Source organism: Drosophila takahashii, chromosome 3R (genome assembly GCF_030179915.1).
Source record: "Drosophila takahashii strain IR98-3 E-12201 chromosome 3R, DtakHiC1v2, whole genome shotgun sequence".
NCBI classification, from domain to species: Eukaryota; Metazoa; Arthropoda; class Insecta; order Diptera; family Drosophilidae; genus Drosophila; species Drosophila takahashii.
Window position 1 is genome coordinate 25,512,031 of NC_091681.1, and position 269,774 is coordinate 25,781,804.

General features: G+C 42.0%; 46 protein-coding genes, 5 long non-coding RNA genes and 1 pseudogene across 101 annotated transcripts in view; 24 read left to right on the forward strand and 28 right to left on the reverse strand.

Moving 5' to 3' along the window:
- Nucleotides 1–5,861: 5,861 nt before the first annotated feature.
- Nucleotides 5,862–12,279, forward strand: ETHR (ecdysis triggering hormone receptor). The gene is made up of 5 exons (XM_070216588.1): nt 5,862–6,099; nt 6,636–6,798; nt 6,887–7,067; nt 8,928–9,909; nt 11,169–12,279. The coding sequence occupies exons 1-5, from the start codon at nt 6,010–6,012 to the stop codon at nt 12,138–12,140; spliced, it is 2,388 nt and encodes a 795-aa protein (XP_070072689.1). The 5' UTR covers nt 5,862–6,009; the 3' UTR covers nt 12,141–12,279.
- A 5,691-nt stretch (nt 12,280–17,970) lies between these two features.
- Nucleotides 17,971–20,862, reverse strand: Rab1 (RAS oncogene family member Rab1). Its single transcript, XM_017148213.3, has 5 exons — nt 20,574–20,862; nt 19,604–19,724; nt 19,493–19,540; nt 19,208–19,435; nt 17,971–19,138 (listed from the first exon to the last, which is right to left on the reverse strand). The coding sequence occupies exons 1-5, from the start codon at nt 20,594–20,596 to the stop codon at nt 18,941–18,943; spliced, it is 618 nt and encodes a 205-aa protein (XP_017003702.1). The 5' UTR covers nt 20,597–20,862; the 3' UTR covers nt 17,971–18,940.
- LOC138913570 (uncharacterized) lies at nt 20,029–20,829 on the forward strand. Its single transcript, XR_011419350.1, has 2 exons — nt 20,029–20,248; nt 20,348–20,829. It is a non-coding gene; the product is annotated as an uncharacterized lncRNA (long non-coding RNA).
- A 145-nt stretch (nt 20,863–21,007) lies between the features above and the next one.
- AP-2sigma (adaptor protein complex 2, sigma subunit) lies at nt 21,008–21,879 on the reverse strand. The gene is made up of 3 exons (XM_017148214.3): nt 21,749–21,879; nt 21,541–21,690; nt 21,008–21,469 (listed from the first exon to the last, which is right to left on the reverse strand). Exons 1-3 carry the CDS (start codon nt 21,749–21,751, stop codon nt 21,194–21,196), a joined length of 429 nt encoding a protein of 142 aa, XP_017003703.1. The 5' UTR covers nt 21,752–21,879; the 3' UTR covers nt 21,008–21,193.
- Nucleotides 21,855–22,858, forward strand: Idi (Isopentenyl-diphosphate delta isomerase). Its single transcript, XM_017148211.3, has 2 exons — nt 21,855–22,305; nt 22,362–22,858. The coding sequence occupies exons 1-2, from the start codon at nt 21,988–21,990 to the stop codon at nt 22,815–22,817; spliced, it is 774 nt and encodes a 257-aa protein (XP_017003700.2). The 5' UTR covers nt 21,855–21,987; the 3' UTR covers nt 22,818–22,858.
- A 379-nt stretch (nt 22,859–23,237) lies between these two features.
- Nucleotides 23,238–25,534, reverse strand: LOC108061813 (3'-5' ssDNA/RNA exonuclease TatD). The gene is made up of 4 exons (XM_017148210.3): nt 25,065–25,534; nt 24,229–24,577; nt 23,893–24,174; nt 23,238–23,831 (listed from the first exon to the last, which is right to left on the reverse strand). Exons 1-4 carry the CDS (start codon nt 25,249–25,251, stop codon nt 23,693–23,695), a joined length of 957 nt encoding a protein of 318 aa, XP_017003699.2. The 5' UTR covers nt 25,252–25,534; the 3' UTR covers nt 23,238–23,692.
- Nucleotides 25,535–26,088: 554 nt separating this feature from the next.
- On the forward strand, nt 26,089–29,445 carry LOC108061863 (uncharacterized). Its single transcript, XM_044394136.2, has 3 exons — nt 26,089–26,531; nt 26,643–29,095; nt 29,150–29,445. The coding sequence occupies exons 1-3, from the start codon at nt 26,135–26,137 to the stop codon at nt 29,303–29,305; spliced, it is 3,006 nt and encodes a 1,001-aa protein (XP_044250071.2). The 5' UTR covers nt 26,089–26,134; the 3' UTR covers nt 29,306–29,445.
- Nucleotide 29,446: 1 nt separating this feature from the next.
- LOC108061864 (farnesol dehydrogenase) lies at nt 29,447–30,397 on the reverse strand. The gene is made up of 2 exons (XM_017148280.3): nt 29,779–30,397; nt 29,447–29,727 (listed from the first exon to the last, which is right to left on the reverse strand). The coding sequence occupies exons 1-2, from the start codon at nt 30,349–30,351 to the stop codon at nt 29,548–29,550; spliced, it is 753 nt and encodes a 250-aa protein (XP_017003769.2). The 5' UTR covers nt 30,352–30,397; the 3' UTR covers nt 29,447–29,547.
- A 330-nt stretch (nt 30,398–30,727) lies between these two features.
- LOC108061758 (farnesol dehydrogenase-like) lies at nt 30,728–31,690 on the reverse strand. Its single transcript, XM_017148100.2, has 2 exons — nt 31,086–31,690; nt 30,728–31,026 (listed from the first exon to the last, which is right to left on the reverse strand). Exons 1-2 carry the CDS (start codon nt 31,656–31,658, stop codon nt 30,847–30,849), a joined length of 753 nt encoding a protein of 250 aa, XP_017003589.1. The 5' UTR covers nt 31,659–31,690; the 3' UTR covers nt 30,728–30,846.
- A 2,816-nt stretch (nt 31,691–34,506) lies between these two features.
- SIFaR (SIFamide receptor) lies at nt 34,507–51,685 on the reverse strand. Of its 2 annotated transcripts, XM_017148292.3 has the most exons (6): nt 51,603–51,685; nt 49,022–49,915; nt 48,866–48,932; nt 40,167–40,266; nt 35,863–36,501; nt 34,507–35,296 (listed from the first exon to the last, which is right to left on the reverse strand). In XM_017148292.3, the coding sequence occupies exons 2-6, from the start codon at nt 49,757–49,759 to the stop codon at nt 34,576–34,578; spliced, it is 2,265 nt and encodes a 754-aa protein (XP_017003781.2). In that variant the 5' UTR covers nt 49,760–49,915; nt 51,603–51,685; the 3' UTR covers nt 34,507–34,575. The 2 variants fall into 2 exon arrangements, with proteins under 2 accessions (XP_017003781.2, XP_044250004.1); XM_044394069.2 differs by lacking the exon at nt 51,603–51,685 and having other exon boundaries at nt 49,022–50,018.
- On the forward strand, nt 39,176–40,024 carry LOC108061750 (cuticle protein 63). Its single transcript, XM_044394070.1, has 3 exons — nt 39,176–39,187; nt 39,665–39,795; nt 39,883–40,024. The coding sequence occupies exons 1-3, from the start codon at nt 39,176–39,178 to the stop codon at nt 40,022–40,024; spliced, it is 285 nt and encodes a 94-aa protein (XP_044250005.1).
- Nucleotides 51,686–53,921: 2,236 nt separating the features above from the next.
- On the forward strand, nt 53,922–67,734 carry LOC138913613 (uncharacterized). The gene is made up of 2 exons (XR_011419408.1): nt 53,922–54,610; nt 55,324–67,734. It is a non-coding gene; the product is annotated as an uncharacterized lncRNA (long non-coding RNA).
- An 856-nt stretch (nt 67,735–68,590) lies between these two features.
- LOC138911807 (uncharacterized) lies at nt 68,591–72,292 on the reverse strand. Of its 2 annotated transcripts, XR_011419410.1 has the most exons (5): nt 72,273–72,292; nt 71,792–72,183; nt 69,315–71,734; nt 68,937–69,258; nt 68,591–68,880 (listed from the first exon to the last, which is right to left on the reverse strand). It is a non-coding gene; the product is annotated as an uncharacterized lncRNA (long non-coding RNA). The 2 variants fall into 2 exon arrangements; XR_011419409.1 differs by lacking the exon at nt 72,273–72,292 and having other exon boundaries at nt 68,592–68,880; nt 71,792–72,188.
- A 937-nt stretch (nt 72,293–73,229) lies between these two features.
- LOC108061821 (uncharacterized) lies at nt 73,230–76,392 on the reverse strand. Its single transcript, XR_011419413.1, has 4 exons — nt 76,363–76,392; nt 75,886–76,299; nt 73,466–75,828; nt 73,230–73,409 (listed from the first exon to the last, which is right to left on the reverse strand). It is a non-coding gene; the product is annotated as an uncharacterized lncRNA (long non-coding RNA).
- A 568-nt stretch (nt 76,393–76,960) lies between these two features.
- On the reverse strand, nt 76,961–109,918 carry aus (argus). Of its 3 annotated transcripts, none has more exons than XM_070217691.1 (15): nt 108,655–109,918; nt 101,754–102,798; nt 96,345–96,492; nt 93,130–93,371; nt 82,978–83,091; nt 82,763–82,900; nt 82,506–82,643; nt 82,314–82,402; nt 81,681–81,808; nt 81,477–81,596; nt 81,253–81,398; nt 81,000–81,174; nt 80,614–80,936; nt 79,944–80,141; nt 76,961–79,878 (listed from the first exon to the last, which is right to left on the reverse strand). In XM_070217691.1, the coding sequence occupies exons 1-15, from the start codon at nt 108,745–108,747 to the stop codon at nt 79,781–79,783; spliced, it is 3,195 nt and encodes a 1,064-aa protein (XP_070073792.1). In that variant the 5' UTR covers nt 108,748–109,918; the 3' UTR covers nt 76,961–79,780. The 3 variants fall into 3 exon arrangements, with proteins under 3 accessions (XP_070073792.1, XP_017003677.2, XP_070073791.1); XM_017148188.3 differs by having other exon boundaries at nt 93,307–93,371; nt 108,655–109,917; XM_070217690.1 differs by having other exon boundaries at nt 82,978–83,098; nt 93,128–93,371; nt 108,655–109,916.
- Nucleotides 109,919–111,470: 1,552 nt separating this feature from the next.
- Nucleotides 111,471–139,272, reverse strand: LOC108061785 (modifier of mdg4-like). 24 transcript variants are annotated; one of them, XM_070217695.1, is made up of 6 exons: nt 139,133–139,272; nt 138,613–138,871; nt 138,407–138,546; nt 136,853–137,726; nt 111,764–111,839; nt 111,471–111,702 (listed from the first exon to the last, which is right to left on the reverse strand). In XM_070217695.1, exons 2-6 carry the CDS (start codon nt 138,824–138,826, stop codon nt 111,486–111,488), a joined length of 1,521 nt encoding a protein of 506 aa, XP_070073796.1. In that variant the 5' UTR covers nt 138,827–138,871; nt 139,133–139,272; the 3' UTR covers nt 111,471–111,485. The 24 variants fall into 24 exon arrangements, with proteins under 24 accessions (XP_070073796.1, XP_017003655.2, XP_017003653.2 ...); XM_017148164.3 differs by lacking the exons at nt 111,471–111,702; nt 111,764–111,839 and adding exons at nt 112,302–112,326; nt 112,635–112,854; XM_017148160.3 differs by lacking the exons at nt 111,471–111,702; nt 111,764–111,839 and adding exons at nt 114,671–114,926; nt 115,488–115,603.
- LOC138913614 (uncharacterized) lies at nt 113,982–115,646 on the forward strand. 2 transcript variants are annotated; one of them, XR_011419412.1, is made up of 3 exons: nt 113,982–114,121; nt 114,182–114,995; nt 115,501–115,646. It is a non-coding gene; the product is annotated as an uncharacterized lncRNA (long non-coding RNA). The 2 variants fall into 2 exon arrangements; XR_011419411.1 differs by lacking the exon at nt 113,982–114,121 and having other exon boundaries at nt 114,456–114,595; nt 114,659–114,995; nt 115,501–115,644.
- On the forward strand, nt 120,960–122,182 carry pre-mod(mdg4)-T. The gene is made up of 4 exons (XM_017148178.3): nt 120,960–120,990; nt 121,103–121,162; nt 121,310–121,465; nt 121,529–122,182. Exons 1-4 carry the CDS (start codon nt 120,960–120,962, stop codon nt 122,011–122,013), a joined length of 732 nt encoding a protein of 243 aa, XP_017003667.3. The 3' UTR covers nt 122,014–122,182.
- Nucleotides 122,224–123,016, forward strand: pre-mod(mdg4)-Z. The gene is made up of 2 exons (XM_017148174.3): nt 122,224–122,491; nt 122,550–123,016. Exons 1-2 carry the CDS (start codon nt 122,224–122,226, stop codon nt 122,708–122,710), a joined length of 429 nt encoding a protein of 142 aa, XP_017003663.2. The 3' UTR covers nt 122,711–123,016.
- Nucleotides 126,567–128,547, forward strand: LOC108061789 (uncharacterized). Of its 8 annotated transcripts, none has more exons than XR_011419405.1 (4): nt 126,568–126,820; nt 127,471–127,771; nt 128,030–128,235; nt 128,420–128,547. XR_011419405.1 is itself a non-coding variant. In XM_070217700.1 (3 exons), the coding sequence occupies exons 1-3, from the start codon at nt 127,914–127,916 to the stop codon at nt 128,432–128,434; spliced, it is 276 nt and encodes a 91-aa protein (XP_070073801.1). In that variant the 5' UTR covers nt 127,739–127,913; the 3' UTR covers nt 128,435–128,547. The 8 variants fall into 8 exon arrangements, 5 of the variants coding, with proteins under 5 accessions (XP_070073799.1, XP_017003661.2, XP_017003662.2 ...); XR_011419407.1 differs by lacking the exon at nt 126,568–126,820 and adding an exon at nt 127,295–127,410; XR_011419406.1 differs by lacking the exon at nt 126,568–126,820 and having other exon boundaries at nt 127,418–127,771.
- On the forward strand, nt 128,830–129,361 carry pre-mod(mdg4)-W. The gene is made up of 2 exons (XM_017148089.3): nt 128,830–128,851; nt 128,991–129,361. Exons 1-2 carry the CDS (start codon nt 128,830–128,832, stop codon nt 129,311–129,313), a joined length of 345 nt encoding a protein of 114 aa, XP_017003578.1. The 3' UTR covers nt 129,314–129,361.
- pre-mod(mdg4)-V lies at nt 129,432–130,360 on the forward strand. Its single transcript, XM_017148171.3, has one exon. It carries the CDS (start codon nt 129,490–129,492, stop codon nt 129,952–129,954), a length of 465 nt encoding a protein of 154 aa, XP_017003660.2. The 5' UTR covers nt 129,432–129,489; the 3' UTR covers nt 129,955–130,360.
- On the forward strand, nt 130,424–130,898 carry pre-mod(mdg4)-U. The gene has a single exon (XM_070217701.1). The coding sequence runs from the start codon at nt 130,424–130,426 to the stop codon at nt 130,733–130,735; it is 312 nt and encodes a 103-aa protein (XP_070073802.1). The 3' UTR covers nt 130,736–130,898.
- A 1,640-nt stretch (nt 139,273–140,912) lies between the features above and the next one.
- On the forward strand, nt 140,913–144,116 carry tin (tinman). Its single transcript, XM_017148110.3, has 3 exons — nt 140,913–141,342; nt 142,282–142,937; nt 143,594–144,116. Exons 1-3 carry the CDS (start codon nt 141,161–141,163, stop codon nt 144,028–144,030), a joined length of 1,275 nt encoding a protein of 424 aa, XP_017003599.2. The 5' UTR covers nt 140,913–141,160; the 3' UTR covers nt 144,031–144,116.
- A 4,048-nt stretch (nt 144,117–148,164) lies between these two features.
- Nup133 (nuclear pore complex protein Nup133) lies at nt 148,165–152,333 on the forward strand. The gene is made up of 8 exons (XM_017148254.3): nt 148,165–148,452; nt 148,509–148,683; nt 148,738–149,241; nt 149,296–149,608; nt 149,662–150,500; nt 150,563–151,241; nt 151,307–151,848; nt 151,910–152,333. The coding sequence occupies exons 1-8, from the start codon at nt 148,277–148,279 to the stop codon at nt 152,282–152,284; spliced, it is 3,603 nt and encodes a 1,200-aa protein (XP_017003743.2). The 5' UTR covers nt 148,165–148,276; the 3' UTR covers nt 152,285–152,333.
- A 12-nt stretch (nt 152,334–152,345) lies between these two features.
- cd (peroxidasin homolog cardinal) lies at nt 152,346–156,117 on the forward strand. Its single transcript, XM_017148099.3, has 4 exons — nt 152,346–152,751; nt 153,395–155,254; nt 155,436–155,605; nt 155,671–156,117. The coding sequence occupies exons 1-4, from the start codon at nt 152,585–152,587 to the stop codon at nt 155,976–155,978; spliced, it is 2,505 nt and encodes an 834-aa protein (XP_017003588.2). The 5' UTR covers nt 152,346–152,584; the 3' UTR covers nt 155,979–156,117.
- Nucleotides 156,118–156,751: 634 nt separating this feature from the next.
- LOC108061759 (probable cytochrome P450 6d4) lies at nt 156,752–158,424 on the forward strand (annotated as a pseudogene).
- A 921-nt stretch (nt 158,425–159,345) lies between these two features.
- LOC108061861 (probable cytochrome P450 6d4) lies at nt 159,346–161,331 on the forward strand. Its single transcript, XM_017148275.3, has 3 exons — nt 159,346–160,067; nt 160,123–160,325; nt 160,384–161,331. The coding sequence occupies exons 1-3, from the start codon at nt 159,379–159,381 to the stop codon at nt 161,037–161,039; spliced, it is 1,548 nt and encodes a 515-aa protein (XP_017003764.2). The 5' UTR covers nt 159,346–159,378; the 3' UTR covers nt 161,040–161,331.
- A 429-nt stretch (nt 161,332–161,760) lies between these two features.
- On the reverse strand, nt 161,761–163,985 carry CCAP (Crustacean cardioactive peptide). 2 transcript variants are annotated; one of them, XM_017148276.3, is made up of 4 exons: nt 163,971–163,985; nt 162,853–163,132; nt 162,242–162,305; nt 161,761–162,186 (listed from the first exon to the last, which is right to left on the reverse strand). In XM_017148276.3, exons 2-4 carry the CDS (start codon nt 162,961–162,963, stop codon nt 161,891–161,893), a joined length of 471 nt encoding a protein of 156 aa, XP_017003765.2. In that variant the 5' UTR covers nt 162,964–163,132; nt 163,971–163,985; the 3' UTR covers nt 161,761–161,890. The 2 variants fall into 2 exon arrangements, with proteins under 2 accessions (XP_017003765.2, XP_070073500.1); XM_070217399.1 differs by lacking the exon at nt 163,971–163,985 and adding an exon at nt 163,459–163,575 and having other exon boundaries at nt 162,853–163,391.
- On the forward strand, nt 163,544–166,135 carry LOC108061873 (uncharacterized). Its single transcript, XM_017148290.3, has 6 exons — nt 163,544–163,804; nt 164,428–164,548; nt 165,037–165,375; nt 165,442–165,642; nt 165,698–165,811; nt 165,885–166,135. Exons 2-6 carry the CDS (start codon nt 164,435–164,437, stop codon nt 166,002–166,004), a joined length of 888 nt encoding a protein of 295 aa, XP_017003779.1. The 5' UTR covers nt 163,544–163,804; nt 164,428–164,434; the 3' UTR covers nt 166,005–166,135.
- A 9-nt stretch (nt 166,136–166,144) lies between these two features.
- LOC108061872 (uncharacterized) lies at nt 166,145–169,152 on the reverse strand. Its single transcript, XM_017148289.3, has 10 exons — nt 169,009–169,152; nt 168,747–168,947; nt 168,425–168,691; nt 168,008–168,362; nt 167,762–167,947; nt 167,535–167,704; nt 167,338–167,485; nt 167,034–167,275; nt 166,350–166,824; nt 166,145–166,281 (listed from the first exon to the last, which is right to left on the reverse strand). The coding sequence occupies exons 1-10, from the start codon at nt 169,150–169,152 to the stop codon at nt 166,145–166,147; spliced, it is 2,325 nt and encodes a 774-aa protein (XP_017003778.2).
- A 955-nt stretch (nt 169,153–170,107) lies between these two features.
- Nucleotides 170,108–173,273, reverse strand: LOC108061818 (GPI ethanolamine phosphate transferase 1). Its single transcript, XM_070217989.1, has 2 exons — nt 172,407–173,273; nt 170,108–172,187 (listed from the first exon to the last, which is right to left on the reverse strand). The coding sequence occupies exons 1-2, from the start codon at nt 173,185–173,187 to the stop codon at nt 170,206–170,208; spliced, it is 2,763 nt and encodes a 920-aa protein (XP_070074090.1). The 5' UTR covers nt 173,188–173,273; the 3' UTR covers nt 170,108–170,205.
- Nucleotides 173,274–173,317: 44 nt separating this feature from the next.
- On the reverse strand, nt 173,318–185,539 carry wge (winged eye). Of its 4 annotated transcripts, none has more exons than XM_070217988.1 (11): nt 184,557–185,539; nt 184,352–184,498; nt 180,859–180,993; nt 180,653–180,769; nt 178,512–180,468; nt 177,370–177,952; nt 175,862–176,120; nt 175,139–175,710; nt 174,709–174,888; nt 174,477–174,638; nt 173,318–174,411 (listed from the first exon to the last, which is right to left on the reverse strand). In XM_070217988.1, the coding sequence occupies exons 1-11, from the start codon at nt 184,960–184,962 to the stop codon at nt 174,130–174,132; spliced, it is 4,800 nt and encodes a 1,599-aa protein (XP_070074089.1). In that variant the 5' UTR covers nt 184,963–185,539; the 3' UTR covers nt 173,318–174,129. The 4 variants fall into 4 exon arrangements, with proteins under 4 accessions (XP_070074089.1, XP_017003705.2, XP_017003704.2 ...); XM_017148216.3 differs by having other exon boundaries at nt 178,512–180,501; XM_017148215.3 differs by having other exon boundaries at nt 178,512–180,504.
- A 329-nt stretch (nt 185,540–185,868) lies between these two features.
- Irp-1A (Iron regulatory protein 1A) lies at nt 185,869–190,328 on the reverse strand. Its single transcript, XM_017148255.3, has 7 exons — nt 190,218–190,328; nt 190,071–190,163; nt 189,839–190,008; nt 189,057–189,783; nt 188,896–188,996; nt 187,366–188,137; nt 185,869–186,815 (listed from the first exon to the last, which is right to left on the reverse strand). Exons 1-7 carry the CDS (start codon nt 190,228–190,230, stop codon nt 185,986–185,988), a joined length of 2,706 nt encoding a protein of 901 aa, XP_017003744.2. The 5' UTR covers nt 190,231–190,328; the 3' UTR covers nt 185,869–185,985.
- A 353-nt stretch (nt 190,329–190,681) lies between these two features.
- RNF220 (ring finger protein 220) lies at nt 190,682–192,220 on the reverse strand. Its single transcript, XM_017148097.3, has one exon. It carries the CDS (start codon nt 192,014–192,016, stop codon nt 190,853–190,855), a length of 1,164 nt encoding a protein of 387 aa, XP_017003586.2. The 5' UTR covers nt 192,017–192,220; the 3' UTR covers nt 190,682–190,852.
- Nucleotides 192,221–192,532: 312 nt separating this feature from the next.
- Nucleotides 192,533–197,706, forward strand: LOC108061804 (transmembrane protein 47). Of its 2 annotated transcripts, XM_017148197.3 has the most exons (7): nt 192,533–192,685; nt 195,156–195,421; nt 195,499–195,574; nt 195,630–195,816; nt 196,160–196,309; nt 196,369–196,431; nt 196,498–197,706. In XM_017148197.3, exons 3-7 carry the CDS (start codon nt 195,524–195,526, stop codon nt 196,656–196,658), a joined length of 612 nt encoding a protein of 203 aa, XP_017003686.1. In that variant the 5' UTR covers nt 192,533–192,685; nt 195,156–195,421; nt 195,499–195,523; the 3' UTR covers nt 196,659–197,706. The 2 variants fall into 2 exon arrangements, with proteins under 2 accessions (XP_017003686.1, XP_017003685.2); XM_017148196.3 differs by lacking the exon at nt 195,156–195,421 and having other exon boundaries at nt 192,546–193,056.
- A 1,045-nt stretch (nt 197,707–198,751) lies between these two features.
- Takl2 (Tak1-like 2) lies at nt 198,752–199,951 on the reverse strand. The gene is made up of 5 exons (XM_017148198.3): nt 199,849–199,951; nt 199,494–199,793; nt 199,261–199,437; nt 199,066–199,201; nt 198,752–199,003 (listed from the first exon to the last, which is right to left on the reverse strand). The coding sequence occupies exons 1-5, from the start codon at nt 199,897–199,899 to the stop codon at nt 198,831–198,833; spliced, it is 837 nt and encodes a 278-aa protein (XP_017003687.2). The 5' UTR covers nt 199,900–199,951; the 3' UTR covers nt 198,752–198,830.
- Nucleotides 199,952–200,064: 113 nt separating this feature from the next.
- On the reverse strand, nt 200,065–208,048 carry Dcr-1 (Endoribonuclease Dcr-1). The gene is made up of 5 exons (XM_017148195.3): nt 207,238–208,048; nt 205,346–207,177; nt 203,209–204,820; nt 201,054–203,149; nt 200,065–200,586 (listed from the first exon to the last, which is right to left on the reverse strand). Exons 1-5 carry the CDS (start codon nt 208,046–208,048, stop codon nt 200,176–200,178), a joined length of 6,762 nt encoding a protein of 2,253 aa, XP_017003684.2. The 3' UTR covers nt 200,065–200,175.
- A 68-nt stretch (nt 208,049–208,116) lies between these two features.
- On the forward strand, nt 208,117–212,500 carry LOC108061823 (uncharacterized). The gene is made up of 5 exons (XM_070217422.1): nt 208,117–208,252; nt 208,314–209,154; nt 211,587–212,198; nt 212,258–212,311; nt 212,368–212,500. Exons 2-5 carry the CDS (start codon nt 208,321–208,323, stop codon nt 212,473–212,475), a joined length of 1,608 nt encoding a protein of 535 aa, XP_070073523.1. The 5' UTR covers nt 208,117–208,252; nt 208,314–208,320; the 3' UTR covers nt 212,476–212,500.
- vret (vreteno) lies at nt 212,382–214,991 on the reverse strand. 2 transcript variants are annotated; one of them, XM_017148225.3, is made up of 6 exons: nt 214,611–214,990; nt 214,137–214,553; nt 213,260–214,076; nt 213,021–213,205; nt 212,769–212,962; nt 212,382–212,716 (listed from the first exon to the last, which is right to left on the reverse strand). In XM_017148225.3, the coding sequence occupies exons 1-6, from the start codon at nt 214,913–214,915 to the stop codon at nt 212,559–212,561; spliced, it is 2,076 nt and encodes a 691-aa protein (XP_017003714.2). In that variant the 5' UTR covers nt 214,916–214,990; the 3' UTR covers nt 212,382–212,558. The 2 variants fall into 2 exon arrangements, with proteins under 2 accessions (XP_017003714.2, XP_070073522.1); XM_070217421.1 differs by having other exon boundaries at nt 212,565–212,702; nt 214,611–214,991.
- Nucleotides 214,992–216,114: 1,123 nt separating this feature from the next.
- On the forward strand, nt 216,115–217,012 carry HP1c (Heterochromatin Protein 1c). The gene has a single exon (XM_017148231.3). The coding sequence runs from the start codon at nt 216,174–216,176 to the stop codon at nt 216,876–216,878; it is 705 nt and encodes a 234-aa protein (XP_017003720.2). The 5' UTR covers nt 216,115–216,173; the 3' UTR covers nt 216,879–217,012.
- Nucleotides 216,888–217,979, reverse strand: LOC108061827 (mitochondrial ribosome-associated GTPase 1). Its single transcript, XM_017148230.3, has 2 exons — nt 217,732–217,979; nt 216,888–217,678 (listed from the first exon to the last, which is right to left on the reverse strand). Exons 1-2 carry the CDS (start codon nt 217,928–217,930, stop codon nt 216,915–216,917), a joined length of 963 nt encoding a protein of 320 aa, XP_017003719.2. The 5' UTR covers nt 217,931–217,979; the 3' UTR covers nt 216,888–216,914.
- Nucleotides 217,980–218,309: 330 nt separating this feature from the next.
- Nucleotides 218,310–219,611, reverse strand: LOC108061824 (O-glucosyltransferase rumi). Its single transcript, XM_017148228.3, is given in 3 exon segments — nt 218,310–219,027; nt 219,029–219,365; nt 219,419–219,611. Coding segments are annotated over 3 exon segments (1,149 nt in total). The 5' UTR covers nt 219,537–219,611; the 3' UTR covers nt 218,310–218,333.
- Nucleotides 219,612–219,741: 130 nt separating this feature from the next.
- On the reverse strand, nt 219,742–221,226 carry rumi. The gene is made up of 2 exons (XM_017148229.3): nt 221,047–221,226; nt 219,742–220,984 (listed from the first exon to the last, which is right to left on the reverse strand). Exons 1-2 carry the CDS (start codon nt 221,180–221,182, stop codon nt 219,885–219,887), a joined length of 1,236 nt encoding a protein of 411 aa, XP_017003718.3. The 5' UTR covers nt 221,183–221,226; the 3' UTR covers nt 219,742–219,884.
- Nucleotides 221,227–230,768: 9,542 nt separating this feature from the next.
- On the reverse strand, nt 230,769–233,453 carry Nepl13 (Neprilysin-like 13). Its single transcript, XM_017148135.3, has one exon. The coding sequence runs from the start codon at nt 233,228–233,230 to the stop codon at nt 231,011–231,013; it is 2,220 nt and encodes a 739-aa protein (XP_017003624.2). The 5' UTR covers nt 233,231–233,453; the 3' UTR covers nt 230,769–231,010.
- Nucleotides 233,454–235,504: 2,051 nt separating this feature from the next.
- On the reverse strand, nt 235,505–238,357 carry Nepl14 (Neprilysin-like 14). The gene is made up of 2 exons (XM_017148136.3): nt 238,215–238,357; nt 235,505–237,710 (listed from the first exon to the last, which is right to left on the reverse strand). Exon 2 carries the CDS (start codon nt 237,702–237,704, stop codon nt 235,527–235,529), a length of 2,178 nt encoding a protein of 725 aa, XP_017003625.3. The 5' UTR covers nt 237,705–237,710; nt 238,215–238,357; the 3' UTR covers nt 235,505–235,526.
- Nucleotides 238,358–238,493: 136 nt separating this feature from the next.
- On the reverse strand, nt 238,494–240,691 carry Nepl15 (Neprilysin-like 15). Its single transcript, XM_017148137.3, has one exon. The coding sequence runs from the start codon at nt 240,626–240,628 to the stop codon at nt 238,568–238,570; it is 2,061 nt and encodes a 686-aa protein (XP_017003626.2). The 5' UTR covers nt 240,629–240,691; the 3' UTR covers nt 238,494–238,567.
- Nucleotides 240,692–241,123: 432 nt separating this feature from the next.
- The window catches only part of LOC108061776 (putative mediator of RNA polymerase II transcription subunit 26), a 31,220-nt gene continuing 2,569 nt past the window's right edge, over nt 241,124–269,774 (forward strand). For 2 of the 6 annotated variants that reach the window (XM_017148129.3, XM_070217418.1), the window contains exons 1-5: nt 258,699–259,079; nt 261,343–262,247; nt 263,951–265,429; nt 265,488–265,677; nt 267,255–269,717. In XM_017148129.3, the coding sequence (XP_017003618.2) occupies nt 261,644–262,247; nt 263,951–265,429; nt 265,488–265,677; nt 267,255–269,717 (4,736 nt within the window). In that variant the 5' untranslated portion in view covers nt 258,699–259,079; nt 261,343–261,643. Of the gene's footprint in view, nt 241,239–258,698; nt 259,080–261,342; nt 262,248–263,950; nt 265,430–265,487; nt 265,678–267,254; nt 269,718–269,774 lie in introns of those variants that run through there. The other 4 variants (XM_017148130.3, XM_070217419.1, XM_017148131.3 and 1 more) reach the window with 3 other exon arrangements.
- Nucleotides 241,126–252,971, forward strand: Usp12-46 (Ubiquitin-specific protease 12/46). Of its 2 annotated transcripts, none has more exons than XM_017148138.3 (2): nt 241,126–241,238; nt 251,331–252,971. In XM_017148138.3, the coding sequence occupies exon 2, from the start codon at nt 251,555–251,557 to the stop codon at nt 252,827–252,829; it is 1,275 nt and encodes a 424-aa protein (XP_017003627.1). In that variant the 5' UTR covers nt 241,126–241,238; nt 251,331–251,554; the 3' UTR covers nt 252,830–252,971. The 2 variants fall into 2 exon arrangements, with proteins under 2 accessions (XP_017003627.1, XP_070073524.1); XM_070217423.1 differs by lacking the exon at nt 241,126–241,238 and adding an exon at nt 251,220–251,240.
- Nucleotides 241,591–242,326, reverse strand: LOC108061784 (uncharacterized). Its single transcript, XM_017148142.3, has 3 exons — nt 242,203–242,326; nt 242,063–242,139; nt 241,591–242,000 (listed from the first exon to the last, which is right to left on the reverse strand). The coding sequence occupies exons 1-3, from the start codon at nt 242,218–242,220 to the stop codon at nt 241,733–241,735; spliced, it is 363 nt and encodes a 120-aa protein (XP_017003631.1). The 5' UTR covers nt 242,221–242,326; the 3' UTR covers nt 241,591–241,732.
- On the reverse strand, nt 244,796–245,560 carry LOC108061782 (mucin-2-like). The gene is made up of 2 exons (XM_017148139.3): nt 245,478–245,560; nt 244,796–245,416 (listed from the first exon to the last, which is right to left on the reverse strand). The coding sequence occupies exons 1-2, from the start codon at nt 245,487–245,489 to the stop codon at nt 244,946–244,948; spliced, it is 483 nt and encodes a 160-aa protein (XP_017003628.2). The 5' UTR covers nt 245,490–245,560; the 3' UTR covers nt 244,796–244,945.
- On the reverse strand, nt 245,675–254,954 carry LOC108061783 (uncharacterized). 4 transcript variants are annotated; one of them, XM_070217426.1, is made up of 5 exons: nt 254,708–254,954; nt 247,606–247,925; nt 246,774–247,536; nt 246,240–246,708; nt 245,675–246,178 (listed from the first exon to the last, which is right to left on the reverse strand). In XM_070217426.1, exons 2-3 carry the CDS (start codon nt 247,615–247,617, stop codon nt 247,108–247,110), a joined length of 441 nt encoding a protein of 146 aa, XP_070073527.1. In that variant the 5' UTR covers nt 247,618–247,925; nt 254,708–254,954; the 3' UTR covers nt 245,675–246,178; nt 246,240–246,708; nt 246,774–247,107. The 4 variants fall into 4 exon arrangements, with proteins under 4 accessions (XP_070073527.1, XP_070073528.1, XP_070073526.1 ...); XM_070217427.1 differs by lacking the exon at nt 254,708–254,954 and adding an exon at nt 248,539–248,702 and having other exon boundaries at nt 247,606–247,857; XM_070217425.1 differs by lacking the exon at nt 254,708–254,954 and adding an exon at nt 248,539–248,702.

The following is a 269,774-nucleotide window of genomic DNA, read 5'->3' on the forward strand; positions in this document are numbered from 1 at the left end:
ATGTGAGTTAGGGCCAAGTTAACGATGCGGGGCCACGCACCGCTCAATAATTCTGCGGCGGAAGTGCGGCAAGCGCCATTTTTCAATATGCGCACCGGAAATGACAGGGGACAGGCGGCAGCGAAGTCAAACAAAGGACGAAGGACGCCGAGTGCAGATCATTCCTGACCAAGGATGAAAAATCCCACACATGTGAGCTTATTGCATTCCTCCCCTCAAATGGTTATCGAACCAGAAGCCATTCCCATTTGGCGCTGCGAAATGCGATAACCTTCAAGGTCAGCCAAATGTTAAATACGCATTAGTGGTCCATATTCAAATGCCACATGATACGCTTAGCACACAGAGATACAAAGATACAAGCACACAGCGAGCATAGCGCGAATCGAAGCAATTAAAGTGTCTTTAGCGTGGAGAATGTTGTAGTTTCCCAAGGGTATAGTAGGATCAGTTGGTATTTTTTAATTCAAAAACATTTATGATACATACTTGCATCTAAAAAATACTTTATCACAAAAATTCTAGAAAATCGAAAAGATTTATTTGTCTAAAAGGGTATTAAAACCAATATTATATTAACTTACTTGGGAAAAATTACGTACATATTTTGTATTACGGGTTAAAATAATTATTTGTTATAATTTTATCAAGATCTTAAGCTAGTTAAGCCAGTTACTTCAGGAACATTTATCAAATCCCGAGGTATTTCCAAGTTGAGCTCACAGTCTCGGCGGTCTTCTGCTCTATTTACAATATACATGAAATCGTAAAACAATAGCCAGTGCTATCTGTGCTATATGACCCCACCGACTGTCCGCCCATCGGTCTGCGCAGAATGTGTGCTGTATGAATTCCCATAGCGAGCAAATAGACAAACAAGACCGTAGAGGGTTTGGCCAATACGGGGAGTATTTGGAGAACAGCTGCAGAGTTTCCCGGCCCGCGGCAATGGCTATGTCGATGGCGGTGGCAAAGTCCGAGGGCAGTCGCATCTTTCACCGCTCCAATCGGGGTCCGGCGATAAAACGCCTTCCCGGGCCAATGGCTTATCAATGCCGGGGCTCTGCTAAACTCTTACAGCAACAAGCGCCGAGGAGGAATATAAAGTTACATTCCGCAGACGAGAAGGAGAAGGAGAGGGTGTCTGGAGCCCGGCTGACAGGGCGTATGAGCAACTTGAGCGGGTTCAAAACAGCGGGCACATTCTCCCGCCAGATGAAGAATTCTTTAGAAAAACATTAGTTGAACGACCAAACCATACGCAATTGTGTATATTTATACTTACATTTACTTACAGTTGTGCTCAACAATTTATAAATACTTTCTTTTTATAAAAAAGTAATTTATAAAAAAAGGAGCTAAAGCGGCTAAGCTATTTACTCAAACGATATCACAATTATGGTTAAAAAAGGTGCGATCGTCACTTGTTTATTACCTCGCCCAAAGGGGTTTTTTTCTAAATATTATTTACCCATGACCTGTACTACTTTCTTGGCCCATTGCTGTGAGCCCAGTTCTCTGGCCATTGTTTGAACGTTTAGCCCGCGACCGTTGCCTTTTCTTATTGCGGGCAAACAAACAAACAAACCGACTGTCAAGCAGACAGACAAACGGTGGCAGTTACAGTTAGAGGCAAACAGTGGTGGGGGGGCAAAAGTCGAGTTGCTCGTCGCAGTCGCATAAATAAGTGAAATCGGACAGGACGGACAAAGGAGTTAAAGCTGGATAGCTGAGCTAACATCCTTGACTCCTTGCAGCAAAGCCAAAGAGAATTATTGAAGCCAAACGGCGGCTGAAAACTAGGAAAGGAACTGTTCTTTCGTGGAATCCGTGGCATGAAACAGTAATTGGAAATAGCACACCCCTTCCTTTAGCCCTTTCTATTTAAATTCTTGACTCCCCAAGCTGTTTCTGCATCTATTTGCTGGGTGAAAAGATCACAAAGCTTAGTAAAAATATTCCAAGATAATTAAGAAATTTAATTATAATAATTAAGAATTTTAATGGATTTTATATTTTAAATATAAATTTCAAATAAGAAGTCAAATAATTGATTTCAAACGCTGACTTCAAGATTTTATTATTTTGAAAAGACTTTGTACTGTATAATTTTGGCTTGTGTATAATTATGTGTGTTTTGTCCAACCCCACAATAACCCTAACATATTCCCGAAGCTCTAACCCTCACTAATGTGGCTAATTCGGGGGAAGGGAGGGTAGCCAATGCTAATGCACTCGAACTAGCGCTAACCCAAAAATAGCTTCTGCCTTAATTGCCATTCAATGGTCAATTAAAGGGACATGACTGTGGGACATGACCATCGACATGTCAATTTCGGTTTCGAGGGTTTCCACAGAGAAACGAAAGCGAAAGCAATTTGCCACCCCACCGACCTTCTTGGCCAAAAACATCCACTTTGGCTACTTTGCGTTTAGGTTTGGGTGGGTTTGGTTCAATTGAAAAACAAGCTTTTGGTTTTACGGCGCTTTGTTCGCTTTTCTCTTGGCTGCTGTTGTTTTTCCTCCGGCTCCTCCATTGGAGCACCATTGGTTCCACACGGGCGCTGATCCGGCATGCGAACTAGTTAGATTAATTTGGCCAGAGTCACAAATACAATTACGAAGTCATTTCAATTTATTTAGCGTGCGACACCCTCGGCGAAAAAAAGAAAATTAGTTGCGGTTGCTTTGGGGGGCGAAATAAATGTGTTTTAGACCGCATTCCTCGGGATTCTGAGAAGGTCTGCCACAAAGTTCGAAATCACTTTGACGGCTGGGCTTTAATTTTTTCGCCACTCGTTCGCCTCTTTCACGCTCGGCGATTTGTCAAAGTGGCTGCTAAGGCACATCGGGCCATAACCATCCCATATATCCACTGGCTTGACTATTATTGAACGATAAATTGATTAGATATGCGTGTGTTTTGGGGGTGTGACAACTCCTCAGACTTTCCCGCCAACGATTTTGATACTGCCATTGATGCTAGGGCCACATACATACTTCTGCTGCTGATTCTTATTGCCGCCTCAAATTGCCATTTCAATGTTAATTTTATTAGGGTGTCGGCAATAAATTCCGTTCAATCTTAAATACCATAAAAAGCGCTACACTGTGTCACATGCGAGTCCTTGGGCGTACAAGCAAATCCACTCGGCACCCCGCACACACTCGTACCCACACTCACACCTCCTGGATGCAGGCCAATACGCTCAATTTCCATTATCGCCAGCCGCTCTCAACCTTATTCAAATCTCAGCCAAAAAATTATACGAAAATGGTGTGCACTGAAAGAAATGCCAATATATCAGCTTAACATTAAAGGTCCTTTGGAAACCACTCAAATAGTTATTATTCAATCCTTAATATTCGAACATCCAGCAGTCGAACTAAGCAAAGTAAAAGTACCGATTCCTAAAACAAGTTGTTGCTTTAATTAAAGTAAATTTCTAATAAAATATCTCTGAAAGTAGTGTTCCATAAATCACTAAGATTAGTTCTTAAAAAACCATAGGTATATATTTCCTCTTTCAAATTTGCATATTTGCACCAGATAAAAAATTTATTTGAATATTTTTAGGCACACCTGATAGAATCATATTCAAAACGTTCGTTGTTTTCCTCCGTGTGAGTTTGTAACTTCTGTATTTTTGCACACGCCCACAGACAGGCCACAAGTTATCCATCAAATGGCCGCTCGGCACTCGAGAACTTGGGATTTCGGCCGAAACCATAAACCGTTTTCAGATTTACATGCAGGCCTCGCATGTTTGTGGCGGCAGTTGTTGGGCCAGATATACTCCTATATACATACCTATTTATTGTGGGTTGCTGGCTTTTTCCTGTTGTCCCACCGAGTGGGCCATATTGATGGCCATGATGGCCACAGCTCTCGGCCAAAAGTTGGAAACGATTCATTTGTCTTTCTACATGACCAACTCGAAACTTTCGAAACAATTACGCCCAGCAAAATGGCCAATAGAGAGTCGAGTCCTGGGTTAATCCTTCGCTTAGCATCGTTAAAGTCGCATTTTTAAGCCAAATGTGACACAAACTGCCTTGTTATGTCATTTGGGGACATTGAACCCCAGAACCCGTTCCCTTTTCGAGTCCTGGGCCACAACAAACAGAGTGCACAGCTTGGCACAGGGAAAAAAGGACAAGATCCAGACTCGCAGTCAACGGCATCCGGACAGGAACAAACCCCAGGAACTGGCCAATATGGTGTGCGCATAATGAATTTATCAAATTAATCAAAATGGCGCTGCCCCATCCCATTTAACCCAACCCACCCACTCGATAGCAAACAAACACCGGAAGCTTGTGTTTATACACGAGTCCTGTGTCCAAGTGTCCTGGCCACATCCTGGGATGTGTGTGCGTGGCCCCGTATGAGCATAATATAATTAAGCGAGTTGCGCGCCGCAAAGATGGGGATTTAATAAAGCCATTTGGCTGACAACAGCCATCCTCATGCGGCTGATGAGGATGGAGATGGCGTGGAGATGGGCAGCAGACGCCATTGGCGATAATCGCCGTCTGCCGGGCGACCCTGTCACCCGAGATTGGAAGCAAACATCCCAGTCAGGAGCGGCGATTGGGGATCAAATAAAAAGTAGTTAGTGTTGAACTATGTATTAAAATATGGTTATTGCGATTAGAGCAAGAATGCTCTGAACTTAAATGGGAATACTTTACCTAAAAATCATCACAATAAAATGATAAAAGCCTTGAAAATATTTCATAATCAATTATAAGTCTTTCTGTTACTTTAAAAGACTAAGAATCCGTAATGTATTAATAATTTTTTTTAATTTAATGATATTATTAAAACTTTTGTCAAAAATTCGGGTGTTTTTGCCAACTTTATTTTTTTTTAATTAAGGATGGAAATGTTTTGTATTGTACTTAAAATTTTAATTATTGAATTTTGAAAGACAATTACACTGGTCACTTCATAGGTACTCTTTTAATTTAAACTAAGCTAGGGAAAGGGGGGTTCTAGAAGAACCCTGCTGACAGTTAAAATCCCTGCCCATGTCCCTGTTCCCTTGGTTTCGGTCCAGTGCTATTTGGTCAAGAGTCCCGAGGGCGGATGATGAGCTTGTTTATGGCGGAAAGGAGAGAAGAGGAAGTGGGTGTCTTCTCCTAAGGGCCGGATGCTCTAATGTTATGTAAATGACAGCGCCTAATGAACTTTTCATTCATTATCGTTAGTTAGCCGGCCTGGTCAATGGCCGGTTATTTCCTGATCCTGGGCAGGACACTTAAATGCTAATCCCATTGCCGTTTCAGCCACTTGAGGCCGCGGACGACAACCGCAAAGCCCCACTGATTGATTTGTTTAATGCGGATCTGGATAGAAGACTACAGAAGAGTATCCGAGAAGCCCTGGGACAACTTAATTTCATTAGCGCGTATTTAAGTGAGAGCATAAACTTGCCGGGCGGGCAATTACAACGGATTTGGGCCGGACGACAGCGCCTCGTAAGGCACTTAATTGAACAGCGGGCGGTGGCGGCACTCCATCCCCGAATCCTTCGAGTTCCCATGATGCTGCGGCTGTCCCTGTGATTGCCATTGCGAGACCTACACTCCGAGTGCCGCAGGACGACGACGAGGACACCGACATTGCTGAGGGCCAGCCACGGCGTCGCTGTGGCCAGGATTGGGCAGCTAGCACCCCGGCTGACCAGCATCGGCGTAGGCCCGAGGATCTGCCAGTGGCTCCGGCTCCTGCTCCTGCTTCTGCTCCTGCCTGCCGTCCTGCCGCAGGCCCAAGATGCAGTCCCCGTTCCCGTTCCCGTTCGCCCAGGAACCACAACCACGTCGTCGCAGCAGGATGGGCTATCCCGTGGCGCTGCTAGTGGCGGCCATGGCCCACACCACGCAACTCATCGTATTCCAGCCGCAGGACTTGACCGCCAGGACAACTCCACCGCAGCAGCAGCAGCAGCAGCTGATGCAGAAGCCACAGCAACAACAGCCACTTCCAAGGACGATGCTGAGCAGATGTTGCCACAGATTCCGTCGTATATCCGCACAACCGCCATGTTCTTCTGCATAGTCATCATGCTGCTGGGCGTGGTGGGCAATGTGATGGTGAGTCCTCCCCTTCTTCTCTATAAAGAATTATAGGCGAAGGCATTTATAATTGAAATTAATTCGTTTGGAAATTGCCTCAAGGGCACACAGGGGGATTCACCCTTTTAATGTCAAGCCAAGTTTTTATTATGCGAAAAATCCATTAATAAAATTCCAAATTTCACAATTCTAATTTAAAAGATATGTATAAGAAATTCTGTTTTACTAAAGCGAAATAAGATAAATACTTTAAATAATTATGTTAGATTTCCGATTTAATTTGCTTGTTTTTTATGAACAATTTCTACTATAAATTTTTAAAAGAATAGCATCTTTAAAAGAAAAATATTTTACAATTAGATTAGATTACTAAAGCGAAATAAGATAAATACCTTACATAATAATGTTAGATTTCAGATTTAGTTTGAACTGTTTTTCATGAGCAATTTTTAATTCAAATCTTTAAAAGAATAGCATCAGGTGGTAACACCATTTATATGTTAAGACCTGTCATATTTGCCAAATCACCTTAAACCACCTTAAATCCAACGCAGGTGCCCATCGTGATTGTGAAGACGAAGGATATGCGCAACTCGACGAACATCTTTCTCACCAACCTGAGCATCGCCGACCTGCTGGTGCTGCTCGTCTGCACGCCCACCGTTCTCGTCGAGGTCAACACCCGCCCAGAGACCTGGGTCCTCGGGCACGAGATGTGTGAGTGGCTCTAAAACTCCATTGCTCCATCACTCCTCAGCTACTGTTCTGTTTATTTTCCCCAACCTAATTAACTGCTTTACTCCAGGCAAGGCTGTGCCGTTCGTGGAGCTGACTGTGGCCCATGCCAGCGTTCTGACCATCTTGGCCATCTCGTTCGAGCGCTATTACGCAATCTGCGAGCCATTAAAGGCCGGCTACGTTTGCACCAAAGGACGGGCCATCCTCATCTGCGTTCTGGCCTGGGGCATTGCTGCGCTCTTTACGAGGTAAGCGGTTCGGTTTGGTTTGGTTCGGTTCCATCTGGAGACAGTGCACCGAACCCACCACTTTCAGCTCCTATTTCTTCTTAAATTTAATTAGACATTAGCGTTATTATTTCGGAAATCGTACTTAGTTCGTTGGCTTTATTGCATGCTTTCTGGTGTTGGTACATATATATATTATTATCCTATAGTATTATCCCGGTTAGATCTAGTTTATGGCCTATTTCCATTTTCATTCATTTCGCCCAGTCAAGCATTCAGTTGCTCGCTCATTAATTACAAGTGTCAATCGCCGTCATTTTAATGATTTGTGTTTTGTTTCTGGGTTTTGCACATTTTTTCCGTTTTGTTTATTTTCCATTATATTGTGGAATTTCTGGTCTTGGTGTTTGGCCTTTTGTGAGCCATCGGCGTGTCCATTTACATGCTAAACGGCGACTGTTGCCGCTCTGTCCCTCTATCCCTATCTATTCTATTTCCTTTCCTGCTACTTCTACTCCTGCCCTCACATCATCATCATTCCCATTGACATCCTTGGCCTCAAGTTCCGGTCGTCTTTTGTCCAAGTTGGAGCCTCCGTTATCAGCGGCCTGTCATCTTTAATAAGCACCGATGTCCGCTATCATGGATTTCATTTCATTGACACTTTATTATTGTTCGCTTCTCGTCCAAGGACGACCGGCGACCCTTTTTAATTTTGCAAATCTTGCCGCGTCCATAACAATGAAATAAACAGCACATTGTCGAGCCGGCCACTGACCCCTCAGTGGGAGAGTTCAGAGGTCCAGCAGTGCTGGTGGTGGGGTCATCGGGTCCACAGGACACCCGCCTCCAGGCCGAGACCCATTAATTACGCTACACAAGATGCCGAAGGCCGACAAACATTTTAAAACACATTCAAACCGACGCGCCACACGACGCCCATGGGCGCAGCTGTAGGAGAAAATAAAGGGGGGTGGGGCCAATTGCTGACGCACGTCCAAAACGCCCGGATCATCGTCAGAAAAAAATAAAACAGCCACCGCCTGTTGACTGTCATATCTTTCGGTCTAGCCGGGGAGGATTTTGGGCAGCCGGGGAACTGTTTAATCTGCGTTTCGGGTTACTCCAAATAAACGAACATTTAAACTTGTTTGTTTGGCTGGAAATATTCACAGAGTCAAATGAAAGCGAATGGTTTATGAAGTATATGATATATTCTACCATCTACCCATTAATCTTCATGTAAGTAAAATGTAATTCCATTGATAATGCAAATTTTAAGATTTATTTTCATGTGTATTATGGTAGTTTTCCAATGTTTTTAAATTGTATTCATAAAAATTATAATGGGATCTAATAATAATTCTTAGAAAATTTACTTTTTAATTTTATTGGATTTTTTTTTAAATATGATTATCTGAATACAAATTCCACTTTCACTTAAGTGTCAATTACTCAATTATTTTACTCATTGTAAGTATTCTATTTGTCTTTCTAAATCAACTACGGAAACATTGAAATTGGCAGGTAAAGATCATAATCTCCGCCAAGAGTTAAATTCACTCGGCTGACCCGAAGAAATAAAAAACACATAAAAGCAATCAGGTCAAGAAAATCGGCTTTTAACCAGACGGCTTCATTAGAGAGTTGAAGTTCATCCCAGAATCGGTTAACCTTTTGCTCATCGCCATTGGTCTACCATCATCAACTACTGTCTATCCCGCTCTCCACCCTCTCTTCCTTTCCGCCACTCTGGGCATTTTCCCCGACTTCCACCCGCATCCATTATCCATTATCCACTCCCCCGGTGACCCCGCCACCTGATTACGTTTCTTGTTTGCTTTCTCTCCCCTCAACTGCGACTCCTCCCGCCCCGAGCAGCCCCATCCTGTGGGTGGCCGAGTACAAGCTGGCCGAGTACATTGATGGATCGTCGGTGGCCGTGTGCCTGACCCAGGCCATCACCGACTGGACGCTGGCCTTCTTCCTGATGACCATCTCGGTGTTCTTCGTGGTGCCGTTCGTGACCCTGGTGGTGCTGTACGGCATCATCGCCAGGAGTCTGGTCTCCAACCGGGCGGCCATGCTGCGTGCCCGTCCCACGAAGCCGGAGCTCAGTCTGAAGGCCCGCAAGCAGGTGGTCCTGATGCTGGGCGCCGTGGTGCTGTCCTTCTTCGTCTGCCTGCTGCCCTTCAGGGTGCTCACCCTGTGGATCATCCTCAGCACGGACCAAACGCTGCATGATCTGGGACTGGTGCGCTACTACAGTTTGCTATACTTCTGCCGCATAATGCTGTACCTCAACTCGGCCATGAATCCGATTCTCTACAACCTGATGTCGACCAAGTTTCGCAGGGGTTTCAAGCGGCTGGTACAGGATGCAGGGAGATTGCTGCTCGATTTGGTTACCCTGGGCAGGCGCAAGGAGAACTCCTCAAGGGGTCGCAGTGGCACTTTGTCACTGGGCATGGGCACCAATACGAACACGAATACCAACTCCTCGAATGCCACGGCAGCCACGAACTCCAGCATCCTGTCCCGAAGTTCCAATCGCCGGTGCAGCGAGGACATCAGTCGCACCCGACTGAAGATCGAGATGCAGATGCCGTGTGGCAGTGATCTGGAGGCCATGGCCATGCTGCAGCACTCCACCTTGGGCAGGGGAATGGCCAGGAGAGTGAGCGATAGCCGACTTCTGGCTCTGAGAAACCCGCAACCGCGGCGCCACAAGCCGCAAATAAGTTTCGATGAGGAGGCGTTGGAAGAAAGGGATCCGAAAATCCCGATGAAAGGTCGGGAAAATCTCCCTGGAAATGGAGGCATAGAAAATCTCCCCGAAGAGGCGGTCCAGGAAAATCCCCCCTAGGCGGGATGGGCGTGAAAAATCGCCTGTAACCCGTTTACACGCTCGCTTCACTTCACTAGAATGCGAATGTGTCGATGATGCTGATCCCCCGATGCCTGGCAACACGCACAAATCCCATCCTGAACGCTTTTTGGCAGGCATAATCGATTTCAGTCAGCCGTTGACAGCTCCCGAGAATCCCAAATACACCAAATCGAACTTTCGCCGCCTTGGACATTTCCGTACGAAAAACAATCAATTTTTCGGGCTATTAAACTCGAATGAATGTGCCAAAGATAAATAACAGCAACGGCAGCCAAACTACAAGAACTACCACCAATGGTCAGAGTTTCCAGTCGAGATATGGATATGGATGGATTGGGTTTTGGGTTTTGGGCATTGGGTGAGCCATTAAGCGGCGGGCGTTCGAGGAGGACTGGGAAATGGAAACGAAAATGGCTTAATATGCGTTTGGGCAGCCCATCAGGGCGGCGGATAAACATGATTTAGGTGTATTGAAATAGTTTCCGTAAGCCGGACAAAGTAAACCGGATAAAATGGCCGCCATTACAGGGGCGGCCATCACCGGATGTCCGAAAAAACTGTTGCCTACTTGGCGGCGGCTCAAAGAAAAAGCTTAGCTCAATATGCACACAATGTTCACATGTAAACACAGTTGTACATACGCCACACACACATAGCCATACCTATATTAATATTTATATTTATACAAACATATTTATATATACATATACTCTGCTTATAAATACAAGCAAACACACATCCGCACACTCACACAAAAGGAGCAAAGAGTTTGTAAGTAAATAAATTTTTTATGACAACTCATGACGGGTCAAAGGAATCGGCTTTTTTCAACATCACCCCCCATTCCACCGGAATCTCTAATCATTCCGCCGGCAGCAGTGTAATTTATATAATTCCAAGGAAATCGGACTAATGCCCGTCCTCTGTAAATACATGGCTTTATAATTTGTTTTCGTAGCCCTATGACGTAGATATCGTTTCATTCGTTTTGTAAAGTATGGTAAAGTAGTAGTAGAATCCCGCCATCCTGCGAGTTTGATGAGTATGAGCAGACGTTGCCGTTTCCGTTTCCGCTGTGTGATTAAGTTGAGTGCTTCGCCCCCGAAACTTTTCCAGTAGATAGCCGTTGAGTAGCTTTTAAATATTTGTTTGTTTCCTGCCCGCAGCGCGTTAAAAAGTTTGCAGACGACACCAGCTAACATTGCTACTCCCTCGACTGGAACTAATATGAGAAATATGATTCTTGCAGTCCCATCATCGCCATATCCAGCTACAGTGTGGAGCCCTACGGGGATGGAACCGACGCCCCCGTTTGCACCACCGCCGCCGATGGCTTCTGGCCGATCTTCTACTTTGTGGGCAGCATCACGGTGTTCTTCTTCCTGCCCTTCGGCATCCTGCTCCTCTTGTATGCAGCCATCGCCTACAAGTTGTTGCGCCCGAACAACGCCTTCCATCGACCCACCTCCCCGCAGCCCCAGCAGCCGACGGGTGGAGCAACTGGTGGAGCAACCCAGGTGCCCAGCACCAAGGGCAACAGCCACCAGCAGAGCAACGGGATGCGGAAGCACCGGAAGCAGGTGATCTTCATGCTGGTGGCCGTCGTGTCCAGCTTCTTCGTCTGCCTGCTGCCCTTCCGCGCCTTCACCCTCTGGGTGATCCTGGCCAGCGCCGAGGATGTGCAGAGCCTGGGCATCGCCGGCTACTACAATCTGCTGTACTTCTCGCGCTTCATGCTCTACCTCAACTCGGCCATGAACCCCATCCTGTACAACCTGATGTCCTCCAAGTTCCGCAGCGGCTTCTGGCGCCTGCTGCTCACCTGTTTGGGTCAGCGACAGCATCACCATCATCGCCATCACTACCATCAGAGGCAACATCCAGCGGCGGGAGGAAGTGGACGCAACACGTCCAGGCGACAGGAACAGGATGCCGAGGAGGGGGCCACGCTGGCGGGATCCACTACGACAGCCCGACATCCACGACGCACTCTCCGCCGCGAGGCCACCTTCCTGATCAACTCCATATCCACCTCCTCGGGCACGGATCGCACCACCTCCTCTTCCGCTTGGCGCAGCAATAGCCTGTCCGTTTCCGGATTGAGCGAACGGGAACGGGGTATCCTGGGAGCCGCCATCATTGGGACAACAGCTGCCACCGTTACCACCGCCTGCCTGCAGGAACGACGAGCTAGCAAAATTTAAAACCTCCTCCAAATCCCTCGAATCCCCCACTGCCAGCAACCGTTCAAGTATTTAGTTGAATTCCAACAGCAAATAGTCATAGTTTTAGAAGAAATTTTGTTGTAAAGACTGAAGTACCTCAGAAGAAGTCAATAAACGCTAGAGAAGATGTTTTTGAAACCAATAAAGGGGAGCTCGTTATATGTTATATGAAGGCTGTACAAAAGGCAAGGTAAATACAATAATAATAATTGAGGATTTATGTCAAAGATAATTATTATTTTTTGTTCCTATGAACTTATTTTTCATTTCATTTTAAATTAAATTAAATTATTAAAATTTTTAAATTATTAAAATTTGTTACATTTGAGAATGCTATTTCTTTAAAGCAGCGGTCGGCACACACATACGTTGACATTTTGTTTTATATTTGTGTGAGTAATTTTCACTGGGCAGCTCATCGATGTGTGTGTGCAGACCGCTCCCACCGGGAAAATTCCTCTGGAAAATAACATATTTTCAAGAGGTTTCTCCATAGAAGCGGAAGGGACTAAACCTCATTCACCCCTTACATTTCTTCCATCTCTGGTTTCAAAATACACGGGGGTGACACAAAAAGTAAGGGGGAAATGAGGTTTCTATCTGGATCTCTGGCAGAAGAATGCAGGACAAAATCCACTGGTTTTTCGACTTCCCGCATTATAGATTTTCCACACGTACCCAGTTATGGTTTTCCTCCACTTGCAATATCTGTTTTTCTACACCCTCCCAGTTTTGGTTTTTCCAGACCCTCGCAGTTTTGGTTTTGCACTGCTTTGCAGTATCTGATTTTCCACAATAAAAATCATGTTTTTTGTAATATTTGTTTGTGTATTTATTAATAATATTTACAATCGAAGCATTGGAACTACAAATTTTTAATGCCTGAAGCATTCCCGGGTTTTGCTTGGCCGAATGCAGTACTTAGATATCCATTTCTTGTCTGTCTTCTGAAAATATCAAACATAATTTATATATGAATGTAAGACCAGGAATAATAATAAGAGTAATTGCCATTATTAGGTCTCCGCACAAAATTAAAGGATCTCTCCAGAAATTATGCCTGGTTTGCCATGGCCGATCATTTACCCTCTGTTCAGTTGTTTTATTTCGGGTATCTATATCAAAAACTATGAGAAGAAAAAATAAAATATGACAAACGCAGGCGCAACACTTCTGGTCCCAAGAAGTCTCAGTCGGCCTGGCTGAAATAAATGTAATATTTTGATTAAGTTAAACAACTAAGTTAGTACTGAAGTACTATTTATACAACCATTTAATGAACACCTCACACCATTTACCACTGGTAAAGATTAAAAACATTTCAAGTGTCACTGAAATGCAGAATTTGTGTTGAAGATAGCATCCGGAGGCGTATATTTATTAATGGCGAAAATATCTGTGATACTAACCTTTGTAACGCTGGAATAAAGGTTATAAAAAGACAAAATTCATTTTATCACTCACCTTTTTATTGTTTTTTAGATTAAAATTAACTATTTTCACTTTTTTTTCACTTTTTCCAACAAATTTAAAAATGATGTGACCCTGCATTATATTCTTGATAATACCATACAAAATGCAGATAAATGTGGTATAAATTTCGTTGTAAAGTTGGGTCACACTTTGGCGCCGAATAAATATTTAAACAATACTTTTCAGGGACCGTAATCATTAAAGGTTACGTATATTATAGGTATATTAGGCATTTTTCGTGTTATCAATACCACCAACACGAATTTTTATATTTTAACAACACTTGAAAATGGCTTAGGCCACGATCTGACGATCAAATTATTTTATTTCACAGAAAATGTTTAAAAATGTAAAAAACAACAATAGTTTTCTTTGTAATTTAATGTAATTCCTTGATAAATGTGATCAAATATTTTAATCGTCTTACCGTGGTTTTTCTATATAATTTGGTTGAATCCCACATTCATCCTTATTATTATTTGAAAAATGTTGAGTAACATAAATTAATATTATCATTATAGACATTATGATAATAATGTTATATAGTTTAATTTTTTTGATTAACAATTATTAATATTTTTTCTACGACTTTTAAAATTACTAAAAATTAAAACTAAATGTGAGAACAAGTCTTTTGGTTTTGGTGTAAATCATAGGATTTTTGAATATTATAAGATTTTTTTGTAAAAAAATATTATAATCGTAGTGCCACAGAAATCACACAGCGCATAAGTGGCCTGATATTGATGCTTCTCAGAAACCCACCCATTTAACGCTCAGAAATTATCTAACCCCACACCGCCGACTGCAAAAAGGAACAGGATTTCAAGAACACAAAAACCAACTTCTCACATTCCCGCTGGGCTGTTCTACGTTATACATGTGCGAGCGACGCGCCGGCAGAACAAAACCCTATGCTCACTTAATAGGGCGCTGCCGACCGCTGCTTTAAAGCAAACTTCTGTCAAGAGTATCTAGATACAGTTGCGAAAAAAATAATAGCACCACTTCGTCACAGGTTCTTAATATTAAAGAAATATGTGAAAAACTGGGATTTTTATATAAGAAGTGTTTTTTATTATCTTGATTAGTATTCCACCTATTTGAAAAAATTGATACGGGTATCGAAAATATTGTCTACATATAATTTTTTCAGATTTTAAGAAAAAAAGTCAAAAAAAGGCCGAAAAAAATAATAGCACCACTTCCGTTTTCTTTAAATAAAACGTTACGATGCGCTAATATTCTTGTGTATAAAGGATATATTTTATGAGATTTGACTAAAACTAACTTCTCCTGATATCCAGACATCAAATTGATTACCATTTGGCAATACAACGACATGTGGAAAATTTTCCCAGTCGGAAAAGAAAAATATTCAAAAAAGAAACATATTGGATGGAAAACGGTCATGAAAACCGGTTCGATTGGTTAGGTTTTGGATCATCTTCATTAAGAATGTCATAAACTTTGAAGGATAACACAGAAAAACCGAGTCCTGGCCCATTTTTCCTTCCAAAATGTTATCACTATGGACGGCAGTCCATGTAGTGACGAAGCGCACCAGGAGAGTGTGCGAAGGCGACTACTATTATATAGCCGCAAAATTGAAAATCTGCTGTGATAGTCCGATCGTAATGAGTAATACACCAATCGAAAGGTATTGCAAAAACTTAAAGGATTGCATACCAAGACTTTAAGAAAATCAATTGGCTTGGGGGAGAGAGCGGTGAAAGTGAAAAAGTGAAAATTTCGAAATTTGGAGCTGTTGGGGCCGGTGGGGATAAATGCCCCCTCGCAATGTTTTAGTTGTATTCCTTTTGAAAATACCCGTCGAATGAGGGGTCATTTGTCGAAATCCGACGCTCCGTTCAAAAGTTATAGCCAAAATAAGATTTTCTTCTTCTTCCCAAAATGAAATTTTAATTCTGTTTGTCAGTTTGTCCACTTGTCCACTTGTCCACTTGTCCACTTGTCCACTTGTCCACTTGTCCACTTGTCCACTTGTCCAAAATATGTTTTTTAAGTTCTGAAAATTTGATATGACGTTCATCACATCGATATAAAAAACTTTTGTTCTACCACTTTTGGAAAACCCCGCTAGTTTAGCGGGAAAACAGCTATAAATAGCTAAAATTCGGAAAGCCGTAACTTCTATACTACTAAAGCTACAGACTTGTGCTGCATCTCGTTTGAAAGGTATTTATAAATGCTATAAACGCCTTGTAAATGCAATTTGTGTAAATGAATTAGTTAAAAAGATATGAACAAAAGAAAATTTGTTTAAACTTTTTTTTTAGCTTTTTTTTAATTTTCTCAAAAACGGCTCTAACGATTTTTCTTACAACTTTAAACTGTATAGCCCTTGAGATTCCTTAAATTTTGGTATATAACACATTACTGTAAAAAGTCACGTTTAAAAGTTATTTTTATACGAAAATAGACACTTTTGCCAGCTCGAACAATTAACGCTCCCTGAGTATTGAATTTTGTGGGAGGGTATCCGAACTGTATTTTAGGGTCATGGAATCAGTAAATTTGCACTTAAGAGTTCCATATAGGAATCTTTTGTTCTACGACTTTTGGAAAAAGCCGCTACTTTAGCGGGAAAAAAGCTAAAAATGGCTAAATTTCGTTAGTTTTTAAGTTCTACACTATTAAAGGTACAGACATGTGCTATACCTCGTTTAAAAGGTATTTTGAAATACTTCAACGCCTTTTTAACTTAATTCGTTAAAATACAATTGTTTAAAAATTATGATTGACCAATTTAAATTTAAATGTTTACATTAGCACCTATGAGAGCAAAAGTAAACAAACAAAAACTTCTGATATCAAATAAAAACACCTCTAAACGAGGTAAAAAACTAGTGACGATCGCACCTTCAACGTACAAAAGTTCTGATATCAACTTTTGTGACGAAAAATGATTTTAGATGCGACTAAATAAGTGCGTTACCTAAAATTTATTCATTCGGCACGCTACAACAAAAAACTTTCGTGTAGATATTAAATATTTGCTAAAGCGGGCCGAATGAATACATTTTAGGTCACGTACTTATTTAGTCGCATCTAAAATCATTTTTCGTCACAAAAGTTGATATCAGAACTTTTGTACGTTGAAGGTGCGATCGTCACTAGTTTTTTACCTCGTTTAGAGGTGTTTTTATTTGATATTACAAAGCACAAAGAATCTTATCAGGGCCAAAACAAAACTAAAACACGTGCTTAAAATAATAGCGAATATTTTAATAATTGGATAATGTTTCAATAAACAAATTTATAAAACATGCACTTAAAAAAAAATCCTATCCGAAATGCGAAACACATTTACAAGGGCATAGGGCTCGTCATAAAAAGTTACAAATGAATGCCCGCAAAACTTATCAGAATGTGTGAAGGCAAAGTTAAATTGGGTAAGAAGAAATCCATTTTATAAGTCATGTGTCTTCTAAACACCTAAATTGACCAAAAACACGGTACCAAAACATCCATTTATTGAGCATGGACCTAGTATTAACATAGGCTTGTTTTTCCTTCTTGAAGTAAGATCAATACGGATGAATACATCGTTCATGAATCATCCTATGATGTAAATAGTAATACGGTAGTAATTCGTAGCTTAAACTGAATACAAAATACTTCTTAAATGAATCTTTGACCAATAAAATCCGGCCAGGATCACGGTCAGGATAGCAAAGAAAGTGTTCGAAAGTACTCAGTAAGCAATATACATTGACTTGTGTACTCGCTTGACCATAACACAACCAAAAATATTCGAGTTTTTTTTTTTAAGACAGTTTATACAGTTAATCTAAAACGTCTTAAATCATTTCCGAACAAAATTTGAAAATATATCATGACTTTTGGGCCCCAATTCCTTTATAGGTAGGGTCCTGACTTGTTTAATCGATAGTAAGTCATTATATCCAAAAATCGCAAAAGATTTACACTTTAAACTTAGATTTACTTGTTAGCTACCGCCAACTTAAGATTAAGTTACCCATTTGTCATTTTTCTACCTTTTATTCTATTTTTAGAGAAGTGGTGCTATTATTTTTTTCGTACGTTTTTCCAGTTTTGCATAGATTTTCTTAAATAAGTCCAGAAACCTTTTATAAAGCTAACATTTTTTTTCATATTCAAATTATGTTTAGTCATACTATTTGAAACCCGTTTTGAAAAGTTAAAAAAGTTAAAAAATGTGAGTAGGGTGACTAGTTAAAGTTTTTTTGGGTTAGTGGTGCTATTATTTTTTTCACAGCTGTATGTGCGGATTCGTTCCGGCCTTCACTCAAGTCTTTGGAATCTGTCCAAAAAAGCGAAATAAAACAAATTGTTTATAGGCATTGGTACAGATTGATTTTATTAGACTTAAGCAAAATTAAGATTCAAATTCGGGCGACAGTGAAAACCGAAACTAAAGTGTATACTGGTGTCCTTGATCCCAAACCTTTCAATTTATATACTCTCACGCAATCATTTTTATTCAACTTCATTGCTATGTCGTCATTATTACACTAATTATGTGCCTAAACAAATCCCTTGCGTCACACGAAAATACAAACACACAATCGCGCGATGTTAATTCTAAAAATGTTCGTTCGGTTTTGGGTTCCTTTCGATTTACATAAAATTTCAATATGACAGAGACAAGTGACGAGCACGTTCGCTAGAGATAATATGTTTAGAAAATTGTATTTGTAATTTAAACACATACATATGTATACATAGTGGTAAGTAGTAGCTGACACAGTACAAGTTTAATTGCTCTTGCCGTCGCCTTCGCTCAATTAATGTGTAGTTAATAGTACATATTGGTTTCTCTCGGTTTCGGTATCGTTTTTTCGTTTTCGCGCTGCTGTGATAGGTAACTTCTTACTGTAGGTTAGAGTTATATTAAGTTAGTTGCTACACCGAATTTGCTTGCTTTTGCTTTGCACTACTTATGAACAGAACTGCTGAAATCAGAAAGACGGTTAGTATCAGGATCCAAGTCCTTGGTGTGTGTATGTGTGTGGGGATGTCTGAAGTCTGGATCTGGTTGGCTACATACCTAATACATATTTGCTTAGTGTTTATCGAATTGGATCACGGTTAGGATCATACAAACGCACTACTCGTCATTCCTCATCATTATTGTTATTACAGAATTAGTTATTATAATTACGATTTCGTGGATCCGCCATCGTTTTCGCTTCTTTCTGTTTTCTGTTTTATTATTATTGTGTGGTTTCCGTTTTAATTTATTATATTTAAATTTTGTTTAATTGTATAATAAAATAATGATTCACAATCAGAGTTATTCAGCAGCAACCGGACTTGGTGTTTTCCACTGGACGTCCTTGATCGATTTTCACTTTGCTAGCGTTGTCGGTGGCGCTGGACGGCGGCCCGACGCGGTTCTTGATCTCGGCCGCCATCGTCATGAAGGCCTGCTCCACGTTGGTGGCGCTCTTGGCCGAAGTTTCAAGGAATGGAATGCCTAACTGGGCGGCGTACTCCTGCAGTTTTGGGAAACAGAGATCCTAATCAGTATGTACCTAAGATTTACCTCGCAATTTACTACGCACCGCAGCTGTGGTGTGGTCGACGACCTTCTTGGTGGTCAAGTCGCTCTTGTTGCCCACCAGCAACTTGTTGACATTCTCGCAGGCGTACCGCTCGATCTCCTCCAGCCACTGCTTCACATTGTTGAAGGACTCCTGGTCCGTGCAGTCGTAAACGACGATGATGCCATGGGCGCCCCTGTAATATGACGACGTGATGGTGCGGAAGCGCTCCTGGCCAGCAGTATCCCACTGTAAAGAGTAAAGTTAGCTCTGGTGTGAATCTCCTCCGCCCTTTTGTAAGCTTACAATTTGCAGTTTAATGGTCTTTCCGTCGAGTTCTATGGTCCTGATTTTCTGCAAGATAAAGATTTTATGAGTCAGGCACATAGGGTTTTCACAACTCTATTTGTCGCTTACGAAATCCACTCCGATCGTGCTGATATAGCTCTCTGTATATGTGTCATCGGCAAATCGCAGCAGAAGACAGGACTTTCCAACGCCCGAGTCTCCGATGAGCAGCAGTTTGAAGAGATAGTCACTGGGGAAAAGGAGATAATTAGTCAATTAAGGTATATAGATAGATACAAAATTCAATATTTAAGTTGAGACTTGGGAGGAAGTAGATTCGAGATACTTTTAATACACAACTCCCGGAAAGAGGGCATAGTTTAGTCTCTACAGAGAGTAATATATTCATAAACCGGTTTACTACAGGCTTTATCTTATCGCACGATGTCCAACATCAACCCCCAATTTTCAAGCGATATGTGATAATGTTACAATCTCATACTTATAGAAGGAGAGTTTCTAGACGGTGCGAATCGAGATCGGTTTAGATATAATACTCGTTAAGTGAGAGAAAGCAATTATGTGGAACTGGAATGGCCTTTGATTACGTAGCATTGCGCTGGGGGTGGGAAGCGCTCTCCCCGCAGGTGACTCATCCGCCCGCCCAGCGATTTGGGATCTGACTATATATATGGCCGAATCGGAGTCCGGAGAGCAACAATTAACGCGATTTTCGCTGGCGAACGGAGCTATGCTATCGCCCCCAGCTTGTGTGTATGCATTTTCACTGAAATATCGGCTGAAACACAGAGTTTTGATTCTGGTTTCTGGTTTGGGGCGGTTGTTAAGTCCGAAACTATTTTATGTTTCTAGCGAATCGTCTGTTTTTTGGAGTTGCCAACGAGGGCAGCGCCAAGAAGGGAGTGGGGCTGCTCGATGATGAATGGGAATGAAACGTAGCAGAAATGACGTCGCAGAAAAAATAAAAGAAACTATTATCGAAGGCCAGGGGCGAGGAAGTGTTTTTCGATCCGTGGAAAACCAGTCACTGGGCACTTTGGGCCCAAATTACTGCGCATAACGGCGTGTGACGACTTACTATTCCGGATTCACAGATGACATTTTCTGGCTTTTTCACAAGATTATATATTTGCCACGAACAAATATTCGATTTCTGGCCCTGGACTGGCTGGTGTTTTGACCGCTTTTACTCGACTTGCGCGCTCCGAATTACTGGAAAACGACTCGCACTCGGTTCGTGTTGTGTTTTGCAGCTCGCTATTGTATTTATTGCAGCGAATTTAAATGGGAAATACGTTTATTTCCACAAATTCGACGGCCGAGAACGAGAACAATGGCGACTGAAAAAATGACGAAGTGGCATTGGCAGTGTTGCCAGATCGCGCGGTGGCTTTCCCTCGACCAGGGCTGCAGCCGCACTTGCCACCGGAGGTGAGTGGGCGGAACCAGAGAAGAAAAAAATATTATCGCCTTTTGTGACCCCCGAGACACCCCCAAAAATGCAGGAATATATAGCTTTTGCATACAATCTCTTATGGTACATCATTGATTCTAAACACGGCTTTCAACATTTGAGTGTTTGCATAGAGAACACATTACAGATAATAATAATAATACGCGTAATAGTATATGAAAGAAGATTCGATAAGCGGGTGTAACGCCTGGGGGAATGCATCTGGCGGATCCGGTCCATGACCTCTACTCCAGCGAATTGAGCGTGAGCAGCTGCTTGAGCACCTTCGTCTGCGAGGTCTCCCGGATCTCGCCCGCCAGGAACATCTCGTCCACCACGCTGTACACCTTGTAGAAGTTGAACACCAGGTCCAGCTCGCACACGTTATGGAAGTACTCGTTCAGCACCTCCACGAAGTTGTGGATGGCCTCCAGATAGCACAGATTGTTGTCGTTCACGTCCACGCAGATGCAGAAGTAGAGGCCCGCATAGCGTCGGTAGACGATCTTGAAGTTGCGGAACTGGGGAGGAGGATGGTGGTTATATGGTTATATATAGGGTTCCAATGGGACACTTAGAGACTCTAGCCCACCTCCACGAAGTTGGTGTGCTTGGCATCCCGCACTGTGACCACGGCGTGCACTTCCTCAATCAGTTTCTGTTTCTCGTCGTCATCGAAGTTCATGTACCACTTGGCCAGGCGAGTTTTTCCAGCTCGGTTTTGTATGAGTATGAAGCGGATCTTAGGGAAGGGATTTATTTACTAACGGATCTAAGCTTATAGCACATTAAATACTCACCATTTTTCGAGATCTGGCTCAGGCAGCTGCTAGGCTATTTACAATTTTATTTTACTTCGACGACGGGGGCGAAAAACTGATTATGAGCAAATTGTGTATCACCAGGACCAGGGCTGCCGCGTCGGTTCCGGAACAGCTGTTCGCGAAATCGAGCGAGTTGGCAGCCCCGCCGCGCTGCATTACGAAGTTTCACTTTCATATTTGTTTTGGCCCCACTCGAAACTAGTCATTTACCAAAAATGTTGGCCTCGCGCTTGAATCTCCTGCTGCCCCGCGTCTCCTGGCCGCGCGGCTGCTCCACGACGGCGGTGGGCCGTCAGCAGCAGCGCCAGGAGCCCACGGAGTCCTCCGCCGTGCACGATCCCCTCCAGGCGCAGGCCCTCAAGGAGCAGTGCATCCTGGTGGACGCCAACGACCGGGCCACTGGGGCAGCCTCCAAGGCGGACTGCCACCGGGTGCACCCGGAGACGAAGGATGTGAAGCTGCACCGCGCCTTCAGTGTTTTCCTCTTCAATTCGCAGGGCGAGATGCTGGTGCAGAAGCGATCGTCTCACAAGGTGAAATCCCAGCGAAATCGTCTCTTAACTGGCTCTCTAACAAACTGCATCCGTAGATTACCTTCCCGAACACCTACACCAATGCCTGCTGCAGCCATCCGCTCCACGAGATCGAGCAGGAGCGTGAGGAGAGCGGTGCCCTGGGCATCCGACTGGCCGCCCAGCGGCGCCTCAACTACGAACTGGGCATTCCCACGGAGGAGCTGCAGCCGCAGGACTTTCGCTACCTGACCCGCATCCACTACGCGGACACAGGCGACGGCGTGTGGGGCGAGCACGAGATCGACTACATCCTCTTCCTGCAGAAGGACGTGACCCTGCGGCCGAACAGCAACGAGGTCAGCGAGGTGCGCTTCCTGCGGCGCGACAAGATCGACGAGGCGGTGGCCAAGTTCAGTGCCCCGCTGACGCCCTGGTTCTCGCTGATCCTCCAGCACCGCCTGAAGCTGTGGTGGGACAATTTGCATCGGCTGGAGCAGTTCGAGGACTTGCGCCACATTCAGCGCTTTTAAGTGTGCTAACCAACCAAAAATACACGCAATGACGTATGAAAGCGGCCTTTTGTTCGTTTGGGTTTCAAATTCGCTTTATTCAAATGGAAAATAGTGTGTGTCTGTGTGCGGACAATGGGCACAAAGCGGATTTTATGCAACCTCCGCGGGTCGATCAGTTCAGTTCAACGCTTTTGTATATGTAAATATAACAAAATATATAGTTTGTATAGGCACACGATATTCAATATGTTTCATAGCCTAACTAATGTGTTTGTATGTTGAATATCATATAAATATTTAGCTTTTAAAATGATCACATTACGTTTCCCATAATCATCATCATCATCATCTTCATCGTCATCGACGCAACAAGAATAAATATTTACAAAAATACGACTACGGGCTAACAGAGACACGAACTAAAAGTAATGATTCTAGCCTAAATACAGAAGAAACAAACAGAAGACAAGCTGCAGCACTTAACATCTAAAACGAAGCGCGCGCTTCGAGGCGTGAAGCGTCGACCCAGGCAAATCCGGAGTCGACTTCCACGCGGCACCACCTTGGCACCGTTTCTCAATAATGGTAAATAAAGCAATTGCTCGGGAAATTCCAACAACTTACAGCTAGACCCTGCAAACTTCGATCGATAGCTTGCACCTTTACGGCACGGGGGTTGATTATATAGGTAGTATATACGTATACGTACTTTTCGCATGCAATGGGGTTCGTATTTGTGTGGGGATCAGGATGAGCGCTTCATCCTGAATTCGATTAGTGGTTAAGGCACATAGGTATGAGTCTATCGTGAATCTCAGGCTCGTTGAATCTATAGAGTTACGGGTGTAAAGCACACTTTCTCGTTCAGTTCCATGTTGCTTCGTGTTAGTTTTCTAGGACAGGCCAAACAGTTTCAGGGCATTAAAGGCGGTGGCCAGGGCCACCTCATCGGGGGTTTTCTTCATGAAGGCGGCTATCATCTCCACAATGGCCGGCAGACTGCAGGGCTCGTTGCGTTGGAAGGTACAATATCTGAAGGGTACTCGAAACCATTAGAAGATTGTCCTAATATGAGCTATAATATCACTCCCACCTGTGTAAGTACAACAAAGAGCGTTCGGTGATGCCTGTTTTCACGTGTTGCGGCAGCTTGGAAGCCCTTGTATTCGGGTACATGAACGGAGCATCCGTCTCCACCAGCAGTCTGTCCAGCGGCAGCGTGCCATCCTCCAGCAGTCGGCGAACGCCAGTGTCCGATTTGTCCTTGCACAGGTAGCCCGTCAGGCTGATGTAGAACCTGCGCTCTAGGTACTTTAGAGCCTCCTCGGCGGTGCCCATGAAACCTCTGACGATCACAGGCGGCAGATTCTCGAATCTGCGGGGGGAAACACAGGTTAGAAGCTACGTAAACCAGATCTACGACTCATACTTGTCGAGTATTTCGAGTAAATCGTGCTGAGCCGACCGCTCGTGGATCAACAGAGGTTTGTTCAGCCGGACGGCCAGGTGCAGCTGCTTGGCGAAGATCTGCTTCTGGGCGTCCGGCTCGGAGAAGTCCCGCTGGTAGTCCAGGCCGCAGGGCCCGATCGCCACGCACTCCTGTGCCTGGGCGATGTGCTCCAGGTCGAACCATGTGGCCGGCTCCTCCACGATGGACTTGGAGTCGTGCGGATGAATGCCAGCAGTTGAGTAGATTATGTCGGGATAGATGCGCGAGAGGCGCAGCGCTTCCTTGCTCGATTTGACCGAAGTGCCGTGAACCATTAGTTTCTGAACACCTGAAACGAGAAGGCGGGAGAAAGTTAGTGCATCTTGCAGTGTGCCACATACAGGAGATAAAGAGAAGGTGAAACTTGGGTACCCTATAAAAGTCTTTAATTAAATATTTAAAATAAAAGTGTATTTCTGGGTACCAAATTTAACTAAAATAGGCGGAGTTATAATAGTGTTATATATACGATCAATGGATTCTTGATCCTAAGTATACGTTATGGTTTTCAAAACCAGTTTTAACCCATACTGAGCTATTTATACAACTGAAATGCTGATTATATACCAAATGCTAGTCATACCAACTCCATACTCAGTTCACTATACCCTCTGCAAGGGTAAGGGTATTTCAAAACATTAGCACACTTGTTGCTCACTTATCGCCTGACCTTCTGGCTGTCTGGGGTGTTTTCGCAGCCTCGCCCCAAAACGAAGACACTGCCCGGGTCTCATTAATAATGCGCATATCGTATATATTGAGTCTGCTGCACGAACCTGCGTCTCTGGCTCTCTGCACCACGGAATCCAGATCACGGCTATACTTCTTGTTGGTCAGATTCGCACCCACGTCGATCACAATCAGGTTCTCGAAGCAGTGCTTCATGTCCAGCTCCAGCTGATCCTCCAGCAGCGGGGCCACGGGGGCCACCACCTCCTCCTGGGCCTGTTGTTTGGGGTCCATGTTCTGGATCTTTGGAGCCTATTATCGACGGAAATAGCTTATGACGTCGATGCGATGGCTGCGATTGTGTGCGTGGGTAATTCAATTAGCTTTCAAGGGGCAAGGAAACGCGACGGCGGTGAAAACCGTGAAATATGGCTCTACTGAATTTATTGCAATTTGGAAGTGTTGACCAATTGGGCAATTAACGGTGTAAGAATTGAGAAATATTAAACTAAAAAACAATCCCGACACGAACTACAAACTGCTGGCTAGTGTGCGGAATCCAGTATCGATAGATGTATTGTCTGCAATCGATAGTTGAGGACAATCGATACCTTTTGTGTTTGGGGTATTCCGTGTGTTTATTTTGAATTTTGGTTGGCTAAATTCCATAGTCAGCAATCTCAATGCACCACACATTATTTCCCACAAAGTAAATCTCATCCCTAAAACTCCCGATCAGTAAGCACCCATCTCGAAATCGAATAAGGTAAACAAAAGAACTAAATAGATTTCAAATAAATAAACTTCACCATAAAACCATCTGCTCAGAGATGAAGTTCCCTTGATTTCTTAAAAATTTACGAGCACATGTTTTCTTCTAAAAGAACAAGAGAAGTTTGTCATTAAATTTTGAAATTGCGTGTTTTGATATATAAACTAGGTTTAAACTAAACCTTTTTTTTATCAAATAACCGGTGTGTATTCTTAGAATTTCCAAAAAACAGAACAAAAATAGCCATAAAATATTTAATATAAATTTTTATTATTAAGCCTAAATTTGTGTTTCGTTGATATTCATTGATTATTCAATTCTACCTCGTTTTTTATTTGAAATTAGCATCTGCTGGACTCAAATAGCTTGATTTGGACATTGGTGACTAATTGATCAGTTTACGAAATGGACGAGAACGGCCAATTTATTCTCAACCCCGACTGCCTCTTGGAGATTTTAAACTACGTAATTGCTGATTGCAACATGAAAAACCCGAGCATCGTAATGGGTATTTGGAGGTATAATGACTTATTAAACTTTGTGCTGGCCCATGAATTTATCCTGGAGTTGTTTGCGGTCCACCATAAACGTTTGTACGAAGAACTGGAGTTGGTTCTTGCATGCAGAATCACAAAGCAGCTGATAGATCTATGCATCAATAAGTTATCAAACAAACAAAATAAATGGTTGTGGGGCTCTTATCTGCAATCTGTCAGAGAAAAAAATCCGTTCACTGTTGAATTGGCTTTTGAACACCTTAAAGACGGAATCGATTTAGCATATGTAAACATAAGCTTTAAAGGTAAGTCGTGATCAAATCTGATCTTCATTTTTAAAATTTTTAAATTTTTTACCGATCTATTTCAGTTTTCTACAGAAAAGTTTAGACTGATTTTTTTTTTTATATTTTTAGACATCTCGGAAAACCTAACAAACAGCGAGGCATTAGACTTAGACGTTAAAATAACTGCAGACGCTTTATCTGACATCTGTATCTCGCTCCCAAATTTGACAAAGTTGTTCTTCGAAGGCAATGAAATTGATGGGAGTTTTTCAACTATCGTACCGCATTGCAAAAATCTTGAGGAACTAAAACTTACGTTCAACGCGGAAGGAGGAGCTGCCCAATATGCACCGCTAGTAAAGTTGCCAAATTTAAAAAACCTTATTATTACTGGAATTCAAGAAAGCGGTGTGCAAATGCTTTTTTTTAAAGATTTAAGGAAATGGCACAGACCTAGAAGTCTACCACCATTGATGCTGACCATCGAAGATCCTTTAAAAGAGAATCGCGATAAAAATCGGTCCATTACTTTTCATGCTCTTGACTCACTACGATATTTCGAAAAACATTTTTCGCATTACGAAAATGAGTTTATAAAAGCCGCATACGATGTACATGAAATATCAGAAGACAAAAGTTTAATAGAGGAATCTCTCGTAGCAATACCTGAAGTTGACGAGGTCAGAATAAGATTCGACAGATATACGGAAGAACTGGAATTCAAGCTACATTACGATTCGGACATTAGTCAATTGAGTTCTTTATCAAATCTGCCCAGACTGAGTCGCTTGGTTATATTTAAAAGATGTACGGGGTCGAATTATCCCGAAGCTATTGCCAAATTCCTTCAATCAATGGCCCTGAAAGGACCCACTTCTTTAAAATCCTTCAGAATTCACTATGGTTCTATAGATGAATTGGAGACAATGGAGTTAGCGAAAATAGAATCAATTCGGTATCTGGCGTGCCATATCAGAAAATGGAGCTCAATTAAGCATTTAAGTCAATTAACTAACCTCCAACACCTGGCGATCAATGTCCGCGATTCCATCGATTGCTTCAATTCCAAGTTAGTCTTTGATTTGCTAACTGCATGTAAGGTACAAGCCACCATAATGTGCCATAGATTCAGTATGACCCTGAATAAGATCGAAAAAAGCCTTCAAATTGAATTTAAAGAGAATGTTCGTGCCGATATTTTGAATTTCCTGGCTCAACTTAATAGCATAAACACCCTGCAAATTTCAGGAAATGTGGATTTAGCATCTCTTAATCCTTTCTTTGAAGCTTTTGCCAGCAGCAAATTATGTAGAATTCAAGCATTGGATATCTCAGAATTAACATACCAGACGGAACATTTTTCTTCAAGGCGTTACGATTTTAAAGATATTTCCAAAGTTTCTGAAATTCAAAGCATTAAGGATCTAAAATGCTCCATGTCCAACACAGCTGGTATTGAAAAATTGGCTGAACTAATTAATCTTGAAGAGTTGGAAATTGTCGGATATGGAAGCCATGTTCCTCTTTTTGAAAAACTGGCTGAAACTAATAAAATTCAATACATTTCTTGTGGGCAACTCTATCCCGACGAGGCTTACCAGGTTTCCCGAATAAGGTCACTAAAAAAGCTGGAGTGCCGAACTTCCGACATGCTAAACTTTCAATCCTATTTAGATCTAGCTGAGTCGAGTATTAAAGAATTCATTTTTGACTCTGAGAGACACCCTCTGAAAGAATTCATTTCTGCGTTTTCTTTAAACGGTACTAGGCTTCAGCATCTTCAAGTGAACAAATTGGACTTACCACGAATGCCTGACATTGATGAACTAAAAAATCTACATAGTTTGCGTGTACAAAATTTTAATTTGGAATGTGCGCCAATCCTGAAAAAGTTTCCAAACCTAAATCACCTAGCTGTTGACCAATTTTACAAGGATGAAGTGCGTTTTTGTATAAACTCATTGAATGAAGTGACACTCAAATCATTGCCATCGAATCTTCAAAAATTAGAATTTAATTTCTGTATCGGGTTTACTGAATGTAAATATTTTGTTGAGCTTGAAAAACTGGAGTCCTTAAAATGCTCGTTGCGAAATGAACCGGGCATAGAAATTTTGGCAAATATAAAAACACTGAAAGTACTAATTATCGACGGAGCTGAAGGTCGTCTTAATGAACTTTACCGTCGTTTTGCTCTTAAAAGTGAGTCAACGCTACAAGAACTGCACGCATTAACCAGTTTGTGTTCTGAAGAGATCCGTGAAATATCACGAATTAAATCGTTATTAAATTTAAACATTTCGTGCGAAATGGAATGTGATATATTACCAGATATAGGCAAACTACTAGAACTTAAAACATTTTGCATAGTTCGTTCGTTTTGGGAGAGAAATAATATTGAAAGCGTGTTGCCGATTATTCAGTCCTGTCAAAAGCTCGAGTGCGTCACCATGGAAGGAGAATTATTGGCTACAAACCTTGTTAGCAAAATTAACGAAATTCTGAAATCGATAAGGGATCCTGCTCGTCAAGAACCTTTAAACCTTTGTCTAATTGAACACTCTCCTTTCCCGGACTTTCATGTGAGTAATAATATTTATGACACAATCGCCTTATAAAATTGTTTCTTCTTATAGGTGGACGCTATTGATGAGGTATATTTAAACGTCTCCTATTCATACAATACCTTCGACAGCGGTTATTGTGTTGAATTTTATCCTCAAAGAAGGCGTTATACCGAAAACTCTCAAGCCTTTAGTTATACGGACGAAAAAGAAGATGACGAGTTTTAGATATTGGGTAAGGGATTTGAAGATTCCTTAAAAATCACTCAAACTCATGTAAAATTCAAATATTAGAAAAGAAATGTTTGCTGGAAACCAAAATGTTATTGCAAAAGTTGGAAGATTAAAACTTTATATTTTGCTCAATATCTTTTTGAAGCACCTTCTATAGTGTTTGACTCAATTAGAAAGTTTATTTGTTTTATGCGGAGTGAGCATATTCATTTCCGTATCGAGATACAGAAGGCTCTTCATATGAGTTCGCCAACAGGCTTGATAGTGAGCTCATGTATCTGCACATTCGGGGGCGTTTGGATGCAATATGAGACCGCATCGGCGATATCTTCCGACCTCAACATGGGCATAGCACTCGGTAGATCCCATGAGCCAGCTTCGAAGATTTCCGTATCAACAACGCCGGGGCTGATGCTCTGAAAAAGTGAATCATTAAAAACAACACGTTTTGAGGCATGTTTACCCACAGTTATCTTGTGCTTTGTGCCTTTTTTGATAAACTCCTGACGCAGGACCTCGGTTAAGGCGGTGATCGCGTGCTTGGATGGCGCGTACATGTTAAAGTTAACTCCCTCCATCATGGGCACTTGGTGACCCACCACGCTGTTGATGATCACCACATGACCATCGTTCACCTTGCGACGCTGCAGGGACTGAAACATCTGCCGAGTGCACCAGGTCACGCCCAGTACATTGGTCTCCAGAATGGCCCGCAAGTCCTCAGAGTTCCCTTCGTCCGTAATTTGGGTATTTCGCACTATTCCGGCATTATTGATAAGCACATCGGCCCCACCTAAAGTTTGATCGATCCAAGCGAAGGTCTCCTTAACCTGTTCCTCATTGCTGACATCACAAGGGCGGCTGTGGAACCGGGACGCCTGATCGGCGGGCAGACCTGCCTTGAGCTCCTGGAGACGCTGCTCCCTTCTGGCCAGGCCCACCACTACCATTCCCTTGGCCACCAGATCCCGGCAGCAGGCCGCTCCGATTCCAGAACTGGCACCTGTGACGACGGCAACGCGATTCAGCCAGCGGTTCATGGCGAGAGGTCTGGATGAATTGCAGGCTATTTGTACAATGATCTCATTTACATTCAATGCGATTGTTTAAGCTCATTGCTTTCCTTATGTGTATGTAAATGCATTTATATCAGCGGTCTGTAGCTTTGCATTCAGCGGGCGTTCTGCTCGATCTCTGCCGCCACACACATCGATAAGCTGCACCCAGAAAATGACTTGCATAAATAAAAGATACAATGTCATAAGCTGATTTATCAGCAGCCTAAAAGCTTTTTGAGAACAATTTTAAATTAAATACGTTCCTTTTTTCACAATTTTATTTCAGGGGAATCGAATATGATTTCAGAAAACCCTCTTTACAAGCAAGCTTAAGCGATAAGTTTAAATAAAGGGCATATTTATTATTGTCATTAGTCAGCAGTTTTATTTTTAGTCTGTCAACTTTTGCAACTAATTAAATTTGTTTATTTGTTCAGTTTGAAGTGGACACTTGGCCTTCTTATCGGAGTGGTCACTTCAAAAGGCCTCACCAACAGGCTTGATAATGAGCTCATGTATCTGGACATTCGGGGGCGTTTGGATGCAATAGGTCACTGCATCGGCTATATCCGCGGATCGCAGCATGGGCATGCCACTGGGCTGATCCCAAGAGCCCGCTTCGAAGATTTCCGTGTCCACAACGCCGGGGCTGACGCTCTGGAAAGGGAAATAAGTAGGTAACTAGTAGGTGAGCCTATTTAGGAAGCTTGACTCACCGTAATCTTGGTCTTGGTGCCCTTCTTGTTGAACTCCTGTCGCAGGATCTCGGTTAGCGCGGTGATGGCATGCTTGGAGGGCGCATACATGTTCAGGCTGAAGTCCTCCACTGCGGGCACTATGTGACCCACCACGCTGTTGATGATCACCACATGGCCATCGTTCACCTTGCGGCGCTGCAGCGATTGGAACATCTGGCGGGTGCACCAGGTCACTCCCAGCACATTGACGTCCAGAATGGCCCGCACATCGTCCGAGTTCCCCTCATCCGTGAGGTTGATCTTCCGCACTATCCCGGCATTGTTGATAAGCACATCGGCACCACCCAAAGTCCGGTCGATCCAAGCGAAGGTCTCCTTGACCTGCTGCTCGTTGCTGACATCACAGGGGCGGGTGTGGAACCGGGCAGCCTGGTCGGCGGGCAGGGAGGATTTGATGTCTTGGAGAACCTTCTCCCGGCGGGCCAGGCCCACCACTACCATTCCCTTGGCCACCAGATCCCGGCAGCAGGCTTCTCCGATTCCAGCACTAGCGCCTGTGACGACGGCAACGCGATTCAACCAGCGATTCATGGCAAGTCTGTTCTAATTGCCTGCCCAGTGGAAATTGATTCCAATCTAAAGAAACTTCTAGCCTACATCAATTTAAATCATTGGCTATCAGTGTGCTGAGCTTTTGCATGATAAGTTTGAGCAAAGATAACCTTTGAAAATGTAATAGATTGGGATTTTAAAAACCTGAATCGATAAGATACCCTTTTATGACTTGCAAAAAAAAGTAAGCCAAAAGAGTTATTTATTTACTTAAATGATATTTCCAGTTCTCTTTATATTTAGGCCCTTAGCATTGTAATTGTATCTACCATTTATAATAACCCAATTTAAATATTTCGCTCTTAAAAATGATTTGCCCAAAAGTGTTCTATATTTTTTATGCCCAATGTAAGCTTTAATATATTTATTTAAACACTTTAAAACATGCTACAAAGGTAGTCTAAAATTTGGAAATCGTTTAAATTAATTTAACAATTTCCCAAACAAAAACTGCCATATAAAAGAATACCACTTTGGTTTAATTATAATTTATTTATTTATTTATTATTTCTGCTAACATGCATGTATCTTTGGTGTTAGTTCTATGCGATAAATATACATATATATGTATGCATAAACACATATATTTACATATATAATATTGTGTTGCCATTAATGTCATGCTTTCTCTTTAACTGGTTAACGCGCGATCTCGTTTTTATTTAATAATGCTCATGCATGTGAGTATGGGTATGCTCTACGTTTTAAAACTTTAAAACCTAAAGTTCAATTTGGTTTATTCAATAAGTATTACTTTTGCTTAAATCGGCCTGCTCGCTACTTTCGGGTTCTTCTTTAAGTGGAATCGAAAGCGGGAAAGGACATTTCTATTGCGCGCTTTTACATACTTGCAGCATATAATATGTATTCGTATAAATGTAATCTCTTGTTTACTAGACGTTGTTGTTCGGTTTCGTGGTTGCGGTTGCTTGCCAATACCAATACCGCTGGCTTATGAGTCGCTAGGCCTATATAAATATATGTATGTATATTTGAAATATATTATTGATATTCCTCATTGTAGATTCTTGCCTTGCATTAAGCGCTGGAGTTTTGAACAGGCCGTGCGAGTCCTTCGATTCTTGGATTGGGCTCAAAGCTCCCCAAGTTTGAACGATGGAGACCGAGAGGAATACGGCTTGACTAAATCGCTGATCGATTCGGATCGAAGCTGGCCAAAACTCTTCTAATCAGCGCCTAATGCCATCGAAGTATATAAAGATATATAACGTATGCTTTATACTTGATATATTCTGTATACATATAAATATTTACTTGTTCGTTACTTGACATTTATAAAATTTTGGCTAACAATAAAATTGCATAGTTAATCTTTACGTTTAGTTTCATAGTTTTACCATTGATTCCGCCTCCTTCCGTTATCCGTTAAAATTTTATTTCATATAGTTTAAAGTTCATTGGTGTTTAGTGTTTAACGAATTTGAGTTCGATTATTGTTTGCTTCTTTGTTAGTTTGTAGTGATACGTTTAGTGCGAAATCTTTGACTGCTTTGTGCTCACTTAGCGGACAACCAACTTCTCCTCCTTCGTCCTGCTAATCCTAATCTAGCCCTAGCCCTAGCCCTAATCCCTAAGCTACCCCATCCCGTCGACTCTGTCCCAGCATGGTCAAGTGCTACTTTGTGCGCGTTCGATGCCATCACTATCGCTATTGCTACCTCTGCCGATCGATCGAAATCGATTTAATCGAATTAATCGGCGATTCTAAGCTATGATGTTGTGCCAATCATTCGCCCCCAACCGTTGTATTGCGTTTACTAACCATTTTCCATTTTCCATTTTCGATTTTCCGCTGCTGTGCCATTTCCGCTGCCGCGACTCGGTTGTGTAAAATTCTAATAAAATTGATTATTGTTGTTCGATAGATATACACGGCGTACGCGCAGAAATACGCTTGTATTGCATATTGCTTACTCCAAAATCAATATAAATATATATGTATAAATTGTAAGAATTTCCATACAAAAATTTAGTAGGTACGTTACTTTAGACCTCGGTGTTATCTCATTTTGTTTTGTATTCATCTTCATTTTCGTTTTCGTTTCTCAACTATGATACTGGACTTGCCCGTTTCACTCACGTTCGCCGTTCGTACAAAAAGTTTAGCAAAGCTATTTTAACCCCTTCGTTTTTCCCACGTTTTTCCCATTTTTCCACCCACTCTTAACCAAACTTTTCGATATAGCAAATTGCGAGTACAAACAATCTTAAAACTGCGTAACGGTACATATATGTAGGTATTATATAGCCATAGCCAAGGAGTAGTTCATATCTTGTGTAGTACCTCTGAAACACGTATAAAACATCTATTAACTATTAGGTCTGTGGGGAGTGTCTATTTTCGGTTTTCGGTTTCCGGTTCTCTGCGGTGTGTGATTGTGGTGTGTAGTCCTGTTTCCCGTGTCCTGTGTCGCGTGTTGGTTTCTAGCTAAGCGATCTCTGATTAGGTATACCCACCCCAATTGGTCCATCCCGATGTCCGTCCAATACTATACTATATCCAATATCCTATCCCAACGACGATGACGGATATGTGCGGCACTGACCAAGTCCAAGTTCTGAACCCACCAGCACTGCCGACTTGTATCACAGTCGTAGGCCCTATCACTCTACTCCCATTCATTCACTCGATCCATTTCTGGCTACTTAGCTTCCTTAGAAATATACAAGGATTTCTCTTTGTGGTTCGGTATGTTTTTGGTATCGTTGCGTTATTTTGTGTGCTAGGGTGGGTCGATTTTTGGGGGCTTTGTCATCCACAGAAGTATTAGAGCAAAAAAATTTAAATTATATTGTAATTGTGGATTACATTAAACCCCCAGCTTTGTATCCTTGCTGGCTCAACAAAAATCGACCCACCAGACTTAGGAGTCGCCTATTCGTAGAGATCCGCATTCCTGCGCGGAGACGTGGAACTGCCGTAGCTGAGCTGCGAGTCGGTCTTCTTTAGAATGGAGACGTGGTGGGTGGGTGCATCACCCGTCCGGTTGGCCATCAGCGAGTCCTGTTTGTGGAGCAGACCGCGTCGCTGGTCGGCGAAGGAGATGACCGAGTCCTGCTTGACCAGCTGATGTCGTCGTTGCTCCGGTCGCTGGTCCACGAACGAGATCACCGAGTCCTGCTTCACGAACTTCTGCCGCTTGTCCAGCAGGGAGCTTGGAGTAGCTCCTGGACGACGGGCAATGTCCATGGAGACACTGTCCCTGTCGGCGGGAGTGTCGTTTAGCCCATGTCCCGCCGCCCGACGCGCCTCCATGTAGGACACGATCGAGTCCTGCTTGGACAGCGAGACCTTGGAGCCGTTGCTGTCCTGCTGGCAGAGGGGTCGCCGGATCCCGGAGGCGTCGCTGCAGGAGCTCTCCTGCTTGATGAGGAACTGGCGCGAGCCGTGCGAGTCCTGCTTGAGCAGCATCTGCTGCGACAGGTTGCTGTCCTGCTTGAGCATCATGTTGTGGCGCCGCAGCGAGTTGTGCTCGTAGATGTAGGACACCGCGTTGCCCTTGCTGCTCGGACTCTTCCGCGAGCTGTTCTGGTGGTAGTGCGACGACTTCCGGGTGCTGGTCGTGCTGGAGGCGATGGCCACGTTGTCGTAGTACCTGGGTGGTAGAGTAGAAAACATGGCAGATATTTGAAATATTTAAAAACATTATTAAAAATAAAAGATTTAAAAATATAATGTTACAATATCTAATATTTTTTGTTTTTTTGTCGTAATTGTTTTTAATTAGGAACCCCAGCCAAAATACCAGCTAATATCTAAGCTACCAATCATACCTTTCGGCTAGATTAAAACAAAAAGGATTTTTTTTAAAAGTCGTCAAAAAGTGTATCTTTTAGTTTCGAACTCAAAACGGTATGACAATATTAGTTCGAACTAAGACTATATACTAATTAAACCTAACTAGTCTTATCTGTTCATAATAATTTTAATACTTATTATCAAATTAGGCTAATCATCTTTATTATAAAAAATGAACTTGTCCTACATCGACTACTTTAAGAAAAAGTAAATTATTATATTAATAAACAAAATCGGAGAAATGTTTTTGGTTAGTAATTAAATAGATCTTATATATACCTACCTATATTTGTTTATATTTATTTGTAATTAATATATATTTTTCAATTTATTGTAGGCAATCTTATCCAATCTCTGACTCACCTGAGGCGTCCGCAGCAGCTGCGCGACTTGATGATGGCGGCGAACCCGCGGCGGTACTTCTTGTTCACCGAGTAGAGGATGGGGTTGATGCAGCTGTTCGAGGAGCCCAGCCACTGGGCCACCGGCATCACCTTCTTGAGGATCTCGAACTCCTCCTGCGAGATGTCCGAGCCGAACTTGATCCGCGCGAAGATGACGTAGAGCGGCAGCCAGGACAGGACAAACAAGATGACCACGGCCACCAGCATCTTTATGACCTTGACCTTGCTCTTCTGCTGCATCCGGTCCATTTGGGCGTCCTTCGACTCGCCGGGAATCGACCGCGTGGAGACCTTGATCCAGATGAGCACGTAGCACAGAGTTATCAGCGACATGGGCAGCAGGTAGCAGGCCACCAGGTTGGCCAGCAGGAAGTACAGGTTGCCATCGGTGCCCGGGGGCCAGACCTCCTGGCAGAGGAACTGCGGCTGCGAGTAGGCCGAAACGAGGGCATCCGAGAAGACCTCCTCGGCGGGCACCAGGTCGAAGAAGAGCAGCCACGGAATGGTGGTCACCAGGGCGATTACCCATATGCCAATTATCATGATGCGGGCACGTCTCTTTGTCATCTGCTTCAGGGGCCACCAGATGGCAATGAACCTGCAATGGGGGAGTCGGAATTCCAACAAAGATAGTCAAGACAGGAGCTCCAGATGCCGCTGACGGCGCTGAGCCGTCAAGGATAATGGCAATCATCAAGCTGTCGAGTCGAGTCGAGGCGACGATGACGATGACGACACCGTTTCAGCAAGGAGCTAGGAGAGCTCGGCATGCAAATATCTCCGCTGATTAATTCGCACACGCAGGATGGCATCCTTAAGCCTTTTTCTGCTGAGTGTTCGCTTTCCAATCTCGACTATTGAACCCGCCACGGAGCAGGGTCCATCCCCCAAAATACCCCCACCTTTTCCTGACTTTGGGGCAGGGGTGTCATTTTTTATTCTGCTCGCCATAATGAATTGTAATTTGAATAAGAGCTGCCTGCTTGCTGCGAGGTAGCGAGACGAGTCGGTATGGGGCCAGCAACGAGTTCAGCATTTTTCATTTAGCTTAGTGCAGCCGGCTCATTGTGGCGCCCGCTGAATGGCCATAGACAAGACTTGGTCCCCCACAGGACGAGCTGGGAGCTGGGTTGCTTGTCTGGGTGCTCCTGGCCAAAACCATGTAATTACGTGCATTGTGCTCGTATTTTGGACTTGGGTCGTCGCCGCCTGCGTCTGTCCGCCGAAAAAAAAAAACATTGGGCAGATAACACGGCGGTAATTCCATTAGAGGGCGGCCACCACCCCAGAATCCTATTGCTCCTATTCGTATTCCACCCGCCTAAAAATAGCCAGCTAAACAATGTGGTCCTCGGACCCTCATCTCGGTATATATGCTAAGGAGGGGCAAACAAAGCTGTCCGCAGAGCCAATAATCAAATTGTCATAACGTTTATTTATAGGAGCAAACCAATTGCATTAGCATAATTCGGTTCTTGCGAATTGTATGCTCATAAATCAGGCGAGAGCTTAATTGAGTTCTTTGGGTAGACAGTGCACTCGCAAAAATTAATAAGTGCAGTCTAATGGGACTTGCTAAAGCTCTGCGAATATTTTTCAAATTTAAAAACATAATTAAAGCAAATTGCTAAACGATTCATTTTCTGTAGTTCAAAATGGCTTTCTCTTACTGATTATGATCCTTGACCAAAGTATAAACCATTTTAAACCATTAAAGAAAGATTTGTTTTTCATAATAAAATTTAAAGAATTATACCGAAATTCAAGGTAATAGTTGCTCATTAATTTCGCTGAGTACCGTATGCGTAAATCTCTATGCGACGACATTTCACGGACGTTGGCAAATTTATTAAGCAAAATATGGTATTGCTTACACTTTCTTGGCGAAGTCATCCATGAATACATGACTGCTAAGCACTTTTCCCCAGGACATCCCACAAAAGTATTTTATACTTTTAAAGCTTTCAAGAGGCGGAAAATTTAATAATTGGATATTTTCCCCACAAACCCTTGCTCATCCTTAGATCCACGTGGTTTTATGGCGCTTATTCCGGTTCCTTCTGCGGTTACCCATACGCACTGTTGACATTTGCGCACAAAAAACACACAAAAGCCGCAATGCCAGGGCCATAAAGTCACAACTATGTTTAGCAGCGAGTGCGCTGATATATGTGGACTTTATGATTATACACAATCTACTTATATGGAAAGAAACGACCCTAATTAAATGGCATTGGCAAAAGTATAAGTATAGGGATAAGCTAAGTCAGAGGAGTATTAGTGGCACAACATCCACTTCTACCCATCAAAGCAGTAAGTCCGAGGAGAGATTTAAGTTTCGTGTTACAGATAATAAATCTTAAATTTCGATTCCGTTTACGATGGCTCGTAAAAGCACAAAGCAACAGCGAACGCGGGCAAAACAACTGGATAAACGGACGTCAATGGAGCAGGACTTGGACTTGGACTTGGACTTGCTCCTCGATGGGCTGCGGATTAAGCGTGGGCGGTGGCTGACATGCGGGCAGTTGCCTGTGGGTGACCAAACGATCAAATGATGTGCTACGCCTTTGTCCCCGCTGGCTGAAAAATGAATGGATGGCAAAAACAGAAGCTGAATCAGTGCCGCTGGCCACAACTCCTCATCCTCCGCTAAGTAGTGGCCAGAAATTGATATAAATGAAAGTGCACATAAAGCGACGGGCGGCTGGCATCTCTTATTGTCCTTGGGGTTATGACAGGCACACGTCAGGGCGTCGTTTCGGTATAACTTGATAAATCAGTTGCCCACTTTATGGTCCCATCGCTTTATCTCTATCGCTTTTCCATACTTTATGGGGCAGGAAACGCAGGGCTGGCACTCTCCGATTCCTGGCGGCCGTTCATCAATGGTATCGCTATCGCGGCAAACAACATTCTAAGGCAAAAAATTCACAAAAAACGAGAAACATGAAATTGATTGCAGGCAGCGCCTAATACGGACAAGGTGAGCCATAGAGGCATATGATGAACTTGATCTTGAGACGACTGCTCCACTGACTCTCCTACATAACTGCCTAGTTATCTAGCCAACTGCCTAACTGGCCGATCTGACCAGTTTTCCCCGCAGCTGATTGCATTGAGTGGCGCTCACTTTCGGCTCGGTCACCTGGCGCAAATCCCCTATAAAAGCTGAGCTCAGAGCTCCACTTGTCACCAGTTGACAATTACAAGTCATTAGCCAAACTCCAACCTCAGTTATCCCGCCAAAAAAAAACCACACCACCTACAAAATGTTCAAAGTTGTGAGTATCAAAGCAGAGGAAAATATAAATAAATACCGGATTTTAAGGGCTCTAGAGCCATAAAAACAAAAACAGTTCTTAATAAATATTCTTAAAAACAAATGCCATTTTTTTTAATTGTTCAAATGAATAAAAAGGAAGATTAATTTGTTTCAGTCATTCCTTTTTTTATTTTCAAGAGCTTTACCTAAATTAAAATTAATATTTAAATGTTAAAATTAAATGGTTTTAAGTTATATTTCTTTCTTATTGAAAATTTGTACTGTCATGAATTGATTTTTTTTTAACTTTAAAGGATATTTTAAGTTCAAAATAGATAAATGTAAAAATAGAATCCTCTCAGACAATTTTATTAGTGGCTTAAAGTCATGTCATCTATCACCAATAAATATATTCCACGGAGTGGCAGCCACCTGCTGCTCCAGCTAATGCTAATGCCGCCAATCAAGCTAATCCGCGAACTTTGATCCGCCGCAGCTGTTCGTGCTCGCCGCCTTCGCCGCCGCCCAGGCGTACGCCCATCCCGGAGTGGTGGTGGCTCCCGTGGTGGCCCACCCGGCGGTAGTCCACACGCCCATCATCCATCACGGCGCCCACTCGGTGCACTCGTAAGGCCATTCATTTGCCATCTGCTTATCGCTCCCAGCACTTACCCCATAACTTTACTTTCTATTCACCCCTTTCCCCCGCCGCAGCCACGTTGTTCATCATCCGGCCGCCGTCAAGGTCATCACCCCCGTCGTCCACAAGCCCGTGGTGGCGGTGCATGCTGTCAGGCCGGTGGTTCCTCTGGTCCCAGTGCATCATGCCGCCCCCGCTCTCGTTGTGCATCATTAAGTGCAGTGGATACAGAGTAGCGTTCCCGATTCCCATCCCAATCCCGATCCCGTTCCCCCCACCTGACCCCACAACCGATCCCACAATAAAAGTTTATAGCCACGTAATTGGAGCGCGTGTTTTGTTTGGTTTTTGAACTCACCTGTCCAGGGAAACGGCAATTAAGCTGTAAACCGAGGCTGCCACGGAGACACCCTGTATGTAGGGCACAAACTTGCACATCAGCCATCCGAGCATCCAGGCTACAGAAGCACACAAATTGTTCAGTTCGCGAAACATAAAAAAGCGAGAGGGAGAGAGAAATGGGTAAATATTGGTCATAAACAATGCAAAAATTATGCTGAGTAACTTTCGGTCACATCGTCCTTGTTGCCCTAGTCATGCACTGGGGGAAATAGTTGTAGCTCTGTAAATTAAAACAGATTGTAGTTTTCTCTTAAGCCTCTAGGGATACATTTTCTAACTACTCATTGTTGAATTTTTTAATATAAACCGACACTTAACCAGAGGTTAAAATTCTTTTTCCAATCTATTCTTCATTTATCTACTTAATCAAATAAATTTTTTTAAAAACTGAGCCACTGGCCAATAGGGCTTATAAATTAAGGGGATATATATATATGTATCCTAGATTTTCTCTGAGTGCAGTGATAGTCACGAACAGTTGGGTTCGAGTTGTGCTCGGTCCTGGTTAACGTTCAATGCTTCTTGTCATCGCCATCGCCATCGCCGCCGCCCACGTTCCCGTCGTTGTTTGCTGACTGAGATTTATGTGCTGCATATCATTCATAATTTGGTGACAAGTCTCAGATTGCGCCCAGGCATTGGTCGGGGAGTAGTTGATGGACTGGGTGGTATGCTAGCGCCACTGGGAGCATTGTTTGCCCAGACCCAGAGCCACAGCCAGACCATGGCGAACCGCAGGACTGCCTAAGTTAATTTGTATTCCTTTTATTCCATTTGATGGAAGATGGTACATGGTAGATGGAAAATGGAAGACACGGGCCGTACTTGCGCATAGTTGTGCGTTATGAATTTTATGCTAAGAGGCATAACTCACTCAGACACAAAAGGTTATAAAGCACACATGAATGCAGAGGGGGAGTAGTCGAAGGCGAACTTGGCCAAGGTTGATGACGCCCCGGGGCATGACATATCGAATGGCAATTAAACAAGTGCAAGTGCGGCCCACACATCATTAGCAGTTAGCAGTTGGAGTTCACGGAGTTCAATGCTCGGCGAGAACGGAGACGCCTCCTGAGTTGTGGCGCTTCTAATTTCCTGTCTCGTTCGCCTGTCTTATCTCGATTTGTTGTCGCTTTTTATTATGCATACGCACCGTACGCCATGCGCCGGGGCAGCCCAATAAAAGCTAACTTTAATATGATTTGGCACATAAAAATATAAATATTATTGGCGCTTTGTGCAAGTGAACTCGCCGGGGTTTTGCTTTTGGGTTTGGACTTGGGTTTGGACAGGTTCTGGCCGGGAGATCATGTGTGCTATGTGGCCAAGACAAGGGAAGACAACACAAGACGTCAGACAGACAGGCAAACAATCAACTGTGTGTACTCAGGACAGCGGCTCGAATGGGTTTTTCGGTTTTATTCGTATTCCTTCGATTTGAAATGGCTTTTGGGCAGACCTGCAAGTGCAACAGACTGGATCCGATGCCATTAATGCGAGTGTATTTGGCCACTCACTTGATGTTATGCTGATAAGGGTGAACTTTGATATACGGCTGTCTGCGAAAGCTCTTGACTTGGCCAACTTTATGCTTTCAAGTTGGTTAAAAACAATTTAAATTCAAATTCGGTTCCGAAATGCTCCATCATGTGATAAAGCGGGCAACCGGATTAGCATACCCCGCACTCTGGAGAACTTTTTAAAAATAGATGTTCACCCAACATCCCTTCGGCGAATAAACTATCTAATTGGGTATGCAATTCTATTAGGACAGGCAAACGTGACTCGCCTGGTTTGTCTGGGATTAAAGTTTGCATCAGTGCACTCGGCAGTCAAGTGTCTTAACCAAGTTTACATTATTCTGAGCTCAACGGAGTGAAGTGGCATTTCGATAATCGCAAACAAACAATGGTTTTTGTAGTATGCAGGGAATTCATTTTGACAGATTAAAACGTTGAACACTGTTTCAATTTATTTAACCTTCTCTGTAATGGATTTTTATTTTAAAATAAAAATCGACCTTTTAAATGTTGTTTTTATTGAGAAAGAAAAAATATGAACTTTAATTTTGTCCAAGGGAATAATAAATAGGTTATTATTAATAACTTATTAACTATGTGATATATATGGGATATAACATTAGCTAAAAAAAAGAAAAGGTCAAGGACTTGAATTTGTTATTTTTAGAAGAGAACCTTTAAATATTATTGACAATTCCATTAAACAAACAAAGCTATTTACTTTTGAAAAGCACATTTGTATATTTATGTAGTTAATGCTGTTTTATTTTTAACACAGTCATACATAACCAACCGAATACCAATTAATGGCCGAACTTTTTGGCTTCATTAATGTGTTGTACAAACATAATTGAAGGTACCGAAATAACCTTAATTGACTCGCGTGTCGCTGCGACCCTGAAACTCCTTGTGGCATTACCAATTTGTGGCCTCAAGGGAAACCAAACACTCCTCAGTTTCCTGTGCAAACATCCAGCTTCTTGCGCCAAGGTGAGAGGGATGAGAAGGTGTTTGATCCGACTTCGAGTGCGTTTGACATGGCAACATATGGCAAACAGACGCCTCCATTTGTAAGCGTAAGCTGGTGCTCAATATTGATCAACTACAGGAGATAATACCAATCGATATTCGGGCTTATCGACAGCCTTCGATTGAGGGTGGCGGTGGGTGGTATGCGGTTGGCCCCCACCCACCCTTAAGAAAATGTCAAGTGAGCCCTAAGCCTTTTATTTTTTTTGCCCTCTTGCCCTCCTTACTGAGCGAACTTTTGTTTTTCGGTTGTGAACAAGGCAAAAATATTATTTGGTTGCTTTCCGGTCTTTATGGATAAAGATATTAGGATGTGAATTTAAATACAGTTTAACATTTATTTTATGTTGGCTATAAATAAAGAATTCCATTTTAATTTTCATTGCAATATATTTTATTGCAAATAGATAAGATAATTTAATCAAGTTTTCTTAACCAGAAATAAAATCTAAAATTATATTTGGCTGAAGGACTTCAGTTTCCAGTGCCATTTTCTCTAAATTAATTTTAGTATTGTATACTAGCTTTAATATGACAAAATAAAAATAAAAATAAATAAAATTATATTAAATTATTGGAAACCAGAAATAAAATCTAAAATTATATTAGAGGACTTAAACATTTTACCTATATCTTTTGTCTAGCAACATTTTGAATTATTTCTTTCCTCTGTGTAGGCAAAGTGGATTGGAATATTCTGGGCATTGCGGATTCGTTTCGGTTGCGGCATTGTCATCCACGGAGTTGGGTCGTAAAGTTAATGAAATAATCAGGCGTGACAAATCCGCAGGTTCGATTGGAGTGGGAGTTTGAGTGGGCGTGGATTGGAGTGGCCGTGCAGAAGGCATAACATAACACTTCTGGCAAATGCGTTATTGTTATGATTATGACCGCGGCGTCACGTCCTGCGGCGACTTCTGTGGCAGCTCGTCGGAAAATTGAATACCACAGCCAGTTCGCCCAGCAATGTGCGTGGGACTCTGGATGGGAATAGGAATCGGAATCGGAATAGGGGAACCTCGAGGTGAGATATGGGATTGCGGGAGCTTGGAGCTGAGAGGCTGCAGATCGTAGGTGGATAGGTCAGAGGTTAGATGCCATTTGCCGACGGCACGTAGAGACTAAATTAAAATACAATCGGCGGGCAGAGAGTGTTGAAAAATGACTTCATCGGGGAAAAGGGAAAGGGAACGGAGGACGTTACGCATACGCCGCGTTCGCCCGGCACAAATCACGTGGCCCCCTTAATGAACAAACTGGCAACGTGACTTACAGATTCGCCTAGCGCCCGCTTGCGATGCGGATCTAAAAGGGCCGTAATGATAACGATTCCCATTCCCCCATTGATAAAATGCCACAACAATGGCCATAAAGCGCCATTTGGGACAATTGCTGTTGCTGTTGCCTTTGCTTTGGCTGTTGCAAGGATATCCTTCGTCTCAAGGCGGCATCGTAGCTGGGAAATCAATTCATTTCGCATTTTATTGGATTTCGAAGCACACACATAAATAAGAGCCAGCCCCCACCCACAAGGCACCCAGAAAAGCCACCCACAAATAGTACAGGCCCAACCCAATACAGGTGCCCCCACCCCACTAACACACACACACTCGCACACACTCGTTTGTGTGTGTATAACCCTGACTATTAGGTTTGCCAAGCGAAATATTTAGGTCAATTCATCCAGCCGCAAAGAGCCTTGAATGCAAACAACCTTCCATTGCAATTCTGAGGCTTGAAGGTGTGCTTAGATAATGGCGCTGCCAGCGGCGATGGCCACCGTTTGCGTCGCTGCCCACTGCGACGCCGACAGCGACTGCGACTGCGACGTCGTCTTTGACGGCTCGAATTTGATTTCATATAATCCAGTTTGATGGCAAAACACGGCGACCATCCCTCCCCACTCGCCACTCGTTTCGGGGAGAATTGTGGAAACTATCAGACAGCAACGTGCAATGTTCGATGTGCAAATATGCCAAACTTCCAAACTCCCACGCACAGTGCTCCACACAAAGAGAAAAGTTTAAAGTTAGAGATGTCAACATAAGGGATGTGGGGGACTAAAGTAAAATAGCTAGGTATATGGCCATAACTTACTCAGGGAAACCAACTAGGTTTTTTCAAGTCCTTAAAATTAAAAAAGGTTCAATTTATAATCCCAGTTTTGCTTATGAAATACATTTGAGTTTCTAAAGAACTTTAATTTTATATTAAAATATTAATCCTACAGTTAAAACTAAAAAAAAAACAATTAACTTATTTCAAGTTCTAAATTTGAAAATATAAAAATAGTATTAAAAACGAAAAACTGCATAGCATTTGGCAGATTTTAAAATAATTTAAATAAATAAATATATGCTTTTTATTTTATAAAGAAAAATCCTCTCCTCCAATAAAAATTTTCCAATACAGAATATTTTTCCAGTATTTTCTGTGAACTCGCTGCCTTCGATTTAAACTTCAGCAGCTTGTCGAAAGTGAATAGGAATGTGAGTGGGGTTCAGAGTTGAGGGGGCAAACGGGTAAAGGGGTGAAGTGAATTTGCCACCCCAAATGCCCCAATGCCAGCGGGAGGGCTGCAATTTGTTGTGACTGGCGTTTTTGCTTAGGCCTCAGCGGCTGAGCCCAACTCAAGACATGCCGAGCGAAAACTAAGGGATGGGGTGGCAAAGGGTGGCCAAAAGGGTGCCCCAGCCCAAACACCCACCGCCCACCACCCCCTATGACCCACTAAGAGCTGTCGGCCCTGCGCCTAGCTTGAATTTGTGAAATTAGGTCAGTTTTGTGTCGATGATCCTTTGGGCCACCCCGAAAAGCAGCAACAAATGCACCAACACATGCACAGCCGAGAGTACACACAGTACACGAAGAGAGAGTGAGAGAGCGGGTGAGAGAAAGCGGAGAGAGTGCGCAGTGTCACAGACAGCGAATCACACACACAGACACAGGCACACAATGCAGCCGGAGGTAAACTCATTCACTTTTTCGCCACTCGCTTCATTCGTTCCTGGCCATTTTCACTCGGCAGCCTTCGTTTACTACATCTCCCCCGGAGTGGGTGTTTTCCGGTGGGTGGGGGGTGGAAAGGGATGGGCCCTTTCAGTGCAGTCGACCTACACAAGAATATATATCTGCACAATTTTTCATCAGTCCTTACTTCCAAGCATTTTTCATTTAGCCATTTACTAGCTTCCTTTAAAGATCATAAATATTTAAGCAGTGAATTAAAACGATGTATCTTTAATGGATAAATAAAACATTTTTAATGGCGATTACAGACGACAATTAGCAAATTAATTTACATTAAAATGCAATCAGTTTGATAATCGTCAATTGAGTTACAAATTTAAATTTAGAATAAATTTAAAATATATTTTAACAACATGTTCAAATAAAAATAAAAGAAAAATTACATATTTCATATTAAATGGCAATATAATTTAAATTAGATTTTATTATTGTATCATTTCGTTAAAAATATTGGTAATTTTATAAATGTAGCATAACTTTACAAACTGTAATTGTAGCTGCTTAATTTGATTCAATTCGTATGAAAATTCGTATGAAAAGTAAGGTTAAATATATATTAAAAACTTTCATTTTCGCGGTGTATGAACGGGTATGGCAACAAGAGAAGGAGAGTTCTCAGTGGGTAGAGCCACCTAATTGGCAACACTTGGCACAACCTGCGAGCCTACGACCTGGCATTGGGTTTTGGGACCTGGGATTGGGGTAGCCATCGAAGGCAATTGCAGTGGAGGATGGAACCAGCATGGCGTGCTCCACAATCGGAATTTGATTTACCAAGGATTTCGATCATTTTTCCATGTCGACGGCGATTTGCATAGACATTTGCCACTCTGCTCACCTTCTCGGCCAGGACTACGACTATCAATTTGGATGTCAGCCCACAACGGAGGAGAACGGAAAGAGAGAGGCAGACAGGGACAGATAGATAGACGGATGGATGGATGGATAGGCATGTCAGGCAAATTTATTTAAATTAAAGCATACAATTATGCGTAGCCTCGTTTATCGGGTCGTTTGTGGGTCGTCGCTGGGATTTGCAATTGGCCTTTAATTAAATAGACACTTGTACTTGGGCACTGGCGGATTGTCAGTTCCAAGAAGGTAAGGGTTCCCAAGGAAAGCTTACAAATTAATTTAATTGAGTGCGAACATCTTATCCATTGGAGTTACTGTGGAATAAATTGGGACTGTCATTGGTTTTGTTAGAGCGTTTCTTTTTTCGGTGTCTAAAATATTTTTACTCCATTTGCTTAATTAAGAACTTGTACTTGTCTATTTTTAAATTTACGGTCAATGCAGCGAGCTTTTAAAATTCGATACTTAAACTTGACATTTTCCAGGCCACTTGAAAGGCTTTATCATCTGCTGCTTCGTTATATCCGTTTTTATGCATGCACTAAAAATCAGAGGAAACGAGTCTGCTTTATGTACTGCAGTTTCCCAATGAACGGAAATCCAAATGTGTCTGTGGCGAATAAAAACGTTCCAACTAATAAAAGCCTGTATAAAAAGGCCACACTTTTAGGATTTATCTTTTGCAACACTACCGGTGCAAAAAATGTGAGCACTTTTTCTCGGACATTTATGCCGACATTAGCCCTAATGAGGCCCCATTACATTTGCTCTCATACGTATCGCTCGCATTACGCATACGCAGCGTAAACACGCAGAAGCAACAACTTCCAGTGGCAGTGTCCTTTGGCAGGGCTTTATCTAAGCGGCGATTAATTGCAGGACATAAATCGGGCTAATATGCAGAACCGACGGAAAAACCGGAGTCTTCTCCCAAATGTTCTTCCCCCAGTGCACTATGGTCCGAGCGGCCGATTTTTTGGCATAAAGTCGAAATTTTTATGTTAATGTTTTGTATTTTTTATTTTAAATTCTTAAAGTTAATAGATCATACATATACAAACTTAAAAAAAAAAAACTTTAAAAGCTACACTAACGCTTTTTATGAGCTTTCAAAAGTACACAATCGATCAGCTGCTTAGGACTAAGAAATTGGCGCCATAATATTTTCTTTACGTTTGTGCAAAAAAATAAAACTTCTTTGTCCCGACTAAATTAAGTAAATTATGGAAATGAAAGATCAAGGTATGTAATATTTAGTGTGTATAGTACATTAATGTGTAATCTTAGTGTTCGACCTGTGTTTAATTTCCAATTTATGTGTATTTTTATAGAAAATTAATATTTGTTTCCTGTATTTAGTGGGATAAAACTAACGACCCGACGTCTGCCCACAAAAACTAAGTACGCCAGTTTGTACATATACATGTCGTTTTTCAGCGCTAATTAACACCTTTTCCCCGTTCGTCCCCCTTTTCACGCAATTCCACACTATTCAGGGACCTTAAAGTTTCTTCGTAGCGATCTCTAGGATATTTGGCGCAGCAACAATCGAAAATTTAATTTTTTCGGATTGCATTTCTGTAAAAATTATCAATTACCACTTAAAAGATGATAAAACATCAAAAATAAATTTAAAAAAGTAGTTATTTTGAATCCTTCCTTGTTAAGCATTCGTAAGAGAAAGAAAAGGAAATGTCTTCCTTTGCTTATAATTCCGTTAAAAAAATTACAAAAATTATTGTGAGTGTGGGGTTTGAAAGATACAGAGTTGCACTTTTTAAATGTTTTGAGTTACATTACATACGAAGAATCCGTTCGTCTGCAAAATAGGTTCAAAGTTTGCCAAAAACAGAATTTTTCCAACTTTAGTGTCCTTTTTTTTAGAATCCTTGGGTGTGAAAATTTTTTCGAGAGCACATTTAGAGCGCCGATTATTTAAAGCAAATAGGACTTTTAAGATTTCATCGAGGTATTTAAAAAAAGGTTAAATTTTATAACACAGTGTAGTATTATGAATTTGCTTGTATGGGAGGCAAAAGAGGGCGTGGTCGCACAGACTCAAAAATTTGTTTGCATACTATTCTTTGTAAAAAAACAGAATGTGTAAAGTTTTAAGTCTGTGACTCAATTTTTAGAGTTTATGCCAAAAAAATCGACTTTTGGACCATAGTGCAGTGGCACAATAAATCTCGACGTCTTACGGAATTAAAGAGATACTTACGCACAAAGATGTTGCCAATCAGCGTGGCTGGCAGGCAGAAGACAATGACTAGGATGTCCGCAATGGCCTTTGGTATTCGTGGGAGGGGGAATGTAAATTTTATTTAAAATTAATGGGGTTCGTTCTGGGAGATTTACGCAGGAGAGGTCCACCCACCAGATTCACAATGAAGTAGTTCGTCACCGTACGCATGCGAGGAGCCCGCAGGACGACGGCGATCACGAAGCTGTTCCCGATGAGGCCCACCAGGAAGACCACGATGTAGGCCACGCAGTAGACCATGGACATGGCCAGCGAGTGGCGGTAGAGGGGATCGAATCCGAAGTCCACCGTCCCGTCCAGCTGCTCCCACCGCAAAGCGCTGTCGTTGTACGACTTGGTGGCCGCCGCCGCCGAGATCAAACTGGTGGTGGCCGGCGACAGGTTCAGCAAGTTGGCGTAGTAGGTGGATGAGGTGGCATCGGCAATGGCCAAAGGTCTGCCCCTCGCCGAGGCCGTCGTGGTGGCCGCCAAGGTGGCTATCAGGGAGCTGGCCGCCGGAGCCACCGTGGCTGTGGCCGTGGTCAGAACCGTGCCCAGAAGAGTGTCCGTAATGGGGCCGTTACTCAGCTTAATGGCACTCGATGCGCTCGAGGAGATGCCGCTGCCGCTGCTACTTCCATTCAATTCATTGAAACTCAAGAGGTTCTGCAAATCGACGAAATTATGCGTGAAATTATTATAATCCCCGGCGAGGGCGGCGGCTTCCTCCATTGTCTCCTCGATTTTAGCAGGCGCCATTGTTGTTGCTATTGGTATACTAGTCGTAGTCGTAGTCGTTGTCGCAGTGGGAATGTCGCCACTTGTATGGCTTTTATGCTTTCGCTTGCGAATCCGACCGCTGGCTGCCATCATCCGGCCGTCTTGATTGGGCGGATGGCACTTTCACTGGCGCCTCGCTTTCGCTATCTCCAATTCGTATCTCGGTTGCTTTAGAAAAGGTCTATAAAAATGGCATCGTCACTTGGCATTTCGTTGGCTTGTGTTCAGGATATGCAGGAAGTTTCGTGGCTTTACGGATTAGACAACAGTTTTTAATTAGCACTCACGCCCCACAATGTCTCGTTTATCGGGGGGTTATGTTCGCTGTGTTTGCCCTGAAGTTGCACAACAAATGCAATTTTCTACCCGCCCAAGGTTTCCCCTTTTTTTTCTCTCTCTTTTTAGGGAAATCACCTACAACAGTTTGTTGCCATTTCGGATGCGAATCCGAATGGCTGGGTCGTTCGTCAGCTGGTTGACGTTGCCTTGGCTGGCATTACGAAAAAGTCGGCGGCCCAAGGCCTCGTGTGCATATTTCAGATAAGGCCAAATGCTGGGTGCCTGGATGGATGCAACTGAACCGAGAGACTGGGCTCAGGGACATGGTCACAGCCGCAGTTCCAACACATGCGCGTCGCTAATTAATTTTAATGCCTTTTTTTTGGCCATTGTTTGGCTGCTGTTTTTGGCACAATTGAAAAAAGGCAGGGAGCGTGCACTTTGACCTCAAAAATCGTCGAACAAACATCGAAGCCAACGAGCAATTGAGCAACTCAATAGCAGCGCATAAAAATTCCATTAAGCACAACTGCCAGGCGCACGCAGCACTCTTCGATTGAGTGCCGAAAAATTGCCAGTAAGCATTGAAACAATTGGTAACAAACGAAGCCAGGGCCAAGCGACATTCTTTTGTGCGGCTCCATGGGAGTGTCTACATCAGACAAACTGGCGACTAAGGACCCCTCGTCACAATTCAAACTGTCCAGGCACGGCAACAAAAAATGGATCTTTCTTGAAAGTCAATGGAATGTTTCCTTTTAACTAAAATATTTGTAAAACAGCATCAAAAAATAAATATGTGCCTTATTGGTAAATACAGCAATAAGTCAAGGATAAATAAATTATCTAAAATTTTAAAATATTTCTAATATTTCTGAGATTTTTGAATAACTTCAATATCTGTAGATTATGGAAATTATGCTTGCTGCTTAAAGTTCAAGCATTTAAGTTTTTCTTAAATGTTCATAAAATTAAAAATAAACCAGATTAACTATTAAATTTATTACTTTTAATATTTTCAAAAAATAAATGAGCTGCTTAATGTTCCAAGCTAACAAAAAATTGTGACACTTAAAAATGAAAGGGTTTGAAATTATTCATAAAATCTAGCAGCAAGATAACTCCGATTTATATTCCCTAACTGGACGGAGAAAAATGTCCGAAAATGCTGTATTAATATTTGCGCAAGCAGTGCAATCAGTTAAGAAGTTTTAACTGTTGATGCCAAGTTAAAAGTCAACTTTTCTGTGTAGCTGAACCGCTCCGCAGCTGGTGTTCCTTTCGCAATTGGATTGGGCTCCTTCGTCGAGCGTGAAAGTGCTTGGGACCTAATTGAGCTTACATGCCTGCTGGCCATCTTGAAGGAGATGCCAATGCCGATAGTCCTTAGACTTGGGCCCCAGGGCGCAATGGGGCGTAAGACCGAGTGTCAACACCAAGGGGCTGACAAATCAGCCATGGGCCAACTAATTAAACTGTCCGAGCTGGAGGAAAGTGCAAAATTAGATGCAATTCCTGGAGGACGAATAGCGAATCGAGGAACGAAACTCCCACACTAGCAGGTGCAACAGCAACAGCAAAAGCAAACACAAACACTCCCCCGGATAAATCAGCAGGATATGGACATGGAGATGGACACTCGAAAGGTTAACACTACGCGTGGTCGTTTCCGCGATGCGAGATGTTGTGGGTCGTGGGTCGTACAGAGTCATCCGCCCCTGGGGCGACCGCGTTGTCAACGGATTCGCGTCTGAATGAGGACTGCTGGCACTGCGGCCGCGGCAGCTCGTTTTTCAGGCCAAATGGAGCCGATGGGGAGCCGACGGATGCGGACAGGATACGACTGAATGTAGGTCTTTGCTTCGGCTCTGGGTATTTGGACTCGCCCTCGAAAGGAGTGGGCCTTTGCAGTGCCACCCACTCGGGCGATTTGTTCGTTCGTTCCGTCGCTCAGTCGCTCGCTCGCTCAGTCGTCCTTGTGTCGCCTATGTACTCGCTGAGCGCTGAACCAACGGCCCTCAAATGCAATGACAGAGCTCTCCTATATGTTTATGCCCGTAGTTTTCTACCGTTCCCGTTCCGTACTTTTCGCAGGCTTAGCGCACAACTTTGTAGGCTTAAAACTGAAGGACCACATTTGGCAATATCCAAGGTTGGATCGTTGAAATGTCAGGGCGACCGCGTGGGAGGCTGCGTTCCCCCCGAAAACCCAAACCCAAACCCAAACACAAAGGCACACCTACGCCTCCACTTGGGATTCATATTCATCATATGCTCATTTCGGGCCCCCTTCATAAATACGTTTATTATGCCATTTGACTTCTGGCCATTGTTTGTTGCGTGCCAGCCTGCGGCAGGAAACAAAACAAAACGGAAAGCAACAAGGGGACCGCATGGCGTATACGCAATTTCCGTGATGCCCCATTATGCTGGCGCTTTTGTTGCCTCTCGTGTCAATTGCTTTCGCCTGTCCGTTTGTTTATGATTATGTGGCTCTTCCTTGCAATTGTTCCTTGTGCAACTTGGCTTTATGGCCGAACATGGAGATCCTTCCGCTTATTTTCAGAGTCCGGACATTGCTTAAGCTGGGTCGGCAATTAAATCTCTGTCGACCGATACAAAATAATCCAAACTTTGCATACTTTTTGTTTGAAGTTTAATGGCAGTTTTCAAGTTTCGCAGCTCGGCTCGTTAGCATTTAGTTGGCGCTCCAAGCTGAGCACTCTGTTGCTCAAGGATGTTGCTTCTCGGGAACGGAACTCACTCGCACAGAAAATCACTCACTCAATCCAGTCAGAGTCGGCGATACCCACCCTCTCGCTCTCTTTTCAAGGAGTGAGGACATCCCACCCCGAGGTCGATTAAGCGCAGGATGCGCGTGCGTTTGCAACAGCTGGCTTTCCTGCTCAGCCAGCGGCCAAAGGTTCAAAAACCTTGTGTTTGGTTCAGCACTCGCAAACATTTGGCCACTCGCCAGCATACACTGAAAGGATTCGGGGGTGGTTTTCTAACCTTTCGAAATCTGAGCAATAGCACACATTATGAGGGTTTCAATGCGCAAGTAGGTAGATCGTTGTAAACCGGATTATAGGGGGATAGGAAATAAATGCAGGCAGCTGAAAGTATTCAGGAGTATAGTAATTTTTTTTAATATTCAAAGAAAGAAATATATTATTGTTATATATTTTAAATATTTTCTAACTAAATGCCTAATAATAAAGTATGTTATTTTTTATTTTAAACATATTGCATGTGGTTGTTTGACCAAACATCGATAAACATCAGTTTTTGGTGGTGTAGAGAATACAGCGCCATTTACTTATATCTACATATGGCCGTTTTTGGTACTTAATTTATGACATTTTAGTTTGACATGTATTTTACATAGTACAACATAGTGTTTAATACATAAATTATCGTAATTTGTTCTCTAATTAATTTAATATCTTTACGTATATATGTTCAAACAATGTTAATAAAATGAAGAACAAAATTCGTTTAATTCATATTCATATTAAACGCAGCTTAAATAAATAGAGAATAAACCTTGTGGAATATTCCACATGTAAAGTGACAACTCTGAGTCAATACGAACTAGTGTTCTCTCTTACTAAAATCGTAAATTTTCTGTCTCCCTCTGGAAATTTCCAATTAACACTAAACAACAAGATTAGATTAGCAACTGGTTTTAGTAGGATCTTAAAATAATTAAAATTAAAACTTACAAAATGACACAATTCTAAATTTCGCGTTTTGAGTTTAGACTTTTACTAATAGTAACTCTGAGCTGCTAGTAATATTGGGTTTAGATAACCCAACTTATGAACAGAATATGAGAAAAAAAAAAGAAAATTAATGTTCCAAAAAATACAGAAAAATGTTTTAACAATTTGTATGTATGCATCTCTGAAATCCATTAGCATGTGCAGTAGTTTCTAGAACCCAGGCTCGAACAAAAGAGGAATATCCGGCTTAACAACAAATCCCATGAATTGAGGGTAGTTTTTGTAGCATAGTGATATAGAAACTCGTGAGAAACCAGGCCGAGGCACGTAGACCGCGATATGAAGTAGTGTGTACTCGTTCCAACCCCAATGCCAGAGACCCGAGAGACTGGCAGATGGTTCGGGAAGCCAACGGATGGGTATAAATAGGGCCGCCTCGCCCGGAGAACGTCACTCTCGCAGGAAAAGTGTTCAAGTGCAGTCAACAGTGTAGCTGAATAAAAAAACCAGTTTAAATTAGTACAAAGAAAATTTCACTCTTGCAGTTCGCAAGCAGTAATTGTATCCAAATATGGAAAAGTGTAAAAATCGTGTCGCACCAGACGAGCAGCAGTACGAGTATTGCAAAATGACGCCAGGGCCCACGTAGTATTTGTCCACGTCGGGCATTATTTGCTCTCGAGTTGGAAACAAAGAAAAAAACCAGACGCAGACCCACTGGAAAAGATGTGAATTAGTCATCGATTTTGCTGGTCAGAGCGAATGGTGAATTTCGCAATGCGGCAGGCAGTTTTTGGCAGTCGATTTTCGCTAGAAAGTGACCCACTAGGCAGTCTGAGGCAGAAATCCAGGATATGCGGTACTGGGACCCCACTATCTGAGTGCCGAATGGCGATGGCCCTGATCTGCGGATTTGATAAATTGGGATAGGAAGCCAGAGGTATACATACACAGCGGCGAAACCAGCGTGTTCTTCTATAATTCTATTCGTAATCGTAAGCCCAACCTAAGCCTAAGTCGTAGTTTATAACCACACATCGACCTTCGGCGAAAAGCGTTTTCAAACGTCGCCATCGAGCGTTATTCCTTCTGCAGCCATTGCAATTTCATCGTCTTGCGTAACCCGGGAATAAATGTTTCCCTAGTATTTCACATTTCTATGTACCCAAGTCGAAAGTTCTCGATTCTCGTTTACAACCCCCGGATCGAAAGGCCACCAACTGGCTCGCTCTCTAAAAATAGCGTACTCATACGCCCCGTTGGCGTCTCTCTCTACCTCTCGGGTATACACATTTCTACAGATACATACGTATATATTCAGAGCCCCCATACATATGGATGTATAGTAATTGGACGGCAACGGCAGCTGCGCAAAAACCACTGTGGCGTAAATAACCCCGCGCTCTTTGTTTGCCTTCCCCAACGTTTTATGGTAACGATCCATAGTATATATGTATTTTCACAGCGGAAAACTTTCCAGCCTGACTTTGTTCCATCACGTCACGTCTGTCGCTTCTATTGGCATTCTAAACTAGCTCGTAGTTGTTTTAACATTTACCTAGCTGTTAATCTTATTTGTAACCATCTCTCTATATGCAACTCTGCCATACCACTTAACCAAGCAATATGTATTTCTTTCTCTAAACTTTATAGTTGGGCGTTGAAAGTTGATATCGATCCGTGAAAAGTCGATACCCTGCGCGAGCATGGGTCGGCTAATGGGTGCTGAAAATGCACTCGGCCCGATTGCAGCGTTTTTGCGAAAGCTGTGTCTGCGACCGTGACTGTGATTACGTATATGATATATGTACATATCTAGTGTCCGGGGTCGCGGACCAGCCAGGGTGCTCGATTCTGTCAGATTGATTGTGCGGATTGTGTTATAGGAACACTGGTGTATCGACTTCTCTGCTCCACTAAGGGTGAACGGGAACCCGAAACCGAAAGGCCTTCTGTTGCTAACTATCATCGAACAAGTTCCGTATCGGGCAGACATACGTGGCAGCATATTGAATCCGTATCCGTTCAATGACACATCGTCTCTGGATTAGTAATTGAATCAACGAGGTCGGAATCGAATACGAATACCCCGCCAGTTGGTTGTAAACATTAATTTTGTTCTTATATTCAGTTGTAAAGTCAATACGGAAGTTATTTCCAACAACAATGTGTCACTTATGTTCTTAAATACCAGAAACTGTTTAAATTTTTTGTTTTTGTACACTTCACCAAATTAGAATTACCTGTACCGATGTAAAATTACTTGTTGAACCACAACAAAAATAGAAAAAATGAATAACAAAAGAGCTCCGTAATGGAAAGGCCACAGAAAAAGTGAATAAAAAATTCAAAAGTTCCAAAAATAAATTTCGAAACATTTGCTCGTCATATTTTTTATTTCAAGCTTAGATGCGATTTCAGTTATACCATCGAACTTAAACGTAGCGTTACCAGAATAGTCCCACGGAGGAAGGGCCCTTATATCAACGTGCCAATAGTCTTCGTCTCACACACAAATTACTCTGATGTTTTCAAACCAAGTCGAAAAATCGGGCCAAGTGTCTGCATAAAAAGGAAGGGCCAATGATCTCTGTTGAACGCTAAAAGTTTGTATTGGAAAGAGTATTCGAATGTTTAAAAGATCAGCTTAAAAGTACGTATATTGCAATTTATATTTCTCAACATTTTTAGGATAACATCAATACGTTTTTTCTAAGAATAATCCACGACATAAAATCTCTCCATTTGGCGGTATCAATAACTTTGAACTACAATACATATTAATACCAATAAATATAATAAAACAATATTTTTTTAATGAAATAAACAATGTTCAATAAATCTTATATACAAAACCATTCATACGTTTAAAAAAAACCCAAATAAATCTTCCTTCGATTGAACAATTTATTCTTGTGGTAAAAACAAATACACAAATATTTATAATAATTCAATAGCTAAAATAAGTTAACTACCTTTATATAAAAAATACTACAGGTTTTAAACAAAGAGGTTTTAAACTAATACTTTTAAAAATTATTGACTGAAAATTGTAGGTAGGACTCTCACTCGTAATTAATGAGTGGTGTAATGTTCTCAATAAAAACTAAAGAAAATAGGTAGGATCTTCTTAAGGTAAATGGTATACAAATCAAATTCAAATACAAATAAACACTGAATAATGTTCAAATTGGTAGGTAGGAATTTTCTTCTTATGTCAAAAGGTAAAAATCCAGAAAACCCAATCGGTATAAAAATAAAATATGATTAGGCAGGGTGTGTTATAAAAGTATCCCCATTTAAAATCGTGTATTAAAAAAAAAAAATGCTTAAATTGGTAGGTAGGACTATAAAACCATACGGTATTCACTCCTAAATGAGGTGCTGATTAATTTTCTCAACAAAAACCCAAAAAAAAGGTAGTATCGTAATGACTCTCTTCTTATAGTAAAAGGTAAACAAATCGAGAAACCCCAAATCGGTATAAAATTAAAATATGATTGGGCAGGGTGTGTTATAAAAGTATTCCCATTTAAAATAGTGTATTTCCCAGAAGGACTCTCCTAGGGATTAATGTGTGATGTAATTTTCTCGACAGAAACTAAAGAAAATAGGTAGGATCGTATAATGTGTTTTAAATTATCTGTCCAAACGAATAAAATACAATTAGGCAGGGTGTGTTAAAAAAGTATTTCCATTTAAAATAGTGTATTTATAAAAACTGAAAAATGTTTAAATTTGTAGGTAGGACTATCAAAAAATACGGTATTCACTTGTGAATAATGTGAGGTATAACTTTTTTAACAAAAAATTAAAAAATTAGGTTGGATCGTACTGACTATCTTCCTATGGTAAAAGGTAAACAAATCAATAAAACCGAAATCGGTGTAAACAATAATTGTAATTAGGCAGGGTGTGTTATAAAAGTATCCCCATTTATAATCGTGTATTTCCCAAAACTGAAAAATTAATAAATTGGTAGGTAGGACTCCTCTCGTGAATGCTTTGCGGAACAATTTTCTCAAATTATCTGTCGTAAAGACTTTCTTCCTATGGTAAAAATTAATAAAACCGAAATCGGTATAAACAATAATTGTAATTAGGCAGGGTATGTTATAAAAGTATCCCCATTTATAATCGTGTATTTCCCAAAACTGAAAAATTAATAAATTGGTAGGTAGGACTCCTCTCGTGAATGCTTTGCGGAACAATTTTCTCAAATTATCTGTCGTAAAGACTTTCTTCCTATGGTAAAAATTAATAAAACCGAAATCGGTATAAACAATAATTGTAATTAGGCAGGGTATGTTATAAAAGTATCCCCATTTATAATCGTGTATTTCCCAAAACTGAAAAATTAATAAATTGGTAGGTAGGACTCCTCTCGTGAATGCTTTGCGGTACAATTTTCTCAAATTATCTGTCGTAAAGACTTTCTTCCTATGGTAAAAATTAAAGAAATCAATAAAACCGAAATCGGTATAAAAAATTAAATATGATTAGGCAGGGTGTGTTATAAAAGTATTCCCATTTAAAATCGTGTATTTCCCAAAACTGAAAAATTAATAAATGGGTAGGTAGGACTCCTCTCGTGAATGCTTTGCGGTACAATTTTCTCAAATTATCTGTCGTAAAGACTTTCTTCCTATGATAAAAAATAAAAAAAATTAATAAAACCGAAATCGGTATAAAAAGTAAAATATGATTAGGCAGGGTGTGTTATAAAATTATTCTTAATTAGAATCTTGTATTTCCCAAAACTGAAAAATTAGTACGATTCTCAAAACATACGATATTCACTCGTGAATGATTTTTTCTCAACAAAACTACAACAAAATAGGTAGGATCGTATACTTTACTACAAATTATCTGTCTTAAAGACTCTCTTCTTATGGTAAAGGGTAAAGAAATCAATAAAACCGAAATCGGTATAAAAAATAAAATATAATATAATGGTATAAAAGTATTCCCATTTAAAATCGTGTATTTCCCAAAACTGAAAAATTAATAAATTGGTAGGTAGGACTCCTCTCGTGAATGCTTTGCGGTACAATTTTCTCAAATTATCTGTCTTAAAGACTCTCTTCTTATGGTAAAAATTAAAGAAATTAATAAAACCGAAATCGGTATAAAAAATAAAATATGATTAGGCAGGGTGTGTTATAAAATTATTCTTAATTAGAATCTTGTATTTCCCAAAACTGAAAAATTAGTACGATTCTCAAAACATACGATATTCACTCGTGAATGATTTTTTCTCAACAAAACTACAACAAAATAGGTAGGATCGTATACTTTACTACAAATTATCTGTCTTAAAGACTCTCTTCTTATGGTAAAGGGTAAAGAAATCAATAAAACCGAAATCGGTATAAAAAATAAAATATAATTAGGCAGGGTGTGGTATAAAAGTAATCCCATTTAAACCCGTGCATTTCCAAAAACTGAAAAATTAATAAATTGGTAGGTAGGACTCCCCTCGTAAATGATTTGCGGTATAATTTTCTCAAAAAAAAACTACAACAAAAAAGGTAGGATCGTATAATTTTCTACAAATTATCTGTCATAAAGACTCTCTTCTTATGGTAAAAGGTAAACAAATCAATAAAATCCAAATCGGTATAAAAAATAAAATATGATTACGCAGGTTGTGTTATATGAGTATTCTTATTTAAAATCTTGTATTTCCCAAAACTGAAAAATTACTACGGTTCTCAAAACATACGATATTCACTCGTGAATGATTTTTTTTCTCAACAAAACTACAACAAAATAGGTAGGATCGTATAGTTTACTACATATTATCTGTCTTAAAGACTCTCTTCTTATGGTAAAAGGTAAAGAACTCAATAAAACCGAAATCGGTATAAAAATAAAATATGATTAGGCCGGGTGTGTTAAAAAAGTATTCCCAGTTTAAATCGTGTATTTCCAAAAACTGAAAAATTACTACGGTTCTCAAAACATACGGTATTCACTCGTAAATGATTTTTTCTCAGCAAAATAGGTAGGATATTGGTAGGTAGGACTCTCAAAACAAACGGTAATCAGTCGTTAATGAGGTGGGGTCAAATTTTCTCAACAAAACTCAAAAAATTGGTAGGTTCGTATAATTTATATTACATTATCTGTCGTAATGACTCTGTTCTTGTGGTAGAAGGTTAATAAATCCAGAAAACCAAATCGGTATAAAATTACATATGATTAGGCAGGGTGTTTTATAAAAACATTCCCATTTAAAAACAAATAAACGACAAATACAAATAGACACTGAATAATGTTTAAATTGATAGGTAGGAGTCTCACAACATACGATATTCCCTCGTGAATTAGGTGCTGTTTAATTTTCTCCACAAAAACTCAAAAAATAGGTAGGATCGTAATGAGTCCCTTCTTATAGTTAAAGGTAAAGAAATCCAGAAAACCCAAATCGGTATAAAAATAAAATATTATTAGGCAGGGTGTGTTATAAAAGTATCCCCATTTAAAATCGTGTATTTCCTAAAACTGAAGAATTAATAAGTTGGTAGGTAGGACTCCCCTCGTGAATGATTTGCGGTATAATTTTATCAACAAAAACTACAAAAAATAGGTAGGATCGTACAATTTACATTATCTGTCTTTATGAATCTCTTCCTATGGTAAATGGTGTGCAAATCAAATCCGATATAGGTATAACATAGTAAAATATGATTAGGCAGGGTATGTTATAAAAGTTTTCCCATTTAAAATCGGGTATTTCCAAGAACTGAAAAATTAATAAATTGGTAGCTAGGACTCCCCTCGTGAATGATTTGCGGTATAATATCTCAAAAAGAAACTACAACAAAATAGGTAGGATCGTATAATTTTTTACAAATTATCTGTCGTAAAGACTTTTTTCTTATGGTAAAAGGTAAACAAATCAATAAAATCCAAATCGGTATAAAAAATAAAATATGATTAGGCAGGGTGTTTCCCAAAACTGAAAAATTAGTACGATTCCCAAAACATACGGTATTCACTCGTGAATAATTTTTTTCTCAACAAAATAGGTAGGATAGGTAGAATGTTGGTAGGTAGGACTCTCAAAACAAACGGTAATATTCTCAACAAAACTCAAAAAATAGGCAGGTTCGTATAATTTATTCTACATTATCTTTCGTTATGACTCTGTTCTCTAAAAATAAAATATGATTAGGCAGGGTGTGTTAAAAAGTATTCCCATTTCAAATTGTGTATTTTCAAAAACTGAAAAATTAATAAATTGGTAGGTAGGACTCCCCTCGTGAATGATTTGCGGTATAATTTTCTCAAAAAAACTTCAACAAAATAGGTAGGATCGTAAAATTTTCTACAAATTATCTGTCGTAAAGACTTTCTTCTTATGGTAAAAGGTAAACAAATCAATAAAATCCAAATCGGTATAAAAAATAAAATATGATTAGGCAGGGTGTGTTATAAAAGTATTATTATTTAAAATCTTGTATTTCCCAAAACTGAAAAATTAGTACGATTCCCAAAACATACGGTATTCACTCGTGAATAATTTTTTTCTCAACAAAATAGGTAGGATGTTGGTAGGTAAAACTCTCAAAACAAACGGTAATCAGTCGTTTATGAGGTGCGGTCTAATTTTCTCAACAAAACTCAAAAAATAGGTAGGTTTGTATAATTTATTTTACATTATCTTTCGTTATGACTCTATTCTCTAAAAATAAAATATGATTAGGCAGGGTGTGATATAAGTATTCCCATTTCAAATCGTATTTCCAAAAACTGAAAAATTAATATTGGTAGGTAGGACTCCCCTCGTGAATGATTTGCGTACAATTTTCTCAACAAAAACTACAACAAAATAGGTAGGATCATATAAACAAAATCGGTATAAAAATAAAATATGATTAGGCAGGGTGTGTTATAAAAGTATTTAAAATCAAATAAACGACAAATACAAATAAACACTGAATAATGTTTAAATTGATAGGTAGGACTCTCAGAACATACGATATTCCCTTCTGATAGTAAAAAGTAAACAATTCCAGAAAACCCAAATCGGTATAAAAATAAAATATGATTAGGCAAGGTGTGTTATAAGTATTCCCATTTCAAATCGTGTATTTCCAAAAACTGAAAAATTAATAAATTGGTAGGTAGGACTCCCCTCGTGAATGATTTGCGTTTAATTTTCTCAACAAAAACTACAACATTATCTGTCTTAAAGACTCTCTTCTTATGGTAAAAGGTAAATGAATCAATAAAACCGAAATCGGTATAAAAAATAAAATATGATTAGGCAGGGTGTGTTATAAAAGTATTCCCATTTAAAATCGTTTATTTCCCAAATCTAAAAAATTAGTACGATTCTCAAAACATACGGTATTCACTTGTAAATGATTTTTTTCTCAACAAAATAGGTAGGATAGGTAGAATGTTGGTAGGTAGGATTCTCAAAACAAACGGTAATATTCTCAACAAAACTCAAAAAATAGGCAGGTTCGTATAATTTATTCTACATCATCTTTCGTTATGTCTCTGTTCCCTAAAAATAAAATATGATTAGGCAGGGTGTGTTATAAAAGTTTTCCCATTTAAAATGGGGTATTTCCAAAAACTTAAAAAATTCATAAATTTGTAGGTAGGACTCCCCTCGTGAATGATTTGCGGTATAATTTTATCAACAAAAACTACAAAAAAATAGGTAGGATCGTACAATTTACATTATCTGTCTTTATGAATCTCTTCCTATGGTAAATGGTGTGCAAATCAAATCCGATATAGGTATAACATAGTAAAATATGATTAGGCAGGGTATGTTATAAAAGTATTGCCATTTAAACCGTGTATTTATAAAAACCTGAATAAAGTTTAAATTGGTAGGTAGGTCTCTCAAAACATACGATATTCACTCGTGAATAAGGTGCGGTCTAATTTTCTAAAAAAAAACTAAAAAAAGGTAGGATCGCATAATTTATTCTACATTATCTGTCGTAATGACTTTTTTTTGTGTTAAAAGGTAAAAAAAACCTAAACCGGTCTAAAACTAAAATATGATTAGGCAGGGTGTGTTAGAAAAGTATTCCCATTTAAAATCGTGTATTTTCAAAAACTAAAAATTTATAAATTGTTAGGTTGGTCTCCCCTCGTGAATGATTTGTGGTCTAATTTTCTCAACAAAACTCAAAAGATAGGTAGGATCGTATAATTTGTTCTGCATTATCTGTCGTAATGACTCTGTTCTTGTGGTAAAAGGTTAATAAATCCAGAAAACCAAATCGGAATAAAAATAAAATATGATTAGGCAGGGTGTGTTGTAAAAGTGTTCCTATTTAAAATCGTGTATTTCGAAAAACTGAAAAATTATTAAATTGGTAGGTAGGACTCCCCTCGTGCATGATTTGCGGTAGAATTTTCTCAACAAAAATTACAACAAAATAGGTAGGATCGTACAATTTACTCCAAATTATCTGTCTTAAAGACTCTCTTCTTATGGTAAGAGGTAAATAAATCAATAAAACCAAAATCGGTATAAAAAATAAAATATGATTAGGCAGGGTGTGTTATAAAAGTATTCTTATTTAAAATCTTGTATTTCCCAAAACTGAAAAATTAGTACGATTCTCAAGACATACGATATTCTCTCGTGAATGAGAGAATACCAAAACAAAATAGGTAGGATCGTATAGTTTACTCCACATTATATGTCGTTAATAATTTCTTCCTATGGTAAATGGTGTGCAAATCAAAACCCATATATGAATAAAAAAAAATATGATTAGGCAGGTTATCTTATAAAATTATTCCCATTCAAAATCGTGTATTTATAAAACTGAATAAAGTTTAAATTGGTAGGTAGGACTCTCAAAACAAACGGTAATCAGTCGTGAATAAGGCGCGGTCTAATTTTCTCAACAAAACTCAAAAAATAGGTAGGTTCGTATAATTTATTCTACATTATCTGGTTAAAAGGTTAATAAATCCAGAAAACCAAAATCGGTATTAAAATAAAACATGATTAGGCAGGGTGTGTTATAAAAGTATTCCCATTTAAATTCGTGTATTTCCAAAATCTGAAAAATTAATAAATTGGTAGGTAGGACTTCCCTCGTGAATGATTTGCGGTATAATGTTCTCAACAAAAACTACAACATTATCTGTCTTAAAGACTCTCTTCTTATGGTAAAATGTAAAGAAATCAATAAAACTGAAATCGGTATAAAAATAAAATATAATTAGGCAGGGTTTGTTATAAAATTATTTCCATTTAAGTATTCTAAAACATACGGTATTCACTCGTGAATGATTTTTATCTCAACAAATTAGGTAGGATCGTATAACTTACTACAAGTGATCTGTCGTAAAGGATTTCTTCTTATGGTAAAAGGTAAATAAATCAATAAAACCCAAATCGGTATAAAAAATTAAATATGATTCGGCAAGGTGTGTTATAAAAGTATTCCCATTTCAAATCGTGTATTTCCAAAAACTGAAGAATTAATAAGTTGGTAGGTAGGACTCCCCTCGTGAATGATTTGCGGTATAATTTTATCAACAAAACTCAAAAGATAGGTAGGATCGTATAATTTATTCAACATTATCTGTCGTAATGACTCTGTTCTTGTGTTAAAAGGTTAACAAATCCAGAAAACCCAAATCGGTTTAAAAATTAAATATGATTAGGCAGGGTGTGTTATAAAAATATTCCCATTTGAAATAAGAAGTATTTCCAAAAACTGAAAAAATAGTACGACTCTCAAAACATACAGTATTCTCTCGTGAAAGATGTGCAAAAAATAAATACAAAATAGGCATTATCTGTTGTTACGACGCTTTTCTTATGGTTATAGGTATGCAAATAAAAAAGTTCATATAGGCAAAGAAAAAATTAGATAGTTATAGGCGGGGTGTAATTTTGAAGTTTTTCCTTTCGAAATTGTTTACTCATGAAAAGCGAAAGGAGTAAACAATTTGGTACGGCAATTATGGTATTATTTCCTTAACAAAATTCTGAAAACTTCTTGAAATATTGTTTAAATCTGTTTGACCCTCTCTTAAAAACTTAATTAATTTATTTTATTGTGTATTCAAAAAGCAAAAATGGGTTTCCATTATATTTTAATAATAATAATTTTTATAATAATACAGTTTTTTATGATAATATAGTTTTTTTTTATTTAAAATATACCTTTATAATTGTATCCTTATTTTTTCCACATCAACTATAAAGTAAAAAGGCGCGATATTTATAAATTACTCTAATTATTATCTGTCGAACCGACGCTCTTCTTATGGTAAAAGTTATGCAAATGAAGAAAACCTAAGTAGGTAGTGTGCCGATATTCCCATGTCATTTTTTGTGGTGTTCTAGACTTGTTTTGAAACAGGTAGGATATGCATCACTTGCTACAAATACTATTTACTCCAAGGCTTATCGATTCCCATTGAGATATGAAAGGATTTTAAACGCATAAAAAAGTAAACGTATATAAAAAAAATGTTGGTACCAAAAATTTGTCTTATGATCTTGACTTCATTTTTCAAAATAAAAAATGTTTATGGATAATAAACCAGTAAATACACATTCAAACTGACATTGGCTTTCTATGCTATTAATACCAATATTACATAATATGAAAAAGTCCTTAAAACTTGATGATAACTAAATATGTTTCTTATTAAAAAGTAAAAGAGGACAAATATTAAGAATAACGGATGTCTGAAAGATGAAAATTTATAAAACGGTAACAAAACTAATCTGAATTAATATGTTCTAATAAATATAAACGATCCTGTTGATATTCAAATTCTACAATGCGTTCATAAATATTATTTTATGATCGTTGAGAAACATTCAACTTTATAAACAACTTTATTATCGGCAACCTGAAATGTCGTATAAAAAATCTGTAAAATCTCAATTATCCGACAGAACGATTTTCATCGCTTATTGACATAAACAATATTTAAATCTCATATCTTTGTTATTTTCTATTTTGTTTAAAGGTCGTAAAAAATTTGTACAGCTTTTATTTGTTAATGCGATATATTTTTTCATAACAACTTTCTGTTAGTGTTATAGTTTTAAATATAATATAAATAATAGAAGTTTTTATTTTATTCAAATTTGACAATATTTTTTAATTTGTAATTTGAATAATAAAAATTGCCCCGCACATTTTTGATTTATTAAGCTGTTCAAGTCAATAATGTATAATAAAGTACAAACAAAGGTATATAAAAGTATACATAACATAAAATCACAATTTAAAATACAAATCGATTCACACCAGTAAAAAGAATTTACGGTAACGGCAAATATCGTATTATGACAAATAAAATGCATGTTTGAAATTGGAAGCTCGTACGTTTCCTAAAGATTTCTCAAATGAATGGATTTTTCAAAGCAAACATTGATGTCCCTTATCTTCTTACTTCATCAATAAAAAACATTGAGATGGAAAAACTGAATTCTCAACTGCATCCAAAATTTGATATTTTGATCTTTGCTATAATAGGAATATGGATAAATCTACTAGAAATTATATTTATGCTAAAATTTTCGGCACTTTGAAATGGAAGAATACAATAAATACAATGAAGCAATTCAATAATAGGAATGTTGATAAACCTACTAGAAATGACCTAGGAGCTATCAGGTCAAAAGTTCGGTGCTGGTAAACGTTTTTCCTGAACTGGCAATGGATTTGGATTACGACGACTACAAAATTTCATCCTTTCTACTTTTTTTGAAATGCGTCACCTGAGGCGAATGATACAATTTATTGAATTGTTTTATAAACAAAAACTGAGCAGCATCATTACACATGTATTTATAGTACCCCGAAATGGATTTATTTAACTTTAATTAAAGAGATTGCAAGTATGATTTTTAAATCCTCAATAACAGCTATGAAGTCACTCTGAAAGGTATTTTTGAAAATTCTTCAGTAGTGCTAGCTATTTTTCGTTCTATTTAAAATGCAAATGGGAAACATGCTTTTAAAAAATGTGAGGTAGAAATCATATCCAAAAACTTGCACAAACCACTTTGCCCACCAGGGGTAACTTTCCACTTTATAAAAAATGGGACCTCTTTACTATTAGAAACATTTAACAGGAATGAATGTGAATGTGAATATGAATGTTTATGTTCAGTTTCCGCTTACAAGTATCATATATGTACGTGGCATAACTTATTGAATGAACAAAATACTGGTAGTTAACTGTTTCTGCCCTTTAAAAATAGTTTATCCACAAAAACTTTCCTGTTTGCACGAAATTTTTGTAATATATAAGTATTAAACAAGTGGCAATGAAGACCTAACCTTGTTATTAAAAGGAGAAAAGAATCAAGTTGAATATATTTTTGGATATAATTCCGATGCTTGGGCTTTCATTTCAATCATAACTTAATAAATGGTAAATGATTTGATAGCATTTTGGAATATAAATATGCATATCCCATAGAATATGTACACTTCATATAATGAATACTACCACATTCCATAATTAATACCAGTAGCTGAATTCTCTACCCTCCTACTATTCTACTTGTACGCTCATTATGCTTTTACATAAAATATACATACTTCTACTAAAAATTTCATAGACGATTTGAAAAGAATCTCTAAATGCAACAAATAAAGTTATAAAAGGAAAATGACCAACATTTCGTACGAATTTAAATTTTCCTACACACTTCAAAAGTTAAAAAAATAAAACCCAATAAAATTAATACATTTTCTTCAAAATTTGTTCATCATATTATTATGCATTCGCAAAATATAGTAACACAAATGACTTTCAACTAAATCAATTCCTCCTTTTGTGTTTCTAAAAATTGTGCACTAAACATGCATTGCATTGATATACACATACCTTTGTGTAATACCATTTAATAAAATATAACATTTTACGCTACAGGGAAAATTTTGTTTTTGTGACTATGTCGATATTGACAATTAAAAATGATAAAATCAACACAAGATAAGCAACTGACAATGCGCTAATTTAAAAAAAAAAAAACAGAACAAAAATCATCAAAAAATCCCAAATTTTACAATTTATTGCCCTTTAGACTCCTAATCTTAGGTCCTACTTCTATCGAAGCTTTTTTCTGTGCTTGTATATCACAGTGATTTTCTTTTATGACTAATTTATAATATTAAATATTATTAAATATTGTATGGATGTGGGTTTAGTACGTATTGCTTAACAATGCTATGGCACGAAATTATTTCAAATAAATAATCATATTTATGTCTTGTTTTGAATTAAACTCCTCCACTTTTAACATAATGTATTTTAGCAAAATCCTTTATCAAAAGTTTTTTGTTTGTATTGAACCTGGCGGAACATCCCTATACTTTGTTCTTTTGATTTCATAGAACACCTATATCCAATAATACTAAAAACTTCAAACCCTTTCACATATTTTCGTACGAACAAAAAGCATCAGGTTTTCGGGTGAGGTTTCTGATGCTTTGTCCCTTACATGAATTCCTATATCGGTATTGAAAATGCCACCTAAAAACCTCACCCACCAAATGTATATTCAAAGAGAATAAAATTTCAATAAACTAACGTGACATTAGTCATGTTAACAAAGATGACTGAGGCCCGATGACTCACGACCCTAAAGATGGCATGATGATACTGATGCTTCAAGAAGGATGCGTCACTACGTCTCAGGAATGGAGCTGCGAAAATAAAGTGATTAATAAAGATACATATATTATTCATATTTGTAGTATTCAAGAATAGGTACACATATCCGAAGAACAACGCCATTTAGAGGTTTAAAATTCGAGAAATAAAATTGCTGCTGACCGTTTTCTTTGGAAGAATTCAACTAAACAACCTGGAGAGACGCGTTTGCAAAAAATGGTCCATCAAAATTTGCCAAACGAAAACTTGAATAAATTGTATTACATTATAACCGCACTCTGTTTATTGAAAGATTTTTACATTTGTAACAATTTGGAAAAAGGATTGCAACAGGTTTGTATTATTTATATTAATAACCCTTTAAAATAAGTGTTATTAAGAAAAAAATCATCTAAACTTTGCATATAACTCTTTTTAAAATAATTCACTTTATTTTTATATATTTTTTTCTATTTATTGTGTGTGTTAATTCATCGAAAATCTTCGGGACCCTGCCCAAGTAAAGGTTTTTTCTCTTCTTTGTGAATAGAACACCTTCAAGTATTCATTATTAATATCCTCTATCTGCATGAAAAATATTTTTATTAGGAAAAAATAGAGTTATTATTGTTACTATTTACCTCAAAATCATAGGATTGAATACGAAGTTGTAAAGGTCTCCAAAGTACGGTATCTCTTGTAGTTTGTAGAATTTTATTAACTCCTCTTGCATTTTTTAGTAAGTACATTCATGAAATCTTTATTTATTTCAAGGGTCACGCCACAGTCAGAGCCACAGTTTAATTTCTATCTAATTAGAATGTGTTTAAAAAATTGACATTATTAGTAATACAATGAGCAACTTCCTCCTCCCCAACAGTTCGTGTTAATTTCGTAAGGATGTGTGTAATTATAGATTTGTTTACTGGAGACTATTAAGTATTCATTTTCAATGTCCTCTACCTGCATAAAAAATTTGTTGTTAGACATAAGTTTGAGACATTTTTATTACTACTTACATGATCGTACGATTGTATAAAAAGTTTTAATGGTGTGCGAAGTTCGGAATCCCTTTTAGATCGCAGAATTTTATAAATTTCTTGTGAAATATTTTCTAGTTTCATGAATCCTTCGTTAAATTCCAGGGTCACGTGATCGAGTTTCTCACACTTTCGAAAAATATGCAACACACAATCATTGCTAGCAAAAAAGGTATCTTTTTCGGCTTCATTGCTAGCAAAAAAGTTATATTTGTCAGCCTCATTGCTAGCAAAAAACGTATCTTTTGCGGCTGTACTTAGTTGGCATATTCCAAACCAGTTTTCTTCAGCTATCCGTAGAGACTTAAGTTCAGTTAGTTGGCCTATTTCTGACAAATTGTCACATTCTCTGTTGATAATGATATTCAGAACTGCTAACGATTTGATTTGCGATAGCTCATGGATCTCATCCGAACTTATTATATGCAGTATTTGCAAACTTTCCAAATTTTCATGAGCAAAAGCTCGGAAAAATTCAACTAGCGAACCATCAGCTTTATCAATGATTAGTTCCTTAAGACTTTGTATAGTTGCCAAAACTTCTATTCCCTTTTCAACGCGCAATGAGCATTTTAATGACTGCAGTGTTTCAAGTTCAACCAACAATTTACATTCACTGAAGCCAATATTAAAAGGTAGCTCTAAATTCTGAAGATTGCACAGCGGACTAGGTACCAAATGAATACTCGAAATTTTCAAACTTTTTAGAACTGTTAATTTTGAAATTTCGGTTTGCTCTGAGATGTCGAGAGTTTTGCCTACAATTTCAAGGCGCTGAAGCGCGATTGTATTTTTCGAGGAAAATGCTGTTAGTAATGTCATTAGGGATTGGTTTTGGTTTACGAAAACAATTAGATCTTTAATTTTAGAGCTAGCTAGCTGTGACAATGAATTTTGATCCTGCAATTCGGCAAAAGAGCACTCCAATTTTTTCAGTGATGTTATTCGGGAAACCCTTGAAACCTCTTCAGGCAAAAGCTCCACACTTGCTATTTTTATAGATTGAATTACATTCTTTGCCGCCAGACTGGAAAAAAGCAAAGAGAGAGTTCCAAGTTCATTGGTGTTTATGTTCAACTCTTCGAGTGGGTCAATTCCATGTAAATCTCTTAGAGGACGCGGATGTTTCTTAATAATTTTGAAGTAGGACAATACTTTGGATATGCTATTCAAAGAGTTTACATATATACTCAATTTGGAAATATCCAATTCTTCGATAGAACTTATTTTACTGTTGGCGAATGCTTCTAAAAATCTATTTAGGGACTTGGACTCCGTTTGGCCTGAAATTTGAAGGCTGGTAACGCCATTAAGTTGTGCCAGGGGAGACAGTATATCGGCTGGACAGTCATATTTCATAAAAATATTAAGGGTTTTTTCATAATTCCTTAAGGTTATCTCAAAGTTTTTACAATTTATTTTAGCATGCATCTGACATGTAGATAGCAAGTTCAGAACGAAAAATGATGTATTGGAAACAAGTGAATCATTGACATTGATTTCCAGGTATTGCAGGTTGGTTAATTGGTTTAAAAACTGCAACGAGGAGCAATCGGATAAATAACACTTCAAAAATCGAAGCGACTTTATTTTCGCTAGTTCTATAGACTCTGATCGATCTAAACATATATCACTAATCTTGCATGATGTTAAAGCTAGTGATTCATTTGGTACTAATGATCGAAGGAATTTTGCAATTGAAGTATGCTGCTCAATAAATCCTCCATTAAGTTTTTTTATGACCAAACTTCTCAGCTTGCGTAGCCTTGATAAAAAAGACACTTTGCCAATATCTGAATTTTTTGTTATCATTAAGACGAGCTCTTCTCTGCAACTGTTAAAAACCATGTTCATATTGTTACCAAACGTTGTGGTTACCAGAGATTCTTCTTCTGTACTGCCACCTTGCGTTACTTCGTTGAACTCATACTCCGCCTCAAAAGATATATGGTATGTACTCGATTTAGTTTCGGAATGGTCATGTATGCGCAAGTAAAGTAATGTCTCAAGAGCAGCAAAAGTAATATATCGCTCGCATATGTCATCTCGAATGGATAATCTTAAAGGTGGTAGATTTTGAGGTCTGTGCCATCTTATTAAATCATTAAAAAATACCAATTGAGAACCGCTTTTGTGAATTCCACTGATATTCAACGTTCTTAAACTGGGCAACTGTGTTAGTGGAGCAAATTGGGCAACATCGCTTCCTGGCCTAAGTTCAATGCTTAGCTTTTCAAGATTTTTGCAATGAGGAACGATCTTCGAAATGCTTCCGTTCATTAGTACAGTGCTTTCGAAGAACAACTTTCTTAAACTTGGTAGCGAGCGGCAAATATCCCCCAACGCTTCTGGGGTAATATTAACATTCAGCTTCATAATCGCGGAACATGATAAGGGGCCTTCAAATAAAATTCGTTAAGTCTTTTGTGGAGCTGTATTCAAAAATAATTACTAACCTTTTGTTTCAACATTTGAGTTACAAACCATCTCATTGTGAAAATTCAAATCCACGTTAAATGGTAATCTGTTCTTAATAGAATGCAGATGGGAACTCCAGAAGAGGTCCCTGTTTTGGCTTGATAACTTATTGATGCGCAGATCTATAAGCAGTCTGCTTATCCTACAAGCAACAGCCACCTCAAGTTCATTGTACAGCGTTTTGTAATGTGTTGCAAGCAATTCAAGGAATAACTCGTGGGCCAACACAAAGTTTATTAGATCGTTATAACTTGAAGTGTCATAAGCTTCGCAGTCGGTAATTATGTATTTTATGATCTCCAAGATGCAGTCGGAGTTGAGAGTACAAGCGCCATTCTCGTCCATTTCTTTAGCTTGTCGATGAGGTTCACTTAAATAAACAGATGAAATGGAAATATCGCTTTACACTTTATCGCAAAATAAAATCTTTATTTTTTTCTTTTTTGAAAATAACCAGACCTCTGTTTACTACTTGGCTTCGAAATCAAGACTGAACAATAATGTGTTCATAAAATCCCCAAGTAGGTCAATACAGTACAACTTCTGAAATAAAAACTTTTAAGTACTAAATATTTAATTTTGTACAAATCTTTCATTGTTTTAAATAAAATTAAATGATTTATGAAAATTGTATATAATAAAAGCTAACAGTATTATTAGTATTAAATGTTTCCGGTCAAGAGTTGATGAATTTGTATTTTACTGTACTATAGCTCAGATAAGTAGTATATAAACATGTAAATACATAAAGAAATAATATAAAGTGACTCAGGCTTAAAAATTTCGAACTATGTAGAGCAGCAAAGAAGATTAAAATAAAGTAAAATAATAATGTAAAATCGTATATGGGAGTTTAGAAAGGGAAGCTTTTTTTATTTGGTATATCAAATACTATAGTATAGTAAACTAAGGCCATTGATACGATTGATTTCGATTATAACACAGCAAATATATATTTTTATTAGCTTGTACTTGTATTTATATTAGCTTAAAAAGCAAATCCAAACAAGGTAAGGACACAGTATTCAAAACATTTAACTATTGACAAAAGTTTCATACATTTTTCTTCACACACATAAACCAAGTGGCTCGTACATAATAGAGGTTTTCTTGGCAGTAAAAATTACAGAAGGGAGATTTAAAATGTGTTACTAAATATAACATTACTTATGTATTTTTAAAGCTTTACTTACAAAACGCACTTTTTTTAGGAATTTTATTAGTTAAAATAAAAAGCTTCGATTACGATTTGTGGAAAAGTTCGTAACAAGTATCCTGCTAAGAAACAGGACAGCTGGATTTACCTAGGCGCTGACTAACGCCTCACTTTACACATTCTCTCCCAAACTTCGCCAAATTGGCATACAGCTGCCCCTGGCTGCTTAAAGCCTCTCAGGTTAAAATAAAAACAGGCTATTTAAACCAGAGCCACAGTTTAATTTATTTCTAATTAGATTGTGTTAAAATTTGACATTAATAATAATACGATGAGGATCTTCCTAGTCCCCAACAGTCCGTAAAAAGGTCGCGATCATGTCTGTTATTATAGAGTTGTACACTGGAGACCATTAAGTATTCATTTTCAATGTCCTCTACCTGCATGAAAAAGATTTTATTAGACAAAAGTTTGAGCCATTTTTATTACTACTTACGTGTTCGTACGATTGTATACATAGTTTCAATGGTCTGCGAAGTACGGGATCCCTTATAGATCGCACAATTTTAAAAATTTCTTCTGAAATGTGTCCTACTCCCCTGAGCAGGAGTCCTTCGCTAAATTCCAGAGTCACGTGGTCGAGTTTTTTACACTTTTGAAAAATCGGCAACACAGTATCTTTGCTAGCTAATAATGTATCTCTAATTGCATAGTTTATTTCGAGCAAGTAAATTTCAGCCATACGTAGTGTCTTAAGTTCAGTTAGTTGACCGATTTCTGACAAGTTGTCACATTCTCTTTTAATATCAATATTTAGTTCTGCTAATGATTTTACTTGCGATATCTCATGGATCTCATCCGAACTTATAATTGGTGTATGCAGCTTTTGCAAATTTGTGTGAGCAAAAGGACGGTAAAATTCACTCAGCGAACCTTCTGCCTCAACGATAATCAGTTCTTTGAGACTTTTTATATTGGCCAAGATTTCAGTACCTTTTTCAACTCGGATTGAGCATTTTAACGACTCCAATGCTTCCAGTTCAACCAAACATTTACATTCCCTAAAGCCAATATGAAAATTGAATTCCAATTTCTGAAGATTACACAATGGATTGCGTGCCAAAGCCCAAAGTGAGTCAAAACACGCAATTTGCAAACTTTTTAAAACTGTTAATTTAGAAATGTAGGTGACTTCTAAAATGTCGATGGTTTTGTCTTTAATTTCAAGGTACTGAAGCTCGATTACACTCTTTGAGGAAAATGCTGTTAATATTGTCACTAGAGTTTGGTTTCGATTTTGGTTGAAATGAGTATAATAAAGAACTAGTTCTTTAGTTCTAGAGTTAGCCAGCTCTGACATAGAATATTGATCGTGCAAGTCGGCAAAGGAGCACTCTAATTTTTTCAGGGATCTTATCCGGGAAACTTGTAAAACCTCTTCAGGCGAAAGGTTACCATTTGGTATTTTTATATGTTGAATTACATTCTTTGTCGCCAGATTGGTAAAAAGCGAAGACAGGTTTCCAAATGCATTGGATTTTATGTTCAATTCTTCAAGTTGATTCAAGTTGGCCAACTTCTCAATTCCAGCTAAATCTACGAGGTGGCACGACAGTTTTTTAATGGTTTGAATTTCTGCCACTTTAGATATCCTGTTAAAGAAAGTGTTACCCAATTCGGAAATATCTAATTCTTCGATAGTATTCATTCTATTGGTGGCGAATGCTTCAAAGAATCCATTTAGGGATTGGTCTCCTGAACGGCCTGAAATTTTAAGGCTGGTAACGCCATTAAGTTTTGCCAGGGGAGACAATATATCGGATGCACAGGCGAATTTTAAAAAAATATGTAGGTTTTCCTCATGCTTCATTAAGGTAATATTAACATTTTCGAAAATTATTTTAGCTTGGATCCGACATGAAGATAGCAAATCGAGAACAAACAATGATGTATCGGTATCAAGTGATTCATTGACATTGATTTCCAAGTACTGCAAGTTGGTTAATTGGTTTAAAAACTGCAACGAACTGCAATCGGATAAGTTACACTTCAAAAATAGAAGCGACTTTATTTTTGCAAGTTCTTTGGACTCTGATCGATCCAAATATATATGATTTATCTTGCATGATGTTAAAGCAAGTGATTCATTTGGCACTAATGATCGAAGGAATTCTGCAATTGAAGTGTGCTTTATAAAATTTCTAGAACGATTTTTTATGACCAAACTACTCAGTTTGTGCAGCTTTGATAAAGAAATCATTTGGCTCAAATCCGAGTTTTTACGTATATTTAAAACGAGCTCTTCCTTACAGCTATCAAATTTGATGCTCACATTTTCACCTAAGGTTATGGTTACCATAGATTCATCTATTGGACTGCCATCTTGCGTTAATTCGCTGAATTCATAGGCCGCCTCAAGAGTTATACGGATTTCAGTTAAGTCAGTTATGTGCAATTGTCTTAATGACTCAAGAGCAACAAAAGTAATAGACCGCTCACGTAGATCATCTCGAAAGGAGAATCTTAAAGGTGCTCGATTTTTGGGTATGTAAAATCTTTTTAAATCATTAAAAAAAGTTAATTGGGAATCGCTTTTTTGGAATCCAGTGATATGTAGCGCTTTTAAATTGGGCAACTGTGTCAGTGATGCAAATTGTGCAACATCGCTTCCTGGCCTAAGTTCAATGCTTAGCTTTTCAAGATTTTTGCAATGAGGAACGATCTTTGAAATGTTTCCAATCATTACAGTGCTTTCGAAGGACAACTTTCTTAAATTTGGTATCGAGCGGCAAATATCCACTAATTCTTTTGGGGTAATGTTAGCAATCAATATTATATTGTTCGGTTTTGATGAGGGGCCTTCAAATAAAATTAGTTAGGTTGTTGGTTTGGCTGTGTTTTAAAATTATTACTAACCTGTTTTTCCAACATTTACCTGACACACCGTTTTTTTTTTTTTATTATGGTAAAAATGTAGATCAACGTTGAAAGATATTCTGTCCTTGATAGAATGCAGATGGGATCTCCAGAATAAGTCCCTATTTTGGGTTGATAACCTATTGATGCGCAGATCTATGAGCAGTTGTGTAATCCTGCGAGCAAGTTCATCTTTCAGAATCTCGTACAGCCTTTTGTGATGCGTCGCAAGCAATTCCAGGAATAATTCATGGGCCAACACAAAGCTGATTAAATCGTAATGCTTTGAAGTGTCGTATTCTTCGCAGTCGGTAATTAGGTATTTCATTATCTCCAAAATGCAGTCTTGGTTAAGAATAAAATAGCCATTCTCGTCCATTTCTTTAGCTGATCGGTGACACGAAATTTGCTTTCCTAAATGTCCAGTTATTTAATAAATGAAAATCTTTATTTTTTCCTATTTGAAAATTTCCAAACCTCAGTTCAAACGATGTTTATTACTGTGGGTTGAAATTAAAACTAAACGACAATACGAAAATGTTTTATCACCAAGTTGGTTATTACAGTACATCTTCATAAAAAATGTCAAACTTAAAAAAAAACATTTTTAGCAAATCTTTCATTATTTCAAATAGAATTAAATGAAATTAAAAAATCTACATAATAAAATCATACATTATTATTAGTTTTAAATGCTTCCGGTCAAGAGTTGATGAATTGGAATTTTACTGTACTGTTCCTACGATAAGAAATATATAAATGTCTATACATTAATATATTATACAAAGTGAGTCATGACCAAATTTTGATTACATAGAAGGAAAAAGAAAAATAATTATTTAGATACGTATATTGTACAGATGTAGAGTTTTTGTGCTTGGTCAATCAAATACTGTAGCGGATCAAGGTTGTAGGCGGGGAATTCAGAACATTTCAGAATCTCGTAATTTATACCCATTTTCCCCATATCGCCATCCCATGTAAACCTATAATATAGTATACTTTTTCTTTATGTATATACTTATCAAAGGCCATTGAGCCATCAACACTGATTGAAATAAAAACACAACAAATATATATTTTTAATTAGTTTGTATTTGTATTTATATTAGCTTAAAAAACAAATCCAAACAAGGTAAGAACACAGTATTCAAAACATTCAATTATTGACAAAAATTGCATACATTTTTCTTCACACACATGAACTAAACCGACGGCATAATCTGTTTCGTTTCCTCTTCATTCAGCTTGCTGCACTCGTTAAAATAGACAATTAAAATGATTTATAAAATCGCTTTGAATATAAAAATCACTTAACCCTAATGCTTAGCGTTCACACTCAGATGGCCGGCCACGCCCACAAGCTGAGCCTGGCCGCCCACCACCCATAAGTCGACTGCAGTTGGCCATACACAAAAACTGGATAAAAATTCAAGCGTTGCTTCGTCTATTTACAAAAATATGTTTGCACGTTTATGTTTGGTTTGGATTTAGGTTTTTTTTTTCGTATTTCGTTTAATTAAATAGCAGTTTTTAGAAACATTCGAATACATTTGTGGAGACCGTTTGGAACATCAATAACACACTAAGGTTCTGACAATGACACAAGAAGACAAACTAAGGCTGGTTCTCTAGCTGAGTTGGAAATCGAAGTTGGGGGATGGTTGGAGTTGGAGGATGAGGGGACAGTAAAGTGTCTCAGTTTAACAATTGCAAAATAAACCAGCAAAGCGTCTGCCAATCGGACTTTTAATCCTGGCCGAAGGGGTTGGGCTTAAAAAGTGTCCCTTGACTTGAAGTTTTATTCGATATTTCGTTTGATTCATGTGGGTTTCGGTTTTCCTCTTTAAAATGCTTTTATTATTATTTAATATGCTCGTATTTACGTTTTAAAAGCTGACAACAAATGGAAATGCCTATTTAGAGAGAGGTACACTCAAAAAAATGCTCAAGCACAGCGGCTGCTACTCCGTCATCCGATCATCATTGTACAATTTTGTACATCACGACTACTGATTTGTCTGGCCACAACGATATGGAGTGCTGCTGCTTCTGCCCTTATGTTTCTGTTTCTGTTTTTATTTCCGGTTCCGGTTCCTAGTGTATTCCTATTGGGTCTCGGCCACATTCTGGCTGCTGTTCGAGTTTATAATTCATTATCTTCGTATTTCTATATAAGTGTTGCTGAATGTATACATAGTACTTAGAAAGTAACCCTCCTGTTCCGTACGCCACTGTGCATGTTGGTGTCCTGCCACAATCCTCTCGTCCTTTAGCTAACTAGCAATTAGTTACATATGTATACACACATCGTACCGCGTACCGGGGTCAATTCGCATTACATTCGCTATTTACATGGAACTCAAAGTTACGCTTCATAAATTTTGACTAGTTGCCTTGAAGGGGTCTCTCTTTCCTCTCTCTGCTTATGTCCTTGCTACTCCTTAATTGTTTACTCGCTACCGATGCCGATGCTCGTTACTCGATACTCGGTTCTATTAGTTTTCGTTTTGGAATTTGGGGCAAAATTCTTGCTTACTACATCGAGAGAAAAATGCTAGTTTTTGAAATCCTTTGGATACACTTGATCATCATTAATTCCTCATTATCTCAAACTCTAGCAGATGTTGTCCGGCTGTTCTGTTCTATACTGCTTCTGCTTCTGTCAGAGATTTACACAGTTGTTTATTCTAGACCTATATCACCGCTTAATTGTCTTAAACACTCTAATTATTTTAGCTTCCTTCGCCACCGATCCGACACCATCTGTCTTTCATTCGTTTGGTTGAGTGTTGAGTTGATTTGTGTTGTGTCTTACAAAGTTAGTTGATTGATTATGAAAGTGGTGTGCCTCTACTTATCAAAGTTGCTCGAATTCCTCACTTCTGCTTCACTTACATGCCTAGGTATATATGCTTGCCAGTATATATAACTGTTACAATGAATCATACAATATATGCGTATTTTGCAAGGTATTAATTATGTATTATGAAACCAATGCGATCCTATGCAAAACGTTATTCATTATATATACTCGTATGTATGTATGTACGATTTTGCGTTTTTGTACATAAAAATATATTGTATATTTACGCCATATATATGTATATATGCCATATGTATGCGGTGCTGTACGCAGCATTTTAATCGAATGGCCAACCATATTGGCCATTTGCCTGTTTGTACATTTTGAAAGCATCGCGAGATCGGACTTGCTCCGAATCATTTCATATTTATATGTAGTTTAAAATGTTCCGCCTTCGTCCTGTGTTTCATATGTACTTTGTTGTAGGAAACATTTTGGAAATTATATAAAAAATACATGCCATAAAACACGCTACAAGATGATTTCAAAAAACAAAACGAAGAAGCTTTTAGCTTGTATTCGTATAGTTCTGATGTCTTTTCTCTGGATTGTGTTTTTATGCTCTCAATGCTTAGTGGGTAATCGTACTATAAATAAACAGCATTTGCAGCATACTCGCGTTAATAGTGGCGCTACTTTTAGTAATAGACGCGTTTTACTAGGCCTAATACAAATAGCGCTGATCTAAGGCTGTATTGCAAACCATTTTCCATATTGTGTGTGCTCCTGCTTGTCTTAATTTATCGAAATCTTGTTTATTTTAAGCACTTAGAACTAAACAAAAGTGTGTATCAGTACTAAAGAAAAAAACAATACGTTATATACAGCCAAACCAGTGCGAAGTGGTTCGATTTCGCCTTACACATACTACACGAAATATACAATAAGTCTTAGATGTGTCTTGTATACATGTCGATCATAATGGGATTTGGTTTCGGGGAATTAGTGATGTATACGTAGCGCTTTGGCTTGTCACGCTTAGCGGCCTATCTCAAGTTGTTTCTAGTTGCTGTAGCTGCCACTTGTCCCTCAGCTGCGCAGGTGAAGCCATGACGCCATCGCCACCAGGAGCAGCCAGTTGGCCAGGGGAATCCTCGCGCCACTGGCACCAGTCTCGCCACATTTACCTGCGGTTGAATAAATGAAGCGTTCAATTTTCGGTAATTAAAGAGAAACTAGCGATAGTACTCACCCAAAACTGACAGATTGGCCTCTAGATGATGATCGGGTGGCTTCTGGGTGCCCCGATAGCAGGCATCGCCCACAACCAGCTTGGCGGCGGTGCCCTCCGTGGGTCGATAGGTCAGACAGACTCCGTGCTTGCTGCCCTTGTGCCGAGCTATGATGTAGAAGGTGCTGTTCTCGCTCCAGGATCCGTGACAGGAGTACTCTGCAAATAAGCAGAAGGGGTGCATTTTAATAGCCGTACTATTATAGTATCAAAGTAGCTTATCAGTTTAAAAAAATTCTAATTAGATGGGTAATCGAATTTTTGATTTGAAAAATCCTTAGAGAAAAAGAAATATATTTTTAAAAGGGCTGACAATATTTTAAAGGATAATTGGCATTAGATTTAAAAAAGTTTTAGGTATCCGTTTCTAGCTTCTAACTTTTAAAAACCCAAAAAGCATAGCAAATTTTAAAAATGTTTTATAAAGGTTATTCGGTTTTTTCTAAGAGCTTTTGAGAGGTTTGCTATTTCTTAGAGTTTTCATACCAAAAAAAAAACAATAAAATAACAGAAATCTTCAAGTTGAAACATAATTTTAAGGTATCTAACTGGCAGTTAAGGCATAGTACCTTCAGGCGTATAAAACAGTGTGGATATAAATTGCCCTCGTTATTAGTTGACATCTACTTACCCTCCTCACCATCCACGCTGCACAGCGGACTGACGTCTATCATGTTCTCCGCCGTACAGCCCACCCAGAGTTGCCTTTGGGCATTGTAGTTGGGCACACAGCCGGGGACATCGCGTCGATTCCGCGTGGCCACAAATCCCACGCTAGTATCGCTGCTGTTGACCTTTTCCAGGACCAAGGCCTGCTCCTGCTCCTGCACCTGCTCCTGGACCTGGGGATCCTTGGGCGCATTGCGTCGACTGCGAACCGGGAGACCTCGGGTATTGGCATGCCAGGAGCCACGCTCCATGCGCTCGGCATTGCGAAAACTCAGCGAACTGTGTCTGTGGGTAACCATGGAAATAGATTGAGAAATGCCAGAGGTGGCGGCCATGAAGCGGACATACCCTTTATGTCCGAAATTTCCCGAGTCAGCGCCCTCGTGGTGATGATGTCCGTGGCCCAGATGCGACTTCCCATTGTGATTGCGCTTGTGGCGCGTGGCCAGATACGGCGGTCCGATGGCGCCACGTAGCGTGTAGATGCCCTCCATGGGACAAATGGCCAGGTCGGGATTGCTTGCTGAAAGGCGAGATAAACAAACGTTTGACGTTTCCGAAAAGAGACTCCCCAGAAGAGAGGCAGCTGTGCAGTGCTTACCCAGCAAGGTAATGTAGGCCATCTTATTGATGTCAAAGTGATCCGGTGCACAGGCATCCTCCAGGCGAATCGCCGGCTTGCCCGTCTGTATCTCGATGACGAACGTGTCCCGGCGGTAGAACATCATGCACATGAATCCCGATTGGCTGCGGGCGGCAAGGTAAGGAGGAGGGAAAGGTGAAATCAGAGGAAGGGAGGGGCATTTTCAATTTGGGGCCACTTACCACCCGGTGGTGTAGTGCACCACGGCCATCATTTCGGTCGGGGTCTGTTTATTTATTTGCTCACAGAGCGCACGTGTCTCCATATAGCCGTTGGGCTTAATAATGTGCACGGACCCGTCACTGCAAATTGGGAAAAGGTAGAGGTTCGGTTTCGGGTTTTCGGTTTTGGATGACAACTTGGCCGCAGGCCTGATTGCTACTCACTTGGAATGATAATTGTAGACGGCATTGCCCATGAGGGCATGCCAGTGGCGCGGACCCTTGAACCAGGCCGGGAAGTCGCAGCGCTCGGCGATGGGCGGCTTTCGCAGCGACATGATACGTGAGCCAACCTGTGGGCGGAAGTTAGTTGGATTAGCAGTTGTTGGGCGTGGCCATCACTCGGCACTCGGAATAAAAAATTTGACTTTTGAGTAAATTCCCTATCAACAGTAATATTTAATCTTAAAGTTATTATACATATAAGGAAATACTTTAAAAATTAGTTATATATCGGTTTTAGAGGCTACAAAATTGTATTCAAATGCATTACAAAATGATGTGTTTTTTCTTCCAGAAAGTAAAATAATTTCTTAAAATTTCTGTTTTACATTTAAGAAGTTTTCTTTAAGCCAAATAAATTATTGATTTAAGTTATTATCAATCATTCAAGCTTATTATATATATAAAATACATTTTTTATAATGATCTATATAGTCTATAACCAAGTAAAACATTTTTTCTGAGTGCAGCTAAGTGAAAATGATACGTTAACGGGGTGGGGAAATGGAACTGGGAGTTAGGAGTCAGGAGTGGGAGTGGGAGTTAACCCAAGGCTGGGCCTTCGAAAATGCTTACCTCGGCACTGTCTAAGCCATTGCAAGTGGCGTCGCCGGATTGGGCCAGCTTATATTCGGCATCCTTCGAGCTGAGCATGCTGGGGCCGCCTGCAAAGGGTACGAATGTACGGGTATTAGGGCCCAAACAAAAGTTCATCCTGTTTGCCCGGGGGCTGGGTGCCTTTGACTTGGCCTGGCTGATTCTGCTTACCCATCAGCGAGGAGATTTTCTCGTAGACAAAGCAGCGATAGCGCTCCTCGTTCGAAATGGCATGGTGGTGCGAGACGAGGCCGACCAAATAGCGTGAGTTGCCGTCCTTCCAGGTTGCCAGGCAAGTCAGCTCCTCCACTGCAGCGGGAAAAAGGAGCAGCACCACCGAAAAGAAAAGCAAGGAAGGAAGGAAGGATGTTCGTCTTGAGCAACGGCAAGGCGATGAGTCATTGTCACCCGGCAAAGGCGAGACTTACCCGTACTCTCAGTGCCCTGGACATCGGGACAGGCCTGGAAGCTCAACAGGAGGCGACTCTCCTCCGTGCAGCTCTCAATGTTGGACACCGGCGACTTGCACTCCCCGTGGCCTCGATTGTACGTAAAGATGAAGGGTCCTGTAAGCGAAATGGGAGGATGTAGATGTAGATTTCAACTCTTAAGAGGGTCCCCAGTGGCCAGTGCTACTACTCACCCTTGAGCGGACACTTGACCGGCTCGGCACTCTCCCGGAACAGCGAGTAGAGCAGGGCATCGCCCGGTATCTGGTCGCAGAGATTCTGTAAAGTCTCACGGCCCTTGCAAAAGTCTGGGGGACATGATTATTTTAAAAGCACAAATAAAAATTCAATTAATGCAAATCGCAAATTAGGTGGTCGTTGAACACAGAACACATAGAAGTAGGAAAAAAGAGTAGTAGTAGTAGTAGTGGTGGTGGTAGTAGCAGTATTAGTAGTAGAAAGTAGTTAGTTTTAGTGGGAGAGCAGAGTGGGTTAAAGTAGTAGTACTAAGTAAGAGCAAAACATTAATGTAAGGGCTTGGTTGAAAGGAAATCAAATCTACAAAGGGCTATAGGGATGTGAAAAATATCTTTTATATATATAATTTCTTGTTCAACTTTCGTTGAGTGCCGCACTGGAAGCTGCGCCGCTGCTGGGATTTCTCATCCGACCCAGGGCCATCGCCAAGCATGCCATTTAAATTGCACAGAAATTTGTTTAATTAAGTGGCCGCTGATGCTGATGGTCCGGGAGAAAATTGCGCAAATAAATGACGAAATGGAGCTTTAAATCAGCAAAAATGTCGCAAGTCGAGCGTTGCGTGCTGAAAGGCAAAAGACAAAAGGCAAGTTGCCCCCAGTTTCGAGCTTCAAGTGCGGCACAGAGTGGAGAAACAACAACAATTTCTGTGGAAATGTGTAAAAAGCAGCGGTAAGTACAATACATAAGTAAGATAAGTATGTAAGTTCCAGAAACAGAACCAAACGAAATACAAGAAAAAAAAAACGGTAAAGCAAACAAACCAAAGGCGGTAAGGAACAACAAACCAAAGACTTATGACGTTCACAGAAATAACTTAAAGACAAGAGTTTTTCATTTTCAGCGGCGCTTCCTTGGGCTGTGGAAATGCACTGCCCAACTTCTGTGTTGTAAACTCAACTGAAAGGCACGACACGTTCAAAAAAATAACCGAAAAGCAAAAACACACACTTGGTTCATCTTGTTCTTCCGGTTCTGAAACCAAAAGCACGGGATCTGGATTGGGATTGGGATTGGGATTGGGATTTGGGGGTTTTATTTCGGGGGAAATGGGAAGGAAATGGGCGGAGAAACAGAGGCGGTTTAAGGTTGTAAAATAATGTTAGTGCCTGGTAGGGCCTGGTATATAAGGTATTTGTTGCTAGAGCAAGCATAACATTTGAATCAACTAAAAAATAATAACAAACATTTACTCATGATGAATAAATTGGGTAATCGGTGGTTTCTGGTTGTATTTTTTTTTATGGCAAACGCGAGAGTTGTATATGTGACATATATAATACTTATATATGTTCTTTTGGTAAAGGGTCCTCTCTTTTTTCGTTTCTTTTTTACTGGTAAGAGTTGTAGAGTTGGTATAAAAGTTAATTGTAACTAAAATCCGTATCGTATAATTAGTATACACCAACAGATACGGATATGGGCATAATATATACATAAAACACATTCAGGCATTGTTCTCAACAGTACAAAATGGTTACAGCTAAAAAAGGCACACAACAAACGGTTTCGTATTATTTGGTTTTTGTTTAAATTTTCTTTCTCAACAAATTGAATTGTTTTCAGTTTGTTTTCGTTAGCAATACACAGGCTACGGCAAGGAACTTAAAAACAGGCACACGCAGAGTCGCAAAAAGAGGTAAGAAATTATGGGAAAAATACCAATTATGTTGTGTGGTGTAAAAAGCCAGGATATGCAGGATACACACGGGTGTAATCGACTGTATTGTATTTGGGGTGTTGGGTTTCGGGGTTTTCAGGGTTTTCAGGGTTTCATGGCTTTCGGGACCGGCCTTGTGGCGTTTTTGAGTAATGATTGTAATTAAGTAGCAACTACACTTTATGAGTTATACAAGGCACAACAGAAAGGTGTAGGGTGGGCGTGGCAGTGTCTGGATGTGTGTGTATGGGTGTATGGGTGTACGAGTGTCGTGTGTCATGTGTGTGGGTGTCGGATGTTTTTTTCATATTTATTTTTTAGTTGGAGTGTGTGAGTATGTGTGCGTGTAATGGTCAAATACTACGGAGAAGCGTTTGTAGCATATATATGGGAGTATATCATGACAAGGCAAAAAACGACATCACAGACATGGAGAAAAAACGTAAGGGAAAAAAAATGGAAAATAAATTATAATACTTTTGCAGTTGGTTTTCGGTATTCTCTTTACGATTTTTTGCTTGTTTTTTTCTTTTTGTTTTTTGCGGTCGGACTGAGACCGTTAAGCGCAGAGTTATATTAGATAGCCGGGCTAAATTACAGTAGTAGTAGAGTAGTTGTGGCCCAAAAACATTCTAACGCACACGCACAACGAACAACAATGATAAATGAGAGACACACACAGCTAGAAAGAAGGAGGAACAAAGGATTGAACCAACCAACGAACGAACTAACGAACGAACAAACGACACAATCGTAACTTATGAGTAACCGAGAGCAGAAATTGTTGAGTTTCATGTTAAAATTACATTAATTAAATTACACACATGTATGTACAGAACGTAGGGAGAACCGGGAACTGAATAGAAACTAATTAAACAACGACAAAGCAACTGAAGAAACCAAAATGAACCGAAAAAAAACTAAGACTGAGAAAAAGAGGATGGAATCAAACTCAAAGGGACACAAACACGGACACACAGAAAAGGAAAGAACAACACAGAATGGTGAACCCATAGAGCAAATAGTAGTACGAATAGTAGTAGGGTAGTAGTAAGGTAAAGTAGTAGTAGGTTGTTAGGTTAGGTAGAATGTAGTAAGAAGAAAGTACAATAAGTAATTGATAAATGAGACAATTATACTAGCGGTCACCGGGCAGCCCATCCCAACATTTCATCATCATATACAAAGATGTACTCGATATATATTCGTGGCTAAATATATATCACATTTCTTTCATTTTTGCTTGTGGTTCGTTTTTCTTTTTTTCATTTCTCTTAGGCATGTGCAAAGGAGCACAAAATTTAGCTGAAATCCTTTCTTGTTTTTGACATCCACGAAATTGAATTAGAAAACAAAGTATGACAGAGAGTAGGTAAAAGTAATGAGCGCATGGCTTTCTATACAGATGTGTCTCGAATTCGCTTTCGTAGGCTCTATGGAAACAAATGAATTTTCCTCTTTTAAATCCTTTTTTTTTTATTTTAATAAAGCGAGAACAGAAATCAAAAGCGGGAGTTGTGAGGGATTGTGGTGGGGATTTCGGGTGCGGTTGGGTGCATTTTTTTTGGGGATCGGACAACTGAAGGAAACTTAACAAACCGTTAAACGAAATTTGAAAGGCATTCTTTTTTGAAATGGAATGGGCGTTTGGGTTGTACGATTTCCAAGAGCTTGGCAGACTTGATCTGATTAGGAAAAACAAGGCAAAGTATTATTTCGAAAACATTATTAACCATAATAAGGAGATTTACAAACCGTTCGCTCGGATCACAATCAAATTTGAAGTTTTAAGTGAGGAAACAATGGTAAACTTAGAGGTATGGGGAATATATTACAAGTGTGTATTTATGTACATCTCTTCATGCACCGCTACCAATCTTGGAAATCCTACTTTCAGCTTCGTCTCAAGCCGAAGCTCCAGATTTGGGTTTATCTTATATTTTTTTTTTTTGGTTTTTGGTTTTAGTTTTAGTTTTAGGTTCGCTCGCTCATGGTTTTACTGTACAAAGTTGATGATGATTTTTTGTTAGCAGTGGATTAATATAAACATTAATAATCATAATCATGTACAAATACAAAGAGTTATATATAATATTCAAAAAACAAAATCAAAGCGTCTCAATTGGTGACAACGAACAGTATCTCAAAAGTAAACTCAAAATCAAATCAATCAGTAGTAAATATGTATGTAAGTATGTATGTACCAACAAACAAACACAATTAAATATCTGTACAAGAGAATATATGGAATTTGGACCTTTATTTACAGCGTTGTGTGTTATTGTCATTGTTCATATTCACATTTCTACAAACTGTCTCGTTTACGTTGAGTTGAGTTTGGTTTGGTTGCGTTTGGTTAGCTTGCTTCTAATCAGATTCTAATTCCTATTCAGTATATTCTTCAGTTTCTGCTTCTGCTGATGATGATTATTCGATGTGGCTACGAGAATTTATTGCTTGCAGTTCTGTCAAATTTGGCTTTAACGCAAGAGGTTTAGTTTTATGGTTTGCAGCTCTCTACACTCCCCAAAATGATTCGGCAAGGGGCCCAAGGAGGCTAGACACGCAAAGATAAGTGAGCGGGGCATAAAAATAATAAATAAGTATCAACAAAACACAGAACCTAACCGTCGTAACCGTAACAAAACAAGGCATACAAATTAAGACGAATGAGGTTTATGGCACGAATTTTATGCGCATACAATACTAGATACATATAGACGACGTGTATCCACGAAATTGACAATGGAACCGAACCGTGGCGGATGGCAAATAACCGGGCCAAAGTGGAACCGACCAGGAAAGGACGGTATGCTATGCGGTATGGCATGGTATGGTATGGTATGGTATGGTAAGGGGGAATTCTGAATGGAGCGACAACAAATTAATAGAACAAACGGGCACCGACGACAACCAAAACGGGCAAAAAATGAATGAGCACATAAAATATTGCATAAATAAATGAAATGAATTGAAATGAAAATGGCAATGTGAAAATATATGTACGAGAGTGTATGCCCAGAAAAACAGGAACAACAATTGGCAACACGGTGTGTGTTTGGCCAGGAGCGTTGAGAGATTTTTGCTTTTGTTGTTTTTCGGGGCCAGGACCCGGGGAAAACACTCGAAATTGGTTGACACCCCGGGCGCCTGACGCCACTGAATCGCCCCGGAATCGGAATCCGGCTCTGTTCCCGGGTGTCCCTAGGTAAATAAGTTTTTATGCTCGGCATTCGGTATTCGCGCTATATGTACATATACATATATACGCGGCGAAAACTGTACCAACTCACGCAGGGTCCCTGCCCCCTTGGAAAAACGAAGGAAAAGTGGGCACATGAAAATGCCAAAAACTATATAAAATAAAATAAAACTCGGTGTCGGACTAGGTTCGGGGTTGAGTTGGGTTTTGGGTTGGTTTGGGTTCCTGCGCCTCCCGGCCTCCCCGGCTAACAAATTACCCAGTCAACGTCCAGGTGGAAACTCCCACCCAAACACCAACCACCCACACGCACACCCATGGAATGGCAATGCCCTGTTATGTGTGCGTGTTGTTATTGTTGATGATTTTTCCCCATTCTTCCCTCTGCTCTGTTTTTTTTTTTGCCATAAAAGGCATGGCAAACATTTTTACCGACATTTGATTAAATTTAAATATCCTTGCTCCGAAATTGGCGAAAGCATGTCCTGTTATGTTGTAACACCAAATAATATAAAGCAAATTATGAGGGCGCAAAGAATGCGAATATGCGCTGAACGCCCAAAAAGATAAACTCATAATAAAATGCCCCAAAAAAATGAGAGAGGAGGAAAAAAAAAACCCGGGGAGACTGCAAAAAATTTTCGTTGAATATTTTCCCGAAAAAAGAGGGAAACTCAAGAAGCTACAGAGTGAGGGCAACCTCCTGAAAACGGCGAGTGCTTGGATGGCGTAGTTTTGCTTAATTATTTTAATTATTTTCATATACCGCCTACGCTTTTGCGCTGCAATTAAAACGCTGCGGCCTGGCCTTCATTGAGTGCCCATCACCCCGAACCTCTGGGCTTCATTTTTTATTCCCAGGGTTTTTCGCTTTTTAGCAGGTGGAGTGGAAGTGGCGGTAGAAGGTAGCTGGAAGTGAAATTGGTATGCAAATGCTGCCTGGCAGCCCGTCACAGGCTACACAAAATGTCTGGCTAAAAGCGCTGGCAAAATAAAAAGCGGTAAACATAATTAAGGGGGGTGGGGTAGGTGGTAGGTGAGGGGTAGGTGAGAGGGTAGTGCAGGTCGAGTGGCTAGTGATACTCGGTACTATCGTGTGTAGTTTGTACTCGAAAATGCAATTTAAATGGCAGTTAGCAAACGCCCCCAAGTATGCAATTGCTTTTGATGGCTCGCATTGGATTATCATTGATGCCAATGAATCGGAGGATTGAAGGATTCAGGAATCGGGCAGCAGACTCGTTCATTTGATTGGCAGCTCGCTTACACGCACTTTGCTGGCACTTATGGTCAAAATAATAGGTGCATGAATATAGATATTAAATTGAATGCTTTACTAATAAATTAAAAAAAGACAGGAGATCATTTTGCGTTTGTTTTAAGTTTTGGAACTTAATTGAGTATGTTGAATAGAAAAATCGTAAGAATTTATAAACAATTCAACAATGAAAAATATAATAATTACCACTTAATTAATATTTTTATTATCTTAGATTTTTCTAAAATTTAGCTATACCTTTCCAGTATAAATAAAAACGATCCTAACATCACAAAAGTAATTCTATCTCAATTTGCACCTATTATTCTACCCATGACTGTAGCATCGCATGTGTGTCTGTGGAAAACCTTGCATATCCTTTGATGCCCGACACGAGTGAAAACGACACTACATTAGCCTTATAGCAATTAACAAGGCTTTCCCTGCTAATCCCATATGTACAAGTTTTCAGTAATTGAAATTGTCGACTGTCTAAGCCCAATTACAGTCTGCCAGGCCAAGGATATACACATAGTATACATTGTTTCCTTGTGTTCGTGTGCTGGTCATAAAAATGACTGAAACTGTCGTAATTGAAAGCAACTTTATTATGCCGTTGCCGAGAATCTCAATTCAAAGCGCATTAAAATGGCCAAAATGTAAAGGATGTGTGCCCTGGCAGCGTTTTCAATTTTCAGTTCGCCCGCAAGGCTTGCTCTTTTATCCGAAAACCAGAAATTTAATCTCGTGTTTGTGTGCGCGCTTGTGTGACAATCTAAACAAATAATGATTTAATAAAGAACGAGCCAGCACACACGCACGCAATTCCATTGTACTATTGATACCATTGTTTTACGGTCTGCTAATCAAAACCAACTCAAAACCCCGCCCACGCCATTGGGTTGTTGTGTGATTTGCGGGGCTGGGGCTGGGGCTTCTCCTGAATTATAAATGAGACCTAAAACTCTCGTTTAATATTTAAACAAAATCAAATCAAGGAAAAAAGGAAGGCAGGCAACACGAGGCAGCCAAGGCAGCCGAGACAGCCAGTCAGGCAGTCAGGCAGTCAAACAGTCGTCGGACTTGGAGCTCCAGCTCGCTCGGAAATATCAAGTGGAAAATATCAAATTGTGAGAGGGCCAGGACCTGGGGGGAGGTGGTGGAGTGGGTGGGCGTGGCGTTTTTCAAATGCGAAGCCAACTGTCTGACTGAGCTCTGGGCCAAGAGCTCACCACTTAAACTAATTTGATTTCTATTGAGGCAAACAAATAATAAATAATGAATTTACATTTCTATGCGTGTCCGGGTGGATTGCGTTGCCATGACGGATCTGGATCTGAATCAGAATCTGAATCCGAATCCGGCTTGAGAAGAGGTAAGTGAGTATGTAAGACTTGCATTCTATTCAAACCCTTCTGGTTATTTAGTATTTTCCCTGGTAATTAGGTGCACTGGAGGCCGCTCGCCACCTGATTACGAACTAAGCGGATTACAGCAATTAGCAACGAATTATGGAGGCGAATAAAATGTTTGCAAGTGGGATACTTTCGCTATGCCTTAGCAATTATCTGCGAGTACTTAAAGTCCCTTTGGAACAACGTGAAAACACTTTGACACTCGGTGTCAAGTTTCCAATTTCCATTTTCGACCTATAAATAAATCATGGGCACAGCGCAGCGAGGTAAAGTAAGTGGGTTGTGAATGTGATGCCAGATAAAGCGAAAAAAAAATGAAGAAGAATATATAGGATAAAGAAACTTGGGCAATAATTCTTCGACAGCTCGCCAAAGTACTGGAACTTATTGGAAATTCAATACACTGCCTCTGCCGTCAGAGATTTGAATAGGTTTTCGGGTTCGGGAAACTGGTTCAAGACTTTAATACGTTTTAATGCTCGGTTTCTGTAGGATCGTCGTGTTCGGTGTGATGGTCGCTGGTCTTTGGTATTTGGTCTCTGGTTTTGCTTTTTGTCATGATTGGAGGTGAGATTTATTTACAAATGAGTGGATGGGTCACATCTCTGGGGTCGCAACTAAATACAAGTTTGTTTTGTAAATACAAATGTGTGGGTGCTCATTTGGGGTTCGGTTTTTGCTTTGTTTGCTATACAGAACTATACAGATGGGAACAAACGCGAAACGAACTGTACAAAAACTTAGCTGCGGCTCTTAAAAATGTACGAAAATTTCAAATATGCAAATTTCAAAACCAAAATCCAATCAAATTTCTCATGTGTGTGCACACCTCTGTTTGTTATTATTCATCTCTCGATATTTGAATCAAATACACACTGGCACACACTCTCGCACACGTATTTTAACTTTGAATTGCTCCAAATTGATTTGTAGTTGTAGTTTCAGTTTTAGTTTGGGTTTTAGTTTTGGTTTTTTTGGTTTTTTAGGTTTTGGAGAGAGATCTGTTGTTGGAGTGGTTGAAAATGTTGAAGTAAGGAAAGAATACATATCATATAAATATTGAATAGAGTTTGCAAATATATATGGATATATATTTAGATATATGTAAATGTTTGGTAATAAAAAATGGGTATGGAACAAACAGTTTGATTTTCAGTCTCATGTTTCGTTTTTGGTTTTTACTTTTTTATATATTTACACAATTTGTTTTTCGCTTGTAATTGTTAATTATTTACAGTAAAGGTGGAACGAAAAAGGCACAAAACCAAAGAAGAAACCAAACGGAAAAAGAGAAAAACAAAGGTTCTTAACTAAAACTGGTTATAGTTTCCTGTTTTGCTTTTTCTCTTCTTTTTTTCGATTCGATTGGGGGGTTTGCCTTTTTTTAGGTTCCGATTCAATTGGATTTGGAATTAGAATTAGAATTAAAGACTGCCGCGCTGTTTTCCTTTGTCTAGATGGTTTTTGTATTTCGAATCTACTGGGTAGACCTACACAATTGTTGTTTCGGCCCTCGATGGTTCGATGGTTTCAGTTTCGGTTTCAGTTTGGCTCTAATTGGTTGCTCTGTTGGGAGGGGTTAATCTGCTAAGCCGCTAATACGCTTGAAAATCGCAACTAAGTAGCTTAATTGGATTGACACTAACTTTGGGTATTGGGTAATATTAATAGTGGTACGAGTAGTTTAGGTTGTAACTTTTCGGTATAAATTGCAACGTGTGTATGTTGAGGAAAATATACAATTCATTTGGTTTTCGGTTGGTTATCGGTTTTCTAGGTGGTTATATATATATTTTTTGTGGTTAGATATGTACTTCTTGTTGATTGATAGATTGAGTGGTTATTCGTTGTTGATTGATTGCTTGATTAAAGTGAGGTGAGTTCGAGATATACAGAGAGAGAGGTAGAGAGAGGACCCTTGCCATGACAAACGTAAACAAAGTAGAGTTATTTTTATTCATTTCGTATGCAGAGTATTTGTTGTTTGAGACTATTTACAAGTTTGGTTTGGTTTGGTTTCGTTTCTTTTTTTTTTTGGTTTTCTTTTGTATAATTAACCAAAGGTTGCATTAGAAATCATACAAGAACTGAAACCAAAACTGAATAAAATTTCAAATTAAAAAAGAATAATACGAAAAACCAAAAATAACTCATCAGAAGTACCGAAATAATAATTCAAAATCCTGCGTTTGTTTTGTGTGTGTTTTCAAAAAGAGATAATAAATTGAGAACGTGTTTTCATCTTTTTTTCCTTTTTTTTTTTTTTGCTTTTCAGTTGGTCACTGGACAGAACGAAAAACTATTGTATTCTCGTTTTGAGTGAAATGAAAATAGCGCTTAAATGATAAGGTTAGGTTAGTCATGTTGGTTAACTAAGGGAGCATTTCGAAATATGTAATAATAGGTTAAAATCATAACAGATAACTGGTATTTTGAGATAGCGAGTTAGGAGATAGAGTCTTTGTATTTTCATTTTAGTTTGCTTGCTTTGCTTATAACTTATTTTAGAGAGAGATAGAGAGATATAGAGAAAAATATAAAGTTAATGCTTACAATCATTCATATCGTCATTGGATCTCATTATGTACTGATCCGATGAAGATAGTCTTGAATGCCCGTTCGTATTGGGATGAGCTCCCCCCCTATGATCACTTTGTTTATTAGAGCTACGCATCGCCAGTGCAGATGGGTTCGACTGATGCATATACATACTATCACCTTCGCACTCACTTTCTTTATATTGGAGCACATTTTTATGCTTCTCATAGATAACCAGGCAACGATGACATCCTTTCCTAAAAAAGTTTTTGGTTGCAACGGAAAGTTTTGTATTCGGTATTGGTATATATGGTAAATGTATTTGGTATTTGGTATAATGGTTATGTGGGTCAATATATGTTCATTGTTTCTTGTTTCTTGTTGGGTATTTCTTGGCTTCTTTTTGGTTCGGTGGTTCGGTGGTGTGGGATGTGTTGGCTTGTTTTCGGGTTCTTGGCGCAATCGACAAACAAAATGGTTGGTAAACTAAGGCTAAGACTTTGACCGGGCATTCTGAAAGTCCCTCCGTGTGTTTGTGTGTATGGAAGGCATCGGAAACGAAACATGTATCTTATTTACGATTAAATGTATATACTGGGTGCAAAACAAGGAGAATCACACTGAGGCGTTACCCCGCCGGCTTCTATTAAATGTCTTTCAATTTACTCTTGCCAAACTGGTAGGTACAAAATAAACATGTTGTGATCCCAGAAGTGTGGCTCAAAGTCGAAAAAGGACAATTCCTCGATGGTTTTTGACTCTGGCCACGCTTTAATTGGTTATATTCGATTGAAAAGCGATTACTAGGTTGATGTTATATTTCGAGTAGAAGTAATTAAATGATCATCGAAAGGAACTCAAAGGACGTACACTTAATAACGCAAAAAACTCACAAAATATATATGTTGTTGAAAAGTGATGTAAAATATTTTGAATACATATTTATTCGTATAGATAAGTAGATAACGTTTCAAAATAAACAGTTTCATCTTGGGTTTTTGTTTGATTTTTTATTGTGGTTGGTTGGGCAAAATGTGGGGGTTCTGTTAGTTTCCTAGTAGGTAAGATATAGTAGATGGGGCTCGGTTTGGTTTCGATATGTTTACGATATTTATTGGAATACGACAAAACTTGTACAGAACAAAATGAATGGCAGCCGGAGGGGAGGGCGTGGCAAAGAGTGAATTAAATATGAATACAATCCCCGCCCTCGCCTCCAGCAGCACAGCAAAAAGGCCAATACTATTTAAAGAGTTAAAGTAAGGCAGCGGAAAAATCAAAAAACATTTTCACATTTCAGCTACAACGGAAAAACTTAGCTTACGGATAGGATTATTCATATGTTCATTAAATATTTATAAGCATTAAACATGGCAAAAACACAAAATTCAAAATAAACTCCACTTGGGTAACTCTTTTGGTCTTTTTTGTGGGTACATCTTGTTTCTTTCGCATTAAGGAAAGCAGCTTAAAAGGGTTTTAATTGTTTTTCACATTGCTCTTTACGACTAAAAAACATTCATACGAAGGAAAACAAAAGAGGAATGAATTCCAGACCAAAGCAAAAGGAATGGAAAAGGCATGGAAAGTCGCAGTACAAAAAGCAATTTTCCTCAAAATGTCTTTGGTTTTCGTTTCGTATCGTTTTAAATGAAAAGGCATCGGTAGGAAAACGGGCAGCATTAAACGCAGCTGCTAAGTAGGAGGAATGATGTTGGAGTAACACAGATACAGAGTAGTCAAAAAGGCAGTTTTCTAAATTAAAAACACAATACGTGGGTACGTAAAAAGTTTGATTTAGTTTTTAGCTGGGGCTCCGAGGCATTTACAACACGATTGGGGGCTTCTGGGGTACACAAACACAGGCACGGATGTCTATATCTATCGGGCGATAAATACACATATATCTTCTTTTTTTTGGGGTGGGGGACACATAGATGATGGCTTAGATGGGTGGTTTTTGTCTTGGTACATGACTGGCTCTTGTCAAACATCCGAATTACGAGCAACGCGCTGCCTCCAAGAAAGTGCCCTGCACACGGAGCAGATGGAGTGAACGGTGCGGCATGGTGCGGCAGGCAAACTCGACTCTGCTCGACTCCAACCCGTTTCAAAGGCAAAAGTTAAGAGCAGCAGCTGGCAGACGGCGGCAACATCAACAACAACAGCGGCAACGACATCGTTCAGCGATAACGTTGACGACAGGTTTGAATGCTACACCGAGAAAGAACTCCAGTGAGATGCGTCTCTTTTTCGGATTATTCTTTGCCCTTCTATAACATCTTTTTGACTATTTTTGATAAAATAGGATGCCTAGAACTACCCTAGAAACTCCTCATTCCAAATTGTAAAACTTTTTCAGATTACTGGCTACATGTTTTGGCTAATTAACTTGCAGAACATCCCATAAAAACAATCTAATAATAAATAATATGACTTCCAATTTTTATTAAATCTTTTTCAGTCCTTTTCGCACTTTGGAAGGTCATTAACTCTAAGCTAATTCAATGATATTTGCATCTGTTTAAATTCTCCAATATAAAATCTATTAAAACGCTTTTTATCCATTATATGTATTGCAATTGCACTTTCTAATTAATATTAGATCAATTCTATTTCAAATCAGTTCTATTAACTCAGAGCAGATAAGATTTATTTTAAGGTAGCATTTTACTAATCTTGCTACAGATCCTGAACCTACAGATCCTGAATCTTGAACCTCAAACCTTTTTTCTCTCCGTGCACCTTAGTTTTACATGCCTCCTTGCCGCCGTCGATGCCGATGTCGCTCACCCCTCGCTGTTGTCTTTGGCCAGCACTCTACTCACTCCGATGTGCTGACTGGCTTCTTTTTAATGAGGTTAGTGCTGCATTTTCCCGCCCGTGCGGAGGGTCCTCAGCCTTACCTTAACACATTTTGCCAAGCACACACACCTACCTCAGTCAGAAATGAAAACTTATTCAATTATAGGCACTCTTCGACAAAGGGACGAACACAAAACACAAAAAATATATATATGTAGTATATGTAAAGGGGAAAAGTAAACCAGAACATCTCATTTTCCTCGGCCTGTGCCAAAAACGTACGAAATACTTATATTTCGCCAGCCAGAATGGATCGAGTATCGGGTTGAGATGTTAGCATATTGTTAGCAGGCGGAGCAGGACCCACAGGCCCCAACGAGGAAAATTGGGGTTTATGGATCCCGGCCGGTGGAGATGGTACTTACTCGTCGACAATCAGATATTTGTTACCATCGGAGGCCGCACACCTGCCGCGATAGCTGAACTGGGAGCCCTTGATGTGTATGGATTGCTGATAGCCGGACAGGAACCAGGAGCCCTCCCATCGTGCCGGAAACGTGCAATTTGTGGGCGCTGCAAGCCAAAATACACAGTAATAATTTATTAATAAACGACTTAACCATTAATGCATTAAGATATTATATTCCAATTGCCTCCCCGTGGACTGCAGATACATATATAAGTACAAATGGTTGATGTGGCCTCAATTGCGTTCATTGTTCATTTAAGAGCCCAGCCGTATAAAAGAGCAACCGCAATCTTTCCCAATGAAGTGCGTTTGCAGGCACATTTATTTACGAGTAAGCCCACAAAAAGCACTTGTTTATTGATAAATTTAGATTTCGGTTGGCCACTTTCTTCTCCTTCGGCTGCTCTACTAATTGTATTGTCAAGTTTTTGGTGCCAAGATTTGTGGCTTTTTAATTTGTAAATTGTTTCAATTATTATTATGATTGTATTTAAGTGCGTGCGCATAAGGTGCCGCATATTTACGACCCTCCTGATGAGGAGTAGGGTATGGGAATGGAAATGGGAATGGGATAAGGGTAGGGTATCCGTTTAGGGGAGGGCACAGGCGCATAAATAAGTTGAACAAGCCAGGCAACCAAAAACTGCTCGTAATAATAATAATGTCACACACAGATACGCACACACACACACAGCCAGCAAAACTACCGAAATGGCAATTGTGAATATTAAAAAAAGAGAGAAAAAAAAAGAAACTGAACTGAACTCTACAGAGAAATGGGAAAGCCGAATCCAAAGTATAGAGAAAGAAACGTAAACGGAAAGTTAGCTAACGGCATGCCACACTCGCACACTCAGGCAATAAGTACTATATCCCATACAATGGGTATAGACCGGCGCACGGATACGTATAGAAAATGGTAAAACCACCCTCTGAGCCATACATATAGATTAATGTTTGGGCACGATTGGCAGCGGCAAGGCAGGGAGTTTGGGTTCCGAGCTGGGAGTTGGGATAAGGGTGGTGGTGGTGGTGGTGCTGGGCAGGAACCGAAGCGGAGCGGAGATGGAGATGCCAGTCCTGATGCCGATGGGCGGTGGGTCTGGGGTGTGGGAAACTCGGAACTGGCAAGTAGCAGTTGGAGATGGAGGTGGAGACGGAGATGGAGATGGAGGACGGTCCGAGTTCAGGCTACGCATTCAAATACAGAAAACTCGCAAGGAGAGACGAATGTGCGCACCCGAGCCAGAAACAGAAACACAACCAAAGGCAAAGAGTCGATGTGCAGAGAAAAAAATTCATAACCATTAGTTTCTTCTTTTTTTCCAAATATCAGATAAAGTTTTATAATAATAATACTTGAAAATATTTTGTAAAACAAAAAGATATCGTATAGTAGTACACCCAGAGAAATGTGGGACTATTTTTTAGGTAACGTATGACCTAAAAAATTTAAATAGACTAAAATTTCAGATTTAGGTAATGGGTTACCTAAAAATATTAGCATGTGGACTATGTTCCTACTTTTTAGGTAAAGCTAAAGAGATTTTTATAGGCCATCGTAACCTTCAAATTGGTCCATAAGACCTAAAATTTAGGAATAATTTAAAGTCGATTATCACTCACAACTTAATACAAATATTGGTCCCTAATATTAATAAACAAATTATTCGGTTTTTTAAGTTTAATGTTAAAAAATTTTTTAGACTTTTCTTAAAGCTAGTGATGGAAAAGTTTCAATATATAAAATCAATACCTACGTGGACTATTTTCCTACTTTTAAGGTAATAGTGCCCTATTCTAAAAATAGAATTCGCCTGAGCCCCTTGAAGCAGGCTTTGGTTTTGCCGCAGGGCCTTTAAGTAGTTCCGTAGACCAGAGGCTAGCCTATTGGACTCTCGCGCAGAAGACCCGGGATCGATTCCCACCGAGGACAAAATAAAGTGATTGTTTTTTCAGAAAGATAAAATATTTGCTTTTCCGAATAATACAATATAAGCAATTAAAATAATCAAATATGTTACTATCAATAGTAAAAATCCTAGCTTTTTTTTAAATACCTAATATCTAGGTAATTCTGACCTAAAAATCTAGTCCACTAGCCATTTTTTTAGGTAACCATTACCAGAAATAAATTCAAGACTGCGTACAAAATATAGTCCACATGGACAACATTTTAGGTAATGCATGGCCTTGGCGCGTTTTTCTGGCCATATTTCCTAAAATTTTAGGTAATTAGGCCCCTTTTTAGTCCATTTTGTTTTCTGGGTGTAGATTTATAAATGTTTTCTGACACTAACTCACTTTATTATAATGTTCTCCTATATAACGCTACAGCTTTATGGATTCCTAATGCTGCTTTAGTGTTCAATGTATTGTCTTTACCTATTGTTCGACTATTATTTCAAATCCCCAAGCTTAATCCCTAAACAAAGGTATTGATGATGAAGCCTCCTATTGTTTTGGAAATTAGAAAACTGGGCCTTAAATTGATTGGTTACTAAAATCGGAATTCCCTATCAAAAAAATGCAGGCACCTAGGCTAACTAAAGACAGAAAGATACATTTTCAGATGTGACTTAATTGATATTTTGGTGTTTCGACTCGAACTTCCAAGTTCCTATAATTGAGTCAATAATTTTGTAGTAACAATAGAATAAAGGCAACATGTTTTTTGTATATACCATATATTTTAGACTGAAAATATATTTCTTTCTGTGCAGTAACAGCAGCAACAACTACAGCTACAGCTGCAACACGGTGCCACACTCACACACACACAGCCGTACTTACAGCGATACACATTTTATTTTATTATTCCTTTCCTTTCTTTTATTCTACTTTACTTGTTCCTTGTTGATTCCATTTTTTTCTGCTTTTTGTTTTTACATTTGCGGCAAACAAAAGGTACTCATGCGCAGGATCAGCGCAGCGCTCTGAACTCTGAGCCCCAACTGAGCCGCAGCTCAGACCTCCGACTATAGTCGAACATATATATAGCTACGGCTGTAGCTATAGCTTTGGCTATATATGTGTGCTGTCCAATGACTTGTGCTTTTTACGGGCCGCATTCGCTTGGCTGTCATAATGCGGCCCATACGCACAGCGGGCTGCCTGTTGTGTGAAAAGTGTAGCACACTTTGCCGGGCAGCCACCGCCCCAAACGAAACGAAAGTCCTGCGACTCCTGCGACTCCCGGAATCCGCACTCCGGAACCGGGAGCGAACCCAAAACCCAGAGCCGAAAAAACCCAAAACCAAAAACCACCCCCCGCCGACGAATAATTGTTTCGCCAATTTCAAGTACCGTGAATAATTTTCCAACATGATTCAATACTTTTGCCTGAGTGCCGCAGCGAGTATGGAATTGTTGCTGCCGCAACACAATCATGGCACGATGCCCTTCGTCCTTAATTCGCTACCCCTGAAACCCCTCGTACCCCCGGAACCCTGAAAAATATGCTGCAGGACAAGCTTAAGTAAATACAAGCTAAAAGCAAATATACGACATAGACCACGACCGACTGACTGGCTGACAGGCAGACAGACAAGCGTACAAATGCGTATAGACAGTTGAAATGAAATGACGGACGCGAAAAAGCGGGCACGGGGCTTTTCAGATATATTTTCGGTGTGTTTTTCGTTTGGATTAGAGTGGCTCAGAAAGAAACACACGGAATGGGAAAAAAAAACACAGATGGGGAAAATGAAGAAGCTTAGGCGACAACAAAGCGAAATGAAGGGGAAAACAAAATAAAATAAATATGCTCAAAGAGTTGCTCCTCACAATGGATCTGGATCCCTATAAACTGACAGTAATCAGGTGCATTAATCAAAATAAATCTCGGGAAGCTTTGGCAGCTGTGAGGGGGAGGTAGCCAAGGCGACTTTTCCGACATATACATATGCTAAACAAGACATGGGAACGTGGAAAAGCGTCATCCAAAAATACCCATTCACTTGAATTATGTTTCATATATAACTCGATTTGATTCGAATTTCTTAGTCTATTTAAATAATATTGAATTATAATGAACATAGAATAGAATTTGAAGGACCAAAATCGAATCTACAAAAGATACTTTTGTTTCTTCTGCATTCTATCAAAAATAATAACTCCTATTGTAGTTCGATATATTTACATATTAATTTAAATTTAAACACCTAACCAAATATTTAAATTTCATTAAATTGAATCCTAGTGAAAGTTTTAATAGAAAATACTGCTGCTACCGAGTTCTACATACATATTTAACGTAATAATTCCGATTGTAATTTGTAATTCTCAAAATGATTGTCTCACTTTGTCATTATTTTTTTTCCAGTATTCAATTGAGATTGACAGCGAGAATATTTAACACGATATTAATTATGCACTACTCCGTCATTTGTGGTTCCTGTTATGACAAGCAATTTCCTATCGCCAGCAACGTACACTTATCTTATCTATGATGATCTATAATGACAACTTCAACGCGCTAACAACTCCTTAACCCAATTATGTTGCCCACACTTATGGGTGTGCGCAATTTGAAGAGGGAAGAGCTAAGAGCTCGTTCGTTAGGCGCTTGGGTTTGGGGTAGAGTAGGGGTACTGGAGTAGGGGTATATTACTGGACCACCCCTATTGACTGGCAATACGCACCCTTCGAACGAGCGAACCGAACAGAACAGACAAACACTTATTCGAGCACATAGCCGAACTCAAAGAGCATGACGCTTTTGCTTTTGCCTGCGAGACTCATTTGCGTTTCGGGCTTGGGTCTGGATTTTGGACTTTCGCTTGGCAGAGGGACAGCTGTGTTGCCGGCGGAGGAGGCGGAGGTGGAGAATTAGGGGCGGGGCAACCCAAAATGCTTTTGTCTAACTTGAGTGAATTATGGTCAGCGGTCGGTCGGTGGTCGGCGGTTGCTGGCTGTTTGTTTCGGGCAATTTCCGTACAATTTGCCATTGCATGTTGCTGTTGCCGGAGCGGCTGTTGCTGCTTCTCCGCTTGTTGTTTTCATTGTTTTTCTGTTTTCTGTTTTTTTTTTGGGTAAATTCGCTCATGGAGAAACAGTTGAAACGCATTATACGAACGCAGATCTGCGGTCACAAACTACTTATGGATTCAATTGAGCATGACCAAAAGAGGGGGTGCCGTTTTGAGTGGGAGGGTGGGAGTGTGGCAGGGATGAGCCGCCTTCGCCAGCTGACGCTGTGTTGCGAGTACAAATTATGCCACAAAAATTAAATGAAAATGGGGATGGGGTTGGGGTTGGGGTCCTGGGGTCCCCAAGTTGCTGGGGCCATTTTCTTGGCGCGCCAAAGTGAAATTATAAATTCTTATCATAGCGCTACTTATCGGCGGGGGGCTACTCTACTCACCATCTTGTCGACCGCCCCAGCCGCTGACGGACGTGGCCAAAAGCAGCATTAGCAGCGGTCCCAGCCAACTTTTTGTCGACGTCATGGCGCAGCTCCTGCTCCTGCTGGCTGTTTTCGTTGTCGTCCCCGCTGGTAAGCTGGAGGATTCGTGGGTTGGGGTGTGGGTGTGGGTTGGGGTGTAGATGCTGTTGTTTCCGTTGCCCGGCAGCAGATGCTGCCACAAGAACATCAGCCACGTAATGCCGGAAAGTTCCGCGGCCTCGCCCCGCCGATCCAGACTAATATCACCGTTATAGTTAAAGCACCTACATTCATCATTCTCTTCATCATGCGGCAATGCTGCACCAGTTGTGCCCCTTGCTGTCGTTGTCGTTGTTTGCGAATTGTGCGCGGTTGCTGTTGCTGTTGCTGTTGCTCCAACTCCTACTCCTTTTCCTTCTCCCGATGCTCCATCATCTATTGTTGCTGGGCTAGTGCTGATTGGATTTACCTGGGCCAGCGATGACGCCGCAGACGCATGACTTGGTCCTTCGCGCCGGATTCGCTCACGTCGCCAGCATCGCTTGCCACATTCCAAGACGCCGCCGTCTTCCCCGCCAGCGATAGTGGGCATAACTAATTGCGACGTCTGCCGGAGATCGGTGCTGCCATGCCCCAGGAATTTCACAGACCACGAGGAGGACATTGTTGCCCCTGCAGGTCCTGTTGTTGTCGGGGTTGCGGTTGCTGCTGCTCCTTCTACTGCTGCTGCTGGTGTCAACGTCGCCGCTGAAGCATGTTTATCATAATTTTTATGTTCCCAGCCGGGCGGACAACAGCAGCTGCCCCGGCAACTCCCGCTGCCATGGCTCAAAGTCTGGCTTTGGCTTCGACTCCTACTCCGACTGGTGCCGGCCGCAGGCACATGCTTACATGGATAGCAGAAAGGCGGTAAATAGATTAACGACGTTGTTCCTGCTCTCGTCTTGGATGTGGATGTGGTTGTAGAGCTGGTGGAGCTGGAGCTCGCCGTCCTTAGTGCCGCCTGCATTGGTTGCTCCTTGTCCTGTGGGGACACAGAAAGACAAGAGTGGAATATTTTATTATTATAAAGCACAAACACGCTGGCTGGCTGAGCCAAGTAAATATGATATAAGGTGGCTGTGAATTTGAATTTTAAAATAAAGCTTCACCCCGTATACAAATAATCCCACAAGATTCATTGTTCGGCCTTCCGAACACGCACCAAAAACAGTTGCTCGTATACATATAAATAAAACTTCCTCGACGGCGCATTAAAAAGCAATAAAAATAAATATGGGCTCTGGGAAACCGAGCGACACTCCAATCGAAATAAAACTTCCAACGATGCGTAAATCAAAAATCACGCGCTATAAAAAAATTAGGCACACAATTTATACGCATCGATTTATGAGTGTGCGAGTGTGTTGGGGCACCAAGTCCCCCAAGAATATGTCTGCATCGCCCCCGACGCATTGCCATCGCCAGCATTTCCTCCGTTATAATCTTTTCCTGCATTTAGCGCCTCCAGCGCGTTGGAAAAAAAAGACTCTACTAAAATAAAAACCACTTGAGAGATTTTCGGATTCTTGGCATGTGCGTGGAGCAGCGGAACTCTTAATTTCCATATCGCATGCATGCTTCTCAAGCAACATAAATATTTCGTTTCCAATTGATGGAAAACTAATTGGTCACTTTTATGGCTCCAAAATTTTATATTGAATTGGAATCAGGTTTCGTGTGGTCGTCCCACAACTCTTTTGATAAATTACAATTGACGAATGTCAATCCATCAGTTTCATTGGGTGTGAAAGTTTCTATTTCAGGAATTTCTTAGTTAAATTAATGTTAATTGCTCCCAAAAGAATGCCTTCAGAACTAATTTTTCATTTTCTACTTTAAGATTAGATTCTTAAAGACTGAATAGAATTACCATGACATACGTTCCTTTTTATTATTTATAATTATTCAGCATGTTCCCTGCTAAGCCGTATCCTTTTACCTACTCACCTTTCAAAATCGATTATAAGAGTTCACATAGCTTCCTTATTACATGAATGTAACTGGGGAGTGAAATTTCTGGGCAAGGTGGGAGCTATGAAAAGCTTTTCCCCAGCCACCAGTCAAGAGTCGCCAGGCCATGTGTCATTTATTATGTCATGAAGGTTCTCCTTAGAAATTCAGCATGCTCGAAAGAATCTAAATCAAAATGTGTGGGGGCGCGAGAGGGGTGGGAAAAACCAGCGGACCAGCTTGTGAGGCATAATGCAATTTTGATGTTGTGTAAGCGCTACTCTTAGCCCATCATCTATGCTAATTAAGTTAATTAAAAAGTACCAGCAAAGTATTTGCACTTGGCCAACTTCACGTCATAATCAAAGTGGAGGCGGCGGCGCATCGAATGGAAAATGAAGCCCAAGTCATGTAAAATGCTCTTAAAAAGCCAGAGCTTTCCTTTCCTCCCGAGATGCTGATGCTGGATATGAAACGATGACGATGACGAGGAAAACGGTGGAGGAGGAGGAGGTGGAGTGATGCTGCTGCTGCCGGAGGAGATGACTATGTTGCCATCGCCATCCACACAGTGGAGTGTCTTTATTTAAAAATGAAGAGACCGGAGACCAAAAAAACGAGGCCAATTATAAGCTTCATCATTAATTTGAATAAAATTAATTCTCCCCAAAACACACTCACTCACACACCCAGACAGACGGCAAATGAAAATGCCACAAAAGAAATGTGCCACAAGAAGAAAAATATGTCCAAAAAGGAAAAGGACGGAGGCGGAATATAAGGGAATGGAATGAAATGACAGCAGACTGTGGCAAATAAAACATTTAGGCGGAATTATAATTTTACTTTGCTTATTTATAATTTACGTTTAAAATGTGAAACACCTGACAGCTAAAGAGAATTTATGTTTGCATGTTTTCCATTAATTTATTTTTCCGAGGCGAGCTGCCCCACCCAAAACACCCAAGGAAACTGCCAAGACCCACAGCTCCAGTCTTGAACTGCACGAAAATGCACAGCAGGAGGGTGCTCCCGGTGGCGGGAGGAGCACGGAGAGGAGCACGAGGAGGAGGAGCACCAAAAGACGGGCACATTTCGCTATCACGTTTGGACTATAAAACAGGCCACACGGCCCCGGCCCCCAAACCCAAACCATACTGATGATGTTGTTGATGACGTGGAGCGCCGCTGCATAGCACCGCCAAAAATGGCAAACGGCGAACCCAAGACACTGTTCCCAACCAAAAGACAGAAGCACAACACTGCGAGAAACGAGGCATACGAAATGGATGGTTCTTACCATATGGAATTCAGAGTAAGAACACAGTTAAAGTTCCCTAACTTCGTTAACTCAAAGTCTCTAGGTTGAAAATGGTCATACAAATCCATTCTATAACTCCAGGACTCCATAACTCGAGTTTTTGTAGAGGTCATTTAGAAGTTTGACTATAGTTCATACAAGCTCTTCTTATTCAATGTTCTCAATATATGGCGCCCGAACAGGGACGTAAAAGTTACCAGCTTTCTCAGCCAAATATTCAAATGTGAAGGTTTAAAAGTAAAATTTTAGATTTCGGATTTACTGAGATATACAGAAACATAGTATTCTTCTATAAGTTTGTAAATATTTAAATTTATACCACTTAATTTGGTCCAAAATGGGTTTGGCAGCTATATTAAATATTTAAATTTCTTATTCTCAACTTGAACTACTACTTGAAGGAGTACATGCTCCTGATTCGAATTGGATTTTTCGAGTGTATCTCTGGCACAGACACAAAGACAGAAAGACGGAGACGTCTCGACGCAGTGCAAAAACTTGTCAAGTAAATATAAACGAAATGTGTGGCACGGCACCCGGCCTGGTCCGTTTCGTTCCGTTCCGCCTCTACTTGCTTTATTTTATTCCCATTTTATTATTATTTTCACCAGGCCAAAAGACGCAGACGCCGCAGCAGCAGCAGCAGAAGCAGCTCACATAAAAAATATTTTTATGCAACATTTTTATGATTTCCGTCTGGTTGCGACAGGCGGCATGGGCACAAAGAAACTCCAAGGCACACGGTCCGCTCCGATTCTGTTTCCGATTGCGATTGCGATTGCCATTGCCCAACCCGTCCAAGCCCGTCCAGGCCATCTCCTTCACCTGGTTTCAATTAAAAGACACTTTTCTTTTATGTGACGGCTTATTTCTCATTACGTTTGGCCATGTTCTTTGTTTTTATTTTCATTGGAATCCGGTTCTAGGATGCCCGATTCCGTATCCGAATCCGACTCGGAACTCAAATTGAAATTGGAAAATTGCGACTGGGGTTGGCTGCTGCTGGTGTTGACGGCCGTTCAAAGTTTTCTGGAGGGGCGAAGGCGAATGCGATGCGTTCGCTCCCTTGTCTCACTTCATCAATCATTAATTTCGTTTATTTTTAGTGAAAATAATCACTTTGGGCAACATATGTGACCGAGCAGCGTTTCGCATGTGTTTGCTGAAATGGCAATGGGTTGGGAATGGGGTGGATTTCGAGTCTGGAAGATGCGCATGGTCCAAAAAAAAAGAACACCTCCTTGCAATTATCAAATGGACTCTGTACCCTTCGAGGTTGCGTGATGCTCTCGCTTTTTCGGTTAGGTTAATGTGTGTGAAATGACTTTATTGGTTTTTCAGGTGGTCTGGCCCCGGGTAAATGATGGCCTTGGCTCATGCCACGGTCTATTATGGACACATGTGTCCCGGGAGCTAAGGGTGGGCGGTTGGGGGAGTTAAGTGCGACTTAGATGGGATAATAACGCAGGCATTCCTCACCCCTCTTGGGCTTCCATTACGGGGGCTGAACAATTAAGCAGAACACAAATTGATCGATAAGGCGGAAGGCTAAAATAATTATTCCATAGGGAAATAAAACACTCAGTATTAGTATATTAAAGTAAGGTTTGTGCCAAGAATGCCATCAATTATAGAACAAAGAACTTTTTATCTTGATAATTTTTATTTCTGTATCTAATAGCTTTCTTTTACTGGAAATAATAGTCGAGTTTCCCTGCCTGGAGTCTAAAGATAAAACTTGAAACTCTATCGAAATATTTAAACAATAGATTGGATAGAAAATCTAATCTAATCTAAAATCTAATCTTAAACAGATATTTGTAACCCTAATACAATCATATTTCTTGATTAAATATGTTCATATATAACTTTAAGATCCGTACAGTCTCATTTAATTTTTGCCCAGTTCCTCTACTTTTATTTACTCTAAAAGATGATTATTCAGTTTCCACGAAATCTAATCTATTAGCACAAGATTCATCTTGCTCGTGACATTTTTTCTCAACAATCAATTTGAAATTGTCCAAGCCCCACCCAAGTTAATTGGGGCAGAATGTCCGCACAAGTCAGTAGTAAGTCTGAGTGTATTTATGACACTTTTATCTTTATCCATACCCCTGTTTATGTGACACATCTGCCCCGTCGCAAACCCGGCAGCTACCTTTCACAACTTATCGTGCGTTTGTCAACTTTTGCACAACGACGCTTCCTGGGAAATACGTAAATCCTTATTCACTCCAATGAGTAAGAGGCATTTCTTATCGTCTCGTCGCCACAGAGCAACGAACTAAGCAATAAATATAAATAGAGAATTTTCACATCGGGCAAAAGCAAACAACCCAACGCAGCACACATCCGAAACCCACACGCACCTCGAGGTGAATTAATCAACAACTCCGTCCCGGAGTAATTCCCCTAATGCAATACATTTCCGCCGTGCTGCGGGCTGTTGTATCTTGTATCTGGTATCTGCTCTACGGTATCTGGAAAAGCCATGCATATACATCGGCACCAACATGATTTTTATCTATGTGTCGATAGCATAAATATGACGGCTGGTCAGGAAAAAAGGAAAAGGAAATGGAGGGGGTTTTGTGCACAGTACTATAGTGCAATTGCAGTGCGCACCTCATTGAACTTTTCAGACAAACACAATTTGTCCGATAAGGAAAAAAAGCGTCTACACGACACCCGCAAAAGGGGCGGCCAGCCGAAAGGGGGCGGGGCGGTTGGGTCGAACGGCGCGCGCACTAATGGCCACCATTAATAATTGAAAAACTGAAACAGTCGAGCATGTGAGCAACTGAAGGATGATGGCGCTACGCGGGGGGTGAGCTGAGCGGAGTGAGCAGGGAGAGCGGGGAGAGGGAAGAGGTTGGGTCGCCAGTTTTAGGGGTTGGGGTGACAAAAATCTATAACCAAAAAAGTTATGAATAAGCGAACGAGTGGAGAGCAACGACGGCGAGTCGATGCAGAGAGAAAAAACGCCAAGATTACGGGCAAAGATAAGATAATGCAATAAAATTGTGTTGGAAATTGGTTATGCCCAGGATAAAGAGTTTCCCTAAAACACGACTTTTGAAATATATCTTCAATTTTTAATTATAAATATCTTTTAAGAACCGACAACATCTTTTGCAATATACGGTATTATTAATCATTTCACTTTAAGATCTTTTTATGTAAAAAGAAAAAATATTTAAGAGGTTTTTAAATTTTATAGGACAGTTTAAATTTCGTCTTTTGATGGAACTTAATTATTAATTTAATTATGAAATTAATGCAAAAACGGTTGAAATCATTCCTTTAAACAACAGTTTACCTTTTAATATCATGAATTATATCAATTTGATAACCAACTCAAATAAGAATAATATATAAAATCGGTGATTTTTAGTCATTTTGAAAAACCTTGCACAAACAAATTGATATAGGTTTCCCAAGATTTCTTCCTACAAATATATTGAATTAATCTAAAACAAATACTAATCACTTTTTTTGAGTGCACTGGTCCAGTTGGAAAAGCGACGGATCTAAGAAGTAAGCAAATTTTTTATGTGTACAAACCTGTTCTCTGCCTTCGTTGTTGTTGTAGTTGCTGCTGTTGTTGGGGCTGATGCTGCTGCAGATGTAGTTGTTGTTGCTGTAGTTGTAGTTCATGGCTAGCTGATGAAGCTGCGGCGCTGCAGCGACGCTGACGTCGCGGCGACAATGTTGGAGCTGCTGCTGCTGCTGCTTCTTCTTCCTCCGCTTGCGCTGGGCGCTCTTCTTCTTGCCGTTCTCCTGGTTTTACTCGTTCTTCTTGTTGTCTTGGGTTTCGATTTGGATTTGGATGAAAATGCAGCAACAGAGGAAATCGCGTGCAAAACGCAGCCAACCAGCATTGGAAAATGCAAGAATCGTTGCCCGTTTTCGGGTTTCTTTTCCCTTCTTTCTTCCGTTCTTTATTTTTTACTTTTTGGGGAGCTTTGGTTTCTGCAAGTTGCCCAGTGATTTTTCGTTGAATTTTCCGCTGCAGGGCAGCAGAAAGCGCACGAAGCGAACCGAAACTGAGACTGAAACAGCGATGGTCGTGCAAAATCGGGTATTTCCGAGGGGGGGTGTTAAAATATTGGAGCAAGGTGTTTCCAAACACACACAGCTGCGGCGAATTGGTGGGTTCTCTGCGCAAAAGCAAAGCGGCGAAGAGCGCAGAGCGGCGCTACATTTGCATGTTTTTGTTGTTGCTGCCGCTGGCTGCTCCACCACCACCGTTATATTTTCGCTTCTGCACTGGTGTTGGGGCTCTCTCTCTCCTTAAGCTCCCCTCTCCCTCTCTTTCGCTCGCCTGTGTCAATCGAATTAAAACGAATGCTCTTCGGCGAATAATTGGGTTTAGATACTTTTCCAGCAGACAAAGTTGTATTTTTTTGCACTTCTTATTGATATTAATTAAAGCGCATCGCGTCGGAAGAATCACACACACGCGCACAACAACACACACATAACGGTTTTTCAAGCTGTACACACAGTTTTACCTACTGGCAGTTTTTGATTTCTCTGATTTTCCTCTCGTATCGCCAGACAATTGGCGTTTTGCGAACCGATTTTCACTTGGCTCTTTGTTTTATTGAATTTTCACGGACTCGAGACGCTCTCGCACGCAGAGAGACCTTCGCTTCTGCTGCAATACACACCACCTCCGAGCCAGGGGAAATTGTATCTATGGGCTGTGTATTGTATCTACGCGGCACGCGCGATACGTCCGCTCGGTTCGATTTTTCGAGAGAGAATATATCTTTTTCGGTACTTTACGCCATCGAAGATTCGTATCTCACGGATGTAGTGTGACCGCAGGTTAGAGATTTCAAAATGCAAGCGACATTTAGCAGGGACTCGAACCGTTTGGCAGATCATTGCCAACATAAAGCATTCAAATGGCGCGCAATAATTGGCTTAAAAACAATACAAAATAAAATAAAAACATTTTTTAACCTTGAACCTTGGACATATTATGAATGAATAACGAATTTATGATACTTTGATTTTGTTGTTCTGAAATCACTTAAGCTTATGAGCAAATCAAGCAAATGCATTAACAAGTAAACAGTGGCCCAGAAAAAATTACTTACCAAGAGCATAAGAATTCAAACGCAATACGCTTTTACACCTTTCAAAAAATTGATTGAATTTAAATAACGATATGATACGCCGAGTGGCCCAGAAAAAATTATTTACCGAGAGCGTAAGAATTCAAATGCAATACTCTTTTACACTTTTCAAAAAATAGATTAAATTTAAATAACGATTATGATACGCCGATTTTCTTTAAAAGAAAGCATATTAGGATGAAAAAATTAAAGGCTGGTGCTTTTGCAAAAAAATGTATTCATTAGTTGTTAAAAAAAAAGATAATGTTAATTTTCGTGTAGATTATTTACAATTCCTTATTAAAACATTTCAAAAACCTAAATGTCTAATTTTATTTTGTTTCTTAAAAAATTGTATTTTATCTGGTACTCACAAAAATACTTTTTTTCACAAATAAATTTTGTATTTGATTTTTTCCAAGTGCAGCCAAACTTCTTGTAGCCACGGTCTGAATGCAAAGAATTGCGTGCAGTAGCAGATTAATATGCCGCACTTAAGGAATTTATGAGACACATTTCGAGTGGCTGGAAAGCTGAATCAGCTCGTTCATTGCTGAGAAACCGATTTGTACAAACAAGACCAGAAAGTTTACTCAAGAAATTAGCAGGCTCGTCATTGTGTGCGGTATCAATTTACGCACCGGCCATGCAACAGAAACAACAAAGGGTTGTTGATATCAACGTTCGTTGACATTCTGAAAACCAATACAGAAAATATCTGTTTATAAAAAACTTCATTAGTGCCCTTGTAAACTCGGAATTCACAATGTAGATACATTTGTACACTGTCCAAAGATATGGAAAGTTGCTTACTTAGTATCACTAATGAAAATTGGTAGGTCAAAATTCATACAACCTAAATTTTCTAATAAACTTAAAATTCAAGTTCTGTTGACTTACCTACAAACAAGTGCGTCACTTGAAAAATTCCTATTTAATGAGTTAATAAATAATTACAAACGGATGTTGAATAGAACTTTTAAACACTTTTCATACTTCACCTATCAATTATTTATAAACAATTTTATGTTAGAATCTCCATTTCTTCAAATTATTCATACAATATACAGTTTACTTAAAACATATTGAATTAATACAAAATTAACCTGCCTTTTGAAAACTTCAGAGAGAAGTCTATAAAAATTAAGACTTTTAGACAATCTTATAGCAGTAATAATATAGGATATGATTTAAATGAATTGAATATGAATTGTAGTAGGTAGCTAGGTGGAATTATTTATAAAATGGAATGACGATGGGGATCATTAGCTAATTCCCAGATTCTTTAGTCTTAGGACTTGAAGTCTCTGGTTTTTCCCTAATTTCCGATTTGGGATTGTTGAGTGTGTCGTGATTGTGCTGCTGGTTTTTAATGATTAGTTCTCCGGTCACTGAGCAGGTGATAATTCGAGCAGCGCACCGCATATAGCGATTCCGAGCGCACAGCCAATACGTCTTGGAACCACGGGAATTGTTTCTATAATACCTTAAAAATTTGTAAATTATGTAGGTTTTTGTTTTCTTAACGAGCTTTAAGACAGACTTACTCGTAACCGCCCATCAGGAGTTTCGGTTTTCCCTTGGTGCCCTTGACAATCATTATTCCCCTCTTGCGTATAATATCTGTAAGTAAACGAGCAGTGTTTTGATTAATAAGTATGAGTTCTTAAAATTTTAAGCTAATTTAATATATTATATTTCTTACACGCATTTTGATTATTGATTTTATTTTCTTGTAATTTTTGGTTTATTTCATTTAATATCCATTTAAACTGAATATGGTAAAACAGTGCGCTTAAAATAATAGTTAACAAGTTCCAAAACTCGTTTAGGTTCAAATTGATTATTTAATTTTAAAAAATGCATTTTGATTTATTTAACAGATGGGGTCACAGATGCGAGTGCTTGGCGTATTTCAGTCGGTACACCTCCTGGCCGTTCTTTAGTTTGTGGGTGGTGGCCCTGACCTTGCAGTTGGAGCTTCGGTAGCGGGCACAACGCCAGTTGATGCTGGTTTTCAGCATGCGATCCATTACGAACTCATGCTTATCGATGACCAGCTTACGCCTCTTCTTGCGGGTGCACCTAAAAGTGGCCAAATTAGCAGTATCTGAAAGGGAGAGCATACATAATTAGTAATAGATACAAGATAGACTTAAAACTGCTTTAAGAAATAAAAGTATTTAAATAAACTTAAGCGTTAATTTGTAGTTTATTTTTCGTACATCAGCTTATTCTTAACAAACGAAGGTGGAGATCAAATTATAAAATACTAGATACATTAAAATTAATGTATTATCTAAGGATAATTGTGGAATATTTCGGTAGTTTATATTCAAGTGTACCAATCAAATATTGTAAAATGTTTCCTAGTAGTTCACCATCGCAACTTCTTCAATGGATAGGATCTTCACGTACTGCCTTCCTTGTTGACTTGGTGGTTGATGGTTATGCTTGCTCGTGTGCACAATCTTTCCCTGCAGCGTGTGGACGCGACCATGGCACTTGTCGTGGGTGGTGTACTGAGTGCAGCGCCAGTAGGTCTTGCAATTGATGCACTTCTCGCGGACGTAGGAGAACTTCTGGTGCATCAACAAAACGCGTCCCTTTTGACTTATCACATAGCCAAAGTTTTTATCTAAAATGTAGAATGAATAGATATATGGTTAATATGTTATAACTTAAAGTAGTCCTAAGGGATGGAAAATGAGAGGTTAATACAAAATTAAATGCACTAATTTCACTTGGCCTAACAATACATTTTTTGTCCATTTATTCTGAATGAATGATCAATGTTTCGCTTGTCTCTAACGTACACCTAATTCTAACTATATGCTCCCTAGACGTCGTGAGTGAGGTCATGTAGCTCCTCCTCGTGAAGATCAAAGTTATCGTCGCCGGCGGCCTCCATTTCGCAGTCCATCTTGGTGGACATTTGGTGCGGTTCACGCAGCGTCTGCGCCTTGCTGGAACTGTACTTATTCCGCTTGAGCTCCGCGTGCAAGTGCTCCGCCTTGTTGATGATGAACTTGGGCGGCGTCTCCTTCAGCATGGTGATGCGGGCGGGACACTTGAGCTTCTTGGTGGCCATCGAGCTGCATCGCCACAGGATCTTCTTTTTGTTCTCGCTCATGATCAGAAAGCGAATGCCGTTGGCCATAATTGCGGGGCGACCGCGCAGCGATTGTGTGAAGAAGACCAGCACATCCTCCGGATTGGGCACCTCATCGTTGGCCAGCACAACTGCAAGAAAGCAAGAATGGATTAGTTGTGGTCGAAATTGCAGGAGAATACGAGTATACATTCAATAAATTGGACAATTGTTTAGGTTCCTCAAAGGTAACTTCTTGTCTTTTATTAACATGCTTCGAGACAGTCGCTTAAATTACATATCGAACATGTGCGCCATGCTCGGCGGCAGGCTGCGCACGTTGGACACCACCGGAGTCTTCATCCTAGGACTCCTGCCCGTCACAGCTTTGCCCCTTTGCTTGGCCCGCATATGGCAGTGATCGTGGATTTGCCGGAAATCGTTGCTGTTCGTCTTGCTCATGCAGATCAGCACCGGGCACTTGGTGTGGCGATAGTACCAATGGCAGCGCCAGTAAAGATTCGTGCGGTTTATGTTGTTCCGGAAGAACTTCATGCCGTCCAGCCAAAGTAGTTGACCGCCGCGCTTGGAAACCGAGAACTGGATCTGCGGATTGTTGCCGCGATACTGCCCATGTCCGTAGTCGTATTCTGAAAGCATACCGGATACAAGAGAAGTAATTTAGTAAGGTGTTCTAGTTATAAAATAAAGATAGGTTATTAAACTTGTAAAGGTAGATACTTAGAGGTATTGAAAAACATTTCACTTTGCTTGGCTTTAATACACAAAATTTTACACGCTTATGGACTAGGTGGTAAGAAGTATCTAATCGCAGCTAAAAGTCACGATTTCTTAGCTTGGATTTTATTTCAAGGAGCGGTGGTGGCTCTCGTGGAGCTGGGATTGGGATTGGTATTGGAGGGGCTTCAATCTCCGGCTCCGGAGCATCTCCACCATCCATCTCAGCCTCCGGCTGTTTCGCCTGCGCCTCATCCTCTGCAGACTCTGGTAACTTGGCTTCTCCGCCGTGCAGTGGCTTGATCTCAATGTCATTGCTTTCCGTATGCTGGTGCTGGTGACAAAGCCGCAGGATAAGCGTGGACTCGTCGTGAATGGCGATGGCGGGACAGCGCTCCTTGTAATAGTTTCGGCACTTCCAGTACTGCAAGTGACCGCGCTTCTTGTTGCGGAAGAAGCGGAAGCCATTGATCACCAGCAACTTGCCACCATTCTTCTTGGAGTCCGCAAAGTCGATGTGAAAGGCTGTGGGTTGGAAAAGAAAGTTCTGGTTAGTACGAGAATTAATTGATTGCTAATTAATTAATTATCCTAATTATGGAAAAACATGCAGTTCGCCATCGAGTAGATTTACAGTAAAATGATTTATTCAAAAGTGGCTAGTGAATTGTTTGGACGCTTCGGACAGTGTGCACTTAAATATAATCCTAGGACGAGTCCAAAGAGACGGCCTTCTTCTCCCTTTTTATGAGGACGGGCAAGTTGACGTTGTTGTTGGGAAACTTCCGGCTGTGGTCATGCTCGTAGGTGCACTTGATGATGCGTTCCTGAGAGAATTTGTCCATCGCAGTGACGACGCGGGCTCTGCAAACAGTCACATCCTGTGGAATGGACAAGGGAATTTGTCTTTACTTATCCACTTGAGCTTGGGAATTATCTTTAAAATATGGGTAATAAAATATATATTTTTTAAAATTCTGATTTGCTCTTTAATACTAGGACGAAAGTCGACTTTAAGTTTAAGATCTCTAGTGGAGCCCTGCCTGAATCATTCAATTTTGGTTTTATCATAGTATGCCATGAAGTTTCTGATTTTTTTAATTTAATTCCATGTGAAATTAATTGAATGTTTTTGAAAAATAGTTTTTCTAATTCATTTCGAATTGAATGAATGAATGAATCATTTTTATGAATTTATTGAATTGCCAGATTTTTTTTGTGCTTTCTTTCGAGAACAAAAAGTGGAAAATATTTAACAAGTCAATTTTAATTGCTTAGTAAATAAAATTTAGGCAGATTTAATCACAAAATTATGGTAGAGATTCTCTACCGAAAATTACTTTTAAAATATATTATATTGTTAACCATTTCAATATTTTAAATGTATTCTTCGAATATCACTATATTATTATTTAATCTAGTATACTTTTGTCACAACTTACCTTTCTTGAGCAGATCCAGTATGTTCGAGAGGCAGAGCATCGATTTTTTACAAATTTCTCGTTTTGGAACAGCAGCACGGTCCTTCCTCGCTGTCCAGTGCCAAAAACAGCCAGTTCTGGAAGGATTAAACACATAATTAGTCGTTGTATAGAAAATGCTGTACTTAATTAATGTTTTATATAAATACTTGTGGTTTTATAACTAATCTAGCATTTTAACGAAAGAGTGTATGTTTATTGGTAATTAAAACAAGTAAGTGAGTACGTCTACAAATGGTTGTGCACGCCCGAAATGGCCACATAGGTGGGTTTGTTCTTGTGTGTGATCATGTAAACGTTGCAGTTCATTCGCTTTTTGGCGCAGGCCCAATAGATGTTGTCATCGTAGGTGGCACGCCGTTGATAGCGTTCTCCATCGTAGATCAGAACATCGCCGCCGCTGGTCCGCTCGTACCGGATGCGATCCCAGTCGTCCAGGGTGCGGACGCACTTCTGTTCCGTCGACAGTCCACTGCGAATCTTCTGCCGACCCGCACCCTGAGTCTTGGGCAAGAAACTTTCGTTGCCAAAGTCAGCCAGGATACTCGGATTAACGTCAACCAGACCTGAAATGGAGAGAACAAAAGTTTCGTATGGTTAATAAAAGAACTTGCCAATTTAATAAATTCTAATAGTAAAATAAAATGAAATAAATAAATGAAAATGTATGAAATAATAATAAATGCCAAATACAGATCCAAATTAAAATAACAATGTGATATTTATTAAAAGAAATTAATCAAGAAGCAAGAGTTAACCATTCGCCCCTATAAAATAAAATAATAAATAAATTAAAAGTGATTTGTTTTAAAAAGAAGTTGGAAAGCACTCACCAGAGTTTCCGGAAGTCAATCAGCCATCCTCTTATCTGAAATCTAACCAACTGAAAATCATTCTTTATTGCACAAAACTAGAAATTGAGTTGTTCTTTTTTTTGTTTAATATTCGTTTCTATTTTTACGTAAAAAGCATAGATAATTTCTAAAGCTATCTAGGTGGCCTCATTCAGCCCGCTGAATGCCCTTTTGATCTAAGGATGATTGTGCACACCGCTAACAGCGTAGCGGGATTGTCCATTGGGCAAGATGTGAGTGATGACGCGGGAGCGGCACTGCTTCCGCCACTTGCTGCACTTCCAGTAGACCTTATCCTTGTAGGCGGCGTTGCGCAGGTAACGATGCTCGCCGCAGTGCAGGACACCATTTCCGGCCGCCGTGCGCACGTAGTGCACATCCTCCATGGTTTTGGCCAAACGGACGCGCTTCATCATTGGGTGTTGATCGGACTTGACATGCGGCACAGTTATCACATCGAAGGTCACTGGAAAGCCAAACGAAAAAACAGGCAGAATTAGTTAAAAGTCATGCAAACCAAAATTTCAATTATTTTTACAAATATTTCTTAACTTTAAAATTAATTGCTTATGTACACGGGACAAAAAGTTTATTTTAAATTCGCATATAAGTAGTTATGGCTAGATTTTGAGTCTCTATATTCACTGCAGATTGTGCAGATCCTCGATGCTTAAGTTTAGGGTCCGCAGTTCCAGCGTGAGATCCTCGTCGGGCTCATCCTTAGCAAAGGCTGTTTTCCCCGGCTTGTTGCGCGACTTTCCCACGACAGTGGTCACCGAAAGCCGCTTCTTGCGCTCCGTGTTGAGACAGGTGTGATGACACGATTCCAGCACAATCTTGTGCACTCCTTCAACTACGTTGGTCACCACGCGAGCATTGCATTTTGTGCTGCCCTGGAAGGGAAAACAATGGTTGATTTATGTCTAAGCCTGTCTTTAAAACTTTTAACTTTCATGTCCTTGGTAGCTTTTTTATAAGACTCACCTTTTTGGAGCATATCCAGTAGGTCTTCAGGTTGCTGCGACGGTTTCTCACGTAGTTGTGGCCATTGAAAGCCAGCAGCTTGCAACCGCGTTGTCCCCGAATGAATGTGAGCAGACTGTGCTTGATGGCTCCCTTCATGTCGTCCAGATCGGGAAAAACTGTAAGATAGCAAATTGTCAATTAGTTGGGTTTTAAGCTAAATATACAATGACCAGTTGGATAGTATGAATACCATAAAATACAGTTTCGATTTTTCACATTTATATTCTATAATAAATAGGCAATAAATTGATTCTATACATTGGACAGCCAGAGTTGGCTGGTTTTCTATGGCTGTTTAGTAGGGCGGATGATTGTGTTGGCCGCACTTGATGGTCACATCGTGATCTTGCACGGTGACTACCCGGGCCTTGCATTTGTGGGCCCCTGCCCGGGCGCAGGACCAATATGTTTTCGATCCCGTCGACTTGTTTCGCGTGAAGGTGAACTCTCCTATCTTCAATTTGCGACTCCCTCGAAAGCCGGTGATGTACGAGTAGTACGCGACGGTATCTGTGAATGGAAAGTGATAGATTTGAATTAGTTTAAACTGAACGAGATAAAGCTCACATTTCTTAAGCTAGAAGAGAAGGCAACGAGACGCAGGGGAAACCATAAACTTAGCTAACATGAATTTTATTGAGTCAGACGAAAGACGAGGTGATGCTATATGATACAATTGAGCTTAAGACTAGAGTGCTAGGTCGCTGTTGCCGCCGTCGACGTGGCTGGGGTCTCCAGGGGATCCTGTCTACGGTCCGCCCGGGCCGCTGCCTCCGCTTCCGCCCGCTGACGCTTCAAGGACCCATACTTTCGGGCCTTCGTTATGACCTCGTGGTTGTGTTCGCTGTTCAGGATGGTCAGGGTGTCCAGTTTGGTTTTGAGCCGCGCACGACACCGCAAAACGGCGAACTAAAAGGAAAATTATAATAAATACTTATACTGATCTAGCTTTAGTTATTTCTAGGGACCGTTACTATAGTTATTTTTTGATTATTATTTAAATTAATTTGGAATCTATTTGGTTATCTAGTACATTATCTTTAAAATTCAACAATTAATGTATGGGTATATGCCAATAATGAGAAATATTAGATTTTGTAATGGTTCAATCAAACTCAAATAAGTAGGCTTTAATTCTATATAATTCAAACATCAGGATAATTCATCTTATTAAATTTAAACGGTTTACTTTGGTAACAACTGACTTTGGACTGTGTCAGAAACAACTTTCAGTTTAAACATTCTAAAAACCTTTTCTACATTAAAATGGAATGTTAAATTAGTTAAATATTTGGCAGATAAAAAGATAATGTGGTGCTGATATACGCTAGCGAATCCTCAGAATCTTAATAAGAATTATTAGATTTTGTTATGATTGAATTAAACTCAGATAAGTAGGCTCTAATTTCACCTATCAGGATACTTCATCTTATATTTTAATGGCTAAATTAATGAAATATTTGACAGAAAGAAAAAAAGATATTACAGAGCTGATATACATGAAACTACACTCATAAAAATTAATTTCTAAATTTTATAAATCTCGCCATTAAATCAGCCTACCTTTGAAAATATAAAAAAAAAATTTTTTTTTTAGAAAATTTGCCGTTGAATATAGAAAACCTTTTTAAATGAAGAAAATTCAAGAAAGAATTTTTTAGATTTGAAGGAAATTCTTCGATTTTGTTTATGAGTGTATGCACATAAATTAAATTAAATACTTATAAATTGTGGATCAATTAGTTTATCTTTTGAATAACCCTTGGGAATCTTCAGTATCTTAAGGGTAATACTCGGACTCCTAGAGACAGATTCTTCGCACATCTTATGAATCAATATTTTCCCGGTCCCTGGGCAATCCACTCACCTGGCTGCAGCGCCAGTAGGTCACGTCGTCCCTGCAGATGTGCCGATTGAAGGTGTGCTGCTTGAGCATGATCTGCTTGGTGCCGTACTTGCTGACGATGAAGAAGGGCGAGTTGCTGTTGACCACGCCGGCGGCGGAGGCGGAGGCCAGCTGCATGGTGGCCTCGCCCACATCCACGCTGACCTGGTAGTCGAATTTGGCTAAAACGAAGGCAGATACGCAGGTGGTTAGTGCTGGGGTGTTGATGGGATTGCGGTTCAGGATTAGAGAAGACAGAATAAAACACTGGGGATTGCTTTCATGGTTTTGCGGTATATTGTACATTTCGGCCTATGACTACATACACATCCTACATCCTACATCCTACTGGCACTGCCCACAGTGCTGGGCGTGGTCGTGGTGCCTGGTGAGCCTGGGCCGCCGACTCAGCTCCACGAGGACGAAGAAGGCCGGGCAGTTCCTGGTGGGGCAATGGAAGTAGGTGCGGTACTGCATGGCGCGGGTTTTCTTGTACGATTTCCCGCCGACCGTGAGGAATTCACCCTGGGCGGTGCGCTTCAAACGGACGCCCTTGCTCTGGTCTTTCCTTGCTGGAGGAGATGAAGGATGGTTTTGATTGATGGGTGAGATGGTAGGTGATACAGCGAACTTAATCCAACTATTTTTACATGCAACTAAATTGTCTACAAAGAGTCGTTCTTTTTCGTAATCTTTCTCTTTAATAGGTCGGATAAAAGGCATCCTTGGGCATCAGTTTGGCCGGCACATTGGCGCCCAGGAAGCGCGGCGGATGGTTGTGGGCATTCTTCCCGAGCTTGATGCCTCCATCGAACTTGGTGATGGCCCTTGCGGAGCACTTGTTCTCATTTAGCCGCTTTCCGTTGCCATCGGAACAGATCCAGTTGACCGTCGCCCGGAAACTGGCCTCCTTCTTGTACATATAGCCATTGAATACCAGGTTGAAGCCCTGTTTCTGGTTCCGCAGGAAGAAGTACTCGTGCTTATCGATCCACAGGCCCCGCGGAATCTCCCCGATGAACTGACCTGCAATGGAGGAGGGGATTTTCTTTATAACCCGGACATTTTGACACTCGAATATCTAGAGAACCCAGAGAAAAACACATGGAAAGTTGGGGGTGCTGAGTAAACCATTTATTGCAGGCAATTCCCGATACAGTCTACTATTTATAGCCGCTTATTTATATCGATGGTGGGAGGTTTTATCTTTCGGTGTTATAAGACTATTTTACTATTGGGTTTACGTACTTCGCAGGGCCAAAAAAGTTTGTTTGGCTGCCAGGTAAACACTCACCTGGTGTTAAAAACCACATTTCACTTTCATTTTTCGATTTGGCCAGGTTCAGAGAACCTGCTTACATCTTCATAAAAACACTGAAACATTTGGTTTTAAAAGTAAATCCTTTTTGCCACCTTTTTTGGAGGGATTCCTTTTTGAGACACCAACAACAACAAAGATGCCACTTCGCTGCACACACACACAGGCACAACCGCAGGGGGCACACACATACACACTCGCGGTATGTTCGCAGGATATTTCACGGATTTCTCAGCACTCACTTGCATTGCCATTCTTTTATTTATGCACATTTAAACAATTGCACTTTCCTAACCGACGGACAAACAAATTGTTTGCGGCGAAAAAGTAAGAGCACAACTACAACAAAGATGGCGTGCCAACAGCAGAACAAAAAGTGCTGTTAACGAGATTTATCGACTGTTAAGGGACGGTGCAACAAACGGTCACACGCAAATGTTAGGAGGGTGTCCTGGCTAACGATTGTCCGATAAATCGAACATCGATTCTAAAGTACAGTGCTCTTCTTCTTTAAACCGTGTTTTTTGCATTAAAGTTTCTTATTTTACTATTAGTAATTTTTTCCCCTGCTTTGTAAACCAATAAAATAAACAAGAACCAGCAAAAGACCTCCTCAGTTGTTTTATTTTCGTTTTTCGCCCGAATGGCCCCATCTCGCCCAAATGTTCTAACCTGTTGCGTTTGCTTCTCCAATCGACAGGCGCCACATCCGCATCTGCAACCAAACGAAAACGCGGCAGGCCGAAAACGAAGGTCGAGGATCTCACGCCCAAGCCGAAGCTCCTGGACAAGCTGCACGCGGCGACCCTGAACGAGGAGGCCAGCGAGCCGGCGGTCTACGCCTCCACCACCAAGGGTGAGTCCTGGCCAGAGTCCTAATCCTGAATAGCCAAACTAATTCCATGCTCCCCCCACGCAGGCGGTGTCAAGCTAATCTTCAATGGCCACCTCTTCAAGTTCTCGTTCCGCAAGAACGACTACTCGGTGTTCCAGTGCTGCTACCGGGAGCACGGCGAGACCTGCAAGGTGCGGGTGGTGTGCGACCAGAAGAGGGTCTTCCCCTACGACGGCGAGCACGTCCACTTCATGCAGGCCAGCGACAAGAGCTGCCTGCCCTCGCAGTTCATGCCTGGCGAATCGGGGGCCATTTCCACGATGTCCAGCAGCAAGGACACCAAGGTGGAGCTGCTGATCAAGAACACCACAAAGCTGGAGGAATCCGGGGAATCCAGGGAGGACGAGGATTTCGAGGAGTTTGAGATTCAGGAGATCGACGAGATCGAGCTGGACGAACCGTTGGCTGAAAAGGAACCGCCCGCCAAGGACGAGGAAGTGGACCCCAATGATTTCCGTGAAAAGATCAAGCGACGCCTCCAGAAGGCTCTGCAGAGCAAGAAGAAGTGATGCTGAAGATGCCTTAAAGCTCCAAACAAGCAGAAGTTACCCTGAATATGCCTTAGCGCTGCACATTTTACTTTCTATATCCATTTGGGTTCTAAACACCCCCACTAAGTACTAAATAATTAAGTTTTTCGTAATAAAACGACGTCAATAAATCAGATCTTAAAGTAAAGCATTCAACTAGTTCGTAAGCTCTAACTCTGTAATACTTAAATGTTCTCAAAATATGTTAGCCTGTTGAATAACCTACCTCTTTCGTGTTTTTCAGTGACCCAACACGTCCGCAACTGTGGTCCGCAGATGTTCCTGATCAGCCGCAAGGGCGGCACCCTGCTGACCATCAACAATTTCGTCTATCGTTCTAATCTCAAATTCTTCGGCAAGAGCAATAATATTCTGTACTGGGAGTGCGTGCAGAACCGATCGGTCAAGTGCCGCAGCCGCTTGAAGACCATCGGAGATGATCTCTATGTAACCAATGGTTTGTAGTGCAAAGCAAAGTAGTAAAACCAAATAATGATTTTTATTCGCAACCACAGATGTGCACAACCACATGGGCGACAACAAGCGCATCGAGGCGGCCAAGGCGGCTGGTATGCTGATCCACAAAAAGCTAAGTTCTCTCACAGCCGCCGACAAAATCCAGGGATCCTGGAAAGGGGAGACCGAGGTCAATCTAGACCAGCTGCCCAAGATGTAACCGCCTATAAGACATTCCCACCCACGCGTCCGAGTTCTTTTAGGGCTAAGCTAATGTATTCTAGTATTCATCTTGCAAAGTATCTTTCTGATTTAGACTGAGTGTCCCGCGCCTAGATAGGATGGGTAAGTAGCCTGCTCATCTGGGATCTCACAGTACCCTTTAATTGTAATTGGCAAATGTCCCGGGTCATATTATTTATTCTGTTCTCATCGCTTAGACGCTTTTGGCCACGGCACTGACTTAAGCAATGGCTTGTGTTACGTACAAATATGAACTTGTAATAAAATCAGATGAACATTTAAACGAGTTGCAATGCTTATATGATCTCGGCCCTAGGCTTACAAGTATTTTCCCTAGTTAAATCTCTAAGTTGACAATATTTTTAGAATTATTCTTCCGCAATCGCTTTCTAAAAGGTTACAGTTTATTTTGTGCACTAAGAATAGCAATATTTTTAAGTTATTTTCGCATACTTTTACAAAGTTTTACAAATCAATCAACGAAAATATTTTCTGTGTTCTATTTTTCGTGGGTGCTATTTATGGTATTCTTATAGTTCAGTTAAATTTAATTTATTTTTAATAAGAATATCTGATTTTTGCAAGAAAAAGTATTTTTTGGTATGCTATTACTTGTATTCTTCTAAAAGTGTTTTCAAATTTATATTTAGTTCGACATTTTCGAGTTTTTTTGTAATTACGTGTTGCTTGTTAAAGTGCATTTATTATTAAGAGCTCTAAAAGTTGGAATAATCTGAGATCGCATCCCGTGGATTTAAAATCTCTTAACTTCAACTTGAGATTGGTAAACGAAATATTAGTCCGTAGGAATCCAAGGCATCTTGAGGCTGTCCAGCTTGGTCCTGACATTTTTGTGGTTGTGCGAGGAGCAAGTGCTTCGGTATTTCACCTCGGAGCCCACCATAAAGGTCGAAGCGCGAGCTTTGCAGCCCTTATGATGGTACATGCATCTCCAAGATCCTATTAGGTTATCCCTTCCCAGAATTCGATGGACGATAAAATGTTCATTGGCTATGATTAGCTTGGGTCGCCGATGGGCAGCCAGATTGAACTCCGCGGGCCCGTCGTATTGCAGGCCCTTTCTTGAGTAACGACGACGGACTGAAAGAAATTAAAAAATCTCAAATCAGAAAAGGATATAAATGTACTTAAATCATTTTAAAACTAGCCTTAATGGTTAAAACAGTCTACACGATTTTTCTATTATCATTTATTTCGTTTCTTCTTCTGTTTAGAGCTTAAACCTATCAGGACTTATACAACGTTGCACTTAGCTTAAATTCAGGTGGTTCGATCTGCAGTATGTAGTCTTTGGACTATTGTAAACTTACCCGGAAATGTAAATATTTTTGATTTGTGATGCTATTGGATGTTCTTTACAGGTATTCAAATCATATCGCACCAGTTATTATAGTTATAACTAATTAATTTAAATTGTGTCTTTTCGCGTGGCTTAGTAAAGAATATTGCTTGAAAACCTTCAGATGATGGCTAACAATGGTCCGAAGACTACACAAAAGGTTATCAAATCGCTCACCGTAGCTTAGGTACTCTACATCGACATTAGTTCAAAGAATAATTCAAAGCCACACAAATTGGTGCGTCCACAGGGGCTAGTACTCCTTGCTGATGAAGACCGCTCCGTGGGCCTGGTGCTGCTGCATCAGCGCCATCATCTGCGGCGTCTGCACGTGGGGCAGGGAGAGGGGCATCGCCAGTGACATGGAGACGGGAACGGGAACAGGTACCGTCACCGGCATGGCCAAATGGGTGGGCGCCGTGGCGTAAGTTGGCGTGGGAATTGGCGCCACCTGGCTCATCATCTCCACCGAGGTGACCACCGGATTGGGGTTGGTTGTTGGATTTTTAACCGCAGGCACGGCGCCATTGGCCTTCGCCTGGCAGTAAAGCTGGCACAGCGGCAGCAGTTCCTTGTGCCGTCTCTTGATATGGCTGAGAAAGTTCCCCGTCGACTTGGTGGTGCCCGAGATCAGTCCGTAGCAGGTGGTGCAGGTGGCCTGGATGGCGCCCGGCGTCTTCTGATTCGGCTGGATGTTCTTGTAGAACTTACCGTCCAGAATCTTGGGCAGGGTAAAGGGTTTCCGGAACGATTCGTCGTCGCTCAGGTAGGTGACCGCCAAGGCGGCCACGGCAGCATCCGTGGGCAGGGCCGTTGGCGTGGGCGAAGGCTCCATTTTGATCTCAACTGCAAGATTATAAAAATCACACATTAGTAGGGATTTAAGAGGGTTTCTAAAGCTAAACTAGTTGCAAAACGAACACGCATAACTACAAATTGTATACACATATAGTTTAATTTATTTAGATTAAGCTAGGTCTGTAGTCTATCGAGTAAATTAGATGGGCTAGCTGCCTACTGCAGCTCCGGAAACTCGTCCAGCAAGTCAGCGGTGAGATCCATTGAGTTGACCTCCGGGCCGTGGGTGTGCGGAGCGCCGGCGATGCGCAGGGTGACGTCTTGGATCTTGGAGGTCACCAGGGTGGCCCGGCAGCTGTGCTTCACGTACCGCGAGCACCGCCAGAAGACGTTCTTCAGGCTCTGGCGATTCACAACGTACCGATAGCCCTCGAAGACCAGCATCACCCGGCCGCGCTGCGTGGTGGTGTACTGGATGCTGGCGCTGGTGGTTTTATCCTCGAAGAGCGCCTTCAGGGACTGGATGACACCTGGAACGGGAGATGTGGGACATTAGTTCGGGGTTATTTTGTGGAGTTCCGGCTGCGGTAACTAGCTACGGCACAAGAGGTGGGAGGAGAAGTTCTCTGTTAAAGGCATTTATTTTCAGTTTACAAACGCAACAAACAATTTAAACTACTGCCCGGGCTTGACCACCATGACCTTCAGCGTGGACAGCTTGTGGTCGATGAACTCCTGGACGGCGGACGAGGTAAGCTGCTCGCCGCGCAGGGCAAACACTTGGCACACATGGGCTGTAAGGATAGGAGATATAAAGCGGTGAGAACTAAGTCTTTGGGATGGGGAAGAGACGCTGTTATGTACTTATGACGTCCTGCAGCAGATCCTTGTCCGCATCCTCCTTGCACTGGGCGATGTGGGCCAGCTTCTCCTTGCCAATCACCAGATCCATCACCCGGAACGTATAGATGGCCGGCATGGGGATGTAGGCCTTGGCAAGAGCCGCCTTGGACACAAAGACGCGACAGCCGTCGAACAGGGGAATCGCATCCGCATCTCGTGTGGGTTTCTCCACCTCATCTGTTGCTGGTTTCTTGTTATTCTCCACAGGCTTTGGAGCTTCGGTGTCCTCTTTCGGGGCTCCTGGAATGGCACATTGTGGCAGAAAACCATTAATACACTTTGCTGCAGAGAGCCATCAAAAAACATAAACAAAATAAAACACAGCTCATGCGGTTCGTAAATGGAGGACTTTATTTCTGTTAAATTATTAAGCAATCGCCTACACTTGAAGCACAATTCAGCCGGGCGGGTTTTTATAACAGTTTGTTTTATTATTTATCACTTTCATTGCTTAATTTCACTAAATATATCACAAATTATTTATCTCTGAACGCCCACGAGTCTCGGAAAGTAAAACCAAAAAAAAAAGACATGAAATGGCAGAACCAGGGTTGCACTGGAGGTACAGTGCGGCTACGGCCAAGCGGAATTTAAGTTGCTAGTAGTAATGTAATGTATTTTATGAGAAATGTTTATGTTTTGTTGTATTTATGTTATGTAGATAGTCAAAGTTTAAACAATATATACTGAAATTATTTTAAAGGTTTTTAAAATTAAGTTACATATTTTTTCCCGCCAATTACCACTGTACTCTTGCTCCTGCAGCCCTGGATTCCTTCGCTCGATCCGGCAACTCTGCCTAAGTGTCGCCACAGTTGTGAAAAAAAAATGCAAGTGATTTGGGCAAATTGTTGCTAAATTGTTAAACAAAACGCGCAATTAAAGTGCTAAATCGCCTGGAGAAAGTGCAGTGTGATGGTGGAAAACCCACGGTGAAAGAAAAGCCCGCCACCCAAAGAAAAGCGCTCGAGTGTCGCGTGATGAAGACGAAAAAAACCATCGACGCCATCTCAGATTTCAATAAAAGTATTTGCAAAATATTGTGTACAATTGTTAAAACCAAGAATGCGCGATTGCAATGCGAAAGCAATGCCGCGCAATGTTAATAAAGTATGGAAACTATAGCGGAGCCGGCATATATTATTTGGCGGATCATCTTGGGCTGTCCTGCTGTCAGAGCCATCTTCTAATCAATACCCGTTCCTCCCACTCCGATTTGTGTCTTGCAGAAGAGTTCGAGGAAGACTTCAAGGTGCATCTGCCGCTCCTGGTGGCCAGGAAGAGGAAGTCGACCGGCGGCTGCCGCAAGCAGAACTTTGACCACCTGGCGGTGAGCTTCACGAGGAGCAATCGGGGCAACAACCTGCTGACCATCGACGGGAAGCCCTTCACCCTCAATCGCCGCATCAAGGATGTCTGCTACTGGGAGTGCGTCAAGCTGCGCTGCAAGTACATCAAGTGCTCCGCCCGCGTGGTGACCAAGTCGAATCGGATCTCGGCCCTGCGCGGGCTCCACAACCATCCATAAGCTACAAACTACCTACCTGTGCCATCTCATTAGTCCAATAAAGGTGTTTCCGTTGACCAAATAGCCGTCTTGCGCCGTTGTAGTTTCTGTAGTCTCCTTTAGCGCATCCCCGGAGGCCTTCTCACTAATCTCTCCTTCTTCTTTGCAGCCTGCTACCAACTGGTGTCCAATCGCCGGGGCGGCAAGAGCCTGATCTTCCAGGGGCACATGTACACCGTAGAGCGCAAGTACCGGAACAGCATCAACTGGGTGTGTTCCAAGAACAGCAACAGTGCCATCCGCTGCCCGGCGAGGTGCGTCACCAATCCGGAAAGCAGCAGCGACATCAAGCTGAGCGACCGGCACCACAACCATCCGGCGCACTCCTTCAAGCTGCACAAGCGCAGTCGCAAGCGTTCCAGCAGGCGCTCTAGAAGTTAACTTTACCTCCAGTTTGGGATCTATCAATTGTTAGTTTAAGCTAAATAGTCTTAATACATGTCCTTTTCATTAACGCATTGTTACATTTTGGTGAAAGGGAATCTGTAATCATTTGTGCATCTAACTTTATTGTCTGTTAATCATAACCCCAGGTGTTATGGTAGTTTTAAGATGGTTCATTCAGTTCACAAGGCACCATATCTGCACAATAACCCACACACTAAAGGTAGTTTTAAGCCTTAATATTATCTTTTATATGTGACTTACTTATGGCTATTTCTTAACAGGTCCCCAGCATCGTGGTGTTTATAGACAGAACGGATTTACGATCATCGATGGCTACCGCTTCGTGGTCGGCACTACAAATCTGCGGCGCACCTACTTGAAGTGCGCAAACTTCCGCAGCCGTTGCCGCGCCCGCGCAATTGTAAATAGGGAGACGAACAAGGTGCGGATGCGGCACGAGGGCCACAACCACAGCCGCAAAGATGTGGTGAGCGGACGTAACTTTAAGAAGTAGCAGGTACCAAGCTGTCTTAAGGAATAAACAAACGGTTTCCGTTGAAAAAAGTTCGCCTGCTTTTCACTACTCCAAAAATGCCATTCTGCTCGTACATCTTTACATTTAAATTGAATACTCAAATCATTAACTAATGAAGATATTTAATCTTTTGCAGATAACTCGAAGCTAGCGCAGTATGTGCGCTCCAATAGGGGTACCGATCTGGTTTACCACGAGGGAAATACCTATACGCCCAATGAAAAGTTGAGGGAGGGCCAGAAGAGTCGCGACTGGAAGTGCTCCATGTATCACAAGGCCAAGTGCCGGGCGCGCCTGGTTACCCGAATCACCAGGGGCGGGGATATTATCCACGTAACCAGCAACCGGCACACGCATCCCACAATGTACACCACGCAGAAAATGGACACACGCGTGGAGGACCGAAAACTTAGCCTCGAGAGGAATCCACTCTGCATTAACACACGGTCGATTAAAATGTAGAGCAAGTAATCAGACATAATCTCTGATTCGACCAATTTGATCATATCTTAGGTAAAATGGCGGAACTAAAGGTCATATCAAAAAATGCCCAAAGAATATTACAAGTGTAGTTTATTAAAAATTTCTATAAAACAAAAAAAAACATCTTTATAATTTTCTCTTATGTTTAAGCTTAAGAAATATATTTTTTTGTAAACCAACTTTGACTGATGATATTACTAATCTAAATACTCTTTTTTTTACAGTTTGCCTTTCGAAACTGAAGCATCTTCCAGTAGATTCAATATACGATAAGGACGGCAACTGTTTGGACTTTTTCCCCAACATTCGAATCGTTCGGACTCAACAAAAGAAGGTTCAGCTACTGTACAAAAAATATCCCTTTACCAAAAGCAACAATCACGGAGACACCATATACTGGCACTGCCGGAGCCGTCGACATGGAAGAAGTCCATGCAAAGCTCGATTTATGTCGATTAAGCTCAAGAACGGGCGGTACAAGGTTTTCCTGTCCCAGCCGGAGCACAACCATCCGCCTACGAAGCGTCGCTTTATGATGAACTATTAGATTTTAAGCTGAGCGAAATATAAACGCGCCATGACTTGGCAAACAGCATTACACGGCCTCTGAATCTGTAGATGTAGTGAATAATTCAGCAATTGACACTTTACTAATCCCGATTTGTACCTTCTCCGTTCGCAGAAAGCAGCGTGGCAATCTACTCGGCAACATCCCGGGGAAGAATGCAACTGATCTACGGCGGTCAGCCGTTCATCTTCGAGAAAACTCTGAAACTTTCTTCGGGGGAGGAGAAGCGCTTCTGGCGATGCAACCAATGGTGGAACCAGAAGTGCCGCTCCCGTGTCTTCACCATCAACGATGTCGTCTGTCCGCTTAACCGATTCCACACGCACGAGGAGATTGTGCGGCGCAAGAAGCGAGTGCGTCGCGTGCCGCCGGTGGAGACAATTGCCAAGGTGGTCACCACAACAGCCAGGCAACAGCAGCAGCAGCAGCAGACCCATCAGCAGCAAGAAATTCAGCTGACCAGCGATGCCATGTTGACCAATGCTGGAGCAATCCTCGAGGACGAATCTCCCGCCACGATTGATGTCAGTGAGCTGGGAATGCACCTGAAGTACGAGGAAATCGTGGCGGATGTCACGGGCATTGTGGGAGCCACGCGAGTGGTCAGCCGTCGGAAGTGAATTCCGTCTTTTCACGAGAATGGCTCGATTTTTTCAAAGGGAAAAATCGCAGGGTCAGATTTTACTATATAGAAAATTCGAAGCATTCTAACTATAATTTTTAAACTTGCCACTTCGGAAACTAAGAGCTAGATACTTTTGTTGAATTTAAAAAAGGCTTATTACGACTATTAACCCATATGAAATATTTAAATTTAAATTTAAGAATATTTTAATATTATTTTCCAAGGTTTCACCTTCTTTTATGTGTCGAACGTTGTCAGACATTTCTTTCTTTTTTCCCTTCTCTTAAAAAGTCTACTTATTTAACGCCCTTAAACGGACAAGCTAAGTTAGCGATTATGATTCAGATTATAAACACTTAAATATATGTAAATGTAATAAATGTAAGCCCTAAACAGTGCAATTGAATCGATGTAGCATCTACGAATCTTCTCCAGTTCCAGTTTGAGTACTCTGCCCACCTAAAATGCGTTTTACTAACCAACCGGGTCACAAATCTCTTCTTTTTCCAGGTGACGCCCCTCAGTTTTACTTCACCAAGGGCCAGCGTGAGTCCATCAAGCTAAACTACGACGGCCATAGCTACGTGAAGTTCATGGAGAACGGTCGCGGAACCAAATGGATATGTGCCACACGGTCCACCACCAAATGCCGGGCTCGCATTCGAACCACGAAAAACAATCGCCTGGAGGTCCTGCATGCCCCCCACAACCACGATCTTCCGCCGACGAAAAAGGATCGAGGAAGGCTTCGTCAGAGGATGAAATCCAGGAAGTAACTGAGAGTGTAACTGACAACAGATCCAACTTTGAACTAATGTTGGTTTTTTAATGATTAAAGATGTTTAAGACATTTACATTTTAGTTCATTTAATCTTCGTAATGCAAAAGAATGATCTTATCAGTTTTATCGTTTATAATATTAGCAATTATTTGAAGTCACATTTTCTGGACGGTTTTATCATAGAATTAAACATATTTTTTAATTTTTCCCTGAATTGTTGTATTACAGATTTACAGTTTTGGAATGACATTAATTTTTAGTTAAAATTTAAGGCCAAATATTTGCCTTCGTTTTTTTTAAATTTAATTTTTAATCAATGCCATGATAAAAATAAAAATTCCAGTTAAGACTGTTTGAGCTTTTGGTAGCCATTAACATGCCATGTTATTAAACGAGGTTTATCTCATAAAGTCTATTAATAGCTATAAACTAGTAGCATGTTTCGGAATCCGATTCCAAGAATCTAATTGATATTTATAAATTCCTCTTTGATAAGATCAGAGGGTGAAGAGTCGTCTGCTTTCGGTGGAGCATGTATTGTATCGAAACATTTAGCGCACATCCACTCACCTCCCGTGCAAGTGATGCAAAAAGTTCTGACCCGTGTCAAGTTCTCTTTGTGGGCTTTTAGGCAACTGACACAATCTCCACCGTGTTTATTTCTGACCACAACAAGATTATGTTGATTCCAGGAGGTCCTAGCGATATTTTCAACACAGTCCAACATACGCTTTGATTGCTTTTTCGCCGGTCCCCTTGTCTTTTTATCATTATTTGCACTACGCAGCGATTGCGCTTTCCTGACAAAAATCTTTGGACGTAAACTACTTGTAAGTTTCCTGAAATCTGCAAGAAAAGAACACAAGGATATATTTTTTACACATTATAGAATTTGCGGGAATGGTGATCCAAAAATTAAATAATTTAACAATTTCAGTTACTTGAAAAATGTTGAGTTGTTTATTTACTTAATACATAGTTGTCAATATTGCAAATGAACATTGAAAATACAAAGTTTACGATACAAACAGAAATTAAAGACACTACATTATAAACCATCTACTCTGAAATTATAAAAAGCAAATATTATTTTAAAAAATGTTTCTCAATTCCTTGAGGAGTGCAGTTCCTGGAAGCAGGGTTCGCACATCCAGTTGCTGCCTGGACATGTGTCGCACAGTGTGCTTATCCTGATCAAACCTGCAACGTTTTTCTTTAGACAATTCACACATTTTCCCTTCAAGCGAGGCAATCCCACATTCACAAAGTTATGGTGATTGGATGAGGTGCGGATAATGTTATCCGGGTTCTTCAAGTTTATTCTACGCACGGGGTCCACACTAACCATTTCTTCTGCTGCCAAACGGACTGTGGATGCAAGTTTAACAACTCGGTTCTGCCGCACCTTTTGAGTAGGTTTTATTATTCGTAATCCTTTAGCACCTGCAAAAACGGAGGAGAATAAAAAAAATATATTAGTTTGGAAATATATATGAGATCGTTATTTATATATCTGCAACTAGTTTAAATAAACAGATTCCATGGTTGCTTTATAACTATTTTATTCAATTTCACAACTATGATTCCGTGGGTCCTAGGAAATTTGTACAGCCTTTGCTTATAAATTTATCTGCAATAAAGAAGAATATTTCCAATATTTATAAGCCTTATACGAAATTGGATAAACAGGGAATGGAATGTTGCAGTTTAAAAGCATTATAATTAAAATAAATTAGAATACTTACAGTTTAATTATCCTTTTTGTCTGGGCGAGATTCCCAATCAATTACTCTGGGTACAAATGTCTTTAGCCTTTCGGGTGGCTTATGATTGTGGAAGCCTCGGATTGATTTTATTGATTTAATGTGGGTGGTTAGACCTGAGGTGCAGTGCAACTTTTTGTACATGGAGCAACGCCAGAAGGCCAAACACTTCTCGGGATTCCTAGTGTGGCAGGTGAAGGTGAATCCCTCGTGGACCAGTCTTCCTCGATCATCGTAGGTGAGGACTGAAATTGAAATAATGAGTTAGTAAATGAACTATGGAAGTAAACTTACTTTTCGAAACTTGAGCTGAAAATACATCACAACGGAGACCGATAACGTTAATGAGTTCAAATCTTTATTTCAGTTGATCATTTGAAAGGAATAGTAGTATTTTGTTTATGGAAAATATAAACCGAAAAAGATCCTTCGTAGGTAACAATGTAAATTATTGGAAAAACTAAAATGTAAGGCTTACAGCTATATTCACAATCTTATTTACTGTACTTCACTTTAAATTCTCTTCATTTGATATCTAAATCATAATAATACCTTTTTACAAGTCAAAATGCACATAGGTCAATTGTATGTACTTTCAATCCCTGTTACTTAGTAACTACATTGCACTGCAGAGACCACAGCTACTCGTGCATTAGCATCATGGAGGCGTGCATCAGTTCGTGATCCGCCAGCTGCAATGCGACCGCATCGGTGGTCAACTGGTGGTCCTCGTCGAACTCCTCCGCCTTCGTCTCTTGGAGCTGCTGCTGTGTGAAGCTGTGTGTCCTGGAGATCTTTCTCCCCGTACTGATCGATGCCATTTTATTCCGCATAATGATCTTGTCAATCTTCTCCGTGTGCGGCTGATGGTTATGAGGCCCACCCGTTATGCTCTTCAGACGACCGTTCTCCAGGACACAGCGAGATCGACAGCGCATTTCGTGCAACTTTTTTGAGTAATTGTGACAGCGCCAGTACTGTTTGTTGCTCTTCCGACTGTGGCAGTTGTACATGTAGCCATTTAGCACCAGACACGGCGTCGCCCAGGGACTCTCTATGAAGACTAGCTTGTTGCCACCTGTAAAATAAAAGTTATTGTATAATTAGTTAGTAGTCTATATTTGGGTTACAATTGCTTATAATGATGGAGTGTAGTCCTTTCCGAAATGAGCTCCATTCCTTGTTTTGGTCTCAGTTTATTAGGGGGTAAGTACGAATTACGTTTACAGAAGTCAGAAAAGTGGCTTAATCTAAGTTCGAGTGGGTGGGCCGATTTGTATGGCTAACCATTTAAAATATTTGGAAAATTAGAAAACTACTAGTTAGCTAGTGTTTAATAAAAATAATCATTAATTTAAATAAATTATGATAAAATATTTACAAATATTATCATTGACATAAACATACAAATTTAAAACGGACTAATTTTTTGTTTAAATGAAATTAGACCCAATAAAATATTAGATCTACCTAAGTACAACATAATACAATTTTTATAGCTTCCTAGAAAAATTTGCATATAGCTTCGGATTTTTTGCATCCAATTTGGTTGTCAAAGAAATCGGCCCATCCCGAAGTTCGAGCCTAATACGATCTTAGGTGCTAGTTGATATCATCTAGAGGGGCTTGGTCTTCAGCAGGGATCGGCGTTTGGCCTCCTCCGCCTGCCACCTGGCCTCCCGTTCCCGGTCCCGCTGCTGTGCCCGATTCTCCTCCGCCTCGGCCTGCAGTTCCTCCTCCTCCTCGGCGGCGTCGACCAGGGCCTGCATCTCGATCTCGGTGGCCTCGGCGGCGGGCAGGAAGAGCTTGCAGTCCTTGCCGTCCTTGGCGGTCACAATGATATTGCTGCTGCCCAGATACTGTGAGATCTTCGGATTGGAGGTGCAGATCTCGATGTACTCATCCAGTTCCTGCTCCACCTTATAGAGCTGCCGCTGGCCAATTCGCGACGAGTGCGACTCGTGGTTGTGCTGACGCCGGGCGTCGATGAATTGACCTTCGCGGGTGATGACCACCGCCTTGCAGCGCAGCTTGAGGACATCCGCACATCGCCAGGTGGTCTGTCCATTGGCCTGGGTGAGCTTCTTGTTGTAGATGTAGTTCCGGTACACCAGCTGGGCGTTCTTCTTCTGGCTGCGGATGAAACTGATCTCCGCATCTGCAAGTGGCCCGAAGATAACCGAAAACAAAGGGGTGACAAGAAGGCGGGGAAGTTGGTTTAGTGGCCGCAATATTATTTCTAATTTATAATACCTAATCTAGTTAATATGTATGGCTTAAGCGCTAGGCTAGAATCGGCGAAATAAAACAACATTTAGTTTAGACTTTGGCTTCAAGCAGTTTATTGGCAGACAGCTAACCGTGGGACCCATGAATATGATCCTATAATACTTACAGAATCCCGGAACGTATAATTTTACAACTTACGGTAGCATTTTCATGCGAATTTACATCGCTTGGGTTTCAAATAGGAATTATCACAAAACACAAGGGTGGAAAACAATTAGCACTGAACACACCAAGGCTTCGGCCCATTTTTCACCCCTTCACTTGAATTTCTCAATTAACACCATCACACACTTTTGCACAGGCAGGAAATAACTAATTTGTGAATTGAAAAACATTGTAATTCACATGAGATAAATCAAAAAACAAAACAAATTCAGCTTGGTTTTCGGAATAATTCCGAACGGCGTTGCCACTCTTTTGGAATTTCAGGGCTGCATTTGCAATTAGGGCTACCAGAAAGTGGCAACGCCGTCAAAGTAATGACATGAAAAACAGCCGTTCCAGGTTTAATGAAATTTTAAATTCTTTGCGGATAATTCTTTATTATTCTCTTTTAAAATACAAACGATAATTGTGGTATTAAATCTACGAACTTACGACCATGTTCAACATAAACAAACGCAACGCACATTACCGTTTAACGACAAACTTAACCTTTATGCAAAAGAAGCTTGAATAATTAGATTAATAAAAGGTATTCTATTTAAAACATTCGGCGCAGAACTTCAGATATTTTCATAGTTGACCTTTAAATTAAATAAATCTCTTAAAATCAGACATTCACCAATAAATAAAATCACATACTAAAACGGTGCAATACATTTTACAATAAAAGAATACTAATAAGTAAACTCAATTATTCTAGAATTATACAAATTTAACGAGCAGGACATTAAACTCAATCTACATTCAAAAAACTTGCACTTTCGATACCTCGTATACATACAAAACTACTCTTCTTGAGCCTAGATCTCACTTCAATCAAAAAGTTGACAAAACCCCTACGAAATTAAATATTCCTACAAAACTTGGTTCTTGCAATTATCGGTCATTCATTTGTATACAAAGATTTTTTAGTTTACGCTTCACTCGGAATAACATTAATTCTTTAACTTCATTTGAAGACTAGGATATTTAAAATCATTTTTACAAATTCCACCGAACAAAACAAATCGTTAAGATCCCTGCACAAAAAAAAATCCAAACATATTATTTTGGGACTAAACTTGAGAAAAAGAAAACAATTCCCTTTGGTAATGGAATACACAGATGTACACCTTCTTTTAAAGTAAGTTACTTTTAAGACTCGGCAATAAATGCCGTTGCAAGAATTGAATCAGCAAGCTTTTACGTTGCTTCAACAAGTCTAGACAACATCTTGGTGAACGAGATGGAGATTTTTAAAACCAAACCAAATCCAATCATCAACAGAGAATTATTATTTAAACAATAATGCGCAAGTTCAAATAATAACGCTCTGGTGAAGTAAGACTTCTACCTCAGTTTTGCCCAAGGAATTATAAAATACCTGCAATTTAACAAAAATATACAGAGAAATATTTCTACGGCTACTGGTATTACCTTAATTAGTTGCAGATCTTCGGGAGAGTCCAGGTTGCAGCTCTACCATCATTTTGGGCTTGGCAGCTTTTTGAAATTTCAACACTCTACTCACCTTTTAACCAAATTTATAAAAAACCGCGTGATCCTGCCGTCGTAGCATTAATTAATTAATATGCATCAGACAGCCGATCTGCCAGGTGTTCTTTAGCGTTTTGAAATAGAACACAGGCTTACTTAACTAGTTATTAACTATGGCCCAGTAAAGTAAAGCTTAAATTTGTTTTAAAACATATTTAAACGCACTTTACCAGATTTTAAAAGAGCAAGACCTTCGCTGGCAAAGTAGATAAGTTTAGAAAACATACATCAAATGTACACCTCAATAAAGGTACAAAATGGAAATTGCTAACATCTTGCAAGCGAAAATCTAGACCTTTTCTAAATACTACTTATAACTAATGACCGTTGGCCATATTTACTGGGGGAATTCAACCAACCTTGAGCCTCTGTGTTGCCCTGATCCGCGCTGGTGTCGACAAACGAGGAGTCACTGTAGTTCTGCGACTGTTGCTTGACCACCGCCTTGGACGTGGTGGCCGTCACTCCGCCGCCGCTTGTATTTGCCGCCGTCTGGTTGCCCGCATCCTCGTTCTCCGTGAAGTAGCTGTCGTCGTAGCGCATGTCTCCGTAGGCATCGTCCTCCACATAGGTGCCCTCGCCCTCGGCGGCATCACCGTGGTCCTCAGAGTAGTCAGGTTCCGATTTCGTGGGCAATTCCATGGGGAGATCAATATACTCGGCTTCCTCCTGCTGCGGCTGGTGGCGGACCTGCTGCGTCTGCTGGTGGAGCTTACTTTCGGCCGCCGAGACCACAGCGGTTTGCACGGTGATCTGTTGCGGCACCAGTTGGGTGGTTGTCGTGGTTCCAGTTTCAGTGGCCGAATCGAGGGGGTCCATTACATTGGCGGAGGCGCTTGTCTTGGAGCGCTTCACGCCGCTACTCGAGGAGGAGGCGGTGGTCAGGGAGGATCGCTGGGCGGAGCGTTTGTTTGTCGACACCAGCGTCGCCGTCGTCGTGGTTCCCGTCTGCAGCTGCTGCTGCGTCTGGATCTGCTGCGCCGCCTGCTGTTGTTGCGGCTGCTGCTGTTGTACAATGGTGGCTTGGGGTGCGGCCGTGGTCTGGATGACGATCTGGGTGGTGCCCTGCTTGTCGTCGCCCAGTCCGTCGTCCACGGTCTCGATCTTGTAGCGGGCGGAAGCTCGCGGCTGCTGGCGCTGAACCCGCTGAGCCGGTAACTGCTGTTGTTGTTGTACATGAGGTGCTGCTGGCGGCGGGCTGGGCTCCTGCGGTGGCTGCGGCGCAGGATCGTTCTGGAAAAGGGATGATTTAAAATTAAATTAATAGGATTTCACTATAGAGAAAGTAAGATGTGCACCAGAAATTATTTCTTTAAAAATTCCAACCAAAAAAAAAAATCTATCTAAATCTGAATGTCTTCTATTCTATCAGTTAAATATAATAGGCTAAATAAAAAAAAAATAAACTAAACAGTTTCCTTGGCTAATATTTTTTATCTTTAAGAAAAATAGGTACTTTAATTTTTAACGAAAATATTTAAAAATCATTTCCCTGCTACAAGTAGAATGATTATATTACAGTTACTAAAATAAAATCGTCAAAAGCTTGTTTCCAACTGCAAGTTTTATGGTTGTTTTTTTTTTAATCTCCGGTACAAATGAATGTTTATGCTTTGGCACCGAATTCGCTGCGAAACAAAAACAACCACCCAGTTGGTCGTTGCTATAAAGGCGAGAGCGAGACAACACACACGCACCCTATAGTTGTCCCTGTCTGGCACGCGTGCCTTTTGGCATTTGGTTTGCGAGAAATTTCTCGGTACAGTCAAACCATGCTCTTATACAGACGCTGGCGTGTGTGTATTGGGCGCGCAAACGGCGATGCTTTCGTTATTGTTGTTTTTGCCACTGTCCCCCTCCCTCCCCACACCGATTTGATATACCCACTATATTAAGTGTACATATATACTCACATCCGTTAGCCCCTTGATTTGCAGCGATTCCGCAGTGCTAATAAACGCGGGCAGGGCGTCCTGCTTCACGTTGACCTCGCCGCAGTACATGAATTGTATGAGGTCCTTCAGCGCCGAATGGCTTACGTTGTTCAGGAATACTGGATAATACGGGGAAATACGATTATCAAATGGGCACCTCAAAAAAAGCAGAGGCCAAAACTCACCGATAGCGTGGGTGTTCGACGGCATCTGGGTGAACATCTTGCGGAAGAAGGGCGAGCAGACGGACAACACCAGGCGGTGGGCCTTCACAATATGCCCCTCGGCCGCCAGGGAGACGTCCACCAGGTCGCCGCGACATAGCGACTCGTGGAAGCCAGCCGACAAATTCGTATTAAAGTTGTTCCAGCACAAGCTGAACTGCTCGTCGTCCGCCATCTTGGACGAAAATCAATACTTTTCTGTATCTATGCGTTTGCTGGCCTGCAGGCGGAAAAAGTGCATTGCACGGTTATTAGTCAATGTTTTAACTGACCAACTGGCCAAAACATTGTTTACAGCCAGAAGCGAGTGCCGAAAAAAGGTAACAGCACACACAAAAAAATGCAACGCAGCCAAAAAGCAGGGAAATTCACGCGTCTGTACTTGCATGTGTGTGTGTGTGTGTCTGTGCGAAATAAGTGCCTTTTTACACTGATCGACCGCAAAATTTTGTAAACTTTTAAAAGCAATGCAGTTACTCACCTCTTTTTTAAATATTTCTCATTAAAAATAACTATTAAAAGCCAAAGTTAAACTTATATTTTATTCTCGCGCGGACTACGCGCAGAACGCGTCCGATTTGTTCAGCGAAAATTTGAGATGTGCAAACGACTGGATCTGAGGGACCACGTACTTATCGATAAAACTGGCTTGGAAAAAATACCGAGCAAAATATACCAGAAATGTCAAATAAACGGTCACCCTGAAATGTAAGGAGGATGTATCGGCTAGGATAGCGGGTACATACTCCTGGCATAGCAATGAGGAATTTGGCCTCAAATACGTTATTTTTTAAAAGAAAATATGATGCTTTACTAAATTATCTTTTAACAAAAAACATTTGGAACAACATAGTAAGAAGTTATTTGTCTCTAGCCACAGCCTTTTAAATTTAACTAACTAGAATTATATTTAAGGATTCAGAAATAAAACGGTTGATTTACTGATCATAATATAAGTTTTTCTTATAATTATTGATAGTTTCACTGTAAAACGATTAACATAAAAATACGTTCGTGTTTTTTAAATAGGAAAATAGGAATTTTATTTTTTATATGACCATTCCAACATTTAAGAGCTTTAGTCTTAAAATTAGAAGAAAAAAGGAAATTCAATTCCAACATTTAAGAGCTTTAATCCAAAAATTAGAAGAAAAAAGGAAACTCGCGCTTTTGTTTCCTATTCTAGGAAAAAGAAGCAGAAGTTGCATAAAAAGAGAAAAACTTATAAAAGTAACTTATAATTTGTATACTGAAAAAACACCTGTTGTCACGATTGGACGTACATAAGTGTTTTTAAATGTGCAAAAGTACTTGAAATAAATACTTTGCTGTTACTCGAATTTATCATTTGTCAGCTAAGTAAACTCATAAAATCAAGTGTGCGAAAATCTGCACTTGAGCGCCACTTGACATCCAGTTTGTACACTATACACTATAAGCAAACCAACGTATAAAGGGACTATAAAACTTAAGGACTTTACAATAATAAATACAGATACTCAAGCTCAAGTAGCGAAACAAAATCTGCATAAAGTGGCTGCGAACAAACAACTAATAACAACAGGGAGCAGGCAGAGGAATTCGTGACGTTGCAAGTGGAAATACGAAGGAGTCGGTTATTGAATCTGATAGTAAGGTACAAAGTCTGTGATTGTTTAAAGATACATATAGAATTGTGTATGTGCAATGTACACACCTACACATGGTGGTTCACATATAGACAGAGCGAAGAGGATGGTCATAGAGAGGGTAACAAAGAAATGCTTTCTCAATCACGCAGATCACGCAAGAATTATAATGAACTGACATCTTAAACTGATATCTTCATTTAATTATTTTTTTACATTTTTTAATTTTGTGGTTATATCAAATTAATATTTTCTTAAAATGCAAGTGTCTTGGTGATTAAATGATTTCATATTGATAGGTGTAATATATAAATTAAGAAAAGCTTTAACTTGTTTTTTAAATTTTAAAAGTATTGTTATTTTATTTTATACTATTTTTTGTACTCTACATAATAATAAAAAGATTCTTTAAATTATTAAAAAGAGTACATCTCTATCCAAAGAGATGAACACAACGAACGGGATAGAGAGAGAAGTCCGCATTCCGATGCTGTGCTGTGATTGGCTTCTGGGCGGCCATTTTCCCCGTAACGGTACTCGTGTGCGTCTGTATGGCACACCACCATACCATATACTATAAGGAAATCTGGGGTGAAAGAAGCACTCGGTCAGTACCAAAATCGAGCTGACAAATTGCAGACACGGTCGAGTGCGCATCGGAACGGCACTTTACGTCTTTGGGCTTACGGGTTACGGGTTACCAACCAGTTCGATCTCGATTACGGTTTCGGTGGGGTGTACTCCGCCACCTACTCGATTGCCCAACTACCGAGATTCCCATACCCATTCAAGTGTCGCAAGTTCAAGTGCGATTTGGCAAATTGTTGTATTTATTTAAATTCCAAGTGCTTCTCAAGTGGCCAAGTGATCGCATCGCGAGGATGTTGCAGCACCATCAGCAGCAGGCTCAATCGGGTGGCTATTACGACTACAATCAGTCCCCCAGTCCGGGCAGTTTGACAAATGCCGATTCGCTGAATACCACTCCGTTTTCAGTCAAGGATATACTGAACATGGTCAACCAAACGGAGGCCTACGAAGGCGCCTACGGGCATCTCGATAGGTAAGCTTTAAGGATTTTTTAAATGGGATCATACTAGTTAAGACTTCCTTATTCAAAAGTTAGGATCTCTCCGTTTTTGGAATAGGATTGATGTTTTAGGAATATAAAAAGGTTTTACATCTAAATGGAAATCAGAACAAAGGATTTCTTGATTAATTAAGAAATAATAATAATATTATGTTTTAGTAAAATTCATAAACTTTCCTATTTACTACAATTAAATCAACATATAGATTCTGAGAAGTATACTTCTCTATAGAGGCTATAGAGGCCATGCCAACTGTTATTTAACTGATATTTACTTATTACCCAGCATCTTCTTGAATATCTCTGCCACTTCTACCTGTCAGCAACTTCTTCTCAGCGCACTTCCCATCCCCGAATGCATTTTATTTATTTTTATTTAATAGGGCTCCATAGGAAAATTAATTTCTACCAATTTTCCAACGAAAGATAATATTTTGATAACCTTCCGTCGAGACGTAGCAGAAGAAATCCTATGAAAACACATAGAAAGCATGAATTGCAAATAGGATTTGGAACCGAAGAACCTCGAACCTCGAGGCTTTGACAAATCATCGTTATTTGTACAAGAGGCCGAAGACAAAGATGCGAAGACACAGTGTTAACAATAAGAACAACAAGAAATGTCCGAGGTAGGCAGTCGGTCAGTCAGTTGGGCGATCGCCTCGATCCTCTTTTTTGGCTGGCCAACATGTGTGATTCGCATGTGTGCGTCCGCCGCCCCGGGGGCGTCCTTAATTTCCTGATGAGCCATGAAATGATGTCACCAAGGATCCTGTCGCGCCAGCAGGAAGTGGGCAAAAAGTCTGCAGTCCGGGGAGCCAAAATGTCCGGCATGATGCAACATATGGCGGCCATATAGCTCGAGTTCCCTGTTTAACCTTTCGCCTTTCTCATTTCCCTGCTTTCCCGCAGTGCGGCCGCTGCCTCGGCGCTCTATGGCGCCGGCGAGTACCAGCAGCACCTCCATCAGCATCCGCATCAGTACCACAGCCACCAGCAGCATCACCAATCCGAGCTGCCGGTCCAGCAGCAGCAATTGCATCCCCAGCACTTGGACGATGGCACCACCAACACGACCACATCGTCGTCTCTGTCGCCGCTCCTGCCTCCGCCGCCCCATCAGCTTTATGGTGGATACCAGGACTACGGAATGCCCGCCCACATGTTCCAGCATCATCATGGGCATCATCCCCACCAGAGTTTCCAGCACTCCGCGACGGCCTACAACATGTCCGCCTCGCAGTTTTACGCCGGAGCCTCGGCGACGGCCTACCAAAGTCCCGCCACCTACAACTACAACTACGGAGGAACCGGAAGCGGATCGGGAGAGGTTTACGGCGGAGTCACGCCCTCGGTCGTCCCGGTGGGCATCAAGAGCGAGTACATACCCACGCCCTATGTGACGCCCTCGCCCACCCTGGACCTCAACAGCTCCGCGGAGGTGGACAGCCTGCAAACGCCGGCGCAAAAGCTCTGCGGGAATCCCCTGGCACAGCGTCTCATGGAGACGGCCAGCAACTCGGCCTCGCTAAGGAGCATTCACAGCGCCGAGGAGGGTGCCAAGAGAAGTAAGTACTTATATCATTATTAATAATAATTGGGTTTCAAGAATCGAAAGAAAAAAAAGTTCAGTATACTTTATACATAAAGAATATTAATGAAAACTTATTTGAATCTTGCGAAAAAACAATAAGGTTAGAGAAATAATAAGCATTGATTTCGTAAGTCCACAATTAATAGTATAGGGATTTCCAATCTCTGATTTGTAAAACAGATTTTACTTTAAAGGATAATGAAGACAAAGATGTGACTTACAGCCCATATTCAGATATTTCTTAAGACTTTATAAGACCAAAATGTCAAACAAATATTTTAGGGATAATATAGAGTTTTGCAATTTTTGGCTTCATAAAGTAGTTCAGATAAGGAAGTTCCGTAGAGCCTTTACCACATATTGCAAAAGTGTCAGAAAAGGATATTTAGAAAGTCAAATAAACAAAAATGTTGGTTAAATGTCGGCTTAGCTCTTTACCATTAATAAAAATTTAAATGGAAAATTTAATCATTTAAATAATTTATTATGTTGAGTGTTGAACTTTTGAGATAACTTATCTTAAGTTTTTTTAAAGGCATAAGCTTGAAAATCTCGAACACATCAAAACAAATTCTTTTTTTTTTTAGATATTTCTCATACTAAATGTTTGTCTAATTTTTCACCTTTCAGAGGACAACAGCCAGGTGACCTCCTCGCGCTCCGAGCTGCGCAAAAACAGCATCAATGGCACCGGCAGCCATGGCAGCAACAACGGATCCTCGAAGCCAAGGATGAAGCGAAAGCCCCGAGTGCTCTTCTCGCAGGCTCAGGTCCTGGAACTGGAGTGTCGCTTTCGGCTGAAAAAGTATCTGACCGGAGCGGAGCGCGAGATAATCGCCCAGAAGCTGAATCTTTCGGCGACGCAGGTGAAGATATGGTTCCAGAATAGGCGATACAAGTCGAAACGGGGTGACATCGACTGCGAGGGCATCGCCAAGCATCTTAAGCTGAAGACCGAACCCCTGCACTCGCCCACCTCGCTGCCCCCGCCGATTCCCAATCACGTGATGTGGCCCCCAACCATCCAGCAATCGCAGCAGCATCAACAGATCCAGCACATGCAGTAGTTCGCTCCCAGGACGAAGGATTCGAGTCTCTAATTTATTGCAGTTTCAAGCAGACTATATGTTGTAGTTTAAGCAAACGCCTCATAGCTCTAGTACCTTGTTTTATGTATATATTGGACAATAAATAAAGTTTAAGACAAACTATTTGACTTAATGCATTTGTTTTTAAAGTAATAAAAAAAAACTAAATTTTGTGTGGTAAAGGATAAAAGATAAAACTACAAATTTCCTTAAAATATAAGCAATTATTTTAGAAATTTTACAGATACTTCGTTTTATATTAGTTTATACATTTTTTAGATTTTTCAGTAAAGGCTTTTGGTTTTTTCCTTTTAATTCTACAGCTTCTTATTTCATATTTCCTTGGTTCAGCCTTTGTCAAAGAAAAAAAGCAAATTACACCATGGCATATGACTCCTTGTATTTATATCTTTATGAACAGCTTTCGATCGGCCACCGATCCATTAGGCACCGCATCTGCGTATAATTGCCGCCGATCGCCGCATAAATCAATTTTATCGGAGCGAGCGATCAGTTTTATGAAAAACGAATTCAAAGGCCAATGAAAACACAACAATTTCCGTTTTAGTGCGGGAAATGTTTTCCCTTTTTCAACTTTTCGCAGGGATTCCAGGGCACGGGGAAATGGAAAGGGGGAAATGCGTTGGCGGCAGACATTACAAAGGTTGCATTTATGAAACGTTTAAGTGGCATCGTCAATGCAACTGTAAAATGTTTTCCTGCCTCCACAGATACAGATACTCTCTCGTTGAGATACGAAATGCAGGGCCCAAGAACTCCTCCAACTCAACATTTTATGACAGCCATCGGGGCAAAGGCTAATATTTCATTGGGGGCTGATTCGGATTCGGATTCTGAATCTGCTTGCGGTGGTGAATCGGTGGTGTTGTGGCAGTGGCATATCAATTACTCCACAAACACATGGCAGGGGTCAATGGGTGAGGGGAGGTTGCAGCCACAGACCAACAAGTGCAGCTGATCACACTTTCGGTTTCGGGTAGTACGGAATTGGATAAATAAAACTTCTGACAGCCGGAGCTTCTGGGGTCGGCCGTCGGGTGAAGACTCCGATTCAGTTGCCCTGGGTTAAGTGTCAGTCACGGGGATCGTGGATTAGCTTAAATGTATTATACACATTAAATCGCCATTAAAAGTGGCCTTTTCATGCATACTCAGAGACAATTATTCAAGAACTTTACGCTCAAATTGATAGTTTTTTACTCAAAATATAAGTGCAAATTACTCACATTCAGTACCAATTTTTAGAATAATATACCTTGGAATTGAGCCTTCTTAGAGTTTTTTGTCTCCAAAAATGGGAACAAATAAGGTTGAAACAACAAGGGTGAAATAAGCCTTTTTTTCCAAAATTTGTCCACAAAATCAGTACATCCTCCAATTGAGAATACAAATACTAAATTAGTGGACGTCATTCTTCTTGAAAAATTCTCTCTGTGTAGTATTTACTGTAAAACAGCCTTAAAGTTATTTTAAAATTAAACAAATTTAAATAGGATTTTATATAATTTTATTATATTTTTTTATAATTTATTTAATTCTATGGAAGAAAATTAGTTTCTTTAAAAAAAAAGGTTTTTATTAAATCCGACAGTCAAAATAAGAAAGGGATAAGGGTTCATATAAGAATCCTTATGAAAAATAAAATCACAAAATTATTAACCGTAAAATATATAAAACAAATAATTGCATTTATAATTTTGATACCAATTATATATGAGATACATTTCCCAGACAGTAATGTTCAAGGACAATGTTGGCATCCTGGCTCCCCGCCAAAACTCCCAAAGGAGTTGACCGTGGAGTGGCAAACAAACCGCCCTCGCCGGCGGAGGAGGATAATGCATGTCAAGTGGCACTAAACATGACCTAATGGACCACACTGACCAGACACGCCCATGTCGCGAGGGCGGAATATGAATCTGCGACCCATAAACAATTACGGTCTCGTCTTTCAGTGTCGGCGGCAATGTTGCGGCGACGTGTGCCTGTCCCTATAGGCATATACATATGCCCCACGAAATGCAGAGTCTAGACCGAGGCAACTCTCAAGTGGAGAATTTGTCATTCCCATATATCACACAAAGGATCGGATCGGGGAGTTGGCGATAAGCCAGGATAGAGTTCGCCCTGTAGCGCCGTTTAATTCATGTTGCGTCAGAGGATCAAAGGTTCTGGAGCCGCTGTAGCAGAGGTGCCCTTCTCCCCTCTCCTCCTCCCTTCACTGCACCCACAGTTACTTACTTTCCCCTTTCCCCGACTGCTTTCACTGCTCTCATTTGCATTTCCTCAATGCACCAGACCGCCAAAGCGAGCGTAAGGTAAGCAAATTAAGATTTATTAACAACAATAAATAAACAATATGAAAAGACTACAATAGTAACAGCACTATCGGTGGTTTTTAACCCAAAAACAGTTTTTATTTCCGCAGCCTTTGAATAATGCCGCCAGATCAATTACGTAATTTTACCCCGCTTTGTCCTGAGATATTAGGGTATACAAAACTAATTAAACGACTCGTACTTTATATATTTCATATTTCTAGCTTGATTAAGTAATCAAACAAGCCTTATCAAACCCTAACTTATACATATAAAAATACATTTCCCTTTGTGTTCTTAAAAATACGAAGAAACAAGAAAATTTGTTTATGATAAAGGACCCACACGCCTTATACCTCAACAGAGAACATTGGGTTCGATCACTTGACTTGTAAATTTTTTATAAATAGAGGTTTAGGTATAGATCCGAAAAATATTTTTCTTATCTAAGTAAATTCTGTCAAGGGGTATCTTTTAGGCGACTCTGGTATTTGTGAATGCTTTCATCCATCCTTTTCGCCTTTTACTCTCGCTGTCACTGCTCCAGATTAAGATTCAGATCCAGATCCAATGCTGTCAAGTGGATGGGCTGAGTGACTCTGGCAGCCTCCATTAAAGCCTTTGACATTTTATCGGAAAATCCAACGAGTCGCTGTGTACATTTTTATTTGATATGCACATCAAATTGCGATCTCGTTTTACATTTGCCCCTCCTACGCGTCCAAATTGTGGATGTCTCTGTTTTTTATCCATTGGTTTATGGCTTTGTGTGGCTTTCAAGTGGAAAATTGTGACAATTATATTCAAATTAATTGAGTAATTGCCTTTGGAATCCGAGCGGCGGCATTTTCGAGTATTTGATTTATGGCGTGTGGAAGCTGGCACTCAGGAAATTAAACCCAAATAAGCCAATAATCCCATGGCGTTGATATCGCACTGAAATCGATTCACTGAAAGACGCCTCAAGTCAATGAAATTCGAGTTTCTGCCGCCGGCGAAGCAGCATCCTAAACTACTTGGCGCACCTGTAAACAATCTCAAGAAGTTATCAAATTCTATATGCATCACAGTGAATAAAAACCTTTCAATAGAAATCGGAAGTGTTTGCGATCAACAAACCCAAAATTTGCAATTTTTGATTAATATCAATTATAAACTTTGCCATCTATACACTGGCTCTTTTGAGTTAGTATATTATCAAAGAGCTTTGATACAAATTTTGGAAAACCAAGATCTACTTTTTACAGCATACATACAGCTTAAAATGTCCAGGTTTGGCAATCGATAAGGAATTTTATTTCAAGCTTGACGAGGTAAGACATCATAATTTAAATTGGTAATTTAAGGGAAGTCAAGATCTGGATGATTTTTTCTTTCTGTAAATTGGACACAAATTGTCCTATATCAAAACATCGCATTGGTTTGAACAGCTAACAGTATAATAAATAGGTTATTGTTACTTTTAGGTTGATTAAGAAAATTAATTTGGTTGTCAAATTTTAGGTTTTTATAAGGGGTTATACATCACGAATTTTTGTTGCATAAAATGGATCAAAATTTAAAATGATAGGTTTGCCTTTTTGATTGTCAGCTATTACAGCTAACTGAATCGTCCAGTCTAAAAATAATAAATTTATTTGAAACGATTTTTTACAAATAAAATCAGAACATTTTCGCACCGTTACTTTTTGAAAATGGAACGTTGGAATCTATAATGTCGTGACTGTTCACAGATATATTTTAAAAATAGTTATCGGCGGTGACTTCGATAGTGCGCCACTAACTATCGCTTATCGATACGCACACATGCCGGCTAGATTGTTTTCTGCGAAATAATTGTTTATTTTTTGTTTTTAAGTGATTCTTAAATCGCAGCCTGCACAATAATGGAGAGGAACTTGCAGAAACAACTGTACGGCCTGTCGCGGGAATCTTCCCCGGGATTGCGGAGATATAGCATGCCAGCGGCTTCGGCGGACAGCACGCGAAAATCCTTTTTTGGCGGCAACGCTGGATGCGGCCAGCTGCCCGGAAACCTCAAAAAGACTGCCCTGACCAACAGGTGAGTGCTCCTCGCCCACTTGGTAGACCCTTCTGATCATAATATTCCTCTTCCAGTCGGCTCAGCTTGTCCGTGCGCTCCACTCAGTCGATTCCCGGCATTCGATCCGACTACAATGTGGTCGAGAGCTTCGGCTGTCCACTGCCGGTGGTGGTCAATGAAGCCCTAACCTTTGCGGGATCGGGAGCGGGCACAGTAACGGCCAAAGTGACCCAGAATGGCTGGGCTTGGGTAAGAAATCGGTGGTAATCCCCTGCAACTGGTTCACAATCTATTGTCTTCCAGGTTGTCCAAGGCAGACGCCTTTTGATTTGGCAATACAAAGACACAGCCAAGTCGGGCTCCCCACCGCGTGTGGGCAAACCGGGAAGACGCGGCGGTGGCCTGGCCCAGTGCCGGGAGTTGACTCTGCCCTACAGCGACCTGGGACACAAGAGCGATTTGATTAGCGTTTTCCAAACGGAGGGTCAGCAAATGGCCTCATGTATTGCCGTTTCCGCCACCGGAGAAGTTCGCTACTGGTCTTCCATTGCACACGATGGAAACTCTGTGGATCTGTCCATACTCACAGGACAGGAGTTTGTCCAGTTGCTCAATCTACCAACACAGCAGGGCTACCTAGCCGTAACCACCACCTGCAATCTTGTATTCCTACGCGTGGGTCTCACCAATGGTCGTTACACACTGCACCATAAGACCATCAAGCCAGCTACTAGTTTTCTGGGTGGTTTTGGCAAGAAATTTGCCTCTATTTTGATTGGTATGAACACGGGTGGCGACAAGGATCAGGTTAGTATCTTGTAATTTACATTTTAAACCATCCTTAATAACTATTTTCCATAGGTTTTAGTTGGCATGCGCTGCGAGAGCAATTCCGAAAACGGGGAAACAGTTGTGGCCGTGCTCTCGGACCGTGCAATTCAGCGATGGAGTCTGTCCAACAAGGGCAATACCGAGAATCTAATCTACGAGGATGGCGAAGTGGTGCGCAGGATACGCGAAGAGTTCAAAACAAAGTTCTGGAATGTCCGTCTGCCAGCGGACAATGTGGAGATCGATTTGCATCTCCTAGACTTTCATTTGGTGAAGAACAAGGCTTATATACTGGCTGGAGCTGTGAACACTGCTCATGCTCCACAAATGGTCTACGCTCTTGGTAAGAATTAGCTAAAAAATAATTAAATAGACTTATAACAAAGATCTTTTCAGTGACAGGAAGTGCTCAACCAGAAAGCATGCTGCTAGAGTCGTTTACACCGCTTAAGATAAATAAATTCTTTAGTGCCAAGACTGAGGAGGATTGTCTCAGCCTGCGTTTCGTGGTGGGCAGCAGTCACATCTATCTGTACACTCCGAAAGTAGTGTATCCCCTGCACATGTCCAACTCCGTGCCCACAGCAGAGCTGGAGGCGGAGAAGATCGAGTTCCATCTGCATGACGATCGGATTTTGAGTGCCGCCATCTGCAGTCAACTGCCATTGTTCTTTAGCCGCACACACGGACTGGTTTCTATAACGCCAGGTGATTTCGATGGTACCGAGATGATGAACATGAGCTCCTGCAACACGCCAGATTTGTACGCCCCTACTTCATTCAATGCTAGCTTCGGAGCTCCCGATCAATCCGCTATGACGGGAAGCACTAATAATCTTCACCTCTTTGAACTCGATCCGGATGAAATTTACAACGAACTTTGCGATGAAGTGGGCCAACTGAAGGCAGCCTTCCTCTACCATCTGAAAAGGAACAACAACATGGTCAAGACCATTGTTGGAGAGCTGCTGCGCAGCGTAACTGGAGCCGATCCGAATGGTGCACCCATGGATGCCTACAAGTTGGATAGAATTGTCATTACCATCGCCGAGGACCTGGCCGAAGATATTCCCATATCCGATCCTCGCTGGGAGGAGGCGATCGGGGATCAGGACAGCAATCGACATGCCATCGGCAGCTCGCGTTCCATGCAGATTATCAATCAGTTGAGGGACAAGATCATTGCCTTTCAGCATTTCATCGCGTTTCTGCATTCCAGCGGAGTTTGGGAAAAGGTTTGAGTCAGGAATATAATATCACTGCAGAATGTTATTAAGAACTAATACTTTCCTTCCAGTTAAATGCCATACCTTGCGGAAGTCACTTGCTAAAGCCCACCAGCTTTATTCTTTCCGACATCAGCGAGAAGATAGTGGCTGCCATGGCTCTTCGTTCCTTGCAGACCAAGTGGCCCAAGCTAATCGAAGAGGCTATTGAAGCCACCGTAGCATTGTGGGATGAGAAGCCACATGGTAGCCTAACTTACCAGGATATATTCTATGTGAAGCTGTCAAAGCTACAGAATGTGTTCGAGGCCCTAGCGGACATCGCCGACGATCGAATTGCTGCACAGAGCCAGACGACCGTTTCAGTGGCCCACTTTATCAACGACATAAACTCCATTGTTTTGGACATTCTGGGACAGGTGTTTAGGCATCGGGAACAGAACGCCAGTAGCTTCAGGCTGAGCAACGACAAACTAACATCCTACGAGAATCTTCCTTGGACTGCGATGGCCGGAAGTGCCGGTGTGCGTGACACTTTGACCCGCCTCATCGACATTAGCGTCCGTTATGGCGGTCACTGCGTTAGCGAGACGGAGCTGAAGCAGCAGTTGTACCAACAGATCTTTGAACTAGTCGATCTGGTGCTGGACGGACGGCGGACTTATTTGGAGAGCGTGCGGGACTCCGAGAAGTTCAATGTGCTGCAGCAGCAGTTTGAGGCTCAGCGCAGGGAACTCATCTCAGTACTGAGTAAGTAATAAATATACTACAAGTAGTATTAATTTATTAATTATTTATATTTATTTCATTTCCAGTCAAAGATCGCCAGTATGAATATGCCGCCAAGCTGGCCGAAAAGTACTTGGACTTTCAGAGTCTGGTGCTCATCTGCGATGAGACGCAGGACAAGAATCGCCTGGACGATTACACCCGCAAATATGAGGAATTTGATTTCTCGCAGTTTGCCATCAACTGGCATCTGCGGCAAAACCGGCATGGCGAGGTCTTCGAGCGCTTCAAGGGCAACCAGACGGCGCTGGCTCAGTTCATGCGCGACCACCCGTCCCTGGGATGGATCCAGCTAATATTCAACGGCGACTTCGAGCGGGCGGCCAAGGTGCTGTTCGAATTGGCCCAATGCGAAACGGAGTTTGTGGCGCGCAAGAAGTCTATGCTGTCGCTGGCCAAACTGGCGGCCTTCGCGGCAGCCGATTCCGATTTAACTGCTCAGGTGGAGAAGATCAATTCAGAACTAACGCTGGTCGAATATCAGTCGCAATTGGGCCATGACGTGTTGCTAAATTTTGGCTTCGATCCAACGGAACAGAAGGTGCTCAAAGCCGAAGAGATTATCAATGTGAGATTGCATTTAAAATACTTTTCTGTATATGAATAACAAGTAACCCCTCTATTCACAGCTTAATATTGCCGAGGAGAACGACACGGCAACCGAAACGGAGTTCCGTAAAGCACTGGAGCTACTGAGCTACGTGGAGCAGCCCTACGATATGCGGCACAAAATCTGGTGTGCAGCTATTAAGCGCGATAACTGGACGGACTACGACCCAAACAATGGAGTGGATTACATGCAGAAGTTGCTCTTCTTCAAGATCATTGAATTATCGCAGCTTATGGGTCACGAGTCTGAGAACTTCTTGCCGCCCATGGAGGACTTTCTGGAGAGCGTGGAACTGGGCGATTTGCCGCAGCAGAAACCGTTCCAATATCTGCTGAAACTGACCTACGAGTATGTGGCCGACATGTTCAGGCAGCCAGACGATATGGAAGTCTAATCGTGCACCTCACGAATGTCATTTATTAAAGTTTACGTTAAGAATTCAAGATGATGGCTGGTGTTCTTGGGCGGCGGACAGTTGCCCGCCTTGTTGTTGCGTCGCTCAAACGCTGGCATTATAATATATTATAAACTAAGTTGCTTTGTCACAGCGCGGCGCTGCCGGCGAAAGTAACTGAAGTGTGGCGAGCGGAGAGCCGGAAGCCCGCCAAGTGTTTCGGGGCAACTCTAGAGTCGCCCTGGCCCACAGCTCTGCTGGCTGCATTTGCCGCCAGAGTGCATCAGTTTAGCTCTGATCATGACGGACGAAACAACGCCGCTAACCGAAGCCGTTGCCGGTGGCTCAGGATATGTCGCCCTGCCGCCGTATCAAGGACCCGACCGCGTTTTTCCCGGTGGTGTTTCTCCGCGCTCGCGACGCAACAAGATGCGCCAGTTTCAGTGCTGCATGGGCATTACTTTTATGTGAGTTTGGAATAGCATATGTCGAATATCAGTGAACATTTATTTGGCAGTTTATCACTACTTAAAAGGAAACATAGTGGCCTATCCTTAAACTTTAGTATTGTTTTCTAAGGCAACTATTATAAAAAGTTATGTATTAATAGAGGGTTAGTCCGCTTATTTGGATAGAAATTTTCCACCATTTTTTAAACATTCCATTTGATATGGTTCCCTTGGCTAAAGGCTCCTGTACTATATTTTGCACTGGAACCATTATGGGCGTTATTTTTATCTGAAAGCATGGCAAAAATAATAATTTTTGGGAATTTTTATTTATTTTTTAACCCACGTAATTTAAAATTATAAATTAATTAATCAAAAATAGCATCGCCATGTCTTCGCTTCTGTCAAATGGATTTTTTAAAGCTTTTTAAAATTCCTTTTTAAATTGCGAGATAGATATCGTTTGAGACCATGAAGAAAATCTCGATACGTTTCACAAAGAATCACTTATAGAGATTTCTCTATTGATTAGTTAGTGAGAAATCAAAATGCCAACCCCTTTCCACCAGGATATTCAATACCCTATTAACAAGCCACTGTGAACGTTTAGTCGTGGCTCAACCAAGCTAACCACAAAGTGATTTCACTTTTCCGACCGCAGAGCAATTGTAATCACCGCCCTGTGCCTCGCCCTCGTATTCAGCGATTCCCTTGGCGCTGCGGACGGCGGTCCCAGCTTTTTCTTCGTTGTCAATGAAACGGAAATCGAGTTGCCGCCAAACCAACCACTGCCAGACGAACCGGCGGCAGATTGGGCCCTCCAGCAAGCGGCACTGGGTCACCACGATGGCGCCCAGGCGGTGAGTGCTGGGATCAAAGCTCTGGGGGATCGGGAGATACTGGAGGAGGGTTTGCAGCCCAACGAGGTGAATACGCCGGCCTTTCGACACTATCGCTCGTTGAGCACGAATCCAGAGGCTAGGAAACTGGCCCGACGTGGCTATGTGGAGAACCAGGCCACCATGGACATAGCCAAGAGATTCAACTACACCAAGCAGCCGGGGCGCAGCAATATTGGCTGGGGACCCAAGATAGTTTTGCCGGATCCCACGGTTCTGCGATTGGATTGTGACTTTAATGCCCGCTACAGAAGATCCACGGGAGTTTGTAATAATAAGAAACATCCCAGGACCTTTGGAGCCTCCATGGTTCCCTACCGTCGCATGGTGTCTCCGGATTACGCGGATGGCATTGCTGCTCCCCGGGTTAGTCATCATGGAAGCCTGCCTCCTGCTCGCCAAGTCTCCCTGAAGATTCATCGTTCCAGCTACGAGACGGACTCGAATTTCACCGTCATGCTGGCCGTTTTTGGCCAGTTTATGGACCACGACATCACAGCCACCTCGCTGACCACTTCGCAGGAGGGCGAGTCCATCGATTGCTGTGTGCCTGCCACCCGGGAGCAGCATCCGGAATGCTTTCCCGTGGACATCCTGCCCGATGATCCCTACTACCGGCAGTACAACATTAGTTGCATGAATTTCGTGCGATCTGCTCCTGCGCCCACGGGAAGATTCGGTCCACGGATGCAGCTCAACCAGGCGACGGCCTTCATCGATGCCTCCGTGGTCTACGGCAATCTGGAGCAGCGGCAGAATCAGCTGCGCAGCTTCATCAACGGATCGCTGAGGATGTATCTCACGGACGATGGTCGCCAGTTGCTGCCCATCTCCTCGAATCCGGCGGATGGTTGCAATCGAGTTCAGATGACTAGGTTGGGAAAATACTGCTTCGAGTCTGGCGATGATCGGGCCAATGAGAACCTGCTGCTCACCTCCATGCATCTGCTGTGGGCCAGGCATCACAACTATTTGGCTCGCCAGTTGCAGGCGGAGAATCCCCACTGGGAGGATGAGCGGCTGTATCAGGAGGCCCGCAAGATACTGGGTGCCCAAATGGCGCACATCACGTACAATGAGTTTTTGCCCGTGCTGCTGGGAAGGAATCTCAGCGAGGCCAAGGGTTTACTCCCTGCCAAGCACAATCTGAATGCTCCGGACACCTATGATCCCGAGGTGGATCCCAGTATTGCCAATTGCTTTGCAGCAGCCGCCTTTCGCTTTGCCCACACCCTTCTGCCGGGATTGTTCAATGTCTCCAGGGATAACAGTAGTCCCGAGGCCATCGAGCTGCACAAGATGCTCTTCAATCCGTTCTCCCTCTGGGCGGAGCATGGCATTGACCACGCCCTGAGGACAGCAGCCGATACGCCGGTGATGCAGGTGGATCGCTTCTTTTCACTGGAGGTCACCCAGAAGCTCTTCGAAGGCACCGCCGAGGATAGGGTGCCTTTGTGCGGCCTGGATCTGGTCTCGCTAAACATTCAAAGAGGTCGGGATCATGGGATACCCTCGTATCCAGTCTTCCGGCGACACTGTCGTCTCCCGCCGGTGGACACGTGGGAGCAGATGTCCCAGGCCATAGACAACGCTACTTTGGCTACCATCAGGCAGATTTACGAGTACGTTATCCACTTTGTTCTGTTAAGTAACCTCAAAAAAAGCATTTCGCCGTAAAATCGATATGGCCATGTAAATTTCAGGTCATGCTAAACCCACATCGTTTTTACATGACCAGGTCAAATTTACCTGGCCTCATATCAAATTAAAATTGATCTTAAATAATGTAAAATCGATCTACAGATCTCCCCAGGATGTGGACGTCTACACGGGTGCTCTTAGTGAGCCACCACTGGGAGGAGCCATCTTCGGTCCGCTCCTCAGCTGCATGGTATCAGATCAGTTCCTACGCCTCAAACTGGGCGACTCCCATTGGTATGAGCGGAAGATGGGGCCACAGAAGTTCACCAAAGGTGGGGGTTTTTAAAAACGGAATCCTTTAATATAAATTATCTTAAACAAACCTTCCTTTCTACAGCTCAACTGGCGGAGATTTACAAAACCAGTCTGGCTGCCATCATCTGTCGCAATTCAGATGGAATAACCCGAGTGAGGGAGCATGTCATGCAGCGACTGCGGGATAAAGGCAATCCCCAAGTGAACTGCCAGGACTTGGAGGGATTCCATTTCAATTTTGAGCCCTGGTCTGAGAGCAGGCAACCACAAGAACTGCATAGTACAGGAATAAATAGGGGATCCACTTCGGTGCGGGTGATGTCTAATATTACGGCAAAGGGAAACCATCGAACAGCCAATGTTACTCTTCATATTGATAAGGGCATCTAATAAAGAAAATATAACCGTCTAAAAAATATTTAAATAAAAAGACATATTTCGACAACTGTTTGTAAGCAGGGAAGTCAAAAGAGAACAACCATAATTCCTTATAACTATTAAGATAAGTAAGAAATGTACACTTAAATAAAAATAGTTTCAGAAAATTAACAAAATAGTTCTTATAATATATTTTAAATGATGCAATCGGCATTTAAACTATGCAATTTAAACTAAAAAAAAGTTCAGAAATAGATTTAACAAGACTAATTTAAATGGGAGATACTAAATCGGCATTCACCATTACTGCGTACTTTCTACGTACTAAAATGGTCAATAATATCATTTGAAGAGCAACTTAAGAGTGGATTAAGCTAAAGAGCCAGCTACTCTCTTTTTCAAAATTATTGCAATTTCATTAACATATTTGTTATCAAACAAACCAGGCACGCGCTATTTTTTAGCTTAGTAAGAGTGATTGACAATTATACACTGGCTATTCTAAGAGAAAGCTAGGACAATTTAAAGTTTTAAAGCATATATATTTCTGATCTGGGCAATTCATATTTTTAACAGTCCCTTTTGGGTATTTGGTCTTGAGATTTACAATCCTAAAGACCTTTGTGAATTGCTTTTAGAATTATTTGCCATTTTTAATGACATAAACAAAAATTTTAAGAGAAATGCGACAGAACTCAATCTATATAGATTCCAATGGAAAGAGAACGAAAAAGCCTCGAATTTCTATCTTATAAATAGAAACCCAACTCGTCGCTGACCAGTTCAATATTGACTTTCTTAAGAATACTTTCTTGTTCAGGTTTCGAAAAAGTTTGATCATGCTTCTGCTACTTTTACTGGTGCTGTCTCTTTTGGCACTTTCGTGGATTTATATAAAGTACCATTATGACTTCTGGGAGCGACGAGGATTTCCGTCCGCCAAACACTCGGGAATTCCATTCGGATGAGAAGAAGCAGGAGAAGAGCATGGGCATGGCCATTTACGATGTCTACCGGAAGAGCAAGGAGCGCGTCCTGGGCAGTTTTGGTACGAGATGCAGAACTAGCTCTTCGAGTGCTGGCCCAGGATTTCGCCAGCTTCCACGATCGCGGAATTTACGTCGATGAGGAAAAGGATCCCATGTCGGCCAATCTGTTGTCCCAGAAAGGTCAGAGTTGGCGATCTATGAGGCACATGTTGTCGCCTTGTTTCACGTCAGGCAAACTGAAAGCCATGTTCGGTACCTCCGAGGATATTGGTGACAAGATGGTGGGTTATCTCCAAAAGAAGCTGCCCAACAAGGGTTCCCAAGAGGTGGACTTGAAGGACTTGATGCAGAACTATGCCATCGACATTATTGCCTCGACCATCTTTGGCTTGGAAGTGAACAGCTTCGAAAACCCGGATAACAAATTTAGAAACTTGGTTGCAATGGCCAAACGCACTGATAGGTTTAATGCCCTACTCGGCATGTTCTTGTTTCTGGTTCCTTCGTAAGTAATTGTAATTATTAATATTAATTGTTTTGTTTATTAAACCTAATTAAATATCTCTAGCATTGTGAAGTTCCTTGCCTTTTTCGGCTTTAAAAATCCGATACTTGTTGCCATGCTGGATATTGTCAAGGAAAACGTTGAGTATCGCGAAAAGCACGGAATTGTTCGTAAGGATATGCTGCAGTTGCTTATGGAGCTTAGGAACACTGGAAAGAATGAAGAAAATGATGATAAATCCTTTAGTGTACAAAAAAGTAACGGTGAGTGCTAATGAAAATTGTGCATAACACTCAGTAAAGCAAAAGAACCGGTATTTCCAGGACACATAAAGGCTATATCGTTAGAGGCCATCACCGCCCAGGCTTTTATATTCTACATAGCTGGTCAGGAGACCACTGGATCAACCGCCGCCTTTACCATCTATGAGTTGGCCCAATACCCAGAGTTGCTGAAGCGCCTGCAGGATGAAGTGGATGAGACTCTGGCCAAGAACGACGGAAAAATCACCTATGAGGCACTGCACAAAATGGAGTATCTGGAGCTGTGCCTGCAGGAAACTCTACGGAAATATCCGGGACTTCCTATCCTGAACCGCGAGTGCACCCAGGACTACAGAGTACCCGAGACCAACCATGTGATCCCCAAGGGAACACCTGTGGTGATCTCGTTGCATGGCATTCATCACGACGCCGAATACTTCCCTGATCCTGCGAAATATGATCCCGATCGCTTCTCGGAGGAAGGTCGCAACTACAATCGCAAAGCATTTATGCCCTTCGGTGAGGGTCCCAGGATTTGCATCGCCCAGCGAATGGGTCGTGTTAATGCCAAATTGGCTGTCATTAAATTGCTCCAACATTTCAACGTCGAGGTGATGAGCAAACGTCAAGTGGAGTTCGAGTCTAGCGGTATACCGCTTCTCCCCAAGGATGGAATCCGAGTGCGTTTGTCCAAGAGATAAATAAATTGATTAAAAAGCTAAATATGTTGGAATGCTCTCTTCTAAATTATCAGTTATAATAAATAATAATTATCAGTTATATTTAAACCTATACAGAGTAGACTTGTGAATCTTTCTCTGAATACTGAGATTTTTAACTACATAGTGTGTAGTTTAATCGTACATTGTACATATACTATAAGAGTTAAATTAAAAGTGATGAAATTATAACTGTCAAACAGTAACAACAAGCTTTAATTCTAGCTGATATGGCATAGTAACTTAAGAGAATATATTTCTATTGCTCTTAATATATATAAATATCTCCATATCGGCGTATTTAATTTAAGAGCTGCGAAACTCTCTGTTAATATTCATTACTAAATCATTACTAATGTAAAACTTTGTTTACCTTTTTTGTGTTATATTTGTTATGTATTTAAATAACCGGTTTTCCCTTAAGATCTGATTCTCCTTATATAATTTTCAAATTCTGTTTTGGATCAGCCCTATATTGTGTTGATGGGGTAATGTAAAAACAAATAATATTATATGACGAAGAATAATTTAAACCGGTTGTCATGTAAACAAAAAATAAATTAGCTAAGATCTCTTGAAACCTTTTACTGTTTACCTTCAAACTCCTAAACGATATTTCTTAGGCAATTTATATTGCCCTAAATTGTCAAGATCCTTGTCAGAATCGACTGTTAAAATCTGATACTTGTTGCCATGTTAGAGATATTTTATAAGTAGATTTCGTTCATAACAGCTACATTTTAATAGTAAATTTCATCATGTTAAGAAATAAAGAGAATCTAAATGTTATAGCAGAATTCATTATCTAAAGAGAGCGTTGAAGTGGAAGAGAACAAATGGGCGTTGAGTTTCGACTATATAAATGGCAACCGAGCTCTTTGTTAGTCAGTTGATTATAGACTTTTTTCGAGTAACGTTCTTTCTGAAAAGTCCAATATGTTTTCGCTGGTTTTGCTGGTCTTGTCTCTTTTGACATTGGCGTGGTTTTATCTGAAACGCCATTATGCCTTCTGGGAGCAACGAGGATTTCCATACGACAGCCACTCCGGGATTCCATTCGGATGTCTGGACAGCGTCTGGAGGCAGGAGAAGAGCATGGGCCTGGCCATCTACGACGCCTATCTGAAGAGCAAAGAGCGCGTCTTGGGCATTTACTTGCTCTTCCGTCCGGCTGTTTTGGTCCGCGATGCCGAATTGGCTCGTCGAGTGCTCGCCCAGGATTTCGCCAGTTTCCACGATCGCGGGGTCTACGTCGATGAGCAGAAGGATCCGCTGTCGGCCAGCATATTTGCCCTACGAGGTCAGAGCTGGCGGTCCATGAGGCACATGCTGTCGCCTTGTTTCACCTCCGGCAAGTTAAAGGCCATGTTCGGCACCTCCGAGGATATTGGCGACAAAATGGTGGCTCACCTCCAGAAGAAGCTGCCGGAAAAGGATTTCGAGGAGGTGGATCTGAAGAAGGTGATGCAAGACTATGCCATCGACATTATTGCCTCGACTATCTTTGGCCTGGACGTGAACAGCTTCGAGAATCCGGACAACAAATTCCGAAAACTGGTGTCGATTGCAAGGGCTAACAACAGGTTTAATGCCTTGTTCGGCATGATGATCTTCCTGGTGCCCTCGTAAGTGTTGCTGTAATTCTTTTGTTTTATTTTAACCTAATGGTTTACCCTGTAGAATTGCACAGTTTCTGTTCCGAATTGGTTTCAAGAACCCAGTTGGTCTGGCCATGCTGGAGATTGTCAAGGAAACCGTTGAGCACCGAGAGAAGAACGGAATTGTGCGCAAGGATCTGCTGCAGTTGCTCATCCAGCTGAGGAACACGGGCAAGATCGAGGAGAATGATGAGAAATCCTTTAGCATTCAAAAAACACCCGATGGTGAGTTTAAAATGGCATCCTAAATAGAAACAACAACTGAGACATTCATTGTTTTCAGGTCATATTAAGGCCATTTCTTTGGAGACCATCACCGCCCAGGCTTTTATATTCTACATAGCTGGTCAGGAAACCACTGGATCGACTGCAGCCTTTACCATCTATGAGTTGGCCCAATATCCAGAGTTGCTGAAGCGCCTGCAGGATGAAGTGGATGAGACTCTGGCCAAGAACGACGGAAAAATCACGTACGATGCCCTGCACAAGATGGAGTTCTTGGAGCTTTGCTTCCAGGAAACAATCCGTAAATATCCGGGCCTTCCTATCCTGAACCGCGAATGCACTCAGGACTACACTGTACCGGATACCAACCATGTGATTCCGAAGGGAACCCCAGTTGTGATCTCCTTATATGGCATTCACCACGATGCCGAGTACTTCCCGGATCCCGAGACATATGATCCCGATCGTTTTTCGGAGGAGAGTCGCAACTACAATCCCACTGCCTTTATGCCGTTTGGCGAGGGTCCCAGGATTTGCATTGCCCAGCGAATGGGTCGCGTTAATGCCAAACTGGCGATCATTAAAATCCTTCAGAACTTCAACGTTGAGGTGATGAGCAAACGCCAAATAGAGTTCGAGAATAGCGGCATTGCCCTGATGCCCAAACACGGAGTGCGAGTTCGTTTGTCCAAAAGAGTGCCCAAATTACCCTGAAGTTTTCGCAATGATGAAATACATTAGTTAAGTGGCACTAAATTCACTTTGATTATTTTGGATTATAATAAATTGCTAAGTGCTATTATCGCCTATATGATAAAAGATAACCTCCAAAAATAAGTCGAAATTTGTTGTCCTTGTAATTTTAATAATGAACTATGTAAGAACTGTTATTTTTCGTTTGCGGTTATAAAAAGTCAATGTAATTAAATAGCGTAGATTAACATTAGGTTTCTTAGGTCAGTTAAAATACAATTTTGTTTATTTATTTGAAAAAATTTACTTGAAAGAACTATTTTAATTAAAGAGTCATAAACAATGTTTTGTTTGTTCATTTTTTTTGTAATCAATATCAAGGTGCAGTCGAATAATTTGCTATGGTAGCACAATGAAATGGCTAAGGCCTCTTATCGCTATCAAAGGTTTGCAATGATAGGAGGAACTGCCGCGATTACTGATTACTAATGCCACAGAGAGATACCATAAGTTAACAAATTCTATAACAATTTTGGCATAAAGAATGTGTACTTATATACTACTATAGCGTAGTATAGAATTGGGAAAAAATATACCTATTATAAAGTATTATATCCCATAGCTTTCATATATATATTTTTTATTTCTATTCAAATTTTAGCACTAACAAGAGTACAAATTCCCATCTTGCCCAGAAACCCACATCCAAAAGTGAGGTCAACAATTTTTATTGAATGCATGCCAGTGCTGTAGAATCTTTTGCAATTCAAAGAGTCATAGATAAAGATATTATGTACAATAACAAATCCAGTGTGGTAACTATCCAGTCCATTTGTGTCCCATTAATCCAATTTTTCCGATATTTGTCCGATTTATTTGTTCTCACGCTCCTCCAGCTGTTGTTGCATTTCTCTCTCGTTCTGCAACATTTTCTGTTTGTTCTTCTGTCGGAAGATTTCCTTGCTGGCTTCTTTGATGGCCTCGTAGATTTTTGCCTGCGACATAATTTGCTTCTGGACATTTTCCACAGCGGGTTCAGCATTAATATCGATCAAATCACTTAGACCCTCGGACAAATACTCATTGTTATAGGGCTTTTCTTCGACTTCATTGCGTTTCAATAGCGTAAATGGCGGATAAGAGGGATAAGTACGCTTCCGACCACAGCCTGTAATACTTCCGGGTTGAAAAAACTTCGAAATAAAGATATTTATTGAAATTACCTGTAAATGCATTACAAAACGGTCTCTTTTCATACTTCCACTGTATAACGCCACTCAGCTTGTGCTGAAAAAATTTAAATTTTATTTAATGGCACTAAGGTTTAAAAATACTGTTTATCTGAATAAGAAAAATAATTTACAATAAAACTTGTTTTTTTAAATCGGTATAGGATTACGTAAGAATGAAGCTTACTCATTAATAATAAAAACTAAACTTTTATTATTTTTGTATTAAATAAAACTAAATAAAATGCTTTTCCAATTGTTTCCATTTAATAAATAATATAAGTCACATTGGAGACAGAATCCTATGAATCAATCGAATCTTACTGTGAAATCGTTTTAAAACATAAAACATAGTAATAACTAAAAAAGTAATCAAATGAACCTTTTAGCAAGATAACAATACTTCTTTTATTTTGATGCAAATAAAACAAACCCTGTTGAAATAGGTTTAAATAATAATCCGAACAAAGCGAACGTTATCAATTTAGATTATAATTATAACTAATATCTGACGTGGTCGTTCGACTAAAAATACATATAATTTCACCACGGCTTTCTGTTTTTTGTTTGGACCTTTTGAAATAGTTAAACAAATGATAACTCACATTTGCCATGTTATTGCCCTCGATGTTTTCCCTTTCCAGCGCGGCCTGACAGGAGATCAGGCAAACCAGGAGCGCCACCAGCCTCAGGGAAAGTTTAATAGAAGTTCTCATTGCGAAAAGAGATGTCCTTTATAGTTTGAAGACGGATTCACTTAGCAACCGACGCGCTTAACACTTGAAAGCTAAATGAAAGTAGCCTCAGCTTGGGCCTCGGTCAACATCTCGGCTACGCAATGTGAGACTTGTTGCTTTCAGAATGCGACAGGACCTCCAGCTGGGCCTGGAATGTATTTTGGTTGCCACTTAATAGCTTTTTGTGTTTTTCCCGACCTTTCCCAGCCGGGCCGCCCCCGCACTGCCATATTGCATTGACGTGTGAAGGATGGTCCTTGCCCTTGCAGAGGGTAATAAAATCCTAGAACCCACTGCACATTTAATTTAAAATGGAAATGGTCTGGGTTTAAAGAGTGAGATTTCTATACAAATTTCCTCCTTTCGGTCAGTGTAGCTGCATTGGCTACATTTCGCTCGCGAGCGAACTGAGACGAGTGTCTATTTATAAAAACCCGATCCGATTCGATCCGAAATATCCGAAAACACACTCACAGATCGCTCATACGCCGCAGAGTGTGCATTTTCCGAAACTTTTCCTCACACTTCCACGGGACTTTTCCGAACAAACAGCGGCAATTTCGAGTCGATTCTCTGAAGAAACGGTTCGCGTGCTACTCGATCTCCGGAATTCAATGAAAAGTTCTACAAAAGTTGCATGATCTGGAAAATAAATAACCATATATGAATCTTCGGAATTTTGAATAAACAAAAAACGCATCGCCGACAAGAGATACAATTTGTGCCCTAGTTGAGTTTTGACTTTTGTTTTTTCGGCTTTCCCACACGAATTGGTGTCGAAAGTTAAGGAATTTCTGTGTCACTTCTACTAAAATAGCATGTGAGTAATTTGGAAGTCTATAAATTATGCAAATTAATGGGAATACCCAAAGTTTGATTTGATTAAAAAGAAATAATGGCAGGCTGCAGGCCGTGAAGAAAAACTTGGAAAATCGTTTATATCACATTGCATGCAATTTCGTGTTGCCAGTGAGAATCTTCTGTACCTTGTTTTTGTCTACGTAAAGTAAAAAACTAAAAATACCTCGGCTATTTTGAGTTTTCCTCAGTTTTACTGTCACACTTCGGTTTGACAACTTTTCCTCTGTCCTGTCTCTTTCAATTGTATCGCCGGCAACCGCTTTTCCCTTTCTTTTTCCTTCTTTTTGTTAATTAAGCGGCTTTAATGCTTTTCCGCTTCTTTGTTTATATGAAACATCAAATTCCTCGCATATTTCTCTTGCCGAAATTGTAAACATTTCAGCACGCTTGAGCGGTAATTTGTGCTGCAAATTACAACATTATCGTGAGCAGATCGTAAAAAATAATTTCGTATTAAAAGTGAAAAGCCTTGCAATGCTGCCTTGTGCAGCAGAAGATGTTTGTGGCCGTCGTGCACATTCATTTCTTTTTAAGTATAAAATTTATTTTATTATTATAATTTCCTCACTCTTCTATTAATAGACCAACGATGTCAGAGCCCGCAGCCCAACAACAGCAGCCGCAGAATGGCAAGGAGCGCTCCAAGTCCACGGAGGAAAAGGAAATCCCACGCGAACCGGCGCTGGTGCTCAAAGACATTGACGTAAGTCTAACAAAGTTGAGAATTAATAACTATAGTAAATTTATATCAAACTTAATAAATTGTTAGTAATTCCTTGCCTTAAAAAATAATTTTAAATTAGTTTATTTCTTGAAACATTTTGAACAGAAATTCTTAAATTAACAGTATTATTTATACACTAATTTGTAATAATTTTTCTCATCAGTTCTAAGATATGTAATTATATTTTTGTAAAAGATATAATTTATTTTTGTGTGGATGGCCACCAAATTTTCAAAGAGCACGGTTTAATTTATTCGAATAATTTAACCAAAATGTTAACAAAATTGATTTTACGTCTTGCCGTTAGAAGATGGAATAAATAATATAAACAAATACAAACTTGCCGATTTGTTTGTAAACAAATAAGTGAAATAATTGCATTACATTATTTGAAATATAAGGTCGCTATAATCCAATTTCAGCCGAATATCAATCATATTATATCTTCAATCCCTTTATCGACACAGATTAAGACTGAACTAGAGAGCCTAGTGAAACTGCTGGACGGCAAGATCTACAAGGAGGAGGAGGTGGCCATGGAGGAGCTGCATCAGTATTTGATCGAGGACGACGGCTCCTGGGCGCTGGGCGACAACTTCCTGGTCTTTGTGCAGCGCGTCCTGCGTGACAATCAGGCCTTCTCCCCGGACACACGGATACACTTGATCCGCACCCTGGCCTATGCAGCGCTCAAGGACGACGTGATCATTATTCTGCACCAGGATCGCAGGGATCACACACTGATGAACTACGCCCAGGACATTGACAAGCAGACGCCCGAGGAGCAGCAGGCCTGGGCCATGTTTGTAAGTGGCTATCCCTGAAATATATTTTATACTTCAGCTGATTAATATTATTATGATGTATTATAGATGTGCAACCTCTTCGAGAACCTGGGTCCCTCCGAATGGCTGCTGTACATCTCCGAGTGGGAATACAATGGCCAGACCATCTCCAACATACGAGTGACCACCAAGGTGGCCGTCCACTGCATTCTATCCAATTGCCCGCAGTTGAAAAACATCGGCAGCATGATCCTGTACAACATTGCTATCAAGGAAGTGAAGACTGTGGTAGGTTCCTCCTAAAGTTCAGTTAAAAGCACATCTTAAAGATATATCTCTAAAGGTTTTCGACGACATTGCCGTGGAGCTGGCCATGGCCATTCTGCAGTTCTTCCAGAGCAGTCCCAACGAAGACCAGATCTTCCGCACGCTGAAGGCCCTCGCCCGTTTTCTCGAGGTATTGACCCATATTCAACTTGGCCCAAATTGACAGCTGTCAAACATTCGCATATTTTTTCCACATTTTTCAGGTCTCGCAAGATGTGCCGATGATCATTCAAATGATTGGACCGCATCCAAAACAATTCGCCGGCAAAAGCGAGCGCGTGGATGAGCTGATAAAGATCATTAGTCGCAAGGTGCCCGCCTAAAAGAGACTTCCAAGAAAAGAAAAGAAAAACATAACCATAGTTGCCCTTTTTCTAATATATTTATATATATATTCTAGACCCTCACTTTTGTAAAGCATTTTAGCGACTCAATAAACATTTGTGCCCCTTAAGAAGTCCAACTACATGGCCGCATCTCCGCAGCAGAGTTTCAGGAAGGGGAATCCATTGCCTCCACTGGCACGAAGTTGTAGCCAGTGCTTCTGATTGGAGACGAACATCTCGGAGGGCAGCTGAGTGTCCTGGGCGGAGGCGTCCTCTGCAAAAAACGTATACAACTCCTTACCAAAAGGGATACAATTTCCAAAAAAAGTTCTATCAACTTACGCGCCTTCTTGTCAAATTTGGGCGACTGGGTAATGGAGATCACATCCTCCGGCTTACGGAGCAGTATCTTGCCCACGCCCTTGCACATGCGCAGCACTTCGTGGTTGCTCAGCTTATCCAGCTGCTCCTCATCCAACAAAGTGCAGGCCAGGATCCACTCACGCACATCGTCGAAGTCATTCAGCAATCGAACGGCTCCATTCACGCTAAAACGGATGCGTTTCTGGTAGATAAAGTCCAGCCAGGCCTCGCAGATGAGCTTCAGGATCAGCTTGAGTATGACAATGTCCTTGGTGGCACGTATGGTGGGCAGATAGATCTCGTCCAGCACATACCCCACATAGAGGCTCTTCTCATCGTTGTTGTATAGGTCGCGCTGCCAAAAATTGGCGGCGGGAAAACAGAGCGTAAAGTTGGCCAGGCTGAGGACCCGGCAGACTGCTGAGAGGATCTGAACACACTCGTCGGTGGTTTTCTAGGGAGAAAGGTTAGTATTATACAGCTAAACTGAACAAGAACGATTTAATCTTAAATGATCAAAATCGATACATCTTTTATCTCTATTTGAAGAAGGCTTCACCTTGAAAACAAAACTCGGGAGCGATTTTCCCTTGATTTCAAGAACGTACAAATTTTATCTTGGCATTTTTCCTGTCTCTGTTTTTTTGTGGTGTACATACTTACCTTTAGCTTGTCTATATTGGCGTTGACCTCGGCGATGAGCTTGGTCCGCAGGGCAACACAGACCAGCATCAGGATATCACTCAGGTCGGCAGTGAGTTTCGGCAGTTGAAAGGTTACGAAGACATTCAGGCACAGCTTGACATCGTGCTCCAGAATCTGGAAGAAGCGGTCCATTTTCCACTCGCAGCAAAGAAGCTTTGCCTGTTCGGTGACCCAGAGACGCATCGAGTGCACCGAATGATCTGGCACAGGATTACAAAATATTATAAACGGATCTCTGATATTAAACTCACTCAGATTTTACCCAGCCTGTGGAGTATGGGTATTTGTTCGGCCACTGGCAGCAGACTGGAGTTATTGTGCGCCTCCAGATTGGAGAAGTATTGGTTGCTCAAATTAACTAGATTGGCGAAAATACTGATCCATACGGTGCCGGTTGGGGTACCAAATTCCTAAAAAAGTGTGTTCTTAGCAGTTGTAGTATTGTAAAAAATAGATTACATTTTTGGGGCAATCGCGATATTGTTCCGCTACCACATCCACCAAGCGATTTGTGTTGTTGGAAGATATGAGGGTGAGGCGAAAGAGTTGATCCCAAATGTTGTTGCAAACAAATCCTGTAAGGATCTCCCCAATGCCTCGGAGTGTTGAGAAAACTGGTTCGGGGATATCTAATGAACATTTATAGTTAGTAATAATATAGAATACAGATCCTAGAGATGACCCACCATTCACACTCTGATGATAGAGCCAGCTGCGTATGGAATCTATATGGGTGAGTCGATAACAGGACACGGGGTTATCTATCCACCAGAGCAGGATGTGGTCCAAAATAATGCCCACATAGGACCAGAGCAGTCGCAAACCCTTGACAATATACATGTTCATGTCCACGGGACCTTTTTTGCCATTATCTATTTGATATCAATAACTATAAATATTTTTAAAGATGATTGAGAAGTTAAACAACCCACCGAAAATGGTCGGACTAATTTCCGTGGCCTTAGCTATCAACTGGGCAATGAAGACCCGCTCCTTCTGTAGGAAGCTCTCGGTGTGCTTGCAGCGCAGACTCTGGTGGTCATGATCCTGCACTTGGAGACTGGCGTCGGCCATCTGCATCTGCATGGACTTGTAATCCTGGGCAGAGTCGCAATACGGTTGGTAATCGCCGGCGGCAAAGGATATGTTCAGGGTGCGCAAAATCTCCAGGCTGGAGGAGGTGGACTCCAGATTCTGCTGCTCCCGCCAGGCATCTTGCTCGCCCATGTTGAAGAGTCCAAAGACCAAATCCAACGCATTCTGCTCCACTCGAGTCTGGGCCACCAACTATATGAAAAAGGAGCTAGAGTTAAAGAAGGGTTTCAAATAAGTTTCAAAAGAATTCAAACCTGCAGAACGTAGTTGAAATCAATGGACTTGAGTGCCAGGAGCAGGGCAGGATACATATTGCTGCAGACATTGGCGGGCATTTCCTCCTTTCGCTTGCCACCCAACTTGGGCTCCTCCTCCGCCTCCTCCTCACCTGGTTGACTGTCCACCTCCACGGGAACCAAGGGCTTCTCCACCTTGCGACACTTGTTGTACAACTGGGTAATGTGCAAGGCCCAATTCAGCCACATTTCCGATTGCATCGACTTGCGGAGCAGGAAGCTTAACTAAAAGTTAGTAATGATTACTTAAAGTTCAATATTATATAAGACCTATACCCACAGTGCGCTTGAGTACAAAGGTGAGCTGGCAAAAACGTCTATCGTTAAGATCCATTATCAAGTGGAACTTCTTCATCAGCAGCTGGTTGTAGGGACTCCTCTTGATCTTTTTCGAGAGCGACTGGAAATCGGCATTTTTGGTCTCGTCCTTGAGATTCCAGTACTGCTCCACCACCCGTTCGCACTCCTCCAAAATGGTGTCCTAAGTGTAGGGGACTTATGAAGTGGAAATCCTATATTCAGAAGAGTGAATCCTAACTCACATGCTCACTGAAAATCGCCGAGTTGACATCGATCACTATCCGCTTGGTAATACGACGCAGCTCCAGGCCCAATTTGCCGATTTCCGCGAACGTGTGCATCGGCTGGGATTTGTTGCGGCAGTACCACTTCGGGGTGGTGCTCATTTTTGGTGGGGCCTGTCCGCCGGCGGCGGAACGACGGAACGACCCCTAACTCAACCCGGTTGTTCTAGACAAATCGCTTTTTAATTATTGTGTCTTCGAGGCACGCATCCGTACATCCGTACATCCGTCGACCCGCGTCTTTCCTACTTCCCATAAAGCCTGGCGAATGCAAATTTTCCTTCTGTTGGATCGATGCCAGGTCTCGTGACCCCCGCAGCCAGGCAACGCACGCATCTGACGGCAAGGAGCTAAGGATTAGATAGGGGGCGGTAGCGGTAGGAGACCCCGATTCCTGGCACCCATGTGAGCCCATTGAACACATCATCGACAGACACGCATTCGTCAGGCTGCTCCTTATGCAAATGGGTTATGGCTTTGGGGGTCGGTTGTGTTTTGGGAAACTAGACTAGCAATGTCATAAGCCGTTACAGCTTAGTAGCTATTATAACTTGTTTGGCGGAAGTGAGATAATAATTGCTTCGGTAAACTTACAAAACAGAAACTTTTCGTATTGGTTATGAAAAACTAGCAAATATTATAAAAAGAAATAAAACCTTTCCTGGAATGTTCCTCTAGTCGAGAACGAAACCTCGAAGGACCAACAATGAAAAGATTTTAATAACCCACCGGAAAAGTGAGAAGGTGGTTCATTGTGTGTTGGAAATCCTGTTCCTTTTAGGAAAAAGTATTGGAAATCCTGTATCTTTTAGCAGGCAACGGTTTAGGAAAAATGTAAATTCCTTTGAAAAATTACATAGAAACCTCATTTACCCCTAACTTTTTGTGTCACCCCCGTGTATTTTGAAACCACAGACGAAAGAAATGTAAGGGGTGAATGAGGTTTTGTCCCTTCCGCTTGTATAGAGAAACCTCATGAAAATATCATATTTTCCAGAAGAATGTTCCCGCTGGGAAGGCAAACACACATACATGTAATTTTGTAATTGTAAATATTTAATTTATAAGTTTTTATGTGAGACTAACAAATTTCTTTCAAAACATCGATTAAGATTAAATAGAACTAGACAATTTTGGCAGACCATTTGGGATGAGCTAGACCTGACTGTCCTCAACCAAGGTCGAAGCATTGTCGAGAACCTGTACTTGGGCGCCTCGTTCTGGTTTATCTTCCGTGGTGTTGGTGAGGAAACCCTTTGCGATCCAGGAGCAAACAAGCAGCAGAATGATAAAGACATGGGTCACCAAAAGATGGTCCAACGATTGGCGCACCTCCTGCCAAGAGCCTCGATTGTTCACAAAGTAGCAGAAGTACAGGCTCATGGTGTCGTTCATCAGGAACAGGCATATAAAGATGGAGCGGGTATTCTTTCGACCAAAAGCTACCAAGGCGTATATGCTCGACATAACTATAATCGATGGTATGAATATCTTTAGCAAGATGAAGGCCGCAATCAGGTGAAGTTGAAATTGAGGGAAGAACAGACGCGAGGTGATGGCTTTGAAGGTAAAGTTGAAGAACCAGTGGCCGGTGCCAAAGAAGGATACGTAAAAGTACAGAAGAATGAGAGCCGCATAGCGATAGGACAGCCTCAGGTGCTCCAATGGACCCACGGGTCTTTCAACTTGAGACTCCTCTTGATCCTCATCGGTATTCCCATTCTTAATATCCCTCGATCTGCTGCTCTCTTCGTAAAGTTCGAGGCCCAGCACAAACTCGGTTACCATGATCTGGACAAATAGCGAGCCCATCGATATGGTCAGCATTATGTGTACCGTCAGCATATTGAATATGATCAGTTCCAGGCGACGCCTTAACTCCTTTGCCCCACTATAAGGAATCGATAGGAAGGCGAAGGCTAGATAGGACCAACATGCAGCATAAACGTAGGTGCAGACTGGCTGATCCCTATCCCACTGATAGATTCCGTATGCTGCTGCCAAAAGCGCTGCCACGTTGATGATCCAAACACGTTTGGCATGTTGATGCTTCAGGATCAGAGGGCGAATTATAGATACCACCATACTGACATATACCACGTGGCTTTTGTCTACATAATCTCTTATAGCATCGGTAATAAAATCCAGACTTGGGTTCTGCTTCACCACGAGGATGCCACTCAGCAGTATTACCAGGGCAAGCCAGAAAAAGAACTTTAAGGAGGGCCTGAAGAAGGCCCTTCTATTATTTAGGCACACCATCAGGAAATATAGCACTCCAATGTGACTGTTGTGAAAGGCCATCAGTATCAGCAGGCCAGCGGGCACAAGGATTCCCAGCAGATGAAGGATGGGAAACTGGATGCTAAACCAACTGTTTTCCGAGGGACGTTCCGCCACGGCGACGATGAGGATTCCGAAGGGCAGCAGCAGATAGAAGGCCGTCAGGTAGGGCACCCTCTGCAGGATCATCAACTCAAGGAGCAGCACTCCTCCCAGGGACATCATCAAAGTGCTCCACGTTAGAAATCCTCGCCGCTTCGTCCTCGGTTCGCTGGACTCTCGGGTGAATTGCACGAGTAGAAGGTAAAACCACACCAAATAGGAGGCAGTGGTGGCCACCAGCAGGGGCAGGTGATAGTAACCGTGATAGTACTCCAAGCACTGCTGAGCCACCTTGGCTATCTTCTGAGTTATCTTCATCGCCTGCTCGAAGTGCTTCTCGGCCACCAGATATTTTATCCTCAGCGGATAATTATCAATCTGTGCCGAGTCCAGACCCTCAAACCTGGGCAGACACAGATACAGAATTCCCTCCTCGTGACGCTTTATAAGAATCCTGGCCTGAACAAGCAGTTGCATGGCATTCAAGTGGAGGGCCTGGAGTTCGTACTGAACGCTGGTATTCAGGAATCCCAGGGGCAACAGGGCTATGTTGTTCATCGGAGGGGGAAGGCCAATCAAAGCGGACATTAGAGGCGCCAATTGTGTCTGCTCCAATTGGTACAGAGGTCGGGTAAGACCATCGTTATTAACCGTGAAATTCTGGCCGGGATCGGGGGCCATGTCCTTAACACCAGATCCCCAGAGGATGAAGGGCGTTTCCACCTCGCGATCTCCCCCACCGCCATGCTGGCCTAACATATAGGGATTTGTGGGTTAAATAAATAAATAAAATAATAAAAAAAAATAAATAAATAAATAAAATAATAAATATTAAATAAATAAAAAAAATAAATAAATAAAATAATAAATATTAAATAAATAAATAAATAAATAAATAAATAAAAAAAATAAATAAATAAAAAAATGAATAAAATAATAAATAAATTCGATTACTCAAGGCTCTAACCCACCTGCATCATTCATTCCATGATCTGCCGTCATCAAATAAGCCGTCCGGCTGTCGTTAAAAACGCTTTCGAAGAGATCGTAGGTATGCCGGATGCCCCGTTGGGTGAAGTTCAGCTTTTCCTGGAAATTTGAGCCGTATGGTGTGTAAGCGTGGCCCGCCAGGTCGATATCGGCTAGATACACAAAGAACACCACCGAGGTGGCGTTGCGCAATGGACGCACATTCTCCTCCTTGTTGAGGAACAGGCGCACCTTGTCGAAAACCCACTCATCCAACCGAAGTCTGCCCGAAATGTCCGACCTGGAAAAGGTTTCTAAGCGCAACGGGGCACCACCGGTGGGCAAGTGGGTGAAGACCTGGGCAACCACATCCTGAGTCCAGCCGATGGCGTTTCTGCTGCGATTGAAGACGGTATCGAAGGTAGATGGGTTCCAGCCAAAGTTGGTTAGGGCAGCAGCAGGATCTTCATTGAATCCCCCGAAGATGGCGATGTGTCCCGGTCTGGTCACCGTTGGCGGGACGGCGTGTGAGATGCCAACCAAAGCCTGGTCGATGAAGAGCTCCTGCAAGTCCGGAACTGAACTGCAATTCTTCGCCAGCACCGACTCTGCCCTCAAACCGTCGACCACAAAAACCACTAGTCTATTAGCCGGTGGCTCCAAGCCCAATTCGCGCAGTGTACTTAGTGGTTTAAGATCCGACAATACGGTCGATTGGAAGTAGATGCTCAGGATGGAGCCCAGCAGCAAGAGGTGCACCACCAAAGCCTGAACACTCCACATCTCGCCAATATAACCGATATGTAAACTGTTCAAGGTAAAAAAGTATATACAAGTAGTAGTATTATTTGAATTAAATTTCCAGGCTTGTCTTGAACGCCTTCAAAATATACTTCCAATTTAAAAATTCAAATAAAAAATTTCAATATATCCGGCAAGTTTATTGATGTAATTAAAGATAGGTTTGATTTTATACGTTGCTGTTCTTCTTGAATAAACGAACTGTAAATATTCAACACACACATTCTGCTTGATCTCTTATTTATCATCTATACTTATTCTCTCCTCTGTACACATCAACATCTGGTTTTGTTTTGCTATCACATTGAATTGTTACATTTATAGTAGTAGTTGCTGCATGTTGCCTGCTTAAAATCTTTAAAACACGTTTTAAATTTCATCTGAAACATGTAGGTATACACGTAGGTTAACAAGTGTATCCCATTATCCTGTAGCTATAGCCTGGGCTCTAAATGTGGACTGTGTTTGTTTGTGGTTGGTTGGTTGGTTGTGTTATGTTATGTGTTGTGTTCGAAGGGTCAAAGGATCAAAGGGGATGTAGAAGCACACATTTCGTTTCTAAACTTTCGCTGAACTTGAAGTGAATTAAGTTTGTCGTCATCGAAGCGCCTTTTCTGTTTGTTTTTCTTGTTTTTACAAAATTAGACTTAAAATTGCTTGCGCTTCTCGTAACTACACATTAATTTAGTGGTTGTTGCTTAGTTCCTTGTTCTCTCTCGTTTTATCTCTCGCCAGTGTCCTTGTTTTTTGAGTTCTCGAAATACATAATACATTTAAAATATATAGAAATAATATTTGTATACATATAGGTATATATCTGCTCTCCATCTGGTCACGTATAGTAAAATATATGTATAATGTATATATATTGTATATATATAGATCTGTATGCACTAGGCCTAACCACGCCTATCCACTTTTCGCTTAATCCTCGGTAGTAGTTTCTGTAGTTTTAGTAGTAGTAGTATTATTTGTATCCTGCAGCTCTTCGAGAGTTGGAATATCGTCTTGTAGTTTTAGCACTTGTAACCTTGGGTTATAGTGCCCGGCTAAATAATATGTATCATTGTTATCGTATATGGATTGATATTGCTTCGAATCGGCACCGAACTTGTCGAAGTAGCTGCCAAACTGCAGCACCTCGCAACGATGCGAAATTGTCTGCACATCGTTCTCATCCTCGTGCGGCGATTCAAATAGAGCACCCTATTCAGAATAAAATAGAAATAAATAAATGATGTTTATAATTGCTTTCACAAACTGTAGCTCACCGGAAATTTCAACTTTGGACAGCCGGTCGTCTCCTCCGGATGATAGAACCACGCCACTCGCACCACCTTGTTGCCCGTGGTCGTTTCCCACATGGACTCAATGCGCCCGATATAGGGTCGATCTGGTCTGCCCGTCGATAGAAATACTGCACTGTCCCCGACCTGAAAACATAATTAAAGATTGTTTTGTATTTGGGATGTATTGAAATACGAATGGGTAGAGTGTGCTCACCGTGATAGTCTCCTTTCCCCTTTTGATTGTTTTGTAAAATTGCTTTCTGGCGCGTCCCTTGACGCCCGCCTTGCGATAGGCGGTACCATTCCAACCCCACAGCTGCCGTTCCGGCAGGAAGGCAGCTATCTTGCTGCTTCCCTTGGAGTTGTTATGCTCGACCAGATCGTCGCCCTTGGCCTGCGAATAGAAAATGGGATTATTTCAACCCTTCAATTATATCGTAGCCCTTTGTATTGCAATCTACTAATGAAATAACTCGGATTTTGTAATAGATGTACTTCAAATTACTTAAAATATCAAATGGTAAGCATTGAATAGCTGGAGAGATTTTCATCAGGGACCGTAACATTTATAAGTTTACTTTAAAAGTCATTGATTTATCGTAACAATTTTAATTTTAACAATTTTGGGTTGTTAGATAGCCTACCTCTTCGGATATCTCTGACATGAGATTGGATGCCGTCTCCTCTTCCATCTCCAACTGCTCTGTCTTTACTTTGACCTCCACCTTAACACGATTCGTGGTTGGCGCCGTTGGTGCTGATGACATCTCTGTACTGAGAGCTTCTGTTGTTTCCTGCTGCTGCTGCTCCGGCTCTTCGCTGCCATTCTTGCGATGATGTTTCTTGTGCTTCTTGCGTTTCTTGTGCTTGTGGTGCTTTCGAGCGGCATCCTCTGCACTGACACCCTCGCCGGATGCAGCGACATCAGCTCCTCCATTGGTAGAAGTAGCCTGATTAACGCCATTTTGAGCCTTGGACATCTTCTTGAGACTCTTCTTCAGGCGCTTCTTCTCACTGCGCTGCGTGAAAAGCTCCATGGTGGCGGCCAGCGAGGTGGTGTTATCGCTACTCATCCCCAGGCTGTGATGACTGTGCGAGTCCTCGCAGCCGGGCACGCTCAAGTGGTCCTGCGAGCCTCCTCCGGGGCCACTTTCACCCCCGCGCAGAGCGCTTCGCTTCTGCTTGCCTACTGAGTAGAGGGGATTATCGTTGTACTCTGTTCCAAGGGGTTGGGTTGGGGAAGATTGGGCAGGAGCAACGAAAACAACAAAGAAGTAAATAAGGAGGCACGCACACAACAAGAAAGTAATGATTGGGTGGCGGGGTCTTAAGTTTTATACCCACAAAAGTTCAAAGTACAAGCATACCTGCTATGGGATAATCGCTGAGCAGCAGGCGGATGTTCTGCAAGCGGATCCTGCCGCTGTCGCCGTCGTCGAACTCCACACTGACAAAGTCCGGCGCTGTTGTGGCCGAATTCGTTGCGCCGCCAGCGGCTCCGTCGTCAACTTGCTCGGAGTCAATGGCACGTCCAGGATAAAGGCATCGATACTGCTGGCTCCAGTAGGCACACAAACGCGTGCCCACTGGCACACTCTCCACGCTTTTCGGGGCCACTTCAAGGATCTGTAAAACAATAATTTAATTAGAATTGTTTCCGATTTATAAAATGTATGTCTTTACTAGAGCCCTGCATGAGTCATTCAATTTTTGTTTTATTATAGTATGCCCTGAAATTTATGATTTGTTTAATTCAATTCTAAGTGAAATAAATTTAATGTTTTTCTAATTCATTTCGAATTAAATGATGATGAATAATTTTGTCCGATTTTTTTTGTGCTTTTTTTTGAAAACAAAAAGTGGAATATTTTTTAAAAAATCAATGTTAACTGCTTAGTAAATAAAATTCAGGCAGATTTAATCAACAAATTACACTGGTCGACAAAAAAAAAGCCCAAGAATAAAAGCTACCAAACCTGAAAGGATTTTAGCTGTAGATTACTACCTCATACTTGGAAACTTTCCATCACGTCGAAGTTTTGAGAAATCCGTGGTCAAAGTTCCGCATTTTCGATTTTTAGGCACTTTTTGCGGCTTAATAGTAAGAAAACCTTTCGTAGCCCAGAGCCACAATTTAGCGGAAATGGTACCTTGAACCTTTAACTTCAAGAGTGTCCAATCACAAAGCTGGGCGACCTCTACTTCTTTAGCTACAATGGATTTTACAGAAGTACTTTTTGTCACTTTTTTTCATCTATAGTAGCCTGATATTTTTAATGTATTTTATGTATATGGGTCTCAGTTCAACAAGAAAAATATCAGGCTACTATAGATGAAAAAAAATGACAAAAAGTACTTCTGTAAAATCCATTGTAGCTAAAGAAGTAGAGGTCGCCCAGCTTTGTGATTGGACACTCTTGAAGTTAAAGGTTCAAGGTACCATTTCCGCTAAATTGTGGCTCTGGGCTACGAAAGGTTTTCTTACTATTAAGCCGCAAAAAGTGCCTAAAAATCGAAAATTTGGAACTTTGACCACGGATTTCTCAAAACTTCGACGTGATGGAAAGTTTCCAAGTATGAGGTAGTAATCTACAGCTAAAATTCCTTCAGGTTTTGTAGCGTTTATTCTTGGGCCAAGAAAAAGTCTTGATTTTGTCGACCTGTGTTATGGCCCTTTCTTTTTTAAAAGAAATTGTCGTTTGAATTATTTCGAAATTCATGCCATTCATTCATTCAAATTCTTCAAACTCAAAATTCAAATTCATTCAATTCTATTAAACTATTCTATTAAATTCTAATTAATTCATTCATATAAAACAACAAATTCAAAATAATTCATTGAATCCATTCATGCAGGGCTCTAGTCTTTACTAACCGTATCCTTGAGTATATCCTCGCGTGACATCACATGCGACTTGTTGCCGCGCTCGCCGTCCAAAGTGATGGAGTAGACATCCGGCGGTCGCAAGGGCTTCATCACTCCCGCATAGAATAGTCCACCCATGTCGGTGAGGACGCGGGTCTCATCGCGATACAGGTGTTCACTGGTCAGCTGCAGTTCACGGTCAATGCCGCTCACCCGCCGCTTTGCCTCCGTCGCCGTGGTTTGATCTCCAGCCGAACCGCTGGCAATCGCTTTCATCTTCCGCTGCTTTCGCGCTGCCGAAGCCGCCTGCTTGGCAGACGACGGTGATGAGCAGGAGGCGGCAGTTGCAGAGGTAGTTGGGGCAATGGCAACGGCCGCGTCCAGGGCACTGGGCTCCAAACGGACGAACGACGAGGTACTCGGTGAGTTGCTGCTGGGCAAGGGATTGGGCTCCGGTTGGGATTGCTGCTGCAGGGACGGCGGTGGTGGGAAGGAGGAGTGTGTCTTCTCCGGGAATCGCAGGAAGCTGGATGCCTGAAGGTTACTGCTCGAAAACTTCGGGAACTTGTAGTCGCGCAGCGGTGATGAAGTTCTGAAAGATTTAAATTTCATTAGATTTGCCTGTAAGTGATATTCTAAGCAGGGTTCGGAAAATAACACACTCTGTAAAAAACTCGTGTTATTAACATGTTAAATGTCAAAGTGTTAAGCTCAAAAAAAGTTATTGACATGTGTGTAAGAAATTGTAGCTTACATATGTTAGAAACATAAATAACACACACAGTTTATTTGTGTTATTTACACGACGTGTTTTTTACACAATGAGTTTTTGACATTAAAACGTCAGAAATATATGCTTTGAAACGGTTAAAAATAACAATTAAGATATCCGAGCCCAATATTGATTCTTCATTTTCCCTTCGATTCGTTAATGTCCATATAATGTAATTTTCATTTGTGTTAGAAACACAGTGTGTAAAAAAACGCCGTGTTAACACATTGTGTAAAAAACACAAGTGAGCTGTGTTTTTTAACACTTTTGTTTTTGACACACATGTGAAAAACTTTGCTCACACTGTGAAATACAATTTTACATGTTTTTAACATGCGTGTTAAATTCCGAGCCCTGATCCTAAGTAGAAATCACTTACCCCAGGACACTGGACAGCGTCATCTGCGGCTGTTGCAGAGCAGGTGACGGCTGCTGCAGTTGGAGCTGCTGCTGCTTGGAGCACTTCTTCTTCTTCTTGTGCTTGGAAATCTCGTCCAGCTTCCGCTTCTTCTTGCGATACTGCCGCGTTACGTCCGCGAGTCGCATTCGCATGCTGTTGTCCATGATGCTGAACACCTCCTGGCCAAAACGCTGCGCGTAGCTGGGATCCATGGCGTGGAGGGCACTGCGCAGCTCCGACTGCAGCTGCTCGTCCTGCAGCTCGACGTCCTCCTCCTTCTGCGCCGCAGTGCTGTGGCGCCGCTTCTTCTTGCTCTTCTTGCTGCAGCGTGCCGACTTGCGGCTGTCGCTGCCCGAGGACTTGGAATGTTTGTGCTTCTTGCGCTTAACGGGCGTTAGATCGGCTACAACGCTGGCCGAAGTGGATGGCAACTCGATGCCCTGCATCGAAGGAAAGCCGGGCGAGCTTAATGGCATCTGAAAGGAGGAGGAGGAGGAGGGGAAGACGGAAGCAGCGACCTGCGACTGGCCAAAGGCAAAACAGGACTTGGCCTCAAAGGGCAAGGGCGGCGACGTCGCTGTGGGCGTAGGAGTGGGCGTGCGCGAGGAGGGCGTGGCAAAGAGACTGCTGCCCTGCACCACCTCCTCTTGGATCCGCTGCTCGGCCAAAGCGCACAGCAGCTTGAGACCTCCCAGAGGTTCCGGCGCCTGGGGTGTGGGCTCCAATTCCATTTCCTGCATGGGCGGCGCTGGCTCCTCTATGGGCATTTGTTCCACTGGCTGCGGCGGTATCTCCACTTGCTCCACCGGCTCCTGCTTAACGCGCACCAGCGGCTTGCTATTGGTGCTTATGTTGGAGAGCAGCTCCAAGCCGGTCAGATCCTCGGGAGCTGCCTGTTCCGCTTGTGTCATCATCGTTTCTGCGGGGGGTTCCTCCTCCTCCTCCTGGCTGGCACTGGGTATTTCACTGGGTTCCGTCTGGGTATGGCACTCGGTAGGCTGCGTATGGCTAACTTCACTGGGCTTCGTTAGTTCCAGCGGCGGAGGATCTGCCGTTTCCTGGGACTTCCCTGCAACTGGAAAGCTCTCGTCTTCACTGCAAACAGGCGTGTCCGTCTGTATATTCACATCCTGCATCTGCGGCACTGGAATCTCCGCCAGACGTGGTGGTGTCTGCGGCGTCAGCGGTGCATGCAGCTTGTAGTTCAGCGCCGCCGCTTCGTCACAAACCGAAGGCAGGGGCGTGGCAGCGGCGGTTAACTCTGCTGCCCCACCGTTGCCATGCATCGAAAGGTTGAGCAGTGTCGGTTGAGCAGTGGCCGTAGCCATGGCAGCCGACTGGAAGAGATGGTGGGGCGTCGCCTGTCCCAGGGAAGAAGGCAATGGCTCCATGGTGGCCGAGGTGGGCGGCGTGGGCAGGCGCATCAGGTTCAAGGCCTGCTCCTTGTCCCGCGCAGCCTCAAGTGGCACTAAAGGTGGCAAAGCCAGCGGCATCGGAGCATACTCCTCCTTCATTCCTGGCGGCGGTGGCGGCAGGGAGAGTAGCGAAGGAGTGGCCAAGCTGAGGAAGCGAGAGCTGCTCGCACTGAGACTGCTGCTCCCGCTTTGCGTGACCCCCGAACCGGCGGCCAGGCTCAGATTGATGGTGGAATTGGTGGTGGTGGTGCTGGTCTGCTGATTGCTGTGCTGGCACATTGTCGAACTGCCCGTCGCCGTTGCCGCGGCGGCCAAGTAGAGCTGCAGCGTGGAGGCATACGAGGGCGTGGTGCTCAGCGCCTGGTGGCCGCCCATCGAGGGAAAGATGAAGTTGGGCGTCGGCTGCATGGAGGCAGCAGCAGCAGCAGCAGCAGCGGAGTGACCACCAGGATTCGGAGCCTGGGGGATGTAGGCCGAGGGCCAGACAAACGCAGCCGCAGCCGCCGCCTGTTGGAACGGATCTGTGGGCGTTAAGAGGGGAAAATTTGATATGCCTGCTGTGCATGTTGGAGTTTTGGAGTAAAGGCAGAGGGGAGAGAAGCGCAGTTTAAAAGCATGAATTAGTTTGGTTTTGGCGAATCGAGTTTCGAAATTAATTTGGCATGCGGAGTGGGTATGTGAAGGAGATCCAGATCCTCGACTTACCGAGCGCTGTTGGGCCGGCCGGCAGCAGCACCACCTGTCCGCGACTGGCCTCCCGCGAGTACTGCAGGCCCACCGTGGCGGGCGACATGGAAATCACTGATTCAATGGGTAATGCATCTACAAAAACGCAACGGAAAAGAGAGAGAACCAAAGTAGAGAGAGGAGGAGATAGGGGGATCTGGCATGCAATCTGGAATACAACTCACTTGGATACTGCCAGAAGGTGGAGGGTGCTCGGCTCACACCTGCTGCACTCAGAGCAAGTTCCTCGGCGGTGGCCGTGCCGGTGGTCATCAGGTCGCCGTTGCCCGTAAAGTACAGATTGCCGCAACTGGTGGCACCTGAAAGTAAGGATAACAAGGAAATGATTTAATATTTTGGCGGTATTTTTATTAAGTTCAATTCCTGATAAATTAGACAACCTCTCTGCTCGGCGTTCGTTTGTTTAATAAACTTTCGGGCCTGCCGTGTAACTTTAGTTGTAAGCGAGGATGTGTATGTATACGTGAAATATTGCAGTGTGTCCTTGAACTATGCATTTGGTGACCGCCTGCGCCCGCCGCCCACCACCAACAACCAACCTTTCACACACATCACAATCGTTCGACTGACGACTGAATAACCCACCCCCGAATCTGCGGCTGGATAATTTTACAGAAATTCGATTAAACCGAACGTGATGCCCTGTAATTGCATTACATTAAGGGATCTGAAGTATTGGTAAGCCCAGCAGAACACCACCCCCAAAACGAAATGAATGACAATGTCCCATCTCCGAAACGCAATTAGAGCTACATCTTTTGACAAGTGATTTGTTTCGGGCTGCGGAACTGAAACTACCCAGCAAACGTTTATAAATAGCCTGTGACTTTGGAAGGGAAAAAAATAATAACTAAAGACTCTGCCATATGGTCGTGTGTACCCAATCCAATTCGGCGTGTCATGTTGCTAGGTTGTCCTGTTTTAGGACGACTCTTCTCGGTTAAGTCGTACCCAGCTTCCTCTACACACAAAAAAAAAACTATGTAATATCAAATATTTAATAGTAAAAACTGCCCCAACCCATAAAAAATAGAAAATGGTCAAAGAAAATAGTAGAGTACCTATAAAAAAAATAGATGACCTACAAAATAGTATTTTACTCGAAAAAATTGTTGTTTTTTTAAATTTATTTTTTGAACTATTTTTATTTTTTATTAAATTTGTTATAATAATTTAAATGGAAGTTATTTATAGACACTTACATTTCACAGATACCTAAACTTACAAATCAAATTACTATTACTATTAATTTGCCAAATGAATAAAACAACAAAATACCCGCATATTTCGTAAATAGGTTTTCTACTATTTTAATTGTTAAATACTATTCCATGACCCAAAAAATAAAATAACAAAACATGAAAAATTCAGAAAATTGTGAGATACTATTTTTCTATGTTGAATTTAGATAGTTTTTTTTTTGTGTGTAGTTTCACATCCCCGCGAAACCAGTCAAGCATCCAGAGCTAGAACTCGAGCATCCCTTGTGGCTGCTCTTCCCCTTCAGATCCCTGACTACTTCTAAGCAACAGCCACCGCTAACTTGTCTGAAAAAACACCCACCCGTGCACCGTCCATGAGTAATCTGTCTTTAGATTCGCTTCTCCGATGTTCCACCGCCTCCGCTTCAAAGCTTCGGTGGAGCGTGATACCCTGCTCACTGACGAAACATGTGGAACCCGCCAACTTTTGCCAGCTTTATAAAGGTTCTTTGAAAAGGGAAAAGTACGAGAACCTGATTGCTAAATTCCCAGAACGCAAAAGTAGCTCAGCAAAGCTACCTAAAAGTTATCAAGGGAAAGTTTTTTTATATTTCTTGTTATACATATATAAAAACACATATCTCGCTTTGCTCTTGCTTGTGAACATATTTTTGAGAGATTAGAAATATAATGTGGAGAAGATATGATTTTTTAAGGCGTAGTACTTTTAGATATCTTAATAAAATTCCACAAAAATAATCTATTGCTTTCTATAACAGCATTGCAAGTGTATTGGAGTGAAAATAAAAACCCCCAAAGGCACCTTATTTCTATTTTATCAGCTTTGAATGTTGATTTCTGGGAAATACGTGGGAAATTTTTGAATTACAAATTACCTACCAACAAACTTTAAACTTTTATAAATCAATGTACCTTATACAAATTTCTATAGGGTTTTATTATATGTTGTAGTAAGACTAATATTTATACAATAGCTCTACTTTCCATTTACTTAACCATTTAAAGTCCCCAAAAAAGAGCTGTAATGAATTCTGTAATGTGATCATTGAACTGATTTCAAAAATGTAACATCTGTTAATATTTTCCTAATAATCCAAAAGTGAAGCCCTAGTTTTCATTTCAAAGATCGTAAAATAATCAAGTTGACGGTCATGGCTGCTTATTTCTCCATTAGTAAGCTTCAAAAATAATCCGGAAAATAGAATTCGACTGGGTTTACACACAACACACCCCCGAGTACATAAACATATTTAATGTGCCCATCTGAAGAGCAGTTCCAAGTCGGCCAAAGTCAAAGGCAAAGCCTCCCTTCTACAATCGCAGTGTGTTTCACTTTCGCTTTATTTCCGCTTTAGAAGTTCGTATGATTTACCACCGGTTTCCTCCTGCCCTCCTTTCCCAGGGAGGAAAAAGGGAAGAGTCGTTCTCGATTCGGTGGCTGTCACAACAACGACAGCCGCACAACAGGCGGCCATCATATGATTCCTGCCCTCTCAACTCTCAACTCTCGAAAAGCTGACGGGGTGTTTACGGCGGAGACGACACCCTCGGCTTTCACTCAACTCACTGAAGGAATTCCGCACAACGTTCAGCGTTTGCTGGCAATCTTATTAGTGGCATAATTGAACGACGTCCACGTCCTGGCATTATAAGCATCATATAACGTTGCCCCTTGGGAACGCGAACGCTTCGTTCATTAGGGGCGCTCAAATCTGGTGCCTCAATTGAATTAGATGCCCAGAAGGTACACGGCGGGAAAGTTTGAGGCAATATGATAATGAGTTTTGGAAAATGTACATGTCATTATAGATCATATCATATGATGATATCATAATGATAGCGAAATAAAGCCGGAAGAGCATTCCAATCTAGGTGCAATAAACCAAAAATAGCGAAAGAATATTAAGTTCAAAATTGATAAACCGGATTTTCTATTTATCGCTCTAGAAATTTCGGAGAATATCCAAAATGGAGAATATTCAATGTGGATGTTACAAAAAAATCCCTATAAAACTGGTGGATCTCCCGGGATTTATAGAGTATTTAGGTTTCCGAAACATTTTCTTACTGGAACTTAGAAAGAAATGTTACAAAAGAAACCCTATAAAACTTGCGGATCTCTCGGAATTTATAGAGTATTTAGGTTTTCGAAACATTTCCTTACTGGAACTTAGAAAGAAATGTTACAAAAGAAACCCTATGAATCAGGCGGATCTCTCGGGATTTATAAATTATTTAGGTTTTCAAAACATTTCCTTACTGGAACTTAAAAATAAATGTTAAAATGTTAAATGTTAAAGATCCCTATAAAACTGGCGGATGTCTCGGGATTTATACAGTATTTAGTTTTCCGAATCATTTTTATCCAAAAATAAATGCTTTTAAGGATACTGAGATAAGACCGCCTCCCTTTTTCTCTCTGTGTAGCACTCACCGAGGTCAGCGACGCGTATGCCGAAGCAGTTCATGTCCTTGTTGAGTGGCGGCTGCAGGGGCATCGTGGCGGGGGTGTTTATGGCCGGCACCAGGGCTTCCTGCGGCCGTTTCCTGGCCACGGCGATGCCAATGGGCACGGAGTTGCCTGCTGGAATAGTGTAGTTAACCGGGTGAGGAGGAGGATATGTCTAGATGTCACCTACCTGAGGACTTTTCCAGCTCGGAGACCTTCGGCGAGGGCGCCTCTATCTTAACGAGCGTGGTTAGCGTGGAGGAGGACATGGTCTTGGAGGAGGCGGTCAGCGAGGCGGAGGACAAGCCCTGGTGCTGCACCTGCTGCTGCTGCTGGTGGCAATTGTTGGAGCTGATCTCGGACACCTGGCAGGGCTCCCGCTTGATCTGCACGAAGGTGTACGAGGAGTTGGTCTGCTGGTGGTGATGGTGGTGCTGCTGCTGCAAGCCTCCAAACTGGTCCAGCTGCAGCTGGGCAGGATGCGCGCCCGGATGCGAAACTGCTGCACTGGTGGGCACCAGAAAGGTGGCCGTTCCGCTGGTGGCGCTCAGCACATCGGCGGCACTGCTGCTGGCGCCCGGATTATAGGTGGCCATTGGGTGGATCTCTCTCTGAATCTGCTGGCTATATCTATTGCGCTATATCTCTTTTGGGGCCACGACTAAAAACTAAAAACTAAACGTCCATTATCCGCGCACACACACACACGCACACACGCACACAGTCTACATTTTTACAGGTTTTCGCTGCTGCCTCTTTCGGATGCAACATTGGCTACTGGGCCTGCGGCAATTCCCCGTAAACAAATGACATAATCCAAGGCGACGCGACGCCACTGGGCACTCTCTATATGGTATATATGGGTCGGCGGATTTGTAGCACGGCCACCGGAGCCCAAAATAAAAACCCTGTGCGACCCGAGATCTTTTTTTTTTCGTGTGATTTTCTGTGGGGAGGCGGAGACGGCGGAGGCGCGACTTTCCTGCTGCGTTGTTGCGTTTTTCCGCGGCTTTTTCAACTAACTAACGCGCACTGGCTGCAGAGGGGTCTTCGCACGCGCGATCTGTTGCCTTATTTGTGTTTTTCCTTGCGAATTGGAATCAAAATCCTCTGGAGAAAAGTCCACGGGACGGACAAAAAGAAGCAGCAATTTATGTTAAATTAACAGCGAGCTAACAGCGACCAATCGATTGTTGAATTTATCGAACTTAATCTTTTCGATGTTTTTAAAGCAGTTTTCTGTTATGACGATTTAAGCAAGCAGTTTAAACTATCGATTGCATGTTATCGATATAATAAAGAGCGCGTATTTTAAAATGTGTAATTTGATTTATTTATTTTTACCTATTTTAAAAAACAAAGTCCGAAAATAACTGTTATTTTAAAAAACTGATATTTTATAAATTGATAATTATAATTATTTTGAAACTTTTATAATAAAAATTTTAAATAATGATTTTTTCTAATAAATGTCTCTGGTAAAAAATAAACAAAACTAGTCGAAAGATTTATTACTCATCATCTTACCAATGATGCGTCAAACTTTATTTCCCATCACACCGCAATAACAAAAATTCATCAGTAAAAAATGCACATGGAATATAGAAGTTAACAAATCACTAATCCAGCATTTTGCGGATCATGTAGTTAAGAATGCCACCGTTCTTGTAGTACGTAATGTCCACCTCGGTGTCGAAGCGCAAGGTGGTCTCAAAGACGACGCCATCGGCCTCCACTGGGATCCTCTGGCCCGGCTTCAGTTCGCCCTCGGGCAGGGCAATGTTGTAGAGCTCCCTGCCAGTCAGATTCAAGGATTCCGCGCTCTGTCCCGGCAGGAACTGCAGCGGAATGATGCCCATGCCCACCAGATTGGAGCGATGAATGCGCTCGTACGACTCGGCGATCACCGCCTTGATGCCCAGCAGGAATGGCCCCTTGGCGGCCCAATCCCGCGAGCTTCCACTGCCGTAATCCTTGCCCACGACCAGGACAAGCGGTGTTCCCTTGCCCGCATACCGCTCCGCCGCATCGAAGATGTCCATCTCCTCGCCACTGGGCACGTGCAGCGTGTTGGGTCCGGTTTTGGAGGCCAGTTTGTTCACCAGCCGAATGTTGGCAAAGGTTCCACGCGCCATCACAGCGTCGTTGCCACGACGGGAGCCGTACGAATTGAAATCACGGGGAGTGAGGCCGCGCTCTGATAAATACCGCGCTGCAGGACTCCTGCGGGCAATGGAACCGGCTGGCGAGATGTGATCGGTGGTCACCGAATCGCCCAGCAGCAGCAGACAGCGAGCCTTCTCGATGCTTTTCAGCTGTGGCAGCTCCCGGGTCATTCCCTCGAAGAAGGGGGGACGTTTGATGTAGGTGGATACGCCACTCCAGGGATACAGCTTGCCATCGGACACCTCCAAAGTCTGCCAGTCCTTGGATCCCAGCTGGATTTTACCTATAAGGATGGGGGATACATAAGTACAAAAATCCAATCCTTAATACCAGGGTTCGGAATTTAACACAGATGTTAAAAACATGAAAAATTGTATTTTACAGTGTGAGCAAAGTTTTTGACGTGTTTTTTATATTAGCACGAGTTTTTTTTATTAGCACGGCGTTTTTTTACACACTGTGTTTTTAACACAAATGAAAATTACAATTTAAGGTCATTAACGAATCGAAGGAAAAACAAAGAATCAAGGTTGGGCCAGGATATCTTAAAAGTTATTTTTAACCGTTTCAAAACATGTATTTCTGACGTTTTAATGTCAAAAACTCATTGTGTTAAAAACACGTTGTGCAAAAAACACGTCGTGTTAATAACACGTCGTGTAAATAACTCAAATAAACTGTGTGTGTTATTTATGTTTATAACATATGTAAGCTACAATTTTTTACACACATATCAATAACTTTTTTTGAACTTAACGCTTTGAAATTTAACATGTTATTAACACAAGTTTTTTACAGAGTGTGTTATTTTCTGAATCCTGCTTAATACTCACTGTAGACCTCCTGAAACATGGCGGGAATGACGTGCTTGTGCTCCACCTCCTGGATCTCGCTGCGCGTGGGCCAAATGTCGCGCAGGAAGACATCCTTGCCGTTGGCGTCCACTCCCAGTGGCTCAATTTCGAAATCAATATCCACTCGACCGGCTATCGCGTAGGCAATCACCAGCAGCGGACTGGCGAGATAATTGGCCCTGGTATTCGGGTGAATGCGACCCTCGAAGTTGCGGTTACCCGACAGAACGCCACAGCAAACCAGTCCGTTCTTCTCGATGGTATTCACCACGTTCTCGTCCAGCGGCCCCGAGTTGCCGATGCAGGTCATGCAGCCATAGCCGACAATATCGAAGCCCAGCTGCTCCAGGTAGGGAATCACGCCGGATTCGCGGAGGTAGTAGGTAACAACCCCGGAACCAGGAGACAAAGAGGTCTTGATATAAGGCCGAATGCTCAGGCCCTTCTCCACGGCATTCTTGGCCAGCAGACCGGCGCCCAGCATCACCGAGGGATTCGAGGTGTTCGTGCAGGAGGTGATGGCCGCAATGACCACGGATCCATGAGCTATTCTATAGCTCTTTCCATCGTCCCACTGGAACTCGCCACTGGCAGTTAGAGCACTTGGCGGTACGGCGAATCCCTTGAAGCCCACTGGGCTGGTAAGGCACGACTTGAAGTCCTCGCACATGCTGGAGACCGAGACGCGATCATGCGGCCGCTTGGGGCCCGAAACCGAGGTGACCACGGTTGAGAGATCCAGAGTGACGGACTGCAAGGGATAGAAATAACTTATGATAGTGATTGCTTCATTTAAACTAGAGCCCTTCGTGAATAATTCAATTTTTGTTTTATTATAGTATGCCATGAAATTTCTGATTTGTTTAACTCAGGGACCGTAAATAATCAATATTTGAGATTTTTATTTTAAAAAGACTACTGTGATATTTGGTTTTAAACGTCAAAAATAACGTTCTTGTTACTCTTGTCCACAAAGTATATGCATTTCAACAAATTTGGAAAGCAAATTAACTGTTATTTGTTCATGTCTATAAAGTGCATAAAAACCAGTTAAATTGTTGATTAAAACTTGTATAAACCTCAGTAGGCCTTTTAAAATAAAAATCTCAAATAATGATTATTTACGGTCCCTGGTTTAATTTAATTCTATGTGAAATAAATTGAATGTTTTTCTAATTCATTTCGAATTGAATGAATAAATGAATAATTTTTATGAATTTTATGAACAAAAAGTGGAACATTTTTAACAAATCAATGTTAACTGCTTAGTAAATAAAATTCAGGCAGATTTAATCACAAAATGATGGCCCTTTCTTCTTCTAAAGAAATTGTCGTTTGAATTATTACAGAATTCATGCAATTCATTCATTCAATTCTATTAAACTCAAAATTCAAATTCACTCAATTCTAATAAACTCAAAATTCAAATTCATTCAATTCTAATAAACGGAAAATTCGAATTAATTCATTTATATAAAACAAAAAATTCAAAATAATTATACTACACACCTCTGTATACTGGGGATCCTGATCCTCGAGGGCATAGTCACGCAGCTGTCGAGTGGCCTTTAGATACTGCCGAATAATGTCGATCTTCTTTTCAGAGCGATCTGTTAAATGAAATCTATGATTATATCCGTTAAACCATCAAATAGCTAAGTAAAACCCACTGGTCTGCCGCATATAACTCAGCGTATTTTCGTCGATTGGAAAGTAGCCCACCGTGGCTCCGTATTCCGGGCACATGTTGCTGATGGTGGCGCGATCCGCGATGCTGAGCTCCGCCACTCCGGGCCCATAAAACTCCACGAACTTGCCGACGACGCCCAGCTGACGCAGATGCTTGGTAATGGTCAGCACGAGATCGGTGGAGGTGGCCAGAGGGCCCAGTTTGCCCTCCAACCGATAGCCAATCACCTCGGGCAGCAGCATGGAGATGGACTGGCCTAGCATCACGGCCTCCGCCTCGATGCCGCCAACGCCCCAGCCCAAAACACCCAAACCATTGATCATGGTGGTGTGGGAATCGGTTCCAACGACGCTATCGGGATACAGGATCTTCGAGCCATCGGTGGTGTTGCTTTCGAAGACCACGCGGGCCAGGTACTCCAGATTGACCTGGTGAACAATGCCGGAACCGGGTGGCACAATCAGCATGTTGTCAAAGGCACGGGCTCCCCATTTGAGGAAGGTGAAGCGCTCCTTGTTGCGCTGGAACTCCAGCGATTCGTTCTTGGTCAAAGCGTCCGAGGAGCGAACAAAGTCCACCTGAACGGAGTGGTCGATGACCAGATCGGCGGGGCAGATGGGATTGATTTTCTCCGGATTGCCGCCTAGTTCGCGGACCGCATCCCGCATGGCGGCGAAATCCACGACGGCGGGAACGCCAGTAAAGTCCTGAAGTTGGGGTAATTATTTAGAAGAATCTAAGGATTGATGTGCCAATCCAAACCTGCAATATCACACGCGCTGGTTTAAAAGAGACCTCCACATCGCTGGTTTCCTGTTTCAGCGATGGTGTCCATCCCAGGATGCTCTGCACATCCTTCTCCAGCACATGGAAATTGTCGCAGTTGCGCACCGCGGATTCCAGCAGAACGCGAATGGAAAAGGGCAGGGAATCTGTAAAAATAATAATAATAATAATAGAGATAACAACAATAATGATAAAGACGACTACTCACCATATTTGCTGTCGATGGAGGGCAGATCGAAATACTTGTAGACGCTGCCGTCCTGGGTGAAGGATTCCTGGAACTGGGCAAAGGGATTGGCACCTGCAGGAAAGACAGAGTTAGCTTATAGGTCAGATATTCCGAGATAAATCCCACCGGAGCCGGACATGGTGGCGAAATTGGACAGAAAACCAGGCAAAGTGAATTAGGGATGAGCGCGTGAGGGACATTTAAAAAACAAAACGATATTCCAGTTGGGAAAAGTTTCACTTGATTAATATTATGCAAACCCTTTGAACTTTTCTTTTGATATTTAGATTATTATACGAACTATTACACAGGAAACTTAAAAACATAAACAATTTCAAAAGTATTACTCACGACAAACAAAATAGCACAAGCTCATCTCTAATTTGAAATTGTTCTTTGGTTATCGATAACTGACCATCAAAACAAGACGATACACAGAAAAAAAACTTTATTCAAAAATTATAATTAATTTTAATTGATAATAAAATAAAAAAAATTAATGATCTTCTTTTTAGGTAATTTAAATTATACAATATTTAGCTTTTGTTTTGAACGCTTTTTCCATAGATCTTACCCCATCCTCAACTAACTGATGTTTTTCTGTGGTTTATTGTAATAGTTACATGTTAGGCTTATTGTAATGTCACGTAATGTAGTCGGTATCTGTTATCTATATAAATAATATGTATAGGGTTATCATCTAGAGCTGCGTGGGGAGCAAAGCAAGCGTTTTGGCAGCAGCGGGGATAACAACGAGTCGCCTACAGGTAGATGCGTCGCAGGTCCTTCGGCGTGGTGATCGAATTGCACTGCGGGCACAGCTTGCGGGCGCCCAGGGTCTGCAGCCAGCACTGCTCGCAGTGGACGTGCCAGCAGGAGACGGAGATGGCGGGATTCTTGTAGTCATCGATGCAGATCAGGCACTTGTACTTGCCCTGCGCCTGCTTCTCGTAGAGCCGCAGCTTGGCCTTCAGCGACTCGATGACCTGCTGCTGGTTCTGGGAGGCGGAACGCGTGGACCGCGACGTGGACGGCTCCTCCCTGGCTGGTGGCGCCGCCTCTACAGTAGTCTCTTGTTCGGTGGCTTCGTTGGAATGATTAGCCTTGGGCCCGTCGCTCGAGGAGATTAGGCGTCGCACATAGCTGGTCACATCCGCCTCGGAAACATTGCCCTCCGTATCCTCGTTGACCAGCGGAATGACATCGCCCTCGCCGTACTGCGTCGGCCCGTAGATGTGCGTGTCATCCTCGTCCACATTGAGATCCTCGTCCTCGTCCTCCTGCGCCTGCTGGCTGCCATTGTACTTGATGGTCTGGCCCAGGCCCAAGGCGGAGTAGCCTCCCTGAACGAGCGTGGACACGCGGATGCGCTTCTGTCCCGCCCACTCGTACTCCTCGTACTCCTCGCTGTCCTCCGACTCGTCGCTGGAGTGCCGCTCCCCATTCGCCTGGCCATTCCGGCGCAGGCACTGATTGACATGCTCCTGAATGCTGGACTGCGGAAAGTTGTGGTTGCACACGGGGCAGGTGGGTTGACTGGCTTCTGGCGGAGCTGCGGCAGCAGGAGGAGCAGGCGGCGGAGCAGGACTAGGAGCTGCTGCTGCTGCTGCGGGAGAGGCTGGACGCTTCCTGGTGCGCTGGCGCTGACGGGCCTGCCGATTGCGCTGCACCCGCTGGAAAACGCTCCACGGCTGTCTGCCCCCGGATCCCGATGATGCAGTTGATCCGGCAGGCTGGGCCGGCGGCTGCGCAACGCTAATGGGATGGTGCAGCCGCTCCATCTCCACCTGGCAGTGATCGGCCACCTGACTGCGCTTGATCTTCACGTCGCATGTGGGACAGATCACGTCGTCGTCGCTGCCGCCGCCGCTGCCGGTCAAGTGCTGGGCGAAGTTCTCGCCGTTGGACACCGTGTCCGTGGCCATGGTTTCCTCGGGTCCACCGCGGACTCTTTGGGCTGGAAACGGGAGCACGGATTGTGGTTGGATATTGTTTTGTTCGATAATCTGTCCAAGCCACGCGACGCCGATTTCTTACGATTTCGTACTGAGGCAAACGGTCATACTGCTTTTCGGGATTTATTGTCCCGCGATGCATGGGCATTTGATTTTGCCGCTCGCGATATATATCGGATATAAAGTTTATGGGTCAACTATAATGATAAACTAGGGGTTAAATTAAGTATTAAAATAGAATTAACAACATTTTTGTATCTATATATATCTTTGAGATCCGTCGATAGTAGAACATCAATTCATAACAACTTCTTCACACAGCCGCTACTATGTCAAATATACCCATTATTCAAACATTTAAAAGTTGAACCTATTTAAAAACATTCTAGAGGTTTCAAAATATATTTTCTGCTTTATGAACTCTTTTTATATTCATTTTTTTCCCAACTTGGAAGTGGAAATAATCGTGCATCGTATAAAGTATACTACCTATCGATAGTGACATCGATGTCTTCGCATCTCTAAGTTCCAGCTCTATGAAGCAAAACATTATCTTTTCGTTTTTATTTTTTGATTATATAGAAAAGTGGCCGAGGATCATGTGAAAGTGGAAAAGCGACAGAGCTTTTCGAGCAGATTGTAAGTGCACAGGTGGATACGAAGAGCGAACAACAATTTGGCGAAAGTGCAAAGTGTGAAAAGGCAGCGAAAAGAGAATAGAGAAAAATCAGTCAGTTTCGTGGGCGTGTGTGTGTGCGTGTGCTTGTGACATATTGTTAAAAGCGTAGAAAAACAAACGTAGAAAAGAGAAAAACAACAATGCAGCACCACCAGCAGCAGCAACAACAACAACAACAGCAGCAGCAAGGCAACCTTGCTGGCTACAACAACAAAATGAACGTCTTGCCCAATTACACGCTCAGCGGAATGAGCTCCTTTGATGCCGAGTCGCTGCCAGATTATTCAGAATTTGATTCCGAATCGGTTACTCTGGACTATTACAAGGAAAGGTATATTCCTGAACTTAAACAACTCGCATTTTGTTTTGCTTCCGTTCTCCCCCAAAACATACACAAGCATACAAACACACACCCACATACAGTTTTAGAAATACCCTCGCCCTTGTCATTGTTGTTGTTTTGCATTTGGCCGTTTGCCCCAATTTTGCCTGCCGTTACCGTTACGTTCTATATAGCAATTAACCGTTATGATCCTGTTGCCATGCCACTCACCCACACACCCGCACACATACCAGCACACAAAGTCCGTACTCGCTCATCTGCGAAATTTAGTTGTTGTTGTTTTTATTGAACAATTTCTAGCCGCTATAAATAAGACTAATATCATCTCCGTCTGGCCCCTCGAAATATCTCAAGATTTGCCAGACGCTTCGTACATATGCTCGTTTGTATGTACACAGATATAAACGTATCTCAGTTCGCGTATCTGCATCTTGAAGATATTAAAAATTGGCAAGGAAACGTGAAAATTAGGGGAAACGTGCGATTTCGGCATGGCGAAGATTATACACACTTTTGTCTAAATAACAAAATAGGTTGATTTTTATGAAAATTTGTAATGTCATTCTAAAATCGTTTAAAACTTGTATATCCTTATTTATTTGCTTTGAAAGCAATTGGGACCGATCTGTACTATATCAGCTGTATGATATAATGGTCGAATTATTCTCAGATTTACAGATTCTATAACCACTTTTTTAAAATAATTATATTTAATCACAAAAACCAGTCGGAATCTTGATTATACAAAAATATTTCGAAACTATCAAATCTATAGTTTTCAAGATGAAACAAGAAAGGAAGCTACCTTCGGCCAGCCGAAGCTTATATACCCTTGTAGATAAAAGAATACTCACTCGGTGCAGTTCCAGGGATTCCAGATTCAGCGTTTTGATTTATTTCAATTTTGTTTTTAAGTAGTCAAGAATCAAAACGCCTACTTCCTACAAAGTTACAATGAATTTTCTTATATGTGATTGGGAGCCTTAAGATATAGTGGTCCGATCCGGCTGGCTCCGACATATGTACTACCTGCAATAGAAAGAAGACCTTCGGGAAAGTTTCATCGCGATAGCTTTAAAACTGAGAGACTAGTTCGCATAGAAACGGACAGACGGACAGACGGACAGACGGACAGACGGACATGGCTAGATAGACTCGGCTATTGGTGCTGATCAAGAATATATATACTTTATGTGGTCGGAAACGTCTCCTTCACTGCGTTGCAAACATCTGACTGAAATTATAATACCCTCTACAAGGGTATAAAAATAAATGGCAATAACCGATAGATGATAATGCTAATCAAGATGCTGATACCTAAAAAAAATCATATGATACCTTCCTTAGCTAGAGTATAACAATGGAATGCGAAGGGATAATCAGCCCGTCTGTATTTCCAGCATTGAAATTGCCTAGTTGCAGTTGCCTCGCAGCATAATTTATGTGGGGGCTGCACCTCAGCGCCCCAGCTTCCGTCTTTTGTCATTCGGGCTTCCCCCTTCACAGACTCAAATATTCCGACGCGATTCCGTCTGTCACAATAGAGCGATTTTAATTTTAACAATCCAAACTCATTCAACTGTGGCGACGCATTGTTTTGCAAATTGCGACAGTTAATCCATGACATACATTGATTCCTACAATTGAGGAAAAAGTAATATAGCTTTTTCTGAAAGGTTTTCCAAACAAATTAAAAAAAAATTGTATGGGTTAAAAAAAATTGAATTTTTAAGTCTGAATTTCCGTTTATATGTGCAATGTATACTGAAAAAAAAACTGCTAGAGATCTATGTGAATTTAATGTATATTTTATAATTGGACAGATTGGTATTAACCATGTTGTACGCTCAATAGCCCAGTAGCCGCAGATTGGTTTGGATAGATACCCATAAACCCTTAATAGTTAGCCATTGTCTTTGTCGATGTTGTTGCTCGAGTTGTTTTTGCATGTTGCTGCTGCTTCCTTAACTGCCTTGATGTAAACACACATGTTGTACGAACATTGCGCGCCAGTCGCTCTAATCGAATGTCACCAATTTCTCTATTTCCTGCCCCGCTAACAAACGATCCCACCTCTCGTAATACAGATGTTGAACGGGCTGCTTCCGCCAGCAATTTGAAATTCGAAACGCATTGGAAAAACCTCAGCGCGCAAACCAAAAGCAATAAAACGCCAATTGAAGCATTTATATTAGATTGTTAAAGCCAACCGGCGTAGCATTTAATCGCCCCCGAAAAAAAAAAGAAAAAAACCCTTCCAACATCCCATTAAGCAAAACTAACCAAGAAACGCATTGAAACGCATTCCAATTAGTAGCTGCGGGCAGCACTTTGCCTGCATATAGTCGATAAGGTGAGTTTGACTGGCCTGGAAAGCTGATAAATAAAATATTCCTCCCCCGTAATTAATAATAATTATCGTGTATTCAGTGTTCTACGTCCACCAGCGGAGAAAATGGCGCCAACAACCACGATTGAGACCATCACAATCACGAGGCCGCTGAAGGTATGCACTTGGCTTAAAGTGTTGGATTGATTAACAGATCTTTCTGCCCCCACAGGTGATTGCATTTATCTGCGGCGTCATCGTGGTGGCCCTGATGATCATGGCCCTGGCTTCCACAGATTGGCTGATGGCCTCCGACTGGCGGCAAGGCCTCTTTGTGCACTGCATCGAGGATGATTCGGTGGCGCCGCTGCCTTTTAACATCCAGGATCCGCCAGGTTGCTACTGGACCCGCGATGTGGGTATGTATTAAAGCGATAAGAAGTTGTTTATTAGTTGGTTTGTTACACAGAAAATTTGATATTTTTTAAAGATCAAGTTATTCATATCATTTTGATATGAATAAAGATTATGTTAATCTTTTTTATATTATTTGCTCAAAAAATAATACATTTGGTATTTTTTATGATATGATAAAATATCATGTTGATGTGTTTGAATCATAAATTTGACATAAATCATATCGGCTTTTTATAGATATGAAATAAGGTAGAAAGAACCTAGTACTAGCTGAAATAATCGTATTTAAACGAATTTTCTTCTATGGCATTATACTAACTCAACCCAACTTTTATTATCCCAAAGGCTATATCAAGGCCACTGCCGCCCTTTGCATTATCACGCTGATAACGGACGTTATTGCCACAGTACTGACAGGGATGGGCCTGAGGACGCAGAACCACAATCTAAAATATAAGTTCTATCGTATAGCGGTGTTGGTGATGCTCGTGTCCTGTAAGTAACTATACAGATTTATAAATGCTGCAAATAGTAACGATTAATTTATATTGCAGTGTTGGCCGTGCTGTCCGCCTTGATCGTGTATCCAGTGTGCTTTGCCGGTGAACTAACCATGGGTATGGCTACCACAATCTTCTTAGAACAATCTCTTAACTTATATCTAATATATTTTAATATTTTAGCCAATCGGCGAGTCTGGGAATTCGGCTGGGCCTATGGCGTCGGCTGGGGAGCGGCCATCTTCCTTTTCGGAGCCGTCGTCCTGCTGCTCTGCGACAAGGAGTCGGAGGAGATCTACTATAAGGAGAGGAAAATCGTACATGAAAACCAAATGCGCGCCTAGGCAAGGCCGCACGACCTGCCTGACGTCGTTCTGTAGACTAAGTATATAGCAACCAACCAACAACAACAACACACACAGACACATAGATTTCGATTTAAATCAGACTCAAGAACAGAAGCAATTTGCAGCTAAACGAATGTGTTATAATTATGATTGTGTATATCATGACCATTTCAAACCAAAAATCCGTAGCCATCAGCCACCCCACCCACTTATGTACCATCTCATAGTACTTGGCATTTGTTTAGATGAGGTTTCCCCAATGAGTTTGAGTTTATTTTGTGTTCGTTTCGAAAGGTAATCGTAGACAAGCCACAAACACACGACCCACATCTATCATGTAGTCAGTCACATATGTACGTCTAGGAATTCTGAAAGCTAATCGCATTAACCGAACCCCTCAACATATTTACAATTGCATGCCCAATGAGTTCCACAACATTGTAAACGACTTGTAGAGCTTGCTTTTTCGTAGAAAACTGAGAGCAAGCGGCAGTTGAAACTAGAATCCTACAATATTGTACTCATACTCAGCTACATATACATAGCAATGTACTCCCCATGTATCTCAAACCTAATCGTGAGCAGAATCCAAATTAGAATTTTTATGTGTACGTAATCGAGAGACTAGGTAACCACGACATAATTAAGCCATTGTCATTGTCAACGTTTCATGCCGATTACGCTTTCAAAATATTTCTATTTTGTGCTCTATAAATCCGTCTCGAATATTATGAATTATGTGTTTGTCCCAGTGTATTGTGCGACTAACACCCATTGTACTCGAATATGTGTTGCTCTTTTACCTTTTGTAAAATAGTTTAACCCACTTGTCCAGTACTCAATTCGTACTCGAATGTCCCCTATCCGTTCAGTTATTGTTTAAGTCGACTCTTAAGTGTATTCATTCGTTTTTTGTAACAGTATCTCTTGTAACCACCTATTCTTTAATAATTTATTGATATTTGTGTTCTTATCGTACTCGAAAACATATCACATGCAAATGACAACAATAAAACGTTTATGACACCTTTTGTTAACACTTTAAGACATTATTTTATTTTAAACCTTGGATAGCTTAAGTTTTTTTTCTTAATTAATAAGTTTCTTAATTTAGAAAACCAGCATAAGGTATGAGCATTGGCGATATCGCAACAACTATAAGTAATCCATCCTTTTCTATAATTCAATGATATCTTCGGAGTTGTTATCCCATCAGTAAATCATTCGAAATTCGATCATTCAATCTCGCAATAAAATCATCATCTCGCTTATTTTAAGTTTAATTCGTTTCTTCATTTTATTGCTAACATTTTGATTACACGCCGAAATTAAGTAAAGCAAATGCAACCAAAATTGAATGCGACCTAAATTACAACAATACAAAGGGAAATATATATGCTTGAACATCCATATATACATATATATGAAGACATTGAACAAATCGTAGGCAGGAACGTGCGGTGAAAAAAAAGACGAAACGAAAACAATTATAGCGAGTATAAAGACAACAATTATACCAAACCAATTGAATTAATTAAACTATGCTTGCATACACGCATGTTTATATATAGTTATATATATAAGTTTAAAGTATGTAACATTTATTAAAAACCAAAAGAAAAACAAAAGCAAACCTATAATTAACGAAACAATTATACTCCAAAACGAAACTCTACGAAACGTTACAGTTTTCCAATGTGTAACTAACCAACACATGAGCGAGGATCATTTTGTTTTAACAAGCAAGCAAAATATATATACAAACACATATGAATATATTTATTAAAACGTTTTAACATTTAATTTTTTAAATTTACATTCGATAGATAACAAAAAATGAATCAAGAGAATAAGTAAAATTATCAAACGTATTGCTAGTGATCCATATACTGTAAAACATATGCCTAGATCATATTTTATAAATTCCCTATATGCATACCTATACCCGCAGCTAACGAAACTAACAAACTATGTATTTGAAATGCAAATTGAACAGCAGTTCACTGGATGTAACCATGAATTGAGTATTTGGCGCAATCCCAATCCAAATCACTTAACCCACTCCTCCCGATCCGCGTAATCCATACAGTAACCCATACAATGTAAATATTTCAGGAGAGTTTTCAAGAAAATAAAATAGTGTTTAACGTTCACACAGATATCTGTTTATTAATATTGAATTGGCTGGAGGGGACCAGCTTCACTAACGAATTTCTTAATGATATAAGCAACCAGTGCCATTGAATGTCTTCTCTGCGGATTTTTGTCCCAACAAGCGGTTATTACACTAACTACATCCTCGGGACAGCCAGCCATAATATCACTAATCTTTGGTGTCTCACCTGCATTAATAATATTTAGCTTAGAATGAGGAGAATTATTGTTACTTATCACAATTGCTTGCCTGCATTAATAGCCATGCTTAATTCAAAAATCGCATTATATTGTTCCAATGGAATCTTGCGCGATAGTATTTCCCAAAAAGTAATCGCCCAACTGTACACATCACACTTTTCATTGATGGGAAGTCCTCTAAAGACCTTTGAGAAGTTTCAGTTAGTTACTTACCTAAATTATAGTTTTAAGTTCACATATGTACCTCTGGTGCTTTGTATCTGGCTGTTCCCGCATTTATAGAAATCGATTGGGATAGGTCTACAACTGTTCCAAAATCGCAGATCTTCAGACTGAGCCCTTTTCGACAAAGCAGTGCATTGAGTGGCTTGATATCGCGATGAATGACTTTTGGTTCCATGGCATGGAGATAAGCTACCCCCTATAAAGCACCTAAGTATTATTGCGCTCCATCATTTCGCTTATCAAGTCTATTACCTCAGCGATCTGGTGCGCCCAGTTCAAGGCGTGAGAAAGGGAATAACTTGGCTTGGAGTTCGCATGCAGAAAGCTGGACAGAGATCCTCCATCTACATATTCCATCAGCAAAAGAAAGCTGTCCTCGTGTTTGGATCTTCCGTAGAGTTTAACGATATTTTCATGGTTGACCCTGGCTAGATGGTTAATCTCCCTTTCAATTTTCTTGTCTTCACGGCCCGGGAGAATTCTCTTAACAGCAATCTCAAGATTCCTCCACTTGGCTTTGTATACGACGCCAAAAAACCCTGAACCAATCACCTATAAAGCAGACATGTGTTTTAATCAAAACCTCCTTATAATGTTTGCTACTAACCTCTCCCGTTTTAAATTCTTCATAGGGAACTTCCTCAACTGTCGCCGCCATATCTTCTACAGTGCCAAGTTATCACTAAATTCTGATCGGTTAATGTTTGCCATTCTATGCGTGATAAGCTCAAAGCGCAGTGACGTTTATCTTCTAGAAGTGCGGTTATATCTAATCTACTTCGATTTTTTGTTAGCTAATTTCAGATTCAATATCACCTCTTAATTTTCACATTGATTCGACATATACAATTTATTCAGAGTTTATACAAAATTTGTTCTTAAATCTAAAAAGATATAATTAATTCTAGTGAAACACAATTGCAGCGATGACTCTTTAGTCTTTTTTGGCTATTAGGCCTTGCTTTTTGAGCTGGCGCAGAGCGCATTTGGCCGCCGTGCACTTGGCAATGCGATAGTTGCGCCCGATGCCACGGAAGGTTCCTTTGCAGAAGACATCCACGGTAACGCGCACCCGCCGCCCATCCGCCAGCTTCTCGGGCTTCCCGAACTTGGCTGTCTCCGGTTCCAGCTCGAGCAGCTCCCGTATGGGCGACTTTGGCACTGAGTTGCTAAACTGTTCTATCTCCGGGCTCATCATGTTGCTGTACACGTGCCACACCACATCCAGCGACATGTTGGAGTCTAGGAAAATTGCACCTGCAATCGACTCGAAAACATCGCCCAAAGCCTTGGGCACCTCAACGTCCTCCGCATCGTCGCACTCCTCCTCGGACAGCAAGTAGTACTGAAACAAAGCCAAAAACCAATTAGATAATGAATTATGTAGTAGATATAACTAATTGAGCTGTTTTATCGTAGTATGCCATGAAATTTTTGATTTGTTTAATTCAATTCAATTCTAAGTGAAATAAATTGAATGTTTTTCTAACTCATTTTGAATTGAATGAACGAATGAATAATTTTTATAAATTTTTTAAATTTTCCAGATTTGTTTTGAGAACAAAAAGTGGAAAATTTTTAACAAATCAATGTTAACTGCATAGTAAATAAAATTTTGGCAGATGTAATCACAAAATTATGGACCTTTCTTCTTCTAAAGAAATTGTCGTTTTAATTATTTCGGAATTTAACTAAAAATTCAAATTCAATTCTATTAAACTCAAAATTCTAATTAATTCATTCATATAGAACAAAAAATTCACAATAATTCATTGAATCCATTCATGCAGGGCTCTAACAACTATAACCAACCTCCTCACTAATGCTGTGACCATTTTCCTGCTGGATTCTCACGAAGCGATCGATGACATCGTTAAGACCAGGCGACAAATGTCGGAAGAACTTGTGGAATCCATGGCGAACGGCGAGAGAGGCGAAAATTGTGTTATTCACCAGCGCTGAACGCAAATCCGTCAAAGCGCCTGGCGAATGCTGGCGGGGATCTTCGTATAAATGCCGCGTGATAAGGTAATCCAGCACAGCGTCGCCCAGGAACTCCAGCCGCTGGTAGCAATCCGTCAGTCGATTAGGAGTATAACTGGCATGTGTCATGGCTTGCAGTAGGTAGGACCGATCCCGGAACTGATAGCCCAGACTCTCCTCGAACTCCTCAAAGCCACTGAGTAGTTGGTTCAGTTCCTCCGAGGCGTTGGGTGCAAAGTGCAGCAGGGGACTTCGTGGCGTTGGCCAGGCGCCGTAAACGGTAACCATTTTCTCGCCGTTTGGCCTAGTGCTTCCCGGTACTCGCTCCTCCTCGCTCGCCGCCTCCAGCTGCTTGGTAAAGGGCAGCACCCTTACTCCTAGCCAGGCCATGAAGAGCAGGGCTCCCCGAGGTCCGCATTCAATGAGATAGGCTCCAATCAGCGCCTCAACGCAATCGGCTATGGACTTATCCGGAATGCTGTGCTGCGAAACGAGGTTGTACGGAATGAAGCAGCTGAAATCATTGCAGCTTTCATTCGAGTCGTCCAGCTGGCCATTCTGGCCGGCACCTCCATTCTTCTCCAAGCCCAAAGCTTCGGCTTTTTCGCGGACCATCTCGCAGATCTGCACGCTGCTCAAATTTTTGATGTCCAGCAGATCGGCCAGCTTCCAGTGGTGCGTGGGTATCTTCGCCTCGATCAGCGCCTTTTCCAGCTCCTTGGGCACATAGTAGCAGGGTGGCAGCCAGTTGTCATGCGGCTCAAACTTTGTGGCTATCATGTACTCGCCCAGTCGCTTGCGCCTTCCCAGGCGATAGAGATTCAGGTTGGCCACCTGCTTGGAGCGCAGGTGGCTAAGCTTTCCCTCGTGCACGTTCTCGTAGGTGATGTACAGATAGGTGGTAATGGCATACTTGAGAAACGAATCTCCGATGGTCTCGAGGCGCTCCAGATTAATGCCATCGTTGGCATTGGACATGGTGAGGGCCTGCAGGATGATACTGGGACTGGGTCCCGGATGGCCCACCAGATTCGGCTGACGATCGAAGCTGAAACCAGCCGGCAGCATGGATGATGATATGGCTTTCTTGGGAGTGGGTGGCCGAATTTCTTCTCGATCGAACTGCAGTTTTAGCTGCTTTTCATCCAAGTCCAAGCGATGATGATCGTTGTAGTTGTCAAAACTATCTCCGCATCCGAGGACGCTATAGGTCTCCTCCTCATGCCGCGACACCCAATCCGCATTCAGCTCCACTAAATCCGACAGCAGCAGCTCTCGCCTGTCACCCAGCTTTTCGGCCAGGAGCTCCTCGTTTACATATGGCAGCAGCTGCTTCAACAGCTCCATCATCGAATCCTTGGCTACCTGAGCTTCAGCGGAATCGGTTCGTTTGAGGATCAACTGCTGGTCGTGGGGCACCAACATTCCGCAGCTTTCTATCTCAGTCTTAAGTTTAGCTATAGACTGTTCGTACTTTCCGCTGGGTAGTCCGTCCTCTTCCTTCTCGAAATTAAAACCAATCAGCAGATTCTTGGTCTGCTGATACTGCCGCTCGTTGGCATTTGTCGCCTGGATGATGGACAGCTGTTTCTGGCGCTTTTCCACCTCCTGAGCGGTTTCTATAGTCTCCGCCTCGTTCTTCGAGGTGAAAGCAATGCGTCCCGCATCGATGTCATCGGCCACATCGTCGTCATCCGAACTGTAGTTGTGATGCATGTAATTCAGTGGTCCTGCGTTGTCATCATCATCGTAGCTGGAGCCCAGCGAATTGTCCGAGTCGTAATAGTTGAAAGCGGGCTTGGCTGGACCCTTTCCTTTGCTCTTGCCACCCTGCTGCTGCTGGCTGTGTTTCGCCGCCTTGAAGCCACCCTCTCCATTGCTCACGTCCCAAAAAGTGGGCGATCCATAGCGGGTCTGCTGATCACCTGCAAGATTTGATCGATATTATTTTAATTACTTTCTTAAGGTTATAAGAAAAACTTACAAAACTTAACGTTGGCAGGCAGAACTGGCAGGTGAAAGGCCTCATCCTCGTCTTCGTCTTCTTGGTTGAAAGAGGCTATGTCGTCGGCCATGTCGTTTGACCAAGTGCCTATCTCAATGAAGTCATCCGCCTCTTGAAGCTTCTCTTCGCCCTCAATAATAAGTTCAATGGCACTCTTCTCCACTTTATCAGCTTTGGAATCCTCATCCAGTTCGGTCTTTTCCTTTACCGCCTCCTTTTGAACTTCACTGGCATCCTTGCCATTGACCAAAACCTCCTTGAGCGAATCCTTTTGCTTGGACTCGCGCGATTTCTTCAGCACTTCCGATAAGCTCCAGCCAAAGTCCAGCATGGGCCACTCGAACTGATCCTCCTCGATCTGCTGCCTGCCCAGGCCGAGATCCGCAGAAACCTGCTTGCGAATGTCGTCGGCCAGGAGAAGCCCGTTGATGCGGTACAGAATGCAGGGCAGGCACACCGCAGTTCGCCACAGGGAGGCGGGAAACGGGTGAACGGTGCACAGCTCCGGCACGAGGATCTGTTTCTGCTCGAGATTCTCGCGCTTGGCCCGCTTCGTCTCCTCCGAACTGGTGGGCAGAGCCACGCCCTTGCGATTCACGTACCTCGGCGTTAGGAAGTTCAAGCGAGCACTCGTGTGATCCACATCCAAAAGCGGCTGCGAGGCATTCTGTATTGTCAGGCCGTACTTCACCAGATAGTAGTGCTTGAACGTGCGGTAGTTGTCGCCGGGAAAGCAGCTGAGTGGCGAGAGATGCGGGCAGATCTCGGCCACGTAGAAGTACTGCGGTTGATCCTGGTTGCGATACCAGGGCATCACGACGGCATCCTGGAAGCGTTGGGCATCGAACGCCTGCGCCTGCCGCTGCTCATCGGGCACTGCTTTCGGCATGGTATTCCCATTGGCCTGGATGAGCTCCAGGAACTTCCAGTCGATGTGCTTGCCGCCCGCCGTCGGCGCCTTCAGCGTGGGCACAATGAAGACACAGTTCTCCGTGGAGTCCGGATCGAAGAGCATGAGGAACTTTTGCAGTCGCAGCACATTGGTGAATGTGTAGTTCAAGAATCCGTTGATGCAGACAATCTGTTCGCTCGTGAGGACCACTCGCTCCTTGGCCAACTCCAGGGAAACCTTCACCTCGCCGGAGCGTGTGAATATCGAGAAAGCGCTTAGTTTGGGTATGCGTTTGGTGGTCAGAATGCCAAATCCCTGCTGGGCATCTTCGGGTGGGTATATTTTCCGGCCCCTCGTATTCTGCTCCTCGGGAATGGGACACTGGAGCGTCAGCTGGATGAAGTACAGATAGCAGGGTGCGCCGGCCACCGGACGGCAGTCGCAGAACTCGGAGGCAATGCGTTTGTAGTAGTACTGACGCCGCTTTGTTGTTCCTGGTCGAGGTTCATCGCTTAGCTGCACGATCTGCTCGTCCTCCGGCTCGAGATCGAAGCACTCCCAGTCGGGCTCCAGGGCGCGGAATCCCTCCTTGCCAATGGGCTGCAGCTGATCGTCTAGCTCGCCGATCCTGTGCAGCTCCACACAGGCCTGCAAGGCAGCCAGTCGGCGGGCCAAGGTCTGCGTGGGCATCGGAAGGCCCTAAGGAAAAGAAGATTATTACTACACGTAGAAAAAAAACCAAGAACATTGCACTCAAATTAAGAACATTCGGTCTTAAAAACCGGGTAAGCACAAATGTTCTCATTTCGAGTCGAATGTTCTCAACATCAAAACGAAATGGTGTTAAGTAAAGTTCATTTCGTTCCATTTTCAAGTTGATTTTGCCCTTAATTCAAGAACATTTTTAAATCAAATAAGTTCATAGTTCTGTTTTTCAGAACATTTTGCTCTCAATTTTATAGCATTTTGAGTTTGATTTTAGCTAAAGATAAGAGTCTTTAAGGATCAAAAGTAAATTTGCATATATTTAGCATATTTTCGATATATTTTTCATATTTTATCCATTTGCATTTTATGCAAATATGCTAAAAATAAAAAATATGCCATTAATTTTAAACTATATTTTTATCTATTGATCTATCTTTATCCTATAAAAATATGCAAAAACCGAGGTGTAATTATTACAAAACGGAATTAAGTTCTGTATTGATGTTTCTATCTTACCACAATGTCATGCTTCAAGGGCGAGTTGATGGGCAGCCGGAGTGTGTACTGAAACAAGGTAACTCCAGCTCTTTCGCTCCGCGTGCAGCGCCACAAGGCGGTCAGCTTGGTGAAGGTGTCGCTGGGCAGGCGAGCGCAGTACTTGTTGACCAGGGCTATGGCGGTGCCCAGATCCACGGAGGCGCCGGTCAGGAGGTGCGGCTTGGGTCGATAGGCGGCCAGGCAAGGGCTAAAACGCTCCGCCTCGCTTTGTTCCTCCTCCGGCGGCTCTGTGTTGGCGCACTTGGAAAGAAGCATCTGCTCGATCTCGCGATACTGGGCCATTTGATGCACCAACTCCTTGGTGGTGCTTTGCAAACGATCAACTGTGATGATTTCGGGAGAGGGATCAGTTGCTTCCCCTGTTTCCTCGGTTGGCGGCGCTCCAAGTTCGCACTGGAAGCGCCTGGACTTTCGTTCTGTGCTGCTTTCGCTGGGAGAAGTGTTGCTCATGCTGACGGCCTCGTCGCTGGAGTTGCTGGTGTCCAGAAAGGCTGTGACCGGCGGCGCTTCATCCTGGATCTCCTGCAGCTTGATGTCGCAGGCCGTCGGCGGCTGTTTGCTAAACACCTCGGGATTGAGGATCTTCACCGTTCCGCGGGCCGTGCCAAAGGTATAGGGATCCGAGCCGCATGAATTCGGCATCGCCGAGTCATCCGAATCGCTGTCCGCCTCTGTAGTGTCCCCCCCTCCTGATGCGCCGCAAATGAAGCGATGACTTCGATCGCTCAGCTGCACAGCTGCATTCCCAGCAGGACTTTCGTAACTGGGCGCCACCAGGATAACGTGGTAGGCAGGAGCTGCTCTAGCTCTACCCTTGCACTGAACATAGCTCCGATAAGTGGTGGGTGGATCCCAGCGCACAACCAAATTGCACTTGGGCACATCGATGCCCTCTTCCAACACGGAAGTTCCAATCAGCACATTGCAGTCGTGCATGCGGAATCGCTTGAGCACCTCCTCCTGCCGCCGGTGCTCCAGTTCGGCCTCTTTCGGCTCCGTGGCGGGATCAGCCACCCGGTCCGTGGTGTACTGGCAGCGCAGAAACTTGAGATCCGGGTCACGCCTGCTAATCTCGGCCAGCAACTCGAAGAGCACGCGCGCCGTATGGTTCTGGTTGCAGTAGATCAGCGCGCAGAGAGTGTCGCTGCCATCGTGTTGATCCCGGTGATGTCGCCGGGTGTAGACTCTTCTACGGGGTCGTGGTTGGGAACCGCTGCCTCCTGGTTTAGTTTTCACCGCAGCAGGAGGAGGAGCTGGGGCAACGCGAGCGGTGCTCTTGACAGGCTGCTTCTCCTCTGACGCGTGCAGAATCTGCTCGAGATTGGCCACCAGGGCTCGCGTTTCCGTTGGCTGCTGCTCCAGTTGGTCCACCACCCGGCACTTGTTCTCCAGCGCCTGCGACAGTCGGTTAAAGTCCGCCTGATCCACCTGGTGGCGCATCTTGCGCAATCCGTCCGCCTGGGTGTGCACCTCCTCGGGCTTAAAGCAGCGCAGAGTCTGCAGCAGACGCCGCACCTTGGGACTGGAGTAGCGTTCGATGGTCTGGCGAGAGTCGGCGCCCTGATGCCGCTGGAAGGCCTGATCGCAGAGCGTGTGCAGCTGGATGAGGGCCGTGCTGACCAGGCAGTAGAGCAGGTAGTGCCGCTCGTGCGGCGTCTTCACCTTGAGCTTCTCGTTGCACTGGTAAAAGTGGTGGGCAGCCCGCTGGGTGCACCAGGGACCCATCTCGTGCAGGACGGCCAGAAGCGAGTCGATGACGTTCAGCGGGTCCACCTTGGGATCGGGAATGTCTAGGGGTAGGTAAAGGGGATTACTCAATAATTTAAATTACATTATTTCGAAGAACTCACCCTTCAGCTCGTCCATAAACTGATCCGTGCCGTAGATCTCGAAGGGATCGTAGCGGTGGTCCATCAGGAAGGACTTGTGGGTGTTGAGGACATCCGCGAGCACCAGAGACAGCTCGTCCAGCTCGAAGGGGGCGCACTGGACGATGTACTCGTGCGGGCGGGAACAGTAGCGCAGCACGGTCACAATATCGCTGGCCGTTTCGATCCGGCAGAGCACATTCCGCTCCAGAGTGGCCAGCATGGCGCTCAGCTGCTGCAGCTCGCAACCGGCGCTATGCAGCGGTCCTGCGAGTCCCAGGATTCGCGGTCTGTCCGCCGGTTTAGCGGGCAAAATGTGCTTTTCAAAGATCGGCATAATCCTTTGATAAACCGCACTATCGTGGCAATCCTCCAGCACAATCAGCTCCACGTCGCTGAGGAGAAGATACCGACCCTTCAGCAGGCTGAGGAATTCCTCCGGCTGCAGGATGGACACGTGGTAGTCCGTCCAGGAGTGATCAAAGGGCACCTGCCTGTCCGGCTGCTCCTGCCACACCCGCAGATCGGTCAAATGGGTGAGCATGGTGTAGATGGAGCACGGCTCCTCGCTCCCACCCACCTCGCAGCTCAGGTAGACACTGACCCGACCACGCTGGCGTCCGCGCCGCGAGAGCTCCTGGAGCAGCTTGAGCGCTATGAACTCCTTGGAGCTGCGGTGGCCCAGGCAGATTATCGTGTTCCGCTCGTAGGCGGCCGCCAGCAGCTCCACCTGGAAGTCGCGCGGCGTGAACACGGTGGTGTGCAGGTTGTTGTCGCACCAGTGGAACGCCATCGTGGCCGCGGGGGGAATCACAAAACTCGTGCCTGGAGAGGATTTCGGCTGAAAATCTTCCAAAGCCGGCACTGGGTAGAGTGACCGTTCCCTGTGGGTCGCAAAAAGGGTCCACCACCCTTTACATTTGACTCCTTTGGTCACACTGCACCGGTGACTTTAAACCAATTTGCGCCCTCATTTAAGATTTCTCCAAATAAACAGGTAAAAATAGGTAAACCCAGACGATCCCTTCAAGATAATAACCCTATAACTTATTACCCAGCTTCACAATGCGACGTTCGAGGGCCCCATCCATGCGAAATGCAGTTAAGCGGGGAAATAAAGACCCCGATCCTCTAGAGGAACCTCAGGCGTCTTTCTCCTGGCCAACTGCTTCAACTCTTGACGGGGAATGGGGATCCTCCAAGGGCTCCGAGAACCTGGGACCCCGAGAACTAAAGGCTGGCGAGAATCCCCTCCGGGAAAGCCGCATCTTCCATGTGCTCTGGCGCAATCAGACCACCAAAAAGCACAAAACGTGGACTGGAAACGGAACCCTGGTGGTCACCGGGTCCACAGTGAACCTCAAGGATGACACTGGCAAGGTTGTGGACACCATGACGTTGTTCAAACAGCGGGAATTCAAGGAGAACGATCAGCTGCAAGTCGGCAACAAGGATGTGGAAGTCCAGGAGGAGATTAAAACACTGAAGGAGTGCGTGAATCAACGCAAATTGGAGATTGCTAGTTGGTGCCAGAAAATTGATGCACTGAATGGTTATGCGGAGACATCGCCACCTCGTATGGCTAGTGCTCCATTAAGATCCCATGTGCTCAAGAAGATTAAGCGTGAAGAGAACTACGAGGAGCCGCAGAATCCGTCGACTTCGGGGTTTACTTTCACCCAGAGTGGTAATAAAATGGAACCACTACCGCATGTATCCACAGCTCCCAGCAGATGGCAAGAGTTCGAGGAGAGAACAGTGGAAGAAAGCTATTCAGAGATGGTGAATCCTGCCATGTCAGGATTCACCCGAGCGGAATACCTTTGCCTGCTAGCTCCTGCAGAACTCCAGGAAAAGATATTGCATTATCTGGCTGAATACATAACAAATTCTAAAGTGGTAAGCCTACATATATATCTCTATAGTTACACTAGTTTACAAAATAATATTCTTGGTGTGCTCCCCAGCAATTGATGGCAAATTCTGTTAGTGTTTGACCCCTAGATCACGAAAATACCAATAATTTTTTTTTCGATGGCACAGTTTTTTTTTAAAGATTTTTTAAAGTTTAAAATGTTAAATTTCGGACTTTTTTCGAATTTCTTCTTATATCTCGGCAGATATCCACCCGATTGGGCCAGTTTTAGTTTTATTTTAAAGTCAATAGATCAGAGCTTAACTTTGCCATACAGATCAATATGATTGGATAAGTAATGGCAGCACAGCAGCTCGACAAAGATGAAAAATGTGTTTTTTGGTCGACTGTAAATCGGCTGTATATATCGTAAAAACTCGAAATAAATCCGTTGAAAAATCATAACGAGTGCAAACTTAAAGTTTACATCCTACCAAATAAAACAAGCCGGGTATGGCCCAAATTAATGGAAAATTGGATTTATGGTGGATTTTTAAAGTTCGGATTTTTCCACTTTTTTCGGTTGACAGAGTCCAAATTTAAGATTTATCATAGGCGGCGACATGTAAACAAAAATGAGTGGTGACGGCAGCCGGGTCAAAAAATAGCTAAATCAGATATTTAAAAGCTAGAAAATTATAAAAATAAATTAAATTTTTAAAAATTCTTTAAAAAATATTAAAATACTTGCGTTATGACTGAGAGTATTTTTAATAAGTAATATCCATCTGGACAATTCATTCTTAAAAAGTAGCTAACCTTAACTTCACAAAAGCATGCTCTTTTTAATAAGTACTGCCTTATCAAAAACGAAAAAAAGAGTACGTATTAGAGAAAAAAATAAGAAAATAATGAACAAGATAAAAGAATACACTTGTTTAAATGGTCCAAACACTTTTTGCAATGTGTGTGGTAAATTTATTATGAATAATAAATTTCGACCCTTTGATAGTGAGGTGATAAATCGATATTTCCTCTACTTTCGCATTAAACCAAATCTTGAAGAGGCTTGGACACCGAGGAGAATTTGTGATTCTTGCCGCTTGACATTACTTAAATGGAGCCTCTTCAAGATTTGGTTTAATGCGAAAGTAGAGGAAATATCGATTTATCACCTCACTATCAAAGGGTCGAAATTTATTATTCATAATAAATTTACCACACACATTGCAAAAAGTGTTTGGACCATTTAAACAAGTGTATTCTTTTATCTTGTTCATTATTTTCTTATTTTTTTCTCTAATACGTACTCTTTTTTTCGTTTTTGATAAGGCAGTACTTATTAAAAAGAGCATGCTTTTGTGAAGTTAAGGTTAGCTACTTTTTAAGAATGAATTGTCCAGATGGATATTACTTATTAAAAATACTCTCAGTCATAACGCAAGTATTTTAATATTTTTTAAAGAATTTTTAAAAATTTAATTTATTTTTATAATTTTCTAGCTTTTAAATATCTGATTTAGCTATTTTTTGACCCGGCTGCCATCACCACTCATTTTTGTTTACATGTCGCCGCCTATGATAAATCTTAAATTTGGACTTTGTCAATCGAAAAAAGTGGAAAAATCCGAACTTTAAAAATCCACCATAAATCCAATTTTCCATTAATTTGGGCCATACCCGGCTTGTTTTATTTGGTAGGATGTAAACTTTAAGTTTGCACTCGTTATGATTTTTCAACGGATTTATTTCGAGTTTTTACGATATATACAGCCGATTTACAGTCGACCAAAAAACACATTTTTCATCTTTGTCGAGCTGCTGTGCTGCCATTACTTATCCAATCATATTGATCTGTATGGCAAAGTTAAGCTCTGATCTATTGACTTTAAAATAAAACTAAAACTGGCCCAATCGGGTGGATATCTGCCGAGATATAAGAAGAAATTCGAAAAAAGTCCGAAATTTAACATTTTAAACTTTAAAAAATCTTTAAAAAAAAACTGTGCCATCGAAAAAAAAATTATTGGTATTTTCGTGATCTAGGGGTCAAACACTAACAGAATTTGCCATCAATTGCTGGGGAGCATTTTGGCTGTAAACTAGTGTTATCTATACATATATGCCGATTTGCAGAAATCCGCGATTGAAATTTTCTTTGTTAAGTTTGGACTGTATAGTGCACTGGAACTATTGTAGGTGTTTTTTCATCTGAAAGCTTGTTAAAAATTATAATTTTTTAGTATTTTTATTTATTTTTTACCCCACGCAATTTAAAGTTATAAATTAATTTACAAAAAAAAAGCGTCGCTATATCTTCGCATCTGTCAAATGGATTTTTTGATTTACCATTTTAAAAATTCTTTTAAAATGTGATAAAATGAGATATCGTTTTGAGACCATTAAGAAAATCTCGATACGTTTCACAAAGAATTACTCATATGTAAGTAATTTAATATAGAGTAATGTATTTCAGGAACCTTATATCATAGAGAAAATAGTCCAAGTGGTTTGCGATCATCCCGTGCTCCTTAAAACCCTAGTCAAGGATACAGCCTTTGAGGAACTTATGCAGGATCTGCAACCCAAATTGCCGTCCTGGCCAGAAATGGGACTCTACGACTCCGCCAAGTTCGAGTTCGTTTATATAATGCTGGACAATTTGGTGCTGGAGCGAGGCGAGAAATGCTGCATTTTGGCCAACAGTCCGGATTGCTTGAGACTGGTCACGGGCTACTGCCAGAGCTATGATATAGACCATGCGCAGCTGGATAGTCAGCAGAAAGTAGCTATCTTCAACTCACTTGGGGAAAAGGAACCAATGGTTGGTCTAGTTTTGACCAGTAACTTAGCAGAGCTTCGATCACTTCGCTGCAAACATCTCATAATTTATAATCACAATGCCAGAGAAGAAGCTGATCAACTGCTGGCATATGGGGAAATGGACACTAAAATATACACACTAATCACAGCTGGAGGTTGTCCGGAGGAACTCCAGTTCTACAGACGACTCGGTCTGTATGTAGATGATAACTCCCAAGGGGATCTTGAGAATTACACAAGTAAACAGTTGTCAAGGAACACATATGTGAGTATTTTGAAGTAATATATTATTTAGAAAACAAATACTATATTAATATCCATTAGGAGCTACCATGCTGGACAAAGACGGAGCCACCATTTAGTCAGGATTTTCTAAAGGTATGTTTTTTATGATTTAAAAATTATTTTCCCATAATTCGATGTACATTTTAAAGGAAGCCAATATCTCTGAGGGTTTGGAAAGTATTCAACTGGTTTATTCAAGGAAAAAGGCTATAACAGAAAATTATTCAAATGATTTAAACTCCAGTGAGAGATCCTAACTTTTGGAATTGAAATAGTCAAAACTTCATATTCATTTTAATCTTAGCTACTATACATTTTTTATAAACTAATTTCTGAGAAATTAGTTCCCTTTCAAAAGCTCCTCCAGTTTGTCAATGCGAGCGGAAAAGTTATTGTCCTCCTCGCTGAAAAAGATATCGTTGCAGGTGACGGTGGTTCCTACTAGAAAATGATTCTCCAGCCGCTTGAGCTGATCATCGGTGAGCTGGTCAGGCAAACCTAAAGTAAATGGAAATCATAAAAATATGATAATTATACTACCACGACTTACCAATCAAATCCAGTTCTGCAGTCATTATGGGAAAGATAAACTGCGGTGGATAAGCACGTATATCGCTGACATGGGTCGGCACAATGTTTCCATAGTCGATGAACAAAATGCTGGGATAACCATCGCCCACTAGTTCCAAGGAAAGACCTCGACACCATTTCCCCTCGTATTTAGCTATGCATAGCTCGTTTTTCCTGCATAAACAAGAAGGTTTAGTTAGGATCGTAGACCATATAGTGTAGTTAACTTTACGGTGGAGCGTAGGTTGGGCTCTTGGCTATCTTTTCGCCATACTCCTGAATATCCCGCTGCATTTTGGTGACCTCGTATGCCAGATCTCTGGCAGTGCAGTAGATAAAGCCGTACTTCAGGAAAGTGTTGTCCATCACAACTAAATCGATGTTTTTTCCAGTGGGCAATGGGACATGAGGAAGACACTAAAAAAGAGTTGATTAATTAGATATAAAAATTAAAAAAATGTTTGAGCTTACATCCTCCTTGTATCCAAGTTCCGACAACGACGGCTCCACGGGTGTCATTATGGTCTTGAAAAGACGGTTCAGGCTGCTATTGATTTCGGTCTCGGTCATTACCACGATTTGCAAGCCCTTGCCGTAGTCGTATTCGCGCTTCGAGTATTTAATGTCGAAAACCAAGGACTGATCCAGTTCGTACATGATTTCCCTTATGTTGGGGCCCACAAATCGCCGGGGAACTCCGCGCAACTGCACAGCTACGGGATAGCAAGGCAGGCTGGCTAAATAAGCACTACAATCGTACAGATATTCCAGCTGCGTAACTTCCACGCTGCCAAAGTCAATGCAAACCACATAGATGTCTTTAGCATCATCTATATTGAGCACCATGGCGCGGGAGATCTTAGACTCAAACTCGTAGAGCACAATTTGTCCAACGACTGGCTTTGTCTGCAGTTTCAAGGCACTTTTGCCCAACATCATCACCTCGGTGAGAACTGAGTAATAGGCAATGTCCACTTGAATGTCAGCCGAGCGAACATAGACCACGTTAGTCTGCTCGAAAGCGGTGATCCTCACTTTGGAACCAGACGGAGGCAAGCCGGGCTTTGGATACTTTCGGCCCACATTCTCGTCGAGCTTGAGGAGCACTCCCTTGCCGCAGGTCTCCCGGTGCTGGTCGGCCACATCTGCGAAACAGGAGGCATTGCAGAAGGGCATCTTGCAAACCTTACAGAAGTTATCCGTCCAGTTCTGGCAGACGACGCATTTGCTGATGCCATCTTCTAACAGAATTTCGGCTTTAGTCTCCGTAGCTTCAGCAATTTTTGGTCTAAAAGATAGCGAGATTAGTTCTTAACTTTCTTAACTCTTATGTTTTATGTTTACTAACATGGGAATGGTTCTTCCGGAACGAAAGTGCAGTATAGCCTGCGGTATCCTGGTTTCATCCTTCAAGTTATAGACATCATGTCGCTCCAAAGCAAACTCATACTTCACATTAAGATAACGCTGGATGGTATCGTTAATGGCCAACAGCGATCCTTTGCGATAGTCCGCTTTGGTGACCAGCGGAGGCCGGTGGAACTCGGGATGTTCCTGACTGCCGGCGGAGATGGGAACCTCGCGGGTTTCGAGATCAATAGGAGTGCGTTCAGTGGCCAAAAAGGCACGACCAGGTTTTGGCATTGGTTCATTGGAACTCAGGGATTCGGGAACAAAGCCTTCCCGCTCCCGCTGACTGCGTCCAGTTACGCAGCGGATCAGGTTTGGGTAACGCTCCACCTTCAGACGCGCTGCCTCTAGAGATCTTTATAAAGTTTTCCATGGTAAATAATGCTTATGGTGCAAAAACTTTGGAACCTACCCAATGTTGGGAAAATAAACAAAGTAAACGCGCGACGTTCGGCGGAATTCCAAGTCCTGAATGAGCGCACGCCCAAAGAAGTTGATCAGCATCTTTTCGGTCACAAAGGGACTGCTTTTGGGGACCACCAGATATGGATATTTCGTCTGCCTGGCGGCACGTTGCTCCTTTTCATCCTTTGCGGGCACAGGAGCCTCATCGATCAGATTCTGACCCGATTCGTTGGTGTACTTGTTCTGCTCCTCGTCGTAGTAATCCTTGGCTATCGGATCGAAATTGGACCAATCCTCCTGGGCAGATTCCATGGTAGCTAAAGTTTTGGGTTTTCACCTGGATTCGAATTTCACTCGGGAATCAAAAAGAGTATTTTTTCAAGTGCCGAAATAAAACGGTAAAATAAAAAATACTAAAAGGCTACCCTAATCTGGTATAAACAATCAATCAACAAACGGTCACACTCTGCGGAGAGAAAAAAACTAGGGATGTCGAAATATTTAAAAATATCGTATCGATGATATTTTTTATTTAAACAAAAAATCAAAATGATATTTGATATATCAGAAAAAAAATATCTATATATCAGATATTTTTGATATTTCTTTTATTTTATTATTTTTTTTTAATTTTAAGCTGCATAAGCATTAACCACTAAACATTAACCCACATACGATCTTAAATTATATTTTTATAATTTTTAGTTTATAGGGGGATTCCCTAAACTGTTGAATTGCTGAATTGTTGAATTTTGGTCAGCTGTTAATCAGCTGTTCCATACAAAGTCAACTTTCAGAAATTTCAGCAATTCATCAGCCTCGGGGCTGCTGAAATTTTTGTTGAATTGCTGAAAAGCCAGAGTTGTCACCTTTTTTTAAAAGTCGTGGCAACTCTGTAACATTTTAGTATCACCAGTACGCATTATTTATTTTAAAATCAACTTAGAAAGCATATTTGTGGTTCTTTTTACCTTGGTAACACTTTTAGACAGTAACTAGCAATAATAAATCATGCTTTAAGTTCCGTGAAACTTTTCAACAAATAACAGCTGTTTGAAAATTCAACAGGAACCATTTTGGGTCGTTCCCTTAATTGCTGAAATTTTTTGTTGAATTTTCAACAATTCAGCAATTCAACAGTTTAGGGAATCCCCCTTAAATTTATTAATAAATGAAAGAAAACAATATTTATTTTGGCTTTCTTTTGTTTTTATTTATACTATTCAAGTCAAGTATTTCCCGCGCATTTTTTTTAGCGCGTTTTCTTGAATTCTGAATGCTATGCTATGCATTTTCACTTGCCGAAAAATAAATTTTAGCGGCGCTCATCTTTCACATATGTATTTTTTCTTGTCCCGATGAAAAGTGAGACCACTTAAAATTATCAAAAAAAATGTGAAAAAAATCGATGAAATATGATAAATATTCAAAAAAAATATCACGATAAAAATATTTATTTTTTCGTAAAAAATATCGATATATTGATATTTTGATATATTTTCGACATCCCTAGAAAAAACCCAAGCCAATTTAAGCAATTTGTAAACAATCATTTAAAAACCCCATAAAAATGGTTAAAAACGAGCCCAACTTTGTGGTGGAGCGCATCATGGACAAGCGCATCACCAGCGAGGGCAAGGTGGAGTACTTCATCAAGTGGCGCGGCTACACCTCAGCGGACAACACCTGGGAGCCCGAGGAGAACTGCGATTGCCCCAATCTCATCCAGAAATTCGAGGAGTCGCGTGCGAAGTCAAAGAAGCGCGGCGAGAAGAAACCGAAATGCGAGGAGATCCAGAAGCTGCGCGGCTACGAACGCGGCCTGGAGCTGGCCGAGATCGTGGGCGCCACCGATGTGACGGGGGACATCAAGTACCTGGTGCGCTGGCAGTTCTGCGATGAATTCGATCTGGTGCCCAGCAGCCAGCTGTCGGAGAAGGATCCCCAAATGCTGATTGCCTACTACCAGAAGATGGCTCCCTATTCCCGCCACATTGCGCGGCGGATGAAGGGCGTCCCGGAGGAGCTGCGTTCGGCGGCCTCGCGATCGAGTTATTCGCATATTCCTCCCCAGGTCGAAGTGCATCAGCCGGAGGTGGATCCGTCGTCCGATTTGGTAGGTCAACTGGGCGGTGGCATTCCCCAGGTGCCGCAGCACCACACGCCCATGGATCTCGCCGTTGATCCCGACGATCTGGCCAGCGTTTCCTACTCGATTCCCGTTCCCGGCGTGGGCCACATTGGCATCGATGTGCCCATGGCGGAGCAGCAATAAGAAGATTCATCTCTGTTCAACTTTTAATCCTAGCCCTTAAGTTAACTCGTCCAGATTGATGTAGCCCAGCTGGCCGGAGCGAAAGAAGTGTATGAATTTCCTTGCGGCCGCCAATAAATTTGTCATCACCTCCACCCTGCCGTCGTATTGCTTCACCTTGTGGAACAGCTCCTCCCGATGGGCGTACTCCGCCAGCACGGCGCTAATATTGTCACTGGGTCCGGAGCTTAGCTGGAGTTTCTCCACGTAGTCGTATCTCCGGTGAGTGTTCAGCCAGAAGAGCAGGTAGTCGGCTATCAGATCCTCGCCCACAATGTGATCCGGCAGGCAGCCCACCAGGGCCAGCTTCATGCCCATCTCATCGTCTTTAATGGAGGGCTGTAGGATCCCAGGTGTGTCGATCATGTAAACAGGTGGATTCTCCTGGATTTTGATGCGCTCGCCGACGGATCGAGTGATGCCCGCCTCTGCGCCCACACGGGCAGCGCTCTTCTTCTTGAGATGCACATTCCGCAGGACATTGATCACCGAACTCTTGCCCACATTCGGCACCCCGACAATCATGAGATTGTGCTCCGCCGCCTGCGAGCGATTGAAGCGACTGCTCTCGCTTATGAGGCGAGTGGCCAGGGGCAGGATGTCCAGCACGCCGTGGTTGCGCTGATCCTTGCAGTTGGTGAACAGGATGTGCCGGAGTTCGGGCTGCTGACGCCGCAGCTGCTGGAGGACATTCTTTTGCTGCTTGGCGCCCAGGAGATCCACTTTGTTCAGCACCAGAATGTGCGGTTTAACGCCACTTCCTAGGGGGATACTTTTGGATTAAATGGTTATTTTGTATGACAGATTAACTTACCGGTAATTGTGTCGAAGAACTGGGAGTTTCTACCGGCCAGCGGGATGCGAGAATCGTGGATTTCCACTATGCAGTCGACGGTTCGCAGCTTTTGCTGGATCTGGCGCATTCCCTTGGTCATGTGGCCGGGAAACCAGTTGATCCGCTGCTTCGCCGGCAGCCGGAAGGCATTGCGAAAGGGATTTAGCTGCGCTGCCATGGTGCGGAATCCATGTAATGCTATAGAAACCAAATTAAAAACTTACAACAGCTGTTGGCCAGTGACGTAACTGTTGACCATAAGGCTGCGAAATCCAGAGGGGTCACACTGGTTAAGAAACGGAAATTTGAAATTTTTAACCCAATTTTAAGCTTAATCGGGTTATCTTGATTTGCCAAGGTAATTCTTATGCTCTGTTAAGGGGCGATATCTAAAATTATAGACCTAAAGACTTTTTATAAACCAAAGAACACAAAATTAACTTCAAACGAGTGGGTGTGGTAGCACTGGCAGGTTTAAATGGAAATTTAAAATGGTTTTTTTAGTCGTTCCAAATCTATTCCCAATAACCCTATTAAATAACCTTTATCCTTGTCAATTTATATGTTAAATTTAGAGTTTATTAACCTCGATATAGCTGCAACGCCCTTTTGTTGGACACCTCGAGGAATCCCTGCTCCAGATGCACTCTATAGGTCAACAATTTTGCGTATTCCCTGAGCAGCTTCCTCCAATAGCATTGCACATCCTCCATTCGCAGGTGCAGCCAAACGAACTGGTGTCCCCTGTCCGCAATCTCCTCCGCCAGATCGTCGTGATCGCGCAGATAGAGCACAAGCTCTGCCAGCTCCTCCACATCCGCATCACTGGCCACGGGAACGTAGTGCACCCAGGGCTTCAGTTGGCTGTAGAAGAACTCCTGCCACTGATCGCCCACATGGAGCACCAACGAGCGGCAGAGCAGGATGTGCCGCAGTCGGAAACTTGCAGCCACGCCATGGAAATTAAACAGATATTTGTATTGGCAGTGTTCCACTAAAGGTATTTCCTCGGTGGGTTCAGCTGTATACTGAGCATCGACGAGGTCTGGACATCTGCGTGAGAGCCTCACCAGATTGTCTCGTTCCGGCGAAGACCGTGAGCCCCTAAAGAAGCCCACTGATTGCTTGTCATCCCATGGAATCCTTGCCGCCCTAGCCGCTAAATGCTGGCGCATCCAATCCCAGCGACCCAGGCCATGTGGATAGTGCTGCAGGATGGGACCCGTGGTGGTCCAAAACGACCAAGCCGGGTACATGATATCCAAATGAAGCTCTGGAGTAGGAGAATACCGGGCCACTTAAACCAGACAGAAAATGAACCTGTGGCCAGTCGCGCACATTGAGAACGAATTCCACATCTGGCAGATGACCCACAATGTCCAAGAGGAGATCCTCCACGTCCGCGCAACGCTTGGGATTCGAGCAGTTCTTCTGGCGATAGAGGCGACCACGCCTGGACTGTGCCATCATCTCCGGTGTGATGTCATTGCTTATATAATGCTCCAAATCCTTCCGGATGGTTTGGGCATGGCAGAGGCACTTCGGATCCCCTAGTTCACATGGTCGATAGACCTCCAGGGCTTTCAGGATGTGCGGCACAAAGCCGTAGCTGACTGAAAAGATACAAATAATTAAGATCTTATTTTAATAGGATATATTATCTTACTATTTGACTCCTTATACTGCGCGATGGCTGTGCATTTGTTCTCGGAAACGGACCACGCATTCGGTGCACAAAACAAGAGCAGAGCTCCCATTAAAAGAAATGTCTGTGGCAGGGTCATCTTTAAAATTTCGAAGAATTTACATGTTTTCTTTCCAAATATAATCAAACAAACTTTGAGTCCTAACACAAATGACCTTTGATATTCATAAAATAAAGATTGTAAAAAATATTTAAAGATTTTCTCTTTTTAAACTTAGCCAAGATAGTTTCTTTAAATATTTAAATGGTTAAATGATTCTCGGGATTTTTTGATATTGATAAAATAAAGATTGTAAAAAATATTTAATGATATTCACAAATATTTAAATAATTAAATGGAATGTGGAAAGTTTAACGAGATTCTTAAGATCTTAAAAAAGAATAATGTTAGTGAAAAATGATCTGTTTTAATATTAATTCCTAATTTCTACAGCTCATCCTTTGTAGGCGCAATATAGATTAGCTGATCCTCGGGCTGCACCTCGTAATTGAGCAGCTTCACATAGCTCTTGAGCAGCTTGCGCCAGTAGCACTTGATGTCCTTCATGCGCAGATGCTGCCAGATGAAGTCGTATCCCCGCTGGGCAATCTCCTGGCCCAGCGAATCGTTCCTCTTGAAGAACTCCAATATTTGCTCGTATTCCTGCTGACTGGGGTAGCTCTTTAGCGGCACATAGTGCACCCAGGGCTTCAGTTGGTCGTAGAAGAACTCCTGCCACTCGTCGCCCACATGGAAGACGAGCGATTTGCAGAGGAACAAGTGCTTCAGCCGGAAACTGGCGGCCACGCCACGGAAATTAAACAAGTACTTGTACTTGCAGTGATCCTCGAAGGAGACTTCATCGGCTGCGGGTGCATCGAGTGTATCTTTCGGGGACTTCCAGCCCTGATTCTTGGTGTACTGCGCCTCCACCAGCTGCGGATTGCGGCGGGAGAGCAGGATCAGAGAGTCGCGCTCGTCGGAGGTGCGTGAGCCGCGAAAGAAGCCGAGGTTTCTCTTCTGCGACCAGGGAATCGCAGCCGCTCGCTTCTCCAGCTTCTCGCGCATCTGATCCCAGCGACCGATGCCACGGGGATGCAGCTTGGTGGCCGGTCCGCCGGCCCAGAAGGTCCAGGCGGGATACATGATGTCGCGGTAATCGTGGGTCTTAGAGAATGAGAAAACCGGGCCACCGGCGGAGTTTCCCCAGGCGGCATTCAGTTGCGGGTAATCCCGGGTGTTGATCACCAGGTCCATGTTGGGCAGCGTCGCCACCAGCGGTAGGAGGAAGTGCTCGATGCCCTGGCAGCGGGCGGGGAACATGCAGTTGGCATCGCGGTACAATCGATGGCCGTAGATCTTGTATTTGGTGCCGAATCTCGCGGAACTCTCGATCATTTGCCGGCTGACACCTGTTGACTTGTAGGCCGCGAGATCTCTATTTAAAACATCCGCATGGCAGGAGCAATCAGGGTCCTTGGGATCGCTGCTGCAGGACTTGTAGTCGGCATTAGCGTTCTCAATCTCCCGTCTGATCTTAAAGCTAACTAAAATCAGGGAGTTTGTTTGAAAAACCAAGTAAAATCAAAGCCGGCAACAAGTTGCTTACACTCATCCTGGTTTGGTTCCTCCGGTTGACTCTGCCCACAGGATTTTTGATCGGCACTGCATAGTCCTTCATCCTCTGCGCATCCTTGGCTTACAAAACTTACTAATAATACGACTAAAATATGATAAATTAGCATTTCTTTAAAGGTAAACAAATTTAACTTCGAGTGCGGCGTCAGCAATAGGGTTGCCAAGTGCCCATAAATTAATCGATATACAGTACCTTTTAATTAAAAACATATTTTTTCAATAAATAAATAAACTTAAGCTAAATTTTAACTATTAGGAATTAATTTTTACGTTTTAGTAACAATTAATTCACATTAAAACCTTTATCTAGATTTTATTATCCTGGAGAAGAAAATATCTTTAAAAATAAATAATATTCATCTATGCATATAAAAAAGGGAAAATAATTAAATTGTTACAGAGGTTTTCTGATAAATAAGCAATAAGAAAACCTACAAATTATAAGTTTATTTTGAAAGAAATGTCTATAATCTGGCAGCTCTGCCAGCAAAGCAGTGATTCAACTGTTACTTTCTTAGGATGACCATGCCATCACATTTCCCAGCAAACCCCGCAAAAACCAACATCACTTTGCCGGGACAACCGCGAAGTGGCCACCCTAAGCGGGTAACTGTTCCCCGAGTTTTACTTTTCCACACCGTGTGGACACACTGGCCGCTAAAACCATTATAAGAAAACCAACAAGAAACGTCGAAAGTTTTCTCCGTGTTTTAAGCCAACCCATAGCCAAATTACTAACGAAAACGACGATTTGCAGTCTGCAAATTAGGCGTGCGGCACATAGTGCAATCGAAACCACGTAAACCCAACGAACGCGAGTGTTTTAGACCACCTGCAACTGAAACAACCACCATTGTACATAATTTACACGAACAATTTTGCAAGCAGAACAACAACAACAAAGGACGCCGCGCTGAAAGAGAGAAGTTGACATACGTAACTGCAAAAAGTAAATTGTATTAAGCACAGTGGTGGGCACAACAATAAAACCCCCAAAACAAATCCCGGATAGTAAATTTGGCAACGAAAATAAAAACTGGAGTGGGAGTGGCACTTGCAAAAATGATGTTGTTTTGTTGAGACAATTGCCAAAAAAGCTACTAAAAATTCAACTGAAAAAGGTAATACTTATTGTTATTTATTTGCAAGTGTATATCATGTGTATGTGTGTGTGTGTGGGCGTACTACGAATAACAGTTAATTGAGCACTCATCGATTTTTTAGCCCCTTATTGTGGGCTGTCCAAAAAAAAGGAAGGCAACTTAAATTCATTTCACCTCACGATCTCCGATCGGCAGATAAAAAATAGAAATAAAAAATCAACCGTTGGAAAAGTTGCCAGCCGTCGTCATTAAGTTGATTTGCTACCGCCGCTGATGCTGCGATTTAATTTACCCCATTCGCCTGGCATTTGGATTGCTTTCGAGCTCCAGTTTCCCATTCCGTTGCATTCCGACTGGGTTTTCGTTTTTTTCTTGGCCTTTGGTTTCCCATCGACGGATTTTCCTCGCCGAAAATCGTATCGCTTTCGTTTTCACATTGGACGGCGTTATAATGGTTTTTTTTTGGACCGCGACCTAGGGTCGCAGCGCTGCCCCTCCCCCTCGGGCGCCCGCCCATCAAAGCACCTGACTAATTAGTGTAGAGTTATTAACTTGATAATTATCGCTAGCCATGAGCGAGGTGCTCCACGGGAGTTCTGCATTAAAGGGAAACTTCCGTATCCCCAAGCCATCTAAAATATATAAATATTATATTCTATTTTTGATTGATTCTTTATTTTACTTAGTCATATACTTTGAAAATATTATAATTGATATTATCAATATTTTCCAAGTAAAGTTTAACATAATCATACAAAGTTTAGTATTACTTCGGTAAAGAAGCTTTAATTTCTCCCTTTTTCCAAAAATCAATTTTAGAAAATCTGAGTAAATTATAAGAAAAAATATTTCAAGAACTCTCTCATATAGATAAATTTTGTAATAATCAAATGCAACTAAAAAAGTCCAATTACGGAAGTTTAACTGTATATCTGTATCTTGCAGTGACTAAGAAATAACTTTGATATCTTTGAGGTCTTTTCGTTAAACTCGTTTGGAACACCATATCGAAATACAGAAAATAAAAACAAAACCAAATAAACACAAACAGTAATCCGAGCTTGGCGCTGACAAAAGCTTTGCTTTGTTTATGGAAATACATATCGTCATAATCAAGCTTTGGGCTCTGAAGTCACACGTAAATCTCTGCGCATTCAAACGTATCGATGTGACTATCTGGGAGTACGCTTTTCCAATCAATGGTTCTTGGGAGAAAAACTACGACTCATTTGCATATCAATGGCGTGGAACCCTTCGCCCCTAATGACTCGATTGATTTCCATTTTGGGCAACCTTCTTCGTTTGTGTAATGCCGGAAGTAATAATAAAAAATTCCTATCGCATTGATTACGACGTTTAGATAATGGTCTTGGACTGTTTACAAAAGGACGTCTGCCAGTTGGTCTGCTACCGTTTGGTCGCTGGCCAACTTTAACAGCTGCCATTAGCCGCAGTCCCGCAGTCTGGCCCATACATCAATTATGTATTCCTTTGGGCAGGCAAATGACTCAACCCTCGCCCATCAAACCACCCACTTCCAAAAACTCCCACTCCCACTCCGCTTAGGAGTTGCATGCCTAACCCAACCAAATGATTCATCAAAACTTGGCATAGGCAGTTTATGCAGATTCTTTACCTTTATGTCAGCCCAGTGGCTGTAACACATTTTTATTATGCTCTGCACTCGCTCCCAATTTCTCCCCCATTTCCGGGCTGAAAAGTGCGCCTGCGCATTGGAAAATCGCTTTTCCAGAGCGGCCAACTCTTGTGTTGGAAGGTGTGTTGAATTGTTTACTGCCAGGGTTGGACTAACAGTCCAATTGGGAAGTTATTTTGACATGCTGTTTATAAGTATTTTATTTAAATAAGATACCTTCAATAAAATATTATAATATAATAGAATGTAGCCGTTTTTCATTCTTTTTTCTGATATCTTTAACCAAATCTCTTAAACTAATTTATTTTGATTTAATAAAAATTCGAGATTGCACCCTAAAAATTTCATGTCTCTAAGTAAGATTATGCTTATAAACATTCCTATACGAATTTTCCCCGTCTTGTTAATTCAATTGTGCACACTTTCTTTCGTTGATGATTGAAAGTTGGCCTCCAAGATAATATATCCATTTTGCTGCGCATCGCATGTCCAGCTGTGTCATCTTCTTAGGAATTCTTTGATGTTTCGAAACTGGCGGTCCGTAGATAATTTAGTACGAGCATATTGCGTGTCTGCTAACTGACCGCCACTAGATCATTAGCTCATCTCTTGGCAATCGTTAGCTAATGGCTGATACTGAATACTGCAACTGCAAATGCATAATGTACGTTGTTTGTTTGTTTGTGTCATTAACCTCGGAACTGAACGGAACGGGTTTTGCGTTGGAAAATCGCTAATCTGCCTAGAATGCGGATCGTCTTGGAAATGTCAACCACCCCCCAAGAGAAACCAGTTCTCCGATTGCCAGTGGGCCAAGCACGATTGGTAGTAATTCACTGTGTTTCGGGCGCATGCGTGACCGTTCGACAGTTGGCTTTGTTTTCCCTCGGCTGTTTACTTTTGGGTTATTGATCGGCAGGCGCACGATTCGATTTTCCGTTCGCTTATCAGCACGCACACTTCGGAACAGCTAATGCGGCGGATCTAGTCATGGGCTCTGTGTCATGGAGCAGTCGGCTATAGCTATCAGCACGAACAGAGTGCTCCACATTTCTGACTGAGCCCCAGAGGCACTCTCCGACTTTTGCTGAATATCGCTCTCTGGAATGCCCGCCGGACATAGTTTTTCCGAATACCCTAACAGTGGGTATTCTGGAGATTGTGTGTGGGTTTTACTAAATATTTTTTAATAACTTTTTATTTATTATGCTTTTAAGGGACCCTAAGCCTAAAGAGGTATTTATTATTGAAATATTTTTAAAACCCATATAAAAAATTAAATTCTAGAACGGTATCTTTATTTATTATTTTTAAATATTTATAGTTGTGCTTCGTGGTCATAATACCATTAGTTTCTAGCTTTCTAGGCAAAGAAAAAAACGTAGTTTATCTCTTTAACTCGTTGTATTAAAATATACTATGTCCAGAATAAAAGCTTGGTATTGAATTACGACTGAGTAATAAAAAAATTTGAACGTTATACTAAATAATATAAAGTTCATATATTTTGGTTTAATTTATTTACAGAAAGTTTAGCTATAACACTCCCGAAAGTATTAATTTAATACTCATCTTATTAAAATATATTTGAAACTCAATAGTTTAGAATTAATAGTTTAGTTTCTATGATCATTTTTTTTTCGGTGTACAATAATTGGTTTATTAATTAAATAATTATGCTTTGTTTGGGACATCCGTTGTAATGATGATATTATAATTTGACCGCCAAATTCGTAATTTATTCAAATCGAAAAGAATTTGGTTTTCAAATTGGGGGCTAGGGGTTCATGTTTTGCAGCCTTTTGCGACTGGAAGAGTTGGCCCACTGTGTGTAGAGGGCGTGGGGTGGGGGTAAGTGCCTCTGCCTCTGCCTCCGCCGCTGCCAACGCTTTATGCTGCGCGGGCAGCAGCGCCAGCATAACGGGCGGAGTGAGACGAGAGCGTCGAGCCGAGCGCCCAAATGAGTTACAAAGCAGCGCCACACATCGACGGTTCACTTTGCTCACTTGGCTCGCTGGCTGAGTGACTCGTGGTTCGGTCGGAAATCGCCTTATCGTGTGTATACCCCTGCGGAATCGAAATTTGGAAGTGTAAATGGGCATACGCATATAGTTTCCCAGTTGATTTCTTTATTCGAGTGCGATAAAAAAGCCTAAAACTGGTTTAGTTCTGTCTTAAAAGCGATTAAATCAATAAGTCCTGAGCAAGGGTTTTCCGCGCCCTTAGCGAAACTCACCACACCCACTAAAACGCGGAATCTCCCTCTCTCTCTCCGGGCTGCTTTTCACATTTCCAACAGTGCGTGGAGTGCATTTCGAAATAATTTTCATACGAGAATTAAGTTTCATGTGGCTACGTATTTTGTTTAACTGAATCACTGGTCGCCAAGTGCTACGCTTTGTGTTTTTGTGCCTAAGAAATTATCAATTGTTTACGCTTTTATCGCTGGAACAAGGCAAAGTGTACATACATATGATGGATACACTCACTCTGTGTGCTGACACAATGGATTTCCCATCGGGGATCGACAAAGATTTACATTTTGCCCAGGTAAATGGGTTAATATTTAGCAAAATATATCTGCAAAGGCAGCCACAAGTTTGCATTTGTTTTGGAAAATCGATTTTTTTGGAGAGAGAGAGAGGGCGCTGCTCTCTTTCCGCCTCTCAGCTGTTTGCCAGGGGGAAAGTGGGCGGTGGGTGGTGGGTGGGTGTTCCAGCCCCGTTTCCTTGACACGCTACCTTTACCCGCAGATACTTTTCTTTTGCGTGCTGTGTGCAATTGATTCCGCTCCCCAATGGATCGCCACTGAGTCACACTGGCCCACACTCTTCAAGATGTAGTTTTCGGTGGCAGAAATCCAAAAGCAACATCTGCCATTTGGCGGAAGAGGGTTGTTCTGTTCCATGCGGTCGGACGCGATATGAATATTGACCACCCTCTGGGCCGGGAGAACTTTCTGCAAGCCAACCCATTTGGCCCTTATTTATTGGTTTCAAATCCCCTGAAACACCCCCATCGATTGCAGTCTGCTGTCTCCTGTTAATTAAACACGTATGCAGTATTTATGGAGCTTCAGATTGCTGGGCACACTGAGAAAAATCGTTGCCTTACGAGCTTTCAAATGTTAGAATCATAAGAAAGTATTACATATCTTTTAAATATTTCTACAGAATTATTACATTATTTAAAAGAATATTTATATGTATTCGAAAAGTATCTCTTACCGGATGTAACAAAAACTTATAAGCACACAGTTCTTATAAAAGAAATACCGAATTAATGATCAATTTTAATGACATATTCACTTTTTGCAGCCCATGGTGCCGCCTTCAAAGTGTAATGCCTTAGAATAATGACAAATTGTTTTGGGACAACTCTAAATATGGGCGCACCTAGGCTCCGTACCTACTGTGAGCAAGAATTCAATCGGCTGGGAAATAAATTTCATTACTTATGGCTTGCCAAAGTCGCATGTAAAGTATTTATAACCTGTACATATGCACTGTGAATAAATGGAGGCCATATATGACAGGCCCGAGGCGGCGTCGCCCACATGCGAAGTTGCCGCAGAGATATAATAATAACTCTGAAGCAATATGTGCCGAGATATGTGAGTTCCTCAAGCTTCGCTCTCGTTTCTCCCCCGTTGTCTGTTGTCTTGGGCAAATGTATAACGTAAACAGTTTTAAATTACAAAAGTGTTTGCACCCAGATTCCATGTGATATGTGAGATCCCAAGGGGTCTCCCTTTATCTGTCTGCGCGAAGTGGTTAAGATACCAAAACCTGTCCCTGCCATCAAGTGCTTGGATATCATCATCATCATCATCACTTTTACTGCCTGCAAAGAGTTTTCATTTGTTTCGAAAAGAATTTCCCCATCACTGGCACACCTGCTGGCCATTCATCGATCGGTCTTGGCCACATTCAAGATCAATTTGTTTGAATGCCGCTCGACATGTGTAGAACCACTTAGTTAGGGTATTTCTACTATTTGTTTTTATGGAAACTAATGTAAAGACATTTTCGAATTTGGGTTAAAAATGTGTGAATGAAATATGGAGAATCGCTCCTCAAACATTAGAAAAGAACAAGCAGACGTGCCCGGGGGAATCAGTAGTCCGGGGTCTTTGGGCCGCTCTATTTTGTTGGAGTCACTTGGCATAGATTGGTAATGCCACTCGAAGACCCACAAGCAGGCAGTCAAATACTCAGATAGGCAGATAGATAGGGGGCAGGAAACTGGGTCATTTGCCTAGCGTCTGTCTTGTTTAAATACTTGTGCCTGATTTATTGGGGACTTTGTAAAGTTGATTAATCAAATTGACTCGTGCTCGGCATTTATTTCTAGTTTCGTTTTTCTACACTGCTGTTTTGGGTCTGTTTTTCTCACATTTTCATTTAAGTTTTGCCTTCGTTGTCAAATTTATGGCCCTGCAGAGTCTTTGGCCGCGATGATATTGTGGAATTATGTGTTGCATAAGTTATGCACAATCTCCACCATTGTGCCCGCAGATAAAGCTTCATTAAGCCGCTTTCATGGAAAAACATAGAAACCGGAAAGGATCCCAAAGGGCACCGCACCTTTTCTTGAAAATCCGCTTAAATGCGTAGGAGTTTCTGGGTAGTTCTGCGTAAAAAAGTATCTCCAAGTCCGTAAAACCCAGTGAACACAGATGACCGGTGGCATCAAATTATTACCATATAAAAGCCCCCTAGGGATAGTTATTTTTTATGGATTATCTGGTAATTATTGTTATTGGCTTTCCCAAAGCTTCCGTTTCTTGCATTTCTTTCACTTTTTGCTGATTAGCCAGCAACAAACGGAGCCGACGACGCCGATTTGATGGCTGTTGTCTCGCCAAAGTCTCCGATAATTGTGGGGGAAGCGAGATACTTAAAGGTGCCCGGGGGCTACGTGGGAATGGGGGGATTTTGGGGGGCAGAGGACCGCAGAGAGGGCAGACATTTGACTGGAATTCCGCGTCATTTTATGGCCGTTGTGCGAACATTTTTCCCATTTGTTTCGTGGGGCCCGTAATGATATACCCAAGACCATGGCATCTTTTTCCTACGAATGTGAATTGAAAATTACTTTGCTGGCTCTTTTTATTAGGTTTTGGTTTTCTCTTTTTAAGCGATTACAAAACTTCCACCATTAATTATCGCGATAGTCTTTTTTTCTCCCATGACATGACGCATCGAGACGAAAAATTGTATGCCATTTTTGCATAGCTGTAATTGATGATACGCTCCAAGAGCTTACAGAATATTATGCACTGGCCATGGTGCACTTCCGCTCCATTTGAAGTCGATGCGATGCTTGACTGCGATACCTAACAAACGAGGTACCAAATTAGGTCGCAAAGTGATTTTGCACAGTTTTATTTCCGAAACACTTTCACATTTACCATAAAATAAAAATTAAATCTGTGTTGTCCCATCTATTTTACTTAAAAGATTGCTATCTTTTAAAGCTTAGTCAAAAAGAATTGAGGAGCACAATAAAGAGCAAATTTATATTGTCAAATAATTGCATAACATTTGGCTGAACACATTTATAATTGAGATCAGTAAAGGTGAATCAGTAAATTAGCTTAATAAGTTCAATGGAATATTTAATTGAAATAAGGGGTCAGACAATGTCGTCTAAAGAATGATTACTCTATTTTTTCAATTTGAATGTGGCATATAATTTGTGTTTTTCTTATTATTTCATTTGCTAATAATTATTTTCAATTCTTTTGTCATTGCAGGTAAGCTTCATGTTAAACTAAGCGGAAATGCGTGTGCCTCACATCGCATATGGTCATGGGCAATCGATTGACAGACGGTTCAAGGTCGAGGGAGCTGCCCACATCCGATGGATGGGTATTAACGAGTGCCCATATCTCTTGCTGAATCGTTTTGAATTGAGCGCTGCGTGCTCGAGTGCTTAAAACACGTCGGGCTGTCCTCGAGAGCTTCAATTGACACAAAAACAAGGGGTCTGGCTATTTAAACAGATCTTTTTCTTCAGTTAATACAAATCCCCAGCTTTTGTAAAGCCTGTCCACTCGCATCACGCAGAAAAAACCGATATGAAATAGGGTTATTTCTACCTTATTTCATATAAATAAAAAGCCGATATGATTTATTTCAAATTTAAGATACAAACATATCAACATGATATTTTATCATATCATAAAAAATACCAAATGTAGTATTTTTTGAGCAAATAATATAAAAATGATATTAACTAGTTTTTACTCATATCAAAATGATATGAATAACTTGATCTTTAAAAAATATCAATTTGACCATTACCATTTTTTTTCTGTGCAATAATTCCACTCTTGACTTACTTTCCAAGTAGGGGAGAGTGGGGGAATTTCGTCACAGGGGCAATTTCGTCACCTGCAATATCTCGGAATTCATAAGTCGTAAAAATATATAATTTTTTTGTTTTAGTCCTTCAAGACGGCCAGACGCAACCAATGCATTTGTTTTGCACAGAAGGCCAAGATAATTAAGCTATAATATTAAATGTGTTTTAACAGTTCAAAAGCTACATTTAGTTCTCGACGAAATTTTTTCTGTATGCCACAATTCAAAAGGAATAAGATACACGATTTTTTATATAATACACAGTGCTATAATGTGCATTTCTGCGTCAGTGATTTTTAACTTCGCGCCTAATTTCGCAAGAAAAATAATTATTTCTAAAAAAGTACGGTCTGGGGAAATTTAGCCACCCTACGCTAAGGGTAAATTCGCACCTATTTTAAATACATATTTTTATATTTGACGAGCTGGCTAACGAACAGACTACCAGCAGCAGCAACAAATATAGGACGTCAACAAAAATGGTACGCTTGATCAGTGTAGCATATTTTCAGGCGTTAAACTCCCTACATTTTTCAGGTGACGAAATTTCCCCAGTTGTGTGGTGATTTTACCCCCTTGTGTGGTGAGATTGCCCCAGTATATTGGTTTTACATTTTATTTTTTTATAAATCACCAAGCTAATTAAAAAAATAGGGGAATGTCACATTTTAAAGCTTGGTGCTAACCGCATTCAACAATAAAAATAGAAATATGATAACGTGTCTCAAGATGGACAAAAAATAGCTTTGAAAAAATGCTGACGAAATTCCCCCACTCTCCCCTACTTTATTTTCGTCTCTCTCATGATCAGTAAACCAAACACTTGTCCCCACTATTCATCGGAGTGCCCAGAGCACAACCGAATTCCCGACCGAATTCCGCCGAATTGCTCAGCGGTCCATTAACATCCCATCTCTCCGGCGTGTGCTGCATCAGCGGCATCGAGTCCAGGATGGCCTCCTGGTTATCCTTTGCCCAGCAGCGTGTCTGAGCGAAGTATATGAAGAACAGCTGAGTGTTGGTGAAATTCAACTGCGGCAGTGTTTCCTTCGCCAGGATCAAGCGCATTTTCGGATCCTGCTGCTCCAGCCAAGCCAAATAGGCATTGAAGGCCAAGTTGAGACCGCTGCCATCGGCTATAATCTCTCTCAGCCTGGTGGCATTGCGAAATTCCGCGGGTTCATTGTACAAGTAACTACTGTACTGAGCCCGCTGGCATTCGCTGACATTTCGGTAGCCAGACATGGTCTGCTCGTTCCACTGGGACGTCGCCTGGGGATGATTGTTCCATCCCTCGTCGTCGAAGGCCTGAACCAAAGCGCTGGCCAAACGGTGACCCAAAAGAGCGTATTTCAGGGCCCTCGGGTAGTGAGGATTGTAGTAGGGAGCCTGCAGTAGACCCCATCCCACCAGAACCAATTGCTGACGCGGCGAAAGGGCAGCTCGCACCTCGAAAGCATCCGAACCATCGACATCCTGGCCATAATCGTTGCCCTTCAGGCGTTCGAACTGCTGACGTGAACGATACTTGAGGGCGTTCTCCAAACGCTGCCAGTAGTCCCCAAACGAAGCCAGTCTGGGATCCGAGAGATCCAAGCTCTGGTAATCCGGCAGTGTGACGCGATATTGCGATGATCTGGTGCGAGCCGCCCTTCGATCATTTTCATCCATCCACTCCACACGAAACTGCTCCTCGAGCGCCTTGATCACATCGTTGAAGACCTCCTCCAAATCATGTTTGGCATTGTCGCGCTGCACATGGCGCTGGAACATCTCCCCGAGCACCTGGGGAAAGAGTCGTTGCGTGACCTGGACGCACTGGCGGCCACGATTCGGAGGAACCTCCTCCGGCGGTTTATTCAGTTCGTTGAGCGCCACGTAGATAATATAGCTACCAACGGTGATGCGATTATTGGCCTTGACAGTCCTCACCAAGTGCTTCACGTATTCCGGGGAGCGCAGATAGACATCCGATTGGAACTGACCCTCCAGGATGATCTCTACGAGCAGCTTGAAGTCCAACTGATGGCCCATCTCGTTGGTTAGCTCGGCCAGGGTTAATCCGGGCTTCTGGCGACGCAAACGCTCTTGGCCAATTCGCGAGCGAGCTCCGTAAATGGGCGGTGGCGCCACCTCTTCCTCGGTCTTTAGGATATCCTGCTCTCCCATCTGCTTGCAGAGCTCAAACTCGAATCGTATGATGTCCCCTGCAAACCGAGCAGCCTCTTCGGTGGAGATGCCAAACCAATCGCGCATGTTGTCCGCCACCTGCTGCTGCACCTGCTCATAAACTTCGCTATCCAGTTGAGCTGATCGCGTAATCAAGGCGTTGCAGTGCTCCGCGGGGATAATGGTTAACTTGGGATCTCCAAAGTATATGCTATTGCCCTGCATGTTCTGCAGATTCAGATCGATTTCCAAACCGAGAAGTATGTCCAGTCCGTAGTTCCGCCTGAGTTCAGCCAGCGTTTGCACCCACTGACGGCTGTGCTGCCAATTGGAGTTGGGCACGATGCGCAGTCCGCCGTTATCCTTGAGAATCTTCATCAGGAAGCGACGACGTTCGCCGGCATTCGCCTGCACGGCCACGCAGGATTCGTAGAAGGCTCTCACCTTCCGGACATTCGCCATACTGGGAGCACTATAGCCGTTTGGATGATGCGGTGGTGGCAGTGGCTGCGTGAGGAGCTGCTGCAGCTGCTCCGAGATTTTCATCTCCATCAGCTGCTGGGCCGTGAACAACTCATCGGGACGCAGTGGCCGCTTGTTATAGCGACCCCACTGACCGCAGGCATACTCGAAGAAATCCGTACACGGATCGGCGCTTAGATTCATGTACTTTTTCACTTCCGCCGCCATTTGTTGGCGCACCATTTGCTCCTCGCGTGTTTCCTGGGCGATTCCGCCCATCTGCATGCGATGCATGTGGTTGTTTTGTCGGCCCTCAGTCAATTGGGAAAGCTGGCTTCCAAGGAGGAGCAGCAATTCGAGCAGAAAGCCCAACCAAGCGCTTCTGGTAGCTCTCATCTTGGCGTTGAAAAGTGGACTGAGCTTGATAAGCCCCCTGATCGGAAGCTTCTCCAGGCTGGGCTTGAACCTGGGAGAACTGGGTCAAGTTCGCTCTCAGTCCCTGGGGGTTATCGCACCCATTGGAGCTCTGAAATCCGCGAGAGAAGTAAACAAACTCGGCCTCGCAGCCTCCGAGAACTTGGCATTGACAGCTAAATAACACCAGTCGCTTGGTGACAAGGTTTTACTACTATCAAGCCAAGGAATGTTGTAATTCCTAAGTCTGAGAAGGTTTATAACCCCTTTACCAGACAGAAAAGCATTTCCGATCTATAATCTATACACGAATCAGCTAAATTACAAGAAATTTTTATACTTGCATGTTTTGAATCTATAGAATGTAAAAATGTGAGCGCTAGACACGTTTTAAAATAGTTTGTGGGCGATTGTGGGCGTTAGAGGGGGCGTGGCGCTCGGCTGAAATAAACTTGCGCTGCGTAGGAAGCCCCAGAATATGTGTGGGTAATCCCAAATTTCTAGATTTTGTAGTTTCCGAGATCTCATCACTATGGACGGCAGTCCATGTAGTGACGAAGCGCACCAGGAGAGTGTGCGAAGGCGACTACTATATATACACGAAGAAATGAAAATCTACTGTGATGGTCCGATCATAATGAATGATACACCTATCGAAAGGTATTGCAAAAACTAACAGGATTGCATACCAAGACTCTAAGAAAATCAATTGGCTTGGGAGAGAGAGCGGTGAAAGTGAAAAAGTGAAAATTTCGAAATTTGGAGCTGTTGGGGCCGGTGGGGATAATTGCCCCCTCGCAATATTTTACTTGTATTCCTTTTGAAAATACCCGTCGAATGAGGGGTCGTTTGTCAAAATCCGACGCTCCGTTCAAAAGTTATAGCCAAAATAAGATTTTCTTCGTCTTCCCAAAATGAAAATTTAATTCTGTTTGTCAGTTTGTCAGTTTGTCAGTTTGTCAGTTTGTCAGTTTGTCAGTTTGTCCAAAACATGTTTTTTAAGTTTTGAAAATTTTATATGACGTTCATGACATCGATATAAAAAACTTTTGTTCTACCACTTTTGGAAAAACTCGCTAGTTTAGCGGGAAAACAGCTATAAATAGCTAAACATCGGAAAGCCGTAACTTCTATACTACTAAAGCTACAGACTTGTGCTGCATCTCGTTTGAAAGGTATTTTTAAATGCTATAAACGCCTTCTATATGCAATTTGTGTAAATGTAATAATTAAAAAAATATGAACAAAAGACAATTTTTTAAAACTTTTTTTTTAGCTTTTTTTTATTTTTTTCAAAAACGGCTCTAACGATTTTCTTTAAAACCTTAAACTGTATAGCCCTTGAGATTCCTTAAATTTTGGTATACAACACATTACTGTAAAAAGTCACGTTTAAAAGTTATTTTTATACGAAAATAGCCACTTTTGCCAGCTCGAACAATTAACGCTCCCTGACTATTGAATTTTGTGGGAGGGTATCCGAACTGTATTTTATGGTCATGGAATCAGTAAATTTGCACTTAAGAGTTCCATATAGGAATCTTTTGTTCTACGACTTTTGGAAAAAGCCGCTACTTTAGCGGGAAAAAGCTAAAAATAGCTAAATTTCGTTAGTTTGTAAGTTCTACACTACTAAAGGTACAGACATGTGCTATACCTCGTTTAAAAGGTATTTTGAAATACTTCAACGCCTTTTTAAATTAATTTGTTAAAATACAATAGTTTAAAAATTATGATTGACCAATTTAAATTTAAATGTATATATTAGCTCCTATGAGAGCAAATGTAAACAAACAAAAACTTCTGATATCAAATAAAAACACCTCTTAACGAGGTAAAAAACTAGTGACGACCGCACCTTCAACATACAAAAGTTCTGATATCAACATTTGTGACGAAAAATTATTACACTCGTCATTAAATAGACTTTCTAATATTTTCTCATTCGGCACGCTGCAATAGAAAATGCCTGTGAAGGGAAAAATGCTGGAATAGTTTGCTAGGGCGGGCCGAATGAGAAAATATTAGAAAGTCTATTTAATGACGAGTGTAATAATTTTTCGTCACAAATGTTGATATCAGAACTTTTGTATGTTGAAGGTGCGGTCGTCACTAGTTTTTTACCTCGTTAAGAGGTGTTTTTATTTGATCGTTCATACGGACGGACAAACATACGGACAGGCAGACGGATATGGCTAGATCGAACTTTTACCAAAAAAAATAACAAATGTAATAATCATAATAAGGGTAATGTAATATATTTTCAACTCAATAACTCTTAGTATATGGTACACTTGTTGGCAGGATTCATGGGTGAACCGATGGGACACCGGAATTCCCTGGCAAACTCAGCCGAATTGCGCAGCGGACCGTTCACCTGCAGACGCGTCCACGAGTGATTCTGTCGTGCGCTGTAGAGGAATCCGCCCGGTGTCCCTTGCTCATCCCTGGGTCGAATCTCCTCCAGACTACAGTGCTGCTGGGCATAGGCCACAAAGAAAAGACCCGTATTGGTGTAATTAAGTTCTGGTAGGGTCTCCTTGGTCAGAGTATTAAAGTCGTTGTTGGGCTCCTTGAATCCCAGCCAGGTTAAATATGCTCGAAAGGCGACATTAAGGGCTCCACTGTCCGTGATCAGCTGCCTGGTGGCACTCTCATTGGCCCTCAAATAATTATCCACCTGGCGGGCAAAGCAAATGCTGCGCTTGTGATATTCCCAGGCTGTATCGCCATCCCAGTGATCCCGCTCCAGTAGGCCAATCGACCAGTGCGGGTCGTCGAAAGCCATGACCAGCTGTTGAGCCAGCCTTACGCCCAGTGTGGCATAGCTGTGGGCGTGGCCATAGTGGCGATCGTAGGCTGGCGGCTGCAGCAGGGCCAATCCCATATCCAAACGTCGCTGAACCGGTCGCAGTCGCACCCTGGCCTCAAAAGCCTCCACGGGATCGGCGGGAGCCACAAGGAATTCTTCGAAAAGGCGGTTATTTCTTTGCGACTGAACTGCGCCCAGCAGCTGGCGGAGATTGTACCAATAGTTTCCCCGCTCCAGCTGCAGTTTGAGGATCAGCGGATGCTCGTAACTTGACATCTGTAGCTCCAACTGCTTCAGCTTTTCCCGACCCACCCGCTGACTGCTCTCCACCAACCAATCCGCGGACAAACTTTGCCAGAGAGCAGTCTTCAGTTGGTCATAAAGGTTTTTAAGATCCGCTGTGCTATCCTCAGTGCCAAACTGGCGGGCATATAGTTCTCCCAAAGCTGAAGGAAGTAGATTTTTAGTTCGCTGCAGGCACTCTGCCTTTCTCGTCTGCGGTCGATCATCTAGAGGGAAATTGAGAGCAGAAAACGCTCGATACATAATATAGTTGGCCACCAGACTGATATTGTGAGCGGACACAGTGCGTTTCAGTTGGCGAAAGTATTCGGGTGAAGCCATGTAGACTGGCTTAGTGATATCCCGGTCATAGCTGCCCCTCACATATGATTTCAAATCCATTTCGAAGATGTTAGAAAACTCGAACAACGTTCTGCGGCTGTAGTTCGCCAGGTAGAGTTGCGCCTCGCCATCCCAGGGTTCAAAGGGAGCACCTCGCATACCACCACATAGCTCATGCTCGAAACTGAGGATGTCGGCGGCCAAGCGACCGGATTCCTCTTGTCCCAGTGCCAGCCAAGTCTTGAGTTCGGCGGCCACTCGCTGCTCCAGCGGTTCGTAAATGGAGTCCCTGATGTCGGAGCGATTCCGGGTGCACAGTTCGGCAGGAATCACAGTGCTGGGTTCGCTTAGGTACAAGCTGTTCTCGTTCACATTGCCGTAGTTGTAACCCACTCGCAGTCCGATGAGAATGTCCATGCCATAGCGGAGCCTTAGGCCACCTAGCACTCGTAGCCAATCGTAGTCGTGGTGATGCACCGCCCATTGGGAACCCGGAACCGCTGGGAATCCTCCGTTCTCCGTGATGAACTCGCTGAGGAACTGCTGCTGCTGCTGACTCTGCGCGGCCTGTGCCGCCACGCAGGACTTGAAGAACTCCTTGGCCTGGCGAGCCAAAGGGCTATCCTCTCGCCTCACAGCCTCCTCGAGGAGCAGGAGAAGCTCTCGGTCTGTTTGCTGCTGCAGTTGCTCCTTGGGCGTAGAACTTGATTTCCAATTGCCACAGGCATAGGCATAAAAGTCCACACAGGGATCGATGCTCTTGTTCACATGGCCGCCCATCTCCTGAGCCTTCGCACGACGCACCGGCTGTTCCGATTGGTAGATCCGCTTAAAGGGCGGTGAAGCCTCGCCAGAAACCCTAGCATTTTGCTGGAGGTGCGCCAGCCAGAGGAGCCACAGGAAAACAACTGTCGTCCATCCCGCGTCCGACATGCTGCCGGAGCTCGGTGAAGCTATCGACTGCCTTCCCCATTCGCAATCGCATTCGAACAGCCCGAGAGTCCGAGTTGATATGGCCATGGGTCACTAGGGGTTATCGGGCTTCAAGAGAGTGAAGAGGAGCGAAAAATACAGATTAACATCCAGAAACTGATGGGGATGTTGTAAGCATTACAGAGAATTACTCTGGAATTATTTGAGTCATCTTATATTCTACAAAATTATTGCGTAACTAAATATGCCTCTTCTTCGATGCTCTTTTTTTAGTAAAAAGATGTCGAAAATATCCAAATGATTTTTCTAAAATTCAAATGTTACTTAAACCATTCAAATACATATTTAAGAGTAAACTTCTGGCATCCATAAACTGATGAGAATGTTGTAAGCATTACAGAGCGTTACTCTGGAATTACTTGAGTCATCTTATATGCTACAAAACTCTTGCGTAGTTCAATGTGCTTTATCTTCGATGCTCTTCTTAAGAAAAATATGCCTAGGATTACAAATGATTTTTCTAAAATTCAATTGTTTCTTATACCATTCAGAAACATTTTTCTTTTAAACTTTGATACATTACTATTATTTACTCACAACATAACAAAGTTTAGTTAATTTCCTTTAAACTTGACAGTTTGCTGATTAGCTTTTTAAAGTTAATACAACTTGAATTAGTCATTCTAGAACTGACTCCCAAACTAATTTATTTTTAGCTTCGATAAAAAAACATGACTTATACATTTTTGGTGCCTACTTTTCCATATTTTTCTGTATTTAAATTATTTGAATATAAGTTTTATGGACTTCAAATAGATTTAGTAAAAGGAATAGCAATAATCTTAAAGATTACCAAAAAGAAACTCAACTGACAAGTGCAAGAAAAGCTTTTATTTGGCAAGCATATTTCGTGGCATACATTTAACAGATATGGAGGGCAGGTACTCCTCTCAGTAGAGGGTGCACTTGAAGCGGGCGTTTAGCTTATCGTCCCTGGAGCAACCGAAGGCATTGGCGAACTGCTGCGAGTTGGATAGCGCCGTATTGATGCGCAGCTGCTCGGGAAGCTCATCGAAGACCTCCAGAGATTCCGGGTAATCGGTGCAGTAAAGCTGCGCATAGCCCAGATAGAATAGCTGATTGTGATCGTGATCGAGTAGCGGAAGTCGTTCCCGCTGATATATAATCGGAGTTTCGGCCGCATTCTTCAGCCATTGCTGGTAGGCGCGATAGGCGATGTCCAGGGCGCCATTATCGGCCACAATTCGTCGCAGCAGATCCTTATCCTGCACCGGTTTACCCTTGTACTCCACAAAGATGGCATACTGCTCCTGGAAGCACTGGGTGCGTCGGGCATATGAACTTTCCGAGGTGTTGTCCCACCAGTTGTTCTGATAACCGTAGGCATCATAACGCCGGCCCACGCCATCGAATCCGTGGAGCATTTGGCGAGCGAGGAGCACACCCAGTGTGGCATACTTGAGGGCATTCGGATAGGCGGGATCCCAGAAGAATCTCGCTTGCAGGAAAGTGATCGGCACCTGGATGCGATTCTTCTGGATCTCGTAGTGCGGCAGCTTGTACACCTGATCCTCGGCCACCGGTTCCTCCATCAATTTGGCCAAACCGCGTTGTGTTGTCCACTCGAGAACCTTCACTAGGTTCTCGTAAAAGCGATCCGTGTGCAGATTGAGACCGTGCATCTGGCGGATCAACTGGTTGTCGTCGTGGGTGCGGAACTGCAGCTTCAAGGACTCCAGCTTGCTGATGGCCTTCTGCCGGGTCTCCAAAGTTAGCCAGAGCAATCGCTCCGAGGCCTGAAGATCCTCGCGAAAGACTCGCTTGATATCCGACCATGTGGACTGCAATTCATTGATCATCTGCATGTGGTTGTAGTTGCGATGGAACAGGCTCTCCAGTTGGTGGGGGAAATACTGCTGGGCCAGTTGGACACACCAGATATCCGGTTGCTGGGATGAAGGCACTCGAGCAGCATCCAAGGCTTCGAGAGCCTTCCACATGGTGTAGTTGGCCAGCTGGAGTTTCGGAGTTTCCCGTATCACATCCACCAGATTGGAGAGATAATCCTCGGGTGTCTCATACAAATCCATGTACAGGTTGTCGTTGAAAATGAGCTGCATATAGCGAGTGACATCCACATAGCTACCATAGGCGGCCTTCATTTCGGCGGCGGTTCTCTGGCGAGTGGTTTGCTCCAAGGTGAGCGCCGGATTGTGGGGCAATCCCTTGGCCAGCTCCTTCTCTACATCGACCACCTGACTGGCCACCTCGCGCAGCCAGTGCTCCGATTGTTCCGGGAAATATAGCCGCAGCTTCTTTTCGATCGATCTTTCGTAGAGTTCCCGAGTTCCCTCAAAGTGGTCGTTCAAGTAGTGACGACGTGACATGGGAAACTCGGGTGCACCGATCTTCAAGCGATGCATTTTCTCCTCCTTGTAGTCGAGGATCACTTCCAAGCCAATAAAGATGTCCACGCCGAGCTTGCGCTTTAGATTCGCCACCACCTGCAGCCAATCGTACTCGTACTGATACCAGGAGGGCACTCGAATTTCCGGCCAACCGCCTCGGAAATCGGCCACATTTTGCAGGGTAGCCAAAGCGGAGCGCGTATCATTCGTTTGAAGCCTACATGAGCCGTAAAAGTTCTTCAACTGCCGATCGGCACTGTTTTCCGCCCCTCGCGTAGCACTTTTAAGCATTTCGGCGCTTTTTCTGATATACAACTCCTGCAGTTCCTCCAGATAGTTGGTCCGGTGATTGGACAAACGAGCGGGATGCAAACGGGGCCAATTGGCGCAGGCAAAGTGGTAGAAGTTGGAGCAAACCTCCTCCTTGTCCTCGCCCATATAGGCTTTAATGTGGGCCGCTTTGGCCAGTCGCAGGATGTCAAAGGTATAGTTGGCGGCCAGAGGATGAGGCGGTGAGGCCCTGGATATGCCAATGGAGAGCAGGATGACTCCCAGCAGGAGTCCAAGCGGTTGATGGACCATTTTCGACTTAGCGACTTTCCGTGTTCCGATCCGAATGATTGCCGAAACGAAACTGAGCGGGAATCGAGAGATGCGTCGATTTTTGACTTGAACAGAGGCTTATCGTCGCCACAAGCACCGCTTGATTGGTTAATTAGTTCCATTAACCGATGCAGTGAATTTGCTCAGCCTCTCAATTGCGCGACTGACCTAAAATTCTAATTTAAGTGCTCACTTTCGTCTATTTCTGTTTCTCTTTCTCTCGCATCTTGTAATCGCGTCTTCTGGGCTGTATTCGCACTTGACCCCCTCAAGGTAGCTGCTCTCAGAGCCCCCGACTCTTCTATATGTGTACAAGTTAATGAGCTAATGACTTTTCCGGGCCCAAGGTTGGGGGCGACTCATCATCATCATCCTGTAGTAGTTGTAGTGTATAATTAAAATTTGTGTTTGCGCTCACTTAGTTGGTTCGTGCCGTAATTCTAATGAATCCCCCTCTTCTTCCTCTAATTGCAGATTGAAATTTTCCTCAAGCTAGATTTCTAAAAACATTTTTACCACGGAAATTGACTAGAAATTGCCAGCCAGCAATCATCACCAGACAACAGCCATCAAGGAAACTTCACACACGGTAAGGGATTGTCTTTTTCCTAGCACTTACTATGAATACAGTTGCGGTCAAAGTAATAGTTATAAAAATATAAGAAATATGCGGTGATTTAATTAAAATCTATAAAAGCAGTAGGTCGAAAAAATGATATTGTGGCGTTTCAGAAAGTTCTTATTTTTCTACAGATCACAAAATATTCAATATGCTACTTTTTATAAATTGACCGTAACTGTATGTCCTAAATAAGTACACTTATTTTCTGCACTCGTAAATTATAACGGCTAAGTGGCACTTTTGGTACAAAGCCAAGACCCAAAGCCATAACTTACTGCACTGTCATCCGCTTGGAATCCATTAACTGTTTGCCACAAACTTGCTTTCAAAGTTGCGTTTATTATTTGCAATGGCGCTATGAGAACTTTTCACTTTCCGTCTGCATTGAGTGGGAATAAATAATGTAGTAAGTATTCGCTACAGCTACTTCTTAGTCACTATGTTAATACTTGATGTGCCGCCTAACCAATGGTGGATTTAAGGGTTTGTCCGTTGAGACGTGGATCCAATTCCACGGGATTCAAGGAATAGTTGTACTTGACATGATAGCCCCTGTTGTCGGCCACATAGATGGACGTTTCCACATAGGCGTAGTTTTTCTCATTGCCCTGCAAAAGCGTTGAGGATGTGCGTGTGCCCGTGATGATCAGTTGGGGTTTCTCGCCAGGTTCCTCGGAATTATCCACGAGCTCTCCCTTTTCATCTCGGGTCCCGTAAACCTCTTTAATGCTAAGTACAAAAATGGCACGTACATTTAGATTTCTAAAAGGTATAGTCATTCAAACACTCACTGGAATTCGTAGAGCACTTTGGTGGACGCATTATTCCGATGGATATATAAAACAAGCAATACAAACACCAACAGGCACTGGAAAAATTTGTTTGTTATTATTTTGTTTACACAATGTTTTCTTGGAGATCTTTTACCCACCGCATTGACTCTGATCATTCTAATTCAATTTGCTGAAATGCACTGAATGAATGAAATCCCTGATGCGATTACGATATTTATTTGTTTTGTGTTCTTGCAGTAGTTGCAATCTCTACTACGGAACTAGTTAAACCGGTCGCTAACATTGCAACTGAGAGTTTTCGATCTGACGATTCCGCACCACTTATTCTTCGGACAGATATAGAGAGAGATATTTATGATATTTCTGACTTTTTCTAATTTTTCTGATGTGCTGTCGGCCCAAACGCCCCAAACGGGTTTCCTCCACTCGTGCTGTGACTATTTCCATCGGTATTGGACTTGCGATTATTGACTGGATTTAATAATTGCCCTCCCAGCAATGTTGATTGACAGTAATTGCCTCTATTGGAGCGTCTAGTCTTTGGGGGTTTTGTGTGTCATCAAAGCGCCGGGAAAAATCCCTGGGAAATGCTGGAAATCTTTTCCTTTTGGGGGTTGTTTCCTAAGCTTAAAATTTCCATAATCTCAAAGGCCTTCAGAAGGTTATTTTTATTACATTTTGAAGGACTAGCACATTTTATTAGTTATAGTGAAAATTGGACAAGTATTTTCCCCCTTAATCGAAATTTTCCCATTGGGTTAACGTCTTTAGTCGTTGATAAAACCGGAGAGAATTTTCCAAATGAATTCGTAGTATTTGTTTCTCATTGTCTCTATAAAAAATCCTTGATGTAGCAAAAAAATTTGCCACGGCCATACAGCCAAGCAGAAAAAATATAATCTATTTAAGTAAATGTTTTATTAATATTTTGAAATGCTGTGATTAATTTAAAATACTTACAGTCAGTTTCATTTTTAATCTAGTACTAAAACTCTGTGTCTTGGGAAGTGGGGTTTTATAGTAAAAATGCTGTTAGTGGGTAAATCCTAAATAATTTGCAGCATATACAATATACACGACTTTAGATTGTTTGATTAATTACGCTTGAGAAAATAAAAGCACATTAATATTTAAACAACTGACTTGCTTTATTTGTGTATTACTGAAAAGTGGTTAGTAGAATCTGTTAGAACAATGCTCCAAATGCATTCAGAATTTTCGAACCAATTCGTTTTACAATACCCACGGGAGCAGGAGAAGGATCAGGATCGCACTCGACTTTTTTGACTTGAGGTGTAGCTGAGGTGGAAGAGGGTGCAAGAGTCGGTAAGGGTACCAAAAACCTTTCCGTACTGACGTCTCCAGGATTAATAGTCATTGTACTAAGTTGAAAGAAATCCCTTTCTGAAATCGTAGTCTCTGTAGGATTACATAATTTCAAATTCATTTGAGACTCTCCAGAGTCCCGGGATGGGCTTAAAAATCCCAGGTCGATGCCAAAAGCATTAGTGAAGGCAACCCAGCCAAGTAGGAGAAATAGAATCTATTTATGAAATGGATTGGTAGATGTAAAATCGCAATGTAGTCCGGTTTTCTTGGATACTTACACTCAGTTGCATTTTCGATTCGATACTGAAGCCATAACTCTCTGACAGTCCATTTTATATTGCTCTCATTGGTAGTTAGTAATTCATAAACTACCCATTCAGATATATAGTAAATAAAAACGAGTTTTAGATTAGATGAATTATGACACATACTGTGTGACATTATTAATCCATTTAATCTAATATGGACTTATTGCTCAAATCTTTTTTTTTTTTTACCTATTTATTAAGTATATATTTTTGTAATTTATCTAACTTGACTATCCCAATTGTGTTTTAACAAGAGTTTTTAGAGTTTTCGCATCCAATCGCGATCCTAAACCCTCGGGAAGAGGTTCGCAATCATCAGGTATTTGATCACTGATTTCCAAGCTGTCTTCGGTTGCACTTGAGGTTGAAGGTGGCTTAAGAGTGGGTAAGGGTACAAGTTTTCTTGCCCTGGGGGTAGGTACATTTTCTTCATCTTTTACTTCGAGGATTCGCGGTGCTAATGTCGGTAAAGGTACAATCTTTCTTTCCTCTCCACTGCTAATTATTGAGGAAATTGGTTTGAGGGTTGGCAGGGGTACAATCTTTCTGTTATTATTAACAATAAATTGTACACTATTTAATTCCGTTGAACTTGAAATGTAACTGGGAGCAAGAGTTGGTAGAGGTACAAGCATTCTTGTAGTGGCTGGAACGGGAGTAGTTGTACTTCTAGGTAGTTCATTTGGCTCAATGAATTTGCAGTGCTTAAAACTCCGTTCTACATTCTTAGACGAAGGCGGAAGATAGTTTTCATTAGATCCCATATTTTTTGATGACGTTGACGGTGGGTTTGGGTCACTTGAATGTACAAAGGCAACCCAGCCAAATAACACGAATATAATCTGTATGAGATAATTTTATTAGCACTATTTCACAATGTATTTCCGTTTAATTAGCTACTTACACTCAGTTGCATATTTGATTCGATACTAAAGCTTTAACTCTCTGGCGGTGGGTTTTATACTGAATTCGCTCTTAGTGAGTTTCCCATTCTACTGATATAGGAGGAATATGAAAACGGGTTTAGATCTATAGATGGATTTCGATATATACCGCATGACGTTCTAAGAATCAATTAAGGTCAAGACAGAACTTTTATTGGTATTTATGCAGGTGCTATTGTTTTATTCAAGAAAAGTGTTTTTATATAATTAATGTTTCACATAACTATCCGCTTTGATGTTTGTATTTTGTAATTGTATTGTTTTTATGCAACAAAAATTAAAATTTTTATTGAACATAACTATCCGTTTTGAGGTAAGTGCTTAGTAACGAGTGTTCTTAGAGTTTGAGCATCCAATCGTGATCCCAAACCCTCGGGAATGGGTTCGCAATCATCCGTATTTTGATCAGCGTTTTTCAAGTTGGGTTTGGTTGTACTTGAGGTCGAAGTTGGGTTAAGAGTGGGTAAAGGTATAAGTTTTTTTAAAATAGAGCTAGTGGAGGAAGTGGGTTTATTGTTTTCCGTTGAACTCGAAGTAGAACTGGGATTAAGAGTTCCTGTGGAGGTTTCTTGAGGAGAAGTGGCACCAATGTGAAGGTCCTTTGGCTCTGAATTCGTAGTTCCAGTGGGTTTGCATTGTTTTAAGATCGGTTTTACCTCCTCAGACGAAGGCTGATTATTGTTTTCATTGGATGGCGGCTTTGCTGTTGACGGCTGACTGAGACCATATGAATTTACAACGGCAATGCAGCCGAAAATCACAAATATAATCTATATGGAATATAATTTTAGCACTTCTTCACATTGCAGTTCGGTTTACTAGGATACTTACACCCAGCTTCATGTTTGATTCGATACTAAAGTTTGAACTCTCTGCCAGTGGGTTTTATACTGAACTCATTCTTAGTAAGCTTCCTATTCTACTATATATACGGGTTATATACTATTTATACATAAAAACGGGTTTAGATTGCTAGACGGATTGTGCTACATACTTCAGGGCGTTAAGAAAAATCAATCATAGGTTAATTAAAACAAATGCGTTTAAAAGCTTTATTTTTAAACAAGTATTTTTAATAGAGTTGGACTAAGTCGAGCCCCGACTTCTTTGGGTTTATTGCATTGATCTCCTGGCTTATAATTGCAGTCGTTATCATGATTATCAATTGGAATTATTGGAGATGTCCGTATAGTTGTTGGTCTTTCTAATATCGTAGGCTTTTCCGGGGATTCGGTTGGAAAATAATCTTTATCGATGACATTTTGAACAACAAGAAGCTTTGAATCACTTATATTTAACTTAGTGTCAGAAATAGCTTGTTGCTTATCTATTTGTGTTCCAGGTGTATATTTTACGTTTGCGACAATCATTGTCCTTTGATTTATGTTCACAGTTCCACTTGTTTTGTTATTAGTTGAATCTGGTATCACTGGACTTTCATTATTTTGAACCGTAAAATTTGGTGCTGTGGCATTAACAGTGAGGCCGTAGGAGTTATCCAAGGACATCCACACAAGTAGAAAAACTATACACTAAATTTTATTTGCATTACTTAAATTTTATTCTTCAAGCACGGCTTTTTGCGATACTTACAATCATTTTCATTTTCACGTTGTTACTGATAGAAAAAAGCTTGAATGATTGAATTATATATTGAGCTTGGTGGTAGTTAGTAATTCAGAAAGTTTCCCATTTAGATTGACCAATTATAAAAACTGGTTGAGATTTCTAGATTGATTTTGATGCGTACTTTAAGGGATTTCGAGAAATTAGCGAAAGTACTCTACAGTTTGTGTAACTTTTACAACGGATGTTTTTACTTCACTTAGGGATTCTTGTGAACCAGTGATTTTAACGCAGGTGCACTAAGCATTATATAAAAATGCTCGAAAGGATTCGTATCATTAGTTCCCGCGTTCGTTTTCTTCGTATGGAAATCTCTCAAAAAAGTCAGAAGCTTTGATGTTTCTTCTTTCGGATGAATTTTTTCCAAGTCTGGGGAGTCATCTTTAAGGCCATATGATTTACAAAGTATGGCCAGTACAAGGATCAGGATACAATTCTAAATAGAATAGAAAATATTTTTGTATATTTGTAATATTAACTTTTAACTATAGTAGCACTTACAATCAGTCTCATTTTCACTATGATACTGATGCTTGATGTCGCTGGAAATTCAATTTATATCAAATCTCTTCTAGATGTCAGATTATAATATCCTCTATTGCTGTTTATGAAAACGGGTTCCAGTTTATTGAGTGAATTCTAGATGGCGTGTGAAAACACAGCATCAAGTCAAATTAGAGATGTAGGATTATTAAATGTGGATCAATCACTAGTGAAATCAAATCAAATCAAGTCAAGTTAATGTTCAGTATTGTTATATATTCAATAAATTATTAGCCTAATGACTAATTTAATTTCAGAGTTGGTTCCAATAAATAAGCATAATTCAGTTAACTTATGCGAGAATCTTTAGTAAAGTGGCACTTAGTCTTATACCAATGGAATCTGGGTCGCAATTCTCCTCAAGAACTGGGTTACAATTGATGGTTGCATACTCGACATTAGTTGGCTCATTGGTGGTTTCAAGTTTATCTGAAGAACCTTTAGAAAATGTATCTTCTGTTGGTTGTCGTCTTAGGATGGATAGAAGCTTATGGATTCTAGCTTTTGATTTCACAAGCTCTTGTTCCTTGATAGTAATCAAATCGCTATCCTTTGCTCTGTGTTTAATTGCATCCTTAAACAATTCAGTCGATAAAAGCGGGTCCTTGGGTAATACGATCTCGGGATTTGAAGTTGTTGAGTTCTGGGTATCCAAGCCTCCACCGCCCCAACTTAACTTCAACAAGACGATAATGCATACAAGGAGTGTACACAATAGAAACTGTAATGATAAAAAACACATTTATTATTATCCTCTGGAATTACAGGGTTAATCGCCATCGGTACTTACAATCGCTTGCATGTTCAGTTCTGTTCTGTTATGAATTTCCACTGGGTAGTGAGTTTTATATCGACGTGGCGCTGCTCGTTAGCAATGCATAAAATTACCCAGGTAGACAGATCGATCGCTTAGCTTACAGTTTTTATAGTGGGGCTACCATCTAGCACGCTTGTATGGGCGTTGTTTGAATTGGGAAAATCTTTTTTAGATTATTACTACTAGTAGGGGCTTGAGAATCATTGATCTTTTCTATATTTACAACTGTGAATGAGATTTTCTCACGGGGGCTATGAATTTCAAACCCATAATCGTTAGCCCAGTTCTTGAAGCTGATTCATTCGATGAGAATTATGAATAAATTTGAATAAGTTGGTGTATCATAATAATGATTAAACTGATAAGTGCGACAATCCGTACTTCTTGGTAAAATTGCCACCCTCGGATGGCACGCGTCGTCATGACTCATGAGTTTTACTATGACTAGTCATTTTGAAATCGCTTAAAGCCTGTTTTAAAGGTAAACAAACGAAGCACGTTTTTTATACCCTTGCAATGGGTATGTTAATGTTGGCAATAAGTTGGCACGATAGTAAATGAGACAATATACCATTATTTTTGGCTACACATACAAAATATAAGTTCATTTAACGTGTTAGAAAAACAAATAAGATTTTTTATAGTTATATGTTTCTTAGAAGATCATTGGACTGGCAAAGGGGTTAATTTTCCAATCTAAGTTAGCAAAGGTTTAATTAAATATCATTTAACATCGATTTATTTTCTTTGAAATAGTTTCTTTTTTGTATTGTGCGCATTGTCTATTTAATAATAACAAGATGCAAATCTTATCAATTAACGACTGAAACTCTAGCTTGGAAAATAATGAATGAGCTTGATTATTTCAGCAACACTTTATAATTGCAGTGTTCTTCGAACATATACCTTATGCAAGAAAACTTGCTTTTATATTGTCATAGAATGAGTTATATCCAGTTTGGGTTGGAAAATCGTAGTGCTCAAGTCCCCTATTAGTACAATTGTATTTAAAGAACCATTTAATATCGAAAGCCAAAAAATGTTTAAATCTATTTATTTTATAATTTATGACGCTTTGTAAGGATGCTCATTAGGGCGGGTCGATTTGTATGGGGCCGAAAAAAGTGATGAATCGTATAGGGGGAACGTAATCTTTAAAGGATTCTAAGCCATATTGGCGAACATACTTATGGTCTAAAATGATGTTTGACCCCCCCCAAACGCGAATGAAAAATACAGCTTTTTTTGAGGAAAATATCATAGTAGTCAGCTCAGATGTATTATTAAATTTAAAATAAAAATTTGAAATTGATATTCAGTACTATAAATGTGCTGACTACTATGATATTTTTCTCAAAAAAACAGTATTTTTCATTCGCGTTTGGGGGGGGTCAAACATCATTTTAGACCATAAGTATGTTCGCCAATATGGCTTAGAATCCTTTAAAGATTACGTTCCCCCTATACGATTTTTGGGGTCCCAAATCGACCCACCCTAATGCTCATATCATTGTGCTTTAAGTTACTGCATTCCAGTTAGATAATTTCTCTGAACGCGGTTTATACCTATAATTATTTTATTAAATAATCCAAAATTAATTGACAAAATTTCCCTAAAACGCATATGGGAATTTTTTTAACTGCGTTGTATTGTTATGTAACCGAATTTAATCATTAATTTAAATAGGAACTCCCTTTCTAGAATTTTAATATTCATACATAATCCGAATGTATCTATTTTTATACAAAAATAAGTCGCATAAAGCTAATCTATTTGTATAATTGATGCATTCAGGCGATTCTAAGGAACTCAAACTTGATTACCATAGTTAGTGGGCCAGAAAAATGGCACTATGTCATAGGTTCTGTTACAAAACCAGGTGTGATCCACATTGTTAGTTATGCGAAGAGTAGAATTATTAAAAGTGGTTGGAAAAATCCCCTCTGAAACTGGGGCAAAATCAATAACTTCACGTAATGCAATTAAAACCATACAATCGATTTTAGCTTGAAATTTGTTTATTACCGCAAATTCATTAATATTGTTAGAAAAACAATAGTTTTTAAAGTTATATAACAGTTTGGGATAATCTTAGGTGTACAGGAACAAAGCTTTTAAGCTATTGACAATTGTTATAGCTAGTGAAATACATTTTAAAGCTTAATCACTTAAGGATAGTCAGTCTGGTAGTTAGTTTACTTTGCTTAAAAGGACACTTAAGCTAAAATCTTCAGCAGTTTGGCTGATAGATTATTTACTGGTTCCGTTTTAATTAATTTGCCGGCATTGGTGATGTTAGACTGGAATGAATAAAGATGCTCCAACGCGGCTGCTCCTTTGAACGAGGTGGAAGATTGTTTTCCAAGCGAGCCGGGTACTGATGCTTTGGTGCTCCTTGAAAACTGCCTTAGATGCTGAGAGGGATCCGATGCTAATCCAAAGTTTAGGGGCTTGGCTGACTGGTTGGCTTGGCTCTCGTGCTAACTGGTTAGTTGATGTTTCTTCTGCTGTCTGGTAATCGTAACTGTAAGTTTGCAGCGTCGAGCGCTTTGGCTTTTATACGATTCTCGGCGAGCGTGGAGCGGGTGCATCGCCCGTGGCACACGACCGGCACTCGCCAAGCCGGGCGTTGCGTGGCATGCGGAATTTTCCCACTCGACTGCCATCTATCGGTTCACAGAAAAATCACCGAACTCTCCAATTACGGTCTATAAAATTGACACTATATTTAGCCCTTACCGTCATCTCGATGTCTAGACATCGATCCAATTCCCTCTGTAAGCTGGCTTCGCGAATACGAAATTGAAAACCAGCTGCTCGTGCTGATTCACTCCAATGTTTGCATATGTTTAGCTTCGAATTACATGAGAACTCTCTGCTTATTTAAATTTGATTCACACTTGGACTTTGGACAACTCACACATAAAATACTTTTATGATTATTAATTTAACGAAAAATTGTGCTCGATTATCGTGAGTTCAGGCACGCAAATAATATTGCTCGAAATTTCGAAGTCGACCATGAAAGCTAATATAGGAAAGTGAATAAAATTTAACTAAAAAGTTTGGTTCTCTATTAAAGGTCATGGTCAGCTTATGCAATATATTCTGTCTGCCTGCATTCTACACACTGAGGAAAAATTTCTTATAAAATCAGAATTGTTATATATTGGTCAACTTTACTTCATACGTCTCTCGGAAATGTTACATAAATCAATGGTATATATTCTCAAAACAAATATTTAATGAACAAATTAGTTAAGAACTGAACTAGTATAAGATTTTATGGTATAATAAGCGTATTAAATTGGACTAAATTTGTGAAATTTAAATCTTGATTTTAAAAATGGTTTTTTCCTCAATGAACTCCCAATAAAATTGTGTAAAAAATAAACCAAATGCAAAACACCCAAGATTTAAAATAATTTTTGAGAGGGGATATAAGAGTTGAATCTTTGAAGATCTTCATTTGCTTTTCCTTACGCATTTTAGTTTTACAATTATTTGCTTAGTTTTTAGTGTCGCAAAATTTGAAAATCGAAAATAAAAAAAAAACCGATAAAGTAACATTAATCGAAATGATAACTACACTAAAAATGAAAGCAAAGTAAACATTAAAGATATTTTTAATTTCTGTTGTTTGTGTTATGCGAAGCAAACTCACGTGTATCCCCTCTTCAAAATTATTTATTTTCAGACAGTATAAGAGTGTTTTGCGCCTCTGCCCCCCAAATTAATATTGAAAGCAAACACTGTAGGCCAGATCATAAATGCTCTAACCAAAAGACCGCGCGATCCCGACGAACGACCGATTAAAAACCAAATAACCACGACGAGGACGAGAACGAGGACGATTGAATCAAAGCAACCACGGTGTGGTCATTTCTATACCGGTGTGCCGCTGCAGCTCCTGGTGCCGGCATGGGCGCCAACGTCTCGCAGCTGGAGCGGGAGATTGGCTCCGACCTCTTCCCGCCCAACGAGCACTACTTCGGGCTGGTGAACTTCGGGAATACCTGCTACAGCAACTCGGTGCTGCAGGCCCTCTACTTTTGCAAGCCCTTCCGCGAGAAGGTGCTCGAGTACAAGGCCAAGAACAAGAGGCCCAAGGAGACGCTGCTCTCCTGCCTGGCGGATCTTTTCTACAGCATTGCCACGCAGAAGAAGAAGGTGGGCTCCATAGCTCCGAAGAAGTTCATCACACGGCTGCGCAAGGAGAAGGAGGAGTTCGACAACTATATGCAGCAAGATGCCCACGAGTTCCTCAACTTCCTGATCAACCACATCAACGAGATCATTTTGGCCGAGCGAAATGCGGGGCCAAGCAATGGAAACCCCAAGTCCAACAATCCAGGCGGAGCCCCAAGTGCCATGGCGAGCAGCATAGCTAGCAAGTCCAGCTCCACGTCCAACTCGAATTCCAACTCCAATTCGACCAGCAACTCAAACGGAAACAGCAGCAACTCCACGGGCTCGCTGAATGCCACCACAAGTGTGTTGGATGCCAGTGGCAGTCTCACGGCCACCACAACGCCCATAATCTCCGGAAATGGAACCGGAACCAATGGGGCCAATTCGGAGCCCACCTGGGTGCACGAGATCTTCCAGGGCATCCTCACCTCGGAGACCAGGTGCCTCAACTGCGAGACGGTGAGCAGCAAGGACGAGAACTTCTTCGATCTTCAGGTGGACGTGGACCAGAACACCTCGATTACGCACTGTTTGAGATGCTTTAGCAACACCGAGACCCTTTGCTCGGACAACAAGTTCAAGTGCGACAATTGCTGCAGCTACCAGGAGGCGCAGAAGCGGATGCGGGTGAAGAAGCTGCCCATGATCCTGGCCCTGCATCTCAAGCGCTTCAAGTACATGGAGCAGTTCAACCGGCACATCAAGGTTTCGCACAGGGTCGTCTTCCCACTGGAACTGCGGCTCTTTAACACCTCCGACGATGCCGTGAATCCGGACAGACTCTACGATCTCACCGCGGTGGTCATTCATTGCGGCTCGGGACCGAATCGTGGCCATTATATATCCATTGTGAAGAGCCACGGGCTGTGGCTGCTCTTCGACGATGATATGGTGGACAAAATCGAGGCCTCCACCATCGAAGATTTCTACGGTCTGACCTCGGACATACACAAGTCCTCGGAGACGGGCTACATTCTGTTCTATCAGTCGCGGGACTGCGCCTAAAACTTTTATGTTATCGCCTACCATCTACTATCCAGTTAAGTTGAAAGTTTCCAATCTCGTGCGAAAGAATGCTAGAGCTAAGCCCAAAATTTTATGTCCCTTACTATCTTATCCAAGCATATACTATTACACAAAAATCAATAAAGATGATCAATAAAATATAAGCGATAGCTGATTGGTCTAGGTCAGTGAGCCTTGGTGGGTGACTGTCAGGGCCAGAAGTTCTGCGGCGGTTCAGTAAACCCATCTCAATCACCTGGGGGCTTGCCAATCGCGAGCCGGTGCGCACGTAAACAAATGGGCGATTTCCCGCATGCCAAAGCGGCTTCACTGTGGCTCCAAGCTGGTAATTTACTAGACGCTGGCTAACTTAGCTTAGGTAACCGGCGATCGTTGAATTTCATCAGAAATCCCCCCGCCAATTCGTCGGTGGGTCGCGAGCCGCCGATGAGGGAACTCACCACCGGTCACACAGGTGATTTGCCGCCAATAATTGTTGACCCCCGGACACTCGGGATGTTCGAGGGGCCGGCGGATCAGCAGCATCGTCGCACACTTAGTCACGTCGTCACAGACACGTGAGCCAACCATGCAATATATTGGTCAATGGTGTGGGAATATGCTAATTCCGGCCGATCAGCAGCATAAATCAAGCTCCGCAATTGTCTGGAGTTTTGAGAAGTGTTACTTAACCGATTAGATCTTAAGTGACACATCAGAGGCATTGGAATCCGGTTAGAACAATGAGTAAATATTGTTAGTACGAAATGTTTATTGCGGTCGTAATGTTATAAAATTTGCGATTATTCCAGAAGTAAGGTGTCATATGAAATGGGAATTTTTTTGGTCAAATAATAGATTGCTAAAATGTTAAATTTTTTAAGACTTTTTTAAATTTAAAAATTAAAGAGAGCATAATATTTTTTAGAGAGGTTTTGGTTAATAAAAAATTTAATTATTTTCTTCATTTTTATTTCCATATAAATCCTATTGCTTAATAGCCATTTGCTGATTGAATTTTCAAAGTGTCTTCAATCGTATATCTGCATAACAAATCTATTCATCCATAGATAATGGTAAAAGCTTTCACATGAACATATTTCCTTTTGGCTGAGAGAAAACTGACATTGACAGTTTCGATGGTTATGCAAGAGAAACAACCTGGCGATGCAACGGAGATTCAATTTTTATGTTTTTGTTATTTATTATTGTAAATTTCAAGGCTCCTCACATGCAATTGGTGGTGTTGTCTCGGCTTTTATCTATATCCATTGGCAAATGACATCGTTAAGCAACGCCAAACCCACGGAAAGACAGTGGGCAAGTTAAACAGGTTCAACGGAAAGTGAGCCTCAAGGCATATTTATGGGTTTTCTTAATGACGTGTGTTGAGCGTGGAAAAAAGAGTATTTGACTTGGCTTTAATTGATTAGATGTGGTTTGCAACCAACATCCGAATTGATTAACCCACGACCTTTCATTCATCTTTGTAACCATAAAGCAATTAGTAATTATTTAAGCACCAACTGTGATGAAATCAATTATAATATATTACCGTTTATTGTTTAGACCTTGTGACCGTCGATAGATTTAATTATAGTTCAATAAAACAAACACTGGCTCTATCATCGATCTTTAAATTATGTGTTAATATTCCATATTGTAGACATAAGTAGCTAAAAATATATTTTCCTTGATTTATTACATTTTATTTTTATTGAAGATTAATATTAAATTTTTAGGGAACTGAGAAGATATGGATTGTATTTAAAATAACCTATTTAATATTTTATGTGCATTCAGAGCATTTCAAGTTCGATTATATCTTGATATGGAGTTTTTCTTATTTTTGTTCGACTTGTCATTGGAAAGACTTACCAATTTGTACACGGACAAGCGTTAAACGCCATTGACAAGCGAGGAGAGAGAAGGCTTGTGGATAGCAGATAGTTGCACGCACCGAGTGGCTGCGTAGGTTTCGGTTTTTTGTCGCCTGTCTTTAAAAAACTCCGGCTCGTGGCGCACTTGATCGATCGGTTTTATCTTATGGAGCGACTAGACTATTCCGCATTTTATGGAGCGGTAATTACGCATGATTTCGACTTTCACTTTATGACAAGAAAAACCTCACTTGACGCAATTTCTTTCAGCATGTGAAATATGGGTGGCATGCTTGGGGTTTTGTTTTGTTTTTCTTTCTTTTTTGGTCACATCTGAGCTAAATTGACATTTGACATATTGCTGTTGTCAAGGTCTGCAACGCCAGCAACATCAGAAACATTCGAAACAGCAGCAGGAACACATCCATGCGGTTGTCAGGCCATGTTGCAACATTTTCCCGGCCTCCGCCCATCTGTTTCGTTTTCATTTGGGCCGATTGTGAAATTGTCAATATGTTTTTATCGTTCCCGCTGGTTTGATGCTGTTGTTGTCAAACTAGGAAGCGCCGATTCGCCTGTTGGTTTGTGTAATCGAAACAGCTTTCCTAGCGAAACTACTCATGTAAATCTCAATTTTGTCTCGGTTCCCCCTCGATGGTTTTGTGCTCTGAAAACTGAGCCTCTTTCTTCGAGAGTCTGTTCTTCGGGGATGAGTAAACAAAGAGTCCTCCATTTTCGACGCCAGTCTTTAATTAGCTCGTTGGCCACATGTGACGCTCTGCAGCAGCGGCACCCTTTTCGCAGCGATCGTTCGAGATTTGTCATCGCGGGCCCGACATAATTACGGCCTGTTAGGAAATTAAATATGTCATTAAATACGTTTTTATAATATTTGCCTTTGCTGTTGGCAGAATGATAAATGACCAGTGGCAAAAGGGCATCTATCAGGGCAAGATATTGGTAATTTGAAACCTTAGTAAAATTTCGTTCATAATAAAATATGGAAATTTTAACTTGCGGAAAAGTTTGTCAAGCCCTAAACAGAGTACAATATTCTCGTATATATTATAAAATTATTATTTCTCATTCAAATCCTAAGCTTTGTGGTCTAGACCGATGACACATCAATTTAAACATTTTTAAAGCAATTACTTTAATCGGATTACGTTAATTCGCTGTCATAACAATTCCTCAAACTTCAGTCGCTTCTACTTGAGACATATTCTATTAACAAATGTGACACATTAAAGTGTTCTTATAATTAAAACTGTATAATTATTACTGAATAGCTGGTGTTATTGGTATTTAGTAAGGCTTGCTAAAATGGATAAACAAACCTGTAAGCATGTGTTGAAAATCTTTTATTGTGTGGTGATTTAATTACACTTACACTTTCGAATAACTTAACTTTAGGTGTACTAAACATATTTAAGCACCATAAAATGGTCATTATTATCATATTTTATTCATGGCATTTAAATTTGATGGCTTCCTCATCCTGGTCGTGCGAATTTCTCTTTTTTGCGTCTCAGGTTGTGCGCAGAGTTTTTCGCGCAGCATGGGATGGGATGATGACCTGACCCTTAGCCGGGAGCAAAGTGCAGCTCCTTCTTGGGGGGGAGCGTCATAGTCATTGCATCTCATCCAGTTTCAGTTCCAGTCGCCGAGGTGATGGACCCACCGCCATGAAAGCGGAGCTGCACTTTTGTTTACTTTGGCAACTTATTTTTGTGCAAGACCATTAAAACACGCTCATGCGGGAGGTCAAGCAGTGCACAAAAGATATATATATCTAGTATACCAAGTATATATCCGAGGGTGGATTATTTCATGCTAATTTGGCGAGGGCCACAATTGGATCAGCAGTTGGGGGCAAATGGATTTGTCATACTTGACTTTGGAAATCAGCGGATGAGTCAGCAGCGGCTGCAATTGTGGAGAAAACAACTAAATTTAATTAGAACTAAAACAGAGCTCGTCGAAGAGGAAGGGAAATTCTGGAAAATAGAGCACATCGATGAGGAAGAAAAATATTCTGGAATCCACCTAAAAGTATACCATGGAATGTGAATTTTCTGTTTCATCCGACAGATGAATTTCAATTATAATTCTCTCTCGTTGCGATCGCTGGGATGCTGTGTCTGGTGTTTTAATTTATGGATTATGAGCACGGCCTCTCCATTTCCATTTCCCCTCCCCTTAAAACACCCACGACATTGGCATCCGCTGGGCTTTTGAAGCCGACAATAATTAATTGACAAATAAAAGTAGCAGAAAATACAAAGCGGCAAGTTTTGCCTTTGTTTTATATATACACTTTTTGTATCTACATGTAAACAAGCCAATTGTTGTTCATTGAAAGCGATATTTGTGTACATCTTTTTTAGCATTCCCCGCCTGTTTGAGGTTGATTTAATCAGCGCACACTAATACCCATTTGGATTGGCTTTCCGAAAACAGCTGATAATAGATAGGGGGCAATAGATATAGGGTGCCTGCGTTGGGAATGCCGATGATTACTTAATGTATTCAACCCATTCATGCCTTGCTTTTGTCTCCCATTCGAATTTCATGGGGGAAATTTATGCGCATTTATAATAGTTTTATTGGAAAATGTAGTACGCTCGACTGACTGATCGTCTGTTTGTAATTGTTAATGAGCACTTGTGCTCGCCCCCGTCCCTTAACCCCCCTGGAACTCCGATTCTGTGATATAATTTTATGTTCGGTGTTGAGTTTCAAGAGGGGGCATATGTTTGCTTTGGTTGCAGCACGTGCACATGCCTTCTATCGGGGAACTCGATCTTCATCCTGCCGGAAGCCTCGTCTTCAGGCCCTTCTTCTGGGTCTATTTACCACCCTCGTAGCGAAAGAGGGATGTTTATTTGACCGGACAAAGTAGGCACTTGGTTTGCCACTTGAACGAACAGCTTCATTAGTCGCAGAGATAAATCAAAATCTGCAGTTGATTTACTTCCCAGATGGTCGGTGCTTATATCTATGATTTATTCGGGTGAAAATACAAATATTACAAATAGTTTTGAAGCATTTTCAAATTGTTATATATCAAGGGGATCTTATCTATGACAAGGGAAAGTGATAGATGGGTTTCCAAAAATATCGATTGAAAGTAATTCAAAATTAAAAACAGGAATACCTTTATTATTTACTTAAATATATTATCTACACTAAAATACACCAATCGCATTCATCAATCAATTACGATGACTTGTTACTAATACTGTTAGATTATTTATAAAATGGAATTTTAGATTGGGGGAAAATTGCTTGATAGCAGCAGGTATTGTATTCAGTATTCGAAGGAGAAACAGCAATCAGCCCTTTCACAACGTTTTTTTAAATGTGACTTTTTAATCTGATCTACTCACATAAATGTAAGTTTCTTAAACAATAAATTTTAAGTTCTTATTGAAATCTTTAAATTATTCTGGTAATGTTTTTGTTTTTTTGCTTTTAAAGGGTTGAGTAAAATATATTTTTGTAAATTATTTTTATTTAAAGAAAATTATTTTCAAACTTTCCATTTTCTGTTCCAGGAACATTACTACTACACATTATTTTACACATTTATTTATAAAGTTTTGAGAACAGAATAAATTCAATATCGACTTGAATCTTATAGTATCCAAGGGGTTGCACTTGCTGCGCCGCAGATGGTGCTATTACCCGTATCCATGGAGTTTGTCGCTCTCGATTTCACTTTTCGCTCGAGCCCCTTCTTTCCTCATTTTGGGGTTAACCCTGCGATGCACATTGTATAATGTTCCGTTGTGGCGACTCTTCGTGCGTTTTCGGGCGCTTTTCATTCTTTTCACTCGGATACACCCCGAAGATACACTGGGAGGTGCCCTCTCACAGATACTCTCGCACACCGAGGCCTCGTCGCTTTGTAGCCGTCGCTTCGCCTCTTTTTTTTCGGATTGTCGTGGTCCGCTCGCGTATTTTCATTTTCAGTCAGTCTCCTTGGGCTGGTGCAACTGTGAAAATGTGCGGAGCGTGTCGGTTGTGAAAGCCTTGATTATTTCCATATATATTTTATTTTTCGTTTCACATTTCGCTTAATTTGTTTACGCGTTCGTCTGGTGTGAATAATAAACTCGTAGATACTTTGTGTGTGACGCAGCAGCCCTAATAAAAGTGGAATCTTACTTAAAGGGCTTTAATTGTGCGTGGGCCAAGCCCCACTGAATTATCTCAAAGATACTCGTTAGATTGGCCATCTTAAGTGCATCAGTAGCCGAAAGTTTGTGTGTGTGGCGTGTTTTTTAAATGTCTGATACGAACAAAGAAACAAAAGTTCTCTTTGACAACGAACACTTTGGGATTATCTAATACGCAATCTGTTTTGGGTAAAGTAGCGCCAGCATTTAACGATTATTTACGAGTTTTCTGCAGTAGGAAATGAGATCATCGAACACCTAATCGGTTTCGGGTTGTCAGTTGCATTTCTACCAGCTTTCGAGCTTATCTTATCAACTGAAAATAGTCAGGCATGCCAAAAGTGTTTATTTACGCCAAATCAAAGCCATTTCGACTGTTTGCTGCTGATAAGCTGCTGTCGCCTGTCAGTAGCAACTGTATCTTTGCATTCGCATCTGCTTCTGTATCTGTTTTTAGCCAGCTTTGCAAATAGATTTGACCTTTTCGCCAAACCAAAAGACTTCCGCGTCGATATGCACACATGCGTTTGATGATTTCGTAATTACAATTGCTACAAAATAGAAACAACATCGACAATGTGGCTGTATCTTTGTATATCTATCTGCAACTGCAACTGCAGATGCATTTTCTTTGGCTGCCTCATTTAATTGGCAGGCCCAACGCACTCCACAAAAAGAGTTTCTATGCTGGCATTTTCTGGGCGCAATGTAGGCCAACAAGTACGTTGAACTAAACTAAAATGTTTTCATTCTCTAGAACAATGTGGAAGATATATATATTATATATACGTTGGCGAAGAAGGCTTGCTTTTGCGACAGTTTTAAGGGTGTGACACTAGGCAATCTTTAGTAAACAAATCTTTATAAAACTCCAACTTTATATTAGAAAAAGTTTTGGACATTAAATTGTTAAAATAAAATATAATTTTTTCTAAAGAGCGGAAAGTAGAGTGTAAATTTCTGAAGGATTCCCCTTTCTGCGCAGCAAACACCTAAATAAACATTTCGGAAAAGTTCCAAATGTGATTGAACCTGCCCAGGTACAACTTGCTCCAAAATCTTAGGGAAAAACTGTACTTTCGCATCGCGATACATGCGCTGTTTATTTTTGCCCCGGCTATAATTGCAAGGTGCAAAGAGAAATCCAAATGAGTTGCGTGCGAAATCGAAACGCATCTGCAATTTTCACAATATCTTCGCAGTGCGTCGGCTTCTTTGCGCCTGATGTTTATGATTTCCAGAACTTCATGGCTGATGGCAAATACAAGGCAGCTGGAGCGTGGCCATGGACAAGTTGCCGCCGTGTTTATCGGAGCTGCTTAAATGCCGCTTCGATGCGAGAGCACTTTTCCTTTGGCAGAGTGTTGGTTTCCATATATTTTGGCCCCTTGCCAGATGTGGGAAGCCGTTTGGCATTTTCCGAGCCAGGTCCTTGGTGCGCCTGAGCACTCCTCGGTGGCATTTGGCTCCCATTCCTCCGACTTTCCCTTTCTCGATATTAGCCCACTGCTCCTGAGGGTTTGCGTTTTTTTCAGGCCCTTTCCCCAGTGGGTGGTTGCCATTTTGCGATTCTTTGTCTGCAACTTTACACTTGAAAAAGAAAGAGGGTTTTTAAAAATGCATTTACTTGGTATTTTTCCATATTTTATATTAGAACTTGATTCTTGAGCAATGCAATTGCTTTTATAGTTCATAGCTTATCTCTTTTGCTGATGTCAGGCATCAAATATGCCAGATATACCATATAATCTCATTATGCCAAGCACCTGGTGGCTCTTTATACTTTTTGGCAAGCTCATGTGCGCTCCAAATAGATTTCAATAGCAAACATTATGACACATGCCCGCTAAAAGTCGTACGACAAGTTAATAATAATGAACTTGGCTATGCTTCGTTTTTCGGCCAGCGATTTAAATTTAGACACCTGCGAACCTGGCCAAAGCTTCAAGGCAAAAGCCCTGTTCAGCAAGGAAAGCCATTTCCGTTTTTTCATTTCTTGGGTTTTTCTTTTGTCGGAAATGTGTAACCATAAATTAGGCGCCTTGAGGGTTCGCTCCTAACGCTTTTGCTAACGAGCCCCGACTGCAGTTAATTTGCGCGCTAACAAGGCAAAAAGGAATTGCATTTTTCGAGGTTGGCCCAAAACCGCAGGGGCATAAATCGCCGATGGTAACAGCACACAACTGCTGCAGCTTTTGTTTATGCCATATTGTTATTGTAGTGGGATAATTTTAGGCGTTTTTCGTCGAAAACTCCGCATTAAAGTTTTTGGGAAAACATAAAAGTCCCTAGCCGACTGCAGAAAACTCGTAAATTATTTTTATATGCTTCTCACACACCGAAATTATATCAACAGACTCGAAAACTTTTTGTGCGCTGAACAGTGTAGCACACAGGCACACACTCGGGTTATTTTTATATATATATCAAACTTGGTCCATGTGTCGTATAGAGAGAAAACTTACGCATCAAGCAAAACAATATTTATAAATAGAGCACAAAACTAAAACTACGAAGAAATCAAAATGAAAAGTGCAGCATAGAAAACAAAACCAAAAGCCAAAGAAAATCCAAACAAAATGTGCAACCAATCAATGGAGTTGAACCGCTTAAAAAAAAGAGCCAATAACTAAAAATAAAAAAGTAGGAGAAAACGAAGAGACTCTGCCAAGAACTTGGCAACATCCAACGCAGCGTTGGTCCGCAGCGGACTGGCCAAAAATAAACCGGCAGCAACATTCGCTTGCAACTAGATGTTGTTGCTGCTGCTCGCCTTCATCATGCGATTCGTAGACATTTCCAAACGCTGTGCCGCCTGCTCCAGGGCCGGAATCGATTGCCCGCACAGCGGCAACACCAACAGCAAGAGCAACCACGATGCCAACGGCAATTCGGCCTGCTGGCAACATGTTGCCGGTGCCACCAGCAACAGCAGCAGCACCAGCAGCGGCTGCGACAGCAACAGCTCCTCCAAGGAGAACTACTATGTGCCACAGCAACACCGTCAGAGGGAAAGGGCCAAGCCCAACAGCAACATTGGCGTTACCCCCCAGCAACTGGAGCAGATTCGCTTCTACCAGCGCATGCAGCAGCAGCAGTTGCAACTATTGCAGCAGCAATTGCTGCAGCGGCGACGCCTGCAACAACAATTGCTCGAACAGGGCGTGCCATCGCCACCGGCGACAACGACAACATCAGCGGGTCTCACCTGCAATCAACAGTATTTGCGACAGCAGCGACTGCAGCAGCAGCGATATGTGGACCACAATAGCAACAGCAACAATGACAATGACTATCTGAACAACTATCTGAACAACAACATTAACCATCAAAACAATGGCAAAGTTGTGGGCCAAGGTGCGCAGTTGTTAAGTCTTAGCTTTTAATTAAACTAAACTTTTACTAAACAAAGATTTAATATGATTTGATAGATGTTCTTCAAACTTGTCTAAATATTCCTTTTTTTATTATTATTAATACATTGAAATTCTTGAGTATTTATGTTTTAATAAAGGTATTAATAATATTTAAATTTATTAATATCAAATAATAGAGAATTTCACAGATTAAAGTTAAATTCAATTGGGGTATACAAAAAATGGAAATTTAATATCAATGAGTAAAATTGATTGAACAAATCATCATAACAACTTTATAAAGAAAGCTTCTAATTTCGATGGAAAATGTATTATTAAAATCTTAAAAAAATCATATCATTATTTTGAACAATTTATCATATCTTAAGCATTAAGAATTACTTAGTTATCTTTTATTTTTCATGGTGATTTAAAATGTTTCTCCTCGTAAAAAGCATCGTCAACATTGTATCTTTCTTGGCTCCGCCCTGACGCAACCTCTTGAGCATCTCGAGACGGGCTTTTGTAATTTCAATTAACTTTAATTGAGCTCCGAGAGGCCGGCAGTTGACACTGGGCCTGGCCATTGCTCCTCTGCTGGATGGGACCACCCTCCCAGCATGACGGCTACATATATGCATCCCATATCTACACACAAAATGCATTAAAAAAATATTTTTATTTGTCCGTAATCTTGCGCTGGCCCAAATATGAAATGACTTTCCATTTCATATTTTTCTGCTTTGGAGGGTGGGAGAGGATGAAAGATAGCCGGGCGGGAAAAACATGTGCTTTGCCACTTGTCGACTGCACCGAAAAGTTCCCTCAGACGGAGGGAAATCTTTTAGAAAATATAATCTCTTGTGTCTGCACTTTCTGGGAGGTTCCCCAGTCTCCCGCTTTTCCCCCTTTATTCTTGCATTTGATTTGTTTATGCCCGGAGTTAATTTTAAATTTAAATTTTGTTCCCGATACCAAAATGAATTGCATAAGAAAGTCGGCTGGCAACTGCAATCGATAGCAATGCGGCAAACGAGGAGGTTTTCCTAAGCACTGAATTACCGCCCTGAGACATGCAATACCATCAAGTTTAACCTTTAATTGCCGCCGGCTGACGGGCATTGCATGTTGCATGAGCCGCTTGGTAGGGAAGATGGGAAAATGTCACATTTTCCAATTGAACTTTTTAGTGGCGATGGCACAGAGCGATCCGATTTGATGCGATCCCATCCGAACCATGGGTGTTGACTCGTAAAAATCTCTCAGACGTATAAAAATAATTTTTACAACCTTACGTTTTCACGTGTAGACGTAGAAGAGAGGGAGTCTGTCACCCAGATAGTGTCATCCTTATTTGCTAGACCGGGGCTGGGATCGTAAAAATTAATTGAAACATGCCAACAATAGATGGGCGCCTCCGTCAGGTTTTTACTGCTCCGAAATGTGTGGCACGCTAATGTCCATTAGGGGAGGGAAAGTGCAAATGAGAATGGGGATAGATCATTAGCCGGAGTTGCTTTGGTGGCATCTTAATTGAGCCAAGTTCAGTGTCAATGCTGATTGGACAATTAACATTGAGGGGGGACTATCGATAAGGTATTTTAATCAGCTAACCTAAACTTTAAGATCTTTGCTTTACAAATATATACAAAACTTCTTCTTAAACCAGATTTTAATGTTTACTATCCCCTCTTCTCCTTGCAGGAACCAAACTTCGACGTGGCATGACAGAATTCTCAACAAACAACGATCACAGCAAGCCGCATTTCACCGCATCATCTCAGCAGAAACCCCTCCAGAACTCACCCATCCACCAGCAGGCATTCACTCCATCCAATCCCAACTCTCATCCACATTTGCTTCAACGCTTGGCCCAACAGTATAATAAGTTTCAGCAGACCCTGCCCTTTAGCCAGCTGAACAACGGCAACAACACGGCTGCCCCATCGCCACATTCCCCGCTCAGCTACCGGAATCCGCTGAACAGTCCCAGCAACTCGCCGTTCAGCAACACGGCGCACACGACGACGATTGGCAAGCGGTACCAGCAGCAGCAGCTGACCGATCGCCTGTTGCAGCAGCAACATCTGCAGCAGTGCCAGCAGCAGCAACTGCAATCGGTGGGCAGCAGCGATGTGGAGGAGGATGCCGCCGGCGAGGAACTGAGCGAGGAGAGTCTCAAGCAGAATGTGGCCATTGTGCTGAGCAACTTGGATCGCTATAACAACGCGTTGCGCAGCATAATCCTGAATGAGCAGGTGAGCAGCAGCAGCCTCATCACTCCGAGCGACAGTCAACTGTTTGGCGAGGACTCGAGCGGTCTGCTCTACTGCGACAACGACAACAGCTCCAGGAAGCTCCAGGGCAACAATAACTTTGTCCTGGGCAAGATGGCGGCCACGCCGGAGTCGGATTACAACAGCAATGCCACGACGCCAGGAGGTCGCAGCAACGAGCAGCAGTTGCAGCAGCAGCAGCAGCAACAACTTGGGGTAGGTGGGATGCTTTGTGGTGGTGGCGGGATGCGGGAAACTACTAATGGTGGCAGCAACGGTGGCAACAATCTCATCTGCTCGTTGGCCTCGTCGCACGACTTTACTCACGACAATTCCGATTACCAGTGGTTCCTGGACTACGGCTATCGAGATGGCTGCGGCGGAATGCAGCGAAGTGTTCTAAGTTCCCTTTCGGCCTCTTACAATGCGATGGGGGATTTGATCTACTATGAGGATCTGGCCAAGAACCTGGACGCCAATCTGGCCGAGGTGGACATGGAGAGCTTTCGGGCGGAGGATATACATTCCCTGCTCTCGCAGCTCCCCGCCTATTGCAAGAGTTTGGGCGGGGCCAATAGTCGGCTGCAGCAATCGCTGCTCCTTCAGCAGCAGCAGCAGCAACAACAGCAGCAGCAGCAGCTGCAACAGCAACAGTTGCTGCACCACAGCAACATGTTGCCGCACAACATGTCCCAGACGTCGACCACCTCCACCAACGAACTGATCGACAACTCCTTCTGCAAGTCGGAGCTGCTCTTTTCGCCGGTGAGGGAGTCGCACATCTCGGTGGATTCGCTGGACATGGACGCCTATCCGGATGACGGGGAGATCATACTCACTTGCAACAAGGACAACTATACGATCGCCTTCGAGGGCAGTGTTTTATATTCGGATGATAGTTTCTATGGTGAGTAATTGGTGCATATACTTAAAGATTTAAACTTACAATTGTTATCTTTTTATAGCGGAACCTAGTGACATTGCCGCCAGAAACAAACAGAACTGCATCAACTTGCACAGCAATCTGGAGGACATTGTGAAGCGCAACAAGGCCCTGGAGGTATCCATGTCGCGTTCGGCCCAGGCCTTCCAGCCCCTCTGTCCCATGTCGCCCAAGGGACAGGCGGCCACAGGAGCGGCGGCCAAGCTACAGCGGTAGGTCCACAAAACAGAACACACGCCGCATTAGATTCCCTCTAACATTAACCCAAGGATTGGTTGTTGCCTGATAGCACTAGTTTACAAAAGACTATTCTTGGTGTGCGTCCCAGAAAATAATGGCAAATTCTGTTAGTGCTGGATCTATAGATCACGAAAATACCAGAAATTTGTTTTTTCTATGGCACAGTTTTTTCTTAAAGATATTTATACCCGTTACTCGTAGAGTAAAAGGGTATACTAGATTCGTGCAAAAGTATGTAACAGGCAGAAGGAAGCGTTTCCGACCCTATAAACTATATATATTCTTGATCAGGATCACTAGCCGAGTCGATCTAGCCATGTCCGTCTGTCCGTCTGTCCGTCTGTCTGTCTGTCCGTCTGTCCGTATGAACGCTGAGATCTCGGAAACTATAAAAGCTAGAAGATTGACACTTTGCATGCAGATTCTAGGAGTTCCTACGCAGCGCAAGTTTGTTTCAAAAGAGTGCCACGCCCCCTCTAACGCCCACAATCCCTTATATACGATTTTAAAAATTTCAATATTTCGGAAAAGTAAAAATGCAGTTTTATGGTGTTTATCAATACCTATCGAAATGTAGAAGAAATTTTTCAAATCGGTCCATTCGTTAAAAAGTTATGCGTGATCAACGTTTTCTATCTCTATCTCCATCTCCCTCGCACTCCCTTTACCTGAGTAACGGGTATCTGATAGTCGGGGCACCCGACTATAACGTTCTCTCTTGTTTTAAGTTTGAAATGTTAAATTTCTTCTTATATCCCGGCAGATATCCACCAGTTTTTGTTTTATTTTAATGTCAATAGATCAGAGCTTAACTTTGCCATATGATTGGTAAAGTAATGGCAGCGCAGCAGCTCGACCAAGATGAATAATGTGTTTTTGGTCGACCGTAAGTCGGCTGTATATATCGTAAAAACTCTAAAACTAAAACTTAAAGTTTACATCTTAGTTCGGATTTTTCAACTTTTTCCGGTTGACAGAGTCCAGATTTAAGTTTTATCATAGTCGGTTTAAGATTATGTTACTCCATAGTTTCTCTGATATAACTAATGTTACGTTCTGAATGCCAAGCGTCATCATCGTTTAAGATGGACGGATGTTACACATTTCCCCCTTCCTTGCAGTCCGCTCTCATTGCAATCGTGTGTGGGGTCATTTCAATTGAATTCAATTTAGTTCCATTTGCCTGCCGGCTGAAATATTAACGTATGTCGCATGATCAGGGAGGGGAATTTCGACTGGGAACTGGGTCTTTTTGGCGTACATTCCACGCGGGCATATGCCAACCTTCAAGTTAATCCTCGGCGAAAACCAATTATGGGATTAGCCCGCATAACTCATTCACAAAACGATTAGCCAGGACAACAGAGAAAACCCAAAATATTATGCAAATAAACCCGGTCCAGACGCCGGCAGGTAAAGAAGTCATAAAAACGTAAGGGCAGCAACCAATCCGAAACCGCTTCCTACCTAAAAAAAAAAACCAGAAAAAGAAAACCTTCCGCCGACAAAATTGTAATCCCAAACGCTCGACGTGTCTCTTGTGATAAAGACGCTCGTTACTTCTTGTTTCGCCCGCACGCAGGTATCCCTCGGGTAACAACAACACGGAGACCATCACCATAACCCGGCACCTACCGCAGTGCTCCGTGAGGAAGAGCAGCAGTCTGCCCAATTTGCAGGGCGAGGAACTGATGGCCGGCAGCAGTGGCCACCAGGAGCAGCGACCGGAGGAGCAGGCGGTGCCACTGAATGTCTCTCAGGCGATCAGCACCTCGACCATGGAGTCGTCCAAGTCGAGGAGCCGGAACCTCCTGCCCATGTGCCAGATGCCCATTTCCATCAGTGTCTCGATTTCGGAGCGACTGCAGCAGCAGGCGGCGAATCAGCAGCAACTGCAGCAACAGCAGCTGCAGCAGCACAACCACTCGCACCACCATCGCCACAAGCATCGCTGCAGTTGCTCGCAGGAGAGCCAATCCTCGGGCAACTCCTCCAATCCGCCGGCCTTCAATCTAGTCAAGCTGTTCATCAAGCAGAAGAGCAGCAACAGCAGTGCTGGTGGTCAGGATTTGGATTTGGGTGCCCAGGCGAGTGGGCACACCTGCATGGACGTCTCCTCCGGCTGCTGGCCGTCCAGTGATGCGGCCAGCTCGAGCAGTGGCTCCCTGGAGCAGCGTCTGCGCAAGAAGAGTATGAATGACTCGGGCAAGGGATCGGCTGTGAGTCGTCATGACGAGGAGGAGCAGCACTACCCGCAGGAGCAGGAGACACCCAGGCGGCAGTTGAGAGCCCGATCCGAGGCAGTTTTCTACGATGATGTGGCCACCTCCAGTTCCACGGGCTCGCTGACGGCGACCAATTCGCCAGCACATCGTAGGCGCAGCATGCCGCTAAGGAATCCCCAGCTGTACCAGCTGGCAGCCCAGGTTTCCACCGGCAGTCAGATGTCCTCGGAGGCGAGCTCGGAGCAGCTGACCCAGGTGCCCAGGCGAGCGGAGGAGGCACGACCCCTGTCGTGCGCCTCCAGCTCCGAGATGATCACACGTTCCATGCAGACCTCCTGCGGCTCACTGAGCACCACAAGGAGCAGCCTGAGCGATCGTTACCGCTGTGTGCCGCCCTCGTTCCTCGAGAAACTCAATAATCTGGGAGAGCAGCGCCAGGCGCCCATTTACGTGATCTATCCGAACTACGCCCTGCCCGACTTGGGCTTTGTTAAGACTAATGCCAGCACCGATGTGATCTTCTCGCCCTTCAACTACAAGGAGACGCTGGACGGGGCAGCCGGGAGCAGCAGCAGTAGCTCGGGATCCCTGAGGAAGCAGCGCAGCAGCAGCCAGAGCGTCAGCGAGGAGGAGATCCTCAAGACGCTGGACTACAAGCACATTGCCGACTGGCAGTCGTTGGCCACTTTGCTGCCAACGGAATACCGCCGTCGGTTGCAGCACATTCCCGAGGTGAAGCACCTGGTGCGGCAGCTGGATGCGGAGCTATCGCAGCGTCCGCTGTTCTGCATGTCGCCACCGCTTCGCCGAAATCGTACGCACATCTGTGACTGTGCCAAGTACTTCCAGGGGCAGCAGCAGACTCAGCTGGACGAGGCCTCCAGCTCGGGATCGAGTCAACAGCCCAGCTCCGGCTATCGTGGCTCCTCCACGCTGCTCACCGACTCCGAGTTGGATGTGGATCCGCTGAAGCAGATGTATGTGTACCAGTACCAGGACCAACAGCGCATGGATTCGGGCGTGGAAACCCAAACGCCGCCGCAGCCCATGCCCCGGAGTATTCTGCGCAAGGCCCACTCGGCGCAGGCGCGCTCCAAGCGCAATTCCATGATCGAGGCCCAGCAGACGCAGAAGCTCTCGAAGCTGGAGAAGCGGCGCAGTCTGCAGGAGCCACCGCACAACTATGGACTGGGCTCCACTGACGAGCTGCTGGCGGATGTCTTCGAGGAGGAGGAGCACAGCCAACAGCAGGCGCAGCCGGTGAAGCAGAGGCTTTCGCGCAAGGATCTGGATGCCAGGGCCCGGGCGGAGAACTTCCTGGCCTCGTTGCCGCGCTCCGAGCTCAAGTACTATGCGGAGATTGCGTCCATCTTGGAGTCTTCCGGCGAGCAGGTGACCTACGATGCTGCCGCTTTGAAAAAGGAGGTGAGCCGGGTGCTGAGCCAGCAGAAGAAGGTGTCCTTCAATGACGAGGGCGTGGCGGCCGGACTGCAGCAGCAGCACGCCAAACGCTTTGCCACACCTCCCAATTCCCCCAACATCTCTGTGGCGGCACTGAAACGTGACACTCTGGACGTTCAGGAGCAGCGAAAGATCGAGAGCAATCGCTTCAAGCGCCTGCAAATCCAGTGGGAGCTGATGAGCAAGGACTCGAGTATGCTGAAGGAGCTGGCCAGCGAAGCGGCCACCAAGAGCGGCGGCTCCACGCCCACCTCGGTCAACTCAACGGGCTCTAATTCGGCGCCAAGGTCCAGGATTCCACGACCAGTGAGCTATCCAGCGGGCAGGTCAGTATTTTAAAGCTTTTAAGCAATAAAAAGGCAAACCCGTAACATTTGAAAAGG

What these genes read in the sequence shown, in the direction of transcription:
- ETHR (XM_070216588.1), top strand. Translation starts at nt 6,010, where the DNA reads ATGTTGCCACAGATTCCGTCGTATATCCGCACAACCGCCATGTTCTTC. An exon ending in GCGTGGTGGGCAATGTGATG is followed by an intron (nt 6,100 to 6,635) that starts GTGAGTCCTCCC and finishes AATCCAACGCAG; the next exon opens with GTGCCCATCGTGATTGTGAA. An exon ending in GGTCCTCGGGCACGAGATGT is followed by an intron (nt 6,799 to 6,886) that starts GTGAGTGGCTCT and finishes GCTTTACTCCAG; the next exon opens with GCAAGGCTGTGCCGTTCGTG.
- Rab1 (XM_017148213.3), bottom strand. Translation starts at nt 20,596, where the DNA reads ATGTCATCTGTGAATCCGGAATA. An exon ending in TCATCTGTGAATCCGGAATA is followed by an intron (nt 19,725 to 20,573) that starts GTAAGTCGTCAC and finishes CCTTTTCCCCAG; the next exon opens with TGACTATCTCTTCAAACTGC. An exon ending in TCGACCACACCACAGCTGCG is followed by an intron (nt 19,139 to 19,207) that starts GTGCGTAGTAAA and finishes CCAAAACTGCAG; the next exon opens with GAGTACGCCGCCCAGTTAGG.
- AP-2sigma (XM_017148214.3), bottom strand. An exon ending in AGCACACCAACTTCGTGGAG is followed by an intron (nt 21,470 to 21,540) that starts GTGGGCTAGAGT and finishes CCTCCTCCCCAG; the next exon opens with TTCCGCAACTTCAAGATCGT.
- Idi (XM_017148211.3), top strand. Translation starts at nt 21,988, where the DNA reads ATGTTGGCCTCGCGCTTGAATCTCCTGCTGCCCCGCGTCTCCTGGCCG. An exon ending in AGAAGCGATCGTCTCACAAG is followed by an intron (nt 22,306 to 22,361) that starts GTGAAATCCCAG and finishes CTGCATCCGTAG; the next exon opens with ATTACCTTCCCGAACACCTA.
- LOC108061813 (XM_017148210.3), bottom strand. Translation starts at nt 25,251, where the DNA reads ATGGACCCCAAACAACAGGCCCAGGAGGAGGTGGTGGCCCCCGTGGCC. An exon ending in GCAGAGAGCCAGAGACGCAG is followed by an intron (nt 24,578 to 25,064) that starts GTTCGTGCAGCA and finishes TTCTCGTTTCAG; the next exon opens with GTGTTCAGAAACTAATGGTT. An exon ending in TCTTTGTTGTACTTACACAG is followed by an intron (nt 23,832 to 23,892) that starts GTGGGAGTGATA and finishes AGTACCCTTCAG; the next exon opens with ATATTGTACCTTCCAACGCA.
- LOC108061863 (XM_044394136.2), top strand. Translation starts at nt 26,135, where the DNA reads ATGGACGAGAACGGCCAATTTATTCTCAACCCCGACTGCCTCTTGGAG. An exon ending in TGTAAACATAAGCTTTAAAG is followed by an intron (nt 26,532 to 26,642) that starts GTAAGTCGTGAT and finishes TTATATTTTTAG; the next exon opens with ACATCTCGGAAAACCTAACA. An exon ending in CTCCTTTCCCGGACTTTCAT is followed by an intron (nt 29,096 to 29,149) that starts GTGAGTAATAAT and finishes TTCTTCTTATAG; the next exon opens with GTGGACGCTATTGATGAGGT.
- LOC108061864 (XM_017148280.3), bottom strand. Translation starts at nt 30,351, where the DNA reads ATGAACCGCTGGCTGAATCGCGTTGCCGTCGTCACAGGTGCCAGTTCT. An exon ending in GCACAAAGCACAAGATAACT is followed by an intron (nt 29,728 to 29,778) that starts GTGGGTAAACAT and finishes TCACTTTTTCAG; the next exon opens with AGCATCAGCCCCGGCGTTGT.
- LOC108061758 (XM_017148100.2), bottom strand. Translation starts at nt 31,658, where the DNA reads ATGAATCGCTGGTTGAATCGCGTTGCCGTCGTCACAGGCGCTAGTGCT. An exon ending in GCACCAAGACCAAGATTACG is followed by an intron (nt 31,027 to 31,085) that starts GTGAGTCAAGCT and finishes TTCCCTTTCCAG; the next exon opens with AGCGTCAGCCCCGGCGTTGT.
- LOC108061750 (XM_044394070.1), top strand. An exon ending in GGCGCCCACTCGGTGCACTC is followed by an intron (nt 39,796 to 39,882) that starts GTAAGGCCATTC and finishes CCCCCGCCGCAG; the next exon opens with CCACGTTGTTCATCATCCGG.
- SIFaR (XM_017148292.3), bottom strand. Translation starts at nt 49,759, where the DNA reads ATGATGGCAGCCAGCGGTCGGATTCGCAAGCGAAAGCATAAAAGCCAT. An exon ending in GATTGGCAACATCTTTGTGC is followed by an intron (nt 40,267 to 48,865) that starts GTAAGTATCTCT and finishes GTGCTTCTGTAG; the next exon opens with CCTGGATGCTCGGATGGCTG. An exon ending in ATTGCCGTTTCCCTGGACAG is followed by an intron (nt 36,502 to 40,166) that starts GTGAGTTCAAAA and finishes CCCCCATTGCAG; the next exon opens with GTTCATTGCCATCTGGTGGC.
- aus (XM_070217690.1), bottom strand. Translation starts at nt 108,747, where the DNA reads ATGAACTACAACTACAGCAACAACAACTACATCTGCAGCAGCATCAGC. An exon ending in CCAGGGCACTGAGAGTACGG is followed by an intron (nt 82,644 to 82,762) that starts GTAAGTCTCGCC and finishes TTCCCGCTGCAG; the next exon opens with TGGAGGAGCTGACTTGCCTG. An exon ending in GGAAATTTCGGACATAAAGG is followed by an intron (nt 80,937 to 80,999) that starts GTATGTCCGCTT and finishes GGTTACCCACAG; the next exon opens with ACACAGTTCGCTGAGTTTTC.
- LOC108061789 (XM_017148172.3), top strand. Translation starts at nt 126,873, where the DNA reads ATGCGAAAGCAATGCCGCGCAATGTTAATAAAGTATGGAAACTATAGC.
- LOC108061785 (XM_017148143.3), bottom strand. Translation starts at nt 138,826, where the DNA reads ATGGCGGACGACGAGCAGTTCAGCTTGTGCTGGAACAACTTTAATACG. An exon ending in GTCGAACACCCACGCTATCG is followed by an intron (nt 138,547 to 138,612) that starts GTGAGTTTTGGC and finishes CGTATTATCCAG; the next exon opens with TATTCCTGAACAACGTAAGC. An exon ending in GGGCAACACAGAGGCTCAAG is followed by an intron (nt 124,940 to 136,852) that starts GTTGGTTGAATT and finishes ATAATCTTGCAG; the next exon opens with TTGAGATCAAAATGGAGCCT.
- tin (XM_017148110.3), top strand. Translation starts at nt 141,161, where the DNA reads ATGTTGCAGCACCATCAGCAGCAGGCTCAATCGGGTGGCTATTACGAC. An exon ending in GCCTACGGGCATCTCGATAG is followed by an intron (nt 141,343 to 142,281) that starts GTAAGCTTTAAG and finishes GCTTTCCCGCAG; the next exon opens with TGCGGCCGCTGCCTCGGCGC. An exon ending in CGAGGAGGGTGCCAAGAGAA is followed by an intron (nt 142,938 to 143,593) that starts GTAAGTACTTAT and finishes TTCACCTTTCAG; the next exon opens with AGGACAACAGCCAGGTGACC.
- Nup133 (XM_017148254.3), top strand. Translation starts at nt 148,277, where the DNA reads ATGGAGAGGAACTTGCAGAAACAACTGTACGGCCTGTCGCGGGAATCT. An exon ending in CCCAGAATGGCTGGGCTTGG is followed by an intron (nt 148,684 to 148,737) that starts GTAAGAAATCGG and finishes ATTGTCTTCCAG; the next exon opens with GTTGTCCAAGGCAGACGCCT. An exon ending in CCAGCGGAGTTTGGGAAAAG is followed by an intron (nt 150,501 to 150,562) that starts GTTTGAGTCAGG and finishes CTTTCCTTCCAG; the next exon opens with TTAAATGCCATACCTTGCGG.
- cd (XM_017148099.3), top strand. Translation starts at nt 152,585, where the DNA reads ATGACGGACGAAACAACGCCGCTAACCGAAGCCGTTGCCGGTGGCTCA. An exon ending in TGCATGGGCATTACTTTTAT is followed by an intron (nt 152,752 to 153,394) that starts GTGAGTTTGGAA and finishes TTCCGACCGCAG; the next exon opens with AGCAATTGTAATCACCGCCC. An exon ending in GCCACAGAAGTTCACCAAAG is followed by an intron (nt 155,606 to 155,670) that starts GTGGGGGTTTTT and finishes TCCTTTCTACAG; the next exon opens with CTCAACTGGCGGAGATTTAC.
- LOC108061861 (XM_017148275.3), top strand. Translation starts at nt 159,379, where the DNA reads ATGTTTTCGCTGGTTTTGCTGGTCTTGTCTCTTTTGACATTGGCGTGG. An exon ending in ATGATCTTCCTGGTGCCCTC is followed by an intron (nt 160,068 to 160,122) that starts GTAAGTGTTGCT and finishes TTTACCCTGTAG; the next exon opens with AATTGCACAGTTTCTGTTCC. An exon ending in CATTCAAAAAACACCCGATG is followed by an intron (nt 160,326 to 160,383) that starts GTGAGTTTAAAA and finishes CATTGTTTTCAG; the next exon opens with GTCATATTAAGGCCATTTCT.
- CCAP (XM_017148276.3), bottom strand. Translation starts at nt 162,963, where the DNA reads ATGAGAACTTCTATTAAACTTTCCCTGAGGCTGGTGGCGCTCCTGGTT. An exon ending in AGGGCAATAACATGGCAAAT is followed by an intron (nt 162,306 to 162,852) that starts GTGAGTTATCAT and finishes AAATTTTTTCAG; the next exon opens with CACAAGCTGAGTGGCGTTAT. An exon ending in GTTTTGTAATGCATTTACAG is followed by an intron (nt 162,187 to 162,241) that starts GTAATTTCAATA and finishes GAAGTATTACAG; the next exon opens with GCTGTGGTCGGAAGCGTACT.
- LOC108061873 (XM_017148290.3), top strand. Translation starts at nt 164,435, where the DNA reads ATGTCAGAGCCCGCAGCCCAACAACAGCAGCCGCAGAATGGCAAGGAG. An exon ending in AGCAGGCCTGGGCCATGTTT is followed by an intron (nt 165,376 to 165,441) that starts GTAAGTGGCTAT and finishes GATGTATTATAG; the next exon opens with ATGTGCAACCTCTTCGAGAA. An exon ending in CCCTCGCCCGTTTTCTCGAG is followed by an intron (nt 165,812 to 165,884) that starts GTATTGACCCAT and finishes CACATTTTTCAG; the next exon opens with GTCTCGCAAGATGTGCCGAT.
- LOC108061872 (XM_017148289.3), bottom strand. Translation starts at nt 169,152, where the DNA reads ATGAGCACCACCCCGAAGTGGTACTGCCGCAACAAATCCCAGCCGATG. An exon ending in ACCCATACTCCACAGGCTGG is followed by an intron (nt 167,276 to 167,337) that starts GTAAAATCTGAG and finishes ATCCTGTGCCAG; the next exon opens with ATCATTCGGTGCACTCGATG. An exon ending in CCAATATAGACAAGCTAAAG is followed by an intron (nt 166,825 to 167,033) that starts GTAAGTATGTAC and finishes CTTTCTCCCTAG; the next exon opens with AAAACCACCGACGAGTGTGT.
- LOC108061818 (XM_070217989.1), bottom strand. Translation starts at nt 173,187, where the DNA reads ATGTGGAGTGTTCAGGCTTTGGTGGTGCACCTCTTGCTGCTGGGCTCC. An exon ending in TCATGGAATGAATGATGCAG is followed by an intron (nt 172,188 to 172,406) that starts GTGGGTTAGAGC and finishes CCTATATGTTAG; the next exon opens with GCCAGCATGGCGGTGGGGGA.
- wge (XM_017148215.3), bottom strand. Translation starts at nt 184,962, where the DNA reads ATGGCCACCTATAATCCGGGCGCCAGCAGCAGTGCCGCCGATGTGCTG. An exon ending in GGCCGGCCCAACAGCGCTCG is followed by an intron (nt 180,505 to 180,652) that starts GTAAGTCGAGGA and finishes CAACATGCACAG; the next exon opens with CAGGCATATCAAATTTTCCC. An exon ending in CAGCGATTATCCCATAGCAG is followed by an intron (nt 175,711 to 175,861) that starts GTATGCTTGTAC and finishes CCCTTGGAACAG; the next exon opens with AGTACAACGATAATCCCCTC.
- Irp-1A (XM_017148255.3), bottom strand. An exon ending in GAGTTATATGCGGCAGACCA is followed by an intron (nt 188,997 to 189,056) that starts GTGGGTTTTACT and finishes TTCATTTAACAG; the next exon opens with ATCGCTCTGAAAAGAAGATC. An exon ending in AGGATCCCCAGTATACAGAG is followed by an intron (nt 188,138 to 188,895) that starts GTGTGTAGTATA and finishes TATCCCTTGCAG; the next exon opens with TCCGTCACTCTGGATCTCTC.
- RNF220 (XM_017148097.3), bottom strand. Translation starts at nt 192,016, where the DNA reads ATGGCCACGGACACGGTGTCCAACGGCGAGAACTTCGCCCAGCACTTG.
- LOC108061804 (XM_017148196.3), top strand. Translation starts at nt 192,866, where the DNA reads ATGCAGCACCACCAGCAGCAGCAACAACAACAACAACAGCAGCAGCAA. An exon ending in CTACTGGACCCGCGATGTGG is followed by an intron (nt 195,817 to 196,159) that starts GTATGTATTAAA and finishes ATTATCCCAAAG; the next exon opens with GCTATATCAAGGCCACTGCC. An exon ending in TGCCGGTGAACTAACCATGG is followed by an intron (nt 196,432 to 196,497) that starts GTATGGCTACCA and finishes TTAATATTTTAG; the next exon opens with CCAATCGGCGAGTCTGGGAA.
- Takl2 (XM_017148198.3), bottom strand. Translation starts at nt 199,899, where the DNA reads ATGGCGGCGACAGTTGAGGAAGTTCCCTATGAAGAATTTAAAACGGGA. An exon ending in CCAGATACAAAGCACCAGAG is followed by an intron (nt 199,202 to 199,260) that starts GTACATATGTGA and finishes AACTTCTCAAAG; the next exon opens with GTCTTTAGAGGACTTCCCAT. An exon ending in AAGCATGGCTATTAATGCAG is followed by an intron (nt 199,004 to 199,065) that starts GCAAGCAATTGT and finishes TTATTAATGCAG; the next exon opens with GTGAGACACCAAAGATTAGT.
- Dcr-1 (XM_017148195.3), bottom strand. Translation starts at nt 208,048, where the DNA reads ATGGCGTTCCACTGGTGCGACAACAACCTGCACACCACCGTGTTCACG. An exon ending in GTTTATGGACGAGCTGAAGG is followed by an intron (nt 207,178 to 207,237) that starts GTGAGTTCTTCG and finishes ACCTACCCCTAG; the next exon opens with ACATTCCCGATCCCAAGGTG. An exon ending in GCCTGCCAACGTTAAGTTTT is followed by an intron (nt 203,150 to 203,208) that starts GTAAGTTTTTCT and finishes CAAATCTTGCAG; the next exon opens with GTGATCAGCAGACCCGCTAT.
- LOC108061823 (XM_070217422.1), top strand. Translation starts at nt 208,321, where the DNA reads ATGCGACGTTCGAGGGCCCCATCCATGCGAAATGCAGTTAAGCGGGGA. An exon ending in AGTTGTCAAGGAACACATAT is followed by an intron (nt 212,199 to 212,257) that starts GTGAGTATTTTG and finishes AATATCCATTAG; the next exon opens with GAGCTACCATGCTGGACAAA. An exon ending in TTAGTCAGGATTTTCTAAAG is followed by an intron (nt 212,312 to 212,367) that starts GTATGTTTTTTA and finishes TACATTTTAAAG; the next exon opens with GAAGCCAATATCTCTGAGGG.
- vret (XM_017148225.3), bottom strand. Translation starts at nt 214,915, where the DNA reads ATGGAATCTGCCCAGGAGGATTGGTCCAATTTCGATCCGATAGCCAAG. An exon ending in GTTTATTTTCCCAACATTGG is followed by an intron (nt 214,554 to 214,610) that starts GTAGGTTCCAAA and finishes AACTTTATAAAG; the next exon opens with ATCTCTAGAGGCAGCGCGTC. An exon ending in TGCAGAACTGGATTTGATTG is followed by an intron (nt 212,717 to 212,768) that starts GTAAGTCGTGGT and finishes CATTTACTTTAG; the next exon opens with GTTTGCCTGACCAGCTCACC.
- HP1c (XM_017148231.3), top strand. Translation starts at nt 216,174, where the DNA reads ATGGTTAAAAACGAGCCCAACTTTGTGGTGGAGCGCATCATGGACAAG.
- LOC108061827 (XM_017148230.3), bottom strand. Translation starts at nt 217,930, where the DNA reads ATGGCAGCGCAGCTAAATCCCTTTCGCAATGCCTTCCGGCTGCCGGCG. An exon ending in GTTCTTCGACACAATTACCG is followed by an intron (nt 217,679 to 217,731) that starts GTAAGTTAATCT and finishes GTATCCCCCTAG; the next exon opens with GAAGTGGCGTTAAACCGCAC.
- rumi (XM_017148229.3), bottom strand. Translation starts at nt 221,182, where the DNA reads ATGCTAATTTATCATATTTTAGTCGTATTATTAGTAAGTTTTGTAAGC. An exon ending in GGAACCAAACCAGGATGAGT is followed by an intron (nt 220,985 to 221,046) that starts GTAAGCAACTTG and finishes CCCTGATTTTAG; the next exon opens with TTAGCTTTAAGATCAGACGG.
- Nepl13 (XM_017148135.3), bottom strand. Translation starts at nt 233,230, where the DNA reads ATGAGAGCTACCAGAAGCGCTTGGTTGGGCTTTCTGCTCGAATTGCTG.
- Nepl14 (XM_017148136.3), bottom strand. Translation starts at nt 237,704, where the DNA reads ATGGCCATATCAACTCGGACTCTCGGGCTGTTCGAATGCGATTGCGAA.
- Nepl15 (XM_017148137.3), bottom strand. Translation starts at nt 240,628, where the DNA reads ATGGTCCATCAACCGCTTGGACTCCTGCTGGGAGTCATCCTGCTCTCC.
- LOC108061784 (XM_017148142.3), bottom strand. An exon ending in AAAGTGCTCTACGAATTCCA is followed by an intron (nt 242,001 to 242,062) that starts GTGAGTGTTTGA and finishes TTTTGTACTTAG; the next exon opens with CATTAAAGAGGTTTACGGGA.
- Usp12-46 (XM_017148138.3), top strand. Translation starts at nt 251,555, where the DNA reads ATGGGCGCCAACGTCTCGCAGCTGGAGCGGGAGATTGGCTCCGACCTC.